Source organism: Aedes aegypti, chromosome 2 (assembly GCF_002204515.2).
Source record: "Aedes aegypti strain LVP_AGWG chromosome 2, AaegL5.0 Primary Assembly, whole genome shotgun sequence".
In the NCBI taxonomy this organism is placed as follows: domain Eukaryota; kingdom Metazoa; phylum Arthropoda; class Insecta; order Diptera; family Culicidae; genus Aedes; species Aedes aegypti.
In genome coordinates, this window is record NC_035108.1 from 47,631,675 (window position 1) to 47,875,467 (window position 243,793).

Genomic DNA, 243,793 nt, shown 5'->3' on the forward strand with positions numbered 1-243,793 from the left:
TAAAGGTATGCTTGATCCATCAGTGATGAAAAAATGCTGATAGTATCTCCATCCGTCTATCAATTGATAGAGATAATATAGTCTATCTTCTATCCATCATTTTTCAAGAAGTGATAGTATCCCTATCGCTACCCATAGTGATAGTATCATTTGATAGCATCAAAAGATAGAAATGAGAGGGATAAATTTGAAGCCTGTTGCCTGGAATCAAACCAAGAACCTTGCGATCGATAGGCTCGTGCGCACTCCCATCGTCTATCGACGCCTTGATGTGGGGTGATGCTAAAACGATACATAAAGCTTTCGTATTGCAATAATCGTTCCATCTTTCTTAAGGAAAAATATATAAATTTCTATAGTCCAGATCACCGCGTGTAGAATTTATACGCAATAAGAACAAATCAAGAGAATCGTGTTCGACCATTCTTCCCTCCGCAACGGTCTTTGAATGAAAAAAATAAATTTTGTGTTTGAGCCGCAACGTTTGAGCTTACTCCTCCTCCCCCCAGAGCGTTATGTAATGTGTGGACGGCGCCTTAGTCTGCACAAATTTAGTGGCGTTGTGTATTCAATATGACTCTCAGCTGCAAATGCTGTTCTCAGTGTAGTCTGTATTTTTCTGCATTGGCCCTTTCAAAGAGTAGAACATAATGAGTGACGTTCGATTTTAGGCATTGTCAACAAATACGAAAAGTTACCAATACATAACCTAGTTTTTGTACAATTTCGGATTGCCGAAGAGAACAATTTTGTTGCCGACAATAGTAATCGCATTGCCGATAAAAGAACAAGTGCCTCGTGACTTTGGTGAGGAAATATAGATGATTTAGAGAACAAAATAGTATTTTGTGCATGATAACTAATAAATAAAGTGTGCTCAAGTGTACTTCAGGTGTCTCCTGCTAATTGTTGTGCTTTGTTGTTGTGTATAATTGCCTTCTTAAAAATTCAGCTGCTTAGGCTGCCGACAATACGTAAGTTCCCCTATATCAAAATCTAAAGCCGGTTTGAGAAAGAAATATTTGGCATCGGTTTGTATCAGCATCGTTCACTGCAATACTGAGAAAATTGCAGTGCTCACTGATCATTGCTTAACACGATGGATACTAGCACAACACCATTCTCCTCAAACATCTAGTAGAGAAGAAGCACACATTTTTGACTTATGATAACAAAACAAATTCGGACTGACATTGACAATATATATAAGATTCTACAAAAGTCTTCGGAGTTTCCGCCAATAAGATTCTGTCAGAGTCTTGCTTTAGATTGAAAAACCTGGTGACGAACCGGTTCGGTTAAACTACCACTTCAAAATTATTTGTGCGAAAAGCCACCAACAAGATTGAAGCACCAGTCACGACAGCGGTTATTAATTTGCATCAGAACTACATCTGCACCACCATGACTTCTTTCGGCATGCGAAAACCAATTAATTCCCACACCTTTTCGTCTCGTCGAACCAGTTAGGTTAGCTTAATCCGACCACCAAAGACATTTGACATTTTATCTGGAATAATTTGCATTTCTGCACGACGACAGCAGCCAAAAACAAGAACCCGCCACCCGAAAGCGATTAGAATCGGGATTCTAGGGTTACCATATTGGCTCTACTCGGAAAGAATAACATAACACCATTTTTTAGATTGTTCTAGTTTCTTAAACAAGTTTTTTTTTTTGGACCGTCAATACTTAGCGGTATCTGGTAAAGAGTACACTTGATCCCATTCAATAAAAAATAATAGTACACAATTAAAAAAAAACATGTACATGGTAACCCTAGCCAGAAACCAGTTCACCTTTGAGAATGAATCCAAACATAAAAAAGTTCTGCACTTACTAAATGACACCCCTCTCTCTTTTTTTGATTTACAGTGCACCGCCCGGTGGACATCAAGAACCGTCCGCGTATCCCGATCCCGGACGAGGACCCGTACAGTGTGGCCGGCAATGGCGGCGGCAGCTCGGGTAGCTCCGGGTTCGGGGCCAGCGGCAGTGGCATGGTCGGTGCCTCCCGGGATCACCTGATGGGCGGCCAGGGCCAACCGATGGGACAGCGCCGCAGCGAGAAACCACCGAAGCTACCTCCGCGGGACAATCTGTACGCGTCGCACGAGATGGTGAAGGTGAGTCGGACTAGACTAGACCAAAGAGTGTTTTATTGATTTAGTCACTTTAATCAAGATAAATAACTTTATTAAAGCTGCATTTCGCCCCGGGCAACTCGCCAGACGAACTCCGTCACTAAACCCCCTAGAGTGTTTCAAATCATCGATTTCACGATCAGAATAGAATAACTTAAAAACTACTGATTTTAGGTATTTGGAGTTTTCGAAGAATTCTCTCGATACAAATAGCACTTGTTACTATGAGTTCTATGATCTATCCACATGAAACCTCTGATTGGATCCTAATTCTTGTTTTTATTTAATAACACGGAAGAGCATGTTCTTGCAACTACTTTAGCAATTTTCCAGCTCAAGTAATGGCTGTAACATATTTAAATTTCAATTTTGAAAATGGTTCCAAATATGAACCTTTAAACGTTTGATCATGTTTGACGTTCACTTTGTCGACAAAAATGCCACAGGACTTTTAGTTTTAACACTGGGGTTGTTCCTATTTGACATTTCGAAAAAGACACGGTAAACAAAATATAACCAAAATTTGAGTTCAAACCAATGGGTGTGACAAAATCCCAAAACACGGAAAAAAAATTTGGACTTAAACCAACGAAAATCATTTTAAAATTTAGTAAATATGTGTTTCTGGCCTAAACTTAAGCGTTTGGTACTAAAATTGAGGCTTAAGAACCCTATTCGGGGTAACATTGATCAGTTTTTTGGGGAATTTATTAAAAATTTCAATTGAAAATGCAAATTTTGTAAGTTATATATTTTTAAAAGAAGCACTCTCACTCAACCATATCTCGTGTATAAAGGGCGGACATGTCATGCCAATTTCTTATAATGTTTAGAATCAAACCAAAATTTAGTACAGTTTAGTAGTTTATACATATATTTACTTCAAAAATCGAAAGAAAAGTTAATCGATGGAGCCTTGAGTGTAAAATTGAAGGCATTTTTGCTCGATGCCCTCCTTTAAAGTCTTTACAGTATCATCCGGTACCAGTTTCTCAGTTTTTTTTTTTTTCATTTTCTTAACATGTCCTTCTCGTTTTTGACTGTCTTCTTGATCTTCCGAAGTTCCCGCTTCATTATTGCCCAGTACTGCTCCACCGGGCGCAGCTCCGGACAGTTTGGCGGATTCATGTCCTTTGAAACAAAATGGACAGAATTGGCCTCATACCACTCCAGGACACTTTTAGAATAGTGGCATGACGCCAAATCTGGCGTCATGCCACTATTGAAGCAAGCAACCCAAGCAAGCGAGACCGTTTTTCGTCTTCACGTCGCCGGAGTGCTTTTTTCGGTTTGCGCTCTTTTCGTTTTCCGGTCACCGGTATGCTTTTGTTTTTCGGTCGGTGCTTCTTTTCCTAGGTAGGAGTTTGTGAATAACCAATAAATACTTGACATTTCCCGGAAGACATCTTGGGATGAATGACTACAAATTTTGTTTGAGATCTCATCGGAAAAGTTTTCGGAATTCCCGAATAAATTTTGAATTTTTGAACATTCTCTAAACGGGAATGTTGGGGGAAGTCCTCGGAAATCAATGGATAGATTTCTTGAGAACACGGGACTTCATTTGGAATGGTATTGAAAACTTAATTCTTTGCAAGAGTTGCTTAGAAAATTCGTGAAAAATCACAAAACAAACTCCTGAGGAGATCTTTGCAGTGATACGTGAAACAAATCCACAGAAAAACGAGCAGTAATACTTTCCGTAATGTCATAAGGAATTTAAGAATCATAAAGGAATTAAGGGAAAGGATAGGATTTTTCCCTTGAATTCGAATAGACTACTTTCTTTACCTTTGATTTTGATGATTGAAGGCACTTTCAGAGCATTTGATATGGATTTTTTTGTGGAAATCAAGTAAAATTCACCATTTTTTTAATTAACGTATTTAGAACAGATAACATATTTTTTATTCAAATGAAAAATACTTTGTGATTCTTCGTTTATTTTTGTTTAAGTATTTTGAAACTACCTTTGAAAATGAACTTTTAGTCTTTTTAAACAAATTATTAGTCAATCATTTATGCATTGTGGACAATTTGTGAAACCAGGAATTGTTTTGTAAATCCTGGAAAAACCTGGAAATATCAGGGAATTTTTTTTCTGTAAATGAGTAGACACTCTGATAGACCAGCAGCGATAAGCTGGCCTCATTCTGGACAGGAGTGTTGTCACATACATTTAGATTACTCTCAATATCTCAAATACTAAAATATTATCTCTTTCAAGTAAGATTTATTCATCATTTAACTTACTTTTGATTCAATAAGATTGCATGAAAAAATGTTAACAGGCCTATCGCGATTTTTTTCACCACTTTGACTTTAGTGATCTGAATTTCGTCTTTCTCAGATTTCGCCTTCGATTTCACTGCCCCTTTTCAATCACCGCCGCCCATCTTCTTCTTTCTGGCGTTACGTCCCAACTGGGACAAAGCCTGCTTCTCAGATTAGTGTTCTTATGAGCACTTCAACAGTTATTAACTGAGAGCTTTCTTTGCCGATTGACCATTTTTGCATGTGCATATCGTGTGGCAGGCACGAAGATACTTCTATGCCCTGGGAATCGAGAAAATTTCTTTTACGAAAAGATCCTCGACCAGTGGGATTCGAACCCACGACCCTCAGCATGGCCATGCTGAATAGCTGCGCGTTTACCGCTACGGCTATCTGGGCCGCCGCCCATCCTGATGTTCATGACAGTTTTCTCCGGTCGGCTCAGTGTTTACCATTTTCTCTGTGTTCTCGACTCACCAGCTGGTTTTGTTGTGTAAACAAGTCCTTCCGAAGTTTACAGTCATCGTCATTGTTCTCGTGCTCCAGCTGGTCATGCTCTCTTGTCAAAACCAGCTGGTAGTGACTGAAATCAAGGATGAAAGGTGAATGGTGTTTGAAAATGTACCATCAGAACATTATTGGCAGCTTCTCAATTGCGTCATGAAAGTCTAATCATTCGTGGAAATTACAATAAAACAGCAAAGATAAGTTTGTATAAGTTCCTGGTGGTCTAAATAGTTCAAATTTTGTTTATCACGCAACACACATTTGACAAGATTTATGGAGGTTTATTTAAGATGGAACAGATCTTTTTTCAATCAAAACCCCAGGTGAATGTTCAAAATATGTGGCAACACTGTTTCTGGATAGCAACTAATCAGGTCTCGGAAAACTAGTCAAACAGCCTTATATCCTAGTAGTAAACGAACTAACATTATCGATTCATCGTATTCCACAGACTAAATTATACACGTTTCACTGTGAACCTACTTGGTTTTCGTTTTAAAAACGTTCATTTTCTGTATTTACAAAAGTCTTATTAAGTCAAATTTTCAACTTTCGAAACCCATTTACTACTCACACTGCTCCATTGCAAGACAAAACGACAACGTAAGCAGGAATCAAAACAAAACACTACAAGCAGGAATCAAAACAAAACTTACAAGCAAAAATAATGTGATGTACACGGCGAAAAAATGTTAAGGAGAGGATTAATTTTAAAACAGTGTGAGCTAACTTTGCAACTTTATTGTGTTCGCAAAATCGATGTTTAAAACACTGTGGCACACGAGAAGAAAAAATCGAAAGTTCGTCACTTGACGAAGCGCTCAAGTCACCATTCTAATCTGGGTTCCTGCGATTGTCTTTTTTTTCCTTTCTTTCTCTCACACAGCCCGACTATGACGACATTGAGGACGAGAACCGCGTCAAGCTACAGCGAGGAAAATCAGACAAAGGCAAAGACAACAAGAAATATGGTAAGTCGTCGCTGCTGCTAGAGCAAAGTTCGGTACCCCCCGTATGTGTGACCTCTCCTCCTCTCAATTATTATTCAAATATGTAATAAAAAGGCATATTTGTATTATTCATTTTAATTATCCCACAAGAATAAATGGAATGCTGGATTCCTTTGTCTTCGTCTAGTTCGGTGCTTCTACAAAGACAGTCGTCCGAAAAAGCTTTGAGAACAAAGTAACAACCTCACTGTGACTAAGCCACAGACTTTTACCCAGTTCGGGATACCATTTACCCGAACGGATGCGCAAATAGTTTTCCCATTTTCATATTTCCTTATCTCCCACGGCCAAGGCCGGGCGGGACGCAAATTGAATCGGTCTTGGAGGAATTTGTTCTGAGCATATTTTGCTGTAACTTTTAGCCGCAGGCGTCGTCGTTGCTTGCACTGCTGTATCGGCCGATATCCCATTCAATTAAATTTAGATTAGAAAAACATTTTTCCAATTGTTGCTGGCCGTGGCTTAACTGATACCGGGGGAAGTATTGTTCCCCCGATGCACAATGCTCCACAAAAGCAAAGGGGCATGCATCCTAACAATAATCCAGATACAGATACTCGAACCATTTGGAAGGAGGACTAACTGATGAAACTGCATTCCTGTTCGAGAAAGATTTTTTTCGGGCTTATCAGTTCAATGGGGAGTTTGGTTCTGACTGGGATCTCTATATGAGAGGATGTCTTGTTCGTGTCGAGTAAATTCTTTCAAATATGCCTCTTTTTTGAACAGAATGGATCGAAAAGTACGAATGCTTGTATTTGACCTAAGTTAAACAACCGTTTCTTATTGGCTGGCAACTTCTTCAACTACAATCGCTTCTATTTTATTTGCAATTCGGTTTTATGGAAAATTTTGAAATCGAAATGTACACTACATCGAGTTATACCTGTACATACACTGAAAATAATTCACACGTTCGATTAGTGTGTTTCACATGCGAATTTTCACTAATTGTAAAAAAAACAAAGTTTAAAACCAATAGCTTTCGGAAATCCGAATTCACATGTGAAACACGTTAGCAAACAATTCATACTTTGCTGACGATTGTCAGCAATTTTTTTTTGTAATTCTGATGCTAGTCATACCATAAACAACATGTTTATTAACGTGTCACATGCCCAACAAAAGAGAGAGTCCTTGTCGTAATAAGCAAACTAGTTCTGATAATGATGGATACACTGAAAATAATCCACATGATTCCCTGGCATCAGTATTTAAAAAAATCGTCATCAATGTTTTGGATTGTTTGAAAGCTAATGAATTCGGATTGCCAAAAGCGACTGGTTTCACACCATTAATTGAATTTGAATCTATGACAAAAGGTCGAAAGACAAAAGGTCGAAAGTACAGAAGGTCGACATACAAAAGGTCGGAAGGACAGAAGGTCGAAATACAAAAGGTCGGTAGGACAAAAGGTCGAAGAACAAAAAAGAAGGGACAAAGGCTCGAAAATCTTTTTTCAAAGAAGGAAAAATTTCCCACCATGCAAATCTTTTTCGACCTTTTGTCCTTTCGACCTTTTGTCTTTTGACTTTTTGTCTTTCGACCTGTCCCTGTCCCTGTCCCTGTCCCTGTCCCTGTCCCTGTCCCTGTCCCTGTCCCTGTCCCTGTCCCTGTCCCTGTCCCTGTCCCTGTCCCTGTCCCTGTTCCTTCTCTTGTTCCTGTTCTTGTTCCTGTTCCTGTTCCTGTTCCTGTTCCTGTTCCTGTTCCTGTTCCTGTTCCTGTTCCTGTTCCTGTTCCTGTTCCTGTTCTTGTTCCTGTTCCTGTTCCTGTTCCTGTTCCTGTTCCTGTTCCTGTTCCTGTTCCTGTTCCTGTTCCTGTTCCTGTTCCTGTTCCTGTTCCTGTTCCTGTTCCTGTTCCTGTTCCTGTTCCTGTTCCTGTTCCTGTTCCTGTTCCTGTTCCTGTTCCTGTTCCTGTTCCTGTTCCTGTTCCTGTTCCTGTTCCTGTTCCTGTTCCTGTTCCTGTTCCTGTTCCTGTTCCTGTTCCTGTTCCTGTTCCTGTTCCTGTTCCTGTTCCTTTTTCTTTTCATTTATTTTTTCTTTTTCTTTTTCTTTTTCTTTTTCTTTTTCCTTTTCCTTTTCCTTTTCCTTTTCCTTTTCCTTCTCCTTTTCCTTTTCCTTTTCCTTTTCCTTTTCCTTTTCCTTTTCATTTTCCTGTTCCTTTTTCTTTTCCTTTTCCGGTTCCTGTTCATTTTCCTGTCCCTTTTCCTTTTCCTTCTGATTAAGATTTGGATTCAGATTTAGAATCAGCTTTAAATTCAGCATAACATTCAGTTTAAGATTCAGATCGACATTCAAATTAAGATTCAAATATTCAGATATTTAGATTCAGATTGAGATTTTAATTATAATTCAGATTTAGATTCAGGTTTAGATTCAGATTTAGATTCAGGTTTAGATTCAGATTTAGATCAAAATTGAGATATAGATTCAAATTGACATTCAGATTTAAATTCAAATTAAAATTCAAATTTAGATTGAGGTTAAGATTCATATTTAGATTCAGATTGAGATTCTGATTTAGATTCCGATTCAGATTCAGATTTAGATTCAGATTTAGATTCAGATTTAGATTCAGATTTAGATTCAGATTTAGATTCAGATTTAGATTCAGATTTAGATTCAGATTTAGATTCAGATTTAGATTCAGATTTAGATTCAGATTTAGATTCAGATTTAGATTCAGATTTACATTCAGATTTAGATTTAGATTTGAATCAGATTTAAATTTAGGTTTAGATTCAAATTTAGATTTAGATTGGGATTTAGATTTAAATTTAGACTTAGATTTAGATTTAGACTCAGATTAAGACTCAGATTTAAATTTAGATTCAGATCAAGATTCCGATCTAGATTCAGATTTAGGTTCAAATTCAGATTCAAGTTGAAATAATATATCGACGTTACAAGATTTCAAACAAAACATTTGAAAAAAATATCCCCGAACACTATTTACCGATCTACCGGTGACGTCTTCTCGGAAACCACAAAACCGTTTCAGGTGAAATTAGCACCGGTCAATGATCAAAACCACACAAACCCTCAAAACGTAGACAGTGAACGTCGTAAACCCCCTTTCTCCGTCGCATATTCCTAAGTAGAAAATCTTCAACTACCTAACGGTTACGTGATTACAATCGCCAGCACCATTCACAAGAATTCATGACCCCGTGCGCGCGCCATCATTGGTTTGCGCAACGGCTTGCTTAGCTAGCGCAATCAAATTTCTATGAATCAGAACAACCGTCGTCACTCGCCTGCTTCGACTGAATTCTTCCCATAATCCCATACCTCCCATGGAAAGTATTAGTATTTTGGCTTGCATTCAACTACGGCGCAACCAAGTAGGCCGATTAGTATTCATCCCGCACATCGGCTTGAACAGTGTAGAAGAATCGTTCTTTTCCAATGTCCAACAAACTTGCGTTGGGTGCACGTGATCTGCGTGTCAATTGAGACGAGAAGTTCAATGCGCATACGGGTGTACCAGAAAAGCTAGGTCAAGTGAATTCTTGCGCTAATTGGTTAACTTTGTATTTCTTCCAGACGATCCCTACTACTGCGGACTTCGGGCCCGTGTGCCAAACTTTGTCAAATCGTCCAAATCGAAGGAGAACAACAACAACAGCAACGTAGCCAACAATAATAGCAGCAACGGCAAGGACAACAGTGCTAACGCCGTTTCCAAACGTCTCTCGATTGCTCATCTACAGCACCCTTCGTCGCTGCAGTCGTTGCACCAGTTGCACCAAATGCATCCCCATCACAACCTGATGGCCGCTCACCAGCACCACCAGCAGCTAATGTGGCACGCCAGAAGCTATGAAAGCGGAATCGGTAAGTTGGCAACACTTCTCACACTGTCGATTTACAATGCATCCAAGTGAATAATCCAGGTTGTTCTCCATTCGCAGATACCGACGTGGTTGAGTCACCCTATAGTCACATGTATGGCCGTGTCCCGTTGCCGACGAGGGGCTACATTCCGGCACCGCGTGCCATGTACATTGGCGAATGGGATTAGGTCGCGTCGAGCCGTTCCAGCAACTAATCGCGCTCGAGACTAATCGAAGTAACCCTATGGAACACAATATACACGTTAGAATACATCTACCCGGTTGGAACACTTCCCGTTTTGTCGATCAGCGCACACTTCGATCGGAGACAGGCACCGCGCCCGCTATGGCAACACTTCCGCTTGTTTCCCTTTTCAAATGAAATGAAAAATGGAGTCGTGCGTCCGGCTTTTCTCTTCTATTTCAAACTCTTCCTCTGTTTTTGGCGTACTTTTCTACCACTGTTTAGATTATAAGTGAAGACTAGTTTGTTGTTTTAGTGTATATAGTTATGAATGAGAATTTAGGAAAAAAACAAGAAAAAGCTTTTGCTCGCGGTGGGTTCGATTGGCGTTTTTTTTACAAAGGAAAAAACTCCATCCAACCCACCGTCTCAGCTCTAGTTGAACATGATAGACTTGTACGCGACTTAACGCAAGGAAACTTTAAACAACAAGAAAACCAACAACACGTTGACACGATACTGCCATTCATTTATTATTTTTTTATGATATCGTTTATTGTTTATTGAAAAAAAAGCGTTAGTAGATTTTTTCGGCAACCATTCAGGACGAAATGAACCTAAGTGTGTGTGTAAATACAACAAACTGAAAACGTGAGACTATTTACAAGATGAAAAAAATGAGGAAAAAATTGTTACAAAACGAACTCTATGTTTCGATGTACATACTAAAACTGTCAACTGTTATTTTTTTAATTAAGCGAAAAAACTGTCATGGTTAATCGTATTTTTAGACACGAAATGTTTTAGCTGTCATTTATCGTAAATCTTTTTTGAGAAACAGTCGTAACCCCTGTATATCTCCGTACTTGTATGTTTTAAGTTTTAACTATCGCCTGCAAGTGTTTACTCCTCTAGCATTAGATCAGAAAGGAACGAAGCAGCACATTGAAAATGAAACTCAATGTCCGCGTTCCAAAACAATGGCAGTGCTTCCAAGAGCTCAAACACTGTATAGGAAAACAAAATAGAACTTTGGAAGCCAAAACAACCAATCACGATGACATAATACTCAACAAACCGAAACCCATGTACACGTCTGTTTTAACCGCCTTATTTTGGTGTAAAAATCGCCGCACATTCTGACAGTTGCCACACCTGCTCAGCCCTCGATCGTAAACCGCTCCAAACCTCAAAATTTTTCAAAAAGTTTCACCCTCCCTTCCCCTGACCTATTGTCCAAAATTTCTCACACCTTACCACTGTGATTGTTTTGAGACTTTCCACATTTTTCTCGCAAAAACGTAAATTTGGTTAAGACACACACACATCCACACGCACGACCAACAACAATCGATCAATCAATCAAAGTGTAGAATATTCACAACATGCGCGCGCTGCAGGAGTTTCTCTGCGCTTACTTTGTTTCCTTCCTCAACCCAATATCAACCGTATGTTCCGACCGCGTGTTCGTACCCTGCCAGCACCAACTAGGAGATTCCGATCTACGGTTCTAATCTACAAGACCGACACGGGTGAGATCGGAATTTTCCACCCTATATCCATTCTCGGCACAGTTGGATGGTAGCCGTTCCAAATCCTAGCTTTCGGCTCGTATTTTGTCATTATTCACATTTTTGGCCCCCAACGTTTGGCTTCCCGGTTAAGAGCTCCTGCACAAAACTTATCATCACATCCCCAAAAAGGCAAAATGGACGGTTTCGAGGGGATCACGCTGTGACAAGCAACTGTCAGAATTGACTTGACTCGATTGGTTCACCATTTTTAAACGTGTAACACTTTTAGCTAATAATACTAATCAAGGCTGCCAGGCATGAGATTGCAATACCCAGCTTACTATTGTCGCAACGATCTTCAAATTTCCAACATCATCAAAGCAAGCGCGGCAAAACGTTTGTTCGTGTTTGCTACTTTTGTAAATTGAACCCTCTAGACACAGACGTGCATGCGTTTTCCTTCCTTCTTATCCCTCTTAATATACGGTAGATTCGTATAAGAAGTAACGCTAAGTCGTATTTTACAATCAAAGTAACTTACCTAAACAGTTGCTTGTAAGTGGTAAACTAAGTGGTCTCCTGTAACGGAACTTCCAGCAAAAATTTGTTCTGCCAAGCAAATTTTGAACGTGAAAGAAATTATATTTATACAGTAAGCGATGGCGTTTTTCGGACTATGGTGAAAGGGTCGAAATTTGTTTTGAATTAGAAAGGAAAACCACACACACACAATCATTCATTCATACAAACAGTAATTGGATAAATAGTGAATCAGACTGCCACCAGTGGCGTGAGAGTAAAAAGAGATAGGAATCGATCTTATTTAAACTTTTTCAAACGATGCTCATACACAACCAAGACAAACATGATCATATCGATTAGTAACCCAAGCACTGTATCTAATATCTACACCATCTTCTGTTTATATTTCATAGAAAAAAAAAGTAATGAACAAGAGATAAATGTAATCACAAACCAGTAATTCTTATTGTAAACGAAGAATTAATAACATACTTTCCCATTAAAAAATAAAACAGCAAAACCCGAAATCAGGATATGATCCCGAGAACCCGACTACCGGAAAGTCGAAGCAATTCAAGTGAAAGCAATATAATACAGCAGCACAGTATACACTTCCAAATTACGCACAATCCCCCAAGCATATGAATGAATTATACATTAATTATTATAGCGATTGATGATATGGAATGTTTATAGCTCTTACAGTGAAAGGGAAACAAATGACGAAGAAGCGATCCGCAAAAAACGATGAGAGAACTACCTACTGATCAAAATGAATTGAAAATGGAAAAAGTATTTTAAAAATAAAGTTAAAAACACAACCAACGTTTGATTTTTGGTGTATGATTTCATGAAAGAAATATGTTAAGTTTAGTACTAAGAGGATACGAGCACTTGGACTGGTGATCTAATGGCTCACTATTTTTTTTATATATATTTTAACCTATCACTTGTCGCGCGCTTTTTATAAATGATATTTTTCAACTTCCCTGGGCATTAGGGTGGTTCAAAAATCGGTTTTGCTCCACACCGCTCAATCTATTCTAGTTTAAAGTCTTAGTGTACCTCCAAAATTAAATTAAAGCTCATTTAGATGAAAACCAAACAAATCGTTCAATCGGTTATAGCTTTCTCCCACGTGCCCTTGAAGGTTAGGACTATGCTAATACTGTTAGAAACATTCACCTGCTACAACTTTGTCAGAAACCGTTTTCAAATCGGACGTCGCAATAGTTAGCTAATGATTTTTATCCTAGTCGGAAATCTTTAGTTACGATAACTGGAAAGTGAAACATAGTAGCCATGATTTGTTTGTACTATCTTTGGCTCCAGATGCAGCAATGTTGTGTGTTCATTTTTTTATGGTTTTCCATTTGGATAGAAATAAATAGCTATTTTTTTTTTGTTTTTTTCCATTAGTATCATTCTAAACATTACTTTCATTTCTTATATCTGGGTGTTCTGTGTTATTAGACAACACTATCATCCTAATTTGGTGAAACAAATTTAAGATTCTATTAACATTTTGTTAGCAACATATTACATTTCATTTGCCATAGCCGTTCAGATTTTTTACAGGTGAGTTGATTTCACCTGCTTATAAAAAAACACGTTTTTAATTTACTTAACCTAAATATATAACGCATTAATCGTGGCAATAGAAGATTATAACGATTTTTGCCTGAAATTATTAATGGTTTTATTTGACATTTGTTTCAATGTTTCAACATTGGATATTCTATGTAACTCATTGGTACTATACCAGGGAGGGAATCTCAGAATCATTTTCAAAATTTTATTTTGAATTCTCTGCAGAGCTTTCTTCCTGGTATTACAACAGCTAGTCCATATTGGTACAGCATACAACATGGCTGGCCTGAAAATTTGTTTGAATATCAAAAGCTTGTTCTTAAGACAATGTTTTGATTTTCTATTAATAAGAGGATAGAGACATTTTACATGTTTATTGCATTTGGCTTGAATGCCCTCAATGTGATTTTTGAAAGTTAAATTCTTATCTAGCATGAGCCCTAGATACTTAACTTCATCTGACCAATTTATTGGAACCCCTCTCATCGTGACAACATGTCTACTTGATGGTTTCAAATAAAGAGCTTTTGGTTTATGTGGGTATATTATTAGTTGAGTTTTGGAAGCATTAAGAGAAATCTTCCATTTTTGCAAGTATGAAGAAAAAATATCCAAACTTTTTTGCAATCGACTACAGATGACACGCAGGCTTCGTCCTTTGGCGGAGAGGCCTGTGTCATCCGCAAACAAAGATTTTTGACATCCCTGAGGTAGCTCAGGTAAGTCAGATGTGAAAATATTGTATAATATTGGTCTCAAAATGCTGCCTTGAGGAACACCAGCTCTTACAGAAAGTCTTTCAGATCTGGAGTTCGGATAATTAACCTGAAGTGAACGATTTGACAGATAACTTTGAATTATTTTAACTATGTATGTTGGAAAATTAAAGTTTTTTAATTTTACGATCAAACCTTCATGCCAAACACTGTCGAATGCTTTTTCTATGTCTAGAAGAGCAAGACCAGTAGGATAGCCTTCAGATTTGTTGGAACGGATCAAATTTGTTACACGTAAAAGTTGATTAGTGGTCGAATGTCTATGGCGGAATCCGAACTGTTCATTGGCAAAATTGAATTTTCGTTGATGTGGGCCATCATTCTGTTCAAAATAACCTTTTCAAAAAGTTTACTGATGGAGGAAAGCAAACTAATTGGATTGGACGAATAAAAATGATAAGCTACTTTCTGGAAGTATCTTGATGAGGATGTAGAAAATTCCATCATCGCCAGGAACTTTCATATTTTTGTTTTTTTTTAATAATAGTTCTCACTTCTTCCAAATCAGTCTCCCAGGCATTTTAGAAAACGTTCTCTTGATTGAGAATATTTTCGAAGTCCTGAGTAACTTGATTTTCAATAGGGTCCTAAAGGCCTGTCCCAATTATAATGCCAAACGCTTCAGTTTAGGCCAAAAACACTTGTTTACTCAATTTTTTAAAGTTTTTCTTTTGTTTAAGTCCAAAAACATTTTTTTATGATTTTGTCACACTCCTTGGCTTAAACTCAAATTTTGGGTGTATTTAGCTTTCCGTGTCCCTTCCGAAATGTCAGATAGGAACAACCCCAGTGCTAAAACTAAAAGCCCTGTGGTGTTTTTGTTGATTAAGCGAACGTCAAACATGATCAAAAGTGGCAAGGTTCATTTATGGACCCAATTTTTAAATTAAAGTTTAAATATGATGTAGCCATTATTTGAGCGGGAAAAATTGCTAAAATAGTTACAGTAACATGCTCTTTCGTGTCACTAAATAAAAACAAGACTTCATTAAATATTTTAAGACCCAATTGGATTAGTAAGTCCTAAATTAAAATTGTGCGCGCTTTCAAACTGCATAGCAAGTTTTTGAGCATTTTCGCAATTATTTAGTAAAAGTTTGTTTTCCTCTTTCAATGCCGGTATTGGCTTATGAGGTTTTTTTTTCAAAATTTTAGATAATTTCCATAAGGGCTTAGAGCCAGGGTCCAATTGAGAAATCTTATTTTCAAAATTTTTGTTTCTATTTTCATAGTACGAATAGGGGAGAAGTTCAAATTACCTGCTACAATATCAGCAAAGGATTTTCCGTGGGTAGATACATTCGAAATTAGAAGATTCGAACGGCTACCCGATGGATTAAAATTGGTTTTCTTTATTTCTTATCTTCAAGATCTTTAAGAGTTTTCGGCAAAACGCGGCAGTCTTCTTTCTTTGCGATTTGGAAGAAGCCCTTAATTCCCCTACCTAATGGAGTTCAAGATCTCCTGCCTAAATCCCGCAAATTCGAAACAACTGACCACGATAGGCGGCACTCTTTGCTTCCTCACTTGAATCAAAGAGGCTGGGCTAGAGACTGCTTCGATTTGGCGTTGGGAAAATTTGTCTAGAGCATCGAACTGATTGCTCATTTCAATGCAATTATCAACATTATCCATTTCACCCTTGGAAGAAAGTTCGCATTCCGAAGAAACGTCTTTTTTTCCATTCTTGCCACGTTTAGTGACAGTTTTTAATGCCATTTTTTGGAAGGAAGTTGTGAATTCAAAGATTCACCCTTCCTTTTGTTTGTAGTTGCAACCATCTTCTTCTTCTTTCTGGTGTTACGTCCCAACTGAGACAAAGCCTGCTTCTCCGCTTAGTGTTCTTATGAGCACTTCCACAGTTAATAACTGAGAGCTTATTATGCCAATGACCATTTTTACATGCGTATATCGTATGGCAGGTACGAAGATACTCTATGCCCAGAGAAGTCGAGAAAATTTCCAATCCGGAAAGATCCTCGACCGGTGCACGCAGAATAATATTGTAGGGTTGAATCTAAGAACGCGACAATTAGAACTAACAATTCTTGTTTGAATTGAATCAATCCATCTGTTGGTTTGTTTCTAATTCGACATATTTTTGAAACAACAAAATTCTGTGTCGAATGAAATATTGATGCTCGATTTTCATTTCAACAAATGACAATTGTTGTTTCAACAATATCATTTTGTTGAATAAACCTTTTTTGTCGCCATTTTGTATTTGAGAAATAAGCAGAAAAGTTAGAAGCGAAAATTAAATTTTACCTAAAGTTATGGACACTTACATGGGATATTCGGTAGCTGTCAATTGTAATATCTTTGGTGAGTATACATTTTCCGTCGTAGTTTAATTTTAATACAATAATATTTTAGTAATCATATGACAAAAAGCTGACATAGATGATTTTACTATTCATGAGGGTTATTTCGGTGTGAATGCAAAAAGAAGGAAAGCTATAGGTAATTAAAAACATACGATTACATTGCAAGACAAGTTGATTATTTAAAATTTGTTTATTTCAGAATTTTCTAAATTTGTCGGACGGTTTAGCAGTGGCGATGATACCGGACTATTTCATGTTACACCTATTAATTCGAAACACTAATTCAATGATGAAATATAATCTGTGAAGCTACTTGCGCACTGAATTAGTAGGAATGTTAATAAAAAATAATATTTAAATCAATGAAATGCTTTGTTAATATCAATTAACAGAATTGTAGAAACAACGATAATTGTTTTTTGTTTCAACACACTTCATTGTTACTTTAAAAAGGTGTGTTTTTAGAATCAACAAATTATATTTTTGTTTCAATTGCATTTCTTTTTGTTTTTCACAGCTGGCTATTTTGAGACATTCTTAGAAACAACAATTTATTTTGTAGGAATAAATGAAAGTTATCATTGAGTCAACAAAAATTGCCGATAAGCCGTGAGTCAACAATAAAATTTGTTGAATCTATACCGATTTCGTTTGAATTTACAATATATTTCTCTGCGTGTGGAATTCGAACCCACGACCCTCAGCTTGGTCTTGCTGAATAGCGGCGCGTTTACCGCTACGGCTATTGCAACCATGTTTAGTGAATAAACGAAAGAAGACGAGACCTCCTATAAGAGTTTTTTTTTTCTCAAGAAGGATTACCACCGCCAGCTTTCGCCAACGGGTCCAACGAAAAATCGAAGGCACGGGTCCAAACAAGGATCATAAAGGGATCAATAGTAGAAAAAATAGTAATGAAAAGTACTGTTTTAGTAGCACTGAAAAGTACCGTTTATAATTTTAGCACTGAAAAGTACTGTTTTATTGCTTTAATCAGTTATTAAAAAACTTCCAAGAGCAGAGAGAATTCATGTACCAGGTACCCCCGTTGGTTTGACCACATTTAATCTTAACACTTTTTAATCTGTACCCCGCTAATTTGCACATCGTTCAGATTAAAAAAAGGTTCAAACGTCATTTAGCTCATGGAACAGAGTGAAGTGAGATGGAACGCTGTGGAACGGAACGCAGAATCAAAACAAAACAGTGAAAGAGGTAACCAGAAACACGTTTCTAGGGTGACTAGATGTTCAAATTAAAAATGAACCCCGATGGTTTGCATGAGGTACCGTTGAAATTAGCGGGGATGCACGGTACGCACAGCACGAAGGTACGATGCGCACTGAATAATGCATGTTCGTTTGGCTCAAGCTTTGACGGCTCTCGCTGTTGCTACTTGATTTGCTCACACTTTGACAGAAATGTCAGCTTCCGTGAATAGTTCATTTTATGAAACGGCAACACTGATGATATTGCTGTTACTTTTACACGTTACGACACCGCCTACTGTCAAAATTCCATTCATAAAATAAGCGATCAGCTGTTCAAAAACGTCTCGTAAAATGGACTTTCTCCCTAGTGCCCATTCACAAAATTCATAACGCTTCAGGGGGTGGGTGGGTGTCCTATAGGATTGGACTTCAGTCAACCATACATTAAAATTGATTCAACAATATCTATGCTTGGTTTAACTATTTGGTATGATTGGTTCAACTACAAAAAATAATTGAATCAACCATAGATATGACTGACTCAATATTATTATACAAGGGGCCCAGATAGCCGTAGCAGTAAACGCGTAGCTATTCAGCATGACCATGCTGAGGGTCGTGGGTTCGAATCCCACTGGTCGAGGATCTTTTCGTAAAGGAAATTTTCTCGATTCCCAGGGCATAGAGTATCTTCGTACCTGCCACACGATATACACATGCAAAAATGGTCAATCAGCAAAGATAGCTCTCAGTTAATAACTGTGGAAGTGCTCATAAGAACAATAATCTGAGAATCAGGCTTTGTCTCAGTTGGGACGTAATGCCAGAAAGAAGAAGAAGAACAATAATGACAATCGTATTATTGTTGATGTTATGTTGTCAAAATCCGCACGAATCTTCTTTGTCGACATTGCAAAAATGCGACAAAATGTAAATAAATATGAGAGCAGGAATTAAAACCACTATCTTGGGAGTGAGAACGCATTAACTTACATCTACTCCAACATTGCTTGTTGGTAAACAGCGGGTTTTCGCGGTACAGCTTCAAGGTAAAAATGTGCGGAAAGCTAATTTAACAATAATATAAATGAAATATTCATGTGATGGAAGACAGAAACAAAAGCAAAAGTGATTTGGCAAGCCATACTGTAAGTTTAGAATCACCTATAATTTGCTTGTAACAATTGTATCCAGGCATGTTAAAGCAACTTTCGGAAAAGTTATTGTGCTTTGCTTTGATAAATGGATTATTGGGAAAGTTGTGTATCGCACTTCGAAGGTCACCAAGCAGTGGTTCCAAATATGTTTCTAAGCAAATTGATCCATATCCAAAGTTCTTCAAATGTACATCTACGCGACAAATGCCACTGGATTTTCTATCCAAATGCAGATTTGCACTTGAGTGCATCATTGTCACAATTAATTATAATCGAACAAGCCTATTTCAAATGGCTGACATACTTTTACAAACGTTTTACAAGCAAGTTTTCGTGAAACAAATAAAACAAACAAACTAGCAACCCTGCTGAGAGCACATGCTTTTGATAAAACGTAAACAATTTTCGTTGGCGCGAAATCGATTCACTGCCTTTTCTTGCCCGCCAACGGCGAAAACAAAGGGTTTGATTTTTCCGCACTTATGAACCCGCCCGCACTTCTGAAGTGCGGGGTCCAAAAAGGTGGGAACTGCGCAATATGTCAATCGTGCAAGAATTTTCTGCGTGTAACGTTGTTACGACTCATACAAAAATTGTAGAGTATCAATACAAAAAGCGTCACGAGGGGGTGGGTATGGGTGTCTAAAATGGCTAATTAAGCGTTATGACCTGTTACCAGTTCCTAAATAAAGGATCACTACACGCAAACAAATTTTGTTGTATAATCTACCGAATCCATGGTAGAATTAAGAACTGCCAACGATTTTCAACCGACTACAAAAATATGTTAAGTTTAATATAATCTGGTGAAAATCACTAAGCAGTGCAGTAAATTTGAATATGTCCATAGTATTATGTATCCGATAGAAATCAAGACCAACATTTATTTATAATTATTGTTTTCTCGGGCCCCGTGCGTCGCAGCTAATATGTGAATACTGCGCTGTGTTCATAAAAATCGTAAGAATGCAGCGCCACACTAAAAACCTGATTTCAAAATGTGGCGAGTTGAGGCGCGTCGCGAGTCTCGCTGGCGCGATCCGGTTTGGTGGCGGTGCGACAATAGCATCCACAACAAAGCATTGTATTTCAATCCGTGACACCCACCATACAACACAGTGTGGTCAAAAGTATGATGCTAAACTTCTCAAATCAAGAATGTTTCTAGTCAAAAATACTACAACTCTGGTTAAATCAACAGAAGAAATTTTCTTGTGTAGTGATGTTGACTATGTTTTGGTAGAGTTAACAGATAAATGTAGTCGGTTGAAAATCGTTGGTGCAGTTCTTAATTTTACCATGGATTCAGTAGTTTGTACAATAAAATTGATTTCAGTGTACTCTAAACTATCGACCTCTTTTCGACTTCTGCTTCCATTCCCCTCCCCGCATGAAAATAACTTTTCAGATTTGCGACGCGTAGCTTTTTCGACCAACTGGAGCTAATACCCGCTGGTAATGTCAATTGACGCAAAATAGCTCCAGCTTTTGTAAACAAAACAATGTTATTAAAAAAAAAAAACTAGATGGCTTGCGTCCTTTTTCGCGTCTGCAGTTTCTGAATTTAATATTGTAGTTTATGGTTCCAATTCTGATTATTGTTTAACATTAAGTGAATATTTAAGCCGTTCAGCATGCATTACTGTTTGGCGGACATTGCCATCCTCCGGAGTGTTGTGGCCTCAGTGGAGGGAACCGGCGGAGCAACCTTCAAATATCAAGGCCAAAACTACTTCCAGCTTGACGAAAGCCTGAACGTGAAAACTTTCCTCAAAGGTTTGAATGCTGAGCAAAATTCCTTAAGGATAATTATTGACGATGGTTTTGTTAAACCATGTTCCTTCTTTTAGATGTGAGTCGTATCCCAGAGTATGAACTCCACCAACGAACGGAAGCTTCGGACAGTGAAACGGTTTATCTGAGTTTGTTCCTCCGGCGCTTAAGGCAAGAAGAATGGAACGACTTTGGATGCCTTGAGCAGCGCAAAAGAATGGTGAGAGAGTTTTTCGAGGAGCTGGAACGACATGATTTTGTGGGATTGGAGGAATTGCAACTGCGGGAAGAATCGTCCAACGAGGAGGGATCGGTTTTGAGCGTTGGCCAGTTCTACGACCGCTTAAGGGAAAGCCATCTTGGTGACGTTTTGGACGGTTCGATTCCGGAGGATGTGAGTCACGGCTGTTTGAGGCCAACGTTGAGACCATACCAGACGCAGGCCATCCGATGGATGTTGGACAGGGAAACGGTCCGGAAGACTTTACCCGCGCAGTATTTGAAGCTGAAGTGCAGCAACGTTGAGGATGTGGATTTCTTCATGTATTTGGATAGTGGCGAAGTGGTGGACGAGATGCCGCGCGAAATTCCGATACCTCCGGGAGGGATCTTGGCCGATGAGATGGGAATGGGCAAGACCGTTGAGATATTGGGGCTGATGCTGTATAATCGGAAAAAGAAGCGCAAGTTGTTGGAGTTGGAAGAATCAGAAGGAAACTTCTTTGATGAAGAAATACACAAAAAAGAAATCAGGTGTATCTGCGTAAGAGATTCAAAGAAGAACCTCATAACTTGTAGGAAATGCGGCTTGAGACAACACAAAAAATGTGTACTGAAGCACAGCGAACAGGAACCGGAACGGTACATTTGTCCGGAATGTTGGAGATCGGAGCCGTTGGTTGAAGCCGGAACGACGATCATTGTTTCACCGGTGTCCATCAAAATGCAGTGGGCCTCGGAAATAACCAAGCACATCAACGACCCCTCGTTCAAAGTTTTCATCTACGAAGGCGTTTCCACGAGTGGATGGATCAGCCCAACTGATCTGGCCAAGTACGACGTGGTCCTCACGGATTACAACGTGTTGAAAATGGAGATTCATTTCGTCGCTGAAAACGAGCGAACCTCTCGCCATGTGAAACGTTTCCTTAGACCGGTTTCTCCGTTGCCGTTGATTCGATGGTGGCGCGTTTGTCTGGATGAGGCCCAAATGGTGGAAGGTGTCCACAATCAGACGACCAAAATGGTCAAAACGCTTCCGGCTGTCCACCGCTGGACGGTTACCGGCACCCCGATCGAGAAAAGCATGGACAATTTGTACGGGTTGGTTCACTTCCTGGATTACGCGCCGTACAACGATTACCGGATTTGGTTGAAGCTAAGTCGGATGTTTTACCAGGGCAATCCACGTCCTCTGCTGCACGTCATGTCGCGCATTATGTGGCGCACGTGCAAGGTCGCAGTTCTGGATCAGCTCGGCATTCCACCGCAGACGGAAGTGATCCACTATATCACGATGTCGGATTTGCAGAACTTTTTCTACCGGATGGAACACGCCAAGTGTGCCACGGCTTTCCGTGAGAAGGCCAATAAACTAGCAAGGGAGGATACGAGTATGGCTCGTATGAACATTCAAACGCTAAATTTGGTATGTATTATTTTCGTTTTGAATTTTAATCTCAGTTACACCACTCAAAGTTGTTCATTTGGACCCCTAGAAGCGTCTTGAAGGATTTTTTTTTATACGGGCTAAATCTGCAATCAGACCCCTGAGAAAGTAATTCAGGGATGTGGGGATGCCGCACCAACGACGACGCACTAAAACCAGCACATCAGTGCGCATCGTACCTTTGTGCTGTGCGTACACGAATTCTCTCTGCTCTTGGAAGTTTTCTTAAAAACGACCTAAAGCAATAAAACAGTACTTTTCAGTGCTAAAATTAAAAACGGCACTTTTCAATGCTACTAAAACAGTACTTTTCAGTACTATTTTTTTCTACTAATGATCCCTCTACGATCCTTGTTAGGACCCGCGCCTTCGATTTTTCGTTGGACCCGTTGGCGAAAGCTAGCGGTGGTAATCCTTCTTGGACACCGTCTTGGGAAAAAACCTCTCGAAGGTCACGTCTTCTTTCGTTTATTAATTATACATGGTATCAACAACAAACAAAAGGAAGGGTGAATCTCTGAATTCACAACTTCCTTCCAAAAAAGTGGGATTTAAAACTGTCACTAAACGTGGCAAGAATGGAAGAAAGGACGCTTCCCCGGAATGCGAACTTTCTTCCAAGGGTGAAATGAATAATTGTATCGAAATGAGCAATCAGTTCTATGCCTTAGGCAAATTTTCCGAACACCAAATCGAAGCAGCCTCTAGCCCAGGCTCTTTGATTCAAGTGAGGAAGCAAAGAGTGCCGCCTATTGTGGTCAGTTGTTCAGAATTTGCGGGATTTAGGCAGGTGATCTTGAACTCCATTAGGGGAATCAAGGTCTCCTTCCAAATCGCAAAGAAAGGACACTGTCGCGTTTTGCCGGAAACTCTTAAAGATCGCGAACTTCTTCTCAAACATCTTGAAGAGTAGAAGCACAAATTTTTACTTATGACGAACTGAACGTTTGTTCAGTCGTCTTGAAAGGTCTCTCAAGTGACTATAACTCACTTGAAGAGATCAAATACAATATACTGGATAGAACCTGCCCCCGATGCGGTACCGGATAATCTGATGGTCACTGCCGGTATACTCTTCCCACATTCTCCAGTTCGTGCGTCTTTTGCTAGCCCCGGACTGCAGAAAGTGAGGTCGATGATGGACTCTCTGCCTTCCCAACGAAATGTGCTGATGATACCTTCGTTGACTAGATCAACATCTAGCTTTGCTAATGCTTCTAACAAACTGGATCCTCTTGGTGAAGCGGCTTCCCCACTCGTTCGCCCAAGCATTGGAGTTGCCGGCTATGACGAATGGTCTACTATCGGTAAGCTCTTCCGTTAATCCGTCTTGCATACGGTTAAATTCTTCAGGTGCGTAGCAACTACAGATGTACACACCATCAACTTTGGCGATTACGAAGCCTTCTTCTGCGCATTCCACCTCTTCCTGAAAAGGGGTATCTTCCAACCGTCCAAATTGCCGCTGTTTTACTTGTATCTTCTACCCAATAGGGTCCTTATAGCCTGTCCCAAGTTTAGTGATAAACGTTTAAGTTTAGACCAAAAACTTAAGCGTTTGGCACTAAAGGGCCTTTTCTCATGCGAATTGTCATTGGAACGTTACACAATGTGCACTGCTGCTACATGGCTAACCTCAGATCTTCCTCCGTTGAAATCTCGTCCATATTCTTACATTCGAGAGTCGCTTCCAGGCACACGGCTCTTACTTCCACATTATCCTTCAAAGCTTTTTCAGCGAGCTCTTTATAGAAAGAGCTGCTTGCCTTTGACTCCTTTCTTAACTCGAGGATCATCTCACTATTCAGGGTACGTCTGATTTTTTGGCCGAGGTTGAGGATAACAAAAAAATGAAGGAGAGGATAGGGTTAAGGTTTACATGTTGACGTTCAGCGTGGTAGTGAGTATCGTTGTTGCTGCAGGTCAACCGTAGAGTGGACATGACGACAACCTGTAACGGTACAAACAAACGTATTTCGAGGGGACAAGGTGGACAAACGAAACCAAAAAGGGGACTATGTGGACAGCGAGAATGGGAAATCAAACAGATGTCATTGCTTTTGCTTCAAAAATTTGTAAATAAGCATCATGTTATCGAAATCCCTAATCTCTAATGTCTTCCTTATCTGGTTTCCCTCGGGCCCTGAGGGATACACATAAATCGGATCTGGCAATGCCGTATTCGGAACAGTACCACACCACGTGATTGATGTCTCTATATCCTGCTCCACAACCGCAACGGTTACTGTCTGAGAGCCCTATTCGATAGAGGTGCGATCCCAAAGAGTAGTGGTTGGACATCAGCCGACACATTACCTTGATAAATCTCGACTCATGTCTAACCCTTTATACCACGGCTTCCTGGACACCCGAGGGAGAATGGAATGCAACCACCTACCCAAGTCACCATTGTCCCATTTTTGTTGCCAACTGAGCAGGGTTTGCTGACGAGCAATAGCGAAAAATTCATAGAAGGCGATTTGATGGTCATAAATATTGCCTTCCATAGCTCCCACCTTGGCGAGTGAGTCTGCTTTCTCATTGCCCGGTATCGAACAATGTGAAAGGACCCATACCAAGGTGATGGTGTGATTCGATAAAGCACTCAGTGAAGATCGTATTTCGCGAAGGAAATACGAGGAGTGCTTTACCGGCCTAATTGAACGTATAGCCTCAATGGAGCTGAGGCTATCCGTAAAAATGAAATATCGATCAGAGGGAAGGGAGGCTATTCGCTCTAATGCATAGTGTATAGCCGCTAATTCTGCGACGTATACCGAACAAGGGTTTTGAAGTTTGTGGACGGCACTATGAAATTCGTTATAAACACCAAATCCAGTGGAATCATTTGTTTTTGACCCATCAGTGTAAAACGTTCTGTCGCTGCTGACATGACCGAACTTGTTTGCAAAAATTAGTGGAATATACTCCGATCGGAGATGATCTGGAATTCCATGGATTTCCTGCTTCTTGGACAGATCAAAGCCTACAGTAGAACTGGAGAAGTCAGGGAAGCAACTACGATTTGGAGCATTCAATGAAGGGTTAACCTCCAGACTCATGTACCAGTAGTACAGTGTCATAAATTTTGTTTGAGGATTTCATTCGATTAGCTTTTCAAAATTTCCAATCACCAATGGATTTAACACCTCCAGGGATTGAATCCTGAGAAAATTGAGAGAATCTCTCACGTATCGCTCTCTGTAACTATCATAACATGCTGCACATTATGAGAGACTGTTTATCGTATACTGCTACAAGTTTGATCAGATTGGGGGGATAGTAGTGCATGATAAAACCCCTCTAAACATGCTCCAAGCCTGGGGGACACTGTTGTTATTGGAAGTTCGTGGATTGTTTATCGTGTCAGTAAAGAAAAACACCTATCCCCAACGGTAAACAAGCGAGAAAAATGGATTTTATCATCGCTCTCTCGTTGGGGCTCTCGCTCGCTGCTTCCATTTATCAGACTTGTTACACCTTGCGATACAATGACGATCGTGGACCGCAACAGATGGGATGTTTTTCTTTGCTTGCTTTGATCGTGCTTCATTCTCAAATGAGAGCGAATTCTGCAACGCCTGAACACCTCACATCGGATTAGGAAGCGTAGCGATAATTCCGCGAAACGATCTGATAAAGGCAGTACTCCTGTTAAACCCTCTAAACTCATCGTATGAGTTGAGGACATGCATCCTAGCGCGATCCGAAGACAACGATACTGGATACGCTCCAGCTACAGGATGTGTGTTTTCGCGGCGGATTGAAAACAAAAGCTACCGTATTCGAGGACCGACAAAATCGTTGTTCGATAAAGCTTTATCAGATCTTCCGGGTGAGCTCCCCACCATGTTCCAGTGAGGGTACGCATGAAGTTGATTCGTTGCTGGCATTTCTGATACAAATATTTGATGTGCTTTTCCCAGGTGCATTTAGAGTCGAACCAGACCCCTAGATACATGGTTGAAATACCCTGGGCAAGCTCCTTACCCATGAGTTGAAGCTCTACCTTTGCAGGATCACGCTTCTTAGAAAAGACAACCAACTCAGTTTTCTCCGGGGAGAATTCGATACCCAGCTTCAAGGCCCAAGTAGACAAATTGACTAGAGTATCTTGCAGTGGTCGTTGCAAATCATCCGCCCCTGGTCCTGTTACAGAAACAACGGCATCATCCGCAAGCTGTCTTAGCGAGCAATTTTCCACGAGACAATTATCAATGTCTCTGACATAGAAATTGTAAAGAAGGGGACTTAAACATGAGCCCTGGGGGAGACCCATGTAACTTATTCGAGAAGTTGTCGAGGTACCGTGAGAAAAGCTCATACGTTTCTCAGACAACAAATTATACAAGTAGTTGTTTAATAATAATGAAAGCCCACAATCATGGAGTTTGTCAGAAAGGACATCTATGCATACTGAATCAAAAGCCCCCTTAATGTCCAAAAATACTGAGCCCATTTGCTCCTTTTGAGCATAGGCTAGTTGGATTTCTGTTGAAAGTAACGCAAGACAGTCGTTCGTTCCTTTGCCTCTGCGTATCTGAGAGAAAGCCGTTCGATTCAACCCATTCGGCAAGCCGATAAAGAATCATCTTCTCTAACAGCTTGCGTAAGCACTGCAGCATCGCGATAGGGCGGTAGGAGTTGTAATCCGATGCGGGTTTTCCGGGATTTTGGATGGCAATTACTCTCACTTGTCTCCAATCATCCGGAACAATGTTGCCTTCAAGAAACTGATTGTATAAGTCCAACAAGCGCCTCTTCGCGACATCTGGGAGGTTTTTGAGCAAGTTGAACTTAATCCTATCCATTCCTGGGGCAGAGTTGTTACATGAAAGGAGAGCAAGTGAGAACTCAAGCATCGAAAAGGGTTTATCAACTTCGTTTCTCTCTGGCAAACAAGCGCGAACCGTCCTGTACACGGGAACGGAGTCAGGACACACTTTCTTAGCAAACTGGAAGATCCACCGAGAAGAGTGTTCTTTATCTTCATTTACCGACGACGCGTTACGCATTCTTCTCCCGGCGGACCATAATGCTGTCATCGACGTTTCCCTCGAAAGACCGTTTACGAAATTTCGCCAATATCCTCGTTTCTTCGCTTTGACAAGGCTACCAAACTTGCGTTCAAGAGAGGTATAGCGCTCGTAGTTTTCCCGAGAATCGCGTTTCCGGTATCCCACCACGGGGTGGGTGGCCGACGTCGAACTTTCGATCCCGGTATTGGTCGACGCTGTGCTTCAAGAGCACTGTTGACGATTAATTCGGATAGGAACTGATACTCTTCCAACGGAGGAAGTAACTCGACCGACTGCACGCCATCGATGATGAACTCAGCGTACTTTCCCCAGTCAATATGTTTCGTGAGGTCATACGCTAAGTCGATCTGGCGGGCCTGACACGAATCATTGGTGATAGAAATTTTGATAGGCAGGTAATCACTACCATGGGGATCTTGAATAACTTTCCACGTGCAATCCAATGACAGCGAATTCGAACAGATTGAAAGGACTAATATGCTTGGTGGAGCTGGAGGTTTTACTCGTGTTGCTTCCCCAGTGTTTAAAATTGTCAAGTTGAAGTCGTCGCACAAGTCGTATATCAAGGACGAACGGTTATCGTCATACATTGACCCCCAGGCTGTACCGTGCGAATTAAAATCGCCAACGACTAACCTTGGAGCTGGCATGGCGCCGCAGATGGCTGCAAGGTCCCTGCGAGATACCCTGGCGCTCGGTGGCAGGTACACACCTGCTATGCTAAAACTTTTGCCTCGTATCGTGACTTGCAATGCGACTACTTTGGTGCCAGTCATCAGAGGGAAGTCAACTCTATAAAAGGAGTGGAGTTTTCTGATCCCCAATAACACCCCTCCATAACCGTCCCCTCGGACCTGGCGGATAATGTTAAAATCGTGGAAAGAAATATCTTTATCAAAAGTGAGCCATGTTTCACTAAGGGCGAATACGTCACAGCGCGTGCTGTGGACTAAAAATTTAAACGCATCGATATTTTTAAGAAGGCTTCTACAATTCCACTGTAGGATTTCGATCATATCCCCGACCTCATTGGTTGAATTATCCATCGAGAGATATGAACGAATCAAGGATCGGCCATTGTGATAACAGACGTTTCAGAAGAGGTTTTACGAAAGGAAGAGCCATGTTAATGAGGTTCCTTGTTGCGGGAGAAACTTCCAATATTTTGAAGATGATTTCCACAATCCCAGAAAGTGTTAGTTTGTCGGAAATTTCGACACTTTCCTGTCGAGCCGAAGGAATATTTGCGTGTTGGCTTTCTGGGCGAAAAACTGGGATATCTGGGGTTTTAGATGATCCCGGAAGTGACGGAAAGTCTCCAGGGACAAGTCTGAAACCTGGTGGATTCGCTTTAATAGCATTTTTGCTGCTTCTTGACTTTTTCAGGGAGGGTCGGAGTTCCTGCTGTGCGTTTTGAGAAATGTGCTGACGATGTCGCAGCTGTCTAGCAACAGCTCGCTTTCTCTTTGATCCTGTTTGCACAATAGTATACTCTTCACCCTCCTCAGAGACAGAACCTTGCTCATCGTCAGCTAGGGAGGTGAAGATATTGTTGCTAACTATCGGTTGGGCTGGCGGAGCAACAACTGGGGCGATCTTCTTCAGCATTTCTGCGTAAGAACGCTTCGATCGCTGCTGTAGAGATCGAATTTGATGTTTCTCCCTCTCTATATACCTAGGACATGTGGTGAGCTCATGTGGAGCTTGACCACAACATGTACACTTAGGTTCTGTACTGCAGGCACCCTCAACATGTTGGTCACCACATTTAGCGCATCGTGGTTTGTTACAACAGAAAGGTGTGGTATGACCAATCTGTTGGCACGTATCACAGTGCATGACCGTAGGTTTATAGAGGCGAACGGGTAACCGAAGTTTCCCGATCACCAAGTAGTCCGGAAGCGCCGATCTAGAGAATGTGACGCAAAACGAATTTGAGGGCTGTTTTGTGCCATCAGGAGCCACCTGATTCATTTGTCTGACATCAAGGATAGTGACTGGGGGAACAGCACGGTTTTTAAACCCTCCAGCAACAGTTTTGATGTCAGCGCAACTCAAATGTGTTTGATTCATCTTCGGAAGATATTAGGAACTGCGAATTGCCCCCGCCTTCATCATTTGGATCCATTGTGCAGTAATTTTAGACACAAAGGAAAAATCAATAACCTAACCAATATTTGCAAGAAGCTTTTAATTAATTTAGCTCACAAAACTCAAGAAATGTAGCGTTGTATTACGCTTCGAGAAAAACGCCAATATCAATAATAATAAAAAATGTGCAAAAAAAAGGTATGTATATATATATATGAAAAAGTAAGAGGTTGTTTCCGAGATACGACCGCCAAATGACGTTGGATAACTTTAGCTTCTTCTATTTCCTGGCTTGAGACCGTCACGAACTTATGAAAGATTTCTAAGAGAGCAGCACCAATTTTCGACCCAACACTAATTTTCGACCGATTTTCGATGATTTTCGACCGACCGATTTTCGATACGGTTTTGGCCTACTTTGTATGAAAATTCGAAAATTGGCACAGACTTCTTGTAGGTCGAAAATAAGTGCTCTTCTAATCAATTTTCACACTATTTGTTGCATGTCAATTCTGACCTATTATGAACATTTTGTGTTACTCTTTGGTTGGTTCGTCGATGAAAGAAGAAGAATGAGCGGTAACTTTTGCTCAACAAACAAATATTCCGCTTGAAGGTTCACGCATGATCCACTAAGATTGATTGCTTAAGTGAGTTCCGAAGCCTTTCGATACCCGTCGTATCCGTCGCGAACTCGCTTAAATTGCATTGAAGCACAATTTCAAACAGCTGCCCTTTTCAGGGCTACAATTGATTAAATAATTTATTTAGTTATCAATTATAGTTTCGGATGATTACTTTTCAACGGAGATAAATGGCAAACTAAGTTAAACATAGGTTCCCGTCGTTCGAGTCGGGCGGCGGTAGCATTTTCGCAGTCTTTTCTGTGTGAGTATTTCCATTCGATCGACAATGTCTTACCAAATCGAAACGTCAACAAAGCTGTTGCTGATTAGTTTTAGCTCTGTGTTCGAGAGTTGATATTGATCGCTCTAGTATCATGTAGGTAGCGACGGCAACAACGGCATTATGCGATCATCTCTAAATGCGAAACAAACCGGGAGGGATTCTTCATTCAAGTACCGTTCGCAATTTATCCGACTCACGCACACACTGTTGACGATTGCCCCGCGCGCGCACAATGGGAAATTTATTTCGCATTTATGGTTGCGTGCAAATGACTGACCAAAATCTGAATCAATCACATCCAATCATCAGTAATGTCGCTCTTCACGGTGGAAAATCCTCACAACTCTTTTAAAATGAAATTGTCGTCCTGAAAAGGACGGTTGGTGGTAGTCACCGTCGATCAAATTTGGTTTTATTTCATTGTTAGACTGAAACACACCAAAAGATCACCGAAGACGATTAAATTGAAATGCGGTCGGTAATTCTGTGCTTTCTTGTCCATCCTTGTATTCGATGGTTTGCTCACTCCTCTAACGGTAATTATCAAGGTTTCTGGACGTATTCTCCACGAATTCGATGGGCTAGCTGGATGCCAAAGGCCATGATGAGCGATTACACGGAACATGCAGCTTTTAGCTTGGGAATAAACAGCAGCAGCACCAGCAGCGAAGAACGTGTAAAATTTATTCCGCTATGAGTCCTTCTCCGGTTGCTGGTCAACAATTGACTGATGCGCGCGTCGCTGATTGGAGTTTGGCTGGCTTCGACTGATCACGAAAGAATAAAGAGGAGCAAGAAGCAGACCGAAAGGGGCGTTTTCCTTTGAATGACGAAAGTGGCTAAGATATCGCGCAATGATGTCTGTGTCAGGAATACACAAGAAAAATGTGCTTTTCTATGAAAAATAAGACATGCTTCGATATTTCCCAATTTTTCAATAGTTTAGTCATGAGAATCAATAGTTTTCATTGTTGGAGTAGATTCGTAGAAAGATTTCTAATTGATTGGTGGAAGAATCTTGAAAATCTATCCGGGCGTTAGTAAGTTATTGACAGTCAAAATCTAACCACTTTTCGTGACGCGAGCGTTTTTTCGTTTTTCGAAATTGTACCCCAGTATGTTGCCGTAAGACGTTATCTAACGTCAAAAAAAAAATTAAAAAAAATACGGTTTTGTAATGCTAAGTGAATTAATTGCTATTAATGCGACACGAAAATATCAATTAATAATAAAAAATAATTCAACAAAAAAATTGGATTCTATTTTAGTTGAGAAAAAATACACTGCGAGACCACTGTGTAACTATTCGACCAAAGAATATGAAATTGACCGACCGACGGCAAACAATGCAACCAAAGAAGGAGGAACAATTTACCTAACCACACACCGCGTGTTATCTGCTTACTGTAGGTAGTCAATGGATCATTAAAATAGCCAAAACGGCCACTATGGAAAGCATAGATAGCGTCACCGTAGCCTTGTGTGTTTGACAGAACAGCAATGCTGTCACAATGTTAAATCACATATACAGTGGCGCCTTTGTTTTGATGCGGTGAGCACTGACAAAAACTACCTTCAATGATCCATTGGCGTTTGCTCGTGTGATGACCTTGGCTCGTTCGATCTACTGGAGCTGGGTACTACGATGAAAGCCCGCTGATGTATGACTGCGATGAGCACGATGGTAGATGCCGGGAAGGGGGACCCCCGGTTTGCCCTTAGATGATCCACAGTCTAGCCGTTGGACTATGCCAAGACTAGCTGCTTCCACGTGTTGCGCGAAATACCAATTTTCGTTCACTGGTAGGATGAGCGTATGATATAAAAAACTCCACTATCTGAAAACTTGCGTGTGGAGAAAAAACTCTACCGCAAAATAACGAAAGGTAAGAGCACGGAATAATTTCGACCGTCTCGATGGAGCGCACGACGAGGAATGCTTCCGCACCTTAATGGACACATCATTTTCGGAGGGGTTCTTTTACTCGTCTTCTCTTTTTTCTTTCCGATCACTTGCCACGATGTTTCGCTGTGTTCCTCAGTAGCTTCCTCGGTTGTTGAATATACCCCAGTGCTTTTTTGAGCCGCCTGGTCTAACATCTTCTGGTGACGCTCTTGCCCTCTTCGGTGTGAAAAAAAGCGTTGTTTGCACGCTACTGACATTTCTGTTACAATACTCGTTTCCACTTAAAACACATACGATATGGTACATTCTTATCCATCCCCATTAAATACATATTTATCTAATAGTTGATTAATTTTGGGAAACACTTTGAAAAGATTTTCATGCATTGGAACTTTATCAAAATCGAAAACCATACCCTTGAACAGAAATTTTATCTCACTGTTTTTTTTTTTGCATAAAAAAATGGGAACCTATGTATTAGTAGGTATATGTATATTGTAGATCATTGCACCTATTCGCATAACTGTCCCATGTATATAAGAAACTCCATATAACAATGGCCAATTTTGCGAATAAGATCAGTATAGGGATTCAAATGAAAAAAATGGAGGGGAGAACCTGAGATGTTTTTATTTTTTTCATACAAAAGTGGACCGCTTTAACAATGATCCCTAACATTCCAGCTAATGGAACCGATGCGCAAACTTCGTCAGGATTGCAGTATTCCGTCCGTTTTGCACCGTTCGGATCAGCTGACGACGAAGAAGATGCTCACGCCGACCGAACTCCACGAACACCTGGTCACCAGCAATGAGATGGATTGCAAATCGCAACTTCGTTCCGTCGTGTCCAGCATAAACGGAATGGCCGCCATCCACGTGATCCGCAAGGAGTACGATCAGGCCATCAAAATGTACAAATCGGCACTTCGGTGGGCTGAGGACTACCAGGGGACGATCAGCGTCGATTCTCTGCTTCAGATCCATGCGCTGCATAACATTCTAGAGGTCATGCGGATGCAAGAGCAAGACGGAGGACAGATATTTTTGGAAGAAGTCAAAGACTACGAAGAACGATGTGCTAAGCTGGAGTGGAAGTACATCGAAACGTACTCGAATATCGTCAAAGGCGTGGAGCTGGAACTTAAGCCAACTACGGAGAAAATCCGAGAGGTGACCAGCAATCTGAGTGGGAAAATTGATGGTCGCTGGTGGAGAAGCGTGCTTTATCGAGTGGATAGAGATGCCGTTAAGGCCGCGAATTTGCTTCTTAAATTGAACGTCGAAATCCGCAATCATGACGTCACGGCAAGACAGATCGATACTGTGCGAGGCTTGGACTATACTCTAACGGTGTGGCTGGACAAATTGGCCCAGAATCGAGCGCAACTGCAAAAAGCCTTCAAATCCATTGACTACTTTGTAACGAATCTCAAGCCAAAGCACTTGTGGCCTGCCGACGTTAAGGATCCCATTGAAAAGCTGGTGCAAACTGCGTTCTTGTGCCATCTGGATCCGGAACTGCCGGATTTGCCCGTCCAGGAGCGGATGAAGCGACCGACTTGTGTGCTGTGCAACGTGAAATCGGACCTAACGCAGTACGAGTGCGTAATTTTCCAGATGGAGCTTGTTGAAGATGGACCGGCTACGAAAACGAAAGGTTCCTGGCAAATGACGGTCCAGGAACTGCTTCTCCGACAGATTCATGCATTCTCCAAAAGAGACAGTTTGGATCCTGAAATCCTCGAGGAAGGTGACCTCTATCTTGCTTATGTGGATGCCCTGAAAGCCGAGTTCAAACAGTATTCCAAGTATTGGGTCGAGATCAACTACACAGCCGCAGCCTATGATGAGCTGAACATGTGTCGATCTAGAATGCAGGTGGTGACCGTTGAGGAGCTGGAGGAAAGTAACACTCGCAAAACCATCCAACAGATACTGGACTGCGAGGTGGACGAAACTCTGGAAGATTTTAAGGCACAGAAAATGAACTCGGAGCGGGAATTCGTTCGTCTGAAAGGAACGCTCAAGTACCTTCAACATCTGGGCAGCGCGAAGGAGATCGACGTGTGTCCAATTTGCCAGTACACTCCGAAGGATAAGTACGCGGTGCTGCAGTGTGGCCACCACTTCTGTGTGGCGTGTGCGCCGGAAATTCTGCGGATCGCCCGGAATCATGGAAATATCATAGCATGCGTCGTTTGTCGTCATCGGCAGCGAGTACCGGAGTAAGTACTTATAAGATCATGAAACAAATTTCCTAAACTCAGGGCTGGTAGTAATCCTTTTTAGAGATTTGGCTAATACTTTAATGCTAGTCTCTATTTGGATGGTTTCTAGTTTTTTATGCACAATGCACAGTGGTCCAGGAATCAGTTTTACGCGGAAAGATGCATTTTGAGCTTTAGAATGAAACATTAGACAAAAACGGTCTTCTACAAAGTTGTTTGTATTAGTTAAGCCCTTTGTTTGATGTTATTGAAAATTAGGGTGGACCACATTTTCATAGAAATTGTGTAACTAACTTTCTTATTTGTAGAAATTATATTATACATGCTTCAGCAAAGTTGTAGACCATTCAATTTCAAGCAACTTTGCCAAAAAAAGTTTTTTTGTATCTCTTAAATTGACCGATTTAGAGCTTTTTTCCTACGGTGACATAGGGTGGTCCGAACAAAACTGGTTTTCTGGCTCTAGAGTTTTCAATTCAAAATTCTCATCAAAGTAGTCTATGAAACACTTTTAGAACTTTGAAAAATGCGTAATTTGGTGAGTGAAGAAACTCGCTATCTCCTTCCGTTCAGGAGTTATTGTTGTTTTTCTCTCAAAAACATGCCTACTTTTATTGTAAATATCTCTGATTGGGGCAAACATAAAAAATATCTTTTGACGGCATTCAAAAGACAAAACAAAATTGTATATTATATCAAAAAATTGCAGATGTGTTATTTTTGTAACTCTAATAAAATGCCTTGAAAAACAAAGGATTTTAAGCAGAAAAACTTTCATAACTTTTGAACTAAAATCCCTGGCCACGATCACAGGGTTTGACGGTGCCAAAGTAGAAGGTGCACCATAATAATACCCGTCTGTGAAACATATCACCTTCCCAATACTTTGGCACACCTCTAACGGTTCATGATTTATCATGAAACGGCTGCATTCAGGCGGAGGATCTGTTAATATGTTTCGGCATATTATCAAGTCCTCTTCGAACGGAGGGCCTCAGGGCTCATTAGTTACTTATAAACCAGTGCTGGCTGTTGATGGTTCAGTTCGTTCATCACGAGCTGTAGCATCCTTTGTACTAATCAGTAATGGTTGTTAAGTTTCGAAGCTAACGTGTGATCAATCGTTTTATAATGCAACATAACAATGGGTGTTTGGTGGAACTGCGCGTTGTTATTAAAATTAGTGATTGTGAAGGTGCTAATAGTGATTTTATAATAAAATCTATGGTGATGAAAAATTTGAAAATGAAATTGGAAGTGATTCTGATAATTTTGTTAAAAATATAATAATGATGATGTATAATGATGTGAACTCTACTAATTCAATAAAGGCCATAATACATTTTGCAATCATTTCTCTGAACATAAACATTATTGCCTAGTTCTTCAAACATGCATGATAAATGTGTTAATAATGACAGCGTGTGCAGAAGAATGGATCTAAGTGATTTTGATTTACTGTAACTTTCTTGAAATGCTAAATTGTAGTTTGAATAGTAATGACTCTACAGCAACAAAAATAATGGAACATTTAAATTGAGTATCTTTTAATTACTTAGTGATGCTAACAGATGGCAAACGGTAATAACAATGAAATTTATATGAAAATGGTGTGATGTGAAAAGTGCTATAATGCAAAGTATATCTGAAGTGTATTACGAAAGTTGATGAGTGATAATCGGTGATATACGTGATAGTGTCGAAAATAAAAGTGACGATAGTGAGTGATGAAATGAAATGGGGAATGAGGACCTTTTAATAAAACTATTTCGTTCTTCACTTTAACCACTCTAGTAGCATTTCAGGCCTTATCATAGTTTGATAGTAGTCTGAACTACTAGACTGCAAAACTACGGCAAGGGCTGATTGCTGCTAGCGTACACAGTGACCATTTGAGCAACATTGCTTAGGAACGTCTGTGTGATGAACGCAATAGAGGCTTATAAAAGCAAATGCTGGGAAGGAGCTTAGGGCAGATTAAGAGTGCTAGTACTACCCCTATCGCTACCAACAAAAAAAAAATAACTTTCATAACTTTTGAACCAAAATAGATATCATCAATATTTTTGCATGAAAATTTGCGTTTTGTTAAGTTCTTAAAGTCGTTCATAGACCGCTTTGACGAGAAATCCGAAATAAGAAAGATAGGGCTCTAAAACTATTTTGAAGATTTTCATAGTATGTATTTCTTCACAGCCAATTCAGATTACCGACCCCAGTAAAATTTTACTGGGTTTTGGAACTACGGTTTTTTCGGTAATTTTTACGATTACCGAAAAAAACCCAGTAAACCAAAATATGTTTTGATTGATGGAAATTACTGACTTAGTCAGTAAAATTGTAGAGCGTTTTTACTGGCTTTCCAGTTTCCCATGCTTCATGCATGCTTTTTCGGATACTGTTTTTTTTTCAGCAATCAATACAAATTAAAACCCAATCGACATGGACATGGACATCGACATGCATTTTTCATGAGAATAAACATCTACGGTATGCTCATATCTCAGTGGAAGTAATCGAAAAATGTGTGACAAAATCATTATTTGGTTGGTTTACATACAAAAGGCAAACTCAATGATGCAGAGGAATTTACCTCTTGTATGGAAACCAATTGAATTTACCAACGTAAGCAGTTAAATCGTGCTGTGCCTTTTTGGTTGCTTAAAATGGTTGAGTTTCTCACTAAATTTCGACTACTTACCACGAGAAAGCGCAAAATAGGTGCAAGAAAAGTTTGGTTGCCAAAGCCGTGTCTCCCGGCGCCGGACGATTTTACAGCAGGAGATTCTCATTTGACACTTTCCCGCATGCGCATCAGTTTGTTTTGATTTGATTTTGACGACAAGCCAGTAAAAAACATCAACTACTGAATAATCGGTAATTGTTTTTACTGACTTTTCGGCCTGTTCGGTAATGTTGCAAAATTGGGTCTGACAGTTACCGTAGTTCAGTAAAAAGTAAAAATTATTACTGAACGTCAGAAGTTTTCAATCAAAAAGCTGAAAGTTCGGTATTTTTTATGATTTACAATTCGTACCCAGTATTAAAAATAACCGAACAAGCAAATCGTGATTGAGTGTGTTTATTATTTTGCATTTTGGGCATGAAAATGAAATTTTAGACAAAAATGATTTTCTACAAAACTGTTTCTAAAAATATAAGCTTACATACTGTGTCATTTGAAACTAGGGTGGTCCACAATATCACACATATCATATAATCAACTTTTTTATTTGCAAAAATACTGGTATATGCTCTTAGGCAAAGCGGTAGAACTTAAAATTTTGATCAACTTTGCCAAAAAAAGTTTTTCTGTAGCTCAAAATTTGACCAATCTAGAGCATTTTTTCCTTACATCGCAGGGTGGTCCAACAAAAATAAGTTTTTCAACTCTAGTTTTTTTAATATTATTTTCTCGTCAAATTCGTCTATGAACGACTTTTAGAACTTAACAAAACGCAAATTTTCATGCAAAAAGATTGTTGATATCTATTTTAGTTCAAAAGTTATGAAAGTTTTTGTGATAAAAAATATTTGATTTTCAAAACATTTTATTAGAGTTACAAAAATAACACATCTGTAATTTTTTGATATAATATACAATTTTGTTTTGTCTTTTGAATGCCGTCAAAAGATATTTTTTTTGTTTGCCCCAATCAGAGATGTTCACAATCAAAGTAGGCATGTTTTTGAGAGAAAAACAACAATAACTCCTGAACGGAAGGAGATAGCGAGTTTCTTCACTCACCAAATTACGCATTTTTCAAATCTCTAAAAGTGTTTCATAGACTACTTTGATGAGAAATTTGAATTGAAAACTCTAGAGCCAGAAAACCAGTTTTGTTCGGACCACCCTATGTCACCGTAGGAAAAAAGCTCTAAATCGGTCAATTTAAGAGATACAAAAAAACTTGTTTTGGCAAAGTTGCTTGAAATTGAATGGTCTACAACTTTGCTGAAGCATGTATAATATAATTTCTACAAATAAGAAAGTTAGTTACACAATTTCTATGAAAATGTGGTCCACCCTAATTTTCAATATAACCAAACAAAGGGCTCAACTAATACAAACAACTTTGTAGAAGACCGTTTTTGTCTAATGTTTCATTCTAAAGCTCAAAATGCATCTTTCCGCGTAAAACTGATTCCTGGACCATAGTGCAATGGTCACTCAAGTATTATTTCCTATTTCTTTTTTTGTTTTTTTTTTTTTTGGAATCAGGGTGTAGAGCTGGACACCCCTGTCCAAGAACACAGGGTTTTATACAAGGGGAAAATCTGCAAACAGATCCCCTTAGAAGGTAAATTAGGGAATGTGGGTGTTCGCGTGCAGACCATCCCTGCACGCTGTGTAGACTTCGTGCACATCCCTCGCAGCCTCGCAGCGAGCGCTGCCTCGCAGTCGCGCGCTGCCAATATTACTCCACTTCCTTTTCCGCTAAGAGAATCATAAAAAGTACAGTCGTCTGACCAATCAGTCGTAAAAAGTGTGCTCACTAAAAGTAAATGTAAATTAGGTTAATACAGTCCGTTTTGAAGTCGAATATAGTCCGCCGTGTTTTATTACGTCCCGTTAGCTCCCTCGCGTACAGTGGGGATGACGCACCAACGACGACGAGCTAAAACCAGCCTATGCACTGTGCTTGAGTAATTCTTTTAGAATTGCTCAAGTGGTGACCCTTGGACTCAGACCCTTATCTCCCCGGAACCACCTTACGGTATTTCTTCGGGGAGGGACCAGTGCATATAGCACAACACGTGTAGCAGAAGTAGCCTAGGCAAACTGCTTCTCCTAGCCGTCTTAAACAATGTTACAAGGGACCAGCCTCGGCAGGGCTAATCCTCTGCAGCCAACTCTTGGTCGGCGCGCCATGGGCGCTGCAATTTTAACATAATGTGAGTGACAGCCGTAGTTACTGCCTTCCAGCACTCGGCATCCGCACACGTTCTCTCTATTATATTGTCGGTGGACGTGTCCCCTCCGCATATATCGAGCATGCGACCTCTCACAACAATGAAACGGGGACCATTGGACTCAACATGCTCCGCTGTTTCCTCCACACCAGCTCATTTGGGGCACGCAGGAGATTCTGAGCGCCCGAACCTATGCAGGTACTGTCTATAGCAACCATGTCCTGACAGAAACTGCGTCAGGTGGAAGTTCACTTCCCCATGGTTTCTACTATACCAATCTGACACATTTGGTATTGACCGATGGGTCCATCTACCATTAGTGGAGTTATCCCATTCCTGCTGCCAGCTTCTGAGCGTTTCCTCTTTACACGTGTCGCGGACTTCTCTGGTACCCCTTTGGTTGAAGCATTGATCATCTTGCTTGATGATGAGCCCGATGGGCGTCATCCCGGCTATGATGCACACGGCTTCTTTAGATACCGTCCGGTATGCACTTGCTACTCTTAAGCACATTATCCTGTACGTGCTTTCCAACCGCTTTAGGTTTCTTCTCGTTCTAAGCGCTTTTGACCAGATTGGTCCTGCATACCTTAGTCTGGATAGCGCCACGCTTGCCAGTAGCTTGCGTTTGCTGGCAATTACAGCAGAGCTGTTAGACATCATCCTCGAAAGCGCCGCTATAGCCGTAGATGCCCTTTTACAGGCATATTCATCGTGGCTAGGGAAGCTGAGCTTGTCATCGATCATTACCCCAAGATGCCTAAGGGATCGCTTGGACTCTATGGTGCAATCACCTGCCGAGATAAGCGCCCGTTGCTCGGACTTGCGGTTGTTGACCACTACCACCTCAGTCTTGTGACGGGCCAGTCCTAGTTTCCTAGACTTCATCCATTCCTCAACTATGGATATAGAGTGCGCTGCTGTCAACTCTACTTCCTCCATCCATTCACCATAGACCACTAGGGTGATATCGTCGGCGAAGCCAACAATCTTAACACCCGTCGGAAGGGGCAGCCTCAGTACTTCGTCGTACATCGCATTCCATAACAGCGGGCCCAGGATTGAACCTTGAGGTACTCCCGCGGTAATTCGAACGCTTTTCTGCCCCTCCTCTGTGTCATACAGTAGAATCTTACCATCCAAATAGCTTTCTAGAAGCTTACACAACTGCACCGGTACCTTGAGGCGGTGAAGCGCGTGTGCTATTGCTTCCCAGCTTGTGCTGTTGAACGCATTCTTCACATCCAGAGTGACAACCGCGCAGTAACGGATGCCGCTCCTTTTATGCTAGATTGCCACTTCAGCTGTCTGAACGACCGGTTCGATGGCGTCCAGAGTAGATTTACCTTTTCTGAATCCAAACTAGTTGTTGGACAGGCCGTCCGCACTCTCCGTATACGGTACTAGCCTGTTGAGAATCAACTTCTCCAATAACTTGCCCGTCGTATCTAGTAGACAGATAGGTCTATACGCCGACGGGTCACCTGGTGGTTTCCCCGCCTTTGGTAGTAGCATACACGCTTCCATACATCCGGGAAGATTTCTTGATCAATGCAGCGTTGCATCGTGATTCTGAACATGTCTGGATCCGCGTTCACTGCCGCTTTTAAGGCAACATTCGGGATACCATCGGGTCCCGGTGCCTTGTTTGACGCAAATGATTTCACGACTTCTGTCAGCTCTTCATTCGTCACTCTCGCCACTTCTTATCCTTCATCTGCCGCATACGGCGCTGGGAGCCATGGGCTTATTGCACCCCACAGACGCTCAGACGGTTTGACCAACATTGACTCCGCCCCCAGGTTGATGCTCATGTTGGTGCTATGTTTGACCGTGTGTGATGCTGCTTGACGAACCAATTTGACAGTTTTTGAAACCAATTTGACGGTTGACGAATCGGTCGGCCAAAATCAAACGAGTTTGATTTTGCTCAAACCACCGGTGGGCGGAGCCAAATGTTCGACGAACCGATCGTACCGTCTGTAGGGATGTTGCACGAACACCAACGTCATCATGTCAAATTGAAGCTTCGACGTCCCATGAACTTCCGATGCAGATGGGTGGAAAGTCAAAATGCGTGAATTTACGCAGCGTCGGTGCCATAATGATCTATCAAATGCACGCTCTTGAGTTGTTTCTATATATTTCACTATCGTTTCCTACTATCTCTAACTGTTTTCTTTAGCAAATTCACCAAGGATTCTTTAATTATTCCTCAACCAATTTCTCCAGAAATATCTTTATTGAATCCATCAGCAATTTCACCTGTGGTTCAAAAAATCCATCCATGGATTGTACCTGGATTTGTACTACAGGGATTCCATCAGGAATTTTACCAGGAATTTCTCCAGGTAATCCTCTTGTAATATCTTTAGGCATTCTTCCAAAACTCCTTCATGATTCCACCAGGTGTTCTTCCAGAAATTTAATCAACATTTTGTCCAGTGATTTAACAAGAAATTCCTGTAAAAATTATTTTATAAATTCCTTCCGAAAGTTCACCTGGAATTCCTCATGAGATTCAATCAGGAGTTCCTACAGGGATTCCATCAGTGATTCCTCTGAGAATCAGGAGTTCTTCTTCTTCTTGGCGTTACGTCCTCACTGGGACAAAGCCTGCTTCTCAACTTCTCAATGGGCATTTCCACAGTTTTTAACTGAGAGCTTTCTTTGCCAAAGTTGCCATTTTCGCATTCATATATCGTGTGGCAGGTATACGATGATGCTCTATGCCCAGGGAAGTCAAGGAAATTTCCATTACGAAGAGATCCTGGACCGACCAGAAATTTTAAACCAGAAACCTTCAGCATGGTTTTGCTTTGTAGCCGCGGACTCTGATCACTCGGCTAAGGTAGGCCTCTAGAATCAGGAGTTATTCTAGGGAATTAAACACGATTTCATCCAGGCATTCCATCAGGAGAACTTTTAAAGATTCAATCATAAATTTCACGAAGGTTTTATTCAGCAGTTCCTTCAGGGTTTTTTATAAGGACTAGCTGCAGGGGTTCCATCGGAAGTTCCGCTCCGGATTCCATCGGAAGTTCCTATAGGAATTCCATCAATAATTCTTCTGGGGGTTTCATCGGATGTTCGTCTAGGGATTCCATCTGGAATTCCTCCAGAGATTCGATCAGGAGTTCTTTTAGGGATTGCAACTGGAACTCAACTAGGGATTTCATCAGATTGTATCATGAGCTATTTAAGACAATCCACCTGGAATTACTTCATGGACTCTGTCCGTCGTTGCTCTAGGGATTCCATCAGGAGTTCTTTCCGGGATTTCAACAGAAATTCCTCCAATGATTCCATCCAGAGTTTCTGAAGGAGTTCTTCAATAGATTCCATTGGGAATTTCGGCAGGGATTCCATCGGAAGTTCGTTCGCGGATTCCATTAGAAAAACTTCTAAGACTTTATTATAAATCTTTCTGAGATTCCATCAGAAGTTCTGTCAGGGATTCTATCAGGAATTCTTCTAAAGGTTCCTTCAGGAATCCCTCTAGGGTTATTCTGGGTTAATTCATTATGAATTCTTTTCGGAATTTATTAGGAGGTACTACCCAAACTTCTAGAGAATACTTCAAGAGATTCATCCAAGAACTCTTCAAGGTAGTCCTCCTGGAATTCCTTAAGGGATTCCTCCCGGAATTAGTCAAGGGATACCGCCCGAAATTCCTTAAGGAATCAATCCTCAAGGAATTCCTCCAGCAAAATATCCAATTATCCAATAACGAATTTCCTATGCGATTTGACAACAATTTTCTATAAAGATTCCACTAGTATCCTTCAGATAGTTCAAGTTATATCACCTGTAATTTTTCGCGGGAGAAATTTTTCAAGGAATTTCACAAGGAATCACTGGGAACATCACCAGAGTTTCGTTAGAATTACCACCAGAAAAATCTACCAGAGTTTCGACAGAAGTTCAACCATAAAATACTTCAAAGGTGTTACTAGGATTGTGCTTCAGGATTATCATAAATTCCTCCAGGGAGTTAACTGATATTTAAAGTAGATCTAAAAAAATGTTATTTTCATTTCTGAAAAAAAAAATTCATGGAGATATACTTTAAGAAATTCTTGGAGGTATCACCAAATAAATCAATAGATTAATTCCTAGAGAGTTTCCTGGAGAGATTTCTTAATATATTTCTGGAAGAACTTTTAAAGAAATCCCCGAAGGAGTTTCTGAAAGATTCTCTAAGGTAATTCCTGGTAGATTCCTTGGAAAAAATCCTTCAAGAAATACTGGATGGAATTGATGGATAAATTCTTTTAAGAATCTTCGGAGAAATTTATATTAGATTATTGAAGTAATATCTGCAGAAATTCCAGGACGAATGCCTCGTAGTGTCCCTTCAGAGATACAAGGAAGAATCTTTGGAGGAAACACTGGTGGAGTTTATAAAATAATTTATTGAAGATTCTCTAGAGGAATACCGTTATCCTTCGGTTCCTGGGGGATCCTCTCAAAAAATTACAAGTGGAATCTCTAAAGGAATTCCTGCTGATCAAGTTTTGATGATTGTTTTTTTGCAGTATTTCTCTTGAAATCTTTGAAGGCTTTCTGATGAAATTCTTGGAGGAATTGTTGGTGGAATCCCTGGAGGAACTTGATGACTCCTTGGATAAATTGTGGGTAGTATCTGTATTGAAATGCTTGAAGTTCCGCTGGAGGAATTTTTAAATGAATCTTTGGAGAATGTTTTGGTGGAATCCACAATAATTTGTAGAGGAACCTCTAAGGGAATCTTTGGAGGAGGAATTTCTGGTTGAATCTGTGGATAAATTTCTAAAGGAATTATTGACAAAATTCGTGGTAGGATCCCAGGAAGAGCTTTTGGTGGAATCCTTAGTATAGCTTATGGATTCCTGGAAAAACTTCAAACTACGCTTTTTTAATATTAAATTTAATGGAGGGATTATTAGAGTATGTTTAAAACTACTAATTGAACTTTAACACTTCACTTTTTGCAAAAAATAAAATACTAAAAGTGTTCGACACTGAAGAAGCCTGTAAGTCGCAGACGAAATAGGCCTATCTGTATATTAGAGTTTAAAGGTATTTGCTGGCCTTACTAGTGATTTTAGTATTTTATTTTTTGCAAAAAGTAAAGTGTTTAAGTTCAATTAGTAGTTTTAAAACTTCAAAGTAGAATAACTAGAGGAAACGACTATAAGATTCTGGATAGAATGTTTGAAAAAAAAAATCCCATGGCCATTCCCATATCAATGACTGCTCAGAATATTTCCCGAAAGAGACCCGTCATGATTTCTGAGTTTTGCCGGAATATTTCGTACGAATTATAACTGGAATTCCTCTTAAATATTTTTTTTTTCGGTACTTAAATGTTGAAAGTTCTTCTCTCACGAAAAGATTCTCCCCCACAGCTACAGCATTCGAAAAAATAACAATCACATATTCACTAGACTCTCGGCAAGTCTAAAAACATGCTAAGAAATATCGTGTTGCTGCAACCAACCTTGACAGTTGGTCAAACGGTTGTATCAACATAAGTCGGTTTGACTAACTTGGGGGCGGAGTCAATGTTGGTCAAACCGTCTGAGTGTCTGTGGGCTGCATATGGGATGGTGCGGGAAGAGTACATCGATTATCGATCGCAGCAATTCGGGCGACTTCTCTTGGGGGGCTATGGCACCTTTGGTCTTAGCCATTACCACTCTGTAGGCGTCACCCCATGGATTAGAATTGGCACTCTCGCATAGACTATCAAGGCATGCCCGTTTTCGACTCTTGATTTTTGGGAGCCAACTTTGCCTCTCTGAATGCTGCACCGCGTTCTTCTCTCTGTGCTTCTGTGCGCGCGCGTTGCATTCTTCGTTGCAAAATTATTCATCCATAATTCTTAGAGCTACAAATCCTCAAAGTTGAAGAATGTGGAAATTAGTCAAAAGAAGCCCCGTTTGACGGTACCAATAACTACACGGCTCTCTAGGCTGCTTGGAAAAGTTGCTGACATTGATGTTCAACAACTTATTTAGTATAAATACGGCTATAATTTTATTGACATTATTTCTTAAACTGGCCAAAACTAGTGCTTTTACCCTAATAGGGAAAACCGCAATACTGGGCAAATTACCCTATATTGTTTTTTTTTTATCGTAGAAATTTATGTAGGCAATCATCTAAGACTTCCTCAAGAGTCCATGGATTCTAACAGCAATCCTTGAACTCCTTCCTCTAGGACTTCTTTAGGACTTAATCAGAGGTTACTTTAGGTTTTTTTTAAACACCACCGCAATTTTTTTTTCAAAAATAAAAAAAAATCGTTGACATTTGTCAGCAGACATTCCTGGAAAATCGTGGAAGACTTCCTCAGGAAAATGTGGGGGAATTCCTGAAGGAATCTCGCGAGTAATTTTTGAAAGATTTCTTAGATAATTCCTTATCTGAAATCTTGGAGGAATCCTAAATGACAATTTTATAGAAAATTCCAAGAAATTCCTAGATAAGGTATTTTAAGGGGTCTTAAATCTCTAAAATTTATTTTTTTAGATACTCATTTGCCATCAGACCAGTAAACAGTAATTGTTTCTCTTTCCCAGCATCTACTACGTAACCTGCTCACAGCAGGATTGCTCCGAGGAGGCAATCACAGTGCGGGGCAACTTCTCCAGCAAAATCGTCAAAATCGTGGAAACCATTCTTCAACTGAAGCACCAAGAACCCCAGGTAAAAATCATAATTTTCTCCCACTGGGATCCGATTCTGACGATGTTGGCGCGAGCACTGGACCAAAACGACATCACTTACCGTGCAAAAACCTCCAAGTTCTACAAAGGCGTTGAAGAGTTCAAAGACTATAGCAAAGAAATAACCTGCATGCTGCTTCCCCTCAAGTACGGTTCCAAAGGGCTCAATCTGACGGAAGCGACGCACGTCTTTCTGGTGGAACCAATTCTCAACCCCGGAGAGGAACTGCAGGCCGTTGGTCGCGTGCACCGAATTGGCCAAACCAAGCCAACCTTCGTGCATAGATTTATCGTACAGCAAACCATCGAGGAAACCATCCATCGAACCATCCAGAACGACCAGAGCGGACTCTGGAGCTCGAAGCAGGTCACCGTTCGGCATTTGGAGCAGCTTTTCCAGCTGGAAGACGACGAAATCGTTCTCTATTAGAATGCGTCAAATTCGTTTTATTCATTCCGATCAAATACAAAAAAAGCTTCATTGTTAGTTCAAATCGAGTCCTTTGCTTCACATGAACATATCATCGTATCCTGGAGGCGGCAAGTGGTCTGGATCGGGATCCGGATTGCGGAATGCCCTTGGGTTGGTGCCGACCGTGGGACCAAATGGGTCGAACCGTGCTCCGGGTACGATTCCACTGGGTCTGTAAAAATAAGATTAAAAGAATTTATATGGTTGGTAATAAGAAAGGATCGCTAGCAGTTCTGAATAATGGTTCTTACCCGGGACGTCTGAGATTGGCCAGCGGATTGAAGCCACCAGGTGGCTCGAAGATCATACCCCCACCACGGCCAAAAGGGTCCAGATCTCCTCGGCCAACATTACCGACCCCCAGCGGATCAGATCCAACGGATCCCGGTCCGAAACGAGGTCCCACCAGCAGCGGATTCACCGGTCGAACCGGATCAACTCGTTCGATCTTTTCCGACTCCTTCTTGGTCTGAGTTTCGCCGTCCTTCTTGTTGCTCTCGAACACCGGCACCAGTAACTCCCGGCGAATTCGATCCAAAACGGTGGCAGCTTCCGGAATCAGTGTCGTGATGGAACCCTTCAATGCCTTGACCGTGTCTTCGATCTGGAACGTCGTGTTCGAAACGTTCAGTGTCTTGACTTGCAGCAGGTTGACGATCATTGTTCCCTCACTGTCGATTCCGTGCAAAATGTAGAGCTGACCATTATTCACATACCGCAGGGCATACGAGTGCGGATTACTGTTCCAGCCTTCCGGCAGAAGTTCGCTCTTCTCATCAGACTCCGATAGCGTTTTCTACAAACAAAACAACCATTCAGTAATGCTATTTGAAACGATCAAAACCAGAAAAACTCACATCATCCCCCAGGCCAACGTTGCGGAACGAGTTCTTGATCAGATACCAATGGACCACAGCGATCAAAACGTCGGATTTTGTCTGGATCGATGGCTGCACAGATTTGAACACCAGTTCAAACCCGAAATAGTCCGATTCTGACATTTTGCTCAAGCTGTACGTTTCCAGATAACTATCAGAATTAACGCGCTGTTATTCGATCCTAATTTTCGAGTAAAATTCCGCGACAAAACAAAATTATCCCTTTCTGCTACGCAGCAAATTCCGGTTAAAGTTTACAAACAAACAGACGCTCAAAAGTGTGGTGTCATTTTTTTGTTTTTCTGCAGAATGTTTTGTTATAGGCCTTTTCATGTGACAGATCCGTCTATGCATTTGTTTACATCGGTGGAGGACCGGTGCTAACACGGGCCTGTCATTTTCATAGAAGAACTGTCAAAGTGCTTCCCGATCAGCTGATTTGAGACGTCATGTGAATAGGCCTATGCTTCCCGCAAAAAGGCACTGGATGCAAAAGTCGAAAAGCCATACGAGGTTTTTCGACCCACACGGAGAATATTGAGCTTCTCGAGATTTTTTAGCATTTCGATCACTTCCTCTTTACTTCGCATGTTAAGCGTCATGGTCTGGTACTAGTTGGGCACTTTGCGAATAATTTCTCAAAACCGCAGACCACCAAATAAGTTGCGCGCCGATTTTATTTATTTTATTCCATATGTTTAATTTTATTTTATTCCATATGTTTTATATCGATAAAACAATTATGATCGCTCTCCAGTTTAGGACTCGAGTCCTAAAAGTGATTCACTTCCTCGGAGAGATATTTTGACATTTAGCGTTATCAAGCGGAACGATCTGGCTAAAATTTTGGATACAATCAACAGCGTACACAAGGATATCAAGTTCACCCACGAGGAGGAGAAGGATGGAAAACTATCATTTTTGGATCTACTTGTCACCGGGGAAGAAAGTTCAACTTACAATTTCGAAATCTACAGGAAGCCTACAAACACCCAGCGAGTTATCCCTTACACATCGAATCATTCGTTCCAGCATAAGATGGCGTTTCACCACATGATCCACAGGATGCAGACTCTACCCCTCAGCGAACACGGAAAGACCAAGGAACTGGAATATATCTACGAGACGGCAAGGATCAACGGATACAAGGAAAGGACGATAAAAGCTATCATCGACAAAAAGGAAAGACAGCGAATTCGGAATGCTTTGACGACACTAACCCCTATCACCGAACCCATGAAGAGAGTCTCCATCCCATACGACGTACACATCAGCAAACAGCTCCGCCCAAAGCTAAGGAATTTCGGAATCGATTTGGTATTTTCCAGCAGAGACAACCAACTTAGAACTTCGTTAGGCTCTACCAAGGATCCGGTAAACACACTAAACAAGGCTGGTGTTTACAAAATCAGCTGTTCCCACTGCAGCAAGGTCTACGTTGGTCAAACAAAGCGGTCTCTCGAGGTTAGATTCAAGGAACACTTAGCGGAAATAGGAAAAGCTCAGAAGACGATAGACAAGGGGATGACATACGATTTCAAATCTAAGGTGGCAGAACATATCTTTTCAGAAGGACATACAATTACGACGGCCGATATCAAAATTTTGAGAAATGTTTCTTCTCCTTGGAAACTGGATGTGGCGGAGAGTCTGGAAATTTGCAAACAGGTACCTACGACGCTACTCAACAGAGACAACGGCAACGGCAATACATGGCTATTCAACTTGGTACCTACTAATCGTTCCCGTGATGTACCTTTCAGCATTTAGTATAGAATATTTATAGGTATTCTACTAAACAGCTCGAAGATTTATTATTATTTTGACATTTCTTTATTTACTTTTTGGCTGGCGCACAACTCGGCGCATGGGCCACCGGCGCGCAACTTGTTGGACAGTCTGCGGATTTAAGTAAAGATTCGCAAAATTACGGTTCTTTAGAAAATTTTCAGTTCTGCGGTAGCCGTCAAGTTCTACCGCAGCTGTCAAAGTTCTACCGCAGGCTTGAGAATCATTGTATCATTGAACGAAACCGTCTAATCAAAGTGTGCTAACAGAGTCCAACGCTTTGAAAAACTTCAGTAAACAACAGTCATCAGCGTGGCTTCCAAGGTATCATCGCAGCCGATCGATGATGCTTTCCCGCATAATCAAGAACTATATTCGTACTGTATCCCGTACTGTGCACAACAATTTGCAACAATATATCAATAATTTCGTTAAACATCAAAAATAACAATAAACCGACACTACCGAAAACGGTTTTTACAATTTGGTGAACAGTAATCGGGAAAATCACAATATGGGGAATAGGCGGTTAAGTTATGTAACCATTTAAAAACGTCGATTTCTCCGAACAAAATTTTTCGTTTACAGTTTGCCAAATGATGGATATATTGTCCACTCTTCCACACAAATCACTGTATTGGAAATAGCTATGGAATAGTTGACCTATATGATTGGAATGAAAACGGGTAATGTATGTGTAATTATTGAAATATGGTTTGTTACGGTTTTTGAACCGTATGTGGTACTGTACTTAAATGTTTATATTATAAGAATGATTTTCGAACAAATTGAATAAGAAATAATTTCAACAACAAGTTTAAGCTTTTTTTCTGTATTTCATTATGTTATATTATTTATAAACACAAAACTTGAGCTTAAATCAGAATTTTCATTATCCGTCCTGCTCGTTCCCGTTGAGCATTCAGAAGCTCGAAAATTACAAAACAATCGTCGGTCGGTCTTAGATGGTGTTCTGGTGATGCTGCTGCCAGGGTACAAGTCCGTCGGTGTAACAGGAACTGCAACATAAAAGGATAGCCAGTTTTACCATTCAAATTAACAATATCAATTCTAAATTTTTCTTACGATGTTTCTACGGACGTGGTTTGAAATCGTTTTTGATGCGTATTTTTCTTGTGGCCCAAACTGTAGCCGGGACGGTAGCCGGGTCTTCAATTTTCCTTTTGTTGAACGGTTCGTTGAACTGAAAAAGAAAAACGTAATCAATAACGCTGTATTCATGACTTACGTTCACCAACTTACCTGTTTCCTCAAGCCGTAGGCCGCACAATGTCCCATCGCTGTTTTTCTGCATCCTTGAAGGAAAAAACGGAACAAACTTTTCGCGACCGAGGCTCTGGTTGTTGTTTTTTTCACGGTCTCGAAAGAGGCACAGAAAAATGCACGCTAAAAAATAATATACTCAGTGATCAAAAACTTACGCACAATCATCGAAAAAAAAAAAATATTTTGTTTTCTCGTATTATATTAATAAATTATGATTAACACAGTTATGCAAATGTCGACGTGTATAAAGTGCATCTTTTCGAAAAATGAAAGTATTGTTGTTATTTCACTTACTGCCACCTATAATTTTTAAAGCGTGTATCGGCGACCGTTCGCCAAACTGTTGCAATGAAGTCTTAAATAGTAAAATGCACATACATGAGTTGTTACTCATATAAAAGAACAAAACATGCCTATATAGTTCAACAATATCTGCACATTATAGTGTTACGTCACTGTTTAGGATAGTTTACTTTAACAATTTTTAACAGTTCCTATCTTAAGGCTTCATATTGTTCAATGAAATAGCAACTGCTTGTGATACACTTACCATAACAGTTAAAAGAAACTTACTGTTTGAAATGTGCAACAAATTGTATTTTTCTATGCGGGTTGTGCAAATCAGTAATGTTTCAGCTGCGGTAGCTTTCTGTTCAACCGTAGAACGGAAAGTTATCTCTAATATTGCAATAATTAATCGAAATTGGAAACTTCGATCGAAAACTATATTTGGAACTTCTCTTCTGTCGTTTTTTTTTTTGTTTTTGGTGCCGAGAACCCAACAGCTGAGATTTCGATATTTTCAGTACAAAATCTTGGTACTAATTTACCAAGATTCCGTCAATCCAAATTTTTTACCGAGATCTCGACGAATGTTACCGAGATTCGGTGAACGTTTAGGATATCCACTAGTGGGTTCTCTGCGAATCCGTTTATCGAGGTCGATTTCCGAATTTTCTGACACCGTTTCAAATTTTCTCCTAATAATATCCATGTCGTCCGCGAAGCAAACAAATTGTCCGGATCTCGTGAAAATCGTGCCTCGACTAGTAAGTCCGGCTCTCCGCATGACACCTTCAAGGGCAATATTGAACAACAGTTTTGCACACCGTCCATCCCTCCGGATAAGCAGTCTGCATAAAAAACAAACTCAAACACAGCAATGCCAATGTATGTTTTTTATAGCATTTATATTCTGAAAACCGTGATTTCTAGGTACCGCACGCTAACATGAAAATACCCATTAATGGGTACTATGCACTGTAAACCCGGCATTACCCTTTAAGGAGTAAAAACTACCCTTTTTTCAATGATATACGGAGCTGTCAAAATAACGGGTACTTGAAAAGTTTCAAAAAAGGGTATTTTTTGCCCTTTTGTTAGTTTCGGACATATACCCATTAAAGAGTGAAAAAATACTTCCAAGAGTGTTCGAATGGAGTCACAACTTTGAATCAATAAGATCCACAGAGTTCCTCGAAAACTGTTTCAATTGCTATTTACCGGTTAGTATTTTCAATCCTCATCAATTAAAATCATCGAACGACCTCTGATAATTATTTGTATATGTTTTTTTCGGAGTAAACCAATGCAGAACGGCTGCAGGAAGATGCAAGCTGGCACAAACGAAGACCTCGAACAAATCATCCGATCTACCAAGCTGTCCTGATTCCTTCAATGTCTTCAGCATTGCATGTTTGGGATCATTTATAAATTTTAATTATTTATATGATTGTTGAATAAACGTTATAGATCATTTTAGTTTCATTAGTTTTATCGTTTTTCATCAAAAGAATATATTTTATAAGGTTATTCATACAGGGACAGAGTGGGCAAAATTACCCATTTTATTGTTTTCTTCAAATCAAGTAATGGGTAAAATTTACACCTTAATTTGACGTACAGGTGGTTTACTTATTAAAGAGTACAAGCACTGTACTCTTTTTATGAGTTAAACTAGTTTCTCTCAAAAAGGGTACTTTTTTACCCTTTAAAGGGTACTTTAGTCTTACAGTGTGGTACCCATTTCCAAGTAAAGTGGCTTAACTCATTAAAAGAGTAAAGTCGGTTTACTCATTATAGAGCTGGGTACTGCGAACTGAACCCCCTTTTATTTTCAAGCAAATCTTGAAACATGTTTGTTGTGACGAATTGTGTTTGTCGCATTGATCCCTCAAACGTCATTCGAAGTTCTCTGCTCTCAAAATTTTGCTCACCGATCTCTCTCTGGAGAGCTTGAATATGTTCAAACACCCATGACTTTCTCAAAGTTTGGTTACATTTGGACTCAATCGACTCCATGTGAAATATGGATATGGTTATATGAAACTCTTCGGGAAGTTGATTATTGTCTATTTATTCTATTCTTACTCATAACTAACTTGTTGATTACAATACGATGCTCGGTTAAAGGTTGCCGAAGGAACAACAGGAAGGATCGTGTGAGTTTCTATCGCTTTCCGACGGATTTTATTCTCCGCTCAAAGTGGCTCAAATTAAGACATTGAATTAGAGGTTCATCTGCTTTTGTTCAGAGTAATGATACCCAGAACATGAATCTTTGTAGCATTTCGTTTCGATAAAAACACGAAAACCAGAATTCGACAGCCGGTTGGCAGCATGGCTGTATACTGTCGAACGTGATAACCATAAATTATAAAGACAAATCAATATGAGAATCATAAATGCAAAAAATATAGATTTTCATACTATACTAATAAAACATGAAAAAGTAAATAAAAACTTTTTTGGGTTTTAATTTTGATTGAATGCAATACTCCTTGACTCTCATTAGTCATTCATCCGAAACAAACATAACCTCAATTTCAAATGTTCGGCTCCGGCAATCAGGCTCCCGTTTGACAAGCATATCGAGTCTGTCCGCAGCACCCAGTTATAGAGTATTCGCTTTGGACTTCAAATAATGGGTATTTATCACTCTTGGTCTCTAGAATGAAAGTGGGTACTAAAACCCCATTTTTTCATGAGCGATGGGACAGATTGAGGTTAAGGAATGAAAAAAGTTTCATAAAATACAAAATGCAAAAATTAAAGATTGTTCTTACAACGTATCACATTTATTTACCACATTTAATGACATAAATTTCAATGCAACATTACATCATTGTAAGTTTCCCTATTGTATTTGTTCATACGGATTTTTCGAGCCACTTCCATCGATCCCTCCGGTAATCTATGTCGAACGAAATTATGGAATCTCCGTAAAACTACTCAAGCATCGCTGGAATCGCTGCAGCTAATTATCCTCGCCGTTGTTTAAAATCTGTAAAGAGAAAAACGATTTCAATTAAGATCAATTTACTAGAAAATGTTCAATTATAATACTTACGTGATGTAGCCTCGAGGTTACGCTTTCGCTTCGCAAGCGGAAGGTCATGGGTTCGATTTCCAATCCCCCCACAAAAACTCCGTCCAGCCACCAGAAGACGCCGCACGAAGGACCGTGTATTGGGGAAAAACATATTCATCCTTCGTCAGTATCGGATGGTGACTGAGACACACTGACCCTCTTTGTAGGCTGTTGCCTCACACGACACATAAACAAGGCAAAATGAACCACCGCACACCAATGGACTTCGATATGGATATGGATTGGACCAACGACAGCCCTCTCCTCTACCTGCTCGGTATGAGAGAAATAGCAATAAGAACTATAAATAGATTATGTATATGATACTCGGCACGGAGTGCCTAACAAATAAAAGTAAGGAAAAAAAATACTTACGTGACGAAGAATCGTGATTTCTACTTAAATATTTTCTGTTACCCCCGAGTGGCAAGAAACTGAAATCCAAAAATGGCGATGTTGCTTCGAAAAGTATGATGTGTACTATATACCCATTATTGTTACCAGTTAAGATACTTCATAATAAGGCTAAAGTACCCTTTTTTATTTCAAAGAAAAATACCCTTTTTCTGACAACTTCATACTGGCTATAAAAATGGGTACGAGGAACTAATTTAATGGGTACCGTACACCCCCGTTAATTTGAACGATACCTCATGCAAACCATCGGGGTTCATTTTTAATTTGCACATCTAGTCACCCTAGAAACGTGTTTCTGGTCACCTCTTTCACTGTTTTGTTTTGATTCTGCGTTCCTTTCCACAGCGTTTCATTCCACTTTACTCCGTTCCATGTGCTAAATGACGTTTGAACCATTTTTAATCTGAACGATGTGCAAATTAGCGGGGTACAAATTAAAAAGTGTTCATATTAAATGTGGTCAAGCCAACGGGGGTACCCGGTACTTTAATGTTAGCGTGCGTGGAGAACAAATCTCGATCAAACAGTGTTCAAACTTAATTTAATCTCATTGGCGTGTTCGACATACTTTACCATAATAGAATTAGCTTTCAATAGGTGGTAATAGCAACTGATTTTGAATTATGAGTATTTAGTTATGATTTTTCAAACCTTAAAATAAGCCTAAAATCACATTTTTAACTTGAAATATAGTGTAATCTCTATCAAATGAGCTGAAAATTTGACCAGACATTATTCTTATCATGAAAATTCAGAATACTGTCTGACCGGAACATTTCCAGACATTTTTTCAAATATGAATAGGTCTAATGTTTAGTCGCGAAGCAGTATACTGTCGAATTTCTTTCGTTGCACTATCTTTGAGTGGGCTACGTTTTAATTGGGCTCCCGTTGATGACGGAGCGTTGATCGAAACTTCAAAACCAGTTTTTCTATTCAAATCTAAAAATTATTCTATGAAAATGTGTTCACTGTGTTTCGATTGGAAAATAGAATACAGTGAACACATTTTCCTGTAAGTTTCCTTGGTTTTGAACAAAAAAAACTGCTTTTGAGTATTCCGAAATCAATGACGAATCCCACCCCCTTAATGACTATTTTCTAACTGCCTCTCTCTCATTCTGCTGTGAATTGAAGTTGAAGCTTAGCGATATTTCTTCTTTCTTTCTTTATTATTAAGACTTTCAACCCTGGGCTGGTTCATCTCATAAGCTTAGCGATGCTTCAACCCAGGCGAATTGACATATAAAATTCCCTGCATGATGAAAAAGAGGCAGATAGCAAATGATCATAAATTATCATAATTTGGTCATTCCGTGACTACCCGTGTTTCTGAGTGTGATAATTCAAGTGCGAGCATTCGGGTTTTCGACCATCTCTCGGGCTCCTTTGCGATCGTCATCGAGCATCAAATGACAGCCATTTATTTTTGTTTCTCTTATCTTCCTTCATACATTCGTAAATAGACGCGTCGTTTGTTTGCTCCTGCTCTGTTCCAAAACAGAAAAAAAACCTTCGAAGTCTTATCAGTCGAATTATTATCAGTACGCTTATCAGTTTTAAAGAAAATTGAAAAATCGGTTAATGTCTCATACGTAAAACTATTATTCCGTGTTCAGTGCTAGCATTATTCGCAATTGAGAAGCATCGCAATGGAATCGATGTATTTCTCCACACAGCCGGATCCTTCCGCGGACAGTAAACGAACCATTCTTCGGGAATTGATCGACCGTGATGCCTTGGCTGCGGATTTGCGCCTGTCGTTGTTTGTCTCTGCTGCCCGGTCCTTCAAGTACGACTCCTGCCTGCAGCCGTTCCCACCGGATTTCATCAACGGTAACAAGGAGAAGAACATCGACGAGCTGGTAAGTGGCTTATGGCAAGGTACACGTAATCGCTGCTGATTGGTAGTTTAGGAAATTCAGCAAGTTAAGTACAAAATGAACTAGACTATCCGAAGATTCAACCAAAATTTCCTCCGGGAAAAATCCTTTAGGCATACCTACCTTCAGAAATTCTGGCATCCTGCCAGAGATCCCTTGAATGATTTTTTTACAAATTATTTATGATTTTTTCTACAATAAATACTTTATTAATTTCTTCAGCAATTCTTCAGGGCTTACTCCAAACTGCTTCCAATAATTCCTCCAGAGATTGCTGTAACAATTTATTCCAATATTCCTACAAGAATTCCTTTAGGATTTAGTTACATCACGATTTACCCAGGAAACACATCACAAATTCTTTGGATAACTTTGGATTACTCAAGTTATTTATCACTAGAAATTCCCTTAGGGAGTTCACCAGGGCTTTTTTCAGGGCTTCCTTTTTAAGGATCTTCCTTAAATTCCACAAGAAGTTCCGTCAGAAATTCCACCAGGAATTTCTTCAGTGATTCTTTCTAGTAATTTTTCCACAGATTCCTCCGGGGATCTATCCAAAATCTCCCCAAGGGATTTTTTTTGCAGTGAATCTTCGAATGCTCCACCAAAAAATACCAAATAGGTTTAAGGCGATTATGGAGTACAAGAAGAATAATTACTGATAGTTAACTGATTGGTTTTGCAGAATCGCGTCCTTGGCGGATTTCAGCCTTTGCAGGAACTGGATATTGAGGATTTGAATAGCAAACATCTGGATTTGCTCCACTGGATTCTCTGTCAGAAGTCTAATCCAGGCCTACGAACGGTTCCGAAAAAAGATTTCGATTCCATATTAGCCAAAGCGCCTTGCATAGCCGCAGTTCAACGACCGCAGCAAATTTTCGAAGTGGTCTACCGAGAAGATTCCAACCTGGAGCGACGGTTCCGGGAGAAGCGGGATCAATTTGCGCGCCAATATGCCTACCATGGTAGTAAACTGTTCAACTTTTACTCCATTTTGAACTACGGGTTGCAACAGCACCTGAACCGGACGGCTCTCTTTGGGGAGGGAATTTACCTATCGGCCGAGCTGCACGTTAGTCAAATGTTTGCCCCCACGGGAGCCGGATGGGCCAGGTCAGCGTTGGGAAGTCATCTGGCTTGTACGGCCCTTTGTGAGTACATCGACAATCCGGACTATGTCAAGTGTCATACGGAGAACTCAATTGCATCGGATATTCCGGAGAAGTATATCCTGGTGAAGAACAACGATTTGGTACAGGTACGATACCTGCTAGTTTACGGAAGTAATCGCCGACAGGTGGCACCGACTGAGGTGAGTAACAATACCCCGGACCAGAGGATGGGGCAGACGACGAACGGAAGGGCTCCACCGAGTCCTTGCGTACGATGGATTGCGGCTAATAAGAGTTGGCTCATGGCGGGCGGGTACGTCCTAATGCTGTTCGGCATCGGGCTCATGAACAATCCGAATGTGCACTACATGAGGCAGATGTTTCTGCAGAAAATTAACCACGTTTGCCATTCGCTGTTTGGGGGCGTGGCCGAGAGGGATGCATGAGGGGAGGGTGAGTGTGATGATCGGGACCCAAAAGTGATTTCTCGATGTGTGATGTTTTAATGGGGAATTTATATTTTATTTGTATTATTTACTGAATATATGGTATTGTAACTGCACAAAATTTGGCCACTGATTGTCCGAACGGGCCCTTTGCTATCCATGAAAGTATGCTAGAAGCGAGCGTATTGTACAAGTTCATCTTCGTCGGTTTTGAGCGATACTTCTCCAGTTGTCCTAAGCGTTTAGGGTTCCCAAATCGTTGCATGCACCCAGCGTATTCGAGATCTTTCAAAGAGTCATTGACCTCTACCAGCTGTTGAATACCATTTCCACAAATTTTTCTTTCTACATTACGTTACATTGCAAATTATAAGCTAACTAGTAGCACCTTGATCAGATGAGATGAGCCTTCATGGGGAACCCTATACAGTACTGACCTAATCATAGCGTAAGAAGCTTCAATTGTCCAATTTATTTTCAAGACTGTTTATTGAATATGCGAGATAGCAATCAAATAGTAGGATGGACATTTTATTTTTGACTATTGCTGGAATTACAGCCCATTTTGATAAACTTAAAAATCTCCTAGTGGATAATAAAAAAAAGAAACTTGTGATGCTAACTGAAACACATTTGACAGTCGATGTCAATATTACTGAATACAGCATAATTGGTTCGAAAATGTATTGAATAACAGTCATTTGAATTTAATTGCATTTGTTACTGCATGTAAGCGTTCCTATTTCCGCTCACGGAAAACAGATTTCGTGACGAACTTACTAGAAAAATGCATAATTTCAAATTTCGTTATTCATCCTGATATTTTCTGTGGTCAATCCATATCTACTAATGCAATAAAGAAGGCTGTATACTAAAATCAACATTTCTTTAAAATTTTGTTCAATTTTTCGCATGAGCGGTTATTGGAACACATACAAATTCCTAGTGGCCCAATAACCGCTCACAAGGTCTTATGTTTTCAATATAAAGAATTATTTTATCAAATGGAAATAATGTCAGACGACTTCATTTGAAAGTTGTTAATATTGCTAGAATATATTCGTGTGAAAAATATTGATTTTTGTAATTGTAATTGTAATTGTAATTGCTCAATCCACACCCTGGCGGACAATTATCCGCCAATCTAGACACGGGCTGGTTGAGGACCTACCAAGCCTCCCCCGTTAACATGTCCTATACCGTTTAGCACACCGGGATCTTCCACAAGCAGGCGCCGGAATTAAAGCGGTCCCACAAGTTTCATAGTCCCTCTGGCACTAAACGGAATGGCGCCATCCGCTTCACCACTGGTACTGACTCCCTGCACGTCAAACACAATATTGAAAGTAGCGCGTTGTATAGCAAATCAGATGATTTATACCGTACACCACCTCCGACACTATGCCAAACGTACAGGAAAGACAGCGACAGTGTTTGATCACATAATTGATAAGTTAGTTGTTGTTGTTTGAGAGGGACTTTAACCCTAAGGTTATTCGTCCCTTTGATAAGTTAGCCCCTACAATATTGGCTCATGGAGAATTGAATTCAAATTTTAAGTTCAGATTTGTATGTCGAGTTAAACTTCTTGTAGTTCATTAATCTGATGATAATAAGTCCAGTGTACTTAGTGAATGAAGATTATATGTTGAAGCGTAACTTTTTTGATCATAGTTTTTGGGTTGCTGATGTAACTCGTCAGGATTGGGATACAGGAGGACCAACTTTCCGATCTGGATCATTAATTTTTTTTTCACTGATGGTTCAAAACAAGAAAACATGGTAGGGTCAGGAGTGTTTGGCCCAGGAGTTAATGTATCTTTTGCACTGGGAAGTTGGCCAACAGTTTTTCAGGCCGAAATTTATGCCATTCTTGAATGCGCTGACATTTGTCTTAAAAGGCGCTATAGGAATGCTAATATATGTATGTGTTTGGATAGCAAAGCAGCCTTGAACGCTTTGAAGTCTAGAACTTACACATCAAGACTTGTTTGGGAGTGTGCCAAGCTACTGCAGCAGTTGTCCTATCGTAATAAGGTTAATCTATATTGGGTTCCTGGCCATTGCGGAATAGAAGGAAACGAAAAAGCTGATCAGTTAGCAAAACAAGGTTCTTCCATGCAATTTATCGGGTCTCAGCCATTCTTCGGAATGGCCTCTTGTACTCTGAAAATGCAATTAAAGAGCTGGATGAAAGCAAAAATTAAACTCAACTGGAAGAACGCAATGGACTCTCGCCAGTCCAAACGATTCATTGAACCAGATGCCTATCAAACACAGAGGTTATTAAACCTCAATAAACACGATCTAAGTACTTATACTGGCTTATTAACAGGCCACTGCCCCAGCAAACGTTACCTCAAAATTATAGGTAAATTGCAAGAAGATATGTGTCGTTTCTGTAAATTAGAAAGCGAGAGCACTGAACATTTGTTGTGCAAGTGTATTGCACTATACCACAAGCGTTGCAAACATTTAGATAAAGGCCTGCTAGAGCCTAATGAAATTCGAATCTACCATCCAAAACAGGTACTAAATTTTATCCGAAATGTAGTACCTGATTGGGATGCACGCCAATAGCTGTGGAGATAGTTACTTCATATAGTAATATATTTCTACAGTACGGCAAAAACAAAGAGGATAACACCACAATAGATCAAATTAATGGTCGCAGTGGTATCATTTCCCCACAAAGGAAAAAAAATCTGATGATAACTACTTTCACATTAACGGTATTCAAAATTTCGTGATGCATATGAGAGATTGCAAGCCTATTAGAAGCCGATTAAACAAATCATTTGACTCTTGAGTGCCGAAGAACACATAGACCTTGACAAAAAGTTGTGTAATTTCAAATCACTGTCATTGGGCAGAAATTGGAAGAAAGCAGCCCTTACTAATCATTCAAGATTGTAACACCTAAAAATTTGGTGCGTGGTTATAATGTTTAAATTGATGTTTCGGGAATTCCCGGGATTTTACTAAAATATCCCGGGATCAGGAATGTTTAAGTTCCTGGGAAATCCCGAGCAAGACCCTCTAATTCACACGCTATTAAAAATGCAAATTTACCTATTATTTGTTATGGCTATTTCGGTCATGCGACTTAAAGGAAAAGGGAGTCTATTTCAAATAATGAAATGAATAGATGGATAGGCGTGGCAAGGGAGCGACAAGATTGAAATTAATTAGGTGGTGAAAATTGAGCAAGCCACAGGGGAACCAGTAAAGCATCGTAGCGTCATGTATTCTACCTAGCTTCTCTACTTGAGAAGGGTTGGCTCAAAGCTTTGAGCTTTGCTACCAACACAGGCTCTGAATGACATTACCCCGAATTCCAATATCATGCAGAAATGTCGAGTGATGGAATTCGGGATGATTGTTCATTAGACTGATGCAAATTTTGAAGTTTTTGCTCCCCTATGCTTAAACGGTGTCAATTATGATGAAAATCATTCTCCCAAAATTTGAAATGATTTGGAAGAAATTTGGTTGTGCACACGCCATTTGAAGTTTATATGGAAATTACTACGGAAAAGCCAAACCTTTTGTGTTCAGTCCTCTATCCGCTCGCCATAATAATATATGAAAAGCGAACACACTCTTCCCACGTAAAATCTTCCCAGCTACAACTTTGCCGAAGATCATATTTTGTTGGGACGTAAGGATAATTTGTTATTTTTGATTCCAAAGTCTAAACCATGCTGAGATGATCATTCAATTACTTTCAGAGCAACACTGCTTTCTTGCTGTAGAACATAGTAGCCTGGATTACTTTGATCTATTCTTCCCGCCAGGAGCACCACTGTTGCCTGCCGAATAGTTGGTAAAGCTTACTGAAGGCAAACCCACTTTATGATGATGAATAACAATTTTTCCTGACGTCCAATCAAAATGTGGTCTTCGGCAAAGTTGTAGCTGGAAGAATTTCACATGAGAAGAGAGTGTTCACTTTTCCATAAAATATTATGACGAAGAGATATAGGGCTGAACACAAAAGGTTGGCGTTTTCCATAGTAATCTCCATATAAACTTCAAATGGCGTGTGCACAGTCAAATTTCTTCCAAATCATTTCAAATTTTGGGAGGATGCTTTTTACCATAGGTTTAAGCATAGAGGAGCAAAAATTTCGAAATTTGCATCACTCTATTGTTCATTCTTGGCAATGGCATTCAGGGTGATGGCATTCGAGGAAATGACGTACACAAATGACATGGAATCAAATATTGTGATATCAATCTGTTTGCAGATCTCTATCTGCAGATAGGGCATACCTTGTAATATGTATCCAGAAAGTGGTAGTTATTGTTTGTGAAGCTCCTCAACCATTGCTCATTGAAAACTTCGAAAGGCTGCTTGACTATAATATTCAAATTGATTTAAAATTTGCTTTCTATTGGTAGGGTAAGAAGATTGGCCAATGGGATAGATGGGAAACTTCCGTTTTTTGCATTCCGCAAAAGTTTCGTGCCGTGAGCCTAGAGGTGCAGGGATAAGGATAAAACCATTTTGAAAGACGAACAAGACGAACGTAAAGTGATCGAAAGGTGGAAGCAGAACTTTGACGAACACCTGAAAGGCGCCTGAAGCGCAGACAACAAAAGTAAAAAAAAAATGATTAAACGCTTTCGTCTGCTCAGTGGATGAAGGAAAACAATAAGCCTCCACTTTTAGGGATGTTGGAGACGCCATTCGATAAGTCAAGAACAATTGAGCAGCTGGTAAGGATGGCAAGCTAACATCATCATTATGCCTTATCTACAAGAAAACGACAATAGGGTCCTATTTAAATGCCAAACGCTTAAGTTTAAGCTAAAAACACATGTTTACTCAATTTTTTAATGTTTTTCTTTTGTTTAAGTCCAAAAAACATTTATTTAGATTTTGTCACACTCTTTGGCTTAAACTCAAATTTTGCAAATTTTTGTCCCTTCCATAATGTCAGATAGGAACAACCCCATTGTTAAAACTAAAAGCCCTGTGGTGTTTTTGTCGATTAAGCGAACGTCAAACATGATCAAAAGTGTCAAGGTTCATTTATGGACACAATTTTTAAATTAAATTTTAAATATGATGTAGCCGTTATTTGAGCGGGAAAAATTGCTATAATAATTTCAGTAACATGCTCTTTCGTGTCATTAAATAAAAACAAGATTTCATTAAACATTTTAGGACTTAATTTAGAGAGTCCTCGGACAAATGATATAGTCCATTTTACGAGACGTTTTTGAACAGCTGATCGCTCATTTATCTATATAAATAAAAATGGAGTGGTGTTTGTATGTCACGAAATAACTTCAGAACGGGACACCCGATTTGCACAATTCTTTTGCTGTTATTTTCATGAAGGCCTCCGACGTGTTCGTGTGACGAAAAAGTTCAGGGAAGTTGTGGGAAAGTTTGGTATAACGGGGGAGTACTAATATGTCATGTTGTGTGAGAGGTTCCATGATATTTTTCAACAGCCTACTTGATGGCAAGACGAAGTTTGCCGGGACCACTAGTGTATGAATATTTGACAAGAAGCGGTGTCGTAACGGTCGTAACGTGTGAAAGTTACAGCAATATCATCAGTGTTGCCATTTCATAAAATGGACTATAACAAATTCAAAATTTCCACCTTACCAATTTAGTAAGCTAAGTAATTTAGTAATTTAATTTAGCTGTTTAAAACAGCTATCAAAAAGCCAAGGTATCCAAAAATGGAGGTAGTTCAATCTGTCAGAATACTGCATCCGCCTTGTTGAAATATCAAATGATAGCTGACGAATTTGTTTTGGTTAGACCATGCTAGGCAATGAGAATAAATACCGAGGAGAGGGAGAAGATATTTAGTGTGCGCGACATTCCTATACGGTGCAAATTGGTCACAACTACATGTGACGGAGCTCCCATAGGAAGCCGTGTATATTAGTAATGTAGTTATTTTTGTTTAAATTTTTTCTCTATGCTAATACATAGCCATTGCTTATTCTTCCTCACCTTAGTATATATTCTCATTGGATGCTAAGAATAGCTATATCTCATAAATATTTATACACTCTGCCTAAATTTTTTGATTGGTTCAGAACATTCGTTTATTGGATCAAGTTCTTCAAACATTGTACTCAAGTTTTCAAGATCAAAATCGTTAAAAACCACAAGTCTTATTTTGTCAATCACGTATTTCCAGATTTTTTTCCGTAGCCACACTCCATTTGAATTTGTTTGTTAATAATCCATATCGTAGGGTAAAAAATAGCGTATCAGGTGCTTCTTCTAATATTTAGCAACAAAACACTAGATTTTTACACAATTTCAAACACAAAAGAAAAGGTTAATTTCACTAAAAAATGCGGAAGAAAATGTTCACGTCATCGGTATGATTTGTTATCTGTGGAAAAACATCTACTAACAACACCATAGAAACGATACATGCAAACATCCTTGCCAACTAGCCAGCTCGCCAGCTGTCACTTCCACCTCCTCGCAGCTGACCTCACCTTGCATCCACTGACTGCTTAGATTGATGAACCTCCCTCTTGCAAAAGTCATATAAAGAAATCTATCAAATCTGATTTTTCCGATGCTATTATGAAACAGATGTATCATCAAATAGATAAGTTCCATTATTATTGCAAAAAATGCAAAATGATATGAAATTCTCAAATGTTGAAAGCCGTGTGTGTTAGTCACGTGCTCAACGATATCCAACGATCTTGGATCGATTCCAGTCTGCACCATTTTGCAGTTGTACTTTTCATGTATGTACTTTAATACCTTTTATAAGGTATTCTTTGCACTTTTCATAAGGTTTTCATTACTAGAGTCAAATTATTTTATAACGTTAAAAATACTGCATATCCCCTATGAACGTAAACCAATTTGAAATTTAAATGAATGTAGGTTATGTTTTTTATACTTAATACATTGATACTTTGATGTGAACCAAATCAATGAGAGAAATTCGAAAACTGGTGAGGTGGGCACTTTATTTTGCCTATCAGTGTAATACATCTTAGTAAATTTCAATGTTTACAGGGTAAATTCAATGTTTTTTTGTCAATGTCAACAACAAAATTCGTTTGACAATTCTCTTCTTATATGTACCTTTATTCAAATTATGCGTATTCTATTCATGTTTAATATTCAAGTTGTTGAACAAACAGATTTATTTAAAAGTTTTGAGTTGAAGAAATTGCAGGTATTTTTTTCTAGAAACTTAAGTCTCTAGGTCTTCATTTCAATGAAAGTCTCTGAATAGTCTCTATTTTTAATTTAAGATCTCTATTTTAATCAAATTGCAGTAAATCCTGATACAAAATTCTACGAGTTCCAGAGAAAAAAAATCAAAGGCTTTAATGCAGCTTTTCAGCAGGTTCTTTAAGAATTTCCTCTCACATGTCTCATGGAAAAACTTCAAGAAATCTTCTAGTGATTTTCCCAGAGATTTCATCTGAAATACATTCAGGGGGGGATCTCTCAAGATTTGACCACGAGTTTTTCTTTTAGACTATACTAGGAGTTCCCCCAGGTATTTTTTTCCACTAATCCTTCAACCGAATTCTACAGTTGTTACTAAGGAAATCGATGGAAGAATCATCTGATACAATCATAGAGGACTTAGGTCTTCCTTGAAAAATATCTAAAAGAATCTTTGGAGTAATTTATGGGTAATTTCTATTGTTATCCTTGTCAAAATCCAGGTTACATTCTCCAGATATCCGAAACAAAATTCTTGGACAAATTCCTTTAAAAAAATCTTGGAGTAATTCCACAGGAAATAATGACTCAATCTTCAGAATAATCTCCGAATCTTTAGGGAGTTGTGTTTGATCCTTCGACCTTGACGCTTGCTCCTGCGGGGGCCGGCGATGAGGGCAGGATCAAACATGTCGCGCGTCGGTCGAGTAAAGTGAAAAAGTGCCGCGTTCGATTAGTTCTTTTTGGTCTTTCGACGTTGACGCTTGCTCCTGGGCAATGCGTCAAGAAAGCCCGAGCAGTGGTCAGTTGTTTTCCCTCTCGGGTCGCGTGCCTATTTTCTCTGAGTGCTTTTATATAGCCGAGCAAACGAGAGAAGCTGAAAGTGGATTATTGCTACTCAAGGATGACGGATCAATTGGTGAGCTCGTTTCATGCTACTATTTCTTATCTATAAAATATGTATGACTGCACCTTTAATCGTTACAACGGTGAGACGTAAATATGATTTTTCAACAAACTTTGAAAGGTTCGTCACTGTGAGTGTCGACTAGAGTTTTCAATCCCGGGAACATTTCCCGGGAAATGAGATTTCCCGGGATTCCCGTTTCCCGGGAAATGATTTCCTGTTTCCCGGGATTCCCGTATTTCCCGGAATTTCTGTATTTCCCGGGTAATAGAACTACCATTGGATTGACCATCCATTTTCAAACCTAAACTATCGTATAATTTACTTTTCATATCAGTCTTACAGTCTTATGTAATTATCTTGCTAGATTACTAGCTATACTTGGATATTGATTTGTTGTTTATTTTTGTAATCAAATAGTTGTTGATAAAATTGATAGCTCTTTGACGATATGTTTTTTTTTTCCAAAATAGATTATATGCTATACAAAATACAGGATTTTTCGAGGGATCATCCATGAATTGAGTACGCTCATGAAGTTTTCATGGATTTAATCGTCACATTTTCCATCGTTAGACTCTAGTTGGTTTTTGTTCTAGTGTTTGGAAGGTTTAATTTAATTTTGGTACAGGTCGGACTCGATTATCCGTTGTATCATTTTTTTTTACTCCGGATAATCGAATCACTAGAAGAAAAAAATCTGCATTAAAGGAACTTAAATATTATATTTTTTCGTTGTTTTGTTTGTATAATACAGTGGCGTAGCCAGAAGTTATTTTTAGGAACATTTGGGGTCTTGGGAAGAAATTATTTTGACTGGCATACAAATAACCTCTTTTTCAAACCCATTTTTTTACATACATTCAAAGCTGCAAAACCATTCATATTGTATATTGCAATACCAAATTAAATTTATGCATAAAATCTCAAAAACGAGAATATCAAAAAACAAACTCCGGATAATCGAGTCCGTCCTGTACATATTATTTGAACTTCATACGATGTGTCAAGAATAATCTCCACATGGACTCAATATCATAATTTGTATTGTTCTTAAACCTAGCGTACACAACGAAATCGATAGATTTTTTTGAGAAACATCAATAAATTACTTAAAAAAGAGAATGTAGGTACTATACAAGTTTACTGGTATAAAAAATATATAACAAAAATACGAAAAATTAAAAAAATCATCAAATTTGCTTAATTTTCACGTCTTTGAAAATTTCCCGGGATCCCGGGATTTCCCGGGAAATGGCAAATTTATTTCCCGTTTCCCGGGAAATCAAATCCCGGGAAATTTGAAAACCCTAGTGTCGACATAAACTCTGATTCATAAATTATTGTCTAAATTTTTTTTTCAAAACTGCTTTTTCTTTTTACCTTTATTTTTGTTATTTAAAAAAAAACTTTAAAAGGTTCGACACTTCAAGTGTAGACTTGCGAAAGGTTCACTTTATTCAACAAGCTTTGAAAGGTTCGTCACCTCAAGTGTCGGCATAATTTTTCTCTACATAGATATTGTTCATATTCAATGAAAATATTATATTTACATATAAGCATGTTTATATCTCACAAATAATTATTTATCATGGTCTTATCGCTTATCAAAGTGAATCCTGTGACCCAACGATCCTCCCCATTAACAAACATCCCTCCCAGTAACCTTTGTGGAGATGCAGAGGCAAACACGGTCTCCAAATAGCAAAGGTTACACACTAACATTCCTTCCCCCAATCCCACCTGACTGCAAGGACGTGGCCGGCACCGTTATTGACCATGTATAAATAGAGGCACTGAATTATGCACACTGAAGAAGATTATGGCCAATCCCAGCCTAACTTCTAGTTGATTCTTTGTGCATTTTCACTGATTTCGGTCAATCACGGAATAGCAACCATTGATATGTGTAGTCAGTCTAAGCTAAGCTAAGAATAATCTCCGAATCTTTGAGAAAATACCTAAATTCTGACGAAATTCCTAGAAAGAAATCATGAATAAATACATACAGTAATACGAGCAGTAACACTGTCGTAATGTCGTGATGAAGAACTAAAAAATAGAAAAGTCTGGCCTGATTCTCTTATCTTCTTGTTCATTTTAGGTTATATTTTGTTTTTCTGATTCCTACCTGATCCATTTTCGGTCTATTTTTGTTTCCTGTCTGGTCTCATTTTGGCCCATTTTTTAATCTAGAGTTCTCTGAAGTTCCTATGTTCAAGGCACTTAAACGCTACCAGGTCTGCAATATGATCCAAAGAGTAATTTTAAAAATAAATAATTACATCCTTTTACTTGATCTGCAGATATATAAATTGCATTCGAACCTAGTCTTAAACTTTGTTGAGAAAGTTTTCGTTGTAGTGGGAAAAGTCATGTTAAGAATTTCGTTCTTCGTTGTAAATTCGTTAAAAATTTAAGCAAAAGGATGGCTTTCCACTTGTTTATCTAAATCGTTTTTGAATCTTCCTTGTTTAGAAGATCTTTTACAGTCAACAAAATCCCATTCTGAATGCTTGAATATGTTGTTCTAAAAATTTTACATATTAGAGTTTATTTTCAAAAAAATCGCCATTATTACGGATTTATTAAAAAAATATTCAAAATCATATGATGTGTTTCTGAAAAGTATATACTATTGCATTGATTCTTATTATTCGTGAAAGTTTAGCTATAAATATTTTTGTCGAGATTTGTAGGGGCCCCTAAAATGTGGGGGCACGGGGGCCATGGCCCCCTCGGCCTCCCGTAAATGCGGCCCTGCGTTCATCAATACTCGTTATATAAAAAAAGGTTTTTTGATGAATTTCAAAGGTTACTTCGGTTGAGTGGTGTGAGAACTTCCAAGAGATCACTATCCTAAATACGGATGACAAAGTGTTACTCCAGATCATCTTCCGTTCCTTGTTACCCATCGTAAACGAATTCCTGGAAAGCTATTGGACGATCAACAACGGATCAGATCGCATAGTAACGGCAATGGCTTCAAAAATGTCCACAACGCATTGCTTTTGCATTAATTACAAGGCAGCATACGATCAGAGCCTGTGTTTATTTCATCATTATCATTCATCATCATACAATCTCACTCCTACGTGTTAATAATTACCACAATTCTAAAATGATAGGAACTCCTTTACTTGAGCGATAACGCCCCTACAAAGCAAAAATTCGAAGGAAAAAAAAAGAGAAGGTACAAAAAGTCGGATAATCTTTTTTCAAAGAAGGATACATTTGCCATCAAGTAGATCATTTTCCACCCAAGCCCGAGGATGGAAAACAGCGCGCTTCGACGGCGAAGTATTCACTGAAGCCCTGAGGCGCGAACGAAACACTCTGGACCTAAACGGTGAAGAGCTAGTTGCTATGATATCACGAGCGTGTGATGCTTCCATGCCGAGAAAAGCCCCTCCTAGAGAGAACAGGCCGCCAGTGTATTGGTGGTGCGAATCAATTGCAAATCTTCGAGCAATCTGCCTTCGGGCTAGACGAAGAATGCAACGCGCACGCACAGAAGCACAAAGAGAGGAACGCGGTGCAGCATTCAGAGAGGCAAAGTTGGCTCTCAAAAAGGAAATCAAGAGTCGAAAACGGGCATGCTTTGAAAGTCTATGCGAGAGTGCCAATTCTAGTCCATGGGGTGACGCCTACAGAGTGGTAATGGCTAAGACCAAAGGAGCCATAGCGCCCCAAGAGAAATCGCCCGAGTTGCTGCGATCGATAATCGATGTACTCTTCCCGCACCATCCCATAAGCCCATGGCCCCCAGCGCCGTATGCGGCAGATGAAGGAGAAGAAGTGGCGAGAGTGACGAACGAAGAGCTGGCAGAAGTCGTGAAATCATTCGCGTCAAACAAGGCACCGGGACCCGATGGTATCCCGAATGTTGCCTTAAAAGCGGCAGTGAACACGGATCCGGACATGTTCAGAACCACGATGCAACGCTGCATTGATCAAGGAATCTTCCCGGATGTATGGAAACGACAGAAATTGGTGCTACTACCAAAGGCGGGGAAACCACCAGGTGACCCGTCGGCGTATAGACCTATCTGTCTACTAGATACGACGGGCAAGTTATTGGAGAGGTTGATTCTCAACAGACTAGTACCGTATACGGAGAGTGCGGACGGCCTGTCCAACAACCAGTTTGGATTCAGAAAAGGTAAATCTACTCTGGACGCCATCCAGTCGGTCGTTCAAACAGCTGAGGTGGCAATCGAGCATAAAAGGAGCGGCATCCGTTACTGCGCGGTTGTCACTCTGGATGTGAAGAATGCGTTCAACAGCGCAAGCTGGGAAGCAATAGCACACGCGCTTCACCGCCTCAAGGTACCGGTGCAGTTGTGTAAGCTTCTAGAAAGCTATTTTGATGGTAGGATTCTACTGTATGACACAGAGGAGGGGCAGAAAAGCGTTCGAATTACCGCGGGAGTACCTCAAGGTTCAATCCTGGGCCCGCTGTTATGGAATGCGATGTACGATGACGTACTGAGGCTGCCCCTTCCGACGGGTGTTAAGATTGTTGGCTTCGCCGACGATATCACCCTAGTGGTCTATGGTGAATCGATGGAGGAAGTAGAGTTGACAGCAGCGCACTCTATTTCCCTGGTTGAGGAATGGATGAAGTCTAGGAAACTAGGACTGGCCCGTCACAAGACTGAGGTGGTGGTGGTCAACAACCGCAGGTCCGAGCAACGGGCGCTTATCTCGGTAGGTGATTGCACCATAGAGTCCAAGCGATCCCTTAGGCATCTTGGGGTAATGATCGATGACAAGCTGAGCTTCGCTTGCCACGTTGAATATGCCTGTAAAAGGGCATCTACGGCTATAGCGGCGCTTTCGAGGATGATGTCTAACAGCTCTGCTGTAATTGCCAGCAAACGCAAGCTGCTGGCAAGCGTGGCGCTATCCATACTAAGGTATGGAGGACCAATCTGGTCAAAAGCGCTTAGAACGAACAGAAACCTAAAGCGGTTGGAAAGCACGTACAGGATAATGTGCTTAAGAGTAGCAAGTGCATACCGGACGGTATCTAAAGAGGCCGTGTGCATCATAGCCGGGATGACGCCCATCGGGCTCATCATCAAGGAAGATGTTCAATGCTTCAACCAAAGGGGTACCAGAGGAGTCCGCGACACGTGTAAAGAGGAAACGCTCAGAAGCTGGCAGCAGGAATGGGATAACTCCACTAAGGGTAGATGGACCCATCGACTAATACCAAATGTGTCAGATTGGTATGGTAGAAGCCATGGGGAAGTGAACTTCCACCTGACGCAGTTTCTGTCAGGACATGGTTGCTATAGACAGTACCTGCATAGGTTCGGGCACTCAGAATCTCCTGCGTGCCCCAATTGTGCTGGTGTAGAGGAAACAGCGGAGCATGTCGTGTTCGATTGCCCCCGTTTCATTGTTGTGAGAGGTCGCATGCTCACTACATGCGGAGGGGACACGTCCCCCGACAATATTATAGAGAGAATGTGTGCGGATGCCGAGTGCAGGAATGCAGTAACCACGGCTGTCACTCACATTATGTTAGAATTGCAGCGTCTATGGCGCGCCGACCAAGAGTTGGCTGCAGAGGATTAGCCCTGCCGAGGTTGGTCCCTTGTAACATTGTTTAAGTCGGCTAGGAGAAGCAGTTTGCCTAGGCTACTTCTGCTACACGTGTTGTGCTATATGCACTGGTCCCTTCCCGAAGAAATACCGTAAGGTGGTTCCGGGGAGATGAGGGTCTGAGTCCAAGGGTCATGTCGATGCACTGTTCACCACTTGAGCAATTCTAAATGAATTGCTCATGCACAGTGCATAGGCTGGTTTTAGCGGGTCGTCGTTGGTGCGTCATCCCCGCATTCCCTGAGTTATCTTCTCAGGGGATCTGTTTGCAGATTTCCCCCTTGTAAAAAAACAAAAAAAAAAAGATCATTTTCAACCTTTTGTCCTTTCGACGTTTTGTCTTTCGACCTTTTTTCCTTTAGACGTTTTGTATTTCAAACTTTTGTTCATAAACCCCGAAAAAATACCTGAAATCCCGATAATCGGAAACGGGCCATGGAGATTACGTGAGAACCGGAAGTGCGATGTTGGTAAAGTTGGAGTTTCCGGATTCGGCATTCCATAGAGATAACCACGTGTAGAGCACTGGTGAAAAATTCACACCTAGGTATACACGGCCGATGAGCAATTATTTTCAACAGATCCAGTCAACTTTTTTGCTTCGCGAATGGTACGGACATTGTCGGTCGAACTTTTAAAATGGTGGCAGTCCAAAATGAGGAAGGATTTCTTGTAAATTTATTGAACTGTATAAATTATGGACATTTATAATACTTTATGGTTTAATTAGCACAGCCAAAACATTTTAAAACCAATATCACACAAAAATATATGTTCATCACTTATTCATATACTGTAGAGCTTCCTTGCAAGATCCAGCAATCTTCTGTAGCAGTCGTTCCTTGGATGCACCGGCCTTAACCATCTCATACGCCATTGTCATCCTCCCGGGGATTGCAAACGCTAGCATCAGCGCCGTTTCCCCCCCTCCATTTGCTTTCTCCAGAAGATCCGATCGATCAACTCGTTCCAGAAGATACCCTAATATGGCCCGGCTGTCGCAGCGAATCGCACAGTGCAGTACCGTCTCGCCGTTTTTGTCCCGAGCATACACGTTGGCATTGCATTGTTCCAGCAGGAATGCCACGAAAGTCACGTTATCCGCCCGGCAGAGTTCATGGAGCAGTGTTCGTCCGAAGGCATCTGTGAGTTCTAGGTCGAGGTTCAGGGTGCGGACGGCATACTGCAGACATTCGATGTTTCTGTCCAGAAAGTGGGTTACGGGTGGAACGTTATGTAGAATCGGGTACCTAAACGTAGATAGGCCTTCTAAGGGAGCTCCTTGTTGGATCAGATATTGAACGATCGGAAGATTTCCAACGATGAGTGCACTGATTAAGGGAGTCCTCCCGATGGCGTCCGGTTCATTGACGGCGGATGGACCAAGTTGACACAAGCGGCGCACTAGTTCGAGATTATGAAAGGTGACGGCCCGGTTCAGAGGGGTCATTCCGCTTTTATCTTTGTAGATCGGGTCAGCGTTGTAGGTCTTAAGCAGATTCAAAATTCGTTCGGAGTGGACATTGAGGTCCGCTTTTGTGCATGTACTTAGGGCTTGTACTAAAAAGTGGTATGCGTTGTAGTGATTTTTGGAAGATTGTGCTGCTAGTGGATCGTATTTGAGAATGAGCTCCAAAGCATCGAAGTTGTGGCAATTAATGGCACACAGGAAATGCTCTGATAAATCAAGGCGATCCTTGGCATTTATTGTATAACGATTGAGTAGATATTTCAGGAGAGTGTTATTCTTAGTTTGAATTGAGCAATTGATGAGGTCCGTTAGCATGTCTGGTAATACATGTGGTTTCAAATTTAGCAAGAATTTGACGATACCAATGTGCTTTCTCCTAGCAGCGCTCTTCATGGCACTTACAACGTTAGTGCTGTATTCAGAAATCATCTTGACTGCTTGGAAGTTTCCGTTTTGTGCAAAAATATCTATTAGTGTTTGTCCATTTCCCGTATGATCGTTGATGTGTTCACGCCATTCGGGATTTTGAAGGAAGTGTTCCAGGATGGATGTTCGATTATACGCTGCAACGTAATAAAGAAGGTCTTTATCAATTGGGCATGGACAAGAACTTGCTTCCATCAGTATGATTGCAGCAAAATTATCACGCGCCACAGCGCTTTTGTACAATGAACTAAACTCATTCACGTGAGGAAGTATTTGTCCCAAAATGTCGTTAAAATGATTGAGAACGGCGATTTCAGCATCCTTCACATCGGGAATTACAATTTCAACTAGAGATTTTGATATTTCCAATTGTCCATTAGCCAACGCTATTTTTAGGGGAGAGCATGATCTGATGCTGTCTGGATCTAGCTTCTTCATAAGCCATCTGAACGCAGAAATGTTCCCTGACGTAATGCTGTCAAGTAGCATTTGTGTGGAAGGTTGTAGATTAAGATCCTCTAAATGGTTCAGCACATTTGGATTACGTTTGTAAGCTGCTTGATATGTGAATGAAGCGTTATATTTCTGCGTAATTTTCCGATAAGTGTAGAAGTCTTCTATCTCCAGGGTAACATTTAACAACGTCTGAGCCTTTTCCGGATAACTCATTTGATTTGGTGTTTTGCGTGGAATCGAAGGATGGCTGATTTCGTTTATTAGGCGCTGAAATGTTCTGGAAAACTTAATACCATCAACGTGATCCACAAAGCTCTGCATATTATGTCGTAAAGCTTGAAGTAGGGCGTTGTTGTGGACCGTTGTGAAGTCTGCTTTCGTTTCTCTCGTACATCCAAGTATATCCGATTCATCTATTTTATTACATTTGAAATCAAACTTCTCAAGATCTTTCAACTGCTCGAATAGCTTACGTTGCATTTCAAACCAGTGCAGCTTATCAGTTATTTTGATGAATTCTTTCTCCTTAAACGGAACTGCCTTAGGCCAATCTTTTCTATCGTACAATTTAAGACTCAAAGTACCGTAGTAAATCGCATTGCATACGTAATTCGCACGACTTTCATTTATAACGTCATACATGCTCATATCGTGTGCCAGTCCGTCTCTAAGATTTTTACCAGTTATGATCGGAATTCTGTGATCGAGTTCTTGTTGATTCATCTGAATGACTCCAGTACCAAGAAGAATCTCGCAAATCTCCAAAAGCGCTTGCTGAATTGCAATGGATTCAATGCTGTATCCAGTCATCTGGTATTCATAGGCCTTTCCTGTTGGTTTACCACTGTTCTCCACCAATCGCTTCAGAGTAGCAACTTTTCGGTCGAAAGCACATTGGAATTCATTCTCCTGTTTCCTTCGGAATGCATTCACTTTTTCATTTTCCGGTAGGGCTAGAATCCTGAAACGATCTGCGACATTGAAAATATTTTTTTCCACGTTTTTTCGTAGGCTATTCCGAACTGCTGAAGGGATTTCTCTGAAATGGTCATAAGCACCGGACTCACATAGTATTTCCTCTACGTAATCTTCGGATGCAAAGTTTGTTCGTTTCAGTTGCACCTTATGCAACCCTGAAGCAGACTCACTGTCCAGGGTATTCAGCAGCTGAAAAGCCACGTTTATAATTTGCTGATCTCTGCTGGCTCCATAACTATCCATCAAATGATACATCAAAGTACGGGTTAATCTGTCGATTTGTAAGCGTTTTTGAGAGTAACATTCTATGAAACATTTTGGACCGGGAGTCACTAAGGCAAATTTCAGCACGGATCTTAAATCCGTAGTGTTTTGACAAGACCTTGCCACTCGTAGAAAGTTTCCGAAACTTTGACCTAGTTGGAGATGGTTGAATCTGGCCTTGGACATGTCTTCAAAGTGAGACTTCAATTGTTTCTCTATTTCTGTCAAGGTGCTGAAATTTTCCGAATCCTCTTTCAGAAGAATTACCAGCTCATCTATCAATTTCATTGCTATTTTTTCATTGTAGAATGTTTCTTGGTGAGCAGCTGGATCCCCAAAGCTACCGATAATGTTTTCGTTGGCATACATAGCAAACGATCTGACTTGTTTGATCGTCTGCATCCTGTACAATGAACCCAAGAATCGTTTTTGTATAACGACCATCAATGTCGATCGCATGCTTTCAAAGAAGCTCAGAACAGTCTTGAAATTTTCCTGCAGTTTCATGTATGAATTGAAATCGTTTTCTTTTTCAAAAAGATACTTGGCCACCGGATAGCCATGGGAATGGAACTCTCGAATGCTCTTGTAACAAGATGCAGTTCCCCCGGAAGTCATGAACTCGAAAGCAGTTTGCATTCTTCTTGACAAATTCGGTGTCAATTTGGTACTTTTGATTGCTTCACCCACCACTTGGACACAACGATCCAGAAACAGTTGCTTGGCAATTCTATCGTCCGGTTGATTCAAATCAATTTCACATGCTTTCGACAAGTAATACACTATTTTCATGACGGAATTCCACTCCTTGAGTAATACAAAGGTTTTTCTTAACTGTCTTCGAACTTTCCTATCCCTGCTGGATAATATGCCACTTCCAGTACGGAGTTGTTTTGCCACCAACCGTAAGAATCTCAGCACTAGCTGTTTGTTAATGATCAACGTAAAATCCTCCATTCCGGGCAGTCCATCACAGGTCGCAACGAATACACACAAGCACTGCTGAACCTCCATCATTGCTTCGTCGTACCGTTTCTTTCCCAGGTACATCTGTTTCACAATCTCACGCATGACCATGAGCACTTCGTCACTCGTTTCATTCAGATTGTCCTCGTCTGTGTGTTGCAACACAAAGTCTATGTAAGCCAACAGCTCATCCTTTCCGATGGTAACCTCCCGATAAGTGGTCGGATTTGCACCGTAATGTTTGACAAGTTCCTGAAGTGCTTCATATCGGGTCTGTTCTTCCAGTTTCACTCCCTTCAAGCGTAGTGCCTCGAATGCTTCCTCTATCAAACCTATCGCCTCTGCAAAGGGAAGCTTCCATTGAATTGTATAGATACAAATCATCTCCATACTGTTTCGCCGTAAAAGTTGATAGAAAATTTCCCGTTTTGGCACGTCACGAAACTCCCATTCCAGCATAAGTAGCATCAAATCGCCTCGTCCCAAATGACGGGCCATCTCTGCTGCGGTTTGATTCTGTTCGTTTCGCAGGCCACAATCGATGCCGGCTTCAATTAACATCTTCACCGTTTCATGAGAATTCCGCCTGGAATGCACTGCTCGATGCAAGGCGCTGCACAGTTTAACATCCTGATAATTGATATCCACTTCTTCGGGGTGCATTCCAATGTAGAACTTCAATGCAGAAAGGTCTCCAGTCTGCGCTGCCTCGAGGTAGTTATGGTTTTTTGACATCTAAGGGATAGCAATGAGAGAAGTAATTAACAAAACTGCTTTGAGGAAACTGACATAGTTCCTCGTTAAAAACTATAGCAACTATTGCATGTAATACCTTATCACAGCTAAAGTCGAATTTTGCTCGCAAAAATAATATCACAACTTCTCTAGAATTAAAACACAATCTACAATTTTGCTTCTACATTCATTTGTCCACTGATGATCAACTACTTTTGAGCAAACTGAACAGAAGACAACAGAATTTGTTTTCATACTTGACGGTGCAACGATGCAACAATTTGCGCCGGAGATATCGCTACAAGTTCACCTCTGCAACACGTCGCGTCACTGCGCAGTGGTCCACGGTCTAGCAAAATCTCATATATGATAGAGAAAATTGTCGATATCCCTGACTATTTTTTTATGTCGCGCCGAGCATTCAGCACATGAGTATCTGAAATATCCTAACTTTTGAAAATCAACATAGACAAAGCGATTTCTTGAGGGTCGTCGAGATTTTTGAGAATCTCCCAAAAATTTTCTCTTGGATTCATTGGAGGAAATTCTGAAGTTAGTTTTGAAGCAATGTTTTTTTTTTTTTTGAGGAAGTTTTGGTGGAATTTAATGAGGAATCTATGTTCCTGGAGTAATGTCTGATAGATTTTTTACATGCATCCCTGTAATTGAAAATTGTCGATATCCCTGATTATTTTTTTATGTCGTACCGAGCATTCAGCACATAAGTATCTGAAATATCCTAACTTTCGAAAATCTACATAGACAAAGCGATTTCTTAAGGGACTTCGTCGAGATTTTTGAGATTCTCCTCTGGGATTCCTTGGAGGAATTTCTGAAGTTATTTTTGGAGCAATGGCTTTTTTGAGGAAGTTTTGGAAGAATTTAATGAGGAATCTTTGTTCCAGGAGTAATGTCTGATAGAATTTTTACATGCATCCCTGGAAATAAAATCAAAGGTAATTCCTGGATGACTCCTTTGAGTAATCATAGGAAAATCCTAAAACATTTCTAGGACCAAATGCTGGAACAATCGTAGAAGCGATTCCTAAAGAGAAACCGGAATCGCTGGAGAAATTCTTGAGGGAATATCATGGGGGAATTTGGGAATTGATGAAGAAATTCTTGAGAAAATTATTAAAAGAGTCTCAGGAGAAATTCTTGGAGAAGCTCTCTGCAGAAACCGTGGAGGTATTTGGCGAACGAATGAATTTCCAGAAGATTTAACGAAGGAATTTGGAGGCATGCTTGGAAAAATCTCATTTTTAACGAAATCTTAGTAGGAAGCTCATGAATGATTTCTAGACGTATTTCTTTAAAAATTCATGAAGCAATCCTAGAGGAATTCTCGGAACGCCAACAGGAGTTTCTAGACCTACTTTTGAGAACTGCGATAATCGGCGAATTAAATTCTGGAGCATTGAAGGAGAAACAGCTTTACAAATTCCTTGTGAAATTCTTGGAATAATCTTTGAAAAATACTGAAGGACTCTTTGGAATAATTCCCGAAAAATCCCAGAAGAAATAACGAAATTCCTTGAAAAAAAAGGTTTCAGGAGAAATTTATGGAAATATCTCTGGAGGAATTTATGGATACATTTTTATACAAATTACTAAAGGACGACGAATTTGCAAAAGTAATTTTCAGTTGAATTTCTAAAGAATACTCAGGAGAAAATCAACTTTAGAAATATTTCTGGTGGAATCCCTAGAACAATCCCTGGAGGAGTGTTTTTTTTTTCTTTTTTATGGTTCAAGTTCTTTTTTTTCTAATGGAAGCTTTGACTGTAGTAGCCATCAGCCGAATTCACCTACGGCTGAAAATTGCACTGCCGTCTGCAGCTACAACTTTCCGCTACAACAATGTTCACAAAACAGTTTACTGAGGATTCTATCATTCGACACGCATCCAAAGTCTCCAGCGCGCTTTTTTTTCGAGATCCCTAGCTGTCAATTCTGACACGCTCAAATGGAACATACACGATTGAGTAAAATATACCCACTCATATCAAGCATGCACGCTCAAATGAAACATGCACGCTCATATAAAAGAAATCAATATTTTTCTACACCAACTCTAGCTACCACACTGACATTCATCCATAATCCTTCAAATTTTCATTGATTACTAGTTACAGAGATATCAATAGAGGAATTTTGGAAAGTACTGGAAAAAAAATAAGTTTATTCTAAAATATTCAATTTTTTTACATTTTGATCAATTTCTCTGCTATTTTTAACCAGATTTGAGCTCTTTTTTCATCGATTGGAAGCTCTGACATCATTAACAATAAGGCTATCCATGAGGACTTTCCGCGATAGGACTGACAGCTGAAAGTGTACATGTAACCGAAACGTCAGGGTAAACAAAGCATGGGAGTGTTGTCGGAGCTTTACATTTTCCTTTGTAAGAGCAGCCGTAACGGTGCGCGACTAAACTAAATTACATAGCGCAGTATCATTACGCTGATCCGTACCGGGCGCTGCTAACCGGGGTAGCAAAATGACAGCGCTCCCTTCGGAAAGCATCGGGTGAGCAAATTTAGCAGCGCGATAGTTGCGCTGCTATTCGATTTGAATTCAAGCATATGGTGTGGGATATGAAATTCTGGTTGGAGTTTTGGAAATCTGATGCGCATGAAGTAGAAATTTCAAAATTTTGGGAATTCGGGTTGATTTTGATAAGAATACTAGGAATCTGATGCAATTATTGGAAATCCGATAGAAGTTTATGAAATATTCGAAAATCCTCGTAAGAATTTATCGATTTCGGAGAATTATGGGATTCTGGAATTCCGACTGGATTCCACGGGATTCCGCCTGGAATCCTTGGGATTCCGACTGGAATCCTTGGGATTCCGACTGGTATCCTTGGGATTCCGACTGGAATCCTTGGGATTCTTACTGGAATTGGAAAGAGATTTTGATAAGAATACCGACTGGAATCCTCCGAATTCCGACTGGAATCCTTGGGATTCCGACTGGAATCCTTGGAAGTGCGACTGGAATCTTCGGGATTCCGGCTGGAATCCTTGGGATATCGTCTGGAATCCTCGGGATTTCAGCTGGAATCTTGGGGATTTCGGCTGGAATCCTCGGGATTCAGACTAGAGTTCCAGTCGGAATCCCAAGGATTCCACTCGGAATCCCAAGGATTCCACTCGGATTCATAAACAATCTCAAAAATTTCCGATGGAATTCTAATAATTCCGCACCAGAATATAATAGATATGCCAGCAGAGTTACAAAAATTCCCAACCTGAATTGATCACCATTATTTTCACAACTCATATGTTAACCCAAAAAGCAACGACCGGTACGGAAACGAGTTACTAAATATGGTACCCGAATAAAAAATACAATACAAAAACAATATAACGTATTGTAACAGTACCATTCAATATATTGGAAATACAATACAGTATATGTAAAATGACAATACAATTACAGTACAATATATTGTTTTGAACAGTTCACTGTATGGTATATGAGATTTTTGCAATATAATGTATGGGTGGTTAAGTATCGTAACAATACAAATATAGATATTTTCTCATACAAACATTTTGAAGATACAATACGATATAATGTTCATGTATTGTCTTGATTAGCAATTCGTGTATTGTTGTACAATACAAAAACAATTCAATGAACTGTATCATGGTTGCATTCGTCGTTACAGCTAATGTCAAGTGACTTCTAAAAGACTACTTATTTTAACTTCTTGAATATTTTTCACCCAACATTTCTTGCTTTCTGAACTTGTTTTGTTTATTTCTTTCAGAAAAGCTACATAGAAAAAAGCAACAGTAGTTTTACGCGAAAATAGGAATTTGACCAAAATTGTAAGGTATAAAACCAATTAAAAACAATACAATGGTCTGTTACAATATATTATATTGTTTTTGAATTGTATATCCAAACAAGAAAAATATTGCTTCGACATTCAATTACAATACGCTGTATTGTTTCCAATACGTTATATTGTACATTAATGGTTTATTCCATTCACTGAATGATACGTTTTTATCCGGGTAGCCACCGGTGTGAGAATGAGTGACTAAACTAAAATGACAACTCTGGGGGTGATCATTTTAATCACCCGAATAGTCGCCCCCGTTAAAGATGCTCTAATCGAACGGTCACTCCGATCGCGAAACGTCAAAACCTCATGATAAACAAAAAAACCAGCTGATCGCAGCTGTCTCATGGATTGCCTTATCATATTGCAATCCAATTCTATGTTATAGAGATAAACATCGATTTTTCCAAAAATCTCTAAAATTCCTTTTTTACCCTTTTTACAACCATAAGAAGGGTATAAATATCGCTTGAAAATCCAACTTTTGATCCGAGGCCTGGAGGGCCAAGTCTCATATACCAATCGATAGAGCTCGACAAACTGAGCACATGTCCGTGTTTTTTTATTTAGTTTTAGAAGGTGGTAAATTACATTTACGAACTAACCCAGCGTTCGTGCGCCAGAGTGTCGGACTAGAATTCATACCGACTAAATCCACCTTCGCCCACGAGCCATTTCCGCCGATTCTCGAGTTCTCCAGGATGGACCAGTTGGATGCCGAGGTCGGTCCAGCGATTCCGGTTGGAGGGTAGATTCCGGTTCACTGGCGCCCCGATGACCCAAAAATTGTGGTTGCCACGATCGCTACTCGGCATAGTACCCGATGGTGGAGCTAGCCTACTCCAGAGTTCCCGACGTAGGAATGTCTCCCGAAACCGTTAACATTACGCGATTGTTCCCGCTTCACTCCTGCTGACCGGTGAAGTACCGAGGTCGATCCAGCGATTCCGGTTGGAGGATGGCTTCCGGTTCACTGGTGCCCCAACGACTTAAGCCGGTGACTCGCTACGGACTACTCAAAATAGTCCCCGGCGGTGGATCTATCCTACACCGACGAGATTTCCCCGACGGCGGAAGATCTCCTGAACCGATGCTTTCCGGGCTGATGCCGAGGTCGGTCCTGCGATTCCGGTGGAGGGAAACTTCCGGTTCACAGGCGCCCCGACGACCATTTGCCGGTGCAACTACACGATCTACTCAGTTAGTCCCCGACGGTGGACTTAACCTACTCCGAAGCTGGCCGGGCAGATGCCGAGGTCGGTCCTGCGATTCCAGCGGAGAGAAGCTTCCGGTTCACAGGCGCCCCGACGATCATTTGCCGGAGCTGTTTCGCGATCTACTCGGCTAGTCCCCGGTGGAAGGACATTGCCTACTCCGACACGATGTTGGTCGGTAAGTGCCGAGGTCGGTCCTGCAATTCCGGCTGGAGGATGACTTCCGGTTTACAGGCGCCTCGACGACTTATTGCTTATTGCGACGCTCTACTCGGTCTAGTCCCCGGTGGAGGATCTAACCTACTCCGGTCGTGCCCGTTGGTCGTGGCCCGTTGCTCGCTTCAACAGGCTGACTTGTCAAGCGCCAAGGTCGGTCCGACGATTCTGGCTGCCCCAACGATTCAGAGCCACACAGAAAAAAATATTTAATTTTAAATGTGATGTAAACTGAAGTCTAGTGTAAAAATAATTTAAATTCGTGTATTTTTACAGCATCATGTAAACTTAAATGAATATACATTCAATTTTCAATCAAAACTGGTTGAATATTACGTGATCGTGTAAATTTAAAGTAAATTCGATTTAAAAATAATGGATTGGTCGTTGAAATTTAGGTTTATTTTGATGCTCCAAATATGTGCATCAAAATAAACTTAATTTTACAACATTTTTTTAGCTGTGCATGTGCTGTCCGCTGTGTTGAGTGCCGCTGCTCCTCTCGCTATCTTCGTTTTAAAAGAGACATCATCTGAACGATTGTCCTGTTTACCGTGTCCCATTTCTCTTCGTCAGCACACATTCATTGGACGATATTGTGCACATTAACGTCATTGCCGACGATGGATGTCATCTCGGCTCGCTCATGCTCGAAGCGCGGACATTCGAAGACCACGTGCTCAGGGGTTTCGTCAACATCGCCGCACCCGGTGCATAACGGCGATCTTGCGTGTCCAAACCAATTCAGGTATTTCTTGAAGCTGCCATTACCAGACAAAAACTGCGTCAAGTGGAAATTCACTTCTCCGTGTTTTCTGTTTTCATTCGCAGTAACGTGTTGAGCATTGCGCTCCAACCTCAACGCCTCAACAAACACCTCCTTGTCAAACTGCGACATTTTCCACCTCCGCTCCTTTGATGGAATCGCACGCGCTTCCAACTTCCGTCCGCTACCAATATTGTACCGAAGCGCTTGGTGGTCACTGTGCGTATACTCCTCACTCACTCGCCATTTCAATCTTCCTGACAGCCCAGGGCTACAGAAAGTTGCGTCAATAATTGACTCTCGGCCATCTTGACGGTATGTGCTGGAGGTACCATCGTTGGCAACATCGACGTTTAGCCTTGCCAAGACCTCCAGTAGACTGCTCCCTCTTGAGTTGGTGAAGCGACTGCGCCATTCTATGGCCCATCGCCGGCTATGACGACTGGTCTGCGGTCTGTGAGCTCTTCAGTCAGCATGTCGAGCATTTCGTTGAACTGGTTAATAGACCATCGCGGGGGTGCGTAGCAGCTACAGAAGAAGACTCCGTTAATTTTGGCTATAGCAAAGCCTTCATCTGCACGATGTACCACTTCCTGGAAAGGATATCTTCCCCCCGTCCATATCGCCACTAATTTTGCGTTGTCTGCTATCCAGTTCCCTTCGCCGGCCGGGACACGGTATGGCTCCGATATGATAGCCACATCGTACTTGTACTCCGCCACAGATTTCCTCAGCAAGTGCTGTGCTGTGTCACAGTGGTTGAGGTTAATTTGAATTACCGTAATCCGGGGTAACATTGATCATTTTTTTTCGGTTTTTCTCAAATTTTTCATTTCACAATACAAATGTTACAAGTTTTATATTTTTAAAACAAGTACTGGCACCCACCGCTCCTAACTTTATACTTTATTTTGTTTTTCGAAAGATTTAAACATGTTTAAATAAATGTTTTAAGTGATTTTTTGATTCAGCTGATATGGGGTAACATTGATCACCCAAGTAAACAACGTTCGGTAATATTAGAAAAGTCGTTACTTACTAAAATCATGGCCCCTGAAGCCCGAATATGGAGACCAAACTCTTACAAGTCATTTACTTTTTGAGTTATTTCAAAATTAAAAACACCTTGAACCGCGGACTACGCCTAAAAGTAGGCAATTTCCTAAGGAAACTCTACATTCTTAATTGTAATTAGTTAACGTTGCCTAATTGAATAAACTTATAAAATATTTGACAACGAAATCGTTTTCGGCGATGTCATATTTAGTAACAACCGCATTTTTCTTGATCACATCGTCTGCAGAACTCATGTGAGACATGAATTTTAGGTAGTGTCAGTGAAAGTGCTAGAAATTATTGATTCAAAAAGTTGACAAATTTACGCATGGAGTAAACGCAATTTTGGCAAAAACCTCTTTAATATTTTATAATTACATTATTTTCATTAACCTGTAATTAAACTTAGTTTTCCTTTCAAGGGTTTTAAGAAACAAGGTGTTGTTAACAGTACAGCTGTTGAAGCAATAAGAGAGTGAGCATTGGCTCACCGCTTTATTTATTGAAATCGATCAAAAAGGCATTATATCTATTTAACAAAGGATAGCACATTCTATACACAATATTCTGATGCCGCAATAGCAGCTTATAGGTTTAAGGGTAGTATACACCACAGTTCTTCCCCCTTAGGAACTTTTCTTTGCATAGATTTCAAAATATCTTGTCTTACAATCATACACCAATAATTATGATCAAATGCTGGATTACATATATCAAGTAAACTGGATAATATCAAATAAACTTTGGACATTCTATACTCTAGAATAGTATACTTCAAACAAGTTAAAAGCCAATCACATTCCGAAATTAACACAACACTATTCAGTAGAATTACATCTTCTTTTTCTGTCAGTTGGCCTTTCAACATATTCTGAATCGACATTTTTGTCGCCCGGTCGTCGCTGTTAGCTGTACTATCTTGTGGGTATCTGAGCGCCATTCCTGGATATTTCCGTCGTCAGTACTCTTGATCGTTTCGTGTTAATTATAAATCAGTCGATCAAATCATTAATCACGACACATCATCTAAGCCTTTGCACAATAGCCACACAGCCAATTCAGATTACTGACCCCAGTAAAATTTTACTGGGTTTTGGAACTACGGTTTTTTCGGTAATTTTTACGATTACCGAAAAAACCCAGTAAATCAAAATATGTTTTGATTGATGGAAATTACTGACTTAGTCAGTAAAATTGTAAAGCGTTTTTACTGGCTTTCCAGTTTCCCATGCTCCGATTTGCTTTTCCGGATACTGTTTTTTTTTTCAGAAATCAATACAAATTAACACCCAATCGACATGAACATGGACATCGACATGCATTTTTCGTACGAATAAACATCTACGGTATGCTCATATCTCAGTGAAAGTAATCGAAAAATGTGTGACAAAATCATTATTTGGATGGTTTGCATACAAGAGGCAAACTCAATGATGCAGATGACTTCACCTCTTGTATGGAAACCATCCGAATTTACCAACGTAAGCAGTCCTGAGCCTTTTTGGTTGCTTAAAATGGTTGAGTTTCTCACTAAATTTCGATTACTTACCACGAGAAAGCGCAAAATAGGTGCAGGAAAAGCTTGGTTGCCAAAGCTGTGACTCCCGGCGCCGGACGATTTTACAGCAGGAGATTCTCATTTGACACTTTCCCGCATGCGCATCAGTTTGTTTTGATTTGATTTTGACGACAAGTCAGTAAAAAACATCAACTACTGAATAAGCCATTTTACGAGACGTTCGAATGACGTTTTCTGGCGGGCCGCTCATTGTTGTTGTTCAAAAAACTAGCATGATATCTGAATGGCGCTGGAGACATTTTGGTTGCCGATGACTTCCCCGTCTCTTTCAGCGCATGTTTCTAACCGGTTTACATGTATTACAGGTAACGTAGATGAAAAATATCTTCCCCGCCTACTGATTTAAATTTTACATGCGAACATTAAAAACTTTGTTGCATTGCCACCAGCGCCATTGTTGAATATGCTCCTTCCAAATGTGGCGCTAGAAGAAACGTAAATAAATCGGCCCGCCAGAAACTTTCAAAGCTGGTAAACAAACGGAAACCATATGATTCGAAACGTCTCATAAAATGGCTTATAGTCGGTAATTGTTTTTACTGACTTTTCGGCCTGTTCGGTAATGTTGCAAAATTGGGTCTGACAGCTACCGTAGTTCAGTAAAAAGTAAAATTTATTACTGAACCTCAGAAGTTTTCAATTAAAAAGCTGAAAGTTCGGTATTTTTTATGATTTACAATTCGTACCCAGTATAAAAAATTACCGAACAAGCAAATCCGCCCACTTCCGGAAGCTGACGTGCGGAACATACCTCTGAATCGCCTCAACCAATACGAAAAGCTCCAGAAATATGCCCAGAATTTTTGGTACAGATGGCGCAACGAGTACTTAAAGCAGTTGAACCAACAGTACCGCTTCAACCCGAGGCGCTACCAAGTCAACATTGGCGATATCGTCATCCTGAAGGATGAGTCCCTCGCTCCTGCACGCTGGCCTTTAGCCCGCGTCGTCGAAACCCACCCTGGACCTGACGGCGTGACCCGTGTAGTTACGCTTCGTACACCCTCCGGAATCCTGAAGAGAGCTGTCTCCAAGATATGTCCTTTGGAGTGTGCCGCTGAAAACTGAATTTTAGTTTGTATAAGGAAAGTGAAAGTGAACGCAAGTGTTATTCACCGTCCCGAAAATTCCCGATATTTGCGCCCGGAATTTGCCCTTGAAATTATTTCCCGCCGGTCGAAGAGAATACCGCGAGTGAATTTGTGCCCTCAGTAGAGGATTTAAACCGCTAAGAAACCCAGGGAGAACTCCACTGGCCGCTATTCACAACTCCCATCTGCTGCTGTGGCTGATTCCACGTTGTTATTGGTAGAGTGTACCTTCATCCGTGGAATAGCTGTTCGTCGAAAACCCCGCAAATAAGAAGGCTAGAGAACCCCTCCCCGTCTACAAACCCGGTGAGTCGCCCGTTACCCATCATTTTTGGTGCCGTGACCAGGATACTGGTGTTCCCGTCCCGGACCACGTTTCGCTCTGTTACATAACCTCAACTTCGTTACTGTGAGGATATTCGATCGCAATCTAGGGTGATTGCCACTAAATTGATTAATTCAAGGCCTCCTGAGATTGGAGGTACCAGGTGAGTACCTTTCCAATTAATTTACTGCCGTTGTTGCGGTACTTCTGGGTCTCTCTTCGACTGTTTTTAGTTCATCGGAACCAAACCCTATCTTCGTGTACCAGTGCCATCCGGATCTTCAGACCGTTTTCATCCGAAAACTTCAACAACCGACTGCCGCAGACAATCGATATTGTATTCAATACAAGGCCTCCTGAGATTGGAGGTACCAGGCGAGTACCATTCCAATTACTCAACCCTCCGCTTTGCGGTACTTCCTGTGTCCTTTCTGCCCGTTTCAGCTCTGCAGTGTTGGAAGTGAACTGCCACCATGGCAGATGATAAGCGACGCAAGGCGAAAGAGCTGAAGCTGAAGCACGCCATCGAGTCACTCAATCGTCTGGACAAGTTTCTTGAAGGATATGTTCCCGATCAACATCAACATGAAATTGTACATCGCATGGACCGCCTAGAAAAAGTGTGGAGCGCCTACGAAACGATCCAAGAAGAGTACGAGGAAATGGACGATGCCGAGGAGTTTGTGCAGAAAAACCTGGAATTACGTGGAAGGGTCGAAGAGGTTTATTTCCGCGTAAAAGCCGGTTTAGTATCGAAGATGCCAGCTCCGATTGCTCCCGTTGCGTCTGCCTCTGCGGCACCCTCTGTTGCACCCGCCGGCCCATCTACTCTCGCCAATGTGAAGCTGCCGACGATTTCACTGCCAGAATTCGACGGAGACTTCAATAACTGGCTCACGTTCCACGATACGTTCGTGTCGATGATCCATTCGTCGACGGAGATCTCCCACGTCCAGAAATTCCACTATCTTCGGGCGGCCTTGAAGGGTGAGGCTGCCACCCTGATTCAGTCGATCACGATTACGGCGCAAAATTACTCCGTCGCTTGGACTACGCTTGTCAATCGCTACTCTAACAAGGCTATTCTCCGGAAGAAGCACATTAGAGCACTGCTGAAACATCCGAAGATTGCGAACAACAACGTTGACGCCCTGCATCGGATCGTGGATGAGTTCCAACGCCATACCAAGGTCCTCGAACAACTAGGCGAGCCCGTCGACCAGTTTAGCTCCATCTTAATCGAATTACTGGAGGACAAGTTGGACGACGCTTCTCTCACTGCTTGGGAGGAATTCATCGCGATGGAAGCTCAGCCAACTTACACCATGATGGTCGAATTTCTGCAGAAGCGAGCCCGTGTTCTGGAAAACATTTCTATCAACCGTCCTCAGCATTCATCTTCCAAGCCAACCAGTCAAATTCCCGCCCAGAAGAAGCACAACCCGCCACGATTGAGTTCGAATGCCGCCACGGAAGCCCCAACGAAGTCCTTCCCGACCTGTCCTGCTTGCGAGAAGCAGAAGCACTCGCTTTTCGACTGCTCCGTGTTCAATGGAATGGACGCGAAAGGGCGTATGAAGGTGGTAACAGACAAGAAGCTCTGCAGTAACTGTTTCCGCACTGACCACTTTGCTCGCAATTGTCGATCGAAGTACAACTGCAAGCACTGCTCGAGACGACATCATTCGATGATCCACCCAGGACCGTCTGAAATGGATAAGCCCACCCCCAGCGCTGAAATTGGACCTTCCAGTGTGGTAACCGCTGTTGCCGCTACCTCGATACCGGAAGTTGTTTCAACTGCCAAGTCGTCCAACACCAGCGTGCTATTGACAACGGTTGTGCTCATCGTTGTTGACGTTTACGGCCAAGAACATATCGCCCGTGCATTGTTGGATACAGGATCCCAGCCCAACGCGATCAGCGAACGACTCTGCCAGTTACTCCATCTTCCTCGCAAAGTTGTCAATGTCCCGATTGCAGGCGTCGATAGCACAATTACGAACGCAAAGCATGAAGTTCGAGCTGAAATACGTTCCCGAGTGGCGGACTTCAGCGAATCCTTGGAGTTTCTGGTACTACGCAAAGTCACCAGTGACACACCCGCAGCGTCATTCTCCACCACCCGATGGAGCATTCCCGAAAACTTCCCTCTCGCCGATCCCGACTTCAACACTTCTAGAAGAGTTGACATGATTATCGGAGCTGCTCACTTTTATTCTTTCCTCCGAGATGGACGATTCCGTTTGCCCGAACAAGGTCCATTGCTTGTTGAAAGCGTATTCGGCTGGATCGTAGCTGGAAAGTTCGAAATTCCAGGAGAATCAGTCAGGCAACCCGCCGTAACTTGTCATGTGGCGACAGTTACTTCGTTATCTGAGCAGCTAGAGCGATTTTGGCGCATCGAGGAACTTCATGGCCAGAACTACTCCGTCGATGAGCAGCATTGCGAGAACTTTTATCGCGAAACAGTTTCTCGCGACCCGACCGGTCGATACGTCGTTCGGATGCCCAAACACCCTGAGCACGATCAAATGGTAGGAGCATCGAAACCGTCTGCTATTCGCAGGCTGAAGAGCCTAGAGCTGAGATTATCGAAAGATGCCAACGTGATGACCCAATATCATGATTTTCTCAGGGAGTATGCCACTCTGGGCCACATGTATCCTGTCCAGGAAGCTGAGGATGACAGTTTGAAAGCCTGTTATCTTCCACATCACCCTGTCATCAAAGAGTCGAGCACCACCACGAAGGTGAGAGTGGTGTTCGACGGGTCTGCAAAGACCAGCTCTGGTTACTCGCTCAACGATTCCCTACTTGTTGGACCAGTGGTGCAGGACGAACTCCTCAATCTCGTTATCCGCTTTCGAACATTTCCGATAGCGCTGGTGGCGGATATTGAGAAGATGTACCGCCAAGTCTCGATGAATCCAGCTGATCGCTCACTTCAGAGAATACTGTGGCGTTTTGATACGTCACAACCCATCCAGACCTATGAGTTGAGCACGGTAACCTATGGCCTCGCCCCCTCCTCATTTCTCGCCACCCGCACGCTTCTACAGCTCGTAGATGACGAAGGCAGCCCATTCCCGAAAGCGAGCATGGCCATCAAGAAGAACGTGTATGTAGACGATCTCATTTCTGGTGACAAGAGTATCGAGGAAACCATCCAGCTTCGTGAAGAATTGACCAGCCTTCTACAGAAGGGTGGATTTCGTTTCCGCAAGTGGTGCTCAAATTCGCTTCCAGTACTCGCGGGTCTTCCTCCCGATTTACTCGGGACGCAATCAGCATTGAAGTTCGATCCCGAAGAGAGCATCAAAACCCTCGGAATACTATGGGAACCCGAGGCTGATGTATTTCGTTTCGACGTTTCCGTCATCCTGAAAGAAGGACCTCCGACCAAACGCACCATTCTCTCCGCCATAGCTCAGCTTTACGACCCTCTTGGCATAATATCTCCCGTTGTCGTACAGGCGAAAATTCTAATGCAGCACCTCTGGTTAATTGCCTTGGATTGGGACGATATAGTCACACCCGATCTTCAACGCAAGTGGGCAGAATTCTGCAAACAACTACCCGGCCTTGCCAACTTTCGCATCGAACGATTTGCATTTGCCCCAGGTTTCCACGTCGCGGAGTTGCATTGCTTTGCCGATTCTTCTGAAGTCGCATACGGCGCATGCATATACGTACGCTCTCAGGCCGCCGATGGACACGTTCAAGTGAGTCTCCTGGCCTCGAAATCCAAAGTGGCCCCTCTGAAGCCACTCAGCATCCCGCGTCTTGAGCTGTGCGCGGCACTCCTTGCCGCTCGCTTATTCGAAAAGATCGTTGGTTCCATCGAAATGAAATTCTCCGAATATTTTTTCTGGTCTGACTCGACAATCGTCCTACAGTGGATGAAATCCCCGCCGCGAACTTGGAAAACGTTCGTAGCGAACAGGATCGCTGAAATCCAAGCTACGACCTCTGGTTCTCACTGGCACCATGTTTCCGGGAAAGAAAACCCCGCAGACATGATTTCTCGTGGAGTTTCCGTCGAAGAACTAATTAGCAGTGAACTTTGGAAATACGGTCCAACTTGGTTGCGCGAGGATAAGTCAGCCTGGCCCACGCAACACTATCCTGAAAACAAATTCACTGTTGAGGAGCTGGAACTGAAGAAAGGTGTGATGCTAGCCAGCCAAACTCATATCCCTGCTTCACTGTTCGAGAAATTCTCTTCGTACCGGACTCTCCTCAACGTAATTGGATTCTGCTTCCGATTTTGTCACAATTCCCGTTGTAAGGAGCAGCGGAATTCTAGCCGAGTGCTCTCCGTGTCGGAGCTCCAAAAGGCAAAATTAGCGTTGGTGAAACTCGTCCAAGGTGAAGCGTTTCCTGATGATCTTCAGCGGTTGAAGAAAGGATTCACTGTATCGAACAAATCGTCTCTCCGCTTGTTAAGCCCTTTCTTGGACACTGAAGAACTGATCCGTGTTGGTGGCCGGTTGCAATTAGCGGACGCTTCCTATGACGTCAAGCACCAGATCGTGATTCCCGGATATCATCCCTTCACCCGACTTCTTCTCCAACATTATCATCGCAAATACGTCCATGGTGGAATCGCAATGACTCTTTCGGTCGTCCGCGATGAATTCTGGCCATTGAACGGCCGGAAAGCTGTCCGGAGTGCTATCCGGAATTGCTATGAGTGCAGCAGAATGAACCCTCAGCCAATTCAGCAGCCAATCGGCCAGCTGCCGATTGCTAGAGTTACAGCAAATGAAGCCTTTCTCTGTACCGGAGTTGATTACTGCGGTCCTGTCTTTCTCAAGCCCGTTCATCGCAAAGCTGCTGCTCGAAAGTGCTACATCTGTGTCTTCATCTGCCTGAGTACAAAGGCAGTTCACCTAGAGCTCGTCAGTGATTTGAGCACCGCCGCTTTCTTGATGGCTCTTGATCGATTCATGTGGAGAAGGAACAGACCCCAGCAACTGTACTCCGATAATGGTACAAATTTCATTGGGGCAAAGAATGCCCTTCACAAGCTGTACCAGATGCTCCAGCCCGGACCCGATAGCGACCAAATCAGCAAGCGTCTCGCCGAAGATGGCATCCAGTGGCACCTGATCCCTCCACGTGCTCCCAACTTTGGGGGCCTGTGGGAGGCCGCTGTAAAGGTTGCCAAGATTCACCTCGTTCGTCAGCTCGGATCCTCACTACTGTCTTTCGAAGAGTTGACGACAGTGCTCATAAAAATCGAAGGCTGCATGAATTCTCGCCCATTACTACCGCTATCGAGCGACCCGAACGATTTGGGTGCTCTCACTCCAGCACATTTCCTCGTGCGGAATATGATCCGCCCACTTCCGGAAGCTGACGTGCGGAACATACCTCTGAATCGCCTCAACCAATACGAAAAGCTCCAGAAATATGCCCAGAATTTTTGGTACAGATGGCGCAACGAGTACTTAAAGCAGTTGAACCAACAGTACCGCTTCAACCCGAGGCGCTACCAAGTCAACATTGGCGATATCGTCATCCTGAAGGATGAGTCCCTCGCTCCTGCACGCTGGCCTTTAGCCCGCGTCGTCGAAACCCACCCTGGACCTGACGGCGTGACCCGTGTAGTTACGCTTCGTACACCCTCCGGAATCCTGAAGAGAGCTGTCTCCAAGATATGTCCTTTGGAGTGTGCCGCTGAAAACTGAATTTTAGTTTGTATAAGGAAAGTGAAAGTGAACGCAAGTGTTATTCACCGTCCCGAAAATTCCCGATATTTGCGCCCGGAATTTGCCCTTGAAATTATTTCCCGCCGGTCGAAGAGAATACCGCGAGTGAATTTGTGCCCTCAGTAGAGGATTTAAACCGCTAAGAAACCCAGGGAGAACTCCACTGGCCGCTATTCACAACTCCCATCTGCTGCTGTGGCTGATTCCACGTTGTTATTGGTAGAGTGTACCTTCATCCGTGGAATAGCTGTTCGTCGAAAACCCCGCAAATAAGAAGGCTAGAGAACCCCTCCCCGTCTACAAACCCGGTGAGTCGCCCGTTACCCATCAGTGATTGAGTGTGCAGTTAGCTTCAACCGATGTATCCGAACCTTTAAAAGAAAAATGAAACTTTGTTTTAATAATTGATTTAGGTTTCTTCAAATTAGGTCTAAGTAGAATAAAACGCTTCGTTGAACAATCACTGTGTAATTACACGTTAAACATGCATTCGCATATCACAAATATAACACACAATACGTGCCAGCTCCTACACTCCTATTGAGCTACTTATACCACAAACCCGCCTACAAAAGTATATTGAGTTGGTGGAGTACCACCCACATCAGGTTTGATTCACTTCACTTCAATATTAACAATCGGCAACACATGATCCAAAATGTCCAATTAGCTCGGGAAAACAAATCACTTCCACGGTTGGCTATAGCGCTGCCTTAGGTAGACAGCGATGTTGATTTTTGCTAGAAACTTTTCATTATTGATGGCTGGATCTGCAAGTTTCCCTTCCGCTGAAATTTACACACGCTTACCGATAGTTCACCTCGTCGCCACTTTAATATTTTATAAACTACATTATTTTCATTAACCTGTAATTAAACTTAGTCTTCCTTTCAAGGGTTTTAAGAAACAAGGTGTTGTTAACAGTACAGCTGTTGAAGCAATAAGAGAGTGAGCATTGGCTCACCGCTATATTTATTGAAATCGATCAAAAAGGCATTATATCTATTTAAGGTGAAACTCCTTTGAATCCACTAATAACTGTATAAAAGTAGTAGTACTCAAAAAATATTCTCCTATTTGTTGGTAATAGTGAAATTATAAATGATAAGACGTTGTTGCCAGGAATCGCTACTTCAATTTGAGTCTTTTCCCCTTCGACTAAATATGATTGCTTGATGTCGTACGTAACCATCAACGTATCTGACAGCCCTGCAAGCGAGCAGCCGGCGTAAAATTAGAAAAATAAAAAAAAGAAATGTTGTGATCAAGTGATTGTTTTTAGCACGGTTTGGTGAAATTTTAAGTTGTTTTCATCAGAAATCCACCAGTAATTGTTCTTTAATTAACAAGTAGTGAAAGTAAACTGTGTAGGAGGTTCTATGTTTAGCGAAAGTGGTAAAATTAGGTGAAAAGTGTTCTTCGTTCGCAGGCGGATAAGTGTAAACAATTGTAGCAAAGTTAAACGTCCGTGTTGAAAATTAGCACGGTTCATGAAATTTCCATCAGCTACTAGTGTTAAAACTACGGAAATCGTAAGGTAATAGTGTTCTGATGTCTCGTTAGCAATTTGGGAGTGAACTTAGTGTAGGTAAGTGAAATATTTTGAGAAATAATGTGGACTTTCAGAAATGCGTTTGTATATGTGAGGAAGCCATTTTCACTGCCATGACAGGGATTCCTTCCTATATGTCCTTAACAAAGGATAGCACATTCTATACACAATATTCTGATGCCGCAATAGCAGCTTATAGGTTTAAGGGTGGTATACACCACAACCTCAATTTTCATTAGCTTATGAATATAAGAGAGGCACTATTCATTATTCGAAAATGTTTCATCAATAAATCTTTATTTGAACTTTTAACGAGATGAGTCATTCCGATCAATGTTACTCCGCTGATCAATGTTACCCCCGATTACGGTACCTCTACTGTGGTTTGGTACCAGTCGCCCTTATGAAGGCCGGGCATCGCAGGCCTCCTGTAACGTGGTTGTTATTATGTTATTCAGATGACAAACATGTCAAACTGAGAGAAAACTATCATGATTCCAGTTTGAATTCAACTAAAATGTTTGTTAGCCCTGAGATGACAAACAAGTTTGTTGAATTCAACTAAAATTTTTATTGCTCTTTTAATCTATATCCCTGCATGCATGTTTGGTCTATGGCATTTAAACGAATGTGGATCATGAAAATAATTATAAATTCCGATGCTGTTGAATGATGGTACTAAGTGGCGCAACCGGTAGAGAGATTTGGAGGGTCAAAGTAACCCAGGAAAGAAAAGATCAGGAAAAAAATCACTTTACATCTTATACTAATACTAACACTAACTAACTAATACTAACGCCGAACTAGTAATTTAACAGTTATATTTTTCTAAGCTGTAGCTTTCTGATTCTAAGATTGCCGATGAGTTTTATTAAATCGAAATTTTATGATTGTAACGGCTAAAACGATGTGACATTACAATTTATTTTGTGTTGTGCAATACATGCGTTATCAGGCCAAGAAGGCACAGGAATCTTCGATCATCATATTCCATCAATGAACGTAATTGTAAACCATTTCCCGTCCAAACCACTGTTTTATGAATGACGTCATATAGTGGAAAGCCACTTTGCAGCTTCGATTGATAGCTTCTATTCCTCTCACACAATCATCGAAGCTGTTACACGCTTCAATCTCTTCACGAAAGAACATGTTCAATGTGCACAAAATCGACTGACCAAGCACATACCATACTCTCCTGCTAAAGTCAAGCATATATTCTAAGCGTGCAAGTAAACTACCGTCATGAACAAGAGACAAAGCTTTGTAGAGTGTAGACTAGAGCTGCCATAATGATGATTTTTCAGATTTTAGAAAGCGGTTGAAGCTTTCGCTTTTGCGTTTGTATAGGGTAGATTTGGGTCATAGAGGTGAAGTTTTTCTAACAATTTACAAACCATTGCAATTTAAATATATGTTTTCCTTCGTACATCATAGCTACATATTAATTTCAAATTATATCTTTATCGATTCCAAAACGAATACTTTCCCACATCCAAACAAATTAGTTATAAACATGTCGGATACCTGGAACGAAGTTCAAGCAACGATTGGTTTGACGAGGAGTGACAGGAGGTTTTGCAGGAGAAGAATGCAGCGCGGGGTGCAATGCTGCTGTGTGGTACGCGGCAAAACGTGGAATGATACAGACTGAAGCGGAAACAGCAAACCCGCCTATTCCGGGACAAAAAGCGCCGCCTGAAAGAGGTGGAATGCCAGAGATGCTGTGCCGTTTTCAAGAAACGTGGAAGTTCTATCAGAAGCTCAACGCATTCCACAAAGGCTTCATGCTGCGATCTTAAATGTGCTAGGATAAGTATAGGAGCATCTTAACGGACGGACATGAGGTGATCGGAAGGTGGAAGCAGCACCACGATGAACAGCTGAATGGCACAGAAGGTTAGGACAGCGTAGGTGATGGCTACGTTGCGTCAGCACAACATACACTGGAAACCAACCAGTTCTCACGATGGGGGGAAGTTAAGGATGCCATTTAATAGCTCAAGGACTGCAAAGCATCTGGCGAGGATGGCATCGATGCCGAACTCATCAAGATGGAGAGGTTGGCCGCTAGTCTGCATCGGTTGAAAGTCAGAATCTGGGAGACGGAACAAGCAAGACGCCCTCTCTATCTACAAAAAGGGCAATAAACAGGAGTGTGAAAATTGTCGTGCAACCCTTATCTCAAAAGCCGCCCGCTAAATGTTATTCCAGATTATCTTCCAGCAAACGAGTTCGTGGAAAGTTATCAAGCAGGTTTCATCAACGGCCGCTCAACAACGGATGAGCAGTTTTCCCGGGAAGCTCATAAGATTGATTACGCCGATGACTACGATAAGGTGATGAACTTACGTGCCTGCTGTACCATATTGCGCTTGAAGGTGTCATTCGGAAAGCCGGACTTAACAGTCGAGGCACGATTTTCATAAAATCCGAACAATTTGTCTGCTTCGCGGACGATATGAGTTTGAAGCAGTGGCAGATTCTGACGGCTGACAAGAACGTTAGTCGAGAAATACAATGGCGCTTCATCTGTGGAAATCGTGCCAACAATGGGCTCCAGAAGAAACTATGGTCAATAAAGATTCACCCCCGCACCAAAAGCACGATGGAGGTACAAAACGATCATAGGACCAGTAGTCCTCTACGGCCATGAACTGTGGAATATGCTCGAGGAGCACTTGCAAGCTCTTGGGGTTTTTGAACGCCGTGTGCCAAGCACAATCTTCGGTTGCGTGCTGCAGAACGGTGTGTGGTGGCAAAGATTGGACCACCAGCTCAGCCAACTCTACGTCGAACTCAGTATCCTACAGTTATTTGAAGCTGGAAGAAAACGCTGGGCGGGGCATATTGCAAGAATGTCGGCCAACAGCCCTATAAAGAGGTGGTAAGTCATTTGACATAAAGTCGTTTGGTATAATGGTCATTTGGTATAAAGTCGTTTGGCATAATGAGTCTGAAACCAAGAATTTCTTAAGATGACATTCGTTTTTACGTTTTTTTAATCTTTCTGATCAGACTTGTTTTGGAGCCAATTGATACAAAATAACACTTTATTCAACAACCGCATGCTCTTGAATAAACTAAAGCGTATTAAGAAAGTTATTTTCAATAGTATTTTATTATTTATACAGAAATTACACTTCTTTTAGGCAGTGCAGTGAAGGGGGGGAATAGTGGCGTGATTCGTGGAGTACCTCAATATTTCCTTTGACCGCGACGCTTGCTCTTGCGGGGGCGGATGAAGCGTTTAGGATTAATCGCGTCAGTCGCTTCGTTCTCATAGTACTGTGGATAATATAGTTCAGTAAAAATATGTAATATTTCATATGTAATTAATAATAACTTTTCTTTCAGTAATGGTTTGGATACATCAAGTTATTTCAATATTTATTTACTTTCATATGTTACCCATACTGCCGTGAATCGCAAGTCAGTCCCATCTGTAAAAAGTAGGCATTGAGAAAATGGGCTGTGAAGCTTCCAAACTCGTTTTCCATACGAATATTCAAAAAATCCCAGAGCATTGAAACATGATCAGATCTTAATGAAACTTTCACAATTTGCTTTTCACCTCGATATCTTTTCGAGAAAAATATAGAGATGATCAAAACACGGTTATTTTTTGTGTTACACTGGGTGGAAATCTGTAGTGGGACTGATATGCGGTTACTTTTCATTATGGGACAATTTGACTTGCTATTTTTTCCTAATTTGTCTTAACAAATCATATTATCTTATGAGTTGAGCTGAAAGAGCATTGAAAAATATGTTGAAAACTGAATTCAATTCAATTTTGACGAAAATGCAGATGGGACTGACTTGCGATTCACGGCAGCATAATGCTCTAAATTGTCGAATCGAGCTCATCCTCCTATACACCCTACCCTACTAACCCAATCTCCCTATCCCGTGACGTCTATGAAGATAGTTTGGGTTCCCTGTAACTTCCTAAGTAGACGTTGAACTAATATTCCTTCCTTCCCCCAGCGATTGTAAGGACGTGGTCAGGAGTACAATGTGATGCTTGTTTTGCTCATTTCTATTATGTAGACAAATACGTTCATCCCAAACAACGTTTTTTTGCGACACTACATATAGATTTCTCAAAACCAATAGAGCTGAGCATTGTACAGCCACCCACAATTTATATAGTCGTCAATGCTATGCTATGGTATGCTATCCAGAAATTACCTTTTTTTAAATATTAATTCTTCTTTTGAGTTTCGCTATTGAATTTTTGCACTGAAGATGTTGATATATTTAGTACAAATTCACCCTTCTTTCAAACATTCTATGTTTTTTTTTTCTAAATATGATGTAACCATAATTATTTAAATTTAAAATCAACAGCCTTCAATGTTGATTTTAAATTTAAATATATTTCACCTTCTTTTACATATGTATATGTATGACTGTTCTTTGGAGCTATGTATAGTTTTTTTAGATACTTTTTTGTTTCCATCTGACAAAAGGGCGGCAAACATTGATCTGACCATTTAATTGGCGAAAAGAGAAATCGATTATTGCAGTTACTTCGATGGGTTGTGCTACTTTTCCCCGAATGTCGTTTCCCTGAACGCCAGCCCACTTCCCCGAAAAGTTTTTGGCACTCACAATTGTCGTAACTTTATACATTTCTTCAGGGTGGTGAACAAACTAATCATCTAATATGCACCCTTCTTTATTTAATATGCAATTCTTTCGAGTTTTACCGTCCTTAGCATTTTTGCCAACATGTGTATAGCCGACAATGCCAGAATACCTCCTTATTTTGATTGCCTATCGTTCTTTCTCGTTCACTGTCCAGACTATTATAGCACCTATTTAAACTGCACTGGGGAACTGGCATTCGGGGAATCGATGATTCTGAACGCATTGTTTTATGTCTTTTGGTGTTTATTATGCAGCAATAATTTTTGGCGTCCAATCTATTGGTTTAATCTTAAATGTTTCCTTATGTAAAAAAATAGGCTGTTCTTTGTGTTTATGGTGTTTTCAATTTTATTGTTTATTGAAGCTAAGCATTAACCATTTTAATATTTTGCTGTTTATCAATTCTTGCAAGACTTGCTGTCAGAATGATAATTACTTTATAACCTGCCAATATTCAATTATAATTTTTTTGCAGGCACATGATTTCTTTCTGGGATCTCCTCATAGAGAGGCTATTTTTGCATTATGCTGCAATATTAGATCTTTGGATTAGAGCTTTCAATGTTTTGCAAATAAATTTTCCCTTCCCTTATCAAATTATTTTTACCAAGTGTTACGTGGGGACGGACCTGGTGTAGGGGTTAGAACACACGCCTCTCACGCCGAGGACCTGGGATCGAGATAGTCACTAAAAATTTCAGTAGTGACGACTGGTTGCGCCAAAGGTGAATTAATTATATTGAATTTATGTTGCGAGTACCACCCTAGCGCGTGGTCACTCACTCTCAGTGTGTCGAACACAACACCCGCAGTCACAGCTGATTGCCGCATACTATTGCCCACATATAGGCTTTGTAGGTATCGAACAGTCGAACACTATCACTCTATCCACCTCTACGGGGTAGAGGCAGCAGAATGTAAATACAGCAAGTTAGTTAGAATCAAACGGTCGCGTTCGATAGCCGTCGGCAATACACGTCGTCACTTAGATCCGCAAAATAGAGTGTATTTTTCGTATCTCAATAAACGGTCTTGTTTATCCCGCGCGAAGGTGTTTTTTATAGTGATTATATCACCGCGGACCTCCGGACGTTATATGTGCGCAAACAACGACTTCCTTCGGAAGGGAAGTAAAGCCGTTGGTCCCGAGATGAACTAGCCCAGGGCTAAAAATCTCGTTAATAAAGATAGAAAAAAAAGTGTTACGTCCAAACTGGGATAGAGCTTGATTTATAGCGAAATATTCTATGAGCTTTCCCTTTATCAATAACTGCGAACTTTCTTTGCCAATTTAATATTTTCAAATATGTATATCGCAACAAGCTCAAAGATACTCTAGATATGTTCTGGGAAGGAAAATTATTATTTCGAAGAGATCTTCCACCAGACCCGCCACGAGTTTTATTCAGTTATGCTCTCTAATGTCACAACAATTTTTGACATTGATAGCTTGAAAAATATCTGAACGAACACCTTATTGAGAACCTACCAGAAATTTTTGCTATGGGCTCGTTGGTGTTGATCTCGGTAAAAGCTTCAAAAATGCCGATATTAATTCTAAGTAAATCATTATACCAAACGGCCATTATGACAAATGATCATTATGCCAAACGACTTTATGTCAAACGGGGTACAATCCTATAAAGATGGTGTTCGCTTCGAATCCGGTCGGAACAGGAAGGCGTGAGGCGCAGCCTGCTAGGTTCACCAGTACCTGGAGCATGTGGGTCGTAATCAAGGATGGAGAGAGGCGGCCATGAACCGAGTGAATTGGAGAAATATTGTTGGCGATTATAATTATCAAGTTAATTGATGTAGAAGCAAATCAATAAATAACAGAAATTACAGTGGCCCAATTTCATATCGTATACATACATGATATATTGAGTTTGAAATGCTTTATCTATATTGATGGCTATAGATGTCATCTATTATTAATTTTGACAGCCATAAAATGTTTTCATTTACATTCATCTTTGGATTAATGGAAAAGTATTGAATTTGTGTCTGAAATTCACCCAATCCCATATTCGTACACCTAGCAAAACTTAAACATACAACATTCCAAACTGAATTTTAATGCTCTATTTGATTGTTCAAGTACTATATTACGTTGTTAAGACGTAGTAGAGTACTTTTGGACAATTTATAAGCGGACATATATATAAACTTAGGTAAAATTTTTAGAAATACAATTTTTCATTGATTTTTGCTATAAAATTCAATAATTCTAGCAATAGCGTTAATTTTTGTTGTAGAATTCAATCTAAAAAATATATTCAAGAGAACTAAAAGAGTTTTGGTTCAAATATATTAAGTTTACAGAATTCATAAAAAAAATTATCCTCCTTGAGTATAGAAAATGATTATGTCATAATTTCAAAACTCTTCTGAAATGTTATTTTCAAACAATGTAAACCAAATTTTTGTTCTAAACAACAGTAAAAGGTTAGTTTCAAACTTGTCAGCAGAAAGAATTTTAACTAAGAACTTCGTTTTACAACAAAGTACCCTACACTACCCAACTAACATTTAGTGCAAATGTAAACATTCTCTACACGGAAAAAAATCGATTCATGAACAAAAAGTCATAATTTCATAAAATTTTATGTTTCATGATATCATGACTAAAAGTCATGAAGTCGTGACTATTATGCATGAATTCGTATGCTCAGGGCGTTACACAAATCTTACTGTCACTTTCTTCACCTTAGTTAAAGTGTCTTATGGCAATCGGTCATCTTTTCTTGTGAAATTATAAAAAAAGTTTTGTTTTTGAAAAAGTTTCAATTCTTCGGAACCTTGTCATACATTCTTGGTGAAATTCTCGTGGGTTCCCACATTGTTTCACGACACAATCAATGTACTTACTTAATCCTGACTTTGCAGAACCGGGCAATGTTTGACTTTGAGCGAAGATTTTACTTGACAACCTCGTCGGCGATTTTACCTGTTCGGAAGCGATGCATTCCCGACGTCCTTTAACAGAGCAGGTCACAAAAAGCCATCGGCAGCCGGATGTTCCAGTTCCACTTTCCACATCCGCAGAGTTGTTAACGATCTCTGCATCCACAAATCTCGACGCTGTCCTTGTTGCCACCACAGTCTATATCGAAAGACAAAGAAAACACACCGTTTTGTTCTACAACGAAAACGGCTCACACAATATTTTAAAATGATCGTAAAAGATGCCATAGCCGCGCTTACACCACTTCATCAGGCTGTAAAAGGGTGCGAAACGTCAAACGCAATGTTTACATCCAACAAGCTGAGTAGATGCGCCACAAGTTGTTGTTTTACAGCATACTGCTGTATACTCGCAGTATAACTAACGACAAAGCGCTTTTTAAATATATATTGAGCAGCATAACAAATCATATTGTATAGAAGCAGCCGGATTGATGATGGCGAGTTTTATTCCACATCATTAGGTTGCTATCTTTTACGGCGTTGAGTTACAGCTTAGTGAAAGCTGCAAAAGCGATAACTGACGAAATGTATTCAGCTAAGATTTGTAGCTGCGAAACGTTCTATTTTTGACAGCTTTCATTTTTTGCTGCGTTCGCTGCTTCAATTCAACTGTTATACAGCACAAAGCTAATAATCTTGGCTTATAGCGCTAAAATTGTTAGTTGGGTGCTGTACATACTTTCACATGATTGATGTTATCCCAATATTCAATTATTTTTTAATTCTTATTCTGTTTATACTCAAAATAAGACCCTATTCTGCGGTTTGTTTATTTTATAATAAAAAATACAAAATATTCCGAGTGGGCGAAGATCATTGATATACTTTTCACTAGAATATAACGTGTTGTTTTCATCATTTCAAATAACGCATGTGTTGCGGTTAAGGCAATAATATTTATTCTATCGATCTCTATGATAATGTTTGATAGTAAAATATGAAATAAAAATAATAATTACGCAATTTTTAGATAGGTACATTAACTATGGATTTGTGGGCCCAGATAGCCGTAGCGGTAAACGCGCAGCTATTGAGCATGACCATGCTGAGGGTCGTGGGTTCGAATCCCGCTGGTCGAGGATCTTTTCGTAAAGGAAATTTTCTCGATTCCCAGGGCATAGAGTATCATCGTACCTGCCACACGATATACACATGCAAAAATGGTCAATCGGCAAAGAAAGCTCTCAGTTAATAACTGTGGAAGTGCTCATAAGAACACTAATCTGAGAAGCAGGCTTTGTCCCAGTTGGGACGTAACGCCATAAAGAAGAAGAACTATGGATTATGTACATCTATTTAAGAGCCAAACTGAAAGTAATTGACTAACATTTTTGGTTTTAGATTTTTTCTAAATGTTATATTAACTAAGATTGTGAAGTATGCGATACCGATAACCACTCGTAAGTACTCTAAAACTGATTATAAAATTTTGAAACTCGTTCAGTATTTGTAGTAATAATTGTTAATGAAGTGAACCTGGAAAAATTACGTTATTTTTCGACTTACTAGATTATTTTTAGCAAAAAAGCATTGGAAAAGAGGTATTTTTCTTAAATTTTCTTAAGTTTCAAATATGTCCGCTTATATTTTTTCCAAATGTACTCTAATACATCTGAACAACGTAATGAAGATATTGAGCAATCATCTAGCACATAAAAAAATTGTTTTGGATGTTGTATGTTTGATTTTATAAGGTGTACGAATGTGGGATTGGCTCAATTTTAGACACAAATTCAATACTTTTCTATTATTCTAAAGATTTGAGCGAATGAATATGATTATGATTGCCGAGTAATAGATGACACCTACGACCTTCGTAATTGATAAAGTATTTCGAAGTCCGTAAATCATTTATTAGTTTTAAACCTACTTGATATGGAAACAGTGCCCCGTACGAAAATGAGGTTGAGTCACTGTATGAACACTTACTGCTGTGCAAAATGTCGACAGTGGTAAATTTTATTTGTATTTAACACGGAATGATTATTTATACAAAATATTAACTAAGTAAGAAGTAACTCACATTTTACCTTGGTACAAATAAACGAAAAGCACACTGGCAACAAGTGCAGCTTTCGTAGAAGCTTTCCGGGACAGCATGGCGGCCGCCCCCAGAAGCATAGCTTTTCTGATGACGATGCGATGATTGACGGACGACGTTGAGTCCCAGAGAAAGAGAGCGGCTTGAGAGAGAACTTATGTTATAGCTAGCACACCAGCAAACCAAACCATGATGCACACATATAGTGAGGTGGAGAAGCATGTTCAGAAAACTCGCTTCATGCTCACAGATAACTTCTGAATCTAGCACGGTCAAGACGCGAAACCTTACCATTACTAAATTGCAACGCAGGTGTCAATCTTGTTTTTTTGTTAGCTTTAAGCGCTAGATGCAATTCCGCGGGATCGCCGAGGCCAATCCAAAGTGCGTTTGTGACGAATAATTCGTGCGTATAAGTTCTGTTCGCGTAAAGGGGGTATACCTACGTGGGCAGTGAGCTTCCCATATTCCCGGACGGATGGATGATGTGTGAGTTGTCAGCTTGTGGCGGTGCTAATTATTCTGTGGATGGTCTGGTGATTCCCTGATGGTGCTGGAAGGTCGCGAAGAATACGCAAGGCATTAGGCTGCAAGTGCTGTGAAGCGTAGAAAAGTGCTTCTGTTGTGTTCCACCGCGGAAGAAGTGAAACAAGAAAATTTTTGGTCATAAAGTTCAAGGTGTTTCTTCTGGGGAAACGTCACACTAGTGTTACCAAAGCTAAAATTATCGTCGTAGGAAAAGAAAAATGCACATCAGGTTGGAAAACTTCCATATGGTAGCCTCGGCGCTGGCGATTCTATCTGTTGCGTTGCTGGCGAGGCTTGCCAATGGATTGTCGGAGAGTAGTAACGGCGGTAGTTCGGACCACACGACCACAGTGGGACGGTTTCCATTTTTGATGCCAAAAGTTATCCCCTACAAGGTGAGTCTAATGCGAAGAAATATACCCTGATGGGCCCCTGGGTGGGAGGAGCAGGAGGGCGATGCTTCAAGTCAAGGTTGGCTTGCAAGCGGGATGGTTTGAAGGTTGAAAACGCACAAGGGGGGAATCGCTAGCAGCTGGTTGGATCCTATTCCAATAAATCAGGGATAGTGAGTCACGGTGTGTCTGAAACAGTTATTAACGAAAAAAGTCCTCCAATTAAACACCCACTATTTTAAAGATACAGTATTCAAGTAACTTCCCCCGTGAATTTCAAAATATTTCAAAAAGAGAAACGAAAGTAATTATAATTTGAAGGTTTTGGACTCATTTTTTTAACAGTGCATCATTACCAATTTATAAACCAACCTTGGAATAATCTGCAACTGTTTGCAACCCCTAATAGAGGTGAATAACAAAATAAATATGAAATAAGCACAAACTTTGCTATCATATTAACAGCAGGGTGTCCATCCATCCGGGAAACCCAGGAAAAATACAGGAAATACCAGGAAATTTGAACAACACACCGGGAAAATGTGTATTTCAAAAATAAGAATACCGGATTGTTTCAATTTTAAGCACCAAAGGAGAAACTGCCTGTCAACTCGAAACTAGTTTTTTGTTTTTATCAAAATCATGTAAAAAAATGTTTGGTTCTTAGGGATTTGTATGGTTCATTTTTCAAACAATTCAAAAATAAACAAAATAAACAAAACAAATTCAAAAGAGATCTTATGGAATATCAGCATTCTTAGAAGGGTACTGAAGGAATCCTGGCAATGTTTTTTGGTAGATTTACATTTAGATTCATGGGAAATTTTTGCAGGAATCCCAACAGGAATCGAGCAATAATTGACTAGCTTCTTGGAAGTTCTTGGGGAGATCACTTTTGTATGGATTTCAGCAGATTTATAGTGAATTCTTCCAATGATTCTCGACAAATTGAAAAGATCTTTAATTGATAAATAAATAGCGAGCCCCTTGGGTTCTCGGGCAGTTTTTTTTTTTTTTTTTGAGATCTGTCCGAGGTTCTTGGCCAAATCTTCGATAAATTGTTTGGAAGATGGGTTTTCTACAACGAATCTACAACGAAAATGCATCAAATATACTCAATTTTACTATCACAAAATATGAAATTTTCCACACTACCGGTGAAAAAGTTAAGCACCAGGTGACATAGCTCATAATAATAATAGTTTTTCTTTTAGAATTTTTTGTTCAGCAACAATTTTGTAAAAACTTGGCTTGTTCATACCTTTATAGCTTGATTGGAACTTTCTACTATTGTTTTGAGCGGTAAAGGTGAAGATGCTTAATTTTTCAACCAGTTGTAGTGTGAAAAACTTTATATTTTGTGATAACAAAATTATGGATACTTATAGTTCTAAATTTCATACCGATTGCTCACAGGGAAACAAAACTACAGCATGCCAAAGTTGAGCATGTTCGGAACACAACTGTAGTTAAAACATTATTATTTTATTTGAATGTGACTTTCGGTTGTGCTACTTTTCCCCGAAAGTAATTTCCGAAAACGCCAGTTCCCCGAGTATTGTGTTATTTTAATAACACAATATACTTCAAGGCAATGAATGAGTTATCTGATATGCACCCTTTTCAATTTTATTGGCGATCTTTTCGAGTTTCATCGTCCTCAACATCTTTATGTCGAGTATTTGTTTAGTCGAAATTGACCAAATATCTCTGGATCCACTAAATCCACTAAGAATTTACCATGAGTCTACCAAACATGTTTTTAAGGTGAAACAGTTTGGAATCAACTTCTAAGATTGCACTGATACTTCAAAGGCACAAATCTCGCGAAGAAAGCATCCAACAACAGTGAACTTTTTATTTTGGCTTTGTGCACTAGCAGAAAGCTTAAAATAGGAAGATCAGAAACGTTTACCAACTGTTTCTCCAGTTTAGTGCCTTTGAAAACGTGAGTAGGGATACAAGTCGGCCATTGTGACGGCCATCTTTGGATTCCGAGATGTTTCACCTTAAGTATTCGATGAGAAACTTATGAAAAGGATCGTGCTAAAATCTAATAAAAAATCTGATACTTTAGAAGTCCTGAATTTGTCGAAGATATTCCAAGGAGAACAATGAAGATTTCTTCGTGAATCATCTCAAAAGATTTTCATAAAATGTGAACGGTTTCTTCAGATATCATCAAAGATTCCACAACAATTCGCAAAATTATCGCCAAACAATTTTTCAAAGATATGTTGGGTATCAACCAAGCATAGTCTCTGAAAGCTGTTTTGAACATTTTAGGATTCTTCTTAACTGGCTTCTACGAAACCAACTTACAAACTTAGCCAACTTAGACTTCTCAATTTTGAGTATTGGCGTCATCAGTTGAAAATCTCATCAAAAATACTGTTGTATTTGGGGAGATTTCGTAGGGAGATTCGAGTGGAAGTAGTGGAGACTGTTGAGTTTAATGGTGATCTCGCCAGGAAGCTTGCAGATTTTGACCAGGTTAAAGCCGAAAACATGAAATAAATTATCTTTGTGTAGGTACCTCTAGGCATTGCTTACACTCACACTAAAATTTAAATTAATGAACTTTCCTTTTATCAAAAAACAAGCCAGAAGAAACGGTTCACCAAGAATAAATTTATAGCAGAGAAGCAATAGAGTTTGCATGAAAACTGACAATTAAATGAATGACAAGTTAACTTCTCCTAACCTATGGTGTAGCATTCGAAACTGAAATGGCAATAGATGTCTATTTTTTAGTGATATGAAGCAAAGGAAGCATCACGTAAAATATCTACAAAGTAACAATAAGATAAGGGAGTGTAAACAACAGTGTCGCCCCTCGGTTTTCAGTGTTGGAAACTGAATGTTCGAAAGGTTGATGTCTGAACTTTTTGCTGCCAACTGTTAGCAATCCAGAACGATGTAAACAATCATCACCCTATTCTGTAGATAAAAAAAAAGTTTTGTGGATTTTGCGAAAATATAGCGTAGGATTTTGTGAAAATTGTTCTAAGGGTTTCACCAGAACCCCACTCAACACTATTTTCTAAATCCTGTTCTAAGATCTGAAGAAGTTTATCCTAGTTTTATCAGAAATCTGTAAGAAATAAATTGAGGATTGTGTAAGAATCTTTCCTAGGATAATGTCCCGAATTCGTTGAATATCATGGCTAGGGTTCTGTGAAATCCTAGTATGGACAATCTCGGTGAACAATTTGTGGGAATGCAGCCTATGTTTTTTTTTAGAAATTTATGAGAGAATCTAGTATACAATTTTAAAATAAATCGATTTACCTCTAGATATTTCTAACGCCCAATATTTGGTATTATCTTTTTCGTGTATAAAAGTTTTGCTCAGGGTTTTGCGAGAATCAACCTCATATGATTCAGTACGATTGTGTTTGGCCTTAAAGTTTTTCTCGATAAATATTGAAAACGTATTCTAAGGGCGTATCTCCTGAAAGCGAACAAACACAGATTATCAATTCATCGTGTTTCAGAGACAAAATTCCAAACGTTGCATTCTGAACTTACTCAGTTTTCACTTTTAAACGTTTTATTTCCGAATTTACAGTACGGCTAAAGTGAAATTTTCAACTTTCGCTACCTAACCACTTCTAAAAAGAGAGTGATAGGAGACACAAAGTGATTTAACTACGATTAAAAAAATGTCAATCTTACACAATTTCCCATTCTTTATAGTAACTTGTGAATAATGCTAATTATTTATGGAAGTTTTGACAACGGAATCATTTGTGGCCATGTCATTTTTAGTAACAATCGCATTTCTCTTGCTCATATCGTTTTCAGAACTCATGTAAGACATGATTCTTTGATCGTGTCTTCCAAAATCATGAAAATCATTGGTTCTAAAAATTGAAAAATTACGCATAAACACGACTCAATTTTCAAAAACCTCAAAGTTTATTAGGTCATGAACAGAAAGAAGAGAATAAATATTCATGTATTGAAAATATTTCATTGATAAATGTTGAATCGAACTTTTTACGAGGAGGGCCATTGCGATCAATGTTACCCCGGTTTACGATATTGTTCATTTCATAGTAAAAAAGTTATTGAATAGATTCTAAAATTCGTTTTTCATTTTCCGAGAAATCAAGTAAATTTATAAACACCAGCTTTTTATGCTAATTAACTATAATATTTGAATTACCCCCATTTGACAATTCGTGCATACACCTAATTTTTTAGAGCTTTTTCGAAGCAAGCTTTAAGGAGATAGAAATTTTTAATGTTGACGTTGTAATGTCTCAGTTCAACGGGTTTACCGCTCTTAGTATCTGGAAATCCAAACTATAATATTTGATTTACTTATTTTTCTAATGTGTTTTACTATCTATTTTAAGTTTATATGTACCAATGATGAGTGCCTAATCGATGATGATTGATGATACAATTATCAGCTACGAAATAAACTGAATCTATACCGAAACAAATTTAGAGAAAGTATAGGCAAGAAATGTCAAACCCAAATCACCCCCGATGTTTTATAACCATCGTAAAAGGCTGAATATAAATAGTAAAATAGCTTAAAAAGCACACGGATCTAGAACTGGACATATACAGTAAAAATTAGCTCATTAAGTAGAAGCATGGATTGATTCTACATATTTTAATGAGAGATAGAAAGCTGATGTTGATTTATATTGCGTTGATGAAAGTCGTGTTGTCAATACTATTTAGACGCTTGGAAAAACTGAAATAAACATATAAAAGTAGCTAAGATATCACATTTTTTAATGCTTATAGAATAGTTTTAGGCATGTGAATATCCTTTCAAAATAGCTGAAATCGTTCAGATCACCATGACTTTAGTTTCCCTCGTTGAAATATTATGAAATTATTGGAGAAGAAGCTTGAATACCATAATGATGAGTGACGAATTGATGGAAATTTTATTCGTTAATAACGGCTTCAGACACACCGTGCGTATTGTAAGCACTATTATAGAAGTGCTGCCAATTCACCTAGATATGTTGCTTTTTGGGGGGAATCCCCATCAAGTCGTGTTTTGCTCCACATCAGGCAGTAATTTTATGGGGCGCTGTACTGTTGACAAACATGCATCCAAAAGAGAGGACATCACGCGCTTATCTTCGCCGCGGTCACGTAGACCTGCTAGAATGGAAAGGTGCGAGTTTTTCGAGAAAACCGGTTTAGCGCTGAGCTGATGTGTGCTACTGATACCTACTTACGTATGTCCGTAGGGTACGCACTCAGGTACACTCGATAAACCAAGAAAATGTTTTCAGTTTATCGGTTCTCTGCTTTGATCTAGAAATGGTGCATTATGATTACCTGAAATGAACCTGTCCGTGGCAGACGATTCAACTTTGAATAAAAAGTCAAAACCACACATAAGCTCATTTTACTGATCGGCTCAAATCTTACCAGAAATAAGCCTGTCTGTGGCAAACGATTCAACATTTAAAAAAAATCCAAACTACAAATTAGGCTCATTATGCTGATCGCCTCAAATCTTATCAGATGAAGAGTTCGGTAAATGTACAGAGCTGTAGCGTAGCCTCATGGCGCCATTTCAGCGCCTATTATTCAAAGTTCCAGTTTTTTTTTTTTCATTGCACCAAGGATGGATTAAATAATTTTGTTTCGATTGCTAGCTCGACTTCTGTAAAAAGATCATCAAGGGTCATGGTTAAGCTCTTTATTGATACTTCGAATACCTACTTTGAATTATTGATTAAATATCTGTGATAAGGCATGATAGACTGATAGCCCAGAGATTATCAAATTTTCTAATGGGAAACACAGTTTGTCACAGGTAAGGGGGAAACATCAGAAGTTTATTCAAAGGTAGCAAATACAATAATCAATAATATGTGAAAGAGGTTTTTTTGTGGACAACTTGCAGACTCAAGTCAAACTCAAATTACTCTTGTGAATGTAGCAAATGCATTTGATTGTCAATAAAATACTATTCTTATGGTAAAAACATTCAAGATGTCCATATTTACAGAATTCGATGCATTTACAGATCGTGTCCGATATTGGGAGCTACTTTTCAAGGTACTAAAGTTAAACATCAAAATGCAATGTCAAAATTCATAGGTATAAAAATTCAAAGTACCAAGTCATATTTTGAGAAAAATAATCTAAAAATTCAACATTTTGTTGTTTCGGAACCTTTAGATATTGCTCAATAATTTCTGGCTTCTTTGTGTTACCGTATCTGGCGGAGCAGGTTTTTACATTTTTAAAACAAGTGTTTTAAATTTTGCTTTTCGAATGATTTAAGCATGTTTAAAATATGTTCTAACTGTTTTCTTTGTGTTTGTTTTGCTAATATGAGGTAAAATTGGTTACTCATGTTAAGGTAAAGATAAATCGAAGCCAAATTTCAAATTTTCAAGAGCACGGATCTGGAGAACCAAACATCCGTTTAAGCTGAAAACTAAATCGATTGGTCACTCGCTGGTGGTGACCAATCGATTAAGTTTTCAGCTTAAACGGGTGTTCGGTTCTCCAGATTTGTGCTCTTGAAAAATTGAGGTCTGGCTTCGATTCATCTTCACCTTAAGAATTAGAATAATTTAAAATGTCGTAACTAACTACATTAATGGCCTCTGAAGGCGAATTTGAAGCCAAATAATCTTTCAATTAATTAACTCTCTTAGTTATTTTAAAATTAAAAACTCCATTAATCGCGGAATACGCATGGAGGAAGACAATTTCTTGATGAAATTCTGTATAGAAACAGTAATTCGATTATTTTAAAAAATTTCTCGATCACATACTTATGAAAAATCTGCCAACGAAATCGTTATCGGTGAACTCAAGTTTTTCAAAAACTTTCGTTTTATTAAGCCTAATAAAATGAGGGGCTCAAAAGTAAGTGACAGAAACCTATCGACTTTGTAGTTTCTTCAGAAATTTTTCGATCCATACAAATTGTATTGTCTTCTTCTTTTTCTTCTTCTTATTCTTCTTCTTCTTCTTCTTCTTCTTCTTCTTCTTCTTCTTCTTCTTCTTGGTATTACGTTCCAACTGGGACAGAGCCTGCTTCTCAGCAGTGTTCATATCAGCACATCCACAGTGATTAACTGAGAGCTTCCCAAGTAACCAGTGAGCACGATAATGCGGCACGGTAACAGCATTATATGCACATATAGGGTAATCATTTGATGCATGTCAGTTTTATATACGCATATAATGCTATTATAATGCCAGAAAAGGCAAAATAGCGTGCCATTATAGTGCCAAGATATAACCGTGCTTCTCTGCACCACTAATGCTGATATACAGCCATTCCATGAAAAACCGATCTAGTGGGTCCCCGAATTCCGTGAAAATTTGCTATTTTGTTCCTTATCCGAAATAAGGATACACGTATTTTTGGATTTTTTGATTAGGGTGACCATTTCCAAAATAGGGTGACCAGGAAAAATCGCGATTTTGCAAAATTTTTATTTTTAAAATAATTATAACTTTTGAACCGTTCGACCGAACGAAATGAAGGCTAGAGATTTTGACTTTTCAGGAAAAATATAAAATTTCACAAAAATTGTGTTTTTTACATGGAAAAACTCAATAGTTTCCGTTTTTTTGTGTTTTGAAGGCCTCGGGACCAAAGGGGCTATTGCTGTTCTCATTTTTTCTTGAAAGTTCAGAAAATTTTACGTTTACTATCAACTTTTCAGCGATGTAAGTTTTTCAGTTTTTGAGATATATTTTTTTGAAAATAAAAAATCAGTCATTTTTCATCGGCACACACTGTAGATCTCAGCGCATTAAATTTTTAATGTTTAAAAAAAATCATAACTTTTGAACAGCTCAACGGATTTCCCATCTTTTTTATGGAATGAAAGCTTAAGATTTCAACTTTTCAGAAAAATTAAAAAAAATAATTTTTTTTCCATTAAAATATATGAAATTTAAAAAAAAAAAATTATATTTTTTCACGTTTAAACATATTTTTGACAGATTTTTCAATTTTGTCTGAAAAATTGAAATTTTAAGCTTTCATTCCATAAAAAAAGATTGGAAATCGGTTAAGCTGTTCAAAAGTTATGATTTTTTTTTAAATAAAAAATCTAATGCGCTGACACCTACAGTGTGTGCCGATGAAAAATGACCTGTCTTTTATTTTCAAAAAAATATATCTCAAAAACTAAAAAACATACATCGCTGAAAAGTTGACAGTAGACGTAAAGTTTTCTGAACTCTCAAGAAAAAAATGAAAACAGCAATAGCCCATTTGGTCCAGAGGCCTTCAAAACACGAAAAAACGGAAACTATTGAGTTTTTTTTATGTAAAAAACACACTTTTTGTGAAATTTTATATTTTTCCTGAAAAGTCAAAATCTCTAGCCTTCATTTCGTCCAAAAAGATTGAAAATCGGATGAACGGTTCAAAAGTTATAATTTTTTTTTAAATAAATATTTTGCAAAATCGCGATTTTTCTGGTCACCCTATTTCGGAAATGATCACCCTAATCAAAAAATCCAAAAATACGTGTATCCTTATTTCGGATAAGGCACAAAATAGCAAATTTTCACGGAATTCGGTGACCCACTAGATCGGTTTTTCATGGAATGGCTGTATAAGGCCACGTGAGAAACGTCAGTTGTTTTCGACAGGTTTTTAGGGCGAATATTTTGTGCTTTCGCGTACGCAGCAAGCAACTGGTACACGAGGTAAATAAATGAATGAATGAAAACGGAAACCTCTAATAGTATGCAAAAAATGTAATAAAACGATACAGATAGTACTACTTCTCCGTATCAGACATGTTCGTTTTGATAGTTTTTACCCTTTTGAGTGCTTGCAATTGCCACATTTTGATCCTCGTTTTATGTTGATGAAATTCCTCATTTTGTGTCTCGAACCTGCGACACCCGTATTGTTGAGTTGTTGTCCTGCTCCTTTGCTCCTACGGCCACATAAGATGAATAGTATTGGAAAGAAAAGTGAATAATTTAAACCATCACTTTTCCCCGTCATAAAACCTGCAATTGTAGTAGTGAGAAGATTTATGTTTGATTCCCTCTTACCACTATATGCAAACACAAAGCACGTGGTATATCTGTCAGAACATTGGATGGCATTTAAGGTGATTATAAAACGAAGCCAAATTTTGAATTTTCGAGTGCATAAGACTGGAGAATCTGACAACAGTTCGCGTTGAAAATCAATCAAATTACTTGCTTGCTGGTGGTGACCAATGGGATAAATTTTCAACACGGAACGCTGTTTGGTTCTCAAGTCTTGTGCTCTTGGAAATTTGAGGTGTAACTTCGTTCTATAATCACCTTAAACATGCCCTGTATTCGAATATGAAGTCAATATAGTGCTTATTTTATGCCTGTATGCATCAGGCTTAGAAGCATTAATGATGCTGTGATAGGGTTTCTATGCAGCAGACGTGCTGTTATAAGGTGTGTAAGCATTTGTGGTGCTATTATAATGCATGTACGCATCTATGATGCTGATCAAGGGTTTATCATTAGTGCTTATGGTTACTTGGGTTTCTATGCCAAAGTTGTCATCTTCGCAATCGTATATCGTGTAGCAGATACGATGATACTCTATGCCCAGGGAAGTCAAGGAAATTTCCATTACGAAAAGATCCTGGACCGACCGGAAATCAAACCCAGACACTTTCAGCATGGCTTTGCTTTGTAGCCGCGGACTCTAACCACTCGGCTAAGGAAGGACAAATTGTATTGTATTGTAGTATAATCATCAATGTGTCTAGCCATTTCAATGATTTTTATCTCACTAAAAATTCTGCAATTTTCTATCACTCTAGATCATGATGAGATAGAAGGTTGGAGTCTTCGGCAAAATTGTTCAGCAGAACGAGGAGTACTTGCCAGTGGGAAATCTGTTAGAGAATTCGTCCGCTAGGTGGCGTTAGTAATAAATTGTTTTTCAATCCTCCGCATGTTCAGATCCTAAAAGGCTAGAAAGTTGGTGTTTTTGGCAAAGTTGTTCAGCAAAACGGGGACAATCTGGCGGTGAAAAATCTGTTTAGGAATTTGTCCGCTTGGTGGGGCTAGTAAATAATTTTCTTCAAACCTTTGTATCTTAGAATCCCGATAAGCTAGAAGTTTGGAGTCTTCAGCAAAGTGTATCAGAAGGTCAAGAACTATCTGGCGGTAATATATTTGTTATAGAATTTATTCGCTAGGGGCACTTTTAACAATTTTTTTCAACTTTTTATATCTCGAGATCCTGACGAGCTAAAAGATTGTTGTTTTCGGCAACTGTTAGTGAAAAATGTGATTGATGACGTGAATGATTTATTTTATCTGACTATCTTATAATACTGATAAGCAAGACCGTAGATGTTTTCAGCAATGTTGTTGATAATATCATGGAAAGTATTAGTTGTTAGTGAAAAATCTGATAATGGATCCATGAGGATGAGGATTTATGAGGCACTAGTAGTGTTTGTATATGAAAGCTGATAAGCTGTCTATATTAATGTTCATACGGTTAGGTTTTAGCCAAAAATCTGGGATGAAGATAGAAATCAAATGTGTTCAGATTATATTCAGTGGCGCTTATAACATTTATTTAAAAAAAAAAATCTGATAAGCTAAATCGTTGGCGTCTTTGGTGAAAATGTTTAGACGATTTACCTTTTGCAGAATTGTTCAAGCGGCTCTATTTTCCTGTATTTTTTTAAACTAACTAACTAACTTTTTTGTGGATAAACTAAATGTTACGAATGTTCGGCAAAAATGCTTCGATGCAAATACAAACACAAAGATAGTTTTCAATTTCCAATTTAATTCCAACAAACAAACATAGTAATAATCCAAAGAAACCAGTGACAGAAATTCAATCAACTTATCCGCGGATCAACTTAAAACTGAGGGCATATTTATAAGTGATATGGAGCTGCGTTTCGAATCCCATTCTAGCTTTTTTCACTAGTCATTTGGCTGCTTTGTATGTAGTACAGGGATTGAATCCTGAGAAAATTGAGAGAATCTCTCACGTATCGCTCTCTGTAACTATCATAACATGCTGCACATTATGAGAGACTGTTTATCGTATACTGCTACAACTTTGATCAGATTGGGAAGATAGTAGTGCATGATAAAACCCCTCTAAACATGCTCCAAGCCTGGGGAACACTATTGCTATTGGAAGCTCGTGAATTGTTTATCGTGCCAGTAAAGAAAACACCTATCCCCAACGGTAAATAGCGAGAAAAATGGATTTTATCATCGCTCTCTCTTTGGGACTCTCGCTCGCTGCTTCCATTTATCAGACTTGTTACTCCTTGCGATACAATGACGATCGTAGACCGCAACAGATGGGATGTTTTTCTTTGCTTGCTTTGATCGTGCTTCATACTCAATTGAGAGCCAATTCTGCAATGCCTGATGTAGTACATTACATGTCTCGCGGAACATTACTAAAGGACCTATGTACAAATGAGAGATTCTCTCCTCTCTCGTTCTCTTTTGATTATAACAGTGGAATACTGAAGATTTTGGGAAGTTCTTCACTATAGATCGAAAGTCAATTTCCTTGACTAGCGTTTCATACAAAAAAAGAAAACAGAAGAGATTAATGTGACTCAGTTATTAATGAAAGAGAAAATAAACAAAGAGAGCCTCTCAATGTTAGATAGGTCCTTTAGTAATGTTACGCGAGATGTATTCGTTGGCGTTGTTTTTTTAACGCTTACAGATTGTTTGATTTTCGGAAGATAGATAATGGCAATTTGTCTGAGACAGTTAGCTTTAAATAACTATTATCCTCTATTATGTACATAATAGATATATCATGTATATGTATATGTCATCGGGTATTATTCTTATTAAGGTATAACTTCAATATGACGGAGATTTACCATTGTTTCACCCCAAAAGTAAAAAAAAAACACGTATACAGTAAAGTGCATTAATATTCCTGGTAAAACTATTTCCAATGATATTTCATATATTCTTGTTATCAAACGATCGATATGGTTTTGTTTTCATTTCTTATTCCATATCTTCAACCTTATCTTCAAACTCAAAATTTGCATAGTGCTCCAATAAACATAGAAAATAAAATGAATAAAATTGTATTCACAGGATGCATTACAATATTGATAATTTAACTTATGGTCTTAAAATTATAATGATTCCACAATAAGGTAAGTAAGACCTTCCTGAAATCAACTATCCTAGTTCTAAAATTTAGTTAATCAAGGTAAAAAAAAAATTTACTCTGCCAGATAACTTTCGTTCTACTGAACAACTTTGCTGAAGACATCAACCTTCTAGCTCATCAGGATCTCGAGATAAAAGAAAATTGAAGAAAAATGTTACTGACACCACCTAGCGGACGAATTCCCAAACATTTTTTTTCACTGCTAGATAGCCCTCGGTCTACTGAACAGCTTTACCCAAAACACCAACCTTCTAGCTCATCAGGACCTTTAGTTATGGAAAGTTAAAGGAACCTAAGGACTGTTCATTTTATCAAGTGGACACCTTGTTTATGCTATATTTTTTTATTCATTGATAAAATTGTAATCGGTTTTCTGTGCATCGTTAAACTATTATTCTACAATGCTATGAAAATCTTATAAAATGCTTTTGGTTGAAGAACTAAATAGTTTTTTTTTTTCCAAAAACTCCTGAGAAAAACTGTTTATCACAGATAAGCATTATTTTTCGCATAACTAAAATCTTTATTTTTATGAACAAATTGTGAATATGGGTAGAGATTTAAAATAATCAATAATATTCCACCATTGCCTGACCAGTGTTGATAGACTCGCACTCAAATCTCAATCAATACGCTCTCCCGTGAGCGCAAACTCATTAGAGATATGCTTCGCAAATCTCACGCTTGAGATTTTGATGCAAAATCAACTCAAACCGTAAAAAATGATTCAGTCGCAAAACCCGGCAAAAACTTGTGAAACCCGAATGTTGTTGTTTATGTTAGAAAGGATTACTATAATTTTACCAGACTAACAAGAAATTATTGTCGTGTGTGAGTAAACTGTGGAAATACGAGATAATAGTCAAAAAGATGAGCCAACTCATCCATGATTTTTTGACTACTGAGTTGCGTGATTGACAACTCACGCATGAAAAATCTCAAGCGTGAGTTATGGGAAATTGAGTTTTTCGCAACACTGTGCCTGACATTGGATCACTCCAGGGATTTATTCTTCATGGCCAAATTTGATGATACACCTAAAAAGTGGTGGCTCCCAGAAAAAAAGTAAAGTAAAAAGCGTGTTGAAAATTGGTTTAGGTTAGTAAAGAAACTACATTTGTATAAATGAGAGCTGAATCATAAGTTTTAACCGTTTTATTCAAAAATCTCATACTTTAAAAATCATTTACGCATATTCATCGATCTAAGCAAATTGTAGGCGTTTTGATCGGTCATCTCAGAATATCATATTATGAAAATAATACCGTAAAATGGGGTGAAGTTGATCACTTTCGAGCGATTCTGTTCTGTAACTAATAGCAGAATGCATGTATTATTATCCAAATATTTTGTGTAATGGCGGTTTCAACATCGATTATTGTCAGTTCAATATCTGGTTTTGTGGCAACCGCATATGCTAATCCCTTATTGAGAAGTGTCTATTGTTCTTCTGAGAACTGCTGCGTCAAACGATTGACCACAAAACCTTCAATAGAATGGCTTCTAGGTAATGCAAATAATCCTGATCTACTCACAATTAATCCATTCGACCCGAAAATTCATTCGGCGGCCTCTAGGTAATGCCAATAATCCTGACCTATCCCTGGTCAGATACCCATTCGACCTTACGGTTCATTAGAATTATCAGCCATTACCCTTTCGGCCTAACGGGATAGAACCTGTGGTTTTCAGCATGTAAAAGTATGTTTGCTGGATGAAGGTTGATAAGTTAAAAATGGTTTGATATAGTAAAGTAGACATAGTTTTCGATGTTCAAAAGGCCTATCTAAATTTCATAAAAGTTCTGTATTTTGACTGGCATCCTCGAAGGAGTCTCTGAACCAAGTGATTTCATTTAGATTAGAAAATACATCAAATCGGTTTTGTGTTTTTGGACAATTTACAAGATTCAAAAACTCATAACTTAACAAAAACGAAACACAAATTGATAATTTTATCACGATAATTTTAAGTAGATGGAAACTCGAATTTAGTACTATACCATTTAATTCCACTCGAGTTTGTATCTTTTGACAGATACGCGTATTTCGACCTTAACTGTAAGACCGTCTTCAGTGTCGTGTACTAGACTCGACTTTTGCTCAAGAAACCAAATTCGGAAATACTGATGTCGATTTGCGGCATCCTTTTCTTCCTACCTTGAAGTCAAGAACCTAGGCTAGAAGCTGCTACGAATAGCTGCTCGGGGAAATTGTTCAAAGCATCGAACTGATTGCTCATTTCAATACAATTTTCAACATTATCCATTTACCTCATTGAAATACTATTTTATTCATTTTGGTTAGCTCAAAGCTTCTATGATTATTATGTCCGCATTGGACTACTGTGCAATGTACGACAATCTAGAAGATAAGGTATAAAATGTTAAGATTGTTAAAAGTTTTTACAGCATCCTACATTCAAAACCAGTTGAATATACACTTGAATTCGCAAAATAAATGTTCAACCCAGTTCGATTGAATTCTACGAAAAGATAGATGAGCCTGTTGTTCATTTCAGTACAACGTACACAATTATATTCCAATTCGTCAGAGAATAATCCGCGAAACGCTAACATTAAAATTGCAATTTGGTGATAAGTTATGAATCAATCATACGTTTCAACATTTTGCGCGTGTCAAATAGCTGATACGATAATGGAACGTGCGTTGACGTTTGGCGCTGTTCAGTGTACTACTGGCCTTACTCGCATAACAGTCCCATATTTTATGAGACTTGCTATATAAATTGGACTATTATGCGAGTATGGGCAGTGTTGTTCTTATCAACTTTTTGGTGCTTAGCCGGAACTTTGATTTGTTTCAGTCCAGGGGTTTTCAGACCTTTTGGCTCGCAGAGCACTTTTTTATGTAAATCAATGCGTGGAGCACCTCTTCATTGATTCTATGAGATGAAATTATTAAATGAAACCTTTACCTCATAATGCAGTTTCTTGTTTATGTTTGAATTTTAACAAGGAAGAAATAAATTCCGATCAAATAGAATTGCAGTTTAAATTTTTTTGAATGATATGCGTAACATTCAGAATTGTTAAAACTTAAGCCAGCTCAAGCAGTTTGATGTACATATAAAAACAAGAATTAAAAATATCGTTTTGTCAATAACCATAAAAATAGGCATCAAAATTATAACAAATTCATATTAATTTTGAAATGTACCATTAACCAAAAGTCTCGTTAATATACAGCTATGTAATTTGGTTTGTTACTTTACTGGCTTACGAGATACTAGAGGATACTATCATTATTATAATAAAGATAGCTTCCCAATGTATTCATCTAAATAAATGCTAGGGTATATTGAGGCTAATTACCGTCAAAAGTGGTCGATTTGACCCCGCTTGGACAATAAGGGTCCTGAAATTTTTGATAAAATCTTGTTTTTTTTTTTATCAAATAACACGATTGTGTTCTTCCCACTATGTTGGCAAATTTTGTTTTCATTGTTTATACCATAAATGGAGTTTACCGGACACTTTGTTTAATTTTCTCTCTTCTGACCCGTTATCAGTTGGCACGAGCCACCAAAAATTTCCTGACATGGGTGGAATGGAACACTATCTAATCTTTGGAATCAGTAGGAAAAAAATCAACCTTAAACCATATTGAATTCCGGCTCATCCAAAGCCTTTCATATTTTGACGACACGTGTGCCCCGACATTTCCTCATGGTCCCACACAAGAAACCCAACATCCGTACCCATGTCAGACGTCACAGCTTTGCTCTCAGAGCTAAAACCATAGACAAATGGACGACCGCCTGAGCGCTTAACCCCGTAACCCCGATTCATAAAATCCTTGGATCTATTTCGCTCTGGGTTTCCATCCTATCCCATTCATTGTTCGTGATGGTAATCAAGATCGATGAGCTTTTCGGAGTCCATTAGTTTACAACAGCACATAGCAATATTATCCTTCCAGCTTCAACTCCGACATATGTTCTCCCATTACACAGAGCTGCCAATCGATTTGATCCTAACGATATGTGATTTCTGCAATGACGGCATCGAGTTGATGTTTGCTCACCACCGCCACCGGGTGCAGTCAGCAATACACATTGCAAAAAGGGGCAATCATGTGTGTGTGGGTGGATGGGTGGCTGATATGTCGAGTGTAGTCTTCTGATACTGTTGTTTTCCACTCGGTCGTCCTAAATGGGGAAAAGAGTGTTTTAGTAAATACGTGACCGAGGCTGCCTTCGTTACCATCTTCCGATTGCACACTGGGCCAGGAACAGAATTTAGCCGGACAAATTTAGAGACCGTGTTTACCTCTGCATCTCCACAGAAGTTACTGGAAGGTTACTCATTAAGAAAAAAAAATGAAACGAGCTCACCAGTTGCAAGTCCATCCTCAACTGAGCAGCCCCAAACCATTCTCAAACCCGTCAACACAAAACGTACAAGCTGATGTACATATGGAATCAGAATACGTAGACGTGCGATGAAAGAACTCGATTGCATGGACTGTCGCAGAACACTCCAAATAACAAACATATGGTAAAATATGTGGAAATGACTACAAAAAACATTTAAAATAAAATTTGAAGCAAAGTTTATGTGAAAAAGATTGTTTATACCGCACACGCAAGATATATAATTTGACTGACGCATGGTGTTTCAGATGAAACATTCTACGACTTTGACGTAAAAATTAAAAAAAAAAGAAAAGAAGATTTCTAATAGTTTTTACAAGTTTACCAAAATTTGTCTGGCTAAATTGAGTTCCTGGTCCAGTGTGCATATTATCGGCGGTACCCACAAGAAGGGTGATGGTTGGTCGAGATGGGAAATGGAAGAATAAATTGCAGCAAAGTCTTTGGGCGGAAAAGTGCTCCATTGCAAAGTAGATGGGTACAGAAAGATACCTAGCTATCACCTGTGCTGTTTGTGATGCTTGTTGTGATTCGATACCGAGAGTCGGTCGGTACGTCATGGAATGTTTACCGGGGTGAGCAACATGGTTATCCAGGGGCTATACCGGAAAATGGCTATCTCGTGATAATTTCTACGTGCGGGCAATGTCGAAAAGTGTTCTTTTTTAGCATTAACTCTTTGTTGGTTGGATACTATTCGCGGTGTGTCTGGAAGCGTTATCAAAAAAATCTACCAATTTGACAGCGAATTGATATTATTTTAACGAGGTAACGAAAGTAATCATGATTTGAAGGTTTGTCTATTTCAAAGGGATATTCACATGCTTCAAAATATTTCCTAACAGTGTCGATTTGTAAACCTACCAAGTAACCATCAGGTTTGCATGAGGCCTTGAAAAAATGTTAAATATTAAAGTATTTTCATTGCGAGTTTGAAATTATTTCGTCGACAAAAATCATAAAATACAGTCATTTGTACAATAATTCTTATTTCCGTGAAGTTTGATTTAGTGATTAGTTTGATTCAGAAGCTTTGAGACCGTTCGATTTTTTTTTTCAATTCGAATGGAAATACCCAAGGAAATTCCTATGTTAATGTTGTCGCAGGTGATTTCAGCTAATCCAGCAGCAGTTCTTCCTGTCTTTCCATCAAAAGTTCAACAAGGAATTAGGAATTCCTTCAGGGATCGTACCAAGAATTCCTACAAGGATTCCATCAGAAATTTTACCAGGAATTCCTCCAGGTGATGCTGCAGAAATTTTTTCAGGGATTTCACTATAAATCCTTCATGGATTTCATCGGTAATTCCTTCATGATTCCACCAGGTGTTCCTCCAGAAAAAAAATAGATTTATCAAAGAATTCCTGTAAGGATTCCTTTAGAAATTCCTTCCAAAAATTCATCTGGAATTCCTCACGGAATTCTATTAGTAGTTCCTCTAGGGATTCCTTTAAAAGTTTTTCTAGAGATTCCATCAGGAGAACTTCAAAAGTTTTAATCAGAAGTTTTTGTAAAGATTTCACCAGGAATTCCTTCAGAAATTCCACCAGAAACCCCATCAAGATTTGCTACAGGGATTCCCAAGGGATTTCACCAGGAGTTCCTATAGGGATCTCGTCAGAAGTACCTTTAGAAATTCCATTAGGAGTTCCTTCAGGAGTTCTTTTAGGTTTACAGCAAGAGTTTTTTCTATGGGTTCCAACAGAAGTTCTTCTAGGAATTTTATCAGGAGTTCCTCCAGAGTTTCATAAGAAGTTCCTTCAGAGATAGATTCTACCTGGGATTACATCAAGAGCATCCCTAAGGATTCCATAAGGAATTCCTTCAGGGAATACATCATAAGTTTTTCCAAGTATTCAATCAGAAGTTTCTCTAGGGATTTCATTGGGAATATTTCTAAGATTTCATTATGAAATTTTCCTGGGATGCCATCATTAACACCTTCTGGGATTTCATCAGAAGTTATGTCAGGAATTCTATTCTTCTAAAAGTTCCTTCAGGATTTCCTTTCGGATTTCTTAAACGATTTCTTTCGGAATTCCTCTCGGAATTCCTTTCGGAATATCTTCATGGATTTTCGCGGGTTAGGCCTGATTTGCTGCTGAACAGGAATCGCTAAAGAAATTTCTCGTCGATTCCTTGCAGAAATTTTCTACAGAGGCTCCCGTTTGAACTGACATCTCTTTTCAACTGCGTACTGCGATCAGAAAAAAACGTTTCCTTAATCGATTCCTTGCAGGAATTTTCCATGCATCAAAATAGGCCAAGAAATTACTTGCCAGCAGGCGAATCAGGCTTTATCCGGAATTGCTTCAGGGATTCCACCAGTAATTTCTTATAAGGATTTCACCACCGGAATTCCTCTAGAGATTCCTTGTGGATTTTTCCAGTAATTCATTAAGGAATTAATTCCGGAATTCCTCAATTAGGAAATCACCAATATATTCTCCAGTGACTCTATCAGAAGTTGCTCCTGTGATTCAAAAAAAAAATCCTTTAAGGATTGCTCCAAGAATTCTTTCAGTAATTACACCATTTCTTTCACTAATATTTTTTCCGATGATCTTGCCGGGAATTCATAAAAAATCCTTCAGAGGTTCTTCAAGAACATTCTGCAAAAAAATCCTACAATGAGTCCGCCAAGATGCTCTCCAAGGATCCTATAACGAATTTCTCAAGGGATTTGACTAAAATTTTCTATAGAGATTCCACCAGTGATTCCTTCAGAGACTTCTTCAGTTACTCTATTTATTTAACTAGTAATTTTTCGAGAGAGTTTTTCAAGAAATTTCACCAAAAGTTTCAGATTTACCACAATTTCTACCAGAGTTCCTCCAGAAGTCCTACCAGAAAATATTTCAATGATTTTACTAGGATTCCCTTCTGAGAATTTATTAAGCATAAGCGTAGATTACCGTACAATTCGTAGTAGCTACTCGGTGATTGACTAGAGCAATCGAAGTTGCACAGAGATTTAAAAAGTGGGACTTGGGATCAACTTACCATTCTCAATTAGCATTAGCAATAGCATTAAGCATTTCGCACAAATTCGTAGGTGTTACAGCCCTAGACCATTATTGTATGAGGGTTGCCTCCTTCCCGTCTGTTACCAAAGTCAGAAATTTGGAACTAACCTCTAACTCTTAGACAAGATTGACGAATCCTCCAATAGTCGAGAGCTGTCCTGGCCACGTCCTTGCGAAAGCTGGGGAATGGGAAAGGATGATTGATATAACACCTACTTAAGAAAGATGCAGAGAACTCTACGACCTCTCATAAGTATTACGGGATGTTGTGGAATGTTTTATGGAAAGGGTAGTGCCATAGGATACGTTCGGTAGACGTTCTGGCCGACAAATGGTTACTATTTACGCATAGTGCATGATCACTGTTGATCAGAACAAACTCGCCAAATTCCTTTTTCGAAACTCCTCCGCAATCCGTCGCTCCTCTAATCGTGAACAATAGCGTTTGTTGGCTTGTTGCAGTTCATAATCCACCCCGAATCGAGCATCCACGAACCGCATTCAATTTTTGAATCAACACGCTTAACACACACAGGAGATAAAAAACGAGTCGTGCGAAACAAATTCAATTGCTGGAGTCATCCCAAAGCATGTTCGAGCAAAACTCCACAAATCATCTTCAGATATAATCTCCGAAAAAGCACTACAATCACCTAAAAAAAACTTTGCACAGAACATTTGCACGTGGCATAGTACCATCCGCCGAATCTTATTTTCACCATTTGAATTCAGCTTACCATTCTCAATGTGCACAAATCGAGAGTTCATTCAGATTTGATCTAGATAAGTGAAAACTGATCTAGATCAGTTTTGTCTTTTTAAAGGAGTGTCCTAGCAAAAAACTTTCTTCCATGTAGTTGTTCATTGAGGCTTTTTTGACATTTCTTCCGAAGACACTTACACTCTATCACTGACGTGGGTGGCGCTGTTTGACACTTTAGTAAAATAGTCAAAAATTCGATTTTTTGGATGAAAATGTTTTGCCATCGAGTTTGTAAAGCTTAACAATAAAAAAGTAATTTAACAATATTTGCTAGCAATATTTTTAAATTAAATTATATTTTAGTAAAAACAGTCCTAAAATAGTGTTTTATAAAATCCTGGATTATTCATGAACCGGCAGATGACGGCAGATATTTTTTTGTCCACGACTAGTCAAGAACATAAGTTTCATTGTCGTAAATAAAACAAAGTGGGACTAATTTTGGGATCGAAAAGAAAACAGTTATATCAGTATGTGGATTTGAAATGAAATATATGTCATTTAGTCTGCTTTCATTTCTAGAGAATAATCAGATTTAGAAAAAAAAAACTACATGAACTTCTGAAAATTCAGACGTATTTCATTTATTTGCATCGTATAATATGGCTTTTATTAAACACAATACTATTATTCTAATGAAAATCGAAGGATAGATAGGCAGATACACACATGGGACAAATTATCTTGAATTCCGTTTAAACCTTTTTAAGAACACCAGTTTAGAGATGACTGATCTAGATCAGTTTTTACTTATCTAAATCAAATATAAATGAGCCAAAATGTAGTACAAGTTATTCCAAAATACTTTGCCGAATACACCAAACCTCTAGGATGCATCTCCAGAGTACTAGAGGATTTGGCCGTCGAAAACAGCGATCTGAGCCTAGGTGCGACGCGCAACATGTTTGATCCTGCCCTCATCGCACGCCCCCGCAGGAGCAAGCATCAAGGTCGAAGGATCAGGTCTCGATTTCCCGTCTGAGAATGTATTGAGGTTTATCAGAAATTCCTTTAGAAAAACCCCAAAATTTTCGGTAGAATCCACATATTTTTTTTCTGAAAGAAAGAAAAATATTTTCGAGTAAGAATCTACCAGGAATTTTGCAAAGGATTGAACTAGATATTTTTCCTTTATCGATTCTAGGTACTCCATCATTTTCTACAAAATTTTCAAAGATTATTTATCCAAGGATTCCACTGATATTTACTCAGAGGATTATACAAAGCATTTATCTGCACGCCTTCTGGTTGAATCCCTGAAGTGACACCTGGAAGGGTTTTCTTTTGGAAAAATTCATGGAGAAAATTCTTGAGAAATCTTTGGAGGAATAATCAAAGAAATCATTGGAGAAATTCCTAGAGAACTTCCTGGAGAAATTCTTAAATATATCTCTGGAAGAACTTGTAAAGCAGTCCGTGAAGAAGTTGCTAAAGGATTCTCTAAGGGAAGTCTTGGTGGATTCCTAGGAAAAATTCAAGCAGGAAAAAAAATAAATTCATTTAGGAATTCTCGGAGGAATTTCTAGTAGATTTTTAAAGTAATTCCTTAAGAAATCCCAGGACGAATGCCTCGTAGGAAGAATCTTAGAATGAAACATTGCAGGAATTTACAAAAGAATTAATTGAAGATTCTCTAGAAAAATCCTCGGAGTATAATCTGGAGGAACCTGTCAAAAAATTGCGAAATCTCTAAAGAAGTTTCTGGTAAAATTCCGTGGAGGAAGTTTCGGTGAACTCTTCTGCAGTAGAGTAAAGTGGGGCAAAAGTTCGAGTGGGGTAAGAGTTTCTTTTCAAGATTTCTAGCTCAGTTTAAAACAAATCTTATAAATGTCATGGTGGTTCGAATGCTATTCAAGTAAGAGACTTGCACTCCAAATATCATAAAAATCGATTGAGATTTGGACAAGTTATGACTACAGTCGACTCTCCACATCTCGATGTTCTACATCTCGATATCTCTCCTTATGTCGATGATTGCTTCGGTCCCTTCATTCTGCATACGATTTCTCTCTCCATATCTCGATATCCTCCTTATCTCGATATCTCCATATCTCGATGTGTTCCTGTTGATTGTTTGTTCCCAATTTTCTCTCCATATGTCGATATGAACATTATCAAAGGATACTAGACCAGATTTAAGTGATTCAGAACAATTTGAAAACTCGAAATGCAGTTTGTTTGTTTATTATTTTCCTAGTAACGGAGTGATTTTCAATCTAGTGTTCATTAAATTAATGTTCTTTGTCTCGATCTCTCCCTATCTCGATGGTCCCTTCGATATCGAGATGTGGAGAGGCGACTGTATTTGTTGTTTTTCGATGTGAATATTGTAATATTTGGTCAAACTTTCGTTGCATGGAACCAATTGTAGATAAAATCTTTTTCAATATTTTATGTAAGGGCGTTTCTAGGCCCATTATAAGGATGCTTTGAGGTGTATTATTTTTTTGCATAAATGCTTGGAAACGTTTTTTGGCCCAAGTTGGCGCAAAAGTTCGAATCAGCGAGGCAAAAGTTCGACCCATGTATAAACTAATGGAAAAAAGTGCAAATTGCTTAAAATCCACATATTATCTTAAAATTTTTCTAAATTTGCCTCATCGTGCGAAAAATGTCACAAAAATTTTACATTTTCACGTAGTTTAGTGAAAAACTGCTATTTTTGGGGATATTTTAATTACCCCGGTTTTGGGCAATTTTTTGATGAAAATTTAGAGTGTATTTTTCAGCAAACATACAGGGGGCAAAATGATTGAGATAGGCAAAATTTTGCCTAAATTCAAATGCTCATAACTTTATTAAAAATTGATGAAATTGGATGCATCTAGAAGCAGTCGACGGCACATTTGATCTACTTTCAGGAACTTGCTTGGTCATGCATATTGACCACTGGACACCGGAGATGTTCCGGATTTTCCGAGGTCATGTCTAAATGTCATTTTTTCTGTCACTTGTATTTTTGTGCGGTGTAAAGTTGGATAGATGTTTACTATTTTCCTAGAAACTAGAACTAATAGGAAGTTGAATGCCGCCGGACGCATCTAGATTGGTTGGAAATCTTCAGAAATATGACCATTTCCGTAAAATGGTTCCGGAAAACATGGTCAGTCATGTTTTTATTCCCAATTATGTAAATACTATCCGGAACTATATCCAAGTGGGCATCAACCTTTAAAATGATGTTTCCAGCAGCATATTCAGAACCATTGGATGTATAGACCACTTTATAGAAGGTTCCAGGTGCCCTGGGGGAAGTGGTCAATTAGGAACATATCTGGAACCATATCAATATGAGCAATAAACTTCATGATTTTCAAAGGTTATGCTTTCCGAAGCATTTCCAGCACCACCGGCTGCCATGACGACTCTATAGTAGGTTCCAGGTGCCCCCGGGCATGTGGCCAATTCAAAACATGCCCGAAAACACATCAGTATGGGTATAAACATCAAGTTTTTTGAAGGCTATGCTACTATAGAAGCATTTACAGTGCAACATATCTATATAACCACTGCACTGTGTAATAGTTTCCATGGGCCCTGGGGATGTGGTTATGTTCCGAATTGGCCACATCTCTAGGAGCCCATGAAATCTACTATAGAGTGGTTATTTAATCTTGTGATTCTGAAAATGCTCCACATCCTTCAAGTCACATGGATCCTACTGTTCATGGTAGAAGGTGATTCTTAACAGGTGAACGGCCAAATTGGCCAAATCCCCTGGGGCACCTGGAACCTACAATTAAGTAGTCATGGCAGCCGGTGGTGCTGGAAATGCTTCGGATAGCATAAGCTATGAAAACCATGAAGTTTAATGCCCATATTGATATGGTTCCAGATATGTTCCTAATTGACCACTTTCCCCAGGGCACCTGGAACCTTCTGTCGAGTGGTCTACGTATCTAATGGTTTTGAATATGCTGCTGGAAACATTATTTTTAAGGTTGATGCCCACTTGGATATAGTTCTGGTTAATATTTACATAATTGGAAATACACACATGACTGACCATGTTTTCCGGAACCATTTTACGGAAATGGTCACATTTCTGAAGATTTCCAACCAATCTTGATGCGTCCGACGGCATTCGACTTCCTATTAGTTCTAGTTTCTAGGAAAATAGTAAACATCTATCCAACTTTACACCGCACAAAAAAACAAGTGACAGACAAAATGACATTTAGACATGACCTCGGAAAATCCGGAACATCTCCGGTGTCCAGTGGCCAATAAGCATGGCCAAGCATGTTCCTGAAAGACGACCAAATTTGCCGTCGACTGCTTCCAGATGCATCCAATTTTATCAATTTTTCATAAAGTTATGAGCATTTGAATTTAGGCAAAATTTTGCCTATCTCAATCATTTTGCCTATCCCCTGTAAGTTTACGGCTTATATCAGCCTGTCTTGAAAGTAACGATATTTTGTGTTTTGGCCAGCGAACTTTTGCCCCACTGGTGGGGCAAAAGTTCGTTTTAGACAATCAATTTAAAAACTGTTATAACTAAAAATTGGTAAACATTTTGACACAAGTTTGTTCAGCAAAATTATAGCCAATATGTTGAAGGTTCACTGTATGGTATTTATTTTATTTCAACTGCTATTGTTTTTCTGAAAACTTCGATTACACCACTAAGGTCGAACTTTTGCCCCACCTTACTCTAGTTCTTATTGAATCCTTAAAGGCTTCCTTGTGGAATCCTTGGAGAAATTGTATGTAGAATCACTGTAAGTAGTCCTGGAGTGAATCTAAACTAGACCAGAAACAATTGCTGGAGGAATTTCTGGCGGAATTTCTGATGGAGCTCCTGATGGAATTTAAGGAGGAATCTTATTAATCCACTATCCGCTTATTGATAGAAAATCTACACTTCATCTTAAGAGCAGCTTTTGATTTTCAAAAAAAAATGCAGGCCAGCCATGGTACATGCTGTACCAATATGAACTAGCTGTTGTAAAGAAGAAAGCTCTGTAGATTGTAGAGAATTCAAAATAAAATTTTAAAAATGATTCTGAAGCTTACTTGCTGGTATAGGACTAATGAGTTACAAATAGTATCCAATGTTAAAACACTGCAACAAATTTCGAATAAAATAATTAATAATTTTCGACAAAAAAATATGCGTTATACATATACCTATTTAGGTTAAGTTCAGTTAAGTTAATTGAAAGCGTTTTTTTTCTGTTATGAGCAGGAGAAATCAACTCATCATCTTGTGGGCTTCGTGGTCGTGCAGTTAACGGCGTCAGTCGTTTAGGCGAGTTGCGCTACGAAGCGTGGGTTCGATTCTCGCTCCAGTCTGTGGAAACTTTCCGTTAGAGCTCCTCGATGGTTCATCAGGCAAATTTAAAAAAAAAACGTAAAATTTAAACAAAATCTGCTGTTAGACTTCCTGAAATATATGGTTCACATTGATTTTGTTTTTCTAGTGCAGTTGTGAGCACATATGACGATGAACAATTTTGAATAACTTCTTTAAGAAATCCAAAGACACTCACAGTTGAATCGAGCAATAATTATATTGATACTAGTGGTCCCGGCAAACTTCGTCTTGCCATCAAGTAGGCTGTTGAAAAACGCTATGCAAGTCCCGTGTAGAAAATGTCAGATTAGTTTCTCCCGTTTTGCCCACTATTCCGCAGATTTTCTTAAAATTTTTCTTCGTACAAACACGTCGGAGCTCTGGACGAATTCACCAGTGAAAGAATCATGTAAGTCCAAACTCCCGTTCTCAAGCCATTTCGTGACATACAAACATCATTCCATTTTTATTTATATAGATTCGATTACAAGCATTATCAATGACCGATTCTAGTGAAGTTTTCAAACACAACTTACTTTTATCGAATCCCGTGTAAACCTTGGATTAAGAATAGGTACCAAATTAAGATAACATTCTGGGGAAAATCCCAAATCAGAACATGTAAATAATAATGATTTTATGACATTGTGAATCCTCCTGATGCTATCAAATGTAATCAATACGTAACGAACGGAACCATTCCCCCTATTACAATACGTAGCAGATGTGAGAACAATAAGCTGGGTGATAATTTGCGTCAACACTCGAGGCTCGTTGAAAGAAAGTATAGCATCGATTACGACAAACTCAGACGCGTCGGCAGTCTCAGAAGAAAATTCTTGCCAGCTCACAGAGTGTAACTACTTACAGTGTTGGACAACTTTGAAACTTATTCGATTTTGAATATAAAATTATCACCTTTGGTAGGCTAGATCTTAGGTATTTATGGGCCGATTTGGATGAAATTTTCACATCACGTCAGCCATAACGTGAATTTTACCAAACATATTTGAATATTTTTTTTTTTACAATTTCGAGTTCAAAAGTGCTAAAGATAAGTAAATTTTAGGATAAAAAATGATAAACGATTCATCGGAAAACATTGAAGCCTTACAAATAACTCTTTAGCAAACTTGTTTATGTCGTCTAAATGTACAACTTTGCTGAACACACTGAACACACAAATCTCGGTTAAAAATCAATTGCTGACCGCTAGTCTGAGCGGATCTCTTTGAAATAGTGAACATTAGCCGAGCTTATCTGAGTGTTAAGATACCATGAAACTTTTGTTTCAATTTTTTGAATTATGTCAATCGTAGCAATTTGTCCACACATTCAAAAATGTATGTTGCAATTAAAGTTATGTTTGCAGAACTGCAAAAATTTAATTGAAATCGATCAATAAGCAACTCAGATCTAGCTCTCTAAAGTTGACCATTTTGTATTGAAAATCGAAAAAGTTTCAACTATATTTTCCAATACTGTATACACACATCTTGTAGGAGGAAGCCCCGAGATACAGTGCAGTAAGGGCCTCGAGGGTTATGAGTCAGAAACTTGTCGGACCATTTTTTGAGCGTGGGTGCGGTGGATGATAAAAAGATTCGTTGGCGGGTCGGTCGGTGGGCGTCCGGATGCTGCCAGTGTATTACAAAGAGCAACAAGCTCCGATGGCCTTTGTCTCGTTCGAGAAGGACCCACGATGGTGATGAAAGATAAAAGTTATCCTTTATAATTGGTAATCTCGTTGTCCTTTGCATGGAAAGCTCCATGGGTCTCTTTCTGGATAGTTTGAATCTGGTTACTTTGCGTTGGTGGTTGAAAGTGATTCCCACTTGACTTGGGGCTACCTGTTCCACCAGCAGGGAAATTAGCCCTCATTGTTTTATGACCTGATGGAGCTAATTTTCTAAACTAATTAGAAACAGTTGTTAAGAATTTCCTCACAAGGAGCAGATGATTGCTGAACTAATTTTTCAATCCGAGAGGTGAGAGCACTTTCTTCTCTCAGTGCCTTTGAATGTTTCTTAAAACTTGAACACGCTTTGATGTGCTTATCAGTAGCCCGCAATGCAAAGTGGTAAATGAGATTGAAACGTTGGCAGTTCTATTATCGCCTTTTGCCAACGACGAAAAACGTAAATTTGCACAGCTGGTACTTCCCCGTATTTTCTCCGCGCTTGATAGAAGTCTTCGCACAGGAACTTTCTCGTGGCCATAGGTTTGAGTGCGACATTTTAAATGGAAATTCCAATTCATTTTAACCAGAAAGGCATTTAAATGAAATGGCTATTTACCGTGTACGCACCTAACTTTGCGCAGCTCCAAACTTTGCGCATTTTAAAGAAGCATGAAAAAATGATAATGGATCATTGATTTTTTTAACAATTCAGTTTCAGCAACATGTTCGTTTATGTGAAATAAATATTTGACATACATTTGTTTACTAAAAAACCCTCGTTATTGTTAGTAAATAAACAAAAAACCTTATAAAACGTCAACTTTTACACCGTCTTAGCACAAGTGCTAAGGAATGGCTCTGCCAAAAATGAACATTTTTGTGAACAAAACTGTGTTGTGAAAAGTATATTTGCGGTGTTTTTGCAAAAAAGGTAATATTCCAGTAATTCTATTAATTTTCCATATAATATGTCGAATTTTTATTTGAAAAAAGCGATGCGCAATGTTAGGACCCATTTTTTACAAGAGGGTCTTAATTTTTGCGCACTTCTAGTTATTCGGAATGGCATGTAAATACATGTACGTCCTTGCAAATGAAAAAAGCTGTCGATCTTATCAGGAATGGTCACTCAATCCATAAGGCAGTGGCTACATGTAATATTCCTGAAAGTACCTTTTGTATGAAGCTGAAGGCAAAGATTTTGCAATGCAAATCTCGGAAAACTCACTGTATTGACGCAGGAGGAGACTTTTACTGTTAACTTGGATAATTGATAGCGCAATGGTTGGCTTCCTAGTTGATGGACAATGATTCAAGCTCCAGTTGCCTAGCAAAAAGCGTTCAATTATGGAATATCCGTACTGGCGGCAATTCAAAAAAAAAAAAAATAAATAAACACCAGAGATCGATACATCTCCCGAACTTATCGATGCTTTCCATGGATTCAGTGGAAAGTAAGGGTCCGTCCATTAAGGGACAGCCCCTAAGCAACCTGAAGCTTGAAATACTAATAGAAAAACAAGAAAACTCTCGAGCACAGCTCGCCTGAGCTTCAGTTTAGGCACATCACTGCTACAGACTCGTCAAGTTCATCTGGAAATCCTCCACTTTCAGCTGACGATATGTACAACAGAGAAGATTTTGTTTAAAATGCTTCCGAATTGTGCGAAATCGAATCGGTCACGGCCATCAGCAGTAGATACGAGCATCAAATTTCGTAGTTATTCACTTATATAATATATAATATAATTTTATAGTTATTCAAAGCGATGGAACAAAAAAAGAAAAAAAACAAGAAAATGAAAAATAAGTTTAATAATTAAAAAAAAAAAAACAAGATAATAAATTACATAAAGCAACGTACGTAAACAAATAAGCATAAGCTGTAAACTATATTGTTCAGATTGTAATCTTGTGAGTATATAATAAAAAATAAAAACATAGTAACTCACTATTCGCGGCCACTCTATGTTTGGGGTGGTTGAATAAATTAAATTGAAATTTACGGAAAAAAAACTCCTGATGAAACTCATTAGTTATACCCTTTTTGTTCAATGCAAAACCAGTAAAAAAGTAAAATTATTATTAGCAAACGAGCATTTTGAAGTATGCGCAAAGTTAGGCACATCATGCGCAAAGTTTGGAACAATCCAGATTTTGTGCGCAATGTTAGGCACAAGGTGGTGAATCACCTTTTGCATTTTTTAATTTTTTTATGGATTATTTTTATTTTTTTAAATTATGTGTTCTACTAAAGGGATGAAAGCCTATCGTTGGCAAAAGTTTGAATGAAAAAATACAGATTTTAGCCTTATTTGAAGCGTAAATAGGATGATAATTTCTTAACTGCGCAAAGTTTGGTGCGTACACGGTAGTTACTTCACAACAGACAAAATTGTTCGGAAGTTACCGCAAAACGGGGTAACTTTGATAGTTTGTTGGAAGAAAATTTGATTTTAGTTCAAAAAAGTTGGGTTTCGAGTGACGAAAAAAGTGTATGCTTTATACGCCTATGAATGATGATAGCAACTCCCTTAAGGGGGCAGGATTCGTCATTGATTTCGGAATTCTCAAAAGCAGTTTTTTCGTTCAAAACCAAGGAAATTTACAGGAAAATGTGTTCACTGTATTCTATTCTCCAATCGAAACACAGTGAACACATTTTCATAGAATAATTTTTAGATTTGAACAGAAAAACTGGTTTTGAAGTTTCGATGATGACGATGATTACGATGACGGAGCGTTGATCGTTAAATGCTCCATCCAGTCGATCATTACGATAAACAAAAAAGTTTGAATCTTTTTTGAGCTTGGAGGTTTCAAATTAGTCGCTTGTTTCTGTATTAACTGCAATATGTATATGTTAGCTGTTAGAAAATTAAACAGCTGGTCGTTACCATTCAAAAAACGAACATTCCAATTCATAATATAAAAAAAAAATAACAGTTTTATTACTAAATGTGACACCAACTTGGACTGCTCCAGCCATAGTGGTTTTAAACATTGCATCAATCATTTGATTCAATTTTCAGTTAAAAATCAGAATTAGAATTAGTTGGGATTTTCCGTTGATGAAAAGACGGAATAGGAGTCCCGCAGTGTCAAAGTTACCCCATTATCGAAGATATCTCGTTTCACGGTACCTACCTTTAATGATCTTCTTATTGTATTCCTTATTTACTGTAAATAAGGACACACTAATCCAATAAGTCAAGTAAGAATACTAGAGCGTGGGAGACAAATCGAGCTTTACGATGACGATTAACGTAACTATTGACATCATTCTCGTTGTCACCGTCGTCATGAATGATAGAACCGAAATGTCCTCAGCAAATGAGATGAGAGTATGATGCCTACAATCGATACGGTAACTATGGTTCGGCTCATCCATCAATTGATGCGATTCTCTTTACAACATTGCTTCCATGCTGGCGGCTAGGCTGCTGGATGCTGGTCTGGTACTATAAACGGAAAACTGCCTACACATGTCGTCACTGCACAAACAAGCAAATATACACAATCGAAGGATTTGTACTGACTTGTTTCGTGTGGGATTTTGGAGTGCCCGGCTCGTCCGTCGTCGCAGTTTGATAAATGAGTCGCAATCGTTGTCTGCCAACTGATGACATGGGCCACGTAACATCGTTTTAAACAATTTCGCTTTCTCTGAATCCGACCGTTGTTATCCACGGACACAATAATGATGGCGCCTATCAGATCATTATAATTCGTCGCCTGTCCGCCTCTCGGGGTCACTATGACTTCAGGAACTTTTAAAGGCTGTATCCTTTGTTAAGTAACAAATTCTAGACAAAGCATTCAATTGTGATGTAATGTGATCGATCTCTAACTCTAATTATTATAAGATATAAGTCTACTAATTTATTGACTAGGAATAGTTTTCGCAACCTGGTACATCCAACCATAAACCATTTCAATACAAAAATATAAGGTAATGTGAGAATCAGAGCAGGCTTCGCAAATCTCAAATATAAGGCTTTAAAAACATACAGAATTTCGATTTCTCGTTGGATCCGTTAGCTAAGGCTAGCGGTAGTAATACTTCTTGGACTCCGTCTTGGAAAAAAAAACTCTCAGAAGGTCTCTTCTTCTTTCGTTTATTCACTCAACATGGTTGCAACTACGAACAAAAGGAAGGATGAAACCCTGAATTCATAACTTCCTTCCAAAAAAGTGGGTTTTAAAACTGTAACTAAACGTGACAAAAATGACACGGTAAATGGTTGGGCATGGCGTACCATTGGTACCTCGTGTACCTACAGGAATAAAATAGACCCCATTGTGTGGTCCTTAGCCTCTTGTCCAGCAACTCCTATCCCTACCTCCTCGTGGTACTAGCCGGGGTACGAGTAACCTTGGGGAAGATCGGGTAACCAACCCCCGGTGGGAACTTTGGTTGTATGCTGACAGGGAAGGGGGGGTTTGCTTTTGCTCTGGCTTCTGCAAACTTGGAGAGTCTGTACTCCATGATAGGAGCCTCTCACAACAGCGTCTGTTCCCCATGTCAGGGGCGGCTGATCATCGTCTGAGTGCCAGAGAAGGACTCTAAGCTAAACTGCGCACTATGGCCCTCCGAACATTTGGGGGGAATGGTCCTCTGGAAATCAGCCGTAAAAATACACCAGCACAGGAACGTCAACGAGAGAATACGGACCGGCACAATCGGCAAAGACCATAGCGACGAAAATGGACTAGCGAATGGAAACTCGGTACGTGGAACTGCAAATCTCTCAACTTCATCGGAAGCACACGCATACTCTCCGATGTACTGAAGATCTGCGGTTTCGACATCGTAGCGCTGCAGGAGGGGTGCTGGACAGGTTCGATGGTGCGAACGTTTAGAGGTAATCATACCATCTTCCAGAGCTGCGGCAACACACGTGAGCTGGGAACAGCTTTCATAGTGATGGGTGATATGCAAAGGCGCGTCATCGGGTGGTGGCTCAAAGGCCTATTCTTTAACTTCAGCAACATAAACGTGCATAGCCCTCACTCCGGAAGCACTGATGATGACAAGAACGCATTTTACGCGCAGCTCGAACGCGACTACGACCGCTGCAAGCCACAACGTCAAGATCATCATAGGAGATTTGAACGCTCAGGTTTGCCAGGAAGAGGAGTTCAGACCGACGATTGGAAAGTTCAGCGCCCACGAACGACAACGGCCTACGACTGATAGATTTTGCCACCTCCAAGAACATGGCCAATCGCAGCACCTACTTCCAGCACAGCCTCCCGTATCGATACACCTGGAGATCACCACTGCAGACGGAATCACAAATCGACCACGTTTTGATCGATGGACGGCACTTCTCCGATATTACCGACGTCAGAGCCTATCGTGGCTCTAACATTGACTCTGATCACTATCTAGTGATGGTGGAACTGCGCCAAAAACTATCCGTCATCAACAATGTACGGTATCGATGCCCGCCTCGGTATAACTCAGCGCGACTGGCCCAACCGAACGTTGCTGCCGCATACGCGCAGCATCTCGAGGTAGCGTTGCCGGAAGAGGGCGAGCTTGACGTAGCCACTCTTGATGACTGCTGGGGCAACATAAAAGCAGCCATCAACAACGCAGCCGAGAGCATCGTCGGGTACGTGGAAAGGAGGACATGTAACGATTGGTTCGACGAAGAATGCAGGCAGGTTTTGGAGGAGAAGGATGCAGTGCGGGCTGCAATGTTGCAGCGAGGAACGCGACAAAACGTGGAGCGATATAAAAGAAAACGAAAGCAGCAAACCCGCCTATTGCGGGACAAAAAGCGCCGTCTGGAAGAAGCGGAATGTGAAGAAATGGAACAGCTGCATCGTTCACAAGAAACGCGAAAGTTCTACGAGAAGTTTAACGCATCCCGAAAAGGCTTCGTGCCGCGATCCGAAATGTGTAGGGATAAGGACGGAAGCATCTTGACGGACGGACGGAGGTGATTGCAATGTGGAAGCAGCACTACAATGAACACCTGAATGGCACGGAGAACACAGGCGCCGAGCGTCACGACAGCGGAGGAAGTGACTACGCCAGCACGGCGGATGAAGGAAACCAACCTGCCCCCACATTGAGGGAAGTTAAGGATGTCATCAACCAGCTCAAGAATAACAAGGCCACTGGTAAAGATGGTATTGGAGCTGAACTCATCAAAATGGGCCCGGAGAGTTTGGCCGCCTGTCTGCACCGGCTGACTGTCAGAATCTGGGAAACGGAACAGCTGCCGGAGGAGTGGAAGCAAGGGGTCATATGCCCCATCTACAAGAAGGGCGACAAACTGGAATGAGAAGAAGAAAGGGCGACTACCCTGAATGCCGCCTACAAAGTGCTATCCCAGATGATCTTCCGTCGTCTATCACCAATAACAAATGAGTATGTGGGAAGTTATCAAGTTGGTTTCATCAACGGTCGCTCGACAACGGACCAAATCTTCACCGTACGGCAAATCCTCCAGAAAAGCCGTGAATACCAAGTCCTAACGCATCACCTGTTCATCGATTTCTAAGCGGCATATGATAGCATCGACCGCGAAGAGCTATGGAAAATCATGGACGAATACAGCTTTCCCAGGAAGCACACAAGACTAATAAGAGCAACGATGGACGGTGTGCAGAATAGCGTGAAGATCTCGGGCGAACATTCCAGTTCGTTCGAATCCCGCCGAGGACCCAAATGTACCACGTACAAAACGCTTATAAGACCGGTGGTCCTCTATGGACATGAAGCATGGACCATGCTGGAAGAGGACCTGCAAGCACTTGGAGTGTTCGAACGAAGGGTGCTTAGGACAATCTTTGGCGGAGTACAGGAAAACGGTGTGTGGCGGCGGAGAATGAACCACGAGCTCGCTAGGATCTACGGTGAACCTAGTATCCAGAATGTTTCGAAAGCCGGAAGGGTGCGCTGGGCAGGGCATGTTGCAAGACTACCGGACAACAATCCTGCAAAGATGGTATTCGCGTCGAATCCGGTTGGCACAAGAAGGCGGGGAGCACAGCTAGCGAGGTGGTTGATCAGGTGCAACAAGATCTGTAGAACGTGGGCCAAAATCGAAGTTGGAGAGACACAACCATGGACCGAGTAAATTGGCGTAACATCGTTAACGAGGTTTTATCAAATTAATTGATGTAACACCAACTAAATAAATAATAAACGTGGCAAAAATGGAAGAAAGGACGTTTTTTTCCGGAATGCTTGCTTTCTTCCAAAGGTGAAATGGATAATGTTGATAATTGCATCGAAATGAGCAATCAGTTAGATGTCTTAGACAAATTTTTCGAACATCAAATCGAAGCAGCCCTAATTTTGTTTTATCAATTTAGGATGATAGTGTTGCCTAACACAAAACACCTAGTTATCCAGCTATTTACGAGTGTTAATGGCTGCCGCAAGAAGGCTCTCTTTCTGGTAGGGATCAGTTGATTTGACATTTGGCTTTGGTCCGTTCTATATAAAACAACCCAAGCCAAACGTCAAATCGATTGATTCCTACCAGAAAGAGAGCCTGTTTGCGGCAGCCATTGATGCTTATTAAAACTTGGATAAGAAATAAATGTAATGTTTGAAATGATACTACGAAAAAACGAAATAAATATAAAAGTTCGATTCTATGCTGTAGCACTTAAGGTGAAACATCTCGGAATCCAAAGATGGCCGGCACGATGGCCGACTTGTGCCCCTACTCACGTTTTCAAAGGTACTAAACTGGAGAAATAGTTTTCAATCGTTTCTAATCTTCTTACCGTTTTGATTCATATTACGGACACTTAAGGCCTCAGTGAAGTATAACCCAGCTTGGACCATACAAAATAAATCATTCTGTATGATTTTTTAGCGTTATCGAGCGTCGGAAGCCCTTAACTTTCGGATGGTGGGTAAAGAATACGCGTCCGCAACTTGAATAATTTTAAATAAATCAAAACGTGTGGCCTTTTCATGATTCTTATTCCGGACGCTCCCTCACTTTTGCCTCATATTCCGGACGCTTTGATTCGAATTACGGACAGCTCATGATAATCATTAATTGAACAGTCAAATCATCAATTGAAATCGTTCAACCACTTAAGAGACGTCTAAGGTAGTTGGGTATTATAAATTTGCAATGATATTTATGGAATAAACCTAATAAAACAAGCCTCAAAAATGAGAACTTTTGGACGGCGAAAATTGGAACATTTCGTGTGAAATGTTTCCCATACAAACGAGAGTGTCCGGAATTCGAAGCTGTCCGTAATATGAATCAAAACGGTATTTCAAGCTTTCTGCTAGTGCACAAAGCCAAAATAAAAAGTGCACTGTTGTTGGATGCTTTCTTCGCGAGATTTGTGCCTTTGAAGTTTTAGTGCAATCTTAGAAGTTGATTACAAACTGTTTCACCTTAAGCTATTATGATAGAAACGATTATTGTAAACTAATGCTTTGCTTCTGAATCCTTGTTGGATTTTTATTTACCTAAGCAAAATCACTCCTAATCATAGTGGGAGTAATTTGAAAATTTCTTCATTAACTATGATTCAATAACCACTCTTTGCCTCGGCATTGGCCACCCAACAGAACATAAATAAAGTTGGTTGGAAAAAGTTTCAGCTGTCCAGTGAGTTTTCCGTCGTGTTCTTGCAGTTGGTCCTGCTGTAAATGGAAAATAGCAGAAAACTACCTTCCACGGCACGACAAGACCAACGATTGCGGCGGGCACTAAAAATCTAATTATGTACCTCATCTGGGACGTGCTGTACGATGGAAACTTAATTTCCTGCATTCGTTCATTAGCCGTATATAACACCACGCTCAAGTGTATCATAAAACTTGTTCCATAAAAATGTGTACATAAAATAACATTCTTGCGTGGACTTGCTCTAGTTGCGTTGTTAAAACACCCCCATACCAAGGTTCGTGATTCGTTGTTCACGTCGTCATCTCAGAGTGGAGTTGATATCGATTGTAAGATGAAATTTATGATTCAATAGTTTCCCATCTGTCAAGTCATAATAAATTCATAATTATAGCAAAATGAGGATTGCTGCAGATGAAAAACTGAAATAATTATTTCAATTTCAAATACTTTATATAAAAAGTCGTTTCGTCGGCAAGATTTCTTAGATATCCATCCAGATGCTCATTTGCTTTCTCCTTGGTTCCAAGGAACGAGGAGTATTACTAGTAATTGAAGCGAGTAAATTTGAAACCGACTAGTTGGTTTCAATTAATATGCTTTATTATCTATCCCACCGGGTGAAGTAAATATTATTTTATAATTCCACTTTCAACCGACTATGAACCGAGAAGAAGCGAACGAAGGGCGATGACATTGGGACCTGGAGGGGTGGCAGATGAACATACACCATCATCAAGTTTTTCCCTGATTGATAAAATATAGAAAGCTTTCGTTTCGTCCGTACTGCTACACCATCTGGTACCGCCTACACGTCAGTTGATTTGACCTGAGGAAATTGATAAAAGAAAAGATGTAGATTCGTCTTTTCATCGGATTTGAATGTAACCGATATGTGGAAAAATATGTATTATTTGAATCAAGTACATATTTTCCATGTTTTACTGGCATTACATCCTAACTGGGAAACTGGACTTAGAATTGAATGATTTATTCGAAAAGTCGATAAAATCTCCAACCCTTCAAAAACTTTGACAGGGGGAATTTGAACCAGTATCCTCAGCATGAACTAACTCAATGTAAAAGGTATTCAATGACATTAAAGTCTAATATTATTGTTACAGTTGATGGCATTTTTGATCAACACGAAATAAGTATATCATATACCACAAAAGCTCAGAAAGCGAAAAAAAAAAAGGAAACGAGCTCACCAATTAATCCCGAGACGAGACCCCCTAAAGCTCTTATCTAATCCTAAAAGCAAACGCGCAATTCAACTAATTGTATATTCTGAAATTAGTATGCAGTAAAGACTACAGTTTCGCTGAACAAAACTGTGTCCAAATATTTACCGACACTTTTAAAATCAATTGTCTTAAACGAAATTTTGCCTCTCCGGGCAGAATGCTTACATAAGAAGATCAGCTTTGTTGATTCACTATTTTTTTTAATTAGTGTCATCGAAACGCGAGTAGGACCACAAATCGGCCATTGTGACGGCCATCTTTGGATTCTGAAATGTTTCACCTTAAATTACATATTTTACAGGCTACTGTTTTGATATGCAGTAAGAAGTGTTTTTGGTGTTTATTACACTATCATTCACCAAACCATGTGTTTCCATCGTGTTGTTCACCGTATGGTAGCATTGGATGAATGCCATCACAAGTGCGTAAATGGTGGTTGTTTTCATATCATTATCGACTGTTTTCGAGTGCCGGAAAATCGATGCGAATGCCAAAAAATAATAATACATAATCCATCAGACCGCAACCACGTAGAATCGTGGACTCTTTCCAATTACGTCTTTTCGTACGTTGTTTCAACAGCGAGAACAGAAAACAACAAACAAGGACATCTTTTATCCACACAGTATCATTTTGAAGCGAAATCCTGGCTCATTTTGGATTACAAAACACTTCAGCGCAAAAAAAAGCTAAATCCTTAGTCATTTGAAGTAAATAACCTGTTGTATTCCCACGCCTCCATGAATCCATTTTCGAGAATTCATATTCAAAGCATTCCCGGCGTGAACCACTCGTCCTTTCTGACACCTTTGTTCTGCACTTCATTCCGTCTGTTTTTTTGGCGGAGACCTGGTTTGGTTCCCACGTAGGAAAGCTGCTTTGCCGCTTTTCCACACAATAATAGCGCAGCCTCCACTTTTTGCATCCACCTACTAACAACGGCACTCACTGAGTATCATTTGAGTTTGAAAGCATTATATGGCACCAGACAACGGCCCACGTTTTCGTAATCGAACAATGGCGTTACTATATTTAGCTTTGAGCTTCAGTCCAAATGTTTAAAATTTAATCGATTTACTATTTCTTTTCTTTGCAGCCCGAACTGTACCTCTGTACGCCCGTCAAGGTGGACTACACCAAAAGCTATTACATAGGTAAGTAACGACTTTCAACCATGCAGCAAATGAGTGCCATTAAATACAAACAATTGAAACGCAAATAATTACAACAAAACGTCCTGAAAAGAAAAAAAAATATCATTTCACTTTTGGCAATACAGAGCTCTACAGAAATTTTCGCAGATCTACGGAATCAAAGTTCATTTCCTTTCTACAGATTCCGTATTTTATCACGTTTATCAGGAAACTATTCAGTGACTTCCATGGATACGGATGTTATAGAGATTTGTCAATGAATTTTCTGAGGAATTACTCTAGAAATTTGTACACATATTTCTCTATGAACTTCTGCACAGATTGCTTGAATTTTCTCAAAGGAATCCCTAATTTTCTCAAGGCATTTTAGCACGCTCTCAAAAACATTCGGTAGTTTTTTTCTAAATGGCGGTTACGGTGTCACCCTTCTGAACAATAAATATAAATGAAGAATTGAAATTACAGTCAACTCTACCAAATTCGATATTGAAGGAATCATCGAAATATCACTATATGGAACACATATTAATTTTTCATTATTTCGATTTGTATTAATTTTTTTTACCTCGATGTCAAACCTTATATTTCTATCACAGTCTATCAAACCCATCATAATTAAAATCATAAAATTATGAAATTTATTACCATTTGCAATACATTTAAATCTCTTCATGAAAAAATGAGTTAGAAAGGTAAATTTGCATAGAAAACTGGAACAGATTGCGTCGAGTTAACGTTCAACGCTCCGTCATCGCAATCATCGTCATTGTCGAAACTTCAAAAGCAGTTTTTCTGTTCAAAACTGAAAATTATTCGATGATAATGTGTTCACTGTATTTCGGTTGGAGAATAGAATACAGTGAACACATTTTCATGTAAATTTTCCTGATTTTTAACGAACAAACTGCTTTTGAAAATTCCGAAATCAATGACGGATCCTGCCCCCTTAAAGAGGTATCGATTTACAGGGGATCAAAGTACGCTAGACTGAAGGGACCGCGCATTCCATCGATACTGGGGAAATATTCATAACGAGTAATGCAGAGTAATGCAGAGTTGTTCCATACTTTCATGTAAAAACAATACTAAACAAGTTTTAATAAATATTTTTATTAGTACACCCAACAGCTAACAGTAAGGCATTGCAAAGAAACTAAAATTTTCATAAGTATAAGCTAGTTTATGCCCATCAGGTGCATTTGAAGTCACTATTGGCCTTAAGTTTTTGGAATATGAGTCAAAACAATAGTCTTTCTTTTTTGTTTTGAAGAAAATGGTTATTCTATAATTTTAAAACAAGTACTGATTAATTGATTGTGTATTAACGACACTTTACACTAATATATATTCACTTTTCGACATTTAATTCAATATAAATAAACCAAACGTTTTTGAAATATTAAAACAATATATTTGGAACAGAATTGAATGTATAATTTAGATCAAATAGGGCGTTGCATACCTCTAGGCGATTAACATTACATGATAACTTCTGTGATCGATTACGAAAATGGCCCCAATAGGTAAAAATGATTTTCGCTAAGAGATTCAAGACCGGACTCATGTTCTACTATAACTGGGCAGTCGGGTAGAAGTAACAAACTCTTCAAAAAATAATCATATAACGGTCATAGCACAAATTGCTTGTAAAGGTTTCAAAAATGCTAAAATCACATCGATTTTTAATATTCGAATATTAAGCTTCAATTTTATTCGATTCCAACAAAAATAGCTCCGAATTGAAGTGTCATACAGTAATGTCTCGATTATATCACTGACCCAAAATTTTTTGGCGTGATATTACGAAGCGTGATATGATAAAAATATATTTTTCTGCTATATGATTTTCATTAAAATTTGAGATTTATGTTGCAGAAATAGAGCGAATTTAATGAAAAGCATGTAAGCGATGGGTCAAATGGATATTTATTGATTGTTAAGGGTCATTTTTCAATATAAAATGTATGAATTTCATGCTATTATTGAAGCGTGATAAAACCGAACAGAAAATCGTGCTAAAATCGAGAGTGATTTATTGAAGCGATATTAAAACGAGCAGTTATAAAATCAAGAAACTGTACTAATATTTTTATTGTTGCATTCGTTTTGCTTAACCCATTGACAGAAATTAAGTTAATTCGTTTAGTATGTTATGGGTTTTTCACTATCAAAGTTACCCGCATTATCAAACATACCCCGTTTTACGGTACAATGTACATATAGGTAATGCAATATGCTTCGGCTCTAATAATGGTTATAATTCATTTGGTGGCTATACACTCAGAACGGTTCCGGTTGTCCGAATGCCATTTGACCGAAAAATAACACAAATGGGAAATTATAATTATAGCATTTCAGCTAATGCTTAAAAAATGAAACAAGTTGTAAAGCTCATATAAGTAACGAATGAAACCCTGCAGGATCTTCTAGGAGAATGCCTGCCTAAGTTAACATTACTGCCGGCCACTTCGTGCGGATAAAAGGATATAGTATCTATGATTATTCTTATCTTTCCTTTGATAGGATAGCCTTTTTGGAAGAAGGTTTCTAATTCAATACATTCATAATGTCAACAATCACTATCACAGTTTACTCGTAAGGAAAGCTTATGATTGAACTAAACTAAATAAATTTTAAGTTCATAATTCGGCCAAACAGCAGTTGGCCAAACGACCCATTCTGCCAAATGGCCCAATACCACTCAAAGTTAAAGGCAATGGAACTGAGATTTTTTAAAAACAGACAAGGTACAGAAAAATTCCGATAAAAAATATAAATTTTAGTAGAAACCTAGATGTTTGACTTCCTCATAGCATCCTTGTATAAATCTCTCCGATGATTATTGCACAAATTCATGTACACATTTATAAATTTATATTATCCTTGTAAAAAATCTCATACTCTTCGAAGCTTCTTGGATATACAGGTAGCGGCGTCAGTTGCAGTTCAGACGTGATGTGAATGCTATGATGTAAGAAAGGTGAAGGTTCGGTTTCTGATCTAGTAAAAAAACAACTTTCCGTCAAACCATTCTTGCATAAATGTTTTAAAAGATCTATTCACAGATTTCTCTAAGAAGTCTTGCGTAAATTCTTTCAAAAATTTGTATGAAAATATCTTGGATCTCGAGGAAATCCGTTAAGAAACTCCTGGAAGATATCCAATATAATTTCCGAAAGAATGCCTAGCCTTTAAAAAGTTTTTGACAGGAATGGAATAATAATCTCGAAAGAGATTTCTTGAAAAAAGTGGAGTATTTCCTAAAGTATTCCAGCGAAAAAAAATAGCATCGAGTGAGAAATACTAAAAAAACACTCTAATATTTATTCATAGCCCGAACGCCATTACCCCGATTGCCACTACCCTGAACGCTACTAACCCGAACGCCACTCACTATCACGAATGATCCATTACCCCGAATAGTATAAGTGAAGTATTTCGTGAAAGTCTTAAAATATGACTGGCACGGCTGTATATACATTTCTAATGTAAGCTGATAATCAACAGTGCGTAAAATACGATACTATATTTTCTTCCCATCCATATATCAGCTGTTCTTTCGAAATATTTTGTGGATAAATATTTTTTCCATATTATTTTTATCAGAGATTATACTTTCTTTTGAATATAAGCGGATCCATTAGTTCTGTCAGAATGATTATTGACGTCAGAGATGAAGTGCATTTCATCATGCTTCATGCTTCATCAGAAACATTCCCTTTTTTTCTAAAATAAGCTGTTTTTCGACTTTCTGCTGCACTCATATTTCAAAGAGAAACAGTTATTTCTAATGGAAACATGTAACCATGTGTGTAGCTTGTTGTTTCTGAGCATTTGAATGGAGTTACACGTTATTTAAAAAAGCTATGGTGAAGAAAGGGTCATTCTCTACCTGCCAGTGGTGTTGGTTTGAATGTTGATTCATTCATTTGCTCAGAAACAACGAGCTACACACGTGGTTACCAATGGCTTTTAGGGCGTTATCTCAGATTATGCGAGATATAAGCATGTTTATATCTCACAAATAAGTATTTATCATGGTCTAATCGCTTATCAAAATGAATCCTGTGACCCAACGATCCTCCCCATTAACAACCATCCCTCCCAGTAACCTTTGTGGCGATGCAGAGGAAAGCACGGTCTCCAAATAGCAATGGTTACACACTAACATTCCTCTCCTCAATCCCACCTGACTGCAAGGACGTGGCCGGCGCCGTTATTGACTATGTATAAATAGAGGCACTGAATTATGCACACTGAAAAAGATTATGGCCAATCCCAGCCGAACTTCTAGTTGATTCTTTGTGTATATTCACTGACTTCGGTCAATCACGGAATAGCAACCATTGATATGTGTAGTCAGTCTAAGCTAAGCTATGCTAATAAAATACATCATACATTGCTTTTTTCACCAATGTGAAACTAATGAATAGAAAAGTGTGAAAACCATAAGTCTGGTCATCCCGTGAAAATGTAATACTATTTTAAGACCACCCAAATCGATTTTGATTGACTCTCTCCGCTAAAGTGCTTTTCTGCAGTTGCAATGTGTAAACTTAATAATTAAATTTTGGCATCCTATTTTCTCCGATTCCCCAGTGGGCTTCGAGCCTAATGCTACGATGGCGACGGCTCATCACATGCTGCTGTACGGTTGCGGGGCGCCCGGATCCGAATCGGCCGTATGGTAAGTACGAAGTTACGTCCCGTCACGGATGTAATTGATTGGAAATTTGCATAGTCGACGTCAAATATGTGAGATTTTTTTCTCTCTCTTATACTAATCAGGAACTGTGGCGAGATGGCCAAGAGCGACGACGTCAAGGAGGAGACCGGTAGTCCGTGTGGCGCCGGGTCGTCTTCGCAAATCATTTACGCGTGGGCACGTGACGCACCGAAGCTGGAACTGCAGGATGGCGTAGGGTTCAAAGTGGGACTGGATTCCCCAATCAAGTACATCGTGCTGCAGGTGCACTACGCTAACATTGACAAATTCAAAGGTAAGTACACCTAATTCACGCAAATTTACTCCTAGAATGAACTTATTCTTAAAGACGTCATCCATTAAGTATACCACGCTTCAATTCGTGTCCCTTTCGCCCCGTGTGTTCCTTATGTCCCTAATCCCCCTACACGTTTCGTATAAAATAGCAGCAGCACAACATAACCGAGAAGTTATTTGCCTCGGTATTTCTTCGTTTTAAAATGGAATATAAACTTATATCAATGATTAAAAAAAATACCTCACGTACCAAGCGATATTACGATCGTTAGCTTCTGGTGGACATCTAAAGTGGGGCTGGAGAGAGGGTGCAGGTTTATTTGTGATTGAAATCTACGTGCCGAACTTTTCTTCATAATCCTCATCCCCCACAATATTCCATTGCTGCTTCCGATTCTAGGCGGAAGTCACTGTCTATTCCTCTTCCTGCTCCGTTAAACACGTGATCGCCGTTATCGTCACGTTCTAATATTCTTTACGGCGGGAGGCGAAACCTCATGAATGATTTATTGGTTCGTGTGGGACGCAATTTTCCTCAACTTTCAAATGATATTCCGGTTGCAGCTCCGTGGTCGGTTTGTGTTGAAGGAATCTGCTGCATTTATTATTCATATTCTTGCGTAGGTTGGTCATAATTTTGGTATGAGAAGGAGCTGGTATTGGAAGTTTTCTTTTGAATCTGCTGTATTAGTGGAATGTCAACAGGTGGTTGGTTTTTGAATTCGATTGGACCATGACCGATTTTGATTCGGGTCAATCAAAGAAGCTATCCAAAAGTGAGATAGTAATTTGAATGTTGTGTTGATTTGAATTTTTATTAACGTTTTTATGATCAATACAGTATCAGCGACTATGGCGAAAAAGGATCGCAACAAGCCGTGCGTGCGGGCAGCTGCGTTTTGAAATATTATATCTAAAGCTGATTTTTTTTTTATCTTCTCAATATGTGTTAAACAGTGCTGGGAATAGTAGTAGGCTTGAATTTCGCGAAACTCACGTGGCTTTCCCAATACAGTAGTTCAAAATCGTGAATCTCATCAAGTAGCCTATGTTGGGTGCATGAATTTTCTAAATCGTTAGTGTCATGGAAGGCTCTAAATGCGGGAAATGCAGCGGGAAATAGAACATTTTTTTACAGTAATTTTGGGTTGCCCTTAGCAACGGGTGTTTTGCAATTTTCAAGGCTCTTCGCCTACAGCAACGATAGGTGTGAGTTTCACTGGCTTCGCTGACTGCGATTGGCTTTGTTTGGCTACTGTAGAATTAATTTTTAGATTTTTTCCCAACCCTGGTGTTAAATGTGTTGATATAAAATTGAATGTGGTTCGTGGATATTCGGTTCGGGTTGCATTATAAACTACAGTTTTTAGCCGATTTTTATGGATTTTTACCCTCATACAATGGTCTAGGACCAAATGACTGTACCACCTACGAATTTGTGCGAAATGCTTAATGCTTATTAACGATTCTATCCATCTTGTCATTTCATTACTTTCGTTACTCCCTTTCACTCTGAGTATAGGTACAGTCATACCTCGATATAACGTAACCTCCATATAACGTAACCTCTTTATAACGTAACTCGATATAACGTAATTTTTACCTCGATATAACGTAACTTTTTTTTTGGCTCCCATTTATTTTTCCAATTTTTATTAAAAGCATAGTTTATAAACTGCAATAAATATTTTTCAATATTCAAACACCAACCAATACTGAATCAAAGCAATGCAAGCATTTACTATCATTGAATACAGTCATATTTCGATATCGAGTGAGCTATAAGCTAATGTTAAAACCAACAATTTGTCACTGCTGTATATTTGTATACATCATTCTTCTTCATTTTTGTTGCATCTACGCTCCTACTGGAACGAAGTCTGCTACTCGCTTCAAAACGACTAGATCAAACTCAAATTGAACTTGTGTGTCGCCGGGCCACGCCGATCCATTTAACGTATATTTGATAAACATTGTTTTCTCAAAAATGCTTAAGAAAGTATTAAGCTATTGTTTTAGGAATTATTACAAATATCCTTCAAATGGTTTCTCCAAGAATTGGATGTTTCTTTCAAAACTTCTCCACGAATTTCAACTAGAATCATTCTGAGGATGCCTCCAGAGATCCCGCCAATAATTTCTTCATGGACTCCACGCTATGTCTAAACCAGCAGATTATACAAATCGAATGTACCTCGGATTTTTTTCCCGCTAGATATCAGTATTTGGTCTATAATTTCATAATCGGAAGGTTACAAAATATTTTATCGGTGAAATTTTTTCCATACATTTTGTATGGGCTGAAATGTGTAGGAAAACGTGATTTTCATGGATTTTCATGGTCTTTATATGAAAAAATATCAAAAAAGTGGAAAAAAATCAAAATTTCACCGATGGAATATTTTAAAACCTTCCGATTATGAAAATACCATCCAAATACTGAACTCTACCGGAAAAAAATTCGAGGTACATTCGATTTGCATAATCTGCTGATTTAGACATAGCGTGGACTAATCTTAAACTCTCCTGGTATGTATAAAACTAAAAACATATTCTTAAAATAATTCCGACAAGCATATTCCAGAAATTCCATTAGGTAACCCTCTTGATATTCATGTTTAAAAACTAATAATATTTTCTTTAGAAATGATGCCAGGGATACCACCAGATACTTGTTTTAATTATGAATCGTGGTTTTACGGCCAACCAGCCGAGTGGAAGTTTAACAACTACCGAAAAGCTAAACATTACATATAATTTGCAATTGGATTAGATGGACAAATTGATGTGAAGATTTGCGAAAAAGTTACACGTCTTCTCAGTGAGAATCGAACTCACGACTCCCCGATCTCTAGTTGGGGCGCGTTAACCACTACGCCATGAGAGGACTCATGAACGCAGAAGTTAACCTGAATTCGATTTCAGCTCAATAATCACGTGGTCCTCTTTCGCAAAGTGCACCTCTTTCGGAAGAATTAGATGCCCATCCAAACACAACGCTTTCTATATATATCCAATGCCTAGCCCGAGAGCGCATTGTTTTTTAGGTATAGGAATAGCACACTACACTAGCCAGCAACTGCGCTGGCTGAGGTTTCTATTGTGTGGGCTTCCAATGGGTCGCGACGTTCTCAAACGACCGGTTACGGAACATGAGTCCGTTGCTCGATAAATACTTGTTTTAATTATGAATCGTGGTTTTACGGCCAACCAGCCGAGTGGAAGTTTAACAACTACCGAAAAGCTAAACATTACATATAATTTGCAATTGGATTAGATGGACAAATTGATGTGAAGATTTGCGAAAAAGTTACACGTCTTCTCAGTGAGAATCGAACTCACGACTCCCCGATCTCTAGTTGGGGCGCGTTAACATCAATTTGTCCATCTAATCCAATTGCAAATTATATGTAATGTTTAGCTTTTCGGTAGTTGTTAAACTTCCACTCGGCTGGTTGGCCGTAAAACCACGATTCATAATTAAAACAAGTATTTATCGAGCAACGGACTCATGTTCCGTAACCGGTCGTTTGAGAACGTCGCGACCCATTGGAAGCCCACACAATAGAAACCTCAGCCAGCGCAGTTGCTGGCTAGTGTAGTGTGCTATTCCTATACCTAAAAAACAATGCGCTCTCGGGCTAGGCATTGGATATATATAGAAAGCGTTGTGTTTGGATGGGCATCTAATTCTTCCGAAAGAGGTGCACTTTGCGAAAGAGGACCACGTGATTATTGAGCTGAAATCGAATTCAGGTTAACTTCTGCGTTCATGAGTCCTCTCATGGCGTAGTGGTTAACGCGCCCCAACTAGAGATCGGGGAGTCGTGAGTTCGATTCTCACTGAGAAGACGTGTAACTTTTTCGCAAATCTTCACATCAATTTGTCCATCTAATCCAATTGCAAATTATATGTAATGTTTAGCTTTTCGGTAGTTGTTACCACCAGATGTTTTTTGAAGCGATTTTAGAAATCTCCTCTAAGAGTTTCTAGGAACATTTCATCAATATTGACTTAACGGATTCCGTCTTAAGAATTCCTTGAGGAATTTCATCAAAAAGTTCACATTCAATTCCACCAAGATTCAAAGAATTTTAAATTAAACTATTTTGAATTCCTACAATATATCTATGAATTTGATTTTGCCTTTGTGCAAAAATTTCTCCAGGAAAGGATTCAATTATGAACTCTTCAAACCATTCCGCATATGATATATTTTTCCCGAGTCTAGGGATTCATAAATTATTTCAGCAATCTTTAATAAATTCTTCCAGCGGCCCTTTTAGAGAACAATCTAGTTATAATTATTGGAATTCTCTATAAATTATTCCAAAAAATCGTACAGATTTTTATCCAAAACCCTTAAAAACAATTTTCTTGGCATTTCTCCAGCGATTTAATTATGATTTTCTGCAATAGATCAAATTAATGGTCGCAGTGGTATCATGTCCCCACAAAGGAAGTGAAATGAAATCCTTCAAAGATTCCTTTAGGAACTGCTTAAGAAAGTTCTCTATGATTCTTTTTCATTAGATTCTTAAAGTAATTTTTAAAGACGATAAGTTTAGAAATTTCTAGGGTTAAGTCTAGGTTTTTTTATCACAAACATATATTCAGGCATTCGTCCACAAACTGAGCAAGTTCCGCAGATCCCCCGGATAATTCTCCTAGAATACTGCTGATGATTCGTTCAGAAACTTTTGCATAGAAAATTCCTTAAAGACAGTTTTTGTTTTTAATGGAGTTTTCTAGTGATTTCTCCATGAATTCTAAAATAACATTCATTCTAAAATTTCGTCAAGAAATTATAAAAAGATTTGTTTTAGAAGTTTTACCACGAGTTCCTCACAACAAAATTCTTGAAGGTCCATAATTGCCTGCTAGAAATGTTCATGAACTGCACAACATTAACTTTTTAAAGATTTTTTAAAGATCTCATTTATGAATTTCTTTAATAGTTTCTACGAGTGTTCAAGGATTCCTCCAAAGATTTTTTCTGAATACCTTTCTTAAAGGATAACTGCAATAGAGAGGTAAAAATATGTATAAAACTGTTAGATACGGAAAAATATCGAACAATATGTAAGATAAACTGAAAATGCATGCTAGTTTAATAATATTAATGTAAGACCCATTTTCTCATCAAACAATACATGTTGAACGAAATTTGTAAAAAAAATATTTTGCTTCGATATAGCGTAACCTCGATATAACGTAACGAAAATAAAAATCGTATCAGGCCCCTGACAACCATATATCGATACCCAGTGTTCTTCGCAGCCAGGATGGTTACCAGGGGCCTGATAAAAAGCGTTGAACTTTACTACATGTAGCATCTACTCAAAAACAAAATCCACCCAAGAAACATTTGCCTATTTTATAATCATTTATTAAGCAATTTTTCACAACTACATACTGAATAGTTGTTTTATTATATTACTTTGCAGCTGCTACGCACACATTGTTCAAGCAAATCTGGCGAAATTATTAAGCTTCTTATCATTTAGTGACTGTAATCACATATTGCAATGATGTTTATTCAGGTTTCACTTAGCTTATTAAGGATTGATGATTAAACAACGCTAGTTTAACAAACTACATTATTGCAGTTTAATTCAGCATCATGTTTAACAACATTTTAATTATTTCCAAGTGACGCCTTTGTTCAGGCGTTGTTCGCACAAATTTGGAGAAGTTATAAAGCGTGTCGTTGTATATTGACTTTATTCTACAACTTCAAAAACGCTTTATAAGCATTCATCTCAGCTTTTATTCAACTGCCACAAAATTGATTGAAAACAAATAAATTACTCAAAATAGCTAACACTGTATACATCAAATGCAGTGTATACCTTTACCATGAATTAATAACCACACTTTTAAAAATTACCTGAATACTGGATTCAAACTCGAGACCTTCCCATCGTCAGCGGTATACCTTGCCATCTGCGCCATCCTTGAATTCATATACCAGCCTTCCAGTGCGCAATATAAACCTCTTGTAGCTGATTATTGATCATGCTTGAGCTTCTATTCAACAATAACTAATCAACACGTGCTATGCTGATCAACAACTGAATAAGCGCATTACTTCTGCTGCTGTTCAGTACTGATGCGAGCTGAACTCAGAGGGCTATTTATAGCGCACAGTGAGAAAATTTATTACAATGCTGGTCAAAAATAAAGTTTATTCACAAAGTAAAAACAGTCTGAAATGATTAATCGAATTTCATAATAAGTTTTAACTTGTTAAAACTTTAATTGAATTGTTCATCTAACTATACTAAAATTCATTTATTAAATGTATAATATTTCTAGTAGGTTAATATTTTAATTAATTGTCGCACTTTTTTCCATCTATTAAACATTATACAAATATAAAATATATTTCAATCAATAATCCTATGCCAGAAGACTGATTCAAAATATTTTCTAAACATATTTGAATATTGTATTGAGAAAGCATCAGTTATTATTGTATCCAACATGTTTTTATATATTAGTAAGTTAGTGACGAATTCGCCAAGGGCGAAAAGCCACTCAAATAAAGATAAATAATAATAATATTAGTAAGTTGAACATTGCAATACATTAGGAATACAACGCAATTTTTAGATATTTTGTCCATTTTTCAAAAATTTGGCTATTTTGTAAGGCTTCTTTGTTGCTGAACAATGTGTTTGGTAATTGTTATTTTGGACTTCTTTGGATGACCTGCTCGGATGATATATCTATGTTGTATTAGGATTTTATAAAATACCTATTCAGCTTTTAATCATGTTCATGTTAAATATGGAAACAGCTGAAGTGCGAAGCAACCAAAACGTTAGTTCGTCTCCTGTACATCTGTTTACACAATTATATTTGCTTGGTGGAATATTGGCTCTTTAATAGAAGGAAAAATGACTTGTTCAACTCATTAGTAAAACAATCTTGACAAGTCGGCAGAGATACTTTGGAGAAGTTTAATAAGTGTTGATTCTACTATTATTCATTCCAATGAAAAATGTTGAACATTGACTTAAATTTGGATCTAAATACCATCTTCTCAGCTCTTTGTAGGGCATTTTTTCAGCTGTCACCATTATTCAACAATAATTAACGATGTATATGTTTATTTGTGACACTGGACTGTAAGTTGGGTAACCACTTTCATGTAACTATTGTTAAATTATTATGTATAATTTGATTATCATTAAAAAGGTTATGATTAGTAACTTTTTCCGATATCAATAACGTCGCAGATGATGATCACTACATTTGGAAAAATTAAATTTTGATATTTTTAATCCAATGTGATTCGAACTTTACCCTCGTTGATCCATTACGTCGCCATTACGTCCATTACGTTAATCCATCCATCGCATACACGTCTTGGATTTGATTTGAAAAACATTTGAAACATTTGAAAATAACATAAAAAGACATAATGCGTTTTGCTTGAATAAGAGCATACTAATATACTGTTATTCACATTGTTTATAAGTTTTACTAATCATGCTGGTCAACATTTTAAGTATTAGGCACTGAAACTTTTGTACGATTTGTTGTTAATCAAATGTTCAATATTCTACTAAAATGATGGCTACAACCTATAGAAGCTTTTAATCAGTCAATTGTTAAACTTCTTATGTGTTGTAGAACAAAAGCTACTATATTTGCATTTTCGGAGGTTTATTCAGCTCTTATGCAAAACACAAACTGCAAGTGGAATAACAGCTTTTTTATAAGCGGAAATTAATTTTATTCAATTAATGATTCAACTTAAAATTTGTTCAGCGATGGTTTCTGCTATGCAGCTTGTATTAAGCACGTAAGTATCTTAAAAGCTACCAATTGTTCCTTGGGCATAAAGTTCATTACACTTTTGGTATAAATAAAAAGTATTTCGAACATGCAGTACGTATTGCTTTCGAACATGAGCTTTTACTACACGCAAACAAACAAACTTTTGTAGTATAATCTACTAAATCCGTGGTAGAATTAAGAACTGCACCAACGATTTTTAACCGACTACAAAAATATGTTAAGTTTACTATAATCTGGTAAAAATCACTGATCAGTGCAGTAAATTTGACCATCACGGAGAAAAAAGAATTGTCCAGTCAAGCTAATTCAACAATAATATGTAGAATATAGATCTGTTAAATAAATACATAAAAACGTACTTACAGCTGAATTTGATGCTCGTGATAAAATCACTTTGAAAAGGTTTACCCTATAGCAACCAGTTTGTCCACTCAATTCGCGATGGGATCAAAACAAACTTCTTAACGTCGTGAAAAAAAAAGGAAATAAGATTATAGATGACGTTTCTCACCCCAATGAAAATAATATGCATGAGGTTTTAGTGCTACCGGGCCTGAACATAGGCTACCAATAGGGTCCTAAAGCCCTGTCTCAATTTTAGTACCAAACGCTTAAGTTTAGGGCAGAAACACATGTTTACTCAATTTTTAATTGATTTTCATTGGTTTAAGTACAAAAAATATTTTTTTATGATTTTGTCACACCTTTTGGCTTAAACTCAAATGTTGGATATATTTTGTTTTCCGTGTCCCTTCCTAAATGTCAGATAGGAACAACCCCAGTGTTCAAACTATATGCCCTGTGGCATTTTTGTCGAAAAAGTGAATGTCAAACAAGATCACAAGTGTCAAGGTTCATATTCGAAACCATTTTTAAAATTGAAGTTTAAAAATGTTATAGCCGTTATTTGAGCTGGAAAACTTGCTAAAGTAGTTGCAATAACATGCTCTTTCGTATTATTAAACAAAAACAAGAATTCATTAAACATTTTAGGACCCAATTATGAATGACTTTTGAAAAGGGCTTAATACATGGAAGTGAACGGAAAATGGACCGTATATATGAGTGTGGATTTCCGGCTAACTAAATTTACAGAGGAGAAAGAGAAGGAGAATTGAATTGAAGAAAGCGGGAAAGGGAAAGAAACAGGACTTGGGGTTTGGATTTGCGGGAACGGGATGAGCATTCATTCTGGTGACTAATTTCATAGCGAACGGTTCGTTGCAATATTTTCGCGAATTTTTCGAAGTGTCGAATGTCGGAAAAAGCAGACCTCGGACACTACATAATATAATTGAAATAATCATGTGATGGAAGACAAAAACAAACGCAAAAGCGATTGGGCAAACCATACTGTCAGTTTAGAAGCACCGAAAACATGCTTGTAACAATTGTATCCTGGCATGTTAAAGCAACTATCGGAAAAGTTATGTCAATCATGCAAGAATTTTCTGCGTGATGTCCATAGTAGTCTCGACACTCACACATATTTTTTTAGCACCAGTACTGATATTCTGGTTAAATATCGGTAGAATTTTGAGGCTCTCCGTGTGTTTTCTTAACAGCATGTTGAATTCCGAAAATTCAAAGTGTTCCTGTAATATTCTCGTTAGTTTGGTGGGGTTCCTGATAGTATCCTTGGAATGTATACAATGAAGAGATTTTTATGTAGTGACTCTGATGGTAGTCGTTAGATTTCAATGAGGATCTCCCCTAATACAGCAGGTTTCCCTTTGAAATTATAATAAGTCTTATCGATTTCACTAAAAATCCCATTGAAATCTAAAAATATTTACCGACACTCAAAAGTTCCTACAGGAATTCCGGAATTCCAAAGGAAATCTGAGAATGTGAGATGTCAGAATTCACACATAAAATATAGGAGGCTCTCCTATATTGACACCCTCCCTCTCTTTGTACCCCGCCCCAATTCTAGGGAATGATTCAATAATGACGTCCATAATTTTGTCTAGAATTTCTAGACCCCCCCTCCCCATATATGCACCCTGACATATGCACTATCACAATTGCATTGAACTTTCCCCCTCGCACAAATTATGGACGTAAAATTCAATTCTAATCGTAAGATTATCTCTGCAACAATTTAAGAGCTAGTAACTTTAACCTACAAAGAATTTAAACAGTGAAGTAGAAAGGTCCAGAATACTAATGGCCATTGAAATGTGAGTTTCTCGAATGTTATTGAACCACTCAACTGATAAGAGCAGTTTTTCACGTTTTAAGCAATTTATCAATGTAAAGCCATTTTTCCTTTCTTAACAGAAAATTAACATACTACATCGTTCAAGAAACGCAGTTTTTTTTAACATAAAGTTGAATTTCTTATAAACAGACTTCAAAAGGCAAATCCTCGTTTTAGGAACTAAACTCCTTAGTTTTACGAACTCATTCAATTAATGAGCTACCCATCTAGCTGATTAATTGAGATTCCAATGTGTAACCAATAATTCGAACAGTTTACTACCTTCATTATAAAATGTTAGTATTAATTATAATTGCAAATTTTCTGCTTAGTTTACATGATAGTTAAGTCAATAAATGTAAATGATGCCATTCCTTCATTTTTTCAGATGGTACCACATCCGACGACTCCGGAATATTCCTGCACTATACTTTGAAACAGTGAGTCTCTCGTTCTACTTTTTGAAAGCATTTAATTAACATAACACTCCATTTGGCAACAGGATGAACAAACGAGCGGGCGTGTTGCTGCTCGGTACGGGTGGTTCCATTCCTCCGAATCAAGTTGAACACATGGAAACGGTTTGCAACATTAGCGAAAATAAAACCATTCACCCGTTCGCCTATCGGACCCATACCCATAGTTTGGGACGAGTCGTGTCCGGCTATCAGATTAAGGTCGACGAACAAGGCCAGAACCATTGGACTCGACTGGGCAAACGGGACCCATTGACGCCGCAGATGTTTTATCCAGTGGAAAGTACCGCACCCATCCGCAAAGGGGATCGCTTGGCAGCGCGGTGTACCATGGAGAGCAATCGAAGCACCGTCACCAACATTGGGTAAGTACTGATTTTGAGTGGTTCTGTTAAATTTTCAGAATAACTTTTATTCTCCTGAAACAGTGCTACCAACAACGATGAGATGTGCAACTTCTATCTGATGTACTACGTCGAGGACGACGAACCATTGCAAATGAAGTACTGCTTCAGCAGTGGTCCTCCATATTTCTACTGGCACAATAAGGATACCGAGCTCAACAACATTCCAGACTACGACGCAAGTCACCTGTAAATCATGGATTTCACTGAAACCTCCTCATCTACAACTACAAATCATATGCACAGAGAGAAAAAAGCCGAAAGTGGAGAGCAAAACCAAGCACACATCACTTTACATCACAAATTATATAGAGATACCTGTGTAGAAACTAAAACTTTAAGAGAGCAGCTAAAGTGTATATTCCAACAAACAGAAAGTCAGAGCTAACTACAGCAGTCAAATTTTAAACTTATCACAAACAGAAGATAAGCTTGACAAAAGAGAAATCAATCTTTCGAACCATATCAGATAAAAAGGTTTTTAAAAATAGTCACAGAGCTCGAATTGCACCTATCACAACCTGAGAGTATGGAAGGAGAAAGCTAAGAATCACGTAGAAAAAAAAAATCAACAACTTTCCTCGATTTTACAGCATGCTTTAGTCTAGTCAAGGAAAATGCATTTCTAGAAGCAGATCTGTGAAAACTTTTGAATTCAAAGTATCTCTGGACCAACCAATTTCGGCATCAGCTATCATTGGTTCTTGGTTATTAGCATATTTGTTACGATTAAGCCTTATTTATTTGCTACACTGCGTCCAACGTTTATTGTTATGCTTACTGAAATGATTTATAAGGTGTGTAATGTTCTAACGAGAAGTAAAGCAAATGGAATCGATGGTACAAGAGAATGCTGTGAAATGAATCTGTTTAAATCATAAAAGAAAAGTTTATATCGTTGAGTACGGAGAAAGACATGTCTAGTGCTAAACACTATTAAAGAACAAGAGATTGACCTCTGGAATACTTAAGCGCGTTACTGTAATATTATTTTTGATACAACTTTTTTGGTTAGACCATCGTTAGCTATCAACCTTTGCTGTGAAATGAAGACACTTTCAGGAATTGGTGTATGCGTGTACTTAAGTGAATTGTTTGGTTCGCTTGGCAAATTAAAGACTTGTCCAATTGTGTTTCCTCATTATCATCATCCCGTCTGTAGATTTATCTCCAACCATCCGATTTTAACAAAGACAAGTTCAATTAAAAGCAACACATTTTATCTCATGAAAATGTAAAAATATAGCGAAACTGTAGCTTTATTACAATGAGAAACGCATGTTATGTATATCGGTGTACACAAAATTTAATGCAAACATTGAGTTATTTGAAAATGGCAACATTCCAATTTCTTACCTGAAACCCGTTGCATTTTTCCTCATCAATCGTGCAAAAGAAAATGAATATAATTCAAAAAGCACAGTGCTCTTCAATGAAATAACGTATAAAACACACACATATGATAGAGGATAGTAGTTTAAATAGCCTCATTTTTGATGAATTCTCCTACCAAAATCATTGAAAGACTTGAAACCAAAACCGGAAGCAAAATGGATAGAAAATATCCGGAAAATCCTCTTAAGTGTATCATAATAGACTATTGTTCAGAAAGATAGACACAAACACAAGTACAGTGCATCGTGCATATGCTAATGCGGGATTTGATGGTAAAAGCTTACATTCACCTATAGGATTCAGAGTCTTTGAAGAGGATCGCTCGGCAGATGGAGCGTTGATGAATGAGACCCGCGTATGGATCGGATGTATGTGTAACATGAACCGTATATACATAATATCTAAACTACTGGATATACAACCCTTACCGCAAGCAAACAGACAGATCTATACATGATAACAAACAAACAAAAATAACGTGTATGAGGCACAATAAACAGAAAAGAAACTAGTATTCATATTCATAAGAATATTTACGTGTTACTTTCACACATTTGACGTAGTTGACGAAAGAAAATCCCTAACCTCAAAGGCAGTGAATCAAGTCACACTTACCATACGTACTTTTGGCATTTTATGTACATATTACATATCGCGAATCTAGTCAGGCAAGAAAAAAAGTAAGAGGTTGTTTTCGAGATACGACCGCCAAGTTGGCGTTGAATTACGTTACCTTCTTTTATTTCCTGATTTGAGACCGTCACGAACTTATGAAAGATTTGTACTGTTAAAAAATCTTATCAATGGACCAATGCACGAGTTCACCAATTTGACGTTTGAGCGGTGCCGAATTCACTCGTTGTCATGGTCACATAAATAACACGGCACCGCTAAAACGTCAAATAGTGAACACGTGCATAGGTCCATTTCTACACTATGGACCAGTGCACGTGTTCACTCGTTGACGTTTCAGCGGTGCCGTGTTATTTACGTGACCATAGCAAGGAGTGAATTCGACACCGCTCAAACGTCAAATTAGTGAACTCGTGCAGCGGTCCATGGATCAATGCACGAGTTCACCCGTTGACGTTTGAGCGGTGCCGTGTTATTTACGTGACCATGGCAACAAGTGAATTCGGCACCGCTCAAAAGTCAAATTAGTGAACTCGTGCATTGGTCGATGGACCGATGCACGAGTTCACTAGTGTGACATTTGAGCAGTGCCGAATTCACTCGTTGCCATGTTCACATGAATAACACGGCACCGCTCAAACGTCAAATAGTGAACTCGTGCATCGGTCCATTGGTTGCATGTAAATTTTGACGTATTATGGAGAGGCTTGACTCCTCAACATCATCAGAGTTCGGTGACATACAACAAAAATTGAGCGAGGAAGATGTAGCACAAAACACAGCAGAGTAAAATTCCATCAAAAAAGAATTCTCTCACAACTCCCCGAGGACTGCCTTGTTCGGACTGGGTGCTCAAGAGTTCTTTTGAAGCGTGAGTAAAGGTGAGCATCGCAACAAGAAAGAGGAGAGAGAGAGTACCAGAAAAAAATTTTTGCATTCTCATCGAATCCTTCGAGGATCTGTGTTGAAAATTTGAGTTCAATTTTTTCACCTCAGAAAAACGGCAAAATTGACTCCGCTTTGCATCTCTATCAAGCCTGATTATGGACATTGTGTATTATTATTTGCTTGGTTCAGTTAACATTTCAACACCGATAGAATTGGTCGAGGGAAGAAGAAGCATGAGCGGAAACTCTTGCTCTCCAAACAAATATATCAGTTGAATGTTAGATCCACAAATGATTCACTAAGATTGGTTGCTTTAGTGGTTTCCGAAGCCAGTTTGATGTTGAGGTACTTGTCCATGATGTCCGCGAACTCCATGTCCTTTTGTTTGCTCATATCGATGTTGAAGTTGCCTGTCACGATGATTGGCATGGTCTCCTTTTGATACTCGAAGAAGTTCCACGCCATAAAGAACTTCTTCTGCTTCATCGGGGTATGGGGCTGTCCATTAATTATGTAAGGGTTGATGGGAGGAGGGGATGTTTGAGATTTCTTACGCGCCATACAATTAATTCTTAATTTTCATACAAAAAATCTTACCATGGGGGGAGGGGGGGTTGAAAAACCCCGAAAATTGTCATACGTAATTAATGGATCGCCCCTATCCGGGAAAACGTGCCTCTACACACTTAGATCAAATTACTGGGGTCGGTAAAATTTTACTGGGTTTTGGAACTACCGAAAAAGTCAGTAAAATGAAAACTGTCGCCACGCGGAATTGGAAAGCAAATTTCACCATGTTTTATTTCTATCAATATATGATATAAATAGAAAGCTCTCTGCAAAATTTCAGTGAAAAATCTCTGTTTTTCGATTTCTGACATTTTTTTAGTTTACTGACTTTTTCGGTAGTTCAAAAACCCAGTTATTTTTACCGAACAGATTAGATGTACAATAAAAAATAAATGGAATAAACTTTAAACTTAAATTTGTTTTGATTTTAGACAAATTTGATGTTCTACAAAGTTTTCATAAATTTAATTTAGAGGATAATGATGCTAAAAGTATTGAATTGGTTGGAAAATAACAAAGTTATGTTTACTTCACTGAAGGTCATTTTTTATAACTTGTAAATTCACCGCCTCCTCTAAATGTTAATATTTTTGGCTCAGATTTTGAGGTTTCTCTTTTAATGTGATTTGAATTCAGTAGAGCACACGAATTTTTGGTCTTGAGAACTTTTGAAAAATGAGCCGCACCCTGGTGTACATCTACCTGTAGTGCCCGACAATTCATTGATGTTCATTGCAAGCATATTCGGATTCAGGGAGCTCATGTTCATTATGTAGAGTCGTTTCAAAAAATAACGATAATCGCATTGACAAGTGATCAATTTCACCCCTGAATGGGATTTTTTAAGGGATGATTTTTAGCACTAAAACAGATTTGTTAGAAAATTTTGGCACACGAGTCAAAGAGCCTGGCCATCATACTTGTTTTCCTGCATTCAATTGTTTGGCATTTTCAACATTATTGAAAACAGACAAGAAAAACCAATGAAAAATGATTAATTTCACCCGAAATTACGGTACATGTAAACCTCAAAACATCAAAACCTTATAACAGTAAGAAAAAATTTGCTTTTCTATGGAAAATAAGACATGTCTCGATATTATCAATAGTTTTATCATGAATTCAATAGTTTTCATTATTGGAAACGATACGTAGAAAGATTTCCAATCGATTTGTGCAAGAATCTATCCGGGCGAGTCAAAATCTAACCACTTTTCGTGACGCGAGCGATTTTCGTTTTTCGAAATTGTACCCCAGAAAGCGTTGGGCGAATTTGACCAGAACATCGATGTTACTGAATCGATTCAAATTCGATACGTCGAATCGATTCACCGATTTAATCGAATCATTCGAATCGATGTTTCTGAATCGATTCAATTTTCAAGCTCATATGAAAGATTAACAAAATATGCTCTACAAATAAGACCAAATGAAATTGCATACGATTTTTAAAATTCCCTAAATTGAATAACGTTTTAATTGAAAATTATATATCAAACATTTCAAGGCGGATGCAAAACTAGGCTTATGGGTCATCAACTCGTTAAAAAATCTTATCAATTTCTACCTTACGAACCGAAACAAAAATCGAATAAATGAAATCGATTCACTCGATTTTGAGTGCTCCAAACATCGATTCAAAAAATCGATTAATCGGAACGAGAAAATCGATTTTCGGAACATCGATTCAAAATCGCCCTTTGCTAACCCCAGTATGTTGCCGTAAGACGTTATCCAACGACAAAACCATAGTTTGCATTAGCAACTAAAGAAGATTTCCAGATTCTTACGAGAACTCTTTCTCTTTCTTAACATTTTTCAAAACAGTATTTCCAATCCTTTATATTTTATTTTTTTTACTGATGACTCTAAGTTTCGAAATTATCTGTGTTTTAAGATATACCGATTTCAAATTGTGGTTTTCTCGGATCGTATATAGTGCGTTCATTATAATACTACTTATACGAACATATGTTGATTTTACGGCATTATAAAGGGCCATACTGTAAACAAAAACTGCAAAGCATTGTTCATAAGTTCTTAATTCTTGAGAAATGCATTTGGTTTGGTATCCATAGATAGCATATAAATCACAACTGTTATTCAAAATACAACAGCGTGACTGCCCGAAGAGGTTCATGTAGTCGTCGTAAAGGGATTTCAGGAGTAATTTTCTGAAGACCAACATTTGAAGAAGAGCGGTTCCATTTGAATTCGAATGTCGGTTTACTTTTGTATGTTTTGATTTGGATGAAATTTTGCACATGCTTTCTTTATGCCCAAAAATGCCTTTTTGCATCATCGGCTCGCCATTTTGACTCTAGCCTTATTTTTGAGAAGGGCCTAAGAAAAAAACCCTTAATAATTTTCAAAAATAAAATATAACTTAGAAACGGTTTGTCCGATCAGTTTGGTGCCTTCCGCAAAGTTTTAGGTTATTGTTGGGACTATAAGCCATTTTATAAGACGTTTCGAATCATATGGTTTTCGTTTGTTTACCAGCTTTGAAAGTTTCTGGCGGGCCGATTTATTTACATTTCTTCTAGCGCTACATTTGGGAGGAGCTTATTGAACAATGGCGCTGGTGGCAATGCAATAAAGTTTTTAATTTTCGCATGTAAAGTTGAAATCGACAGGCAGGGAAGATATTTTCCATCTACAGGTAACATAAAACATGTAAACCGGATTGAAACATGCGCTGAAAGAGACGGGGACATCATCGTCAACAAAAATGTTATCAGCGCTATTCAGATATCATGCTAGTTTTTTGAACAATAACAATGAGCGGCCCGCCAGAAAACGTCACACAAACGTCTCGTAAAATGGCTTATCTGGAAAAAAATATACACTGTAAAATAAATGTTGTAATATTTTACATATCGAAAATAAAGCTTAAAAATCAATTTTCTCAAAAATCGTATTTTTGATTTTTTTTTTATATATGTTAAAGTAGACAAAAAATGAAGTCTTTTGCACAGTGGGTCAAGATGGAGAAATCATGGACAAAAAAGTTATGATTTTTTGAAAATAGGTGAATTTTTAAAAATGGTCATAATAAACTTTTTAAATATTTTTCAACTCGACTTTATGAAAGTACGCAAAATTTACAACAAAAAAGGTATACGGAAAAATCAGGCTAACTTTTACCATTTTAAAGATACAGCGATTTTAATACAAAATTATGATATAATTTTCAATTTTCGGTCATTATAATATAACTTAGAAACGGTTTGTCCGATCAGTTTGGAGTCTTCCGCAAAGTTTTAGGTTATTTTTGGGACTATCTGGAAAAAATATACACTGTAAAAAAATGTTGTAATTTTTTATATATCGAAAATAAAGCTTAAAAATCAATTTTCTCAAAAATCGTATTTATGATTTTTTTTTATGTGTTAAAGTAGACAAAAAATGAAGTCTTTTGTACAGTGGGTCAGAATGGAGAAATCATGGACAAAAAAGTTATGATTTTTTTTTTAAAAAGGTGAATTTGTTGAAAATGGTCATAATAAACTTTTCAAATGTTTCGGTAGCAATTAGCAAAATTTTCTCATATACCTTTTTTGTTGAAAATTTTGCGTACTTTCATAAAATCGGGTTTCAAAAAGTGTATTTAGACCATATTGAAAAATCAACCTTTTTTAAAATCATAACTTTTTTGCCCATGATTTCTCCATCTTGACCCACTGTGCAAAAGACTTCATTTTTTGTCTACTTTAACATATAAAAAAAATCAAAAATACGATTTTTGAGAAAATTGATTTTTAAGCTTTATTTTCGATATATAAAAAATTACAACGTGTTTTTTTGCAGTGTATATTTTTTTTCAGATAGTCCCAACAATAACCTAAAACTTTGCGGAAGACTCCAAACTGATCGGACAAATCTTTTCTAAGTTATATTATAATGACCGAAAATTGAAAATTATATCATAATTTTGTATTAAAATCGCTGTATCTTTAAAATGGTAAAAGTTAGCCTGATTTTTCCGTATACTTTTTTTGTTGTAAATTTTGCGTACTTTCATAAAATCGAGTTTAAAAATATTTAAAAAGTTTATTATGGCCATTTTCAAAAATTCACCTATTTTCAAAAAATCATAACTTTTTTGTCCATGATTTCTCCATCTTGACCCACTGTGCAAAAGACTTCATTTTTTGTATACTTCAACGTATAAAAAAATAAAAAAAAATCAAAAATACGATTTTTGAGAAAATTGATTTTTAAGCTTTATTTTCGAAATATAAAAAATCACAACATTTTTTTTTACAGTGTATATTTTTTTTCAGATAGTCCCAACAATAACCTAAAACTTTGCGGAAGGCACCAAACTGATCGGACAAACCGTTTCTAAGTTAGAATTTTTGGAAAATTATTAAGGATTTTTTTCTTAGGCCCTTCTCAAAAGTAAGGCTAGAGTCAAAATGGCGAGCCGATGATGCAAAAAGGCATTTTTGGGCATAAAGAAAGCATGTGCAAAATTTCATCCAAATCAAAAAAATATAAAAATGAAATTTGGGAAAAAAAGTCGTCATTTTCTGTGGAACCGCTCAGAAATAAATGGAATGATTGTTCAGATAAATTCGTCCCCTTGATGCTACAACTAGATAACTCGAAATGTGAAATTTTTGACTTCAATATGTCAAAACATTTTTCTTAATTAGATCTGCAAAATATCCACAGGTCTCAAGCGTGTGATTCAAAATACACATGTTAAAGATTATTTTTCAATCATAATCTCTGCGATTAACCATCACCTTGTTAAACGGTCATACCAAAGACAAATTAAAGACCTCCATGTTCCTTGCAGTTGCCCAAAATTTTATGGCTCATAAGGTAATCTAGAATGCCGTGAAAAGTGTACTGCGATCTGTCAAAGTTGGGAACCTTTTGCACTACCGAGGGACCAAATGCAGTACTAGAAGTGGTACCCAATCTGAGCCCGAGTGTGGCGGACCTGGTCATACTTTCAAAGTTGCACATCTTAAAATTTTGATTTTCGAGTTATCTAGTTGTAGCATTAAGGGGACGAATTGTTGCAAAAGTTACATGACACATTCTTAAAAAACTCTTTCAGTAAAAGTTAATAATAGTGATGGTTAAATTGAATGGCATGAAATTCTATTCATCTACAGAATATATTATCGAAATTTTTATATTGAGCCGGTACAAAATTTTATATTTTAAATCAAACAAATAGCTTGGTTGGATTTCGTAGCAAGTTCAATGATTTATAATAATACTGCCATCGCAGTGAATTGTTAATACTATCAGAACGTACATCAGTACGATTGCAATTATATACTATCTCTTACATCTTCTTATCTTATATTGAGCTTCTCTGCTACTTGGGATCGTGAAACATTCCTGCAATAACTGTAGGATGAATTAATATAGGCTTTTTTGTCAGTGCATAATATCTGAAAGAATCATTAGAGAGATTCATGAACAAATTTTATTGGAACCTCTGCAGGAATTTGAAAAGAAATTTTGAGGAAATACCATGTTCATTGTTTGTCCATTTTTAGGAATAATAAAAAATGACATTTATTTAGCTTTCTCGCACTCATAGAAAGCCAGAAATCCCTGTAAAGAAAGTGGAATCCGTTCAACACCATATTTCTTCGCAGACCAACCACAAAACAAATCTATCTTTGAAGAGCTGATAACGATATTGGGGTCGTTCAAAAATAACGTCCTTCGTTTAGGGGGAAGAGGGAATCCACAAAAGTTTGACAGGACGTATTTCCCATATAGTAGAGAGGACGATTACGGAAGGAAAGAAGAACGAAGACTCCCAAAGTAAGAAGGACATCATATTTGAATCGTCCTCAAAGGAAACCGAAACAAACGAAGTTGCTTTCACATTTACCTACAAGAAGCCAAACGAAAACCATCACCTACTCGTTCGTTGTGGATCTTGCTGCATGATTTAGGGCAGACTTTCCCAAACTGTGGGTCGTGACCCACTGGGAGTCATATATTTTGTCAACATTTTTGAATGCTTTTAAGAAATTCGACAGTTTTGTTTGGAAGACAAAGTTGTATTAAGGGGCGGTCCATTAATTACGTAAGGGTTTATGGGGGGTGGGGGGTTCTGAGATTTCTTACGCGCCATACAATTCATTTTTATTTTTCATACAAAAAATTTTACCAGGGGTGGAGGGGGGGGGGGTTGGTTTGAAAAACCCAGAAAAATGTCTTACGTAATAAATGGACAGCCCCTAAAATTGTCCAATATGTTGTGGTAGTTTTGACAGAGCAAAACAAGTTTTCAGGCTAACAAAAATAACCGATTTTCGTATTTTGTCGTTAAAACATTAAAAATATTAACGAAAATTTTTCAATATATATGAAATAAAAGAAAATACCGAGTGAAGATAAATATAAATCTTTTGTTTAAATGAATAAATGTATGAATGACACAAAATGATGTCACAAAATAGTACCTTAAGCAAGTACCTTCATAAGTACACTATAGTATGACCATCGGCTTTTCGAATTTTTGAATGTAATAAACAGATACCGCAATGATAGGCAAACAGCTATTTTCAGCTAAATTTTATTTTCAAACATTGTATTGAGGATTTTGCCCTCTAATAGACTCACACCGAAATAATTTTGTCACACCAAAATATTCTCCCACCATGTTTGTCATATATTGGATGGCGTCGTAGCTAACAAAACTAACACGTAACGCACATGTAACGCATTATGTTGAATTGTACATTGAATGCAAGTTGCGTGCTTCTATGAAAGTGCCATAAAAACTGACGTGTGAGTATTTATTTTTCCACGTTCAAAATGTGCATGAGAATCTATTCCTCAACAAAACGAACAATAACTTTTTAACTTTTTTGTTTTTGTCCGGAATGATTGGGAACCTCTGATTTAGGGTGACGTCCCATAACAACGTCGGTGTTCCTTCCGTATGACTCCTTCTGAACATAATTTCACATGAATATGTATTACGAACAGAATATGCTTTGCTGACTCTTTCCAAATTGGGTGACGTATTTCATAGACGACCGTAAAACGTGAATGTGAGGGAAGACAACCGATGGTGTATGTATGTGATATGCACTGAAACGGCTCAGCTGAACGCCTCGCCTATACCTACGAGAGAAGAATCAAATCATATCATCTAAAATATAAATAGACGCGGTTTTGTCGTACTCCAGTAAATAAATCCTGGAGTCCAATCAGACCGAACCGGCAAACGCGTAGTTACTTCTTGTGCGTATCCCAATCCAATCACCTTCCTGTTTCCCTGGATGCTGTGACTGGAGTGTTCAAAATCGGAAATTCATTCGGCGACGAAACCGCTATCCAAAAATAGCACCTTAATTCACCCAATTTATAATATCGATTCATATCGTCGAATCAGATTAACCAACATGATGGCGCAATCTTCGGCAAACGACAAATGTTTGAACATCACAACCCTGGACGCGAAGGACATCCGTTGGCCAACTTCTCTCGGGGCCCACGGATCGGACGCGATGGTATAATACCTCCTATAGCATGTTCCAATAGAATTTCCAATTTCGGCGAGATAAAACGTGATTGACATTTTCATTGATGCTAGTAATAATTTCGCTTCATTTCCATTCTACGTGCCGCAGCATACGGATCCAGATTATTCCTGCGTCTACGTGACGATCCACACCGCCGAAGGGATCCGAGGCTACGGAATGACTTTCACGTTGGGTAAGGTTGAGACTACTTTAGCACGCAATCTAGTCTTGTCTCATGAATCTCTTGTTTGCAGGTCGCGGAACGGATATCGTCTTGATGGCGGTGAAAGCAATGAAACGATTCGTTGAAAACCGTACCACCGCGAGCATTTATCAAAACTTTGCTAAATTTTGGCGCGAAATTACCAGTGAATCGCAGCTACGATGGGTGAGTTTAATATTTCTTCGCACGTGTTGAATGAAAATGTTAACTAGTTTAGTTACTAAAACTGCAGATCGGACCGGAGAAAGGCGTAACCCATCTCGCAGTCGCTGCAATAGTGAACGCTTTGTGGGATCTGTGGGGAAAGATTCGTGCAGTTCCGGTTTGGCGATTGCTGACAGAAATGGAACCGGAGGTAAGTAGGTGTAGGCGATGCAATATCATACGGGGTAATGTGGGTCAGCTTTCATTTGCGCTGGCAAAACAGGTTTTGACTCCGATGACCTTAGTATCTTTCAGAAAGGATGCTTTTTTTAATTCAGGCGTTTCGGAGAGCGAATTCAGAACACGTCTGGTTCGATGTACGTTCGATACAAAAGAGAAAGATTTATTCTGACGTTTCGTTATACACTGTTATTTCGTACTGGGTAATTATTAATTGGAATGAACCCAAATACACTCTTAACATCCCCCCTCAATTTAATAATCCCAGTTGATCTCGAAGTGTGCGGAATCTTGGTGAAGCCAATCCTTTGGTCATCACGTCAGCCAGTTGGTGCTCGGTTGGCACGTACTCAAGACGCAACTTACCCTTTTCGATGAGTTCCCTTACGAAGAAATGTTGGATTTCCACGTGTTTCATCCGCTTTTGTTTTCGAGGTTCTGTAGTCAACGCAATACACGGCTGGTTGTCCTCGTAGACCGTCAACGGCTCTTCAATTTCACAACCAATCGACCGAAGCAGGTTAGATACCCAGATCAGCTCGCAGCTTGCTAAACAAAGTGCCATCAATTCCGCCTCGGTAGTAGAGAGAGCTACCGAAGATTGCTTTTTCGTTGCCCATGCAATAGTTGATCCAAAAAGCTTGATGATGAATCCCGACACAGAACGCCGGTCATTGGGGTCGTTACCCCAATCCGCATCCGCAAATGCCAGAAGTCCTTCTGGCGAATCTTGCCGGCGATAAGCGAGTTGGTAATCCATAGTACCCCTTAGGTATCGTAGCACCCGCTTCAGGTGCACCCAGTGTTCATCAGTCGCGCAGCATTGGAACCCGGCAAAATAGTTCACCGCCGCGCAGATGTCTGGTCTAGACGTCACCATCAGGTACATGAGGCAACCAATCAGTTCCCTATATGGCTTGTCGGTGAACTGCTTGGCGTCTTTCCCCTTCTCGAGCTTCAAGTGCGGCTCCATCGGAATCATAGATGGTTTGCAATTTATCATCCCGAACCGCTCAAGAACACTTTTCACATACGCCTTCTGTTCGATGACCATCACATCTTTCTTCCGATCACGTTGAATGTTTAGACCAAGGAAGCTTCGGACTTCCTGTAGGTCCCGCATATCAAACTCAGACGATAGCTTCCGCTTTAGCTCACAAATAGCCTTCTCGGAATTCCCGATGATAAGAATGTCATCGACGTATATCACTACGTACAACACTATGCCATTCACAGACCAAAAGTACAAGCAATAGTCCTGTTCACTTCTTCTAAACTGCATACGGCTCATAAACTCATGAAAACGTTCGTTCCACTTTCGCGAGGCTTGCTTGAGACCGTATATGGCTTTGTTTAGTTTACACACTAGTGATCCTCCCCGCTCAAAGCCAGACGGTTGGCGCATGAACACTTCCTCGTCCAACACACCGTTAAGAAACGCACACTTAACGTCCATCTGGTGTACCAGCCAACACTCTTGATTGGCAAGTGACAAGAGAACACGCAACGTAGACATTTTCACAACCGGAGAGTACGTATCCGAGTAATCGAATCCGTGTCGCTGAGAAAAACCACGGGCAACAAGCCTTGCCTTGTACCGATCAATCGAACCATCACTGTTTCTTTTAATTTTAAATACCCATTTGTTGTCAACCAATCTTCTTCCTTTGGGTAACTCCACCAGGCTCCACGTTCCGTTTTTCTCCAACGACTGCAGTTCTTCTTCAATTGCCTTTTCCCACACTGGCCAATCGTTACGCTTCTTCAACTCTTCTACGCTAGACGGTATGTCCTCGACAAACTCTTCCGCACTGAGTGCAAACGCTGTAATGTCCACTTCATAGTCGTTATGCCAAGCCGGCGGGTTTATTACCCGATGGCTTCTTCTAGCGCCACTAATCAGTCCTGGTTCTTCTTCATCTTCCGAAAGGGAATGCATTTCATCGGAATCCGATGCTTCAGCCACTGCACCATCTGGCTCACTACCGTTCTCCTCAAGATCACCTGACCTATCAGCCGGTGCACAGGGCTTTGATGGTCGATCTTTGATCACCACCATATCGGTATCATCCACATTCTCCACTTTTCGCAATCCGCCGAACTCACGCTCATTAAAAATAACGTCACGTGATACAAACACTTTCTTCCCGTTCCAGCAACGGTAGCCATTCGGCGCATATCCGACGAAAACAACCTTTTGACTTTTAGCGTCAAGTTTCTTACGCAATGGTTTCGGCACGTGCACGAAACATTCACTCCCGAAGACACGCAGTTTTGAGACATCTGGTTTTCGACCGTTCCACGCTTCGTACGGCGTGATGTCACCATCGACCGCAACACTTGGGCTCCGATTCAGAAGGTAAACTGCGGTATATACCGCTTCACCCCACATATTCTTCGGCAAACCACTTGTTTCCAACATCGCGCGCACTTTTTCAACGATCGTACGATTTAGTCTCTCACTCACTCCGTTCTGTTCGGGAGTACCGTTTTGACTCATATTCCGAACACTTAAGGCCAATAGTGACTTCAAATGCATCTGATTGGCAAAAATTAGCTGATATTTGTGTAAATTTTAATTTCTTCGCAAAGCCTAACTGTTAGATGTTGGGTGTACCAATAATAATGTTGATTTAATGGTTTTAGTATTGTTTTTACGTTAAAGTATGGAACAACAAATTGATTCAAATGCCGAACACTGTGGTTATTCTGTCTCATATTCCGAACACCTTGATTCAAATTCCGAACAGCACGAATAAATCGTATTCAAATGAATAATTTCGAAAATAAATTCATTTGAGCTTGTTCTACTGGCCTCTAACTCGAGAGTCATCACTACTCCCGCGGTAAAAATTATATTGGAAAGGTTAAAACTGAATTGCAATTGACTGCCATTTCCTTGTTATTTGGTGACATATTTCAGCGAAACATTTCAACCAAATCGCCATACAAAAACCGAGTGTTCGGAATATGAGTCTGTTCGGAATTTGAGACAAAACGGTATACGGCACTGTGTACTCCAAACGAATACCTTTTCGCTTGCAAAATCGCTTCACTGCACCGCCGGTGTATTCACCACCGTTATCGCATCGAAGACGTGCGATTTTCGTGCCAAAATGCGATGTGGCCATCGCCTCGTATTCCACTAATCGATCAAGCACTTCGTCCTTGGACTTCAGCAAGAACACTACTGACACGTGTGTGAAATCGTCCGTGAACGTTACAAAATACTCACTCCCGTCCCACGATACTGGGGTCACCGGGCCACAAACGTCACTATGGACGATTTCCAGCGGGCGAGTAGCACGCTTTTCCGTTCGAGAGTGGAACGGTTCTCGCGTTTGCTTTCCACTGATACACGGTTCACACAAAATCTCGTCCGATTTTTCACAAGTGCTGTCCAACGACATTCCATCTACCATATTTTTCTTCACAAGCTTCATCAAATTATCATTTCCAAGATGGCCGAACCGATGATGCCACAGCTCCATCTTCTTACTCACTTTTCCCGTCACTAGTGCTTTTCCGTTTCCTCCTCGCTTCACACAAACTAGATTCATGCAGTACAGCCGACCCAGCTGCCTGCCGGTGGCCACTACATCATCACCATCTTCAACGGTCACAGAGCCATTGAAAAATGTTACACGTTTGCCGGTATTTTCCAACCGCCGCAGTGACAGGAGATTTAACGATAGCTCCGGAATAAACAGCACATCTTCCATATTTACCCGGATCTTCTCATCGCCCACCAGAGCACTAGCAACAACACGACCCTTGAAATGCGCGAGCAAATTGACACCACTTTTCGCCGTTTGAATGATCACCGGCTGATTCAATCTCTCCAAATTTTCGAACAGCGACTTATCATTTGCCATATGTTCGGAGGCACCACTGTCTAAAAACCATTTCGCCTCAACTACACTGCCAGTAATAGCTGTTTCCATGGCAGCCACGAACGAAACCGTTTTTGCACCAAGATTTGCCTTCTGCACTGCAGTTTTCCTTCCGTGCTTTTGCTGACCACCACCACTCGAGCCACCGCTCTTGTTTTCTCCGAATCTCGGACACTGAGCTTTCTTATGGCCAAATTCGCCACAACCAAAACACTTCCACTTGCCTTTGGATTTTCCCGCGAACGCAGCCTCTTCTGTTTCCGCTTCCAGCCGCTGACCCTTGCGCTTAGCTTCCACATCCAAATACTTACGTCGCACTAAATCCATAGTAAGCCTCTCTGACACCGCTTCCATAGCAGTGGTAACGGCGTCGTACGATTGCGGCATCGTCAACATGAGATGGCAGATAACGTCTTCTTCTTCCATTTTCGCACCAGCGCCCTTGATTTCACGCACAAGCTGGTCAAAGCGCAAAAAGTGCTCCTGCAGCTTTTCACCCTCACTGAATCGCATCGACAACAACTGACGTTTTAGCAAAAAACGATTCGTAATGCTTTTTCGCTCAAACACGTCATGCAGTCCATCCCAAATCTCTTTGGGACTCACTTTGTCTTTCACATATTCAAGATGGCTGTCCGCCACTGCTTGAATCAACACAGATCGACACTTATCCTGCTTTATCCGCGCAGCCTTTTTCACTTCGGCCTCCGCCCTAACCTCAGCCGACGCACTGGTGGGACTCTCCCAAAAATCTTCTTCTTCAGCTGCCTTTTCAACACAATGCAGCACCTCCAGCTGCTGGAGATATACTCGCATCCGGAAGCTCCAATTATTGAACCCCGTTCCGTCAAAGGGCCTGAACCGGAGGATTTTTGTCTCGTCCTCCATCGCGCACTACCGACCGATTTCTTTTTGCGGTTCCGAATCGAAAAATTTTCACACGCGGTAAACTGAGCACATAACCTTTTAATTCAGGCGTTTCGGAGAGCGAATTCAGAACACGTCTGGTTCGATGTACGTTCGATACAAAAGAGAAAGATTTATTCTGACGTTTCGTTATACACTGTTATTTCGTACTGGGTAATTATTAATTGGAATGAACCCAAATACACTCTTAACAGCTTTAACTGGCCAACACCGTGAAAACATAACTTACTCAATCCGCTCTTTCTTTCACTAACTCATACATTTTCTCATTATCACACATACAGAAAACTTTACTTTCCATCACAAACTATAAAATCGTATTTTTTCACTTCCCCACACGTGGCTCCGTTCGGCACATATCACTTGAGCGTTCATTAGGTGCATTAGTCTTGAGGATATACATCCTCCACATTCGGTACAATCTATACGTAAGAACAGTCATCTACAGCAGTGTGCTTAGTACATAATTGGTCACTACTATCAGTGGGACTGTTATGCGTAGAAATTCATCAAAAACCCCGTATTTCTAGACATAACAGTCCCACTTTGAATTTCGTAGCTAAATTTACTTTATTCCCATAATACAAACTCTTGTCTCTAATAAACACGCTATTCTTTATACTATTGTGAAGATTTTAATTTAATTTACCACACACCTGGTCAATACGAGGCCTAAATGTGTTAAAATCTTTAAACGCGTTTTTCTCGATTGCTTATTTTGGAACATGGGACAATTATGCGTATAACGGCAGTGCTACGGCGATACAGTTTTTTTTTTACAAGGGGGAAATCTGCAAACAGACGCCTGAGAAGGTAACTCATGAAGTGTGGGGATGCCGCACCAACGACGACCCACTAAAACCAGCCCGCATACATACATGAGCAATTCTCGCTGTATTGCTCAAGTGGTGTACAGAATGCACATATATTATCCTTGGCCTCAGACCCAATGTCCCCGGAACCACCTTACGGTATTTCTTCGGGGAGAGGCCAATGCTTTTACTTACTTTACCAGTCAGGCTAAGGCCTGGGTGGGCTCTGCTGTACGTCTCCATTCGATTCGGTCCATGGCTGCCCGTCGCCAGCCACGCATTCTGCGAAGGGTCCACAGATCGTCTTCAACTTGATCGACCCATCTTTCTCACTGCGCACCACGTCGTCTTGTGCCAGTCGGATTGTTTTCGAGAACCATTTTCACCGGGTTGGTATCCGACATTCTGGTGACCCGGCCCACCGCAGCCTCCCAATTTGTGCGAGGTGGACGATGGTTCTCCTAGCAGCTGGAGCAATTCATGGTTCATTCGCCTTCTCCACGTTACGCCCTCCAACTGCACCCCGCCGTAGATGGTCCGCGATACCTTCCATTCGAAAACACTAAGGACGCGTTGATCCTCTGCACGTAGGGTCCATGTTTCGTGCCCATATAGGTACCGGTCTAATCAGCGTCTTGTAGATGGTCAACTTCGTGCGATGGCGAACTTTGCTCGATCGTCGCGTTCTGCGGAGTCCAAAGTAGGCATGATTTCCAGCAACGATGCTTCTCTGGATTTCTCTGCTGGTGTCGTTGTTGGCGGTCACCAGTGAGCCCAATACATCGACAACTTCGATTTCATTACCGTCAATATGAACTCGAGGTGGGGGGGGGGGGGGCGTGCCGTGTCTTCTCTTGAGCCCCTCGCTATCGTGTACTTCGTCTTCGACACATTGATGTTCAGTCCGATTCGCCTAGCTTCAGCCCTTAGTCGGATGTACGTATCCGCCATCGTCTCAAACTTGCGTGCAACAATATACAGCTTCGCGACTAAAAATGGGTGAACCAACGTGCGAAGTTCGATTTTTGACCAGCTTCGCCGCGTCGCGAGTCACTTCGCTATAGTGCGCATCTATGCCATCCGCCGTGTGCATTATGCGCACTATTGAGAATCGAGTTGCGACGGGGCGAAGTTGGTCAAAAATCAAACTTCGCACGTTGGTTCACCCAATTTTAGTCGCGATGCAGTATATCAATGTCGTCGGCGAAATCAAGTAACTGAACCGACTTTCTAAAGATCGTGCCACTCGTGTCTATCCCCGCTCTTCTCATCACACCCTCTAAGGCAATGTTGAACAGTAAACACGAAAGGCCATCACCTTGCCGTAACCCTCTGCGAGATTCTAAGGGACTCGAGAGTGTCCCTGATACTCGGACTACGCACATCACTCGCTCCATCGTCACCTTGATCAATCTTATCAGTTTGTCCGTGAAACCGTATTCGTGCGTAATCTGCTATAGCTGTTCTGGATCGATTGTATAATAGGCCGATTTAAAATCAATGAATAAATGATGTGGTGGTACATTGTAATCGCGGCAATTGGGTCCTAAAGCCTTGTCCCAATTTTAGTATCAAACGCTTAAGTTTAGGGCAAAAACACATGTTTACTCAATTTTTAAATGGTTTTCATTTGTTTAAGTCCAAAAAAACATTTTTTTATGATTTTTGCGATTTTGTCCCACCCTTTGGTTTAAACTCAAATTTTGGGTATATTTTGTTTTCCGTGTCCCTGCTGAAATGTCAGATAGGAACAACCCCAGTGTTAAAACTATATGCCCTGTGGCATTTTTGTCGAAATTGTGAATGTCAAACATGATCACAAGTGTCAAGGTTCATATTTGGAATCATTTTTAAAATTGAAGTTTAAAAATGTTATAGCCGTTATTTGAGTTAGAAAAAAATGCTAAAGTAGTTCCAAGAACATGCTCTTTCGTATTATTAAATAAAAACAAGAATTCATTAAACATTTTAGGACCCAATTCTGCAACTACTTGCGGACAGCCCTGCGGACAGCGAATATTTGGTCCGTTGTGGCTCGTTCGCCCATAAATCCTGCCTGGTATTGTCCAACGAATTCTCTAGCAATTGAAGAGAGCACCTCGAAGGCGGCGCTCAAAATTGTGATCGCACTTTAATTGGCGCAATCCATCTTGTCGCCCTTTTTGTAGATGGGACACACGACACCTTCCATCCGCTACTCCGGCAGTACTTCCTCCTCCCAAATCTTGGAAATAACCCAGTGCAGCGCTCTTGCCAATGCATCACCACCGTATTTTAGCAACTCGCTCGGTAGTTGGTCCACTCCAGCGGCTTTGCTGGTTTTCAACCGTATAAACTCCGTTTATACTTCTTGGAGATCTGGAGGCGGAAGTCTTTCGTCGTCCGCGCGTGCTCCCAAAGTTATTTCCGTGCCACCTTCGCTACTGGCCACAGCACCATTAAGGTGCTCGCCGTAGTGCTGCCGCCACTTTTTGATCACTCCATGTTCGTTCGTGAGAAGATTTCCGTCAGAGTCTCTGCACATATCGGCTTGTGGCACAAAGCCTTTGCGCGAACGGTTAAGCTTCTCGTAAAACTTCCATGTGTCTTTAGCGCGGAACAGCTCTTCCATCGCTTCGCGATCTCGTTCTTCTTGATGGCGCTTCTTTCTCCGGAAGATCGAGTTTTGTCTGTTTCGTGTCTGTTTATACTGTGCCTCGTTTGCTCTCGTGCGGTGTTGCAGCATGAGCTTTTGCATGCTAAAAAGTTTGACTTTTACTGTGCGCTCTGTTTGCAAGTTGCCCGTGAGAGAGAGCGAGACAGCACCAACAGTAAAAGTCAAAAGAACAAAAGAATTTATGGCTCGAACAGAGGCTCATTCTTCTCATTCTTCAACTGCTCGCATTCGCCGTCGTACCAGTCGATTCTCTGATTCGGGGCCGCTGGACCCAGTGCTGCCAAACGTTGATAGTTTTATACACATTATATTTTATTGTAAATTAACAACATCACAAAATCACATTAATTCAGGAATAATTGATCTCATGGCCGCATGAGCCGCAGGCATCGATACCTGCATGTAGTGGCTGCTGGTGTGACTTTAGAATTTGAACTAAAGGCCTTGGGATGTGTTTTGTTACACTTGAAAGAGATCTTGAAAGTAATAAGCATAATTTCTATGAAAATAATTCTGGATTAATCCTTCACAAAATGAAATCACCTGTGAAATCCACAAGGCAAAATTTGGAACACACGCTGCTGCCACCATTTTAGGTAAACATTCCAAGAATAATTTGAGGTTTAGGATCGTTAGTTTTCCGTATGATATTTTAGACGATAGATGAATGATTTTTTATTAGGGGCATGGTAGAAAATTAAATTTGTCAATTATTGCATGTTATTTATATGTGTTGTCTAAATTCATACGGAAATATCCAGCTTTTTACGCTCGCCATAAAAACAATATGCTATAAAATATTTGACAGCTGCTGACTATCAGCACTGAACTAAAACTTGGAAATATATCCTCAGAATGCCTTGACGAACCGTCAAATTTCATTGTTTTTCTTTCTGTCAATCAGAATTGGATGATTTTTGTTCAGATGCATGTAGATTCATCATATTCCTTAATAGTCATTCCAAATAAGGAATATGGATATTTACAGCCATATGTATTATAAATCATTCAATGTAAGGCAGGAGCTTTCGTTCAGTGTATAGGCGCTGCATGAGCCTCTGTACGTGCCATAAAGTATTTTGTTCTTTTGTCTTTTACTGTGCACCGTGTGCTGTCTCGCTCTCTCACAAACAACAGAACATATCAAGCGTGTGCTAGAATAAGGGCGTAAGTCGCATGATCGATTTCTCTTCATCGATCCTCTCTTCTGTGAATAAAAGTGATAAGATGCGGGTTTGTTAGCATTTTTCCACTTCAGACCGCTTGGCAGCAATGCAATGTTACGTCCTGAGTTGAAAAAATACTGACAAACTTGCGTCTTGTCACCTTTATTCGCAGAAGAGAGGATCGATGAAGAGAAATCGATCATGCTACTTACGCCCTTATTCAAGCACACGCTTGATATTTGATATGCCTATCATATCTTTTTAAAAGAGGCATTAAATTTTGATTTTCTAGTCCACATTGAGAACAAAAGCGTATAAATCAGTTTCTGACAAGAACAAGTAGCATTTCAAAGAAGGCATATGCCAAACATCCACTAATATAATTATATTAAATGTCCTTATGCGAAACCCTCTGGGATTGTTCTGGAAATCTTGGGATTATTTCTTATATCTCTCTGAGCTCTGCTGGTAATCACAGAATTCTTCCAGATATCACTATGTAATTCTTCCAAAAAAAAACAAATTGGTACCTATCCTATATTTTATCAGTGCACCAGTATCCGCTCATGCCCCTAATTCCGCTCACTAGTGTAAACAATGATATTTCGAGTCAAAAACCAACATTTTTTGCATGGATATATTCTAGCAATATTAGCAAAATTCAAATAAAGTCGTCTGACATTTGATAAATTAATTCTTTATATTGAAAGCACAAGACCTTGTGAGCGGTTATTGGGTCACTATATATATACACTCAAAAAAATCCAAACGTATAGGTATTTTTGTGTATTCCAATAACCGCTCATGCAAAAAAAATAAACAAAAATTAAAAAAAAATGTCGATTTTGAAACACAGCCTTCTTTATTGCAGTAGTAGCTATGGTTTGACCATAAAAAATATCAGGATAAAAACGAAATTCGAAATAATGCATTTTTTAGTGAGTTCGTCACGAAATCCGTTTACCATGAGCGGAAATAAGAACACTTAGATGCAGTAACAAATGCAATTAAATTTTTTTTTATGAAAGTTTTTCAAATTCTTCTTATTTTGCCGCTGATTACCTATACTTGGAGCTATATTGTGACATAAAAATAGTATTGATCGACTCAATAGTTATATTATAATAAACATTTACACACATAGCTTCCCTTAACTGAGCGGAATCTGGTGCACTGACGGTACTTCTAAGATTCTTCCGTTCCATTTATGATTCTGCTGGGCATCTTTTTTAAAATTCTTCCTGAAATCTCTCTGTGGGTTTTGCGTGTATGTCCTCAAGGATTACTTTTGAATCCTGGATATTAAATTCTTCGAAATTCTTGATTTTTTTTTTCGGAAATACTGTGGAAAATTCTGCCAAAAATCCTGATGCAATTCTTCCGGATATATTTAGATGATTTTACCACACATTATATGAACTCTACTAGAAATTCTTCTGGAATTGTTCTGAAAATAACTCTTGATTTTACTTCTGGGGTTCTTACGAGAATGCCTCTGGGATGCTTCCGTAAATCAGCTGAGATGCTTTTGGAAGTCCTTTGGAATACTTTCGATTATTCGGAAAATCTTTTTGAAATTATTCTGTGATTTTTACGTCTTCATTGTCCTTGAAATGAGATTTTTCCATAAATCCTGTTAGAATTTTTCCGGATATCTTTGAAGATTCTTTTAGAAAACCATATGGGATTATTTTGGAAATCTTTCTGGGGATCCTCCAAGTGCTTTCTACTAGACTTTTCGAGGATTCTTGCAGAAATTCTTCCCAAATTACTTCTAGGATCCAGGTGCATCCTAATTTTTTCAAGAAAACTCTCTGTGATTATTCCTTCGAGTATCTCCTTATGACTTTTTCTGAAATCCTGCTGGAAGGCTTAAAAATATCTTTAGAAGATTCTTCCATACGTTTCTCTGGATTTTTTCAAGACCTACCTGAAGTTTCTTGAGATTATACGCAAATCGTTCTGGTATTTTTCCAGAAATACCGTTGGTATTCTTCGAAAAAAATATATAGGATTCTAGAAGGATTTTCAGAAGCATGCTAGGTCGATTTGCGAAAGAATTATAGAGAAATGCCAGATGGCGCTTGAGCCTAGAAATAAACAATAAGTAAAACAAAATGAAATTTTGTCGTTTTTACGGTATTCTTAGAAAAAAAAAACAAATACAATTACCGCTTCCACATCAATGCAAGACGCAATTACTCGAAATTTTGAACAAACTTCACTTTTCTATTTTTAATCGATCAGAATTGCTGCGACGAGCATTCAAATGCTCATCGAAGTAGCTGTTCGACTTATCTTTATCACTTCAAGCGATTCATGTGGAACAAGCAGATGCTTATTGATGCTCCTGATTGCCTTCATGTTTCTGATTAATTCAAGCTTATTTGCATAAAAAGATGAGTGGTTGGATGTACGGATATGGCGGAAGAAATTAATGAAGCTTTTTTTTAGTAAAGATTTATTTCTGAACCGTTGATTTTGTTTTTTTTTTATGTGTTACATTATTATCTTACACTAATAAGTTCTAGATTTTCTGTTTGTTTTATCAGATATCTGTTAGATTTTGTTTTTTTTTTTCAATTACCAACTAAAATGATGATAGCGCATTATCGTCGTCTCGTCAGTTTGCATCCGCTTTTGTGTGTGTTTGTGTCGTCGTATGGTCAACATGCACCCGCTCTCAGTATCGTTTAGTCAGTAGATACACGGTACGATTTTTTTTTGTTAAATTAAAAGAACAGTGATAACAATTACGTCTCTCGCTTGTTTATTATCTCCGTCTGAGCCGTTTGTAAACAGTCGCAATCATTTCAATGCAAAATGATAAAATCCGCTTTCGCGGTTTAAGTGTTATTTTTCTCAAACAACATCTCAACAGTGTACATCAACAAAGAGTTTATTTTTTTCTATCTGTGGTTTAAATTCCCTAACTTTAACGATATTTTCTGGCATTTTGTGTTTCGTGTATTCTTATCGCTGCGGAGTCAATTACCAAAATCTATATGTTTCTCTAACGATGAATAAAAGAAAAAAGGGTTTACGCTCGAAATTCAACTCACGATCAAACAATTTACATCATTTAAAGCAGCCGTGTTAATTTACAACTAAAACTATTTTAAAAACTAGAATAAAATAAACTCTAAAACAACTTAGCACTCGGGTTCCTGTTCGAGCTCCAGATCGTCCTCTTCCTCTTCCTCCTCCTCGTCGTCGTCCCGTTCCAGCGGATTCGTCGATGGTCGTTCTGCGGGCTGCTGCTGTGACATTGAGCTGTTGTTACGATTCGATGGCTTTAGGCAAACCGGGCCAGCAGACGACCTGGGAAACCGTGCCAGGTAGCGTTCCAGTCGAAGGAATTTGATCGAAACTAATCGATTGTCGAACCACCATCCGTTGATTTCGTCGTGCACGATTCCAGCATCTTTGGCCGTGGCACAGCGAACGTACACGCAACAGGTGCTTCGGTCTAACTGGATGTCGTAGATTTTGCACCGCACGCCGACCTTCTCCAGAATGGCGTCCTGGACAATGGTTTTCAGGTTGGGATCATTCACCTCGTACTTGTCGAACATTTGGCGAATCTTGAGGCAAGGCGTTGGCGGGTCGGGAATTTTGTTGGTGTTGTCGAATGCTGGACTTTGCCACTTCTTGGCACCACCCGGAACGGACCGGCCAGTTGATGGTGGTGGTGCCGTATCGATCCAGCGCATCATTTTAAAGTCTTCCCCTCCGCGGTTCCCCACTTCGAACTGGATTCGGCTTTCGTTTTGTTCAAGGAATTGTAACGCCTCAACCCATGCCCATTCTAGTTTCTTTCGATTATCCGGTGTGATCAGTCGATCGCGCAGATGATTAACGATTACCACTCCACCCTCATCCGAGGGATCATTTGCGGCTTGACTGACCGCTTGAATGATCTCGCTTATCAATACGTTGACCTGATTTTTACGCTTCTGCTTGACGTAGAGCACAAACTTGAGGAAGTAGTTGACCAGATATGTGATTATTCCAACCAGTCCCAGAACGCCGATGATCACGAAGAACGTGTGGAACTTGTTGTACAACATGCAGGTGAACGGTAGCTTCGGTTTCAGTATGGCAAAGTAGTTACTCTTGGTTGGCCGCCTGCGGAGCACTTCTATGAAATCTATCTCCTTGCCGTCCTGATCGCAATGGTTTATCCTCCACTGGGGATTCCGATCGATCAAGTACTCCATCGCGTGCAAATGTTTGGTCAGCTGCGGAATCAATATGTTGGGGCTGTGTTCCTTGGCCAGTTTCAGAACCTCGTTGGCGCTCATCCAGTACGACACGCTGGAATCGACGCACTTGCTGTGTTCCACTCGGCTTTTCAGTTCGCTTCCGACGATCTTCAGCAGATCCAGTGCCGATTCAAGCTCTGACTGGGCAATGCATTTGTTTGTGTCTTTTATCGTGCCGTCGCATAGATCATACCTGAAATTAAAAAAAAATATATTGATTGAAATAAAGTTTCTGATAGTATAATCTAAGTTAAATAATTTTAAAGCCTCAAGTTCGAAATGCAAACCATGAGTTACTGCTTATATTCATAGATAAGAACCTATTGATTTATATATACTGAAACATTTAATATCTAATCATTTGAAAATATATATGAAAAGATCGAGAGTACCCCATTAGACATGAAGACGTATGGCATAAAGACATTAGGCATAATAGAAGCTTGGCATGAAGTAACATGTAAAAATTTAAATATAATTTTCTGTTTTAAATTTTTACTCAGGGAATCGTTTAAAATTACACTAATCTTTAGAGAAGAAGGTATGGGACTTTCAAATGCTACAGAGCATTTTTTTTTTAATTGAAGGAAGGGGTCTATAAACCCCAACAAATATGGACGACATTGTTCAACCTTTCCAAGTGGTGTGATCGACGAGAGCCTCACCCGTTTTATAAAATAGTCATCTATTTTCTAGATATACAACCAAAGCAGTGGCGCAACCAAGGTCAAATATAAAATGTACAAATTTTTGCATTACACGTTAAGTTAGACCCAGGCATTTGTAAGTTATGAAATTACACAATTTTTCAAACATTTTTCAAAAATACAAAAATGTTTCGAAAGTCGTTTAAAATTTCCCCAATATGCTTGTTATGGCTCAACAGACCGATGCAAATTTTGAAATTTTTGCTCCCCTATGCTTAAACGGTGTCGATTATGATGAAAATCATTCTCCCAAAATTTGAAGTGATTTGGAAGAAATTTGGTTGTGCACAGGCCATTTGAAGTCTCTATGGAAATTACTATGGAAAAGACAAACCTTTTGTGTTCAGTTCCAACTGCTCGTACTAATAATTTATGGAAAAGTGAACAAACTCTACTTAGGGGCCGTCACAAATACTGGTACTCCCCCCTGGAAAATACGTAGCATTATCGAGTTTCATAAAAAATAATTGTATGCAATTTTTTTCAGCGCCTTTCTTTTTACGGACTTGATTCTTAATGCTACGTCCACTAGCTAGGACCCCTCCCTCCCCCTCGTCACACTTCGTCACAAATTCGTGAAGACCCCCCTCCCCCTTAAAAAGCTACGTCATTTATGGACGACCCCTTATATGAAATCTTCCCAGCTACAAGTTTGCCGAAGACCATATTTTGATGGGACGTAAGGATAATTTGTTATTAGTGATAACAAAGTCTAAATCATGGTGAGATGATCATTCAATTACTGCCAGAGCAACACTGCTGTTTTGCTGTAGAACATAGTAGCCTGGGTTACTTTGATCTATTCTACCCGCCAGGAGCACCACTGCTGCCTGCCGAGCAGTTTGTTAAGCATTCAAAATGCAAGTTAAGTTCTATCAAAATGTGGTCTTCAGCAAAGTTGTAGCTGAAAAGATTTCACATGAGCAGAGGTTGTTCACTTTTCCATAAAATATAATGTCGAAGAGATAGAGACCTGAACACAAAAAGTTGGCGTTTTCCAAAGTTATCTCCATATAAACTTCAAATGGCTTGTGCACAGTCAAATTTCTTCCGAATCATTTCAAACTTTGGGAGGATGCTATTTACCATAATATAAATCGTTTAAGCATAGGGGAGCCAACATTTCAAAATTTGCATCACTCTAATGGCCCAAGGTATAAGTCAAAAATTGATTTCCGAGCTAAGAAAAAATACACAAAATTCCAATGGTCAATGCGATAATTGAATTATTCGCCATTCCGATTAGGCGTGATTATATCATGGATCGCATCACCAATTATTTGTGACTCCCAGATCTCTACCTTACCCCACTAACCCAATATCCTATCCATGACAACTGTTGAGATGCAGAGGTATACTCGGTCTCTAGTAACATCGGTTGTCTAACTAATATTCCTTCCCTTAACCGATGACCGTAAGGACGTGGCCGGCGCCGTTATTGACTTTTAATATTTGAACTCTTGATTTGTGCACATTGAAGAATGGTAAGCTAATCCAAGCCCCATTAATTATTTCCCTGTGCAGCTTCGATTGTTCTGGTCAATCACGGAGTAGCAACTACTAATTGTACGGTCATCTATGCTTATGCTCATGCTCAATACTGGATATTTAATTATTTCTTTCGCATGGTAGCTGGATTTTCCACGAACTTGTAGAAATCACAAAACAGATCTTGCTTCAGTGAAGTACAGAATCAGAATAATGTTTATTTCCTCATCCTAATTTGACACTCTTCTCTAGCCTACTTGATTGCATGAAATACCACAATACTACATTTCTCCCTTTTTCCATAAATCGAAATTATTAATAAATTAAATTTACAAAATCATAGACAGCCTAAGTATTACTAAATGAAGTAATTTCCATAACTTAAGAATATACATTGTGAACGATTCGCTGGACGCAAATTTGGACGAGCCATCCGTAATTTGTCGCATCACTTCTAATGTGTATGGTATTTCGTATGTAACGCAACAATGGACCGTGTTTATTATCTAAATGATATGATATCTAAATGAAAAAGGAATCAATTATTGAAATTTAACAATATATTAACCATCGTCAGTATACGCCTCTATTATTCCTTATTTTCTCACTTTTGGTTTTCAAACAATACATTACCGAATAGACCTTCTGTTTACAGCCAAATTATAGGTTGTCCTTAGTCTATTCTTCTTTCTTGAATCTCGGATGTTGTAACGCCTCATCTTAGTATGTTTCGTCAATCCAGGTAGTATTCTACTTCAGAAACTATAAATATTACTTTTTTTAACATTGAAATTATATTTAGAAACTTATCATACAAAGTTATATGTTGTCCCTTTATCACTAGATGAAAAGTTTCAATTGACTGATAAACTTCATTCATTCTATGATAGACTGGACTGCCAAATAGACTGAAATGAATCTCCTGGTCCTATAACACTTCCCCGAATACCATTACCCCGAAAACCATCTCCCCGAAAACCAGTACCCCGAAAACCATTACCCCGAATGCAACGTTACCCCGAATGACACATTACCCCGAAAACCATTACCCCGAATGGTAAATTACCCCGAAAACCAGTTCCCCTAATACGACACTTCCCCGAAAATGAGTGATGCACTTCAAGAAATTCTTCAAGGAAGCTCGCGAATTTGAGCCTGAAAGTTTTCGGCTTAGTAACTACAGTTATCTCTCCCTAACTCGATATTGAAAGGATCATCGAGATACAGAACACATTTTTTTTTTCAATTTTCGAAATTTTGATTGTTTCGACAAAGTACATTTAAAATAGTAAATTAAATGTGAAAAATAGTAAATTTTTTGTACATTTGCCAACGTGACACTTTTTGCATAGTCTTCAAAAATTTAATTTCTTATCACCCTGAAATGACTTGTGAACCTTCATTTTACTATCACTATAATCATAATTATCAAATTTATGAAATTTATGAACATTTGGAGAATATTTGGAAATTTCCATGAAAATATCGAGTTAGAGAGGTAAACTTGCATAGGAAACTGAAACAGATCGCATCGAGTTAGGGAACATCGAGTTAGAGAGGTTTCGACTTACAGAGGGATCAAAGTATGCTAGATTGAAGGGACCGTGCATTCCATCGAGTTAGGGGAAATATCGAGATACAGAATATCGAGTAAGGGAGAGTTAAGTTACTAGTATTCCTATTGGTGATTTTTTATTCTTTCAAACATCGGCTGTTCTTTCGAGGTTGTATAATGGCAGTGTAAAAATTTTAATCAATGATTTTCTCTTCATTGAGTTATAGGCTGTTCTTTCGAGTTGTACCGTTTGAGTTGAAGTTTGAGCAATAGTGGTAAAAAAATCGACTGACAAAATTGTCTTGAGCGAAATTCAAAGTTGGCAGTGACTTTAAAAAAGTAAATGAAAATAAGCCCCTGCATTACTTGTCTGTATTACATCTTGTCAGTATTACAATTTCCAAGAAGAGATTTGTCCTTCTTTTAGTTATCGTCTATTCTTTCTGAAGTTGCACTAGCAAAGTGATTGTTGGCATCATAATTATTGACGCTTTCAACAGTGATTTTTTTCTTCTTTTATCATAGGCTGTTCTTTAGCGATGTACTTTTGAAATAGTGGTCAGTTTAATATCAGTTATCATTTTCATCTGACATTTTTCAAACCATAGTCTAATGACATTTGAGAATATGTTGAACTCGCATTGCCTCCAGCAATATAAAAATATAATTATACATTACCAAATAATATAACGCTTTTGAAAGAGGGCGGGAAATGTCTCTAATATTAACATGTCAGCATTATCATCAGTTCGAAAAATGATTTATTGCTGTGAACACAATCATTCTCACAAAATCAAGTACACGCCTGTGAGTAAAATTTGGGTTCTCACCTGGCTCATGAAGAATAGCTGTTGATTAAAAGAATAATAAATCTTTGATAACATTAAGAACAAAAATTCAAATGAAAATCAAAATTCTATGAAATAGGTATATGGGATTCATTTGTCGGATCTTCAATTTTTCGTGCCAAGAAAATTCGGGGTTATGGTCCATTCGGGGAAATGGTATTCGGGGTAACGGACTATTCGGGGTAATGGTTTTCGGGGGATTGGTTTTCGGGGTACTTGACCATTCGGGGTATTGACTTTCGGGGTGATGGTTTTCGGGGTAATGGTATTCGGGGAAATGTTATAGGATCGAATCTCCTATATCTGGTCTTTTTCTTTTTAGGCAGACTGAAACATTTTGTTTCCTGTGCATATATCTTTACCATAGATGGACTGAAGACATAATTCCTACATCTCATGGTAGACTGGACTGCCAGAAGAACTGAGACGGATCCCCTACATCTGGTTTTTTTTTAATTGCAGACGGAAACTTTTTGTTTCCTTTGCTTATCCCTTTACCATAGATAAACTGAAGACTTACTTCCTACATCTCATGGTAGACTGGATTGCCAAAAGGACTGAGACTGATCTCCTACATCTGGTCTTTTCAACTGCAGACTGGAACATTTCTGTTTCCTATGCATATCTCTTTATCACTTATTAAGATGGACTAAAGATCTTCAGGCTTCCTTCATCAAGTGATACATTATCATTACGCCAAATGAACTGAGTATAACTCCTTCATTTTGGTCTTCAACGGACTGGTACCTTCTTTGAACCTCCTATAATTCCGTATGACCGTCTGGAATCCGTAATTCCCTTCAGTGACTTCAATATCTTAATGATAGTATGGGATGATACTTTTCCAACAATTGATATTTTTTTTCAATTCCAGTAATACATTTCCAACTAAATAAATGCTTATTTTATTGACTGTTTAACGATAAACTTGCGACGATCGACGCGCCACCATATTTCATATAACGGAGGGTATTAGAACTAACTTGGAGGTGATGATTTGGAGGTTATTTGGCAATTTGGAGGTTAAAATCCCCTCCAAACACTAGCGATTTTCCGGTGGGATGTTGACGTTTGATGACGAATACTGAGATCATACCTTATGTGCTTTGCATCGTGGTCTTGAACCTTCATTTCAATTCACACCATTAAACATATGTATGGTCTCATGGTCAATAGTGTGTCTGATTTTCAAGGTTTTAGATGTTAAAAACTAAAATTCAACAAAATGTTAGACCAATACTTAATGTTAAGTTGAACGAGTGAATGTCCCTTTTATTAATGTAAAACTTCAAATATTTATTTAAAAGTCAATAGTTACTCGCGTCGCTCGCATACTTTTTGTTCTTATGTGATATGTACTCACTACCAACTTCTGATGCCAGTGTATGCATTACTGGTCATTCGTTTTTTTACTACAATTTATCTGTGCTACAATTATTTGGTCTTTAATTTTACATCTGTTCTCTGTGATTAAACATTACCGCTTGAACATTTCAATGCAGAAATCAATTGTTTGTTATTCACGCATTTATAATGATATTCATTCCTGCTTCATAGCATTTCTTCTTAATAACTTCAACATGGAACAGTTACAAATAAAAATTACTATTTTTAAGTTTGATATGGTAAAATTATTTATCTTATATTAGCATTTTTTTACAATGTTTTTGGACTTATTGCGGATTTTTTTATCCGTCCAGCGATAGCTGCAAAATTCATTGCATTATTTAATCAATTAATTGAATCATAGCATGCTTGTAAGGTACAAATTGTGGAAAAACAGCAGTCATCGGCGGGGTTTCCAAAGTATCATCATAGTTAATCATCGATTTCTTCGTGAAAATCAGTAGTCAGCTGCGGTAACTCTCTGTTGACCCATAAAACGGAAAGTTATCTCTAAAACAGCAATACTGTATTCAATTTTATTACAGCACTGTTATACTGTTACACATAAAACATTGGTGGTCATTTCACAGTTTTCAGTACTGGTTATTATGGTTATTCATTGATTAATTGTTCATAAAGACTATATATTTCTGTTGATGTTTTACAATTTTAATAATTATCTAACGTTAAGTGCAAGTAAATATATTTCTTCATTATTTTTCAAAAACAACATAGAACAAAATTCAAAGAACTTTTTGTTTAATAACCTTGTTATCAACTTTGCATATCCTAATGTTTGTTTTGAAGCACAAACCTCTTGTTTCATTTTTCTATTCAATAACAATATAGTAAATCTGAAGAAATAAAAATCTTTATTATTCAAATTTTCATTAAAATTAAAAATGTTCTAATAAGGCTTATAAAATATTGTTTTTTTTTTTCTCAAAATCAATGGTTGCGAGTTTTCCTCCCAACAATCCAATATCTATGAGGTCAAGTTTTCGTACTTGCCAAAACATCAAATAAAACAGTTTAGTTTCAAATAAACAAACATGTGATAGTTGCGAACATGCGACTGTTACAATTTCAAGCAAATTAGATTGATTTAATGTTGTCTGAATAAATCAAACAAGATACAAAATCGTAGTAATTTTTCACACCTAATTCTTTTATGTTACCTCTTTATATAATCATGTTATAATTAAAACCAATCATAACTCAATGCAGATTAATTCAACAACAATGAATATTGCAATTGATATATGCATTTGTGATAGATTGTAATTAAAATTCAAAAATCATTTTTCTAGTTCTGAACTGTTTTTTTAAGATCCTCAGTAAGCATTGATTTTCGTAAAATATTTCTTCCCTGTTGTTTATATCTAATTTTTTTCGTGAACCAGAAGAACTGGTTTCAAATTTGAAAAGGCATCAATTTGTTATGCTTGAGACGAAATTGGGATATTGGAACAGCACACTTTATATTACTATTGCACCCGCATAACGGCGAATAACTGTACCGGGAAAACAAACCATACTCACAACTCTCCTCTCACTCGAGTTACTGCTGCGCACAGCCAAACGGTTATCCTCAGGGACTCCTCTCCTTTCGATGCGTTTGCTTCTCGTTTTCAGACTCTCCAAAATTATTCTTCTTAATCTCCTCCTCCCCTTTTTTACATTTTTTTTAATCATTACTTTAAACGAACTTTTGTGCTTTATACTCGTCGCCAATGTAGAAATCACAAAACAGATCTTGCTTCAGTAATGTTTATTTCCTCATTCTAATTTGACACTCTTCTCTAGCCTACTTGATTGCATGAAATACCACAATACTACAGAACTAGAGACAGATCGAATGAGATAAATACTATCTATACAATAGTTACTGGAATATGATTTCATACTTATCAGATTAATCCAGTAGTCAACTGACTGTTCAAATAATACAACTATTGGTAACGATTCTACGTCACTAGCCCGAATATAACATTGGCCCGAATGCCACTGGGACGAATATAAAACATAGTCTATTTTCAGGTAGGCATAGAACATTTACAATTTTATCAGTGATTTTTCTTCTTTTAATCATCGGCTACTTATCTCCTAGAAGATTTTTGACGCCATGAGCCACTAAAGAGTCAGCTGGGTTCGTTCCCTTTTAGGAACGTGTGCTGTTCTTTCTTGTTAAATCGCTGTAACAATAGTGGAATTTGCACTCCTCATATTCTGGCACATGTCATTCAGGCTAGTAATCTGCAATCCATCATTTTTTGTTCATGAACTTTTTTTTTGCAAAGGCAAACGATATCGTCTGAAAATATTCCATACTGAAACCTCGGGAGCTCTACTACACATTCTTTAAAACATTTTCGGACATTTTCTCTCGAACTTGTTCGGGAATAACATCCAAATTGCCTTTGGGGATTATTTCAGGATTTTACAGGAATTACTTTCAACTACTCTTCGCAAAATACTTTTTTTGGGGATTATTTCAGGATTTTTCAGGAATTACTTCAACTTCTCGCAAAATACTTTTTTTTCAGTATATTTCCGGCATTCTAACGAGAAGTGTCTCTTCAGGTATTATATCTTGAATCTTGATTGTCTTCTGCAATTATTATTATTGAACCGTTGATTTTGTTTTTTGCCCAAAATGTTTGCCCAAAATGTGATGCTTTGATTTCTATAGAGTTCTTTGCGGATACCTAAGTCAACGAGTTCGTTTTCGCGAGTCATCGGAGTGATTTATATCTCGGCTTGTTACTAGCGTGCTACTATAACAAGAAAAAAGACCGTTCATTGTATCGGTTCGATTTATTCAAACCGTTATTACTTTTATGCTCGTGATTAGAAAAATCCATACAAAGTATATGTTAAAATTCAAGTTATGTCGGACGTGCTGTGAAAATTTCATTCAAATCGGTACACAAATTACTGAGACCTGAACGTCCAAAGTTGACCATTTTGAATGGAAAATCGAAAAGTTGCAAATGTTTTATCCAACACTGTGTAACCAACTCATTGGTGAGCTCGTTTCATACTATTGCTTGTGATAAGATAACACATATTTGTATCGTAACATTTAAACAAAGATTCTACAAAGATTGTAACCAGTTTTCCAGTGAAAGTTGACAAAAAATTCCTCCAAGGAATGGTCCAAGAGGCGCTAGGGTTGTTCAAATTACAAAAAAGTTTGAAAATTCCATCTCCCATATCTTTTGTACAATCTTTATGATGCAAATATCGGCCATTTCTGTTGTGATTTAAAGATGGCCCAAAGTCGATGTAGGTTTATATGAAAACTACCGTGGAGAAATAAAAAAAAAGTGCTAAACGAGTTGTATTTTTATGTAGGTATTAAGGTTGTTTCAAAAAATCGTTTTTGCTTCACACCACTCATTCGATTCCAGATCAAATTCTGAGTGTCCTCCCAAAATTCGAGCTCATTTGGATGAAAACTGAAACTGCACAAGCCCTTCAAAGATTGTATGGGGATTACTATGGAAAATTGAAGCAAATCATTCAATCGGTCGTAGTGATTGCCCATGTGCTCTTAACGACTAGAGCTACGCTGATACTATTAGATACATTTTTCAACTACAACTTTGCCGAAGACCGTTCTAACATTATCAGCGTAGCTCTAATTCTTAAGAGCACATGGGCAAACACTAAGACCGATCGAATGAATTGCTCCCTTTTCCCATAGTAATTCTCATACAAACTTTGAAGGGCTTGTGCAGTCTGAGTTTTTGTCCAAATGATCTCAAATTTTTGGAGGACACTCAGTTTTTGAACGGTGTGGAGCAAAAATGATTGTTTGAACCACCCTAGTAGGTATGGCCTCATTATCTATTAGTCTAATCTAGACTTGTTCTTCAAACCATAGGAAAGAAAATTGCTGAAGAGAGTAAAAAAAACATAACGAACAGGAGACAAGCTAGTTATAAATTTGTGTGCTATTTTCATGTGCCATATGGAAAAATAGTTCAATTAACTTCTACAAAAACTCCAAAAAAATCTTCCAAAATTGAGAGTGTTCATTCAGAAACATTCTTCATAGAAGCCGAAGTAATAAGTTTTTGTGATATATTTTAGCATCAATGTGGATATGATAGTTGTACCGGTGCTGGAAGTATCATTTTTGGAGCACCTTTAAATTCTTACAAAAGTGACTGAAAAATTGACAGGACTCTATTTTCATTATAAATATTGTAAAGAAGACATAGAACATGGGATTTTTAAACTTTTTGTTATTTGAACCACCCACACACAAAGCAAAAAGACTCAAACGCTTTTGGTGAAGTAAAAGCCTCATTTCCTCAAAACCGTTTTCAACAGGATTTTACATTCTTGGCACTTTTGATTCACTTGGGCAGTGGGGTTTTTTGAAAGCTACTGGGCTCTTGTTTGCCCTCAAATGCGTCGAATTGAAGTGTTTTTATTGCAAAGTTTCAGACAATTCGGCCTAGAAAAACCCCCCATGCTAAAGTAAATTATGGAACTGCCCAAGAAGCTCTGCACTCTAATGCATATCCACTGCTGCCTTTTTCAATTATTCGCCTTTCGGACTTGAGACTTATTCAATTGTTGGTCGTGCACTTACCTCGTATCGATGGAACTGAGCGTGCTGGCAATGTCCGTACTGATGGTCATATACATGAAGGCCACAAACACCAGGAAGGCAATGAACAGGCACAGCAGCGCGCACGGAATAAACGTCTGCTTGAAGCCGTAGTGTTCGTCCAGCTTCGAAAGCAGATTTCCCATCGCTACTCGCAGTGGTATCTGCGGCGGTTCCGGATCCGGTTGAGCATGGGTCACGATGTCGTTCTCGTTGAATGTCCCGCTGTTGTTGTTGGCGCTGCTGATCCCACTAACGTCTCCTCCACTGTGATTCCCAATGCCATATCGGTTGGCATAGCTGCTGTATCGACTGCGGAAGTGATTGCCACTGATCGGAGCTCCACTGTGATTTAAGCTGAGATTACTTCCCCCGCCGGAGGAACTAGGACCACCAGCAGCGGCTCCACTAATTCCACTTCCTATGGCATTTCCGATGGCGTTGTTGTAGTTCTCGTGCGATACCGTCTCGCCTCGCAGCTGCAGTAACCGTTTGGTATACTCACTGAAATCCGACGCACTGCCGTTGGAATTGGTCGAGCTGTTCAGGTCGAGCCCGGCATTGGTAGCGGAACCAATGGTCGCTCGGTAACCAGTGGCAGTGGGGTGCGGTCCGGTGGATAAAGGAGACACCGGTGCCGCTATGGATGGCCGGGTGGGTGTCGAATAGGCGCCAGCCGTGGTGGTGCGTCGGAATAGTGTGCTAACCGAAGGGGATTGGTTGCCTGTAATCGGTAAAAGGGCCATCAATGATTGATAATTTGCAAGATTAAAAATCTTATTCGATTTATAACCGGTTTCTCCGCCACCGCTTAGGCCTTGAACCTAGTTTAACTATATAGGTATCTAAAGCGTGTGTGAAGAAATCGGCCTTGGTCGGAAAAATACGGCAAAGAATAATAAAAAAATAGGTGAATACCATTACAAATTAAGTATCGAATTCTTCCATTGTTTTATCTATTTTCTACCTTAGCATCTGAGGGGCTACCCCGTTTGGCATAAAGTCATTTGGCATAAAGCCATTTGGCATAAAGTCGTTTGGCATAATGGTCATTTGCATAGTGGTCATTTGGCATAATGGACGTTTGGCATAAAAGAAAAGAAATTATAAATTTGATAGGGCTACTTAAAAGATGATCTGGTGATCAAAAGAAGGGAAAATCGTCGATGAAAATATTAGTAGTCATAACGCCAACGTAGGAAAGAATGCAAAATTGTCAATGAAAATGTTAGTAGTTACAATGCAAACCACTAGTTTAACAACGTAATGAGAAAGAACATCCTATGACCAAAAGAAGGGAAAATCATATATGAGAATGTCAGCAATGGTAACGCCAAAAACATAGCAACTCAGTTTTCAATGATTATGCCAAATGTCCATTATGCCAAATGACTATTATGCCAAACGACCGTTATGCCAAACGGCTTTATGCCAAATGACTTTATGCCAAATGGCGTTCCCCCATCGTTTTCACCAGAACTTTAAAACTCGCGAGCTTCATTTGTTCAAACGCCATTTTGTTTCGTTTTGATGCTCGGCAAAAGGCTTGCTTTGGATTTCATTAGCACATTGTATGAAATTTTATAGGACCGCGTATGAATCTTGAATCTAATTCGTATACTGTTTCATGCGAAAGATATTATGAATGACATAACTTCAGTTTCCTCAGTGATAGGTATTTCACTAAACAGATCGAAAATTTATTACTTTCTAAGATTGCTTCCCCAGAAATTCTTCAATAAACTTCCTGAGAAAGGCCTTGAAAAATTAATCCAGGCATTCTTCTTGCTGATAACTTTTATTGCCAAAATTGGTTCAGATTTTTCAAAATAATTCAATGAGCAATGAATGGACCATGAGCGGTGAATGGCGTCCTTACGGTATCTTCAAACCTTTTTTTGGGGAGAACTGTAGATAAATCCTTGACAGAATGTATATAAAAAGTAGAAGCTCTTGAAAAAAATATTTTAGGGTTTCCTTGGAAAAATGCTTAAACGAAGTTCGTTAAGAGCTCTGGAGTAAACCTTTGTAGAATTACTTGGAAGAACTCCTGTAGGATTTTTTTGAAAATCTCACGGAGTAAATCTGGAGAAACCGATGAAAGAGGTAGTGGAAAAATCCCTGGAGAAAATCCTTGCACATTTGCTGGAAAAAATAGAGTAGAGTAGAGTAGTAGGCACTTTTGATTCACTTCGGCAGTGAGTTTTTTAGAAAGTTACAAAGCTCATATTTGGCCACATTATGCGACGTATCGAAACGCTTCTTATTGCAAAGTTTCAGACGATTCGATCGAGAAAAACCCCATATGCCAAAGTGAATCATGCAAGTGCCCAAGCTCTGGAATGTTTTTCTAAATTTTTCACCAGGATTTACTGCAAACAGGAAAAAGAGAAAAAAAGAATTTAGATACCAATTTGTTTAAAGAAATACTTATGATATCATCCATAAAAAAGAGATTCTATAGAAACTTCAATTAAGATGAATAGTGGATTATTAAAGCAAAAAAAAAATGATAACATAATAACGAAAAACCCTAAAAGAGATCTTAAGGCGTCAGTCGACAGATTTCAACGTTCACTATAAGTGAAAAATATAAAAAAGTGATACAATCTTGTTTTAAGCATAAAATCACTTGAGCCACTATTGGTACACTTGCTCCAGTAGTTGCGTAAGTGCTCCAATAGTAATGATGCAAGGAATTACAGACAAAATATTTGATTTTTACATATGTTTAACATTTTCCCCTCAAAGCAGCAACTTCCATTAGCGTCCAAGCCACAAACGACCGACTTTTCAACCTATGTCGGCTGCTGAGCTGCCAAATGTTTAATTGGGTTGCAAACTTGCAAGCTCAAAAAATTGACTAGTTTTGAACTGATGAGCAAACATTAATTTGATTTTTTCTGGTTCTTACAAACGCTAAAAGGACTTATAAATTCCGTTTTTAACGACCGGTTTAGGGCTTGATGTTGCCCACAATCAGAACGATGTCCAACTGCTTGTATAGAAGGAAAAACATATAAAATCATTTGATTTTTCGTCTTGACAGGTAAAATAAGGATGATGTTATCAGGGCTTCGCCTTCGTTCATGAATGGTTGCTCAGCAGTAGCGATGTACCATGCCCACACAGTTACGGACCACTTTGGCGTTCAACATCGGATAACTCGCTTAAAACCTAAACGTTGACGTTAAACATTTTTTTGCCAAGTCATACTATTTGTCTTCTACCATTTGTAATGGTAAGCACGACATTCAACCGCTAAATAACGGTGTTTTTGAAAAATGTTTAGTTAGTACCGCACAGCTATCATCATATGGTCGTTTTCGGTAAGAAGTGCCGTCAGCACTCATAAGCTCGAACAGGTGGTAAAATTCGAATGTTTAGCATAAAAAATGCTCGTTCGCTTAGATTTAAGGACTGTTCATTTTATAAAGTGGACACTTTTTTTATGCTATATCTTTTTTACTTATTGATAAAATCGAAACCGGTTTTCTGTGCATCATTCAACTATTATTCTACAATGCTATGAAAATATAAAATCTTAGAAAATGCTCTTGGTTGAAGAGCTAAATAGTTTTTCCAAAAACTCGTAAGAAAAACTGTTCGTCAAAGTTTAGCATTATTTTTCGCAAAACAAAAATCCAAACAAACAAAAATATGTTTTATGAACAAATTGTATGTTTGTATGTTACTATTCTACTAAAGGAGTAACTTTAAAAAAAATCAATTATATTCCACCATTCTCTGCCATTAGGTAACTTTAGTGATTTATTCATTTATGATCATATTTGCTGATACACCATCCTTTCACTCCCAGCAAAAGAGAAAATTATAAAGCGTGTTAAAAACTAGTTTGGTTTACGAAAGAAACTATATTTGTACAAACGAGAGCTAAATCGTGCGTTTAAACCATAGCCTTAAGTAGAAATTTTACTGTTTATGGTAGTTTTATTGAAAAGTCTCATACTTTTAAAATCTTGTACACATATTTATCGATCTTAAGCTAATTGTAAATGGTTTTCTCCAAATATTTTAATTGGTTATCTCTCAATAATATATTATGAAAATAATATGTGGAAAATTAAATCGATTTTATTACAGCAGTGTTGCCAATTTTGATGATTGTCAATGTACTTTGAAAGGTCTTCTAAGAATGAAGCAATTGTGTTCCTATTGTGCTTTAAATGTGACGTGGGGACTAAATAAGTAACTTTATGAAAGCGGCAGTTATGTTTCATATTAATACTATATTAGGACTTTCGTCAGGACATACTTTTGAACAAAACATTCTACTCATATCAGTTCCCTTTAAATTTAAAAAAGTTTTCTCTAAGAAATATAGGGGGAAAATGATTTTATTATATCTGTAAAATTGTTGTTCCAAAAATAACTTGATTTTTTCCATCAGGCTTCTGATTGATGATGCTTTCGAAGAATAAGCCTTTTTTGAAAATAAAATATATAAATTGTCGAATTTTCCAGCCAATTTCTAACAATCATTGATTTTGATAACCTCCAAAACTCGATCATTCTAATCGTTGTTCCATATTCGTGTGAAATATAATTATTTTGCAGAATTTTTATTATCACAACATTGTACAATACTAGTCGAACGATGTGCAGAAAACAGATTGAAATTCCATTGATAAATTAAAAAGATACTGCATGCACAAAGTTTCCACTTTATAAAATGAACAGTCCTTAGTATGAATTTATCTTTGGAAAACATTTTTCTTGATTGTTGATTCCAAATTCTGAATATTAGCAGTTTTAACTAGTGATCCATAATATGGGCCAGGAAATGATGGTTAACCACGGTTATGGATCACTTCCACAAACTGTAGATTTCTACCATTTTAAGCATTGGATTCGACATTTTCAGGCAATAGCACTAAGGATAGAATTCATAAAACATCAAGGTTGGTAAATTTCATTTTTAACAGACACAAATGAGTGAAAAACTTGGTGTGGAGCGAAAACAGTTCATGTCTCAGTTACTAAAATGCAGTGTCGCAAAAAAAAAAAATCATCAAAAAACATAAAACTTGAGCCGAAACTTATTTAGTAATGAAATAGGCTTCCGAAAAAGCATAATTATCATGGTGGAGTAGTCATAGCAGGGTGTCTCAAAAGTGTAAACTATCTGAAAAGCGCCTTCAGGTTTTATTAAATAAACAAATTTTGTTCATCTATTTCTAATTCCTGTCTCTACTGTCCACAAAAGGGCATTTTACCCTTGTTTCCAGCTCTAACACTGCTATATATTTTGCAGTAATATGTGACGCATTGTTAGCTTTCGCCAAATCATGCAATACAAATTGTATTGATTTGAAAATCTTTTGATTTCTCACACTGATCCGTAATATGTCACAATTCTATTCTCAATATGTCACAATTTGATCCATAATATGAAAATTGAACCATAATATGGTTTTCAGAAACTGAAAGATTGCTTTATTTTTATGCAATCATAAGTATATACAGTGAGTCACAGTGAAAATCGTCCACCCTCATATTTTTCTTTCAAAGTTCTGTTATTACTATAAATAAAAAAGCTGTGGTTATCTAGTTCATACAATTATTTGCATATTTCCATTACCTCATTGTGGCACTGTTTTTATAAATATTAAAAACAAAACGGAATTAAAAAATAATAAAGTTTTTTTTTTTTTTTTTTTTTTTGTCGGTAGCGATAGGGGTAGTACTGGCACTCTTAATCTGCCCTAAGCTCCTTCCCAGCATTTGCTTTTATAAGCCTCTATTGCGTTCATCACACAGACGTTCCTAAGCAATGTTGCTCAAATGGTCACTGTGTACCCTAGCAGCAATCAGCCCTTACCGTAGTGTTGCAGTCTAGTAGTTCAGACTACTATCAAACTATGATAAGGCCTGAAATGCTACTAGAGTGATTAAAGTGAAGAACGAAATAGTTTTATTAAAGGGTCCTCATTCCCCATTTCATTTCATCACTTACTATCGTCACTTTTATTTTCGACACTATCACGTATATCACCGATTATCACTCATCAACTTTCGTAATACACTTCAGATATACTTTCCATTATATCACTTTTCACATCACACCATTTTCATATAAACTCATTGTTATTACCATTTACCATCTGTTAGCATTACTAGGTAATTAAAAGATATTCAATTGAAATGTATCATTGTTTTTGTTGCTGTAGAGTTATTACTATTCAAACTACGATTTAGCACTATGATCAAGAAAGTTACAGTAAACAAATCACTTCGATCCATTCTTTTGGACTCGCTGTCATTATTAACACTTTTATCTTGCACGTTTGAAAAACTAGGCAATAAAGTTTATATTCAGAGAAATGATTGCACAATGTATTATGGCCATTATTAAATTAGTAGAGTTCACATCATTATTATTATGTTCTTAACAAAACTATCAGAATCACTTCCACTTTCATTTTCAAATTTTCATCACCATAGATTTTATTATAAAATCACTATTAGCACCTTCACAATCACAAAATTTAATAACGACGAGTGTAACGCACAGTTCCACCAAACACTCATTCTTATGTTGCATTATAAAACGATTGATCACACGTTGGCTTCGAAACTTAACCACCATTGCTGATTAGTACAAAGGATGCTACAACTCGTGTAAACGAACTGAAACATCAACAACCAGCCCTGGTTTTTTAAGTAACTAATGAGCCCTGGCGGTCCCTCCGTTCGAAGAGGACCTGATAATATGCCGAAACATATTAACAGATCCTCCGCCTGAATGCAGCCGTTTCATGATAAATCATGAACCGTTGGAGGTGTGCCAAAGTATTAGGAAGGTGATATGTTTCACAGACGGGTATTATTATGGTGCACCTTCTACTTTGGCACCGTCAAACCCTGTGATCGTGGCCAGGGAAAACGGAATTAAAAAATAATAAAGTAAATTTAAACCGTCCACCGATATCAATTTATAGTTGATCAAAAAGAATTATCAATTTTTCAGGTGTCAACCCATAAACTAGTATCGAGTAGGTAAGCCTTTGTTGTTCAAAACTTCCCTGAGACAATTTGGCATAGATCGCACAAGTTTCTCAGTTTAAGTTTCAGCTATCTTATTCCATTCAATAGTAAGCGCACTTTTCGATGTATGTCTGCTCATTGTTTGATGTTTCCTGATTTAAACATCCAACAGATGCCACAAGGTCTCGATAACGTCGAGATTTGGAGATTGCCTCGGCAGATTGATAATTGACGGCCATTTTTTTTGACCAAGCTTTCGGTTTTGCCGCTGTTTGTTTCAGATTTTTATCCTGGTAGATGTAATGCCCATTTTTGGAAGATAAGGTAGATAGGTAAATTAAAAGCCATTTTTCACGCTAGGCTTTAGATTCTTCTTCAGTGAATCAAGATAGACGTATTGAGCCATGATCCCGTCGATAAAGTGCAAGTTACTAACATCAGATGCTGGCATGGAGCCTCAAAGCATCACAGAACTATGATAGTAGCTTAGCAGTTTCACAAAGATTTTTCATTTTCAGGTCTTCATTCGGTTTCCGCCAAACCATAACCCTGCCGTCAGATCCGAAAATATTAAACTTGCTCTCATCTATGAATAGTAAGTGCTTTTAGAAGTTGAAATCCTTTCAAACGTGTGTTTCTGTAAACTCCATACGACATTTCACGTACCGTAATCCGGGGTATCATTGATCAGCGGGGTAACATTGATCGGAATGACTTATCTCATCAAAAGTTAGTATTATCATTTATTGATGAAATATTTCCAAACCATGAATGGTGCTTCTCTTTCTTATATTCATGAGCTAATAAAAGTTCATATTTTTGCGAAAATTGCGTTTACCTTATGCGTAAATTTGTTAACTTTTCGAAATAATGATTTTACTTGGTAAAGATGACACTACCGAATATTCATGTCTCACATGAGTTCCGCAAACGATATAAGCAAGGAAAATGTAGTTCTTACTAAAAATGGTATCGCCGAAAACGATTCCGTTATCAAAACCTTCATAAGTATGCTCAATTAATCAACATTACCGAATTACTGTTAAGAATATAGAATTCCCTTAGGAAATTGCCTACCTTTAGGCGTATTCCATGGTTCGAGGTGTTTTGAATTTTAAAATAACTTAAAAAGTAAATGACTTGTAAGCGTTTGGCCTTCATATTCGGCTTCGGGAGCCATGATTTAAGTAAGTAACGACATTTTCAATATTACCGAGCATTGTTTACATAGGTGATCAATGTTACCCCATATCAGCTAAATAAAAAAATAGCCTAAAACATTTTTTTAAACATGCTTAAATCTTTCAAAACACAAAATACAGTGCATAGTCACGAGCTATAGGTGGTAGTACTAGTTTTAAAAATAAAAAATTGCGACGTTTGCAGTTTCGAACGAAATATTTAAGAAATATTCAAAAAAATGATCAATGTTACCCCGGATTACGGTACTTCGGTTATACAAACGTCTTCCGACTCGCAACTCGGCCATGAAACGTTATGTTTTCGAAGCACTCTACGCACAGTTTCTGGCTTAATTAGATACTTTTTTCTGAGATATCTGCTTTCTAAGATACTTTTTCGATTCAATTGCGAGTTTAGGTGCACTTATCTTGGGGTCAGCATTAACCTGGCGAAGAAGCTAACACTCAACTGCTTCATTGAAAATTTTCTTCAACGATGCTTTGGGTTTGTTTCTACTTTAAAGGTCAATTGTGTAGCGATTTATTATACTCTACACTGTAGTACGCCCTTTTCCAACAAATTTGGTGGTTTTAAGTTGATTTTTGCCATTTTGTGAAGTTTTATCACAAGTTTTCTTATATCTGACGATTTCGGTTTATTTCGTGCCATTTTAATGGAAATACTAATAAAACTAAATCTTTTTTGTTCTTGCATAGCAGATCGTGCTTGAATGTATGTGTGTTCGCGAGTTAAAGAAATGATATGGATGAAAACTGTATAATATTACACCAAAAATCATGCATAATGGCAGAGTGGACGATTTTCACTGTGACCTTGTTATTGAATATTTTTACAAATTTAGAGCTTAATTTATTCTTTTAATATTCAATGACTTGAATTGCATACAATTATCAACACCCTTGCCAAACCAACGTAATGAGCCATTGAATTTGAATTCTGGTTTTATACATGAATAGTACGAATTACTTTTCTGGTAATGTTCGAGGTGGACGATTTTCTCTGTGACTCACTGTAGTAAACTAAAAATAGTTTACTAAACGAAGTTCCAATTTGAAACGATTCAATTTGCACTTTTACATTACAAGTTTATGTTTTCTATGTTGTTTTATTGAATTTTTGACGTTAACTACGTCTTACGGCAAAATACTGGGTGTCAATTGAAAATCTAAAATGTTGCGACCGTCACGAAATTATGTAAGATTTTGAATGGTAATAACTCAGCCATTTATCGGTAGATTATTTATCCCAAACCCACCAATCGGTCGGAGATTTATACAACATTTTACTCAAATGGAGAAAACTTTGATTTTTGACGATAGACTGTCGAAAATTGGGAAAATGTCGACCCCTTTGTTACGCAACCAAACTCATTCATATTGTATTCCACGATTCTTTTGGGTTGGGAAGCGCACTATAAAGGAGACCATTTTCAGCTTCTTCGCTCATTCTTCTTTTGACAACTACATCTTACGGCAATATACTGGGTTTCAATTGAAAATCTAAAATGTTGGGACCGTCACGATATTATATTAGAGTTTAAACTAAAGGAAGGCTGCAACTATGAAAATCGACTAAAAGTCAAATGCAAAAAATCACTTGGCGTAGTTAACGTCATGCGGTCGTGTCTTGTATACAACCCCCTCTGATTTTTTAGGTTGGACTCAACACTATTTGATCCATAATTGTGGGGTCATGGTACATTCTCAAGCGTTTAGATGCGAAGTCTTCCTCACAGGTTTCAGGAGCTTCGCATGATCCCAGTCCACTGAATAATTGAATTCCATCGACTGTACTGCAACGCTTGTCTCATTTGTTCTACCGATATCAGCCTATTTTTCTATAAAAACTATAAAATTGTAGTAGAAATTTGATGACCACACTACAATATGAGCTAACTTTTTGCGATTCCAATAGACATAATCACAATTTACAAAAGTTGCAATGTCTATATTTTGCAAAGGCACTGCAAAATAAAAACTTTTTAGCTTATGTGCAATTGAAATTATGTAATTCAAAAACATTGAATGAGTCTGTCTAATCGATTTGTATGTAACATCCGTTGCATGATTTGGCAAATCCACGATTTTCGTGACCGTTTTTCAATCACTCGCGATTTTCGCGTCTGGCGACACAAATTTGCTACAAATCCGCGAAATTCGCGACTGTTGCATCAGCCTTGTATGTCTGTTTGTCTGTGTGTATGTTAAAATGGATCATTAAAATAATTAAAACGGCCGCTATGGAACGCATAGATAGCGCCACCGTAGCCTTGTGTGTTTGACAGAACAGCAATGCTGTCACAATGTTAAATCCCATATACAGTGGCGCCTTTGTTTTGATGCGGTGAGCACTGGCAAAAACTACCTTCAATGATCCATAGGCCTTTTCATGTGACAGATCCGTCTATGCATTTGTTTACATCGGTGGAGGACCGGTGCTAACACGGGCCTGTCATTTTCATAGAAGAACTGTCAAAGTGCTTCTAGATCAGCTGGTTTGAGATGTCATGTGAATGGGCCTATTATATCAAACAGATATCGCACAGTCGCACAACGCAAACCGGACACGATTGATCCTGATTCCGTCGCTAACTATCGTTTGGTATGCGTCTTATGTTAATTTTAGGAACTACCTTCTCCAGTATTATCGTTTACCCATTGCCTGGACGAGAAGACTGGGACACTAAATATTATGTTTTGTATCACTTTCACCTACAACTACAGTATTTCTTGTAATATTCAACTAATTATTTTCTTTGCCGTACTGCACTGTGTTTTATTTTCTCGATTTCATGCGCTTTTTGAATAGCGCCTAAACCGTTTATTTTAGCGATATAGTTTGTTCGGAGAAGTTTCTTGGTGTATTTAAGCGCATCTTTTGATGCAAAAAGTTTTGTTATCAATCCACCTAGCAGTGAGATAGAAAAACTAATTTTTCAAAACATTTAGATAGACATATGGTGTCTTCGACAAAGTTGTAGAATTGGCAATTTGAAACAACTTTGTCGAAGACACGATTTTTCTATCTCTTATACTTTTTGAGATACATGCCGTTGTATGTGAATGGCCCCTAAAAATCATACTTTTTATCATACCTTTTTTTCAAGATTTTTAACATTTTTTGTGTCTTCTACAAAGTTGTTTGTCATGAAAAAACCCGTGTTTTTGCATAACACATCATTATCCTATCTTTTGAAGTAACAAAGTTATTCATGAATTACTCTTTTTTTAAGGGGTATTTTAGGCCCCTATAACTGGCTTCGGCGCAAAATGGCGCAGACAACTCTTACAAATCATGGAAGTATCATATCTCCCCTTTTGGCAGTTGATAAAAACTTTTGTCTATAAGCGTCTTCGCATGGGTTTTGACTATCAAACAAATAAGCCTTGTTAAAACGAATTCGACTGATAATTCTTTCACTTTAAGAGATAGAGAGGTGCGATGTTCAGCAAAAACACGAGTTTTAGGATGTTTAACAACTTTGTAGAAGACATGAAAAATGTTAAAAATTTAAGTAAAAAGTAACGAACAAAAATGAATTTAAACGAGTTTTTTCATACAAATTCGTTACTTTATGTTAAAAATTCGTAACTCTTACAAGATTTTTAACATTTTTCATGTCTTTTACAAAGTTGTTAAACATCTTGAAACGCATGTTTTTGCTGAACATCGCACCTCTCTATCTCTTAAAGTGAAAGAATTATCAGTCGAATTCGTTTTAACAAGGCTTATTTGTTTGATAGTCAAAACCCATGCAAAGACGCTTATAGACAAAAGATTTTATCAACTGCCAAAAGGAGAGATATGGTACTTCCATGATTTGTAAGAGTTGTCTGCGCCATTTTGTGCCGAAGCCAGTTATAGGGGCCTAAACTACCCCTTGAAAAATGAGTAATTCATGAATTACTTTGTTACTTCAAAAGATAGGGTGATTATATGTCCAGCAAAAACACGGGTTTTTTCATGACAAACAACTTTGTAGAAGACACAAAAAAATGTTAAAAATCTTGGAAAAAAGTTATGATAAAAAGTATGATTTTTAGGGGTCATTCACATACAACGGCATGTATCTCAAAAAGTATAAGAGATAGAAAAATCGTGTCTTCGACAAAGTTGTTTCAAATTGCCAATTCTGCCGAAGACACCATATGTCTATCTAAATGTTTTGAAAAATTAGTTTTTCTATCTCACTGCTAGGTGGATTCATTACAAAACTTTTTGCATCAAAAGATGCGCTTAAATACACCAAGAAACTTCTCCGAACAAACTATATCGCTAAAATAAACGGTTTAGGCGCTATTCAAAAAGCGCATGAAATCGAGAAAATAAAACACGGTGTACTGTTTAGTTAATTGCCTTAAATATTTAATGGAAACATGCACCCAGAAACTTACCGAAAACGCGACTCGTTGTCCGCAGCCCGCCGGAGTAGTCCTCCTCCTCGCTGTCGTTGATAATCACCGGCGAAATGTACACCGAACTCCGATTGGACCCAGGAGAAATTGATTTGTTATGACTGGCGCTGCTACTGCTGTTGTTGTTATTATTCCTCAGCGGACTGCTGCTGGTGGTTGATATGGTAGTGGTGTTCCGTCTGCTGGCAGGTCTCGCCGCGGGAGGTGGCATCGTAGACCGCGTACCACTACTACTGGCCCCCGCCCCCGCCGCAGTCGATCTCCGTCCACTTTTCGCCGAACGCTTATCTCCATCGGATTCCTCCCCGGAGGAATATCGCGTCGCAAAGCTCGTCTCCCGTCTCAGTTTGCCCTTCTCGTTTTCCATGTGATTGCGTAGCTTTTTGATCAACAGCTTCCGAGTGTTGCTGGTTATGGGCAGATTCTGGAAGCCGTACTGAATCAGACGATGCCGCAGCTCGTCGTCCGTCAGCAGGTCCAGATTGTCCATCCGGCTGCTCATCTTAGGGCCAAGCTCCTCCTCCGTCCGGAATGGACGCCGTGTTGTTTACCCCTAAGGTTGTTTTCGGTTGATCCAGGTTTCACCAAACACACGAACCGAACCAAGAAATCTCGATTACTTTTTCAAATCGACGTAAGTAACTTTTATACGGTTTTGAGCAAATTAATTAGGAAAAATCACAATCTATCTTCTAAAACTGTTTTAAAATGAATCACCTTTTTAACATTTTTTTTGCCGTGTACTTCGCTCAAATTTTGCATACACTCAGCTCACGTTAAAAAACTAGGTAGTTTCTATTATTTCCCACAAAAATAATTATAAGAAAATGATAAGCCGTTTCATTTAGTTACTTTCGACGTTTTTCTACCAGTGTAAAATCGGCTCAAGTAGTGTTTTGTTTTGATTCGTGGTTAAGTCACTTTGTCTCTCCATACAGCGGGGCGGCGAAAGTAGTGGTTAGGTTGTGAAAGTTGAAAATGTTACTTTCGTCGTTTTGTAAATCCGGAAATTAAACGTTCTAAAAGTGAAAAGTTGAGTTGGTACAGAGCGGTACGTGTAGAATTCCGCCTGCTTAACACGTAGGATCGATAAAGTAAGTTTGTATACTTTTTTTATTTGAGTCTGTATGAATAAGTTTTCGAGAAATCTTTTTCTGTCGATGATTCAAGAGAAAATTTTAACCAAACACACAATCACACAAAATATTCTGCTGCTTCGGACTTCGGAATCGCAGCGGCGGCTTCCTCTCTTCTACTCTGGCTGTGGTGGCGCTTAATGCTGTCTGTCGTGTTAAAGATAGAAGCGGGCGCGGGCAGTGTTTATTTGCATCCCGTTAGTTCCCACGCACACGGCGCCGGCTTCGGCTAGCGGGAACCAGGGGTGCCAGGAAAGTATATTTTCGAGAAAACAAAATGTCTTCGAAAATAATGTAAATTTAGTTTTTGCAAATTGCTCACCGTGCACGAAGACGGAATTCAACTCAATTTTGGTTTGTTTCAACGCAATTCCGTAGGTAGTTGAGCCCAATAACTCAATTTTGGCTAAATTTCCAAGGCTAAGTAGATTGGCTTTAATTCAATTAGAAAAATATACTCAATTTTGGGTTGATTTAACGCAAAATTGAGTTCTTTTCACCCCAACATAAGAAGAAATGCATTTACCCAAATTTGGCTTATTGGGCCAAAGTACCCCCATTGGGTAGATGCAGCTCTCTCTATTTTTGACAACATTCGTGTGGGAGAAAGAGAAAACCGAGAGATTTTGGGTTGAAACTATGATCGATATACTTAATTTTGGGTAAAGTAAACTCAAAAATTAGGTAAAAAAATTTTTCCGTGTGGGGTGTTTTATGTACCTATTTTGGACAGAGCGACGCGTATATACAGTATTGGACAAAACATTTGCAACTTTTTCGATTTTCCATACAAAATGATCAACTTTAGAGAGTTATATCTGGATCATTTATGAATCTATTTGAATGAAATTTTCAGTTCTTCAGAAATAACTTGAATTTCAACATATGTTTTTGAATGATTTTTCCAGTCACAAGTTCATAAGCAGTAACAATTTTACCTCAGGGAATTTTTCTGACGATTTTTTATAATTGAAATATTGCGATTTTTTTCACCACTTAGACTTTAGTGATCTGAATTTCGTCTTTCTCAGATTTCGCCTTCAATTTCGCTGCCCCTTTTCGATCACCGCCGCCCATGTAATTACCCTGATGTTCATGACAGTTTTTTTCGGCCGGCTCAGTGTTTACCATTTTCTCTTTGTTCTCGACTCACCAGCTGATCCTGTTTACACAACAAAACCAGCTGGCCTTCCGATGTTTACAGTCATCGTCATTGTTCTCATGCTTCAGCTGGTCATGTTTTCGTGTCAAAACCAGCTGGTAGTGATTGCAATCAAGGATGAAAGGTGAATGGTGTTTGGAAATGTACCATCAGTACATTATTGGCGGCTTCTAAATTTCGTCATGAAAGTCTAATCATTCGTGAAAATTACAATATCTGAACAAATTGAAATTTCATGGTATGTTCAACGAAGTTGTAGATATTGACGAGACGAACAAGCTTGCTGAACACAATTTTGCGTAAAGCAATTAGATTTTGAGAAGAAACAATTTTGAATTTTTCGTAGAAAATTTCACTTTAGTTAAATTGTTAACTCGCGAATGGAATAAAAAATAAATTCGGAAATATATGTTAAAATTCATGTTATGTCTGATGTCCTGTGAAAATTTCATTCGACTCGGTCCAAAAATAACTGAGATCTAGCTTACACACTTAAATCAGAATGCCGATCTCAGCTGTGCAAATTTCGGTTAAAGTTCATTTGCTGACATCTCAGCAAAAGTGACGTTTGATGTCAGCGGCATCCACAGGTGCTGCTATGAACAAACTTGATTTTTTGCTCACGTATCAGTTAAAATTCAGTTGCTGACCGCTCGGCTGTGCGGATCTCGGCAAAAGAATGAAAATTAGCCGAGCTCAACTGAGTGTGTACCAAAATTGGTCACTTTGTATGGAAAATTGAAAAAGTTGCAAATGTTTTGTCCAATATTGAATTTGGCCACCTCCATTTGATTTTGCTGTAAATAGCCAAATTATATACGCGTAATGGTCTGTCCAAAATACTTTGATCACCCAACCGGGTTGAAAAGCAACGGGGTATGCTTTGACCGATTTTAATCTGATCACTTTTTAATTTGGCCTTTGCCAATTTGATTTGCACATCGTTCAAATTGAAAATGGTTGAACCAGTTGAAGCTCATGGAACGCTATGAAGTGAAATGGATCGTTGTGAAACGGGACGCAGAAAATAAACTAGCTAACGAAGTAACCAGAAACATGTTTTTGCGTTGTGTGTAGGGTAACTATAACTTTAAATTAAAAATGGACCCCGTTGATGTGCATGACGGTATCTTCAAATTAGCATTTATGGGTGCATGGTAGTCGACTGTTTTTCTTCACGCCAATCTGTCATGAAACGACCTACTTTCCTGCCCTGAATTATGTAGTGTTGTACGTCATTACCTGAGGGTTGCGGTCTCGAACATATTGGTCATTCAATTTGAACACATTTTTTCCACAAGTGATAACGCTTGTATCGTAGGGAACCATTTTCAACGCGCACACTTAACATGCTTCACACTGAGTGTCTACAATTTGATGAGGGCATAATGTCTAATGATTCAGCTGAAACAGATAGTTTCTTACCGTATGCTAGTATAAATATATTTCACAAAAGTTCTGAAAACATTACGCATCAATAAGAGCAAGTTAAACGTTTCATCAACAGTTGATTATTTCTGTGTCACATAAAATGTACAACATTTTTTAGCTTGACGAAATAATGACCGCACACTTCTAGGCATACTTGGATCATTTTGATGAAAAATTTGAGCTTGACAGCAGCAGCCTGGCTGCTTGTTGATATCCACCCAGGTCAGTACGTAGCTGGAATCAGTTGCGTAATGGTTATGACGCAATTGTTTTGAGTTGCGTTCAATCATTACACAACAAATTTAGAAAAAAAAACAGAATGATGTTGAATGCATCTCGACAATTTTTTTTTTTTTTTTTAAATCAATTTTTTTTTGTGCGGAGCTACCTCGAGCGCTTGATCTGAATCACAGGACTGAATCGGACAACGTCCATAAACATCCTTGCTGTTCTGTCAAACACACAAGGCTACGGTGGCGCTATTTATGCTTTCCATAGCGGCCGTTTTGGTTATTTTAATGATCTATTGGGATCATTGAAACAACCTAAAGTTGAGCTGACTCCCGTCTCCATGTTACCAATGGCTTTAAGGGCGTTATCCAAAATAGCAAGATTTCTCGTAGAACTTGAGATCTTGCTCTAAAAGCTATTGGCAACCGAGTGTGTAGCTCGTTTTTTATAAGCTTGCCAACATATTACAATTGCTATTAAAATGCTACGTAACTTAGCTTAATATTAACTAATATTTTTGTTGATACCCTGGCAACACTTTCGCGAGTTTACACGAAGGAGCGCACCAACACCACCACAGATATTTACACGACTGTTCACGTTATGATCGCGGTATTTTTTTTTTCTCTCCAGCAACATTGCTGCTCTCTCGTATCTTCGCACACAAACAAAGTCACCGACCGCAAATCCGTCCATTCCACCAAAAAAGGGGATCAACTTACGGGAAGAAAACAGCAATTTTTCACCTATTTCCACGGGTTTTCATATCGAAAATCAAACTGAAACGATGCCTCACTTTCCCAACGGTAACGGAACATAGGGTTTTTCCACTTTGGGTACCGATTTCGTAGGTAAATTCACGAAAATTTTTAGCAACAAAACACTCGCCGCGCGACTTGCCGAAGTGAAAAAATATTCTGCCTCGCTCGGGCCAACTGTCAAACGGCGTCGATCAAACGGGACGGGGGACAAACCACTCGGAGATGGGACACTCGGGAAGTGGAACGAAATATTTCACATGCATTGAATACACGCAAAAATGTTACAACCCAAAAAAAATAGTTAAAAAACATCAAGCGTGTGCTAGAATAGAGGCATAAGTAACATGATGAATTTTTCTTAATTGATCCTCTTGATTTTCTCGAGTTCATCCCTTGGTATGGACCAATGCACGAGTTCACTAATTTGACGTTTGAGCGGTGCCGAATTCACTGGTTGCTATGGTCACATAAATAACACACGCAGCGAACTGGAATGGACCAATGCACGAGTTCAGTCGTTGACATTTGAGCGGTGCCATGTTATTTACGTTACCATGGTTGCTAGTGAATACGGCACCGCTCAAATGTCAAATTAGTGAACTCGTGCAAAGGTCCATTGATCCATGCACGAGTTCACTAATTTGACGTTTAAGCGGTCCCGAATTCACTCGTTGCTATGGTCACATAAATAACACGGCACCGCTAAAACGTCAAATAATGAACCCGTGCATAGGTCCATATCGAAAGGCAAAATGTCCTTATGAAAGATGGAACGATTATCGCAATACGAACGCTTTATGTATCGTTTTAGCATCACTCCACACCAAGGCGTCGATAGGCGCGGGATGTACGCACGAGGCTATCGATCGCAAGGTCCTTGGTTCGATTCCAGGTTGCCGCGAAAACTATTTTTGTTTTCAAATTTCGGTTTCATAAGGCAAATTTATGAATTTCAAACCGATTCCTTGTGGCGAATTTTCATAAGGGGTTCAGATTAAAAATGGTTCAAACGTCATTTAGCTCATGAAACACAGTGAAGTGAGATGGAACGCTGAGGAACGCAACGCAGAATCAAAACAAAACAGCGAAAGAAGTAACCAGAAACACGTTTCCAGGGTGACTAGATGTTCAAATTAAAAATGAACCCCGATGGTTTGCATGAGGTACCGTTCAAATTAGCGGGGGTGCACGGTACCGAAAAGCTAAACATTACATATACTTTGCAATTGGATTAAATGGACAAATTGATGTGAAGTTTTGCGAAAAAGTTGGAAGTTGGATCATTATTATTGTATTTTATTATTCGAAACAAACACAAAAACTCATTGGTCTCAACACCTACACCGGTCTAACAACTGGACACTGCCCCAGCAGATACCACTTACAAAAGATTGGAGCCATCCACAACCCAAATTGCCGTTTCTATAGTGAAACGTGCGAAATCTCTCAACACCGTCTCTGCTCCTGCTGTGCACATATACAACGAAGGTCCAAAATATTTGTCAAGCCCTTTTTAGAGCCGGCTGAAATTTGGAACGCATCCCCCAGGGAAGTGGTCGGCTTTATCAGGCTGATCGTACCAGATTGGGGAATTCACAATGCTACAACTTAGGACTTCTGCCCATCAATGGCAGATGGCTAATTGTTTAGTCACCGCGCAAAGTATTCCGGTGGCGTTCTCGCCACTGAGGGTCTTTGTAAAATCAAAAGAGTATATTGTACTATGCAAGATAAATCCACGTAATGCGATTATCTGAAAATGTCGATATGCCGTCGCAGTGATAATAAAAATCACCAAATGTTTCAGATTTAGCAAATTTGAAACATTTGCGTCCTTGAAGAACGAATAAATAAATATCGTGTGGCAGGTACGATTATACTCTATGCCCAGGGAAATCAAGGAAATTTCCATTACGAAAAGATCCTGGACCGACCGGGATTCGAACCCAGACACCTTCAGCATGGCTTTGCTTTGTAGCCGCGGACTCTAACCACTCGGCTAAGGAAGGCCCTTTAAGCTGCAGGGTATTTCCTAGTTATTTAGGACTTAATGTCAGAAAGAAGACGAAAGTTAATCAAACTATCAAAAAGTTATGTCAATCTCTCATTACTTTTTTCCGTGCTCTGTCACGTTTTTTTCCGATGCCCAACACTTGAAACAATCAATAGATAAAACTAATAACAATGGAAGTGCCAATATACTTCCACCGTTATTATTTTATTCACTTCATTATATTTTTTTAACAGGAACTAGTATCCACAATTGATTTTCGATACATAACTGATGCTATTACACCGGAGGAAGTGATAGACATATTACGGAAAAATAAAACGTTACGCAAAACCAAGACCGAAGATCTGATCGAAAATGGCTATCCTGCTTATACAACTCAAGTTGGTATGTTCTGTTGTACAAACCATTATTCTATCCAAAAGTTTTCATTCAATATTGTATTTCGATATCACACAGGTTGGCTGGGTTACAGTGATGATCTGATTCGATCATTGTGCAAGAAATATCTCCGGGCAGGATTCACAGCGTTCAAAATCAAGGTTGGTCAAGACCTGGAAAACGACATCAAACGGTGCAAGTTGGTGAGAGAGGAGATTGGTTGGGATAATAAGTTGGTAAGTATGGTTGCGTACTTTGTAGTAAAGCACTCTTTCAAAATATCTACCAACGATGCAGATGGTCGATGCCAACCAAATATGGGACGTGAACACTGCTATCGAATGGATGGAAAAGCTAAAGGATTTCCAACTGTTGTGGATAGAGGAGCCCACTTCCCCAGATGATGTTTTGGGACACAAGAAAATAGCGGAAGCTTTGAAGTAATGAAAATAATGCGTCATTTTGTGGCTTTGGAAAAATGCTTCAATTTATTTTTTTTTTTTTTTATAGAAAATACAATATTGGAGTAGCTACAGGAGAAATGTGTTGTAATCGGGTTTTGTTCAAACAGTTTTTACAAGCAAATGCATTGGAGTTCTGCCAGATTGATTCCGCTCGGATTGGTGGCGTTAACGAAATTTTGTCAGTTTATCTAATGGCTAAAAAGTTTGGCGGTATGCTTCTTATAACCACATAATGATTTTGCACCTTTAGCTTCCATTTCTTTCAACAGTGAAAGTTTGCCCCCACGCAGGTGGCGTTGGTTTATGTGAGATGGTACAGCATCTTCAGATGTGGGACTACACGTCTGTGTCATGCAGCAAACAGGAGCGTATGGTGGAGTTCGTCGATCAGCAACATGAGCAATTTCTACATCCTGCGGTCATCAATGAAAATGCATGCTATGCAGCTCCGACTGCTCCCGGGTACTCCACCGAGCTGAAGCCGGAGGCTGTTTCAATGTTTGAGTATCCAGGTGGATCCGAGTGGCAGAGAATGTTTGCTGAAGAAATTTTCAAAAATGAATGAGATATTTCAAATATTTGTGTTTTTTTTTTATACATTCATTTGGTTATCATTCGAAAATTTCATAACGCTGAAGGGGGTGGAAGAGTGTCATTTAGATGAAGAATATTCTCGGAAAATACATTAGGAAAGGGGAAGCGTGTAGATTATTTTCAGCGTTATGAAATTTGTGAATTAATCCTCAAGATTCACTCACAAATTTCATAACACCAAATATCGCCTGTTTTGACATCGACTTTTTCCAATGCAACGCATTGGGTTCATTCATTTATTTCATAACGCTGAAAATGGCAATTTTTCACACTCATTCCTTCGTAACGCATTTTGTATGAATATTCTATAAATTTTGTATGAGGCGTAACATCGTAAGGACACCCACCCACCCCCTTCAGCGTTATGAAATTTGTGAATAATCCCATTTTGCATTAAAATTCTATGCACGCAGAAAATTCTTGCATGATTGACATAACTTTTCCGATAGTTGCTTTAACATGCCAGGATACAGTTGTTACAAGCATATTATCGGTGCTTCTAAACTGACAGTATGGTTTGCCCAATCGCTTTTGCGTTTGTTTCTGTCTTCCATCACATGATTATTTCAATTATATTATTGTTGAATTAGCTTTCCGCACATTTCTACCTTGAAACGTTATGAGCTGTACCGCTAAAAACCGCTGTTTACCAACAAGTGATGTTGGAATAGATAATAAGTTAACGCGCTCTCACTCTCAAGATAGTGGTTTGAATTCCTGCTCCAATTTTTATTTACATTTTGTCACATTTTTGCAATGTCGATAAAGAAGATTCGTGCCGGTTTTGACAACACAACATCAACAATAATACGATTGTCATGATTGTATATTAATATTGAGTCAATCATATCTATGGTTGATTCAATTATTTTGTGTAGTTGAACCAATCATACCAAATAGTTAAACCAACCATAGATATTGTTGAATCAATTTTAATGTATGGTTGACTAAAATCCAATGTCAAATATGATTGATCTACCAGCAAATATGATTGACTGGACAATTCTTTTTTCTCCGTGTGTATCAATAACTTTTGAGCTGTAATATTTCGACGACACTTATTCCTTTCAGCTTTATGAAATTTATGAATGAGCCTTTATAGTTGGTATAGGATAAAAATAGTGGTTAGATTAACAACAATAATTTACAAATGAAGTTACATTATTACGACATATAAAATTCGCATTATTTCACTTCTGAATTTTGATGTCAATGGGGTCATGCACAAATTACGTCACGCTCCAAGGGGGGACGGGGTCGAGCCAAGCGTGAAAAGCCTTACAACATTTTCGGAGGACTGAAACAAAAAGTTGGACAAAGGGGGGTGGGGGGATTCGAAAAAGTTGAAATTTAGCGTGACATAATTTGTGTTCCATCCCCAATAAATAATATAAAATTGATATTGCGATATCTACACTCAGAAACACGGGTAGTCACAGAATGACTAAATTTTAGTAAATTATGACTATTTTCTATCTGCTTCTCTTTCATCCTGCAGGGAATTTTATTCCTATTTGTCAATTCACCTGGGTTAAAGCATTGCTAAGCTTCAACCCAGTCGAAATAACAGTTAGTGTAAAAAATCACAATAGAATAAAAGAGAGGCGGATAGAAAATAGTCATTAATGCATAAACTTTAGTACTTCTGTGACTATTTTAATTTCTGAGTGTACTTAAACTTAGTCGATTAGCATAAAATTTTAGGACTTTAGCCTGGTTTGCTACTGAGAAGGAATCGCTAAAGAAATTTCTCGTCGATTCCTTGCAGAAATTTTCTACAGCGACTCCCATTTGAACTGACATTTCTTTTCAACTGCGTACTGCGATCAGAAAAAGGCGCATTCTTGAGTGATTCGAGTGATTCCTTGCAGAAGTTTCCAATGCATCATTGCCTGGGGAAGATAGGCCGAGAAATTACTTGTCAGCAGCGAATCGGGCTTACACTGTAAGATCAAAGTACCCTTTAAAGGGTAAAAAAGTACCCTCTTTGAGAGAAACTAGTTTAACTCATAAAAAGAGTAAATGGCTTGTACTCTCTAATGGGTACCCGAATAAAAAATACAATACAAAAACAATATAACGTATTACAACAGTACCATTCAATATATTGGAAATACAATACAGTATATGTAAAATGACAATACAATTACAGTACAATATATTGTTTTGAACAGTTCACTGTATGGTATATGAGATTTTTGCAATATAATGTATGGGTGGTTAAGTATCGTAACAATACAAATATACATATTTACTCATACAAACATTTTGAAAATACAATACGATATACCCGCATAGAAAAATACATTTTGCATTACGGTCTGAACAGTAAGTTTCTGCTAACTGATACTGTTAATGTTCCACAAACAGTTGTTTATATGTTGAACAATATGGAACCTGAAACTTAACACAATAAATTGCCATTTGAGTCATTTTTGCCAAACGGTGACAATATTTAATATTGTCTAGATGTGGTTGAAATGTATCGGTGTGCTGACTCATTAGAAGTAGTGGCACTATAAGATTAACGTCTGTGAAATAGTTTGTGCTCAAATTTGCACTTCACTATATATAACTTAAAACCAACAGTTTGGCAAACTGTTACATTCACCGGTTTTTGTTTTAGCAATATTAAAGACACACGCTTTAAAAATTTAACTCACTCAAATTGAAAAATAGGAAAAATATGATCAAAAGTTTCGTTTTTCGTTTTTCACGAAATCGAATTGGATATTGGAAAAGTGATAATGGAACGTACTTTGTCTTTTAATTATGAGTATAAAAATGTTTTACTATCATACGGTTAGAACACGGATTAGACTAAAATTAATATTTATTTATTAATTTTTTTATCGAAGTTTGAAACAGTGTCAAAGTCATTAGTATGTTTTTTAGCGTGCATGCAAGTTTGTCGGTCAAACCCATCAAAACATTCAGAGCGAAAAAAGAAAAAAAAATCACTGCAACAGAAATCAAACGCAAATCTATGTACTGATGCTAGTTTTAAATGAAATTCGGCCGCGGTGGAACAGCAGCGCTATTATGGTGAGTAATAATAAATATCAATCCGTAACGCATTACTAAACCAAGCTTTTATTTCGACAGATTTCGTATGTGAAGATGATCATCGGCTTGGTGGCAGCTGCAAAAACAGCCGAACTCACCGCTGCTGGTTACTCTTGGCAATGAATGAACCAGCTGCAAGGAGAACCCATTGTCCGGATCACCTATACGTGGACATCAAACCAAAAGTGAGTTTCAAACTAGCTATGTCACCGATTTCAATTACGTATAACGATTCCTTCACGTTCCAGAGTCTGATTCACCAGCATCAAGCGTAGGCCATCCTGAACAACAGCCTGGATCCAAGAAGCAAGCGCTGAAAGAAAGCCATCTCTGTGAGGTTTATTCAGCTACGTAATTGCTGCATTCATGGACTTTAATCAGACTATGAAATGAAAGTGACTGGATCACCGATGATTAATCGCACCACCTCAACGGAGCACGAGCTTCAAAAGCATTGTTCAAGGCAAAATTGTGCCACGATTCTATTTTTTTATTTTAAATATCGAATAAGGCAACCTTAAGCTTTAATAAACATTCAAAATATTTTGTCTTCAATGAAAATTATTTCTTAAATTGAATAAGTCACAATGAAACAAGAAATAAGTGTAGTATAAATTCAATTCCAACAGAATTTTGTCTACACTTATTTTCTTCTTTCATTGTTTCGTATTAAATTTATTGATCAATTATTCTTTAACGGTAAAAGCATAAAGAAACAATACGATGTTAGGTTTAAATACTATATGGCACAATAAATCAATTATTACATAAACATTCATCGTTTTCACTTCAAATTTATAGTTTTACTGTTTGAAAACAGTTTGCCCTATAGTGGGTTGGCCGAAAAATGTATAGTATGTCTATCGTTTTGCAAACAGTAAACCAAAAATTTTGTTCGCGAAAATCGACGTTTTTTTATGGTTACATAACTTAACCGCCTATTCCCCATATTTTTATTTTTCCAATAACCATTCCCGAAACTGTCAAAATAGTTTGTGGTAAGGTTGATTTATTGTTAATTTGGATGTTATTTGAAACTGTTTAGATATTGTCGCAAGTGGTTGCGGATAGTTAAAGGAATGGTGCTCGTATGGTTCACAATTATGCGGGTAATGTTCACGTATTGTCTTGATTAGCAATTCGTGTATTGTTGTACAATACAAAAACAATTCAACGAACTGTATCATGGTTGCATTCGTCGTTACAGCTAATGTCAAGTGACTTCTAAAAAACTACTTATTTTAACTTTTTGAATATTTTTCACCCAACATTTCTTGCTTTCTGAACTTGCTTTGTTTATTTCTTTCAGCAAAGCTACATAGAAAAAAGCAACAGTTGTTTTACGCGAAAATAGGAATTTGACCAAAATTGTAAGGTATAAAACCAATTAAAAACAATACGATGTTCTGTTACAATATATTATATTGTTTTTGAATTGTATATCCAAACAAGAATAATATTGCTTCGACATTCAATTACAATACGCTGTATTGTATCCAATACGATATATTGTACATTAATGGTTTATTCCATTCACTGAATGATACGTTTTTATCCGGGTAAGCCGCTTGTACTTCAAAACAAGGAGTAAAATTTACCTATTTGAGGAATCCCTAAAACAAAAAAATGGGTAAATTTACCCCTTTTTTATATACTTTGTAGGGAACAATATAATATATTATATTATTTATCATATCAGAAAACAAACTAACAACACATATAAATAAAAGCACAATATTAAATATTTTATTCAGAATAATTTTCACATATGTATTAATAAATAAACACTAAGTTGCAAAAATAACGACGCACTCATAGTTGCTGATATGGATGATTCTCCAAGGGTCTCAAAGATCTTTTCCGGGGTTTGTCACATCTGCCCGTTGATGCTGATTCCCTTTCTCCTGCTGCAAGTCCCTGGTAGATTTCATGTTCTATCATTACAATCTGGCATTTCCATCGTGTACGTCCGTATAAATGTAGAAATGGATTTTGGATGATAACTCTGATAAAAGAATTTGAAATAAATTTATCAACAGAGGGCCTCCAATTACTTAATTAACATGAAATCTTGTTAATAAAAGAATACTTACCATTTGACACATATATTCATCTTTTTCACTTGAATCTTAATCGAGTTATACTAGCTGAAACTGTAACTGCATCCTTATTTGATCTGAACGAAAGTAATTTTTCACCCTTTAATGGGTAAACACCTGGAACGTCAAATAGAGCAAAAAATACCCTGTTTGGAAAATAATAAAGTACCCTTTATTTTGACAGCTTCATATAACAGAAAAAAATGGGTGAATTTTGCACTTTAAAGCTAAGTATGCTGTTCTGCTCAAGAAAAGTAAAAATTTCTGCTCAAGAAATGGTCAAGAAATTTCCTACAGTGAGCATCATTTGAATTGACATTTCTTTTCAACTGCGTACTGTGATCAAAGAAAAATGCTTTTCTTGAGCATTTCTTGTAAGAAATTTCCCACGCATCGAGATAGGCGATTACTTTTCTGTTGAAGTGCATACTTCGCTTAAAGGGTAATGCCGAGTTTACAGTGTATCGCTCGATTCTGGTTTTATTTCGTGTTTGTGCAAATTTAACTGCGGGTGTGCAAATGTCTTTGAGAAACCGACCAAATTGTTTTGACAGTGCATGCAACACTGAAACATTTCAACGTGACTGTCTCGTCTGTTATGATACAACTAAAAAAGTTTCACTGTTGCCACTGCATTTGGCGCGCAACCGAAGTTCTTCATCAGTTCGATCAGAGTGCGGATTTCCGAAAATTTAGAAGTTGAAAAAGTGCGTGATTTCGGTGATTTCCGTAATATTTTCGATCAAAGCGTACAAAATGCCATTTAATCGCTCTCCCATGCGATATGGCCACATAGTTGGGTACACCAATGTGGTCTATCAGGAGAATGGCGATCGGATTCTCAGTGTTGGATATGACGGTGATGTCCGAATTTGGGACGGTGTGTTTGACGACGATGCGGCCACACATTGTGTGGCGGAGAACGTTTGGGCCACGCTCCAGTACGATGACCGGCTGCTGATTGCCAACGATCTGAACAGTGTCCAGGCTTATAAGTATCCGGAACTGGAAAAGGACGGTATCGAGTTTCGCTTCACGGCCTTCGTGACCAGTCTGGTTCGGAATGGACAGTATCTGGCAGCTGGTTCCGAGGATGGGAAAATTAAGATCAAGCCGACTGAGGAAGGAGGTGTGGAGTTCGACCTCGAAGAATTGCCCGGCCCGGTTTTGAGTATGGGGTTGAGTCCGAAGAATCTACTAGCGGCCAGTTGCGGCGACGGAAAGCTGAGGGTTTGGGACTTGGAGAGCAAGAAGCTGTTGAAGACCGTGGATGGCCTGCGGAAGGCGAAGAGTTTCGAGGGAAATGTGTATTTTGGTAAGTAGGGTTTTGTTCTTCTTCGTCGTAAGCGCTACTATTCGTCGTATCAAACTTTAAATGTTCCACTACGGCGGATATTCATACTTACCTGCAACATAGATTCATTATCCAAGTGTAATTTTGTGAAAGCTTTTAGAGTTTGTACACTTGTACACCAAAAATGCAATAAAACTACTGTATTTCGATAAATAACTTCAGTTCAATTATCCACTTTGCACTTTTTCACCGAAATCGCATGGACGAACACGATTTGAGAGAAATGCTTAGCGATCGACTGAGCCACACCACTTTCCAACACAAGTTTCTTCCCGCCCCCGTGGGTGACTTACTTCGCCGGGCACTTATTTTCACTATGAAAAACCTTCGTACTTCTTCACTGAAGGATTTCATTCCAATCACACGCCGTAAAACTTCAATAAATCACCAAATTTTACGAAATTTCCTCAACCGCCGCGTATAATTGAGAATGTAAACAAAGTTTAATCCGTCGTACTGAGAAAAAAAAAGCTTGTGCGCATCATTGTGTGCGCGACGCTCGATGTAAAAATACGGTTTCTTTGATTGTATTGTTTTCGCTGTACTGTGAGCAAATACCATAATTGTACGGTCAAAATTAATTGTGTTCATATGTTTGGGCTGAATTTTGATAACGAACAATGAATTTTAAAGGAAATTAGTATATTCAGCATGATGTGCTGAAGGAATGGAGGGAGATGCCCGTAGATCTATATATTCTAGTAATACATTTTATTATAGCGTTGATATGTTGTGTTTTAACCATTCAATACACACAGTGAGCCGTAAGTTGTGAGACGAATCTGGAAACTGATTGCGACGGAGTTGAAAACGATACGACGGACTGAGAATACGGTAAGATGCATTTTCTTTGCATTATTTCCAAAAAGAGTTCAAGATTTATCAAAATGTTGTTGTACAATGCTAAAGCCGTATTGAGAAAGAATTGTTTGGCATCGGTTTGTGTCAGCATCATTCACTGCAATACTGGGAAAATTGCAGTTCTCACTGATCAATGCTTAATACGATGGATACTAGCACATCACCCTAACTTGAATTATGTACAAAGAATCAATTTCACATTTGTTTAGGACACTGTTTTCATATATCAATTTGGTAAAAACATACTAATAATGATTTATTGAATTTTAAATACTTTATTAAGAATGGAAGTCAATAATATCATCTGTTATCGGACAATCATAAACTGTTTCCATTTCCTTCCATCTTCGGAATAATGGAAAATAATTGAATTTGTGTCTAAACTTAACCCAATTCCATGTTTGTACAGTTATCAACATTCAAACATACAACAATTAAAACTGAATGTTAATGCTCTATATGATGGCTCAAGTCCTTCATTACATCGTTCAGATGTAGTAGAGTGCATACGCTCATAATTACTTTACTTTTCAGGTGTATAGTCCCCATTACCATTATTTCAGGAGTTTTTTCAGTAGCTTTCTCATTGAAACATATGCCCAACTTTTTTTTTTCTAAGAATGTACTCAAAAAATTCTCTAGAAAATCTGGGGATTCTTTTAGAGATATATAAAATGATTCTAATAACTGATTCTTCCAGAATGCACTTAAGATGTTACTTTAAGAATTTGTTTTCTAAACAATTTCTCGAACAAAATATTCCAAAAAATCGTTGTCGTCGTTGTCGTCGAGTCTAATACACGACACTCAAGACGAGCTTAAAGTTGAGGTCGAAATACGCGTATCTGTCAAAGGATACAAACTCTAGCGGAATTCGGTGGTATAGCACTAAATTCGTTGTTTCGTTTAATTATTAAAAAAAAATTGTTTGAATGAATGTCCTTGATAATCCATTGAAATTATGTCAGATTTGTTAGAGATACTCATTAAAGAATTCCTGGAAAAGTTTCTCAGATCATAGTTGGAGGCACGACAGACATCAGAAAACTTATTAATAGCGCATTATTCCTTCCCTGAATGCATCATCGGAGAAGAAAACCTTATCAAAAATCATATCGGAATTCTAAATTATTACCTATAAGAAATTACCTGTAATGAATTACTCAGAACGAATACATTTAGAAACAAAAACTCATCTTCTTCTTCTTTTCTGGCGTTACGTCCCCACTGGGACAGAGCCTGCTTCTCAGCTTAGTGTTCTTATGAGCACTTCCACAGTTATTAACTGAGAGCTTACTATGCCAATGACCATTTTTGCATGCGTATATCGTGTGGCAGGTACGAAGATACTCTATGCCCTGGGAAGTCGAGAAAATTTCCAACCTGAAAAGATCCTCGACCGGTGGGATTCGAACCCACGAGCCTCAGCTTTGTCTTGCTGAATAGCTGCGCGTTTACCGCTACGGCTATCTGGGCCGCTCGAAAAAAAACTCATATGATTTCTGAAAATATCTTTTGAAGTACTTATTTCTGAAATATTCAAACTCCAAAAGTTATTCTTATTATAATTCAATACGGAAAGGCTTAATGAAATTCTTTAACAAGTTTTAAAGGAATCTTTGGAGGTGGCGCTGTCTTTGCATTGGGGGGAATAATGTAAGAATTATTAGTACAGTTTATGAAATAGTTACTTGTGATATGAATGAAACATATTTGGAGAAACATGTTGAGGAACTTCTAGTTGAAATCTTGGAAAAGTTCTTGGGGAAGTATTGGAGGAATACCTATTTTCCAGGTTAAGAATTGCAAGGGGAATTTCTAGGGAAATTGCTATTGAATTTATTAAAGCAATACTCCAGGGAACTTTTCCAGCAATGCCTGAAATGTTATCTAAAATAGAGATGGTCATGGTCAAATTTAAGAAGGCTCTTTTTCTCCACATAAAAAAAATAATGATGGATGATCTTTATATGGAATAATCTGGTAGCTGAAGGTATCAAAAATTGTCGTTTCTGAAATTATTTTTGAGGTGGTTCAGTATCCGAATACATTTTTTTTATTAATTGAAGTAAGAAGCCGGATCCTATTCTTGGCACTTTTGATTCACTTGGGCAGTGTGGTTTTTTTTTGAAAGCTATTGAGCTCATATTTGGCCACATTATGCGTCGTATTGAAGTGCTTCTTAAAACAAAGTTTCGATTCGGGCGAAAAAAACCATGACAAAGTGAATCATAGAAGTGCCCAAGTAGCTCTGCACCCTATATATAACTTTCGTTCATAAGTTTTGAATAAAGTATGGCCAGTATGTGACAGGTTGTTTTAGTAAACGTTCATGGGCTGTCCAAGAGTCAAGAGTCCAATTTTATGATATCAATTTGAGTAAACGCTCAACAAAATTACATACTGGGAAAAGTTAAAGGTTTCACTTAGTTCATTCATACGACCTATTGTTTGCAAATGAAAGTAAAATATAAATTGTTTAGGAATAACAACGGAACTCTCTTCGAAAGTTATTTTTTAAAGTTATTTTTTTCAAAGTATTGTTCTAAACAATTGGAAAAAGTTTATTTTGTATTTAATCGTAAAAATAATTTTAACTAAGAATTTTGTTGAACAACAAATTACCGTTTTGATTCATATTACGGACAGCTTCAAATTCCGGACACTCTCGTTTGTATGGGAAACATTTCACACGAAATGTTTCAATTTTCGCCGTCCAAAAGTTCTTATTTTCGAGGCTCGTTTTATTAGGTTTTTTCCATAAATATCATTGCAAATTTATAATGCCCAACTACCTTATACGTCTCTTAAGTGGTTGAACGATTTCAATTGATGATTTAACTGTTCCATTTATGATTATCATGAGCTGTCCGTAATTCGAATCAAAGCGTCCGGAATATGAGGCAAAAGTGAGGGAGCGTCCGGAATAAGAATCATGAAAAGGCCACACGTTTTGATTTATTTAAAATTATCCAAGCTGCGGACGCGTGTTCTTTACCCACCATTCGAAAGTTAAGGGCTTCCGACGCTCGATAACGCTAAAAAATCATATAGAATGGTTTATTTTGTATGGTCCAAGCTGGGTTATACTTCACTGAGGCCTTAAGTGTCCGTAATATGAATCAAAACGGTACCTTCGCTATGCGTCCACATGGAGTTCATTTAAATTTATTTGAATTTTGTTATAAATACAAAGTAACTTGAATGAGTTTCTTAAAATTGTTGGAAAATGTACTAAGAAACTGTCAATCTTCATTTCAGCAACTCCCAGTTTTGAACCGAGACGTGGCAACGTATTGGCCTATCCTAAGGGCAACGAGATAGTGGTGCTGAACACGGCCACCTGGGAGCAACAGAAGGTCTTGAAGCATACAACGTTGTCTTCCGACTTCACGTGTGGTGGGTTTTCTCCAATGGGAGAGTTCTTTGCTGCTGGCAGCGCTAAAGGAGAAGTAGTGATATGGGATTTCAAAACTGGAGTGGTTATAAAGGGAGACGAGGCGACGATTGATTCCTTTCCGCTGATCGGACTAACGTGGAATCCAAAGAACAACGGCGAATTGACAATTTGTGACGACCAGGGCCAACTGGGGAATGCCAGTGGCATATGTATTGACGATGATGCAGATGAAGGAAACGATCTTATGGAAATGGCCGAAAGGGAGGCCAACGGCGCGGAAGATGATGATGATGAGGATATCAATGATATATACTCGAAACGTAAGTATGAAGGAGAAAAGTCAAACGGGGCTAGTTGGGACACTCGCATTTTAGATTATTTGCAGCATAAATACTAAGAAGATATCAGATTCAAATCATTACCAAAAAACATATAGCTTATCATGTGCGCCCGAGTGGGCTAAAAATGTGTATAAAACTTCTTCGTGTAAAAGTTTACCCCTCAGGCAAATGTTATATCATTTAGCATGCAAAAACTTTTCTTTCTTTGAAAAAATATTTTCGACCTTGACCCTCCATTTTTGTTCTTCGACCTTTTGTCATTTCGACCTTTTGTCTTTCGACCTTTTGTCATAGATTCAATGGACGACCCCTTATTAGACATGTCTTTTTCAAAATGTTGCCGTGGCCTAGTGCGTCATGCATTTGGCGCTCCCCTGAAGGCTGGCGCCCTTGACGGGTGCTAACCTGGCCAACCGCACACTACGGCAATTCGTGGAGTTAAAAGTTCTCAAAGACGAAGAATGTTGAAATAATGTTAAAAAGAGCCCCGTCTAATGGAATTTTAAAAGGTCTGCATTTAAATTAAATCCAATCTTTCAGACGTGGCCGCGCAAAAAATCTTGGCCGATGATTCGGATGACGAAACCAGCATCAACAAATTTAAGAGCCAGTACGAAATCCACGGCGACAAGGATAAACCCCTTGGTGCCGTATCGCTTCCTGGAGAAGTTGACGATGAAGACGATAACGACGAGGCTCGATCTGCGGTGAGCGGTAGGTATTCTGCGAAGTCCTACCCCATGCAGAAATACTTCCAATCAGGATCCACGCCCGATCATCTGGAGCATCGTTATTTGGTGTATAATCACGTGGGTATCGTGCGAGCTCATTCCGACGAGAAGGAGAATGCCATCGAAGTCGAGTATCACGATTCTTCCAACCATCACGGAATGCATATGGTTAATTTCCTAAACCACACAATGGCCGGTTTGAGTGAATCTGTCGTGGCTTTGGCCTGTCCGGCTGGGACGGACAGTAAAGGGAGCAAGTTGGTGTGCGTCAACATGGTTGCCTTTGGCAATCGAGAATGGAGTTATACTATGCCGGATACGGAGGAGATCATTGGTGTAGCTGCTTCCGATAAAACAGTCGTTGTGGTCACCGACGCAAATCTGCTGCGAGTTTACACTTCAAAGGGCACACAGAGGGAAGTGATATCCATTCCTGGTCCACCAGTGTCCCTTGCAGCCTACGGAGATCACATTCTAATCGCTTACCACCGTTCAGCTGCGACCGAAGACCAACATCTCAATATGATGATAATCACGTGCGTCAATTATCGACTGCGATGCCGAGACGTGCCAATTCCTCTGTCGCCCGGATCAGAACTTCGCTGGATCGGTTACTCGGACAAAGGTTCACCGGTAACCTACGACTCGGAAGGAATTATGCGTCTGTACCTTTCGAGTTCCAATTTGTGGATGCCTGTTTTTGACGCCACAAAAAGCAAATCAGTGTCGGATAGTGTGTTCATTGTGCACGTGTTCGAATCGATTCAGCAAGTGCAGATTATCGTTTGTCGTGGCGCCAAGTATCCCCTAATCAACCCGCGGCCCATTCCGATGAATGCCACCTTCTATGTGCCAGCGTGTGAGCAGGATACCGAAAAAGGCTTGATGGAGGCCGATTTGCTGCGGAGCATGTACCTGAAGTACGACGATGCGGACAAAGTGATGAAGGAAACTGCGATCAAGCTGTTTGCGGTAGGTATTGATCATTTGCAGCGACTCAAACTTATATTCATATATTGTTTTCACATCAAGTTGGTGAAATCCCATAAAACGATACATTGACTAAAGCTGACATATATGAAACTTAAGTAAATTTTATGAAAAATACCGCTTTTGCCATGTTTGATACTATAAAAACAATAAGTCGAGCAGTAAGCAAGGGTTCATCAGTTTTTTTCTACAGAAGTTCCATTGGAGATTACTGTAGGATTTATTATAGTGGTAGGTTTAGGATTTTTTGAAGTATTTATCCAATAATGTCTCAAAAATGTTCTTGACAATTCCCTGGACCAAATCCCAGGGGAATTTTTGTGAGAACTTACCTGGGAAATTTCTCAAAGAATTTCTACTAAAATTCCTGAAGAAATCAGGAGGAAATTCTTGATTGAAATCTTTGAAAAACTGAACGACAATTATGTAGGAAATTCTAAGGAATCATTGGAGACAACTCTGGATTGCTTGAGTTTTTAAAAATGTTCTGAACGGACATTTTGAATGAACTCCTACACGAGAAAAAAATCTGTAGTAAAAACTACTATTTTCACGGACTACGGCCATTCTTAAAATTATCATGGAATTTCATGCCGTTTTACCATGTTTACGGTACATCCCACCACATTACTATGGTACATTGGACAAAAATCATTTTCACCGATCTGATTTCGACTACAGACATGGTAAAATCAAACGAATTTCAGTTCTGCTGAAAATTGCCGGTGCGAGCACTTAAGTTAACCCCTTAAAATGGTAGTTCTTACCGCACATTTTTTTTTTGCATATAGTAAAATCTTTTGATGAATCACTGGATGAACTCCAGGATACAGGAAATTTGTGAAATCTGTGAAGGATTAATTTCTGGAGTTGTCCTTAAAAAATCCAGGTTGAATTATCTAATGCAGTGCTTCCCACACTTTTTCAACTTTCGCCCCCTTGAGGCCAATATTTATCTGGAATCGACCCCCCCCCCCCTGATATGTGATTTCAATATTTTCTTTAATTAAGCGCTGCATGTCAAAAAATGTTTTCAACTCGCATATCTACAGAATCACAATACAATAACTATTATGTACATTTAAAAATGTTTTCTCAAATATCGTTATCCCAGAATTATTATAAATGATTTACTAGATTCCAATGCATTAATAGCCACTTTAACCTTTCGGTCGTCGCGCGTTGTACTTTGTACAACACCCTTGGTTTTGCGAATATCCCAGGAGTCTGACCACTTAGAAAGATGACGTCTTCGGCAAAATTGTTCAGTAGCTTGAGGGCTATCATCATCATAGCCAAGAAATTCGGGATTTTGCCACTAGGCGGCGCTAGTGAGCATGAAACTTTTGTTTCTCAGATCTCATGATCCTGACCACTTAGACCACTTCAGCAAAGTTGTTCGGTAACTCAAGGATTATCATTGTTTGAGATAGTTGATTCAAAAGTTTGCCACTAGGCGGCGCTAGTGAGTATAAAACATTTGTTTCGCATATATCTCAGGAGCCTAATCACTTAGAAAGATAGCGTCTTCGGCAAAGTTGTTCAGTAGCTCAAATTCTTTCTTTGTTTAATCCTTAAATTTCGAGATTTTGTAAAATAATGATAGTCCCTGAGCTTCTGAACAACTTTGCCGAAGGTGTCTGTCTAAAAAGTCAACATCCTGCAGTATCCGCAAAACAAAAATTTCATACTCACTAGCGCCGCCTGTAGGTGAATTCCGGCGAACAATTTCTTCGAAGAGAAGAAATTTTCTTCCATTACTCACCAGCAAGAAAATTTTCTTTTCTTCGAAGAAAACACGCGCCGGAATTTGCCTACTGGTGGCAAAATATCCTATTTCTTGGCTCACATAATGATAGTCCTTGAGCTACTGAACTACTTTGCCAAAGATACTATCTTTCTAAGTGGTCAGGCTCATGAGATATATACAAACAAAAGTTGCATGCTCACTAGCGCCGCCTAGTGGCAAAATTTTGAATCAACTGGCTTGAAAGATGATAGTCCTTAACTTACTAAATAACTTTGCCCAAGACGACATCCTTCTAAATGATCATAATCCTGGGATATCTGCATAACAAAAGTAAAACTTCCATGCCCACTAGTGCCACCTAGCGATTAACAACATTTTTTGTGCTCCACAGGCTACTAAATCAGTTTTCGATACAAGTTAGGCCCTGTTTAAACTATTTGAATGTAATATATGCATAGGCGCCAACATGTGACGTATTTGGGGGATGATTCATTAATGGTGATTTCATACTGATTTACCTAACTGAACAGAAAAAAATTGATTGGCTAGATTAAAATTTTCTTTGTTTTCATGCTACTTATTGCACTTGTTGATTTAGACTTCTTAACAAATGTTACAGTTAATGGAAATCGTAAATATAAGGTACCGCGGGGCAAGTGGGTAAATGGGGTAAGTGAAAATAATGTGTATATTTTACTGAATATGTGAATTAACGTTTCAAAATCATGCGTAAACCGTTGAAGCCATTCAGAACATTACGGTAGGTAAGAGATTCCTGAGATGTTTCAACCATTATTGCATAATAGAGCAAAAGATTGTTAACCTGTTAACTGGTACTCCGTAACAAGATGGCGGCGTGCAATCTTATTTTAATATTTTCAGTAGAAAAAAGTTGCGGAAAAAAATATTCTGTACCACTTTTAAGTTGTCCTCTCTGACAGTTTTAAACTGCAATAAAAAAAGTTTTAGAATTAATTTGACATAGACCTAAAAATAACTAAATTGAAACACCGTCAATTTTCCAATCACGTGGGGCAAGTGAAAAGTTTCTCATTAGAGATTGAATTTGTGTTTTCTCTCTAGGTAGCTATAAGTACACAAGGTTCGCAATTATCATAGAATAACAGAACGTGCTTATAATTCAAGAAACACTATAGCGTTAAAAGCTATTATCATGGCCCAATCATGGAACTTCTCTAAAAATAAGGTTGCCAAATATTACGATATTAATATGTTTACTTCGGACAGCCGATCAAAAGGAAGACGTTGATTGGAAAGTTCCAATATAAGACAACGCACGGAAATCTCGTGGAATGTCTATGCAAAGCTAGCTCAAACCATAAAAATGGGGTATAGGTGTATCCACACAAAAAAGTTTTTAAATACTTTATTGAAGTATTCCGTTTGATTTCTTTTGAAGAGTTATCCGACGTCATATCCGACTTTCTTAAAAACAAATAACGAGCGGTGGAAAATCTACAGAGCAGAAATGCAATTGCTGTCCCATGATGTAAAAATAAAAATTGGGAATATTGCAGTTATAATGTTGTCGAATCATTTCAACAAACATAACTAAACAGAAGAAAATTCAAGTAATAAGAATACAATTTTCTTTGTATACATGTTACTTATGTTATTGTTCATTGAGACGCCTTAACAAATGTTAAAGGTAATAGAAATCGTGAATGTAACTGTTAGTTTTTGGATTTATTGTTCAAAACGATAAACTTTTCACTTGCCCCACCTGTGGGGCAAGTGAAAAGTAAGGAAACTAAATTCAAAAACTTTTTCTGTACTTTTTTCTTTAATTTTACATAAAAATCAATTTCAGTATACTGCTTATATTTGGTGGGAGTCAAGCTAAAAAATATACACGACCTCATATGTTTTAATTTAAGGTCTCTAGAATTTGAAGAATCCCAACTATGCAAAATCCATTACCCACTTGCCCCACGGTACCTTAACTGTTAGTTTTTCATTTTATTGTTCAAAACGACAAACTTTTCACTTGCCCCTAGGGTGGGGCTTATTTCCAAAAATCTTCCGTAGTCAGGATTTACAAAGTGGAAAATGATCACCGGTCCCAAAATAACATCCTGTGAAAAAATGAGATTTTTTGGTGAAGGTTTAAGGGTGGCGTAAAGGGCGTAAGTGCAATTTCCCCATTTTAGTGAACTCTGAAAAAATTTGGTATGCTTTTCAACTTGTTTTGGTGATTTTAGGACCCTTAAGGGCAAAAAATCACCTCAAAATTGCGATATCTCCACTCCTTTAGATGATATTTGACGAAATATATTTCATATATGCGATTTTTGGACCTTGTATAGGTTACGCTGACTGATTTCCATGAACCCGAATAAGCATATGAATAGCTGGGGAGGATTCCTATGCAAGTATAATGGAACAAAGAGCAAAGAAGAACGAGAGAAAGAACAAAGGACACAGAAGAATGTAAGGTGGGGTGAGTTAAACAAGGGAAGGTGTAACTGATGATATTATATTAGAATGAACTACGGAACCGCGAAAATATCTCGGTTGGATGTATGAGATGTGATTATATGCAAGTTTAACACTAAATTTGTATTTTAGAATGACGGTTTGATATAACTCCAGCAATTGCTTTTATAATCTGAAAGAATGTACAGAGGGCCTAAACTCATACAGGCTCAAAATCCGTACAATTCATACAAATAGAAGGAGTTTTTAATGAAGTGTAAGGGTTTAGATTCATTTCTTAGGTGTTCGGATTTTGATCCCGCACAATATATCCTTATTAGGTAAATTCATAAACGGTTTCTGCTTTCTAGCAGTAACACTTCCTCTTAGAATTTCCACAGGAATTTCTGGATTATGATGCCATTTCAACAATTAATTGCGTTTGGGCTTCCAATACTTCACTTTTACCACAACACCTTCAACATAACTTCGGACAAACGAAAATGCAGTTGAAGTTCAATACATCGTTCTACATCAGTATATGAAATCGATGTATATAAACAACAACAGAAGGAAAAAAATCGGTAGTCAAAATTCAAATTACTGCACGAGCTTCTATATGGTGCAAGAGATAAAGCACTTCAGGTTGAAAACCTCTCGAATTAAAACAAAATTAAAGCTTCACAGTTCTGAAACATATTTTTTTAGGAATTGCGACAGAGCTACATGAAGGAATTTCCACAGGATGTCCTATGTATATATAAATGCTTATATAAATTTGTTATGAATTTAATTAATACTGTGTGAGGCTGAATTTCCAGGATGTATATTTTGCAACGGTCCATTTCGATAAATTGCTATCAACATCCAGGAAAAAAAACTGAACAATTATTGAACTAAAGCAGTGAAGTGGACATGCATTTATCTATACCTACCAGGAGAATGATGATGAAACTTCACATGGAGTTGAGGACATTTTAGCCGTTACAGCAATTTTTCTATTAAGAGTAATCTAAAATTGTATGCATGGGTCGAAAACTAGAGATGGATCAAAAATTGGTGCTCTTCCTCTACTTGAAGAAACGTTGCTCGAAATATTTCTGAAGTAGGTAATATTAAAAAGAAGTCAATATAATCATCGTTATCTACTGGAACTTTTCTTCATTGCGTAAAATCGAGATTTTACAAGATTCCTCAGTTACACTCAACACATCACTAGTTTCACCCTCCCAACTGTTTAACCCGTCCCAACCTTACATTCTTCTGTGTTCTTTGTTCTTTCTCTCATTCTCCTTTGCTCTTCGCTCCATTTTAATATCATAGGAATTCTCCCCAGCTAATCATATGCTTATTTGGGTTCATAGTGATCAGTCAGCGTAACCTATACAAGGGACAAAAATCGCATGCTTAAACATATTTCGTCAAATATCATCTAAAGGAGTAGAGATATCGCAATTTTGAGGTGATTTTTTGCCCTTAAGGGTCCTAAAATCACCAAAACAAGCTGAAAAGTATACCAATTTTTTTCAGAGTTCACTAAAATGGGGAAATTGCACTTACGCCCTTTGCGCCACCTCTAAACCTTCACCAAAAAATCTCATTTTTTCACAGGATGTTATTTTGGGACCGGTGATCATTTTCCACTTTGTAAATCCTGACTACGGAAGATTTTTGGAAATAAGCCCCACCCTATTGCCCCACTTGTGGGACAAGTGAAAAGTCGAGATACATTTTTCAAAAACTTTTTCTGTTATTTTTTCTTCGGTTTTACATAAAAATCAATTTCAGCATACCTCTCATATTTTGTGGGAGTCAAGCTAAAAAATATGCACGACCTCATTTTTTGATTGAAGAACTTTAACTATATGATTTTCATTACCCGCTTGCTCACGGTACCTTACAATGAACGCATCAACAAAAATGAACGTTACTTACTGTTAGACTTGTTGGATTTTGTTGCAAATATTATTCCATTATTCCAAAGAGGGAAGAAAATGAAAACAGTTTACCTAAGATTGTCCAGTAAAAGATGACACCTATGACCTTCATTATTGATAAAGTATTTTAAATTAATTACATAATTACTCGCTTAATTTATAATCTTGCCCTAAAAGCCATTGATTACCAAGTGCTTTTTATTACTGAGGAAACGAATAAATTTTCACGTTATACATGAGAGGATCTTCTTCTATCCCCCAGTGGTGATAGCTTTTATCTTGGTCCATTCATTTGCTTAACAACAGCGAGCTAGAAACTTGGTTACGAGTGAAGCTACACATGGTAACTACCGGACAAACGAATGGATTTACACGTTATTCAACAAAGCTACGATAAAGAGAAGATCCTCCTCTATCTCTTAGTGGTGATAGGATAGTTAGTTTTCATTCAGGTCCATTAATTGGATTAGAAACAAGGAGCTTCACACTCGGTTACCAATTGCTTTTAGGGCGAGATCTCAATTCTCGCATCACTTCTGATCTCGCCCTAAAAGCCATTGGTAACCATGTGTGTAGCTCGTTGTTACTGAGCATCTGAATGGATGTTGGTTTGGATGCTTATTCCTTCATTTGCTCAGAAACAACGAGCTACGCTCGTGGTTACCAATGGCTTTTAGGGCGTTATCTCAGAGTATGCGAGAAGTTATGCGAGTTTGATCGTTTTTTTTACCAAGTTGACGTGAAAACAGTGCCCTGTACGAATATGAATTTGAGTCACTGTATGTGACTAAAGAATCGCTTCAACATCACATTGCTATCTTTTACAGATGGCCTGTCGCGCCGAAGTGGAACAACGAGCCAAGGACCTGATAGAAACGATTGCCTCCAGTCAGCTGATTCCACTTGCCTGCAAGTATGCCAGAAAGATCAACCGAGTTCACTTGGCGGAGACTCTGTCAGCGCTGCACTCCACATTCCAAGATCAGGTGAGTTCAGTTCAGCACATGATGGTTTGAATCGCGTCACTCAGTTTCGGAGCGGTTGTTGTGTGCGATGTTGCACGCATGTGCTATTTTTAGACTTCGTCGATTTTCCCCTCCGTATGTGACGTTTATCAGTAGTTTCTTTCGAGCTCTTGAATGTCGATAAAGCAGTATCGGCTCACGCTGCTTTATGTTTAGGGTAGGGTAAGGGATTGTGGTAGTAATCTATAAGACCACCATCACAATCGAAGGGGATTTTTTATCGATAGGGTGATCAAAGTAATTTGGACAGACCGTTTCGCGTATATAATTTGGCCATTTACGGCAAAATCAAATGACTATTCCACTACTTCTTCAAGTTTTTCTTCTCAGATTTCTCGAAGAAAAGCTTCATGCTTCGAGTGATTTATCTAGATTTGTTGTCCTAGAATAGGAAGATGATGATGAATCTGTAACAGCACAAATCAGTAGCAGGTTAAAGCTGAAAACTTCATCGATTGGCCACTCGCTCGATCGATTGTCCATTTCAGCTTGAATCGCAGTCTGCTTCTGTTTTGTGCCTTTAAAGATTTGAGGTGAGGCTGTGTTACATCTTCAACATAGAGATCCCCTCAGAAATTCCTTAGGATAATTCCCAGGAATTCAAATTTGTTCCAGGAAATCCTTGAGCACTATAACGCTATCAATTCCAATAATTTCCGTATGAATGACCCTGGTCATATTCTACAGGATTTCCTCCAGAGATATTTTCACTAATTCTTCCTTCGATTTCTACTCGATTCTACTCTTTCACGAAATTTCACCAAGGTTTATTTCAGAGTTTTCGAAGAAATTCCATAAGACTCCACGAGAATTCCTGAGGTTCCTACGCCGATATTTCCAGTTATTTTTCCAACTTTTATATAGATTCCTTTGAGATTTTATCCCAGCAATCTAATAAGATCTCTTCATGGAATGCCTTAATAAATGTGACCAATTCATTGACTGACTGCCTTCAGAAATTTATATAGGCCGTTTCGTCAGCATTTCATCCATATACCTATTACTTCTGAATTTCTCCCAAACATTTCTAAAGTAATTTATTAAGTAAAATCTCTATGAAATCATCAAGTAACCTGCGACCATTCTTTTCAAAATTTCTTTAGATATTTAGTCCTAGGTTTTAGGAATTCCTTCAGAGAATCCTTCTTCTTCTTCCTGGCGTTACGTCCCTATTGGGACAGAGCCTGCTTCTCAGCTTAGGCTCTTATGAGCACTTCCACAGTTATTAACTGAGAGCTTACTATGCCAATGGCCATTTTTGCATGCGTATATCGTGTGGCAGGTACGAATATACTATACTTTATGCCCTGGGAAGTCGAGAAAATTTACAACTCGAAAAGATCCTCGACCGGTGGGATTCGAACCCACGACCCTCAGCTTGGTCTTGCTGAATAGCTGCGCGTTTACCGCTACGGCTATCTGGGCCCCTTTAGAGAATCCTGCAGAATATAATCGAAGAATTCGATTTATTAATAATTAACTTAGCAATTCATCTACAAAATGATTGTTCTTTGGAGACATCCTGATAAATTTGTTAAGAATTTTCATAAAAAAAATCTCAAGGAATTTTTGGAGGAATTCCACATAGAATCTTAGTAGGAATCTCTGAAGTAATTTTTGAAGGTATCCTGTGCAAATTTCATGGTTGAAATCTGATTCCTTTCTTGCTTACGACTTTGGTCGACTATTTAAAAATAAAATAAAGTTTTCATCAAAAGGGTTTGGAGAAACAATGTTGCTAATGGCCTATGTTTTTCTACGTCAGTTTAAAACTGTTTACTTGTTCTTCAATAGTAAATCAATCAATCAACGAAAAGTAAATTGTTTATCACTTGTTTTAATATTGGAACAGTTAGTTGACCTATTGGATTTATCTGATGGGTATACACTTAAAATAAATCGCAGCATCCTGTGAATTAAATCACCGAATTTGATCTGTAAACAACAAAAATACAGATTTTCCTGTGAAATCTACTATTTTACCGACAAAATCAATGACATCAATGAATTCACCGGAGAAAATCCGTGGAATCTCTTATTTTACCGGAAAAAATCCGTGAAATAAACAATTTTACTGTAACCCTGTGAAATACAAACGAACAGTTCGGTAACAGCATTATTTTCACCGAACTTCTGTGAAAGCGTGTGACAGCCTCTCTGGCAGGCATGAGCTTCCTTTTATTTCAGTTTTTGCACACGGTGAAATTTCACCGTAATCCGTAATTTTTTTTAAGTGTGTAGCGTCTAGTCGAGAATATATGGAGTCCTGGAGCTACCATGAGAAACAGAGGATTAAAGAATTCACCTCAAAGTCCGTTTCTCAACCGATAGGTTTAATTTTGACAAAAAAAAAAAAATGCACCAAGATAAAAAGTGTCCTAGCAGTTAAAATTCAAGTTGGGAAATTGAGTCGAATACAGCAAATTGATTCGACGCATAGTTTTCCTGCTAGGTCATTTTTTGTTTTGATGCATATTTTTGTCAAAATTCAACCTTTCTGTAACTTTTGAATCAATAGTTTTCGCACAACTTCTTCAATAGTTATCAAAAAATCAGGTTATTTGTAGTTCGTCACAGGGAAAAAAAATGAAAATAATCGGTTGAGAAACGGCAGAGATGCATAGCTATCTGAATCCATTTTGTATGGAAAAACGGCTTTGATGCAATCGGACATTTCTGTATGCGAATGTGTGATTGATTTATTTTTCCTTTGTCACATATTCTCAATTCATACCATCTCTGGGCGTGTTGAAGTTCGCGATAATTAAGTAGAAACCCACATAAAATTTATTAAATTTTCAAGATTCAGTTTGAAAATAACACACATGTTATAATAAAAATAAATGATGCTCGCGTCAGCGACGTGATACGGCGGCTCAGAGCTCTAACAGTTTATTGTACTGATATATCAGTGAATATATTCACTCAAGAAAATCAGTTCCAGCTACTGGTATCACCAGCACCAGCACGCTTGTATGGTATGTATTCAGCGTACTTCTTCCACGACAGATGTATGCACAGACAGTATGATTCGACCACGTTTCAAATGGTGGTGTTTATTGTGTTAACCTTTGTGGCTTATAATATGCTTTATGAGACTCCATTTACCAACCTTCGATAGCTCAGTTGGTAGAGCGGTGGACTGTAGAAGTAACGCTGATGCGGTAGCAGTAATCCATAGGTCACTGGTTCAAATCCGGTTCGAAGGATATTTTTTTATGTGTCTACAAAAGCGTCAAAAGTGGATTATTTTTTCAAGCGCTTTATTTTGAAACTTTTGATTAGAAATTTAGTTTATCATCATGATACCATGGTGAACAACGTGAATGTTATAATGTTCGACCTTACGTAATTAATTATGGATAGCCCCTATAAATCTCGATAATCTTAAAAAAAAAACACTTTTTAAAAATCCATAGTTTATGCACATTCTTTTGATGATATCTTCATCATAATATTGTTTTAAAATGTTCAACGACGAATTGTGCACATTGAAAGCGTTGGTTTGGGATAAGTTTTGCCCATTCTTGCAACACTGTTTAATCCGAGACACTAACCTCGATGGTTTTCTTCCTCTTCTTAATACCCGTTACAACTTGGCTTCTAGAGCTTCGTTTTTCACACACCTTCGATAGCTCAGTTGGTAGAGCGGTGGACTGTAGAAGTTTGCTATGACGGCAGTTATCCATAGGTCACTGGTTCAAATCCGGTTCGAAGGATTAATTTTTTATTCATTTTTTTCTGTTTGCCATGAATAGGAGAAGTTGGATGAACAATACGAGATGGAAATCGCGCGGGAAAATGCCTCCATGGTCAGCGAACTGGAGCACATCAATCTGGAAGCAGTAACCAAAAAGGATAACACCCCAAAAATCGTAAGAACGTTTGTAATTTCAAACGAGAGTGTTTTAAAACTTACCAATACAATTGCCATTGCAGAAACCCAAACCCCTCACGAAGCGTAAGAATCCGTTCAAGAAAGACGAAAGTGTAACGGCCAGTCCCTCCACGCCCAACCCTCTAGGGCATCTCACTGCCAACGCAATTGGTTTCCCTTCACCTAGTGTATCGAACCGTTCGACCACCCCTAGCACCCCCTCAGGAGTAAGCTCCACAAATGGACACGATGGCGATTCCGAGTCGGCGGTGGAGAACAGCGAGAATCAACCGACCAACGGCGGCACCAGCACCCCTAGCGCTTCGTCCGGGCAGAAATTCATGCCTTGGTACGAGAGCAAGAAGGAACAGCTGAGAGAGGAGAACCCAACCGTAAGCGAATCCGAACTGATCAAGATTGGTTTACGGCAGTTCAAAACGCTCAACATCTACCTGACCCCGCCAGCCAACGGCGAGAAGCGGAAGCGGGACGAGGGAGAACCGGGTGAGTCCGGAGTGTCCAAGCTGGCTAAATTCGGGTTTTTCAAGAAGTGATTACCCCCTGTTTTTAGCTGTGCGATAGCGTCTAAGTTAAGTACAATAATGAATTTTATCTCAAGAAAGAGCGTCATCAATTATCCGAACGTTCACAGTTTCTATTTCGGAAGGGATTAAAATCCATTAATTTGTTTTCATTTCGTCTATTAATCGTTTCTGTGTGAATATGTACCCCTTTTAATACCGTGTAACTGAGGAGAAGAAAGAAGGGAGAGTCAGTGAGGACAGAACAATAACCATGCGACAGATCTAGAAAATCGGACAATTTAACGTTTTGAGGTTTTATTAATTGTTTAGCTGGCAGTCCTTACATTTGTTGTGGAAATATACAAAAAAAGTGGAACAATTACAAGTTTCGTGGTTTTATTTTAAATGTAGACGTTTCAATGGAAGGCGTGAAAAGTGTGAAATTGACATGACTGTTAAAGAGGGAGAAAAGGCTGTTGAAATTAAACGGATTGTGATTCCCCATACATCAAAGACGTTTCATTCGAAATTCAATGTTTTCTGGAATAATATACTGTAAAGTGCCGTAATTGAGCGCAGTTAGGGAATAAAACATTTCAAATGGTTAATGAAAAATTAGTATTGCATCAACAAAAAAGCTTTATGAGTGGATCGCTAGCAAATCTGTTTTATATTATGGGTAAAATATAAACTAGACTATATTCATAATTTACAATTGTGATTTTTTTGAAATAGTTCAGAAGAATGCCTAATTCCGCGCACTCGCGAAACAATCAAATTAACATTAATTTTAATGTAAGGAGGCATCCATTCATTATGTAGCGCTGAAATTGAACATTTTCAACCCTCCGCCCCTCCAAAAAACTTTTTGGATGAAAAAAAAAGTGAAGTTTTGAAAGAACAGTAACGTAGTCTGCGTTTTTATAATTTTTCGACTACCACATGAAATAAAGATAACATTTGTTACAGTATTTTCATTACCGTGGCATTGGTACGAATGTATTTCGTATAGGGTAAAGTGGGGCAGTTTGGCTACCTTATGGAAAAGTCGATAGAAGTGCAGAATATATTATGGAAGTTTTGGATCTTTGTATAATTTCCAACAAATTTTAGATAAATGCACTAGATCCGCACGATTTCCGTTGTCCTATAAAGTTCACAAATGAATGAATAAATTTTCAAGATTTGACATTTTTCGTGTCGATTTTTATCGATTGGGTGATATGAGCTTAAGCACCCTATTTTAGGTTGTGAAATTAACTCATACAATCTAATAAATAATTATTGTTTTTACTAAACTTGAAAGTTATTGAAATTTAGAAACATTCTGTACAAAAAGATTAACTTTTAAAAACATTGTGACAGTCAAACATCAACATACTAAAATGATGAAATTTGTAAGAGCCATTCGGGGCAATATGTGCAGTTTTTTCGAATATAATTTTTCCTTTTTCTTTGAGTAGAATACTCACTATTAACATGCCTATTGCTTCATTTCCATGTCAGCATTGGGGTTGCATGTTATTTCAGGAGAAATTTCAAAAATTTATGCAGTTTTCAAGGGGTGCTCATTCATTCCACCCCATTTGCGAAACCATACACTACAAGGTCCGGTTCGCATATATTTTAAACAATTCAATTGATGATAGCCGAAAATGCCGCGGGTAACTCAAACTTTAATTTCTTAGACAAACCAGAAACCTCACAAGAACCGTAAGGGTTATCCATAAATTACGTCACACAAAATATAGCTATTTTCAATCCCTCTTCCCCATATCACATACTTTTTGTATCGAGGCTTCGTAAATTATGTATTGATCGTCGCGTTTCTGTGAATCATTCCCCGAGAGTGTGTCGTAATTTATAGAAGACCCCTATTTGTTGTTATGTCAATAAGTCTCTATAAGGATTGTATAATATAAATAAGAATCGCAATCAAGTGAACATTGGCAATGTTATTTGTGGTTTACAATGTTAAGTAAATTTCGTATCTTCAGATGTATAGAATAATCCTTTGGGGCTGTCCATAAATCATGTGGCGTTTTTTTTTAATTTTCAGAACTGTTGTGGTCTATTGTTCACACAACAATTTTGAATTTTTTTGGACTTTGGTGTTTGGACAAACTTCTCCTCCCACCATGAATGAACAGTGGTTTCTGAACGGCCGCTAATTTCCCTGTAAGTGGGCTTTCCAGATATTCCGTTTCTTTCCGTGAAACGTATTTATGCATGAAGATACTTTCTCAGAGAAATAGTCATATGTGAAGACGAGCTTGGCATGTTGTACTTGGTTGTTGTTCAACGAAGAACAGTGCGCGGAATTAGTGCATTATGGAAAAAAGCCGTAACCTAATTCCGCGCAATAATTTTTGGGATAAAACTAAATTATTATGCCAATATTCGATAAGATTTCATAGAGGCACCATGAAACATATATGTAGCAAGTAGTTATTTTTTCACGCCGCGAAAAAACGCCTTATTTGCTTTTATTTGTGATTCAAATTTATTCTAAATCATAGTAGCATCAAATGGCATTAAAAGTTACTGCAATATTAATGTGTATTCCCAAATATAAATAATTTTGTATAAAATTCGCGGAATTACGGTAAGTGGTTCTACAGTTGTGTTCGGAATAATAGCATTGAAAGCTGATTTAGTAGGCTGTTGTAAAACATTATGCCGGAGACTGTATCGAACTTTTTCCTTGTAATAACCTGAGAGATGAGACAGCTAGCTTAAATTGCGAACTCCCAAAAGTCATGGGAACCTGTCACCAACTGTCACTGGAAAACCGCACATTCCAAGGGCAAAACGTGAAAACCCGTCAAATTTCAAGTAAATGTAATTAAAATTTCTAGGTGTTTTGGATGATTTCACATTTTGAAAAGTTGAATACCTAAATATTGTTGTGGGTTGACAAACAGTTATTGATTTTTTCATATTTATATCCTTTTTCATATTCACTTCATGTTGTACAAGAAGTTAATGCAATTTTGACCAAAATAAGTTCATCTGACCGTTGTGCACAACCCAAGAAATTAATAAAGAAGGCACAAGAAAACATACCAACTGGCAGTGAGCTGTCTCGAGATATTACAACTATAGTTGCAATAAAGATTTCAAGGGTGAATTTTTGAGAAATTCTTAAAAAGATTCATATACTGAGGAAAGCTAACGAAAGACTGTCATATGATTTGCTTATGGAATTACGACACAAGACCATCGTAAGGTTTTCGACAGATGTTGTTCCATAACACACCTCGAAGGAATTTCGTAAGATGATCTTATGAACCAGCATTGACATGATAACAAAATCCATAGATAGTCTTATGAATTACGTTCTAATCCATTCTTGGTTCCATAAGACTGTCTTGTGTAATTTGAGCTTTAGATTATAAATTTCAATGAATGAATTATACTAATCCGCGTTGAAAAATAGGTTTACCAACTTGGGAAAATCAAATATTCATCCATTTTGTCACGTCGCAATTCGATTAAAGCACTTTACTGTAAGCATTAG

General features: G+C 38.6%; 9 protein-coding genes, 2 long non-coding RNA genes and 2 other non-coding genes across 20 annotated transcripts in view; 9 read left to right on the forward strand and 4 right to left on the reverse strand.

The window, feature by feature from the left end:
• LOC5570536 overlaps positions 1-12,815 on the forward strand; it is a 640,253-nt gene extending 627,438 nt beyond the window's left edge. For 4 of the 6 annotated variants that reach the window (XM_021840763.1, XM_021840765.1, XM_021840766.1 and 1 more), the window contains exons 8-11: positions 1,876-2,126; positions 5,812-5,896; positions 9,481-9,771; positions 9,831-12,815. In XM_021840763.1, coding sequence (XP_021696455.1) covers positions 1,876-2,126; positions 5,812-5,896; positions 9,481-9,771; positions 9,831-9,958 — 755 coding nt within the window. In that variant the 3' untranslated portion in view covers positions 9,959-12,815. The remainder of the gene's footprint in view (positions 1-1,875; positions 2,127-5,811; positions 5,897-9,480; positions 9,772-9,830) is intronic. The other 2 variants (XM_021840764.1, XM_021840768.1) reach the window with 1 other exon arrangement.
• Positions 12,816-20,555: 7,740 nt separating this feature from the next.
• On the forward strand, positions 20,556-46,789 carry LOC5570537 (E3 ubiquitin-protein ligase SHPRH). Its single transcript, XM_001659131.3, has 4 exons — positions 20,556-20,827; positions 20,902-22,472; positions 33,122-34,665; positions 46,149-46,789. The coding sequence occupies exons 1-4, from the start codon at positions 20,686-20,688 to the stop codon at positions 46,723-46,725; spliced, it is 3,834 nt and encodes a 1,277-aa protein (XP_001659181.2). The 5' UTR covers positions 20,556-20,685; the 3' UTR covers positions 46,726-46,789.
• On the reverse strand, positions 46,715-47,940 carry LOC5570524 (proteasome inhibitor PI31 subunit). Its single transcript, XM_001659130.2, has 3 exons — positions 47,625-47,940; positions 47,019-47,563; positions 46,715-46,939 (listed from the first exon to the last, which is right to left on the reverse strand). Exons 1-3 carry the CDS (start codon positions 47,766-47,768, stop codon positions 46,804-46,806), a joined length of 825 nt encoding a protein of 274 aa, XP_001659180.1. The 5' UTR covers positions 47,769-47,940; the 3' UTR covers positions 46,715-46,803.
• A 2,328-nt stretch (positions 47,941-50,268) lies between these two features.
• On the reverse strand, positions 50,269-50,883 carry LOC110676833. Its single transcript, XR_002500766.1, has 3 exons — positions 50,697-50,883; positions 50,520-50,637; positions 50,269-50,452 (listed from the first exon to the last, which is right to left on the reverse strand). It is a non-coding gene; the product is annotated as an uncharacterized LOC110676833 (long non-coding RNA).
• Positions 50,884-55,948: 5,065 nt separating this feature from the next.
• On the forward strand, positions 55,949-58,067 carry LOC5579260 (mono [ADP-ribose] polymerase PARP16). Its single transcript, XM_001647518.2, has 2 exons — positions 55,949-56,372; positions 57,076-58,067. The coding sequence occupies exons 1-2, from the start codon at positions 56,160-56,162 to the stop codon at positions 57,949-57,951; spliced, it is 1,089 nt and encodes a 362-aa protein (XP_001647568.1). The 5' UTR covers positions 55,949-56,159; the 3' UTR covers positions 57,952-58,067.
• Positions 58,068-72,310: 14,243 nt separating this feature from the next.
• LOC5570539 lies at positions 72,311-77,197 on the reverse strand. The gene is made up of 2 exons (XM_001659128.2): positions 77,048-77,197; positions 72,311-76,950 (listed from the first exon to the last, which is right to left on the reverse strand). The coding sequence occupies exon 2, from the start codon at positions 76,948-76,950 to the stop codon at positions 72,433-72,435; it is 4,518 nt and encodes a 1,505-aa protein (XP_001659178.2). The 5' UTR covers positions 77,048-77,197; the 3' UTR covers positions 72,311-72,432.
• A 27,031-nt stretch (positions 77,198-104,228) lies between these two features.
• Positions 104,229-161,076, forward strand: LOC5570501 (peptidylglycine alpha-hydroxylating monooxygenase). The gene is made up of 7 exons (XM_001659127.2): positions 104,229-104,915; positions 143,199-143,256; positions 147,856-147,943; positions 148,045-148,256; positions 158,660-158,711; positions 158,774-159,112; positions 159,176-161,076. The coding sequence occupies exons 1-7, from the start codon at positions 104,739-104,741 to the stop codon at positions 159,342-159,344; spliced, it is 1,095 nt and encodes a 364-aa protein (XP_001659177.2). The 5' UTR covers positions 104,229-104,738; the 3' UTR covers positions 159,345-161,076.
• Positions 161,077-169,561: 8,485 nt separating this feature from the next.
• LOC5570500 (mitochondrial enolase superfamily member 1) lies at positions 169,562-215,999 on the forward strand. Its single transcript, XM_001659126.2, has 9 exons — positions 169,562-170,139; positions 170,260-170,344; positions 170,406-170,539; positions 170,607-170,729; positions 214,680-214,830; positions 214,903-215,060; positions 215,122-215,264; positions 215,335-215,498; positions 215,558-215,999. The coding sequence occupies exons 1-9, from the start codon at positions 170,032-170,034 to the stop codon at positions 215,851-215,853; spliced, it is 1,362 nt and encodes a 453-aa protein (XP_001659176.1). The 5' UTR covers positions 169,562-170,031; the 3' UTR covers positions 215,854-215,999.
• Positions 182,772-212,592, reverse strand: LOC5570540 (inner nuclear membrane protein Man1). Of its 2 annotated transcripts, XM_021840770.1 has the most exons (4): positions 212,394-212,592; positions 207,691-208,264; positions 195,068-195,809; positions 182,772-184,670 (listed from the first exon to the last, which is right to left on the reverse strand). In XM_021840770.1, the coding sequence occupies exons 2-4, from the start codon at positions 208,211-208,213 to the stop codon at positions 183,365-183,367; spliced, it is 2,571 nt and encodes an 856-aa protein (XP_021696462.1). In that variant the 5' UTR covers positions 208,214-208,264; positions 212,394-212,592; the 3' UTR covers positions 182,772-183,364. The 2 variants fall into 2 exon arrangements, with proteins under 2 accessions (XP_021696462.1, XP_001659175.1); XM_001659125.2 differs by lacking the exon at positions 212,394-212,592 and having other exon boundaries at positions 207,691-208,322.
• Positions 216,000-218,286: 2,287 nt separating the features above from the next.
• Positions 218,287-219,503, forward strand: LOC110675514. Of its 2 annotated transcripts, XR_002499564.1 has the most exons (3): positions 218,287-218,927; positions 218,988-219,133; positions 219,197-219,503. It is a non-coding gene; the product is annotated as an uncharacterized LOC110675514 (long non-coding RNA). The 2 variants fall into 2 exon arrangements; XR_002499563.1 differs by having other exon boundaries at positions 218,287-219,133.
• A 2,038-nt stretch (positions 219,504-221,541) lies between these two features.
• Positions 221,542-240,658, forward strand: LOC5570522 (WD repeat and HMG-box DNA-binding protein 1). Its single transcript, XM_021840772.1, has 6 exons — positions 221,542-222,362; positions 226,524-226,982; positions 227,544-228,706; positions 235,675-235,833; positions 239,631-239,747; positions 239,812-240,658. The coding sequence occupies exons 1-6, from the start codon at positions 221,804-221,806 to the stop codon at positions 240,301-240,303; spliced, it is 2,949 nt and encodes a 982-aa protein (XP_021696464.1). The 5' UTR covers positions 221,542-221,803; the 3' UTR covers positions 240,304-240,658.
• Positions 238,984-239,081, forward strand: Trnay-gua. Its single transcript has 2 exons — positions 238,984-239,020; positions 239,046-239,081. It is a non-coding gene; the product is annotated as a tRNA-Tyr (tRNA).
• Trnay-gua lies at positions 239,498-239,591 on the forward strand. Its single transcript has 2 exons — positions 239,498-239,534; positions 239,556-239,591. It is a non-coding gene; the product is annotated as a tRNA-Tyr (tRNA).
• Positions 240,659-243,793: the final 3,135 nt, after the last annotated feature.

Bases quoted from the DNA above. Each gene is read 5' to 3' on its own strand.
- LOC5570524 (XM_001659130.2), bottom strand. From the start codon at position 47,768: ATGTCAGAATCGGACTATTTCGGGTTTGAACTGGTGTTCAAATCTGTG. The intron at 47,564-47,624 runs GTGAGTTTTTCT...TTTTGTTTGTAG, and splicing joins ACGTTGGCCTGGGGGATGAT to AAAACGCTATCGGAGTCTGA. The intron at 46,940-47,018 runs GTAAGAACCATT...TTATTTTTACAG, and splicing joins GCCAATCTCAGACGTCCCGG to ACCCAGTGGAATCGTACCCG.
- LOC5570539 (XM_001659128.2), bottom strand. From the start codon at position 76,950: ATGTCAAAAAACCATAACTACCTCGAGGCAGCGCAGACTGGAGACCTT.
- LOC5570537 (XM_001659131.3), top strand. From the start codon at position 20,686: ATGCATTACTGTTTGGCGGACATTGCCATCCTCCGGAGTGTTGTGGCC. The intron at 20,828-20,901 runs GTTTGAATGCTG...TCCTTCTTTTAG, and splicing joins CGTGAAAACTTTCCTCAAAG to ATGTGAGTCGTATCCCAGAG. The intron at 22,473-33,121 runs GTATGTATTATT...CTAACATTCCAG, and splicing joins ACATTCAAACGCTAAATTTG to CTAATGGAACCGATGCGCAA.
- LOC5570522 (XM_021840772.1), top strand. From the start codon at position 221,804: ATGCCATTTAATCGCTCTCCCATGCGATATGGCCACATAGTTGGGTAC. The intron at 228,707-235,674 runs GTAGGTATTGAT...TATCTTTTACAG, and splicing joins CTGCGATCAAGCTGTTTGCG to ATGGCCTGTCGCGCCGAAGT. The intron at 235,834-239,630 runs GTGAGTTCAGTT...TGCCATGAATAG, and splicing joins ACTCCACATTCCAAGATCAG to GAGAAGTTGGATGAACAATA.
- LOC5570500 (XM_001659126.2), top strand. From the start codon at position 170,032: ATGATGGCGCAATCTTCGGCAAACGACAAATGTTTGAACATCACAACC. The intron at 170,540-170,606 runs GTGAGTTTAATA...CTAAAACTGCAG, and splicing joins GTGAATCGCAGCTACGATGG to ATCGGACCGGAGAAAGGCGT. The intron at 214,831-214,902 runs GTATGTTCTGTT...GATATCACACAG, and splicing joins TGCTTATACAACTCAAGTTG to GTTGGCTGGGTTACAGTGAT.
- LOC5570540 (XM_021840770.1), bottom strand. From the start codon at position 208,213: ATGAGCAGCCGGATGGACAATCTGGACCTGCTGACGGACGACGAGCTG. The intron at 195,810-207,690 runs GTAAGTTTCTGG...TACCGATTACAG, and splicing joins GACAACGAGTCGCGTTTTCG to GCAACCAATCCCCTTCGGTT. The intron at 184,671-195,067 runs GTAAGTGCACGA...TTTTAATTTCAG, and splicing joins CTCAGTTCCATCGATACGAG to GTATGATCTATGCGACGGCA.
- LOC5579260 (XM_001647518.2), top strand. From the start codon at position 56,160: ATGGAATCGATGTATTTCTCCACACAGCCGGATCCTTCCGCGGACAGT. The intron at 56,373-57,075 runs GTAAGTGGCTTA...TTGGTTTTGCAG, and splicing joins AGAAGAACATCGACGAGCTG to AATCGCGTCCTTGGCGGATT.
- LOC5570501 (XM_001659127.2), top strand. From the start codon at position 104,739: ATGCACATCAGGTTGGAAAACTTCCATATGGTAGCCTCGGCGCTGGCG. The intron at 104,916-143,198 runs GTGAGTCTAATG...TTTTCTTTGCAG, and splicing joins CAAAAGTTATCCCCTACAAG to CCCGAACTGTACCTCTGTAC. The intron at 159,113-159,175 runs GTAAGTACTGAT...CTCCTGAAACAG, and splicing joins AGCACCGTCACCAACATTGG to TGCTACCAACAACGATGAGA.